This window comes from Calliopsis andreniformis, unplaced genomic scaffold (genome assembly GCF_051401765.1).
Source record: "Calliopsis andreniformis isolate RMS-2024a unplaced genomic scaffold, iyCalAndr_principal scaffold0002, whole genome shotgun sequence".
In the NCBI taxonomy this organism is placed as follows: Eukaryota; Metazoa; Arthropoda; class Insecta; order Hymenoptera; family Andrenidae; genus Calliopsis; species Calliopsis andreniformis.
In genome coordinates this window covers 14,066,326-14,354,683 of record NW_027480423.1, presented here as the reverse complement: position 1 = coordinate 14,354,683, position 288,358 = coordinate 14,066,326, and positions in this window count along the sequence as shown.

Below are 288,358 nucleotides of genomic sequence, written 5' to 3'. Positions count from 1 at the left end.
TTGACTTCTAAGGCCCTAATTATTCGATCTGGTGGAGCAATGCCCTAGAGTGAAGCCTAGGTTGCCCGGAACATAGAAATGACCAGTACTTTCACACTGGTTGCTGTTATTCGTTTTATACAATGGAACAACTGTTCTATTTATTTTGCATTTTATGCTTCGGGCGTTGACTTCTAAGGCCCTAACTATTCGATCTGGTGGAGCAACGCTCTAGAGTGAAGCCTAGGTTGCCCGGAACGTAGAACATACCGTTACCTTCACACTGGTTGCAATTATTCCTGTTATACGATGGAAAAACTGTTGCACCATTATTGTATTTTATGCATGTGGCGTTGACATCTAAGGCACTAACCATTCGATCTGGTGGAGCAAGTCCCTAGAGTGAAGCCGAAGTTGCTCGGAACGTGGAAATGACCATAACTATCACACCGGTTGCCATTATTCGTTTTCTACGATGGAAAAGCTGTTGCATTTATATCGTATTTTATGCTTCTGGCGTTGGCTTCTTAGGCCCTAACTATTCCATCTGGTGGAACAACGCCCAAGAGTGATGCCTAGGGTGCCCGGAACGTAGAAATGACCATTACCTTCACGCTTGCTGCAATTGTTCCTGTTATAAGATGAAAAAACTGTTGTACTTTTATTGCATTTTATGCTTCAGTCGTTGACTTCTACGGCCGTAGCTATTCGATGTGGTGGAGTAATGCCCTAGAGAGAAACCTGGGTTACCCGGATCGTAGAAATGACCATCACTTTCACACTGGTTGCAATTATTCCTGTTATACAATGGAAAAGCTGTTGTATTTATATTGTATTTTATGCTTCTGGCGTTCACTTCTTAGGCCCTAACTATTCGATCTGGTGGAACAACGCCCTAGGGTGAAACCTAGGTTACCCGGTACGTAGAAATGACAAGTGCTTTCATACTGTTTGCAGTTATTCCTGTTATACGATGGAAAAACTTTTGCATCTTTATTGTATTTTATGCTTCTGGCGTTGACTTCTAAGGCCCTAGCTATTCGATTTGGTGGAGCAACGCCCTAGAGTGAAACCTAGGTTGCCAGGAACGTAGAAATGACCTGTACTTTCACACTGTTTGCAGTTATTCCTGTTATACGATGGAACAACTGTTGCATCTTTATCGTATTTTATGCTTCTGGCGTTGACTTCTTAGGCCCTCACTGTTCCATTTGGTGGAACAACGCCCAAGAGTGATGCCTAGGGTGCCCGGAACGTAGAAATGGCCATTACCTTCACGCTTGCTGCAATTATTCCTGTTATACGATGAAAAAGCTGTTGTACTTTTATTGCATTTTATGCTTCAGTCGTTGACTTCTACGGCCGTAGCTATTCGATGTGGTGGAGTAATGCCCTAGAGTGAAACCTGGGTTACCCGGATCGTGGAAATGACCATCACTTTCACACTTGTTGCAATTATTCCTGCTATACAATGGAAAAGCTATTGTATTTTTATTTCATTTTATGCTTCGGGCATTGACTTCTAAGGCCCTAACTATTCAATCTGTTGGTGCAACGCCCTAGGGTGAAGCCTAGGTTGTTCGGAAAGTAGAAATGACCATATGTTTCGTACTGGTTGCAATTATTCGTTTTATACGATGGAATAACTGTTGTATTTATATTGTATTTAAGCTTCCGGCGTTGACTTCTAAGGCACTAACCATTCGATCTGGTGGAGCAACGCCCTAGAGTGAAGCCTAGATTGCCCGGAACGTAGAATTGGCCATCACTTTCAAACTGGTTGCAATTAATCCTGTTATACGATGGAAGAACTGTTGTATTTTTATTGCCTTTTATGCTTCGGGCGTTGACTTCTAAGGCCCTAACTATTCAATCTGTTGGAGCAACGCCCTAGGGTGAAGCCTATGTTGCCCGGGAAGTAGAAATGACGTTAACTTTCATACTGGTTGCAATTATTCGTTTTATACGATGGAAAAACTGTTCTATTTATTTTGTATTTAATGCTTCGGGCGTGGGCTTCTAAGACCCTAACTGTTTGATCTGGTGGAGCAACGCCCTAGAGTGAAGCCTAGGCTGCCCGGAACGTAGTTATGACCATTGCTTTCACAATGTATGCAATTATTCATTTTATTCGGTGGAAAAACTGTTGTACTTAGATTGCATTTTATGCTTCTGGCGTTGACTTCTTAGGCCCCAACTATTCGATCTGGTGGAGCAACGCCCTAGAGTGAAGCCTAGGTTGCCCGGAACGTACAAATGACCATAACTTTCACACTGGTTACCATTATTCGTTTTATACGATGGAAAAGCTGTTGTATTTATATCGTATTTTATGCTTCTGGCGCTGACTTCCTAGGCCCTAACTATTCCATCTGGTGGAACAACGCCCTAGGGTGAAGCCTAGGTTGCCCGGAACGTAGAAATGACCAACTATTCCACACTGGTAGCAATTATTCGTTTTATACATGGAAAAGCTGTTATATATATATATTGCATTTAATGCTTCTGGCATTGAATTCTAAGTCCCTACCTATTCGATCTGGTGGAGCAACGCCCTAGAGTGAAGCCTAGGTTGCCGGGAACGTGGTTATGACCATACCTTTCACAATCGTTGCAATTATTCCTGTTATACGATGGTAAAACTGTTGTATTTTTATTGTATTGTATGCTTCAGGCGATGACTTCTAAGGCCCTAACTATTCGATCTGGTGTAGCAACGCATTAGGGTGAAGCCTAGGTTGCCCGGAACGTAGAAATGACCATTACCTTCACACTGTTTGCAATTATTCCTTTTATACGATGGAACAGCTGTTGTATTTATATCGTATTTTATGCTTCTGGCGTTGATTTCTAAGGCCCTAACTATTCGATCTGGTGGAGCAACGCCCTAGAGTGAAGCCTAGGTTGCCCGGAACGTAGAAATGACCATTACTTTCACACTGTTTGCAATTATTCCTTTTATAGGATGGAAAAGCTGTTGTACTTATATCGTATTTTATGCTTCGGGCGTTGACTTCTAGGTACCTAACTATTCGATCTGGTGGAGCAACGCCCTGGAGTGAAACCTGGGTTGCCCGGAACGCAGAAATGACCACTACTATCACACTGGTTGCAAATTATTCCTGCTATACGATGGAAAAACTGTTGTATTTTTATTGCATTTTATGCTTCTGGCGTTCACTTCTTAGGCCCTAACTATTCGATCTGGTGGAACAACGGCCTAGGGTGAAGCCTAGGTAGCCCGGAACGTTGAAATGACCATAACTTTCACACTGGTTGCAATTACTTGTTTTATACGATGGAACAGTTGTTGTATTTATATCGTATTTTATGCTTCTGGCGTTGACTTCTTAGGCCCTAACTATTCCATCTGGTGGAACAGCGCCCTAGAGTAAAGCCCAGGTTGCGCGGAACGTAGAAATGACCATAACTTTCACACTGGTAGCAATTATTCGCTTTATACAATGGAAAGACTGTTCTATTTATATTGTATTTTATGTTTCTGGCGTTGTCTACTTAGGCACTAACTATTCGATCTTGTGGAACAACGCCCTAGAGTGAAGCCTAGGTTGCCTGGAACGTAGAAATGACCATCACTTTCACACGGGTTGCAATTATTCCTCTTATAGGCTGGAAAGTCTGTTGCATTTTTATTGTATTTTATTCTTCTGGTGTTGACTTCTTAGGCCCTAACTATTCGATCTGGTGGAACAACGCCGTAGAGTGAAGCCTAGGTTGCCCGGAACGTAGAAATGACCATTACCTTCACACTGTTTGCAATTATTCCTTTTATACGATGGAACAGCTGTTGTATTTATATCGTATTTTATGCTTCTGGCGTTGATTTCTAAGGACCTAACTATTCGATCTGGTGGAGCAGCGCCCTAGAGTGAAGCCTCGGTTGCTCGGAATGTAGAAATGACCATAACTTTCACACTGATTGCAATTATTCGTTTTATACGATGGAAAAACTGTTGCATCTTTATCGTATTTTATGCTTCTGGCGTTGACTTCTTAGGCCGTAACTATTCGATCTGGTGGAGCAACGCCCTATAGTGAAACCTAGGTTACCCGGAACGTAGAAATGACCACTACTATCACACTGTTTGCAATTATTCCTTTTATACGATGGAAAAGCTGTTGTATTTATATCGTATTTTATGCTTCTGGCGTTGACTTCTAAGGACCTAACTATTCGATCTGGTGGAGCAACGCCCTGGAGTGAAGCCTAGGTTGCCCGGAACGTAGAAATGACCATAGCTTTTACACTCGTAGCAATTATTCGTTTTATACAATGGTAAAACCGTTCTATTTATTTTGTATTTTATGCTTCGGGCGTTGACTTCTAAGGCCCTAACTATTCAATCTGTTGGAGCAACGCCCTAGGGTGAAGCCTAGGATGCTCGGAAAGTAGAAATGACCATAACATTCACACTGATTGCAATTATTCGTTTTATACGATGGAAAAGCTGTTGTTTATATTGCGTTTTATGTTTCTGGCGTTGACTTCTTACGCCCTAACTATTCGATCTGGTGGAGCAACACCCTACAGTGAAGCCTAGGTTGTCCGGAACGTAGATATGACCATAACCTTCACAAAGGTTGCAATTATTCGTTTTACACGATTGATAGACTGTTGAATTTGTTTTGCAGTTTATGCTTCTGGCGTTGAATTCCAAGGCCCTAACACTTCGACCTGGCGGAGCAATGCCTCAGAGTTAAGTCTAGGATGCCCGAAACGTCGAAATGATCATTAATTTCTCACTGGTTGCAACTATTCATGCTATACGATGGAAAAACTGTTGCATTTTTATTGTTTTTTCTGCTTCTGGCTTTGACTTCTAAGGCCCTACCTATTCGATCATGTGAGGCAACGTCCAAGAGGGAAGCCTATGTTGCCCGGAACGTAGAAATGACCATAACTTTCACACTGGGTGCAATTATTCGTTTTATACGATGGAAAAGCTATTGTATTTATATTGTATTTTATGCTTCTGGCGTTGACTTCTTAGGCCCTAACTATTCGATCTTGTGGAGCAATGCCTCAGAGTTAAGTCTAGGATGCCCGAAACGTCGAAATGATCGTTACTTTCACACTGGTTGCAATTATTCATGCTGTACGATTGAAGAACTGTTGCATATTTATTGTATTTTCTGCTTCTGTATTTGAATTCTAAGGTGCTAGCTATTCGATCTGGTGGGGCAACGTCCAAGAGTGAAGCCTAGGTTGCCCGGAACGTGGTTATGACCATATCTTTCACAATCGTTGCAATTATTCCTTTTATACGATGGTAAAACTGTTGTATTTTTATTGTATTGTATGCTTCAGGCGATGACTTCTAAGGCCCTAACTATTCGATCAGGTGGAGCAACGTCCTAGAGTGAAGCCTAGGTTGCCCGGAACGTAGAAATGACCATAACTTTCACACTGGTTGCCATTATTCGTTTTATACGATGGAAAAGCTGTTGTATTTAAACGTATTTTATGCTTCTGGCGTTGACTTCTTAGGCCCCAACTGTTCCATCTGGTGGGACAACGCCCTACGGTGAAGCCTAGGTTGCCCGGAACGTAGAAATGATCATAACTTTCACACTGGAAACAATTATTCGTTTTATACATGGAACAGCTGTTCTATTTACTTTGTATTTTATGCTTCGGGCGTTGACTTCTAAGGTCCTAACTATTCGATCGGGTGGAACAACGCCCTAGGGTGAAGCCTAGGTTGCCCGGAACGTAGATATGACCATATCTTTTACACTGGTAGCAATTATTCGTTTTATACAATGGAAAAACTGTTCTATTTATTTTGCATTTTATGCTTCGGGCGTTGACTTCTAATGCCCTAACTGATTGATCTGGAGGAGCAACGCCCTAGTGTGAAGCCTAGATTGCCCGGAACGTTGAAATGACCATAACTTTCACTCTAGTTGCTAATATTCGTTTTATGCGATGGAAAAACTGTTATATTTATATTGTATTTTATTCTTATGGCGTTGAATTCTAAGTCCCTAGCTATTCGATCTGGTAGAGCAACGCCCTAGACTGAAACCTAGGTTACCCGGAACGTAGAAATGACCAGTAGTTTCACACTGTTTGCAGTTATTCCTGTTATACGATGGAAAAACTGTTGCATCTTTATTGTATATTTTGCTTCTAGCGTTGACTTCTAAGGCCATATCTATTCGATCAGATGAAGCAACGCCCTAGAGTGAAGCCTAGGTTGCTCGAAATGTAGAAATGACCATAACTTTCACACTGGTTGCAATTATTCATTTTATACGATGGAAAAACTGTTGTACTTATATTGTATTTTATTCTTATGGCGTTGAATTCTAAGTCCCTAGCTATTCAATCTAGTGGAGCAACTCCCTAGAGTGAAACCTAGGTTACCCGGAACGTAGAAATGACCAGTACTTTCACACTGGTTGCAGTTATACCTGTTATACGATTGAAAAACTGTTGCACCTTTATTGTGTTTTATGCTTCTGGCGTTGACATCTAAGGCCCTAACTGTTTGATCTGGTGGAGCAACGCCCTAGGGTGAAGCCTAGGTTGCCCGGAACGTAGATATGACCATAACTTTTACACTGGTAGCAATTATTCGTTTTATACAATGGAAAAACTGTTCTATTTATTTTGCATTTTATGCTTCGGGCGTTGACTTCTAAGGCCCTAACTGATTGGTCTGGTGGAGCAACGCCCTAGAGTGAAACCTAGGTTACCCGGAACGTAGAAATGACCAGTACTTTCATACTGTTTGCAATAATTCATTTTATACGGTGTAAAGGCTGTTGTGTTTATTTTGTATTTTAGTCTTCTGGTGTTGACTTCTTAGGCCCTAACTATTCGATCTGGTGGAACAACGCCGTAGAGTGAAGCCTAGGTTGCCCGGAACGTAGAAATGACCATTACTTTCACACTGTTTGCAATTATTCCTTTTATACTATGGAAAAGCTGTTGTATTTATATCGTATTTTATGCTTCTGGCGTTGACTTCTAAGGACCTAACTATTCGATCTGCTGGAGCAACGCCCTATAGTGACGGCTAGATTGCTCGGAATGTAGAAATGACCATAACTTTCACACTGGTTGCAATTATTCGTTTTATACGATGGAAAAACTGTTGCATCTTTATCGTATTTTATGCTTCTGGCGTTGACTTCTGAGGCCGTAACTATTCGATCTTGTGGAGCAACGCCCTGGAGAGAAACCTAGGTAGCCCGGAACGTAGAAATGACCACTACTATCACACTGGTTTCAAATTATTCCTGCTATACGATGGAAAAACTGTTGTATATTTATTGCATTTTATGCTTCGGGCATTGACTTCTAAGGCCCTAACTATTCAATCTGTTGGAGCAACGCCTTTGGGTGAAGCCTAGGTTGCCCGGAACGCAGAAATTACCATAACTTTCACACTGGTTGCAATTATTCGTTTTATACGATGGAAAAACTGTTGTATTTATATTGTGTTTTATGCTTCTGGCGTTCACTTCTCAGGCCCTAACTATTCGATCTGGTGGAACAACGCCCTAGAGTGAAGCCTAGGTTGCTCGAAATGTAGAAATGGCTATAACTTTCACACTGGTTGCAATTATTCATTCTATACGATGGAAAAACTGTTGTATTTATGTTGTATTTTATCCTTCTGGCGTTGACTTCTTAGGCCCCAACTAGTCCATCTGGAGGGACAATGCCCTACGGTGAAGCCTAGGTTGCCCGGAACGTAGAAATGATCATCACTTTCACACTGGTTGCAATTATTCCTGTTATACGATGGAAAAACTCTTGTATATTTGTTGTGTTTTGTTCTCTGGGCGTTGACTTCTATGGCCCTACCTATTCGATCTGTTCGAGCAACACCCTACAGTTAAGCCTAGGTTGCCCGGAACGTAGAAATAAACATAACTTTCACACTGGCAGCAATTATTCCTCTTATACGATGGAAAAGCTGTTGTATTTATATCGTATTTTATGCTTCTGTCGTTGACTTCTATGGCCGTAGCAATTAGTTGTGGTGGAGCAACGCCCTAGGGTGAAGCCTAGGTTGCCCGGAACGTAGAAATGACCACCACATTCACACTGGTTGCAATTATTCCTGTTATACGATGGAAAAACTCTTGTATATTTATTGTATTTTATGCTTCTGGCGTTGACTTCTAAGGCCCTAACTATACGATCTGGTGGAGCAACGCCCTGGAGTGAAGCCTAGGTTGCCCGGAGCGTAGGACATACCTTTACCTTCACACTGGTTGCAATTATTCCTGTTATACGATGGAAAAGGTGTTGTATTTATATCGTATTCCATGCTTCAAGCGTAGACTTCTGAGGCCCTAGCTACTCGAGCTGGTGGAGCAACGCCCGAGAGTGAAACCTAGGTTGCCCGGAACGTAGAAATAACCATTACTTTCACACTCGTTGCAATTATTCCTGTTATACAATGGAAAAACTGTTGTATTTTTATTGTATTTTATGCTTCTGGCGTTTAATTCTAAGTCCCTAGCTATTCGATATGGTGGAGCAATGCCCTAGAGTGAAGCCTAGGTTGCCCGGATCGTAGAAATGACCATTACTTTCACACTGGTTGCAATTATTCAATTTATACGATGGAAAAGCTGTTGTATTTATATTGTACTTTACGCTTCTGGCGTTGACTTCTAAGGCCGTAGCTATTAGATGTGGTGGAGCAACGTCTTAGAGTGACGGCTAGGTTGCCGGGAACGTAGAAATGACCATTACTTTCACAATGTTAGCAATCATTCATTTTATACGATGGAAAAACTGTTGTACTTATATTGTATTTTATCCATCTGGCGTTGAATTCTAAGTCCCTAGCTATTAGACCTGGTGGAGCTACGCCCTAGAGTGAAACCTCGGTTACCCGGAACGTAGAAGTGACCAGTAGTTTCACGCTGTTTGCAGTTATTCCTGTCATTCGATGGAAAAACTGTTCCATTTATTTTGTATTTTATGCTTCGGCCGTTGAGTTCTAAGGCCCTAACTATTCGATCTGGTGGAGCTACGCCCTAGAATGAAACCTAGGTTACACGGAACGTAGAAATGACCAGTAGTTTCACACTGTTTGCAGTTATTCCTCTTATTCGATGGAAAAACAGTTGCATCTTTATTGTATTTTATGCTTCGGTCGTTGACTACTAAAGCCCTAACTGATCGATCTGGTGGAGCAACGCCCTAGAGTGTAGCCTAGGTTGCCCGGAACGTAGAAGTGACCATAACTTTCACACTGGTTGCAATTATTCGTTTTATACGATGGAAAAACTGTTGTATTTATATTGTGTTTTATGCTTCTGGCGTTCACTTCTCAGGCCCTAACTATTCGATCTGGTGGAACAACGCCCTAGAGTGAAGCCTAGGTTGCTCGAAATGTAGAAATGGCTATAACTTTCACACTGGTTGCAATTATTCATTCTATACGATGGAAAAACTGTTGTATTTATGTTGTATTTTATCCTTCTGGCGTTGACTTCTTAGGCCCCAACTATTCCATCTGGTGGGACAACGCCCTACGGTGAAGCCTAGGTTGCCCGGAACGTAGAAATGATCATAACTTTCACACTGGAAACAATTATTCGTTTTATACATGGAACAGCTGTTCTATTTATTTTGTATTTTATGCTTCGGGCGTTGACTTCTAAGGTCCTAACTATTCGAACGGGTGGAACAACGGCCTAGACGGAAGCCTAGGTTGCCCGGAACGTAGAAATGACCATAGCTTTCACACTGGTTGCTATTATTTGTTTTATACAATGGAAAAACTGTTATGTTTATATTGTATTTTATACTTCTGGCGTTGACTTCTTAGGCCCTAATTATTCGATCTGTTGGAACAACGCCCCAGAGTGAAGCCTAGGTTGCCCGGAACGTAGAAATGACCATCACTTTCACACTGGTTGCAATAATTCCTGTTATACGATGGAAAAACTCTTGTATATTTATTGTATTTTATGCTTGGGCGTTGACTTCCATGGCCCTACCTATTCGATCTGGTAGAGCAACAGCCTACAGTGAAGCCTAGGTTGCACGGACCGAAGATATGACCATAACCTTCACACAGGTTGCAATTATTCATTTTATACGATGGAAAAGCTGTTGTATTTATATCGTATTTTATGCTTCTTGCGCTGACTTCTTAGGCCCTAACTACTCCATCTGGTGGAACAACGCCCTAGGGTGAAGCCTCGGTTGCCAGGAACGTAGAAATGACCATAACTTTCACACTGGTAGCAATTATTCGTTACATACGATGGAAAAGCTGTAGTATTTATATCGTATTTTATGCTTCTGGCGTTGACTTCTTAGGCCCTAACTATTCCATCTGGTGGAACAACGCCCTGGAGTGAAGCCTCGGTTGCCCGGAACGTAGAAATGACCATAACTTTCACAGTGGTATCAATTATTCGTTTTATACATGGAAGAACTGTTCTATTTATTTTGTATTTTATGCTTCTGGCATTGAATTCTAAGTCCCTAGCTATTCGATCTGGTGGGGCAACGCCCCAGAGTGAAGCCTAGGTTGCCCGGAACGCAGAAATGACCGTTGCTTTCACAATGTATGCAACTATTCATTTTATTCGGTGGAAAAGCTGCTGTACTTAGATTGTATTTTATTCTTCTGGCGTTGAATTCTAAGTCCCTAGCTATTCCATCTGGTGGAGTAACGCCCTAGAGTGAAACCTGGATTACCCGGAACGTAGAAATGACCTGTACTTTCACACTGTTTGCAGTTATCCCTGTTATACGATGGAACAACTGTTGCATCTTTATTGTATTTTATGCTTCTGGCGTTGACTTCTTAGTCCCTAACTATTCGATCTGGTGGAGCATCGTCCTGGAGTGAAGCCTAGGTTGCCCGGAACGTAGAAATGACCATAACATTCTGACTGGTTGCTACTATTCGTTCTATACGATGGAAAAACTGTTATATTTATATTGTATTTTATGCTTCTGGCGTTGACTTCTTAGGCCCTAGCTATTCGATCCGGTGGAACAACGCCCTAGAGTGAAGCCTAGGTTGCCTGGAACGTAGAAATGCCCATCACTTTCCAACTGGTTGCAATTATTCCTGTTATATGATGGAAAAATTGTTGTATTTTTATTTCATTTTATGCTTCGGGCATTGACTTCTAAGGCCCTAACTATTCAATCTGTTGGTGCAACGCCCTAGGGTGAAGCCCAGGTTGCCCGGAAAGTAGAAATGACCATAACGTTCATACTGGTTGCAATTATTCGTTTTATATGATGGATAAACTGTTGTATTTATATTGCATTTTATGCTTCTGGCGTTCACTTCTTAGGCCCTAACTATTCGATCTGGTGGAACAACGCCCTAGGGTGAAACCTAGGATACCCGGAACGTAGAAATGACCAGTACTTTCATACTGTTTGCAGTTATCCCTGTTATACGATGGAAAAACATTTGCATCTTTATTGTATTTTATGCTTCTGTCGTTGACTTCTAAGGCCCTAGCTATTCGATCTGCTGGAGCAACGCCCTAGAGTGACGCCTAGGTTGCTCGGAATGTAGAAATGAACATAACTTTCACACTGGCAGCAATTATTCGTTTTATACAATAGAAAAACTGTTCTATTTATTTTGTATTTTATGCTTCTGGCGTTCACTTCTTAGGCCCTAACTTTTCGATCTGGTGGAACAACGCCCTAGGGTGAAGCCTAGGTTGCCCGGAACGTAGATATGACCATAACTTTTACACTGGTAGCAATTATTCGTTTTATACAATGGAAAAACTGTTCTATTTATTTTGCATTTTATGCTTCGGGCGTTGACTTCTAAGGCCCTAACTGATTGATCTGGAGGAGCAACGCCCTAGTGTGAAGCCTAGATTGCCCGGAACGTTGAAATGACCATAACTTTCACTCTAGTTGCTAATATTCGTTTTATACGATGGAAAAACTGTTATATTTATATTGTATTTTATTCTTATGGCGTTGAATTCTAAGTCGCTAGCTATTCGATCTGGTAGAGCAGCGCCCTAGAGTGAAACCTAGGTTACCCGGAACGTAGAAATGACCAGTACTTTCATACTGTTTGCAATAATTCATTTTATACGATGGAAAAGCTGTTGTATTTATATTGCATTTTATTCTTCTGGCGTTGACTTTTAAGGCCGTAGCTATTAGATGTGGTGGAGCATCGCTCTAGAGTGGCGCATAGGTTGCCCGGAACGTAGAAATGACCATTACTTTCACAATGTTTGAAAATATTCATTTTATACGATGGAAAAACTGTTGTACTTATATTGTATTTTATTCTTCTGTCGTTGAATTCTAAGTCCCTAGCTTTTCGATCTCGTGGAGCAACGCCCTAGAGTGAAACCTAGGTTGCCCGGAACGTAGAAATGACCATAACTTTCACACTGGTTGCTATCATTCGTTTTATATGATGGAAAAACTGTTGTATTTATATTGTATTTTATGCTTCTGGCGTTCACTTCTTAGGCCCTAACTATTCGATCTGGTGGAACAACGGCCCAGGGTGAAGCCTAGGTTGCCCGGAAAGTAGAAATGACCATAACTTTCACACCGGTAGCAATTTTTCGTTTTATACGATGGACAAACTGTTCTATTTATTTTATATTTTATGCTTCGGGCGTTGACTTCTATGGCCCTAACTATTCGGTCTGGTGGAGCAACGCCCTAAAGTGAAGCCTAGGTTGCCCGGTACGTAGAAGTGACCATCACTATCAAACTGGTTGCAATTATTTGTTTTATACGATGGAAAAGCTGTTGTATTTATATCGTATTTTATGCTTCTGGCGTCGACTTCTTAGGCCCTAACTATTCCATCTGGTGGAACAGCGCCCTGGGGTGAAGCCTAGGTTGCCCGGAAAGTAGAAATGACCATAACTTTCACACTGGTAGCAATTATTCGTTTTATACGATGGAAAAACTGTTGTATTTATATTGTATTTTATTCTTATGGCGTTGAATTCTTAGTCCGTAGCTATTCGATCTGGTGGAGCAACGCCCTAGGGTGAAACCTAGGTTACCCGGAACGTAGAAATGACAAGTACTTTCATACTGTTTGCAGTTATTCCTGTTATACGATGGAAAAACTGTTGTACTTATATTGTATTTTATTCTTCTGGCGTTGAATTCTAAGTCCCTAGCTATTCGATCTGGTGGAGCAACGCCCTAGAGTGAAGCCTAGGTTGCTCGGAATGTAGAAATAACCATAACTTTCACACTGGTTGCAATTATTCGTTTTTTACGATGGAAAAGCTGTTGTATTTTTATTGCATTTTATGCTTCGGGCGTTGACTTCTAAGGACCTGACTATTCAATCTGTCGGAGCAACGCCCTAGAGTGAAGCCTAGGTTGCTCGGAATGTAGAAGTGACCATAGCTTTCACACTGGTTGCAATTATTCGTTTTATACGATGGAAAAACTGTTGTATTTATATTGTATTTTATGCTTCTGCGTTAACTTCTTAGGCCCTAACTATTCGATCTGGTGGAACAACGCCCTAGGGTGAAGCCTAGGTTGCCCGGAACGTAGAAATGACCATAACTTTTACACTGGTAGCAATTATTCGTTTTATACAAGGGAAAAACTGTTCTACTTATTTTGTATTTTATGCTTCGGGCGTTGACTTCTAAGGACCTAACTATTCGATCTGGTGGAGCAACGCCCTAGAGTGAAGCCTAGGTTGCCCGGAACGTAGAAATAATCATTACCTTCAAACTGTTTGCAATTATTTTCTTTTATACGATGGAAAAGCTGTTGTATTTATATCGTATTTTATGCTTCTGGCGTTCACTTCTTAGGCCCTAACTATTCGATCTGGTGGAACAACGCCCTAGGGTGAAGCCTAGGTTGCCCGGAACGTAGAAATGACCATAACTTTTACACCGGTAGCAATTAATCGTTTTATACAATGGAAAAACTGTTGTATTTATATTGTATTTTATGCTTCTGGCGATGACTTCTTAGGCCCTAACTATTCGGTCTGGTGGAGCAATGCCTCCGAGTTGAGTCTAGGATGCCCGAAACGCCGAAATGATCATTACTTTCACGCTTGTTGCAATTATTCCTGTTATACGATGAAAAGGCCGTTGTATTTTAATTGTATTTTATGCTTCAGACGTAGGCTTCTAAGGTCGTAGCTATTGGATATGGTGGAGCACCGCCCTAGAGTGAAGCCTAGGTTGCTCGGAATATAGAAATGACCATAACTTTCACACTGGTTGCAATTCTTCGTTTTCTACAATGGAAAAACTGTTGTATTTATATTGTATTTTATGCTTCTGGCGTTCACTTCTTAGGGCCTAACTATTCGATCTGATGGAACAATGCCTTAGGGTGAAGGCTAGGTTGCCCGGAACGTAGAAATGACCATAACTTTTACACTGGTAGCAATTATACGTATTATACAATGGAGAAGCTCTTGTATTTATATTGTATTTTATGCCTCTGGCGTTGACTTCTAAGGCCCTAGCTATTCGATCTAGTGGAGCAACGAGCTAGAGTGAAGCCTAGGTTGCCCGGTACGTAGAAATGACCATCACTATCAAACTGGTTACAAGTATTTGTTTTATACGATGGAAAAACTGTTGTATTTATATCGTATTTTATGCTTCTGGCGTCGACTTCTAAGGCCCTAACTATTCGATCTGGTAGAGCAACGCCCTAGAGTGAAGCCTAGGTTGCTCGGAATGTAGAAATCACCATAGCTTTCACACTGGTAGCAATTATTCGTTTTATACGATGGAAAAACTGCTGTATTTATATTGTATTTTAAGATTCTGGCGTTCACTTCCTAGGCCCTAACTATTCGATCTGGTGGAACAACGCCCTAGGGTGAAGCCTAGGTTGCCCGGAACGCAGAAATGACCATAACTTTTACACTGGTAGCAATTATTCGTTTTATACAATGGAGAAACTGTTTTATTTATTTTGTATTTTATGCTTCGGGCGTTGACTTCTAAGGCCCTAACTGTTTGATCTGGTGGAGCAACGCCCTAGGGTGAAGCCTAGGTTGCCCGGAACGTAGAAATGACCATTACCTTCACACTGTTTGCAATTATTTTCTTTTATACGATGGAAAAGCTGTTGTATTTATATCGTATTTTAAGATTCTGGCGTTCACTTCATAGGCCCTAACTATTCGATCTGGTGGAACAACGCCCTAGGGTGAAGCCTAGGTTGCCCGGAACGCAGAAATGACCATAACTTTTACACTGGTAGCAATTATTCGTTTTATACAATGGAGAAACTGTATTATTTATTTTGTATTTTATGCTTCGGGCGTTGACTTCTAAGGCCCTAACTGTTTGATCTGGTGGAGCAACGCCCTAGGGTGGAGCCTAGGTTGCCCGGAACGTAGAAATGACCATTACCTTCACACTGTTTGCAATTATTTTCTTTTATACGATGGAAAAGCTGTTGTATTTATATCGTATTTTATGCTTCTGGCGTTGACTTCTATGGCCCTAGCTATTCGATCTAGTGGAGCAACGCCCTAGAGTGAAATCTAGGTTACCCGGAACGTAGAAATGACAAGTACTTTCATACTGTTTGCAGTTATTCCTGTTATACGATGAAAAAACTTTTGCATCTTTATTGTATTTTATGCTTCTGGCGTTGACTTCTAAGGCCCTAGCTATTCGATTTGGTGGAGCACCGCCCTAGAGTGAAGCCCAGGTTGCCCGGAACGTAGAAATGACCATAACTTTCACACTGGGTGCAATTATTCGTTTTATACGATGGAAAAGCTATTGTATTTATATTGTATTTTATGCTTCTGGCGTTGACTTCTTAGGCCCTAACTATTCGATCTTGTGGAGCAATGCCTCAGAGTTAAGTCTAGGATGCCCGAAACGTCGAAATGATCGTTACTTTCACACTGGTTGCAATTATTCATGCTGTACGATTGAAGAACTGTTGCATATTTATTGTATTTTCTGCTTCTGTATTTGAATTCTAAGGTGCTAGCTATTCGATCTGGTGGGGCAACGTCCACGAGTGAAGCCTAGGTTGCCCGGAACGTGGTTATGACCATATCTTTCACAATCGTTGCAATTATTCCTTTTATACGATGGTAAAACTGTTGTATTTTTATTGTATTGTATGCTTCAGGCGATGACTTCTAAGGCCCTAACTATTCGATCTGGTGTAGCAACGCACTAGGGTGAAGCCTAGGTTGCCCGGAACGTGGAAATGACCATAACTTTCACACTGTTTACCATTATTCGTTGTATACGGTGGAAAAACTGTTGCATTTTTATTGTTTTTTCTGCTTCTGGCTTTGACTTCTATGGCCCTACCTATTCGATCTGTTGGAGCAACACCCTACAGTGTAGCCTAGGTTGCCCGGAACGTAGAAATGAACATAACTTTCACACTGGCAGCAATTATTCGTTTTATACAATAGAAAAACTGTTCTATTTATTTTGTATTTTATGCTTCGGCCGTTGAGTTCTAAGGCCCTAACTATTCGATCTGGTGGAGCTACGCCCTAGAATGAAACCTAGGTTACACGGAACGTAGAAATGACCAGTAGTTTCACACTGTTTGCAGTTATTCCTCTTATTCGATGGAAAAACTGTTGCACCTTTATTGTGTTTTATGCTTCTGGCGTTGACATCTAAGGCCCTAACTGTTTGATCAGGTGGAGCAACGTCCTAGAGTGAAGCCTAGGTTGCCCGGAACGTAGAAATGACCAGTACTTTCACACTGTTTGCAGTTATTCCTGTTATACGATGGAAAAACTGTTGCATCTTTATTGTATATTTTGCTTCTAGCGTTAACTTCTAAGGCCATATCTATTCGATCAGATGAAGCAACGCCCTAGAGTGAAGCCTAGGTTGCTCGAAATGTAGAAATGACCATAACTTTCACACTGGTTGCAATTATTCATTTTATACGATGGAAAAACTGTTGTACTTATATTGTATTTTATTCTTATGGCGTTGAATTCTAAGTCCCTAGCTATTCAATCTGGTGGAGCAACTCCCTAGAGTGAAACCTAGGTTACCCGGAACGTAGAAATGACCAGTACTTTCACACTGGTTGCAGTTATACCTGTTATACGATTGAAAAACTGTTGCACCTTTATTGTGTTTTATGCTTCTGGCGTTGACATCTAAGGCCCTAACTGTTTGATCTGGTGGAGCAACGCCCTAGGGTGAAGCCTAGGTTGCCCGGAACGTAGATATGACCATAACTTTCACACTGGTTGCAATTATTCGTTTTATACGATGGAAAAACTGTTGTATTTATATTGTGTTTTATGCTTCTGGCGTTCACTTCTCAGGCCCTAACTATTCGATCTGGTGGAACAACGCCCTAGAGTGAAGCCTAGGTTGCTCGAAATGTAGAAATGGCTATAACTTTCACACTGGTTGCAATTATTCATTCTATACGATGGAAAAACTGTTGTATTTATGTTGTATTTTATCCTTCTGGCGTTGACTTCTTAGGCCCCAACTATTCCATCTGGTGGGACAATGCCCTACGGTGAAGCCTAGGTTGCCCGGAACGTAGAAATGATCATCACTTTCACACTGGTTGCAATTATTCCTGTTATACGATGGAAAAACTCTTGTATATTTGTTGTGTTTTGTTCTCTGGGCGTTGACTTCTATGGCCCTACCTATTCGATCTGTTCGAGCAACACCCTACAGTTAAGCCTAGGTTGCCCGGAACGTAGAAATAAACATAACTTTCACACTGGCAGCAATTATTCCTCTTATACGATGGAAAAGCTGTTGTATTTATATCGTATTTTATGCTTCTGTCGTTGACTTCTATGGCCGTAGCAATGAGTTGTGGTGGAGCAGCGCCCTAGGGTGAAGCCTAGGTTGCCCGGAACGTAGAAATGACCACCACATTCACACTGGTTGCAATTATTCCTGTTATACGATGGAAAAACTCTTGTATATTTATTGTATTTTATGCTTCTGGCGTTGACTTCTAAGGCCCTAACTATACGATCTGGTGGAGCAACGCCCTGGAGTGAAGCCTAGGTTGCCCGGAGCGTAGGACATACCTTTACCTTCACACTGGTTGCAATTATTCCTGTTATACGATGGAAAAAGTGTTGTATTTATATCGTATTCCATGCTTCAAGCGTAGACTTCTGAGGCCCTAGCTACTCGAGCTGGTGGAGCAACGCCCGAGAGTGAAACCTAGGTTGCCCGGAACGTAGAAATAACCATTACTTTCACACTCGTTGCAATTATTCCTGTTATACAATGGAAAAACTGTTGTATTTTTATTGTATTTTATGCTTCTGGCGTTTAATTCTAAGTCCCTAGCTATTCGATATGGTGGAGCAATGCCCTAGAGTGAAGCCTAGGTTGCCCGGATCGTAGAAATGACCATTACTTTCACACTGGTTGCAATTATTCAATTTATACGATGGAAAAGCTGTTGTATTTATATTGTACTTTATGCTTCTGGCGTTGACTTCTAAGGCCGTAGCTATTAGATGTGGTGGAGCAACGTCTTAGAGTGACGGCTAGGTTGCCGGGAACGTAGAAATGACCATTACTTTCACAATGTTAGCAATCATTCATTTTATACGATGGAAAAACTGTTGTACTTATATTGTATTTTATCCATCTGGCGTTGAATTCTAAGTCCCTAGCTATTAGACCTGGTGGAGCTACGCCCTAGAGTGAAACCTCGGTTACCCGGAACGTAGGAGTGACCAGTAGTTTCACGCTGTTTGCAGTTATTCCTGTCATTCGATGGAAAAACTGTTCCATTTATTTTGTATTTTATGCTTCGGCCGTTGAGTTCTAAGGCCCTAACTATTCGATCTGGTGGAGCTACGCCCTAGAATGAAACCTAGGTTACACGGAACGTAGAAATGACCAGTAGTTTCACACTGTTTGCAGTTATTCCTCTTATTCGATGGAAAAACTGTTGCATCTTTATTGTATTTTATGCTTCGGTCGTTGACTTCTAAAGCCCTAACTGATCGATCTGGTGGAGCAACGCCCTAGAGTGTAGCCTAGGTTGCCCGGAACGTAGAAGTGACCAGAACTTTCACACTGTTTGTTATTATTCGATTTATACGATGGAAAAACTGTTGCATCTTTATTGTATTTTATGCTTCTGGCGTTGTCTTCTTAGGCCCTAACTATTCGATCAGGTGGAGCAACGTCCTAGAGTGAAGCCTAGGTTGCCCGGAACGTAGAAATGACCATAACTTTCACACTGGTTGCCATTATTCGTTTTATACGATGGAAAAGCTGTTGTATTTAAACGTATTTTATGCTTCTGGCGTTGACTTCTTAGGCCCCAACTGTTCCATCTGGTGGGACAACGCCCTACGGTGAAGCCTAGGTTGCCCGGAACGTAGAAATGATCATAACTTTCACACTGGAAACAATTATTCGTTTTATACATGGAACAGCTGTTCTATTTACTTTATATTTTATGCTTCGGGCGTTGACTTCTAAGGTCCTAACTATTCGATCGGGTGGAACAACGCCCTAGGGTGAAGCCTAGGTTGCCCGGAACGTAGATATGACCATATCTTTTACACTGGTAGCAATTATTCGTTTTATACAATGGAAAAACTGTTCTATTTATTTTGCATTTTATGCTTCGGGCGTTGACTTCTAAGGCCCTAACTGATTGATCTGGAGGAGCAACGCCCTAGGGTGAAGCCTAGGTTGCCCGGAACGTAGAAATGACCATTACCTTCACACTGTTTGCAATTATTTTCTTTTATACGATGGAAAAGCTGTTGTATTTATATCGTATTTTAAGATTCTGGCGTTCACTTCATAGGCCCTAACTATTCGATCTGGTGGAACAACGCCCTAGGGTGAAGCCTAGGTTGCCCGGAACGCAGAAATGACCATAACTTTTACACTGGTAGCAATTATTCGTTTTATACAATGGAGAAACTGTATTATTTATTTTGTATTTTATGCTTCGGGCGTTGACTTCTAAGGCCCTAACTGTTTGATCTGGTGGAGCAACGCCCTAGGGTGGAGCCTAGGTTGCCCGGAACGTAGAAATGACCATTACCTTCACACTGTTTGCAATTATTTTCTTTTATACGATGGAAAAGCTGTTGTATTTATATCGTATTTTATGCTTCTGGCGTTGACTTCTATGGCCCTAGCTATTCGATCTAGTGGAGCAACGCCCTAGAGTGAAATCTAGGTTACCCGGAACGTAGAAATGACAAGTACTTTCATACTGTTTGCAGTTATTCCTGTTATACGATGAAAAAACTTTTGCATCTTTATTGTATTTTATGCTTCTGGCGTTGACTTCTAAGGCCCTAGCTATTCGATTTGGTGGAGCACCGCCCTAGAGTGAAGCCCAGGTTGCCCGGAACGTAGAAATGACCATAACTTTCACACTGGGTGCAATTATTCGTTTTATACGATGGAAAAGCTATTGTATTTATATTGTATTTTATGCTTCTGGCGTTGACTTCTTAGGCCCTAACTATTCGATCTTGTGGAGCAATGCCTCAGAGTTAAGTCTAGGATGCCCGAAACGTCGAAATGATCGTTACTTTCACACTGGTTGCAATTATTCATGCTGTACGATTGAAGAACTGTTGCATATTTATTGTATTTTCTGCTTCTGTATTTGAATTCTAAGGTGCTAGCTATTCGATCTGGTGGGGCAACGTCCACGAGTGAAGCCTAGGTTGCCCGGAACGTGGTTATGACCATATCTTTCACAATCGTTGCAATTATTCCTTTTATACGATGGTAAAACTGTTGTATTTTTATTGTATTGTATGCTTCAGGCGATGACTTCTAAGGCCCTAACTATTCGATCTGGTGTAGCAACGCACTAGGGTGAAGCCTAGGTTGCCCGGAACGTGGAAATGACCATAACTTTCACACTGTTTACCATTATTCGTTGTATACGGTGGAAAAACTGTTGCATTTTTATTGTTTTTTCTGCTTCTGGCTTTGACTTCTATGGCCCTACCTATTCGATCTGTTGGAGCAACACCCTACAGTGTAGCCTAGGTTGCCCGGAACGTAGAAATGAACATAACTTTCACACTGGCAGCAATTATTCGTTTTATACAATAGAAAAACTGTTCTATTTATTTTGTATTTTATGCTTCGGCCGTTGAGTTCTAAGGCCCTAACTATTCGATCTGGTGGAGCTACGCCCTAGAATGAAACCTAGGTTACACGGAACGTAGAAATGACCAGTAGTTTCACACTGTTTGCAGTTATTCCTCTTATTCGATGGAAAAACTGTTGCACCTTTATTGTGTTTTATGCTTCTGGCGTTGACATCTAAGGCCCTAACTGTTTGATCAGGTGGAGCAACGTCCTAGAGTGAAGCCTAGGTTGCCCGGAACGTAGAAATGACCAGTACTTTCACACTGTTTGCAGTTATTCCTGTTATACGATGGAAAAACTGTTGCATCTTTATTGTATATTTTGCTTCTAGCGTTAACTTCTAAGGCCATATCTATTCGATCAGATGAAGCAACGCCCTAGAGTGAAGCCTAGGTTGCTCGAAATGTAGAAATGACCATAACTTTCACACTGGTTGCAATTATTCATTTTATACGATGGAAAAACTGTTGTACTTATATTGTATTTTATTCTTATGGCGTTGAATTCTAAGTCCCTAGCTATTCAATCTGGTGGAGCAACTCCCTAGAGTGAAACCTAGGTTACCCGGAACGTAGAAATGACCAGTACTTTCACACTGGTTGCAGTTATACCTGTTATACGATTGAAAAACTGTTGCACCTTTATTGTGTTTTATGCTTCTGGCGTTGACATCTAAGGCCCTAACTGTTTGATCTGGTGGAGCAACGCCCTAGGGTGAAGCCTAGGTTGCCCGGAACGTAGATATGACCATAACTTTCACACTGGTTGCAATTATTCGTTTTATACGATGGAAAAACTGTTGTATTTATATTGTGTTTTATGCTTCTGGCGTTCACTTCTCAGGCCCTAACTATTCGATCTGGTGGAACAACGCCCTAGAGTGAAGCCTAGGTTGCTCGAAATGTAGAAATGGCTATAACTTTCACACTGGTTGCAATTATTCATTCTATACGATGGAAAAACTGTTGTATTTATGTTGTATTTTATCCTTCTGGCGTTGACTTCTTAGGCCCCAACTATTCCATCTGGTGGGACAATGCCCTACGGTGAAGCCTAGGTTGCCCGGAACGTAGAAATGATCATCACTTTCACACTGGTTGCAATTATTCCTGTTATACGATGGAAAAACTCTTGTATATTTGTTGTGTTTTGTTCTCTGGGCGTTGACTTCTATGGCCCTACCTATTCGATCTGTTCGAGCAACACCCTACAGTTAAGCCTAGGTTGCCCGGAACGTAGAAATAAACATAACTTTCACACTGGCAGCAATTATTCCTCTTATACGATGGAAAAGCTGTTGTATTTATATCGTATTTTATGCTTCTGTCGTTGACTTCTATGGCCGTAGCAATGAGTTGTGGTGGAGCAGCGCCCTAGGGTGAAGCCTAGGTTGCCCGGAACGTAGAAATGACCACCACATTCACACTGGTTGCAATTATTCCTGTTATACGATGGAAAAACTCTTGTATATTTATTGTATTTTATGCTTCTGGCGTTGACTTCTAAGGCCCTAACTATACGATCTGGTGGAGCAACGCCCTGGAGTGAAGCCTAGGTTGCCCGGAGCGTAGGACATACCTTTACCTTCACACTGGTTGCAATTATTCCTGTTATACGATGGAAAAAGTGTTGTATTTATATCGTATTCCATGCTTCAAGCGTAGACTTCTGAGGCCCTAGCTACTCGAGCTGGTGGAGCAACGCCCGAGAGTGAAACCTAGGTTGCCCGGAACGTAGAAATAACCATTACTTTCACACTCGTTGCAATTATTCCTGTTATACAATGGAAAAACTGTTGTATTTTTATTGTATTTTATGCTTCTGGCGTTTAATTCTAAGTCCCTAGCTATTCGATATGGTGGAGCAATGCCCTAGAGTGAAGCCTAGGTTGCCCGGATCGTAGAAATGACCATTACTTTCACACTGGTTGCAATTATTCAATTTATACGATGGAAAAGCTGTTGTATTTATATTGTACTTTATGCTTCTGGCGTTGACTTCTAAGGCCGTAGCTATTAGATGTGGTGGAGCAACGTCTTAGAGTGACGGCTAGGTTGCCGGGAACGTAGAAATGACCATTACTTTCACAATGTTAGCAATCATTCATTTTATACGATGGAAAAACTGTTGTACTTATATTGTATTTTATCCATCTGGCGTTGAATTCTAAGTCCCTAGCTATTAGACCTGGTGGAGCTACGCCCTAGAGTGAAACCTCGGTTACCCGGAACGTAGGAGTGACCAGTAGTTTCACGCTGTTTGCAGTTATTCCTGTCATTCGATGGAAAAACTGTTCCATTTATTTTGTATTTTATGCTTCGGCCGTTGAGTTCTAAGGCCCTAACTATTCGATCTGGTGGAGCTACGCCCTAGAATGAAACCTAGGTTACACGGAACGTAGAAATGACCAGTAGTTTCACACTGTTTGCAGTTATTCCTCTTATTCGATGGAAAAACTGTTGCATCTTTATTGTATTTTATGCTTCGGTCGTTGACTTCTAAAGCCCTAACTGATCGATCTGGTGGAGCAACGCCCTAGAGTGTAGCCTAGGTTGCCCGGAACGTAGAAGTGACCAGAACTTTCACACTGTTTGTTATTATTCGATTTATACGATGGAAAAACTGTTGCATCTTTATTGTATTTTATGCTTCTGGCGTTGTCTTCTTAGGCCCTAACTATTCGATCAGGTGGAGCAACGTCCTAGAGTGAAGCCTAGGTTGCCCGGAACGTAGAAATGACCATAACTTTCACACTGGTTGCCATTATTCGTTTTATACGATGGAAAAGCTGTTGTATTTAAACGTATTTTATGCTTCTGGCGTTGACTTCTTAGGCCCCAACTGTTCCATCTGGTGGGACAACGCCCTACGGTGAAGCCTAGGTTGCCCGGAACGTAGAAATGATCATAACTTTCACACTGGAAACAATTATTCGTTTTATACATGGAACAGCTGTTCTATTTACTTTATATTTTATGCTTCGGGCGTTGACTTCTAAGGTCCTAACTATTCGATCGGGTGGAACAACGCCCTAGGGTGAAGCCTAGGTTGCCCGGAACGTAGATATGACCATATCTTTTACACTGGTAGCAATTATTCGTTTTATACAATGGAAAAACTGTTCTATTTATTTTGCATTTTATGCTTCGGGCGTTGACTTCTAAGGCCCTAACTGATTGATCTGGAGGAGCAACGCCCTAGTGTGAAGCCTAGATTGCCCGGAACGTTGAAATGACCATAACTTTCACTCTAGTTGCTAATATTCGTTTTATACGATGGAAAAACTGTTATATTTATATTGTATTTTATTCTTATGGCGTTGAATTCTAAGTCCCTAGCTATTCGATCTGGTCGAGCAACGCCCTAGAGTGAAACCTAGGTTACCCGGAACGTAGAAATGACCAGTACTTTCACACTGTTTGCAGTTATTCCTGTTATACGATGGAAAAACTGTTGCATCTTTATTGTATATTTTGCTTCTAGCGTTGACTTCTAAAGCCATATCTATTCGATCAGATGAAGCAACGCCCTAGAGTGAAGCCTAGGTTGCTCGAAATGTAGAAATGACCATAACTTTCACACTGGTTGCAATTATTCATTTTATACGATGGAAAAACTGTTGTACTTATATTGTATTTTATTCTTATGGCGTTGAATTCTAAGTCCCTAGCTATTCAATCTGGTGGAGCAACTCCCTAGAGTGAAACCTAGGTTACCCGGAACGTAGAAATGACCAGTACTTTCACACTGGTTGCAGTTATACCTGTTATACGATTGAAAAACTGTTGCACCTTTATTGTGTTTTATGCTTCTGGCGTTGACATCTAAGGCCCTAACTGTTTGATCTGGTGGAGCAACACCCTAGGGTGAAGCCTAGGTTGCCCGGAACGTAGATATGACCATAACTTTTACACTGGTAGCAATTATTCGTTTTATTCAATGGAAAAACTGTTCTATTTATTTTGCATTTTATGCTTCGGGCGTTGACTTCTAAGGCCCTATCTGATTGATCTGGTGGAGCAACGCCCTAGAGTGAAACCTAGGTTACCCGGAACGTAGAAATGACCAGTACTTTCATACTGTTTGCAATAATTCATTTTATACGGTGTAAAGGCTGTTGTGTCTATTTTGTATTTTATTCTTCTGGTGTTGACTTCTTAGGCCCTAACTATTCGATCTGGTGGGACAACGCCGTAGAGTGAAGCCTAGGTTGCCCGGAACGTAGAAATGACCATTACTTTCACACTGTTTGCAATTATTCCTTTTATACTATGGAAAAGCTGTTGTATTTATATCGTATTTTCTGCTTCTGGCGTTGACTTCCAAGGACCTAACTATTCGATCTGCTGGAGCAACGCCCTAGAGTGACGCCTAGGTTGCTCGGAATGTAGAAATGACCATAACTTTCACACTGGTTGCAATTACTCGTTTTATACGATGGAAAAACTGTTGCATCTTTATCGTATTTTATGCTTCTGGCGTTGACTTCAAGGCCGTAACTATTCGATCTGGTGGAGCAACGCCCTGGAGAGAAACCTAGGTAGCCCGGAACGTAGAAATGAACACTACTATCACACTGGTTGCAAATTATTCCTGCTATACGATGGAAAAACTGTTGTATATTTATTGCATTTTATGCTTCGGGCATTGACTTCTAAGACCCTAACTATTCAATCTGTTGGAGCAACGCCTTTGGGTGAAGCCTAGGTTGCCCGGAACGCAGAAATGACCATAACTTTCACACTGGTAGCAATTATTCGTTTTATACGATGGAAAAACTGCTGTATTTATATTGTATTTTAAGATTCTGGCGTTCACTTCCTAGGCCCTAACTATTCGATCTGGTGGAACAACGCCCTAGGGTGAAGCCTAGGTTGCCCGGAACGCAGAAATGACCATAACTTTTACACTGGTAGCAATTATTCGTTTTATACAATGGAGAAACTGTTTTATTTATTTTGTATTTTATGCTTCGGGCGTTGACTTCTAAGGCCCTAACTGTTTGATCTGGTGGAGCAACGCCCTAGGGTGAAGCCTAGGTTGCCCGGAACGTAGAAATGACCATTACCTTCACACTGTTTGCAATTATTTTCTTTTATACGATGGAAAAGCTGTTGTATTTATATCGTATTTTAAGATTCTGGCGTTCACTTCATAGGCCCTAACTATTCGATCTGGTGGAACAACGCCCTAGGGTGAAGCCTAGGTTGCCCGGAACGCAGAAATGACCATAACTTTTACACTGGTAGCAATTATTCGTTTTATACAATGGAGAAACTGTATTATTTATTTTGTATTTTATGCTTCGGGCGTTGACTTCTAAGGCCCTAACTGTTTGATCTGGTGGAGCAACGCCCTAGGGTGGAGCCTAGGTTGCCCGGAACGTAGAAATGACCATTACCTTCACACTGTTTGCAATTATTTTCTTTTATACGATGGAAAAGCTGTTGTATTTATATCGTATTTTATGCTTCTGGCGTTGACTTCTATGGCCCTAGCTATTCGATCTAGTGGAGCAACGCCCTAGAGTGAAATCTAGGTTACCCGGAACGTAGAAATGACAAGTACTTTCATACTGTTTGCTGTTATTCCTGTTATACGATGAAAAAACTTTTGCATCTTTATTGTATTTTATGCTTCTGGCGTTGACTTCTAAGGCCCTAGCTATTCGATTTGGTGGAGCACCGCCCTAGAGTGAAGCCCAGGTTGCCCGGAACGTAGAAATGACCATAACTTCCACACTGGTTGCAATTATTCGTTTTATACGATGGAAAAGCTGTTGTATTTATATCGTTTTTTATGCTCCTGGCGTCGACTTCTTAGGCCCTAACTATTCGATCTGGTGGTACAACGCCCTAGGGTGAAGCCTAGGTTGCCCGGAACGTAGAAATGACCATAACTTTCACACTGGTAGCAATTATTCGTTCTATACGATGGAAAAACTGTTCTATTTATTTTGTATTTTATGCTTCGGGCGTTGACTTCTAAGGCCCTAACTATGCGATCTGGTAGAGCAACGCCCTAGAGTGCAGCCTAGGTTGCCCGGAACGTAGAAATGACAATAGCTTTCACACTGGTTGCTATCATTCGTTTTATATGATGGAAAAACTATTGTATTTATATTGTATTTTATGCTTCTGGCGTCCACTTCTTAGGCCCTAACTTTCGACCTGGTGGAACAACGGCCTAGGGTGAAGCCTAGGTTGCCCGGAACGTGGATATGTCCATAACTTTTACACTGGTTGCTATTATTCGTTTTATACGATGGAAAAACTGTTGTACTTATATTGTATTTTATTCTTATGGCGTTGAATTCTAAGTCCCTAGCTATTCGATCTGGTGGTGCAACGCCCTAGGGTGAAGCCTAGGTTGCCCGGAACGTAGAAATGACCATAACTTTTACTCTGGCAGCAATTATTCGTTTTATACAATGGAAAAACCGTTCTATTTATTTTGTACTTTATGCTTCGGGCGTTGACTTCTGAGGCCGTTGCTATTCGATGTGGTGGAAGAACGCCATAGAGGGAAGCCTAGGTTGCCCGTAACGTAGAAATGTCCATATCTTTCACACTGTTTGCAATTTTTCGTTTTATACGATGGAAAAACTGTTTTATTTATTTTGTATTTTACGCTTCGGGCGTTGACTTCTAAGGCCCTAACTATGCGATCTGGTAGAGCAACGCCCTAGAGTGAAGCCTAGGTTGCCCGGTAAGTAGAAATGACCATAAGTTTCATACTGGTTGCAATTATTCGTTTTATACGATGGAAAAACTGTTCTATTTATTTTGTATTTTATGCTTCGGGCGTTGACTTCTAAGGCCCTAACTATGCGATCTGGTAGAGCAACGCCCTAGAGTGAAGCCTAGGTTGCCCGGTAAGTAGAAATGACCATAAGTTTCATACTGGTTGCAATTATTCGTTTTATACGATGGAAAAACTGTCTTATTTATTTTGTATTTTACGCTTCGGGCGTTGACTTCTAAGGCCCTAACTATTCGATCTGGTGGAGCAACGCCCTAGAGTGCAGCCTAGGTTGCCCGGAACGTAGAAATGACCATAGCTTTCACACTGGTTGCTATTATTCGTTTTATACGATGGAAAAACTGTTGTACTTATATTGTATTTTATTCTTATGGCGTTGAATTCTAAGTCCCTAGCTATTCGATCTGGTGGAGCAACGCCCTAGAGTGAAACCTAGGTTACCCGGAACGTAGAAATGACAAGTACTTTCATACTGTTTGCAGTTATTCCTGTTATACGATGAAAAAACTTTTGCATCTTTATTGTATTTTATGCGTCTGGCGTTGACTTCTAAGGCCCTAGCTATTCGATTTGGTGGAGCACCGCCCTAGAGTGAAGCCCAGGTTGCCCGGAACGTAGAAATGACCATAACTTCCACACTGGTTGCAATTATTCGTTTTATACGATGGAAAAGCTGTTGTATTTATATCGTTTTTTATGCTCCTGGCGTCGACTTCTTAGGCCCTAACTATTCGATCTGGTGGTACAACGCCCTAGGGTGAAGCCTATGTTGCCCGGAACGTAGAAATGACCATAACCTTCACACTGGTAGCAATTATTCGTTCTATACGATGGAAAAACTGTTCTATTTATCTTGTATTTTATGCTTCGGGCGTTGACTTCTAAGGCCCTAACTATTCGATCTGGTGGAGCAACGCCCTAGAGTTAAGCCTAGGTTGTCCGGTACGTAGAAATGACCATCACTATCAAACTGGTTACAAGTATTTGTTTTATACGATGGAAAAGCTGTTGTATTTATATCGTATTTTATGCTTCTGGCGTCGACTTCTAAGGCCCTAACTATTCGATCTGGTAGAGCAACGCCCTAGAGTGAAGCCTAGGCTGCCCGGTAAGTAGAAATGACCATAAGTTTCATACTGGTTGCAATTATTCGTTTTATACGATGGAAAAACTGTTTTATTTATTCTGTATTTTACGCTTCGGGCGTTGACTTCTAAGGCCCTAACTATTCGATCTGGTGGAGCAACGCCCTAGAGTGCAGCCTAGGTCGCCCGGAACGTAGAAATGACCATAGCTTTCACACTGGTTGCTATCAATCGTTTTATATGATGGAAAAACTGTTGTATTTATATTGTATTTTATGCTTCTGGCGTCCACTTCTTAGGCCCTAACTTTCGACCTGGTGGAACAACGGCCTAGGGTGAAGCCTAGGTTGCCCGGAACGTGGATGTGTCCATAACTTTTACACTGGTTGCTATTATTCGTTTTATACGATGGAAAAACTGTTGTACTTATATTGTATTTTATTCTTATGGCGTTGAATTCTAAGTCCCTAGCTATTCGACCTGGTGGAGCAACGCCCTAGAGTGAAACCTAGGTTACCCGGAACGTAGAAATGACACGTACTTTCATACTGTTTGCAGTTATTCCTGTTATACGATGAAAAAACTTTTGCATCTTTATTGTATTTTATGCTTCTGGCGTTGACTTCTAAGGCCCTAGCTATTCGATTTGGTGGAGCATCGCCCTAGAGTGAAGCCTAGGTTGCCCGGAACGTAGAAATGACCATAACTTCCACACTGGTTGCAATTATTCGTTTTATACGATGGAAAAGCTGTTGTATTTATATCGTTTTTTATGCTCCTGGCGTTGACTTCTTAGGCCCTAACTATTCGATCTGGTGGTACAACGCCCTAGGGTGAAGCCTAGGTTGCCCGGAACGTAGAAATGACCATAACTTTTACTCTGGCAGCAATTATTCGTTTTATACAATGGAAAAACCGTTCTATTTATTTTGTATTTTATGCTTCGGGCGTTGACTTCTGAGGCCGTTGCTATTCGATGTGGTGGAAGAACGCCATAGAGGGAAGCCTAGGTAGCCCGGATCGTAGAAATGTCCATACCTTTCACACTGTTTGCAATTTTTCGTTGTATACGATGGAAAAACTGTTTTATTTATTTTGTATTTTACGCTTCGGGCGTTGACTTCTAAGGCCCTAACTATTCGATCTGGTGGAGCAACGCCCTAGAGTGCAGCCTAGGTTGCCCGGAACGTAGAAATGACCATAGCTTTCACACCGTTTGCTATCATTCGGTTTATATGATGGAAAAACTGTTGTATTTATATTGTATTTTATGCTTCTGGCGTTGACTTCTTAGGCCCTAACTATTCGATCTGGTAGAGCAACGCCCTAGAGTGAAGCCCAGGTTGCCCGGTACGTAGAAATGACAATAACTTTCACACTGGTTGCTATTATTCGTTTTATACGATGGAAAGACTGTTGTACTTATATTGTATTTTATTCTTATGGCGTTGAGTTCTAAGTTCCTAGCTATTCGATCCGGTGGAGCAACGCCCTAGAGTGAAACCTAGGTTACCCGGAACGTAGAAATGACAAGTACTTTCATACTGTTTGCAGTTATTCCTGTTATACGATGAAAAAACTTTTGCATCTTTATTGTATTTTATGCTTCTGGCGTTGACTTCTAAGGCCCTAGCTATTCGATTTGGTGGAGCACCGCCCTAGAGTGAAGCCTAGGTTGCCCGGAACGTAGAAATGACCATAACTTCCACACTGGTTGCAATTATTCGTTTTATACGATGGAAATGCTGTTGTATTTATATCGTTCTTTATGCTCCTGGCGTTGACTTCTTAGGACCTAACTATTCCATCTGGTGGAACAACGCACTATGGTAAAGCCCAGATTGCGCGGAACGTAGAAATGACCATAACTTTCACACTGGTAGCAATTTTTCGTTTTATACGATGGAAAAACTGTTCTATTTATTTTATATTTTATGCTTCGGGCGTTGACTTCTAAGGCCCTAACTATTCGATCTGGTGAAGCAACGCCCTAGAGTGAAGCCTAGGTTGCCCGGAACGTAGAAATGACCATTACCTTCACACTGTTTGCAATTATTTTCTTTTATACGATGGAAAAGCTGTTGTATTTATATAGTATTTTATGCTTCTGGCGTTGACTTGCATGGCCCTAGCTATTCGATCTAGTGGAGCAACGCCCTAGAGTGAAGCCTAGGTGGCCCGGAACGTAGAAATGACCATCACTTTCAAACTGGTTGCAATTAATCCTGTTATACGATGGAAAAACTGTTGTATTTTTACTGCATTTTATGCTTCGGGCGTTGACTTCTTAGGCCCTAACTATTCGATCTGGTGGTACAACGCCCAAGGGTGAAGCCTAGGTTGCCCGGAACGTAGAAATGACCATAACCTTTACTCTGGCAGCAATTATTCGTTTTATACAATGGAAAAACCGTTCTATTTATTTTGTATTTTATGCTTCGGGCGTTGACTTCTGAGGCCGTTGCTATTCGATGTGGTGGAAGAACGCCATAGAGGGAAGCCTAGGTAGCCCGGATCGTAGAAATGTCCATATCTTTCACACTGTTTGGAATTTTTCGTTTTATACGATGGAAAAACTGTTTTATTTATTTTGTATTTTACGCTTCGGGCGTTGACTTCTAAGGCCCTAACTATTCGATCTGGTGGAGCAACGCCCTAGAGTGCAGCCTAGGTTGCCCGGAACGTAGAAATGACCATGACTTTCACACTGGTTGCAATTATTTGTTCTATACGATGGAAAAGCTGTTGTATTTATATCGTATTTTATGCTTCGGGCGTTGACTTCTAAGGCCCTAACTATTCGATCTAGTGGAGCAACGCCCTAGAGTGCAGCCTAGGTTGCCCGGAACGTAGAAATGACCATAACTTTCACACTGGTAGCAATTATTCGTTTTATACGATGGAAAAACTGTTCTATTTATTTTGTATTTTATGCTTCGGGCGTTGACTTCTAAGGCCCTAACTATTCGATCTGGTAGAGCAACGCCCTAGAGTGAAGCCTAGGATGCCCGGTACGTAGAAATGACCATAAGTTTCATACTGGTTGCAATTATTCGTTTTATACGATGGAAAAACTGTTGCATCTTTATCGTATTTTGTGCTTCTGGCGTTGACTTCTTAGGCCGTAACTATTCGATCTGGTGGAGCACCGCCCTGGAGTGAAACCTAGGTTGCCCGGAACGTAGAAATGACCACTACTATCACACTGGTTGCAAATCAATCCTGCTATACGATGGAAAAGCTGTTGTATTTTTATTGCATTTTATGCTTCGGGCATTGACTTCTAAGGCCCTAGCTATTCAATCTTTTGGAGCAACGCCCTAGGGTGAAGCCTAGGTTGCCCGGAACGTAGAAATGACCATAACTTTCACACTGGTTGCAATTATTCGTTTTATACGATGGAATAGCTGTTGTATTTATATCGTATTTTATGCTTCTGGCGTTGACTTCTTAGGCTCTAACTATTCCATCTGGTGGAACAACGCCCTAGGGTGAAGTCTAGGTTGCCCGGAAAGTAGAAATGACCATAACTTTCACACTGGTAGCAATTATTCGTTTTATACGATGGAAAAACTATTCTATTTATTTTACATTTTATGCTTCGGGCGTTGACTTCTAAGGCCCTAACCATTCGATCTGGTGGAGCAACGCCCTGGAGTGAAGCCTAGGTTGCCCGGTACGTAGAAATCACCATCACTATCAAACTGGTTGCAATTATTTGTTTTATACGATGGAAAAGCTGTTGTATTTATATCGTATTTTATGCTTCTGGCGTTGACTTCTTAGGTCCTAACTATTCCATCTGGTGGAACAACGCCCTAGGGTGAAGCCTGGGTTGCCCGGAAAGTAGAAATGACCATAACTTTCATACTGATTGCAATTATTCGTTTTATACGATGGAAAAGGTGTTGCATTTTTATAGTATTTTATGATTCTGGCGTTGACTTCTAAGGTCCTAGCTATTCGACCTCGCGGGGCAACGTTCAAGAGTGAAGCGTATGCTGCCCGAAACGTAGAAATGACCGTTACTTTCACACTGGTTACAATTATTCTTTTTATACGATGGAAAGACTGTTGTATTTTTATTGTATTTTATGCGTCTGGAGTTGCTTTCTAAGGCCCTACCTATTCGACCTGGTGGTGCAATGCCCTAGAGTGAAGCCTAGGCTGCACGGAACGTCGAAATGCCTATTACTTTCACACTGGTTGCAATATTCCTGTTATACGATGGACAAACTGTTGGATTTTTCTGTACTTTATGCTTCTGGCGTTGACTGCTAAGGCCCTTTGTATTCGATCTGGTTGAGCAATGCCTCACAGTTAAGTCTAGGATGCCCGAAACGTTGAAATGATCATTACTGTCACACTGGTTGCAATTATTCATGCTATACGATGGAAAAACTGTTGCATTTCTATTGTACCTTATGCTTCTGGCGTTGACTTCTTAGGCCCTAACTATTCGATCTTCGGGGGCAGCGTCCAAGAGTGAAGCGTATGTTGCCCGAAACGTAGAAATGACCACTACATTCGCACTGGATGCAATTATTCCTGTTATACGATGGACAAACTGTTGCATTTTTATTGTACTTTATGCTTCTGGCGTTGACTTCTAACGCCCTACGTATTCGAAATGGTGGAGCAGTGCCTCACAGTTAAACCTAGGATGACCGAAACGCCGAAATGATCATTACTTTCACACTGATTGCAATTATTCATGCTATACGATGGAAAAACTGTCGCATTTCTATTGTACCTTATGCTTCTGGCGTTGACTTCTTAGGCCCTAACTATTCGATCTTCGGGGGCAGCGTCCAAGAGTGAAGCGTATGTTGCCCGAAACGTAGAAATGACCACTACATTCGCACTGGATGCAATTATTCCTGTCATACGATGGACAAACTGTTGCATTTTTATTGTACTTTATGCTTCTGGCGTTGACTTCTAAGGCCCTACGTATTCGATCTGGTGGAGCAATACCTCACAGTTAAATCTAGGCTGCCCGAAACGCCGAAATGATCATTCCTTTCACACTGATTGCAATTATTCATGCTATATGAAGGAAAAACTGTTGTACTTTTATTGTATTTTATGCTTTGGGCGTTGACTTCTAAGGCCCTAGCAATTCGATCTGGTGGAACAACGCCCTAGTGCGAAGCCTAGTGTGCCCGGAACGTAGAAATGGCCATTACTTTCACACAGGTTGCAATTACTCGTTTTATACGATGGAAAAACTGTTGTATCTATATCGTATTTTATGCTTCTGGCGTTGACTTCTAAGCCCCTAACTATTCGATCTAGTGGAGCAACGCCCTAGAATGAAGCCTATGTTGCCCGGAACGTAGAAATGACCATAACCTTAACACTGGTTGCAATTATTCCTGTTATACGATGGAAAAGGTGTTGTATTTATATTGTGTTTTATGCCTCTGGCGTTGACTTCTGTGGCCGTTGCTTTTCGATGTGGTGGAAGAACGCCATAGAGTGAAGCCTAGGTAGCCCGGAACGTAGAAATGTCCATATCTTTCACACTGTTTGCAATTATTCGTTTTATACGATGGAAAAACTTTTGTACTTATATTGTATTGTATGCTTCTGGCGTTGACTTCTAAGGCCCTAGCTATTCGATGTGGTGGAGCAACGCCCGAGAGTGGTGCCTAGGTTGCCCTGTACGTAGAAATGACCATTACTTTCACACTGTTTGCAAATATACATTATATACGATGGAAAATCTGTTGTATTTATGTTGCATTTTATGCTTCTGGCGTTGACTTCTTAGACCCTAACTATTTGATCTGGTGGTGCACCGCCCTAGAGTGAAGCCTAGGTTGCCCGGAACGTAGAAAAGACCATTACCTTCACACTGGTTGCAATTATTCCTGTTTTACGATGGAAAAACTGTTGCATCCTTATTGTATTTTATGCTTCTGGCGTTGATTTCTAAGGCCCTAATTATTCGATCTGGTGGAGCAACGCCCTAGAGTGAAGCCCAGGCTGCCCAGAACGTAGAAATGACCATTACATTCTCACTGGTTGCAATTATTCGTCTTATACGATGGAAAAGCTGTTGTATTTATATCGTATTTTATGCTTCTGGCATTGACTTCTTAGGCCCTAACTATTCCATCTGGTGGAACAACGCCCTTGGGTGAAGCCTAGGGTGCGCCGAACGTAGCAATGACCATAACTTTCACACTGGTAGCAATTATTCGTTTTATACGATGGAAAAACTGTTCTATTTATTTTGTATTTTATGCTTCGGGCGTTGACTTCTAAGGCCCTAGCAATTCTAACTGGTCGAGCAACGCCCTAGTGTGAAGCCTATGTTGCCCGGGACGTAGAAATGACCATAACTTCCACACTGGTTGCAATTATTCGTTTTATACGATGGAAAAGCTGTTGTATTTATATCGTATTTTATGCTTCTGGCGTTGACTTCTAGGGACCTCACTATTCGATCTGGTGGAGAAACGCCCTAGAGTGACGCCTAGGTTGCGCGGAACGTAGAAATGACCATAACGTTCACACTGGTAGTAATTATTCGTTTTATACGATGGAAAAACTGTTTTATTTATTTTGTATTTTATGCTTCTGGCGTTGACATCTAAGGCCCTAACTATCCGATCTGGTGGAGCAACGCCCTAGAGTGAGGCCTAGGTTGCCCGGAAAGTAGAAATGACCATAACTTTCATCCTGGTTGCAATTATGCGTTTTATATGATGGAAAAACTGTTGTATTTATATAGTGTTCTATGCTTCTGGCGTTGACTTCTTGGTCTCTAACTATTCCATCTGGTGGAACAACGCCCTAGGGTGAAGCCTAGGTAACCTGGAACGTAGAAATGACCATCACCTTCACACGGGTTGCAATTATTCCTGTTATAGGATGGAAAGACTGTTGTATTTTTATTGTATTTTATACTTCAGGCGTTGACTTCTAAGGCCCTAGCTATTCGATCTGGTCGAGCAACGCCCTAGAGTGAAGCCTAGGTTGCCCGGAACGTAGAAATGACCATAACTTCCACACGGGTTGCAATTATTCGTTTTATACGATGGAAACCCTGTTGTATTTATATCATATTTTATGCTTCTGGCGTTGACTTCTAAGGACCTAACTATTCGATCTGGTGGAGCAACGCACTAGTGTGAAGCCTAGGTTGCGCGGAATGTAGAAATGACCATAACGTTCACACTGGTAGCAATTATTCGGTTTAAACGATGGAAAAGCAGTTTTATTTATTTTGTATTTTATGCTTCTGGCGTTGACTTCTAAGGCCCTAACTGTTCGATCTGGTGGAGGAACGCCGTAGAGTGAAGCCTAGGTTGCCCGGAACGGAGAAATGACCATAACTTTCACACCGGTAGCAATTATTCGTTTTATACGATGGAAAATCTGTGCTATTTATTATGTATTTTATGCTTCGGGCGTTGACTTCCAAGGCCCTAACTATTCGATCTGGTGGAGCAACGCCCTAGAGTGAAGCCAATGTTGCCTGAACGTAGAAATGACCATGACATTCACACTGGTTGCAATTATTCCTGTTATACGGTGGAAAAACTGTTGTATTTTTATTGTATCTTATGCGTCTGGCGTTGACTTCTAGTGCGCTAGCTATTCGATCTGGAGGAGCAACGCCCTAGTGTGAAGCATACGTTGCCCGGAACGTAGAAATGACCATTACTTTCACACTGTCTGCAAATATTCATCTTATATGGTGGAAAAGCTGTTGTATTTATATTGTATTTTATGCTTCTGGCGTTGACTTCTTAGGCCCTATCTATTCGATCTGGTGGAGCAATGCCCTAGAGTGATGCCTAGGTTGCCCGGAACGTAGAAGTGACCATTACATTCACACTGTTTGCAAATATTCATTTAAATGGTGGAAAAGCTGTTGTATTTATATTGTATTTCATTCTTCTGGCTTCGACTCCTTAGGCCCTAACTATGCGATCTGGTGGTGCAACGCCCTAGAGTGTAGCCTAGGTTGCCAGGAACGTAGGAATGACCGTTACTTTCACATTGTTTGCAATTATTCATTTTATACGATGGAAAAACTGTTTTAATTATATTGTATTTTATGCTTCTGGAGTTGACTTCTAAGGCCGTATCTATTTGATGTGGTGGAGCAACGCCCTAGAGTGAAGCCTAGGTTGCCCGAAACGTAGAAATGACCGTTACTTTCACATTGGTTGGAATTATTCCTGCTATACGATGGAAAAACTGTTCTATTTATTTTGTATTTTATGCTTCGGGCGTTGACTTCTAAGGCCCTAGCAATTCTAACTGGTCGAGCAACGCCCTAGTGTGAAGCCTATGTTGCCCGGGACGTAGAAATGACCATAACTTCCACACTGGTTGCAATTATTCGTTTTATACGATGGAAAAGCTGTTGTATTTATATCGTATTTTATGCTTCTGGCGTTGACTTCTAGGGACCTCACTATTCGATCTGGTGGAGAAACGCCCTAGAGTGACGCCTAGGTTGCGCGGAACGTAGAAATGACCATAACGTTCACACTGGTAGCAATTATTCGTTTTATACGATGGAAAAACTGTTTTATTTATTTTGTATTTTATGCTTCTGGCGTTGACTTCTAAGGCCCTAACTATCCGATCTGGTGGAGCAACGCCCTAGAGTGAGGCCTAGGTTGCCCGGAAAGTAGAAATGACCATAACTTTCATCCTGGTTGCAATTATGCGTTTTATATGATGGAAAAACTGTTGTATTTATATAGTGTTCTATGCTTCTGGCGTTGACTTCTTGGTCTCTAACTATTCCATCTGGTGGAACAACGCCCTAGGGTGAAGCCTAGGTAACCTGGAACGTAGAAATGACCATCACCTTCACACGGGTTGCAATTATTCCTGTTATAGGATGGAAAGACTGTTGTATTTTTATTGTATTTTATACTTCAGGCGTTGACTTCTAAGGCCCTAGCTATTCGATCTGGTCGAGCAACGCCCTAGAGTGAAGCCTAGGTTGCCCGGAACGTAGAAATGACCATAACTTCCACACGGGTTGCAATTATTCGTTTTATACGATGGAAACCCTGTTGTATTTATATCATATTTTATGCTTCTGGCGTTGACTTCTAAGGACCTAACTATTCGATCTGGTGGAGCAACGCACTAGTGTGAAGCCTAGGTTGCGCGGAATGTAGAAATGACCATAACGTTCACACTGGTAGCAATTATTCGGTTTAAACGATGGAAAAGCAGTTTTATTTATTTTGTATTTTATGCTTCTGGCGTTGACTTCTAAGGCCCTAACTGTTCGATCTGGTGGAGGAACGCCGTAGAGTGAAGCCTAGGTTGCCCGGAACGGAGAAATGACCATAACTTTCACACCGGTAGCAATTATTCGTTTTATACGATGGAAAATCTGTGCTATTTATTATGTATTTTATGCTTCGGGCGTTGACTTCCAAGGCCCTAACTATTCGATCTGGTGGAGCAACGCCCTAGAGTGAAGCCAATGTTGCCTGAACGTAGAAATGACCATGACATTCACACTGGTTGCAATTATTCCTGTTATACGGTGGAAAAACTGTTGTATTTTTATTGTATCTTATGCGTCTGGCGTTGACTTCTAGTGCGCTAGCTATTCGATCTGGAGGAGCAACGCCCTAGTGTGAAGCATACGTTGCCCGGAACGTAGAAATGACCATTACTTTCACACTGTCTGCAAATATTCATTTTATATGGTGGAAAAGCTGTTGTATTTATATTGTATTTTATGCTTCTGGCGTTGACTTCTTAGGCCCTATCTATTCGATCTGGTGGAGCAATGCCCTAGAGTGATGCCTAGGTTGCCCGCAACGTAGAAGTGACCATTACATTCACACTGTTTGCAAATATTCATTTAAATGGTGGAAAAGCTGTTGTATTTATATTGTATTTCATTCTTCTGGCTTCGACTCCTTAGGCCCTAACTATGCGATCTGGTGGTGCACCGCCCTAGAGTGAAGCCTATGTTGCCAGGAACGTAGGAATGACCGTTACTTTCACATTGTTTGCAATTATTCATTTTATACGATGGAAAAACTGTTTTAATTATATTGTATTTTATGCTTCTGGAGTTGACTTCTAAGGCCGTATCTATTTGATGTGGTGGAGCAACGACCTAGAGTGAAGCCTAGGTTGCCCGAAACGTAGAAATGACCGTTACTTTCACATTGGTTGGAATTATTCCTGCTATACGATGGAAAAACTGTTCTATTTATTTTGTATTTTATGCTTCGGGCGTTGACTTCTATGGCCCTAGCAATTCTAACTGGTCGAGCAACGCCCTAGTGTGAAGCCTATGTTGCCCGGGACGTAGAAATGACCATAACTTCCACACTGGTTGCAATTATTCGTTTTATACGATGGAAAAGCTGTTGTATTTATATCGTATTTTATGCTTCTGGCGTTGACTTCTAGGGACCTCGCTATTCGATCTGGTGGAGAAACGCCCTAGAGTGACGCCTAGATTGCGCGGAACGTAGAAATGACCATAACGTTCACACTGGTAGCAATTATTCGTTTTATACGATGGAAGAACTGTTTTATTTATTTTGTATTTTATGCTTCTGGCGTTGACTTCTAAGGCCCTAACTATCCGATCTGGTGGAGCAACGCCCTAGAGTGAGGCCTAGGATGCCCGGAAAGTAGAAATGACCATAACTTTCATCCTGGTTGCAATTATGCGTTTTATATGATGGAAAAACTGTTGTATTTATATAGTGTTCTATGCTTCTGGCGTTGACTTCTTGGTCTCTAACTATTCCATCTGGTGGAACAACGCCCTAGGGTGAAGCCTAGGTAACCTGGAACGTAGAAATGACCATCACCTTCACACGGGTTGCAATTATTCCTGTTATAGGATGGAAAGACTGTTGTATTTTTATTGTATTTTATTCTTCAGGCGTTGACTTCTAAGGCCCTAGCTATTCGATCTGGTCGAGCAACGCCCTAGAGTGAAGCCTAGGTTGCCCGGAACGTAGAAATGACCATAACTTCCACACGGGTTGCAATTATTCGTTTTATACGATGGAAACCCTGTTGTATTTATATCATATTTTATGCTTCTGGCGTTGACTTCTAAGGACCTAACTATTCGATCTGGTGGAGCAACGCACTAGTGTGAAGCCTAGGTTGCGCGGAATGTAGAAATGACCATAACTTTCACACTGGTAGCAATTATTCGTTTTATACGATGGAAAAACTGTTCTATTTATTTTGTGTTTTATGCTTCGGGCGTTGACTTCCAAGGCCCTAACTATTCGATCTGGTGGAGCAACGCCCTAGAGTGAAGCCAATGTTGCCTGAACGTAGAAATGACCATGACATTCACACTGGTTGCAATTATTCCTGTTATACGGTGGAAAAACTGTTGTATTTTTATTGTATCTTATGCGTCTGGCGTTGACTTCTAGTGCGCTAGCTATTCGATCTGGAGGAGCAACGCCCTAGTGTGAAGCATACGTTGCCCGGAACGTAGAAATGACCATTACTTTCACACTGTCTGCAAATATTCATTTTATATGGTGGAAAAGCTGTTGTATTTATATTGTATTTTATGCTTCTGGCGTTGACTTCTTAGGCCCTATCTATTCGATCTGGTGGAGCAATGCCCTAGAGTGATGCCTAGGTTGCCCGGAACGTAGAAGTGACCATTACATTCACACTGTTTGCAAATATTCATTTAAATGGTGGAAAAGCTGTTGTATTTATATTGTATTTCATTCTTCTGGCTTCGACTCCTTAGGCCCTAACTATGCGATCTGGTGTTGCAACGCCCTAGAGTGAAGCCTAGGTTGCCAGGAGCGTAGGAATGACCGTTACTTTCACATTGTTTGCAATTATTCATTTTATACGATGGAAAAACTGTTTTAATTATATTGTATTTTATGCTTCTGGAGTTGACTTCTAAGGCCGTATCTATTTGATGTGGTGGAGCAACGCCCTAGAGTGAAGCCTAGGTTGCCCGAAACGTAGAAATGACCGTTACTTTCACATTGGTTGGAATTATTCCTGCTATACGATGGAAAAACTGTTGTACTTATATTGTATTTTATGCTTCTGGCGTTGACTTCTATGGCCATATCTATTCGATCTGGTGGAACAACGGCCTAGGGTGAAGCCTAGGTTGCCCGGAAAGTAGAAATGACCATAACTTTCACACTGGTAGCAATTTTTCGTTTTATACGATGGAAAAACTGTTCTATTTATTTTATATTTTTTGCTTCGGGCGTTGACTTCTATGGCCCTAACTATTCGATCTGGTGGAGCAACGCCCTAGAGTGAAGCCTAGGTTGCCCGGTACGTAGAAGTGACCATCACTATCAAACTGGTTGCAATTATTTGTTTTATACGATGGAAAAGCTGTTGTATTTATATCGTATTTTAGGCTTCTGGCGTCGACTTCTTAGGCCATAACTATTCCACCTGGTGGTACAACGCCCTAGGGTGAAGCCTAGGTTGTCCGGAAAGTAGAAATGACCATAACTTTCACACTGGTGGCAATTATTCGTTTTATACGATGGAAAAACTGTTCTATTTATTTTGTATTTTATGCTTCGGGCGTTGACTTCTAAGGCCCTAACTATGCTATCTGGTAGAGCAACGCCCTAGAGTGAAGCCTAGGTTGCCCGGTAAGTAGAAATGACCATAAGTTTCATACTGGTTGCAATTATTCGTTTTATACGATGGAAAAACTGTCTTATTTATTTTGTATTTTACGCTTCGGGCGTTGACTTCTAAGGCCCTAACTATTCGATCTGGTGGAGCAACGCCCTAGAGTGCAGCCTAGGTTGCCCGGAACGTAGAAATGACCATAGCTTTCACACTGGTTGCTATCATTCGTTTTATATGATGGAAAAACTGTTGTATTTATATTGTATTTTACGCTTCGGGCGTTGACTTCTAAGGCCCTAACTATTCGATCTGGTGGAGCAACGCCCTAGAGTGCAGCCTAGGTTGCCCGGAACGTAGATATGTCCATAACTTTTACACTGGTTGCTATTATTCGTTTTATACGATGGAAAAACTGTTGTACTTATCTTGTATTTTATTCTTATGGCGTTGAATTCTAAGTCCCTAGCTATTCGATCTGGTGGAGCAACGCCCTAGAGTGAAACCTAGGTTACCCGGAACGTAGAAATGACAAGTACTTTCATACTGTTTGCAGTTATTCCTGTTATACGATGAAAAAACTTTTGCATCTTTATTGTATTTTATGCTTCTGGCGTTGACTTCTAAGGCCCTAGCTATTCGATTTGGTGGAGCACCGCCCTAGAGTGAAGCCCAGGTTGCCCGGAACGTAGAAATGACCATAACTTCCACACTGGTTGCAATTATTCGTTTTATACGATGGAAAAGCTGTTGTATTTATATCGTTTTTTATGCTCCTGGCGTCGACTTCTTAGGCCCTAACTATAAGATCTGGTGGTACAACGCCCTAGGGTGAAGCCTATGTTGCCCGGAACGTAGAAATGACCATAACCTTCACACTGGTAGCAATTATTCGTTCTATACGATGGAAAAACTGTTCTATTTATTTTGTATTTTATGCTTCGGGCGTTGACTTCTAAGGCCCTAACTATTCGATCTGGTGGAGCAACGCCCTAGAGTTAAGCCTAGGTTGCCCGGTACGTAGATATGACCATCACTATCAAACTGGTTACAAGTATTTGTTTTATACGATGGAAAAGCTGTTGTATTTATATCGTATTTTATGCTTCTGGCGTCGACTTCTAAGGCCCTAACTATTCGATCTGGTAGAGCAACGCCCTAGAGTGAAGCCTAGGCTGCCCGGTAAGTAGAAATGACCATAAGTTTCATACTGGTTGCAATTATTCGTTTTATACGATGGAAAAACTGTTTTATTTATTTTGTATTTTACGCTTCGGGCGTTGACTTCTAAGGCCCTAACTATTCGATCTGGTGGAGCAACGCCCTAGACTGCAGCCTAGGTTGCCCGGAACGTAGAAATGACCATAGCTTTCACACTGGTTGCTATCATTCGTTTTATATGATGGAAAAACTGTTGTATTTATATTGTATTTTATGCTTCTGGCGTCCACTTCTTAGGCCCTAACTTTCGACCTGGTGGAACAACGGCCTAGGGTGAAGCCTAGGTTGCCCGGAACGTGGATGTGTCCATAACTTTTACACTGGTTGCTATTATTCGTTTTATACGATGGAAAAACTGTTGTACTTATATTGTATTTTATTCTTATGGCGTTGAATTCTAAGTCCCTAGCTATTCGATCTGGTGGAGCAACGCCCTAGAGTGAAACCTAGGTTACCCGGAACGTAGAAATGACAAGTACTTTCATACTGTTTGCAGTTATTCCTGTTATACGATGAAAAAACTTTTGCATCTTTATTGTATTTTATGCTTCTGGCGTTGACTTCTAAGGCCCTAGCTATTCGACTTGGTGGAGCATCGCCCTAGAGTGAAGCCTAGGTTGCCCGGAACGTAGAAATGACCATAACTTCCACACTGGTTGCAATTATTCGTTTTATACGATGGAAAAGCTGTTGTACTTATATCGTTTTTTATGCTCCTGGCGTTGACTTCTTAGGCCCTAACTATTCGATCTGGTGGTACAACGCCCTAGGGTGAAGCCTAGGTTGCCCGGAACGTAGAAATGACCATAACTTTTACTCTGGCAGCAATTATTCGTTTTATACAATGGAAAAACCGTTCTATTTATTTTGTATTTTATGCTTCGGGCGTTGACTTCTGAGGCCGTTGCTATTCGATGTGGTGGAAGAACGCCATAGAGGGAAGCCTAGGTAGCCCGGATCGTAGAAATGTCCATATCTTTCACACTGTTTGCAATTTTTCGTTGTATACGATGGAAAAACTGTTTTATTTATTTTGTATTTTACGCTTCGGGCGTTGACTTCTAAGGCCCTAACTATTCGATCTGGTGGAGCAACGCCCTAGAGTGCAGCCTAGGTTGCCCGGAACGTAGAAATGACCATAGCTTTCACACTGTTTGCTATCATTCGGTTTATATGATGGAAAAACTGTTGTATTTATATTGTATTTTATGCTTCTGGCGTTGACTTCTTAGGCCCTAACTATTCGATCTGGTAGAGCAACGCCCTAGAGTGAAGCCCAGGTTTCCCGGTACGTAGAAATGACAATAACTTTCACACTGGTTGCTATTATTCGTTTTATACGATGGAAAGACTGTTGTACTTATATTGTATTTTATTCTTATGGCGTTGAATTCTAAGTCCCTAGCTATTCGATCCGGTGGAGCAACGCCCTAGAGTGAAACCTAGGTTACCCGGAACGTAGAAATGACAAGTACTTTCATACTGTTTGCAGTTATTCCTGTTATACGATGAAAAAACTTTTGCATCTTTATTGTATTTTATGCTTCTGGCGTTGACTTCTAAGGCCCTAGCTATTCGATTTGGTGGAGCACCACCCTAGAGTGAAGCCTAGGTTGCCCGGAACGTAGAAATGACCATAACTTCCACACTGGTTGCAATTATTCGTTTTATACGATGGAAACGCTGTTGTATTTATATCGTTTTTTATGCTCCTGGCGTTGACTTCTTAGGACCTAACTATTCCATCTGGTGGAAGAACGCACTATGGTAAAGCCCAGATTGCGCGGAACGTAGAAATGACCATAACTTTCACACTGGTAGCAATTTTTCGTTTTATACGATGGAAAAACTGTTCTATTTATTTTATATTTTATGCTTCGGGCGTTGACTTCTAAGGCCCTAACTATTCGATCTGGTGGAGCAACGCCCTAGAGTGAAGCCTAGGTTGCCCGGAACGTAGAAATGACCATTACCTTCACACTGTTTGCAATTATTTTCTTTTATACGATGGAAAAGCTGTTGTATTTATATCGTATTTTATGCTTCTGGCGTTGACTTGCATGGCCCTAGCTATTCGATCTAGTGGAGCAACGCCCTAGAGTGAGGCGTAGGTGGCCCGGAACGTAGAAATGACCATCACTTTCAAACTGGTGGCAATTAATCCTGTTATACGATGGAAAAACTGTTGTATTTTTATTGCATTTTATGCTTCGGGCGTTGACTTCTAAGGCCCTAACTATTCAATCTGTTGGAGCAACGCCCTAGAGTGAAGCCTAGGTTGCTCGGAATGTAGAAATGACCATAACTTTCACACTGGTTGCTATTATTCGTTTTATACGATGGAAAAACTGTTATATTTATATTGTATTTAAGCTTCTGGCGTTGACTTCTGAGGCCGTTGCTATTCGATGTGGTGGAAGAACGCCATAGAGTGAAGCCTAGGTAGCCCGGATCGTAGAAATGTCCATATCTTTCACACTGTTTACAATTTTTCGTTTTATACGACGGAAAAACTGTTTTATTTATTTTGTATTTTATGTTTCGGGCGTTGACTTCTAAGGCCCTAACTATTCGATCTGGTGGAGCAACGCCCTAGAGTGAAGCCTAGGTTGCCCGGTACGTAGAAGTGACCATCACTATCAAACTGGTTGCAATTGTTTGTTTTATACGATGGAAAAGCTGTTGTATTTATATTGTATTTTATGCTTCTGGCGTCGACTTCTTAGGCCCTAACTATTCCATCTGGTGGAACAACGCCCTGGGGTGAAGCCTAGGTTGCCCGGAACGTAGAAAAGACCATTACCTTCACACTGGTTGCAATTATTCCTGTTTTACGATGGAAAAACTGTTGCATCCTTATTGTATTTTATGCTTCTGGCGTTGATTTCTAAGGCCCTAATTATTCGATCTGGTGGAGCAACGCCCTAGAGTGAAGCCCAGGCTGCCCAGAACGTAGAAATGACCATTACATTCTCACTGGTTGCAATTATTCGTCTTATACGATGGAAAAGCTGTTGTATTTATATCGTATTTTATGCTTCTGGCATTGACTTCTTAGGCCCTAACTATTCCATCTGGTGGAACAACGCCCTTGGGTGAAGCCTAGGGTGCGCCGAACGTAGCAATGACCATAACTTTCACACTGGTAGCAATTATTCGTTTTATACGATGGAAAAACTGTTCTATTTATTTTGTATTTTATGCTTCGGGCGTTGACTTCTAAGGCCCTAGCAATTCTAACTGGTCGAGCAACGCCCTAGTGTGAAGCCTATGTTGCCCGGGACGTAGAAATGACCATAACTTCCACACTGGTTGCAATTATTCGTTTTATACGATGGAAAAGCTGTTGTATTTATATCGTATTTTATGCTTCTGGCGTTGACTTCTAGGGACCTCACTATTCGATCTGGTGGAGAAACGCCCTAGAGTGACGCCTAGGTTGCGCGGAACGTAGAAATGACCATAACGTTCACACTGGTAGTAATTATTCGTTTTATACGATGGAAAAACTGTTTTATTTATTTTGTATTTTATGCTTCTGGCGTTGACATCTAAGGCCCTAACTATCCGATCTGGTGGAGCAACGCCCTAGAGTGAGGCCTAGGTTGCCCGGAAAGTAGAAATGACCATAACTTTCATCCTGGTTGCAATTATGCGTTTTATATGATGGAAAAACTGTTGTATTTATATAGTGTTCTATGCTTCTGGCGTTGACTTCTTGGTCTCTAACTATTCCATCTGGTGGAACAACGCCCTAGGGTGAAGCCTAGGTAACCTGGAACGTAGAAATGACCATCACCTTCACACGGGTTGCAATTATTCCTGTTATAGGATGGAAAGACTGTTGTATTTTTATTGTATTTTATACTTCAGGCGTTGACTTCTAAGGCCCTAGCTATTCGATCTGGTCGAGCAACGCCCTAGAGTGAAGCCTAGGTTGCCCGGAACGTAGAAATGACCATAACTTCCACACGGGTTGCAATTATTCGTTTTATACGATGGAAACCCTGTTGTATTTATATCATATTTTATGCTTCTGGCGTTGACTTCTAAGGACCTAACTATTCGATCTGGTGGAGCAACGCACTAGTGTGAAGCCTAGGTTGCGCGGAATGTAGAAATGACCATAACGTTCACACTGGTAGCAATTATTCGGTTTAAACGATGGAAAAGCAGTTTTATTTATTTTGTATTTTATGCTTCTGGCGTTGACTTCTAAGGCCCTAACTGTTCGATCTGGTGGAGGAACGCCGTAGAGTGAAGCCTAGGTTGCCCGGAACGGAGAAATGACCATAACTTTCACACCGGTAGCAATTATTCGTTTTATACGATGGAAAATCTGTGCTATTTATTATGTATTTTATGCTTCGGGCGTTGACTTCCAAGGCCCTAACTATTCGATCTGGTGGAGCAACGCCCTAGAGTGAAGCCAATGTTGCCTGAACGTAGAAATGACCATGACATTCACACTGGTTGCAATTATTCCTGTTATACGGTGGAAAAACTGTTGTATTTTTATTGTATCTTATGCGTCTGGCGTTGACTTCTAGTGCGCTAGCTATTCGATCTGGAGGAGCAACGCCCTAGTGTGAAGCATACGTTGCCCGGAACGTAGAAATGACCATTACTTTCACACTGTCTGCAAATATTCATCTTATATGGTGGAAAAGCTGTTGTATTTATATTGTATTTTATGCTTCTGGCGTTGACTTCTTAGGCCCTATCTATTCGATCTGGTGGAGCAATGCCCTAGAGTGATGCCTAGGTTGCCCGGAACGTAGAAGTGACCATTACATTCACACTGTTTGCAAATATTCATTTAAATGGTGGAAAAGCTGTTGTATTTATATTGTATTTCATTCTTCTGGCTTCGACTCCTTAGGCCCTAACTATGCGATCTGGTGGTGCAACGCCCTAGAGTGTAGCCTAGGTTGCCAGGAACGTAGGAATGACCGTTACTTTCACATTGTTTGCAATTATTCATTTTATACGATGGAAAAACTGTTTTAATTATATTGTATTTTATGCTTCTGGAGTTGACTTCTAAGGCCGTATCTATTTGATGTGGTGGAGCAACGCCCTAGAGTGAAGCCTAGGTTGCCCGAAACGTAGAAATGACCGTTACTTTCACATTGGTTGGAATTATTCCTGCTATACGATGGAAAAACTGTTCTATTTATTTTGTATTTTATGCTTCGGGCGTTGACTTCTAAGGCCCTAGCAATTCTAACTGGTCGAGCAACGCCCTAGTGTGAAGCCTATGTTGCCCGGGACGTAGAAATGACCATAACTTCCACACTGGTTGCAATTATTCGTTTTATACGATGGAAAAGCTGTTGTATTTATATCGTATTTTATGCTTCTGGCGTTGACTTCTAGGGACCTCACTATTCGATCTGGTGGAGAAACGCCCTAGAGTGACGCCTAGGTTGCGCGGAACGTAGAAATGACCATAACGTTCACACTGGTAGCAATTATTCGTTTTATACGATGGAAAAACTGTTTTATTTATTTTGTATTTTATGCTTCTGGCGTTGACTTCTAAGGCCCTAACTATCCGATCTGGTGGAGCAACGCCCTAGAGTGAGGCCTAGGTTGCCCGGAAAGTAGAAATGACCATAACTTTCATCCTGGTTGCAATTATGCGTTTTATATGATGGAAAAACTGTTGTATTTATATAGTGTTCTATGCTTCTGGCGTTGACTTCTTGGTCTCTAACTATTCCATCTGGTGGAACAACGCCCTAGGGTGAAGCCTAGGTAACCTGGAACGTAGAAATGACCATCACCTTCACACGGGTTGCAATTATTCCTGTTATAGGATGGAAAGACTGTTGTATTTTTATTGTATTTTATACTTCAGGCGTTGACTTCTAAGGCCCTAGCTATTCGATCTGGTCGAGCAACGCCCTAGAGTGAAGCCTAGGTTGCCCGGAACGTAGAAATGACCATAACTTCCACACGGGTTGCAATTATTCGTTTTATACGATGGAAACCCTGTTGTATTTATATCATATTTTATGCTTCTGGCGTTGACTTCTAAGGACCTAACTATTCGATCTGGTGGAGCAACGCACTAGTGTGAAGCCTAGGTTGCGCGGAATGTAGAAATGACCATAACGTTCACACTGGTAGCAATTATTCGGTTTAAACGATGGAAAAGCAGTTTTATTTATTTTGTATTTTATGCTTCTGGCGTTGACTTCTAAGGCCCTAACTGTTCGATCTGGTGGAGGAACGCCGTAGAGTGAAGCCTAGGTTGCCCGGAACGGAGAAATGACCATAACTTTCACACCGGTAGCAATTATTCGTTTTATACGATGGAAAATCTGTGCTATTTATTATGTATTTTATGCTTCGGGCGTTGACTTCCAAGGCCCTAACTATTCGATCTGGTGGAGCAACGCCCTAGAGTGAAGCCAATGTTGCCTGAACGTAGAAATGACCATGACATTCACACTGGTTGCAATTATTCCTGTTATACGGTGGAAAAACTGTTGTATTTTTATTGTATCTTATGCGTCTGGCGTTGACTTCTAGTGCGCTAGCTATTCGATCTGGAGGAGCAACGCCCTAGTGTGAAGCATACGTTGCCCGGAACGTAGAAATGACCATTACTTTCACACTGTCTGCAAATATTCATTTTATATGGTGGAAAAGCTGTTGTATTTATATTGTATTTTATGCTTCTGGCGTTGACTTCTTAGGCCCTATCTATTCGATCTGGTGGAGCAATGCCCTAGAGTGATGCCTAGGTTGCCCGCAACGTAGAAGTGACCATTACATTCACACTGTTTGCAAATATTCATTTAAATGGTGGAAAAGCTGTTGTATTTATATTGTATTTCATTCTTCTGGCTTCGACTCCTTAGGCCCTAACTATGCGATCTGGTGGTGCACCGCCCTAGAGTGAAGCCTATGTTGCCAGGAACGTAGGAATGACCGTTACTTTCACATTGTTTGCAATTATTCATTTTATACGATGGAAAAACTGTTTTAATTATATTGTATTTTATGCTTCTGGAGTTGACTTCTAAGGCCGTATCTATTTGATGTGGTGGAGCAACGACCTAGAGTGAAGCCTAGGTTGCCCGAAACGTAGAAATGACCGTTACTTTCACATTGGTTGGAATTATTCCTGCTATACGATGGAAAAACTGTTCTATTTATTTTGTATTTTATGCTTCGGGCGTTGACTTCTATGGCCCTAGCAATTCTAACTGGTCGAGCAACGCCCTAGTGTGAAGCCTATGTTGCCCGGGACGTAGAAATGACCATAACTTCCACACTGGTTGCAATTATTCGTTTTATACGATGGAAAAGCTGTTGTATTTATATCGTATTTTATGCTTCTGGCGTTGACTTCTAGGGACCTCGCTATTCGATCTGGTGGAGAAACGCCCTAGAGTGACGCCTAGATTGCGCGGAACGTAGAAATGACCATAACGTTCACACTGGTAGCAATTATTCGTTTTATACGATGGAAGAACTGTTTTATTTATTTTGTATTTTATGCTTCTGGCGTTGACTTCTAAGGCCCTAACTATCCGATCTGGTGGAGCAACGCCCTAGAGTGAGGCCTAGGATGCCCGGAAAGTAGAAATGACCATAACTTTCATCCTGGTTGCAATTATGCGTTTTATATGATGGAAAAACTGTTGTATTTATATAGTGTTCTATGCTTCTGGCGTTGACTTCTTGGTCTCTAACTATTCCATCTGGTGGAACAACGCCCTAGGGTGAAGCCTAGGTAACCTGGAACGTAGAAATGACCATCACCTTCACACGGGTTGCAATTATTCCTGTTATAGGATGGAAAGACTGTTGTATTTTTATTGTATTTTATTCTTCAGGCGTTGACTTCTAAGGCCCTAGCTATTCGATCTGGTCGAGCAACGCCCTAGAGTGAAGCCTAGGTTGCCCGGAACGTAGAAATGACCATAACTTCCACACGGGTTGCAATTATTCGTTTTATACGATGGAAACCCTGTTGTATTTATATCATATTTTATGCTTCTGGCGTTGACTTCTAAGGACCTAACTATTCGATCTGGTGGAGCAACGCACTAGTGTGAAGCCTAGGTTGCGCGGAATGTAGAAATGACCATAACTTTCACACTGGTAGCAATTATTCGTTTTATACGATGGAAAAACTGTTCTATTTATTTTGTGTTTTATGCTTCGGGCGTTGACTTCCAAGGCCCTAACTATTCGATCTGGTGGAGCAACGCCCTAGAGTGAAGCCAATGTTGCCTGAACGTAGAAATGACCATGACATTCACACTGGTTGCAATTATTCCTGTTATACGGTGGAAAAACTGTTGTATTTTTATTGTATCTTATGCGTCTGGCGTTGACTTCTAGTGCGCTAGCTATTCGATCTGGAGGAGCAACGCCCTAGTGTGAAGCATACGTTGCCCGGAACGTAGAAATGACCATTACTTTCACACTGTCTGCAAATATTCATTTTATATGGTGGAAAAGCTGTTGTATTTATATTGTATTTTATGCTTCTGGCGTTGACTTCTTAGGCCCTATCTATTCGATCTGGTGGAGCAATGCCCTAGAGTGATGCCTAGGTTGCCCGGAACGTAGAAGTGACCATTACATTCACACTGTTTGCAAATATTCATTTAAATGGTGGAAAAGCTGTTGTATTTATATTGTATTTCATTCTTCTGGCTTCGACTCCTTAGGCCCTAACTATGCGATCTGGTGTTGCAACGCCCTAGAGTGAAGCCTAGGTTGCCAGGAGCGTAGGAATGACCGTTACTTTCACATTGTTTGCAATTATTCATTTTATACGATGGAAAAACTGTTTTAATTATATTGTATTTTATGCTTCTGGAGTTGACTTCTAAGGCCGTATCTATTTGATGTGGTGGAGCAACGCCCTAGAGTGAAGCCTAGGTTGCCCGAAACGTAGAAATGACCGTTACTTTCACATTGGTTGGAATTATTCCTGCTATACGATGGAAAAACTGTTGTACTTATATTGTATTTTATGCTTCTGGCGTTGACTTCTATGGCCATATCTATTCGATCTGGTGGAACAACGGCCTAGGGTGAAGCCTAGGTTGCCCGGAAAGTAGAAATGACCATAACTTTCACACTGGTAGCAATTTTTCGTTTTATACGATGGAAAAACTGTTCTATTTATTTTATATTTTTTGCTTCGGGCGTTGACTTCTATGGCCCTAACTATTCGATCTGGTGGAGCAACGCCCTAGAGTGAAGCCTAGGTTGCCCGGTACGTAGAAGTGACCATCACTATCAAACTGGTTGCAATTATTTGTTTTATACGATGGAAAAGCTGTTGTATTTATATCGTATTTTAGGCTTCTGGCGTCGACTTCTTAGGCCATAACTATTCCACCTGGTGGTACAACGCCCTAGGGTGAAGCCTAGGTTGTCCGGAAAGTAGAAATGACCATAACTTTCACACTGGTGGCAATTATTCGTTTTATACGATGGAAAAACTGTTCTATTTATTTTGTATTTTATGCTTCGGGCGTTGACTTCTAAGGCCCTAACTATGCTATCTGGTAGAGCAACGCCCTAGAGTGAAGCCTAGGTTGCCCGGTAAGTAGAAATGACCATAAGTTTCATACTGGTTGCAATTATTCGTTTTATACGATGGAAAAACTGTCTTATTTATTTTGTATTTTACGCTTCGGGCGTTGACTTCTAAGGCCCTAACTATTCGATCTGGTGGAGCAACGCCCTAGAGTGCAGCCTAGGTTGCCCGGAACGTAGAAATGACCATAGCTTTCACACTGGTTGCTATCATTCGTTTTATATGATGGAAAAACTGTTGTATTTATATTGTATTTTACGCTTCGGGCGTTGACTTCTAAGGCCCTAACTATTCGATCTGGTGGAGCAACGCCCTAGAGTGCAGCCTAGGTTGCCCGGAACGTAGATATGTCCATAACTTTTACACTGGTTGCTATTATTCGTTTTATACGATGGAAAAACTGTTGTACTTATCTTGTATTTTATTCTTATGGCGTTGAATTCTAAGTCCCTAGCTATTCGATCTGGTGGAGCAACGCCCTAGAGTGAAACCTAGGTTACCCGGAACGTAGAAATGACAAGTACTTTCATACTGTTTGCAGTTATTCCTGTTATACGATGAAAAAACTTTTGCATCTTTATTGTATTTTATGCTTCTGGCGTTGACTTCTAAGGCCCTAGCTATTCGATTTGGTGGAGCACCGCCCTAGAGTGAAGCCCAGGTTGCCCGGAACGTAGAAATGACCATAACTTCCACACTGGTTGCAATTATTCGTTTTATACGATGGAAAAGCTGTTGTATTTATATCGTTTTTTATGCTCCTGGCGTCGACTTCTTAGGCCCTAACTATAAGATCTGGTGGTACAACGCCCTAGGGTGAAGCCTATGTTGCCCGGAACGTAGAAATGACCATAACCTTCACACTGGTAGCAATTATTCGTTCTATACGATGGAAAAACTGTTCTATTTATTTTGTATTTTATGCTTCGGGCGTTGACTTCTAAGGCCCTAACTATTCGATCTGGTGGAGCAACGCCCTAGAGTTAAGCCTAGGTTGCCCGGTACGTAGATATGACCATCACTATCAAACTGGTTACAAGTATTTGTTTTATACGATGGAAAAGCTGTTGTATTTATATCGTATTTTATGCTTCTGGCGTCGACTTCTAAGGCCCTAACTATTCGATCTGGTAGAGCAACGCCCTAGAGTGAAGCCTAGGCTGCCCGGTAAGTAGAAATGACCATAAGTTTCATACTGGTTGCAATTATTCGTTTTATACGATGGAAAAACTGTTTTATTTATTTTGTATTTTACGCTTCGGGCGTTGACTTCTAAGGCCCTAACTATTCGATCTGGTGGAGCAACGCCCTAGACTGCAGCCTAGGTTGCCCGGAACGTAGAAATGACCATAGCTTTCACACTGGTTGCTATCATTCGTTTTATATGATGGAAAAACTGTTGTATTTATATTGTATTTTATGCTTCTGGCGTCCACTTCTTAGGCCCTAACTTTCGACCTGGTGGAACAACGGCCTAGGGTGAAGCCTAGGTTGCCCGGAACGTGGATGTGTCCATAACTTTTACACTGGTTGCTATTATTCGTTTTATACGATGGAAAAACTGTTGTACTTATATTGTATTTTATTCTTATGGCGTTGAATTCTAAGTCCCTAGCTATTCGATCTGGTGGAGCAACGCCCTAGAGTGAAACCTAGGTTACCCGGAACGTAGAAATGACAAGTACTTTCATACTGTTTGCAGTTATTCCTGTTATACGATGAAAAAACTTTTGCATCTTTATTGTATTTTATGCTTCTGGCGTTGACTTCTAAGGCCCTAGCTATTCGACTTGGTGGAGCATCGCCCTAGAGTGAAGCCTAGGTTGCCCGGAACGTAGAAATGACCATAACTTCCACACTGGTTGCAATTATTCGTTTTATACGATGGAAAAGCTGTTGTACTTATATCGTTTTTTATGCTCCTGGCGTTGACTTCTTAGGCCCTAACTATTCGATCTGGTGGTACAACGCCCTAGGGTGAAGCCTAGGTTGCCCGGAACGTAGAAATGACCATAACTTTTACTCTGGCAGCAATTATTCGTTTTATACAATGGAAAAACCGTTCTATTTATTTTGTATTTTATGCTTCGGGCGTTGACTTCTGAGGCCGTTGCTATTCGATGTGGTGGAAGAACGCCATAGAGGGAAGCCTAGGTAGCCCGGATCGTAGAAATGTCCATATCTTTCACACTGTTTGCAATTTTTCGTTGTATACGATGGAAAAACTGTTTTATTTATTTTGTATTTTACGCTTCGGGCGTTGACTTCTAAGGCCCTAACTATTCGATCTGGTGGAGCAACGCCCTAGAGTGCAGCCTAGGTTGCCCGGAACGTAGAAATGACCATAGCTTTCACACTGTTTGCTATCATTCGGTTTATATGATGGAAAAACTGTTGTATTTATATTGTATTTTATGCTTCTGGCGTTGACTTCTTAGGCCCTAACTATTCGATCTGGTAGAGCAACGCCCTAGAGTGAAGCCCAGGTTTCCCGGTACGTAGAAATGACAATAACTTTCACACTGGTTGCTATTATTCGTTTTATACGATGGAAAGACTGTTGTACTTATATTGTATTTTATTCTTATGGCGTTGAATTCTAAGTCCCTAGCTATTCGATCCGGTGGAGCAACGCCCTAGAGTGAAACCTAGGTTACCCGGAACGTAGAAATGACAAGTACTTTCATACTGTTTGCAGTTATTCCTGTTATACGATGAAAAAACTTTTGCATCTTTATTGTATTTTATGCTTCTGGCGTTGACTTCTAAGGCCCTAGCTATTCGATTTGGTGGAGCACCACCCTAGAGTGAAGCCTAGGTTGCCCGGAACGTAGAAATGACCATAACTTCCACACTGGTTGCAATTATTCGTTTTATACGATGGAAACGCTGTTGTATTTATATCGTTTTTTATGCTCCTGGCGTTGACTTCTTAGGACCTAACTATTCCATCTGGTGGAAGAACGCACTATGGTAAAGCCCAGATTGCGCGGAACGTAGAAATGACCATAACTTTCACACTGGTAGCAATTTTTCGTTTTATACGATGGAAAAACTGTTCTATTTATTTTATATTTTATGCTTCGGGCGTTGACTTCTAAGGCCCTAACTATTCGATCTGGTGGAGCAACGCCCTAGAGTGAAGCCTAGGTTGCCCGGAACGTAGAAATGACCATTACCTTCACACTGTTTGCAATTATTTTCTTTTATACGATGGAAAAGCTGTTGTATTTATATCGTATTTTATGCTTCTGGCGTTGACTTGCATGGCCCTAGCTATTCGATCTAGTGGAGCAACGCCCTAGAGTGAGGCGTAGGTGGCCCGGAACGTAGAAATGACCATCACTTTCAAACTGGTGGCAATTAATCCTGTTATACGATGGAAAAACTGTTGTATTTTTATTGCATTTTATGCTTCGGGCGTTGACTTCTAAGGCCCTAACTATTCAATCTGTTGGAGCAACGCCCTAGAGTGAAGCCTAGGTTGCTCGGAATGTAGAAATGACCATAACTTTCACACTGGTTGCTATTATTCGTTTTATACGATGGAAAAACTGTTATATTTATATTGTATTTAAGCTTCTGGCGTTGACTTCTGAGGCCGTTGCTATTCGATGTGGTGGAAGAACGCCATAGAGTGAAGCCTAGGTAGCCCGGATCGTAGAAATGTCCATATCTTTCACACTGTTTACAATTTTTCGTTTTATACGACGGAAAAACTGTTTTATTTATTTTGTATTTTATGTTTCGGGCGTTGACTTCTAAGGCCCTAACTATTCGATCTGGTGGAGCAACGCCCTAGAGTGAAGCCTAGGTTGCCCGGTACGTAGAAGTGACCATCACTATCAAACTGGTTGCAATTGTTTGTTTTATACGATGGAAAAGCTGTTGTATTTATATTGTATTTTATGCTTCTGGCGTCGACTTCTTAGGCCCTAACTATTCCATCTGGTGGAACAACGCCCTGGGGTGAAGCCTAGGTTGCCCGGAAAGTAGAAATGACCATAACTTTCACACTGGTAGCAATTATTCGCTTTATACGATGGAAAAACTGTTCCATTTATTTTGTATTTTATGCTTCGGGCGTTGACTTCTAAGGCCCTAACTATTCGATCTGGTAGAGCAACGCCCTAGAGTGAAGCCCAGGTGGCCCGGTACGTAGAAATGACCATAACTTTCACACTGGTTGCTATTATTCGTTTTATACGATGGAAAAACTGTTGTACTTATATTGTATTTTATTCTTATGGCGTTGAATTCTATGTCCCTAGCTATTCGATCTGGTGGAGCAACGCCCTAGAGTGAAAGCTAGGTTACCCGGAACGTAGAAATGACAAGTACTTTCATCCTGATTGCAGTTATTCCTGTTATACGATGAAAAAACTTTTGCATCTTTATTGTATTTTATGCTTCTGGCGTTGGCTTCTAAGGCCCTAACTATTCGATCTGGTGGTACAACGCCCTAGGGTGAAGCCTAGGTTGCCCGGAACGTAGAAATGACCATAACTTTTACACTGGCAGCAATTATTCGTTTTATAGAATGGAAAAACCGTTGTATTTATTTTGTATTTTATGCTTCGGGCGTTGACTTCTAAGGCCCTAACTGTTTGATCTGGTGGAGCATCGCCGTAGAGTGAAGCCTAGGTTGCCCGGAACGTAGAAATGACCATAACTTTCAGACTGGTTGCTATTATTCGTTGGATACGATGGAAAAACTGTTGTATTTATATTGTATTTTATGCTTCTGGGGTTCACTTCTTAGGGCCTAACGATTCGATCTGATGGAACAATGCCCTAGGGTGAAGCCTAGGTTGCCCGGAACGTAGAAATGACCATAACTTTTACACTGGTAGCAATTCTTCGTTTTATAAAATGGAAAAACTGTTCTATTTATTTTGTATTTTATGCTTCGGGCGTTGACTTCTTTGGCCCTAACTGTTCGATCTGGTGGAGCAACGCCCTAGAGTGAAGCCTAGGTTGCCCGGTACGTAGAAATGACCATCACTATCAAACTGGTTACAAGTATTTGTTTTATGCGATGGAAAAGCTGTTGTATTTATATCCTATTTTATGCTTCTGGCGTTGACTTCTTAGGACCTAACTATTCCATCTGGTGGAACAACGCCCTAGGGTGAAGCCTAGGATGTCCGGAAAGTAGAAATGACCATAACTTTCACACTGGTGGCAATTATTCGTTTTATACGATGGAAAAACTGTTCTATTTATTTTGTATTTTATGCTTCGGGCGTTGACTTCTAAGGCCCTAACTATTCGATCTGGTAGAGAAACGCCCTAGAGTGAAGCCTAGGTTGCCCGGTAAGTAGAAATGACCATAAGTTCCACACTGGTTGCAATTATTCGTTTTATACGATGGAAAAACTGTTGTATTTATATTGTACTTTATGCTTCTGGCGTTCACTTCTTGGGCCCTAACTATTCGATCTGGTGGTACGGCGCCCTAGGGTGAAGCCTAGGTTGCCCGGAACGTAGAAATGACCATAACTTTTACACTGGCAGCAATTATTCGTTTTATACAATGGAAAAACCGTTGTATTTATTTTGTATTTTATGCTTCGGGCGTTGACTTCTAAGGCCCTAACTGTTTGATCTGGTGGAGCATCGCCGTAGAGTGAAGCCTAGGTTGCCCGGAACGTAGAAATGACCATAACTTTCAGACTGGTTGCTATTATTCGTTGGATACGATGGAAAAACTGTTGTATTTATATTGTATTTTATGCTTCTGGCGTTCACTTCTTAGGGCCTAACGATTCGATCTGATGGAACAATGCCCTAGGGTGAAGCCTAGGTTGCCCGGAACGTAGAAATGACCATAACTTTTACACTGGTAGCAATTCTTCGTTTTATAAAATGGAAAAACTGTTCTATTTATTTTGTATTTTATGCTTCGGGCGTTGACTTCTTTGGCCCTAACAATTCGACCTGGTGGAGCAACGCCCTAGAGTGAAGCCTAGGTTCCCTGGAACGTACAAATGACCATCACTTTCACACGGGTTGCAATTATTCCAGTTATAGGATGGAAAGACTGTTGTATTTTTATTGCATTTTATGCTTCTGGCGTTCACTTCTTAGGCCCTGACTATTCGATCTGGTGGAGCACCGCCCTATGGTGAAGTCTAGGTTGCCCGGAACGTAGAAATGGCCATAACTTTTACACTGGTAGCAATTATTCGTTTTATACAATGGAAAAACTGTTCTATTTATTTTGTATTTTATGCTTCGGGCGTTGACTTCTAATGCCCTAACTGTTTGGTCTGGTGGAGCAACGCCCTAGAGTGAAGCCTAGGTTGCCCGGAACGTAGAAATGACAATTACTTTCACACTGGTTGCAATTATTCGTTTTTTACGATGGAAAAGCTGTTGTATTTATATTGTATTTTATGCCTCTGGCGTTGACTTCTAAGGCCCTAGCTATTCGATCTAGTGGAGCAACGCCCTAGAGTGAAGCCTAGGTTGCCCGGTACGTAGAAATGACTATAACTTTCAAACTGGTTGCAATTAATCCTGTTATACGATGGAAAAACAGATGTATTTTTATTGCATTTTATGCATCGGGTGTTGACTTCTAAGGACCTGACTATTCAATCTGTCGGAGCAACGCCCTAGAGTGAAGCCTAGGTTGCTCGGAATGTAGAAGTTACCATAGCTTTCGCACTGATTGCAATTATTCGTTTTATACGATGGAAAAACTGTTGGATTTATATTGTATTTTATGCTTCTGGCGTTAACTTCTTAGGCCCTAACTATTCGATCTGGTGGAACAACGCCCTAGGGTGAAGCCTAGGTTGCGCGGAACGTAGAAATGACCATAACTTTTACACTGGTAGCAATTATTCGTTTTATACAATGGAAAAACTGTTGTATGTATATTGTATTTTATGCTTCTGGCGTTGACTTCTTAGGCCCTAACTATTCGATCTGGTTGAGCAATGCCTCCGAGTTAAGTCTAGGATGCCCGAAACGCCGAAATGATCATTACTTTCACGCTTGTTGCAATTATTCCTGTTATACGATGAAAAGACCGTTTTATTTTTATTGTATTTTATGCTTCAGGCGTAGGCTTCTAAGGCCGTAGCTATTGGATATGGTGGAGCACCGCCCTAGAGTGAAGCCTAGGTTGCTCGGAATGTAGAAATGACCATAACTTTCACACTGGTTGCTATTATTCGTTTTATACGATGGAAAAACTGTTATATTTATATTGTATTTTAGATTCTGGCGTTGACTTCTGAGGCCGTTGCTATTCGATGTGGTGGAAGAACGCCATAGAGTGAAGCCTAGGTAGCACGGATCGTAGAAATGTCCATATCTTTCACACTGTTTGCAATTTTTCGTTTTATACGATGGAAAAACTGTTTTAATTATTTTGTATTTTATGCCTCTGTCGTTGACTTCTAAGGCCCTAGCTATTCGATCTAGTGGAGCAACGCCCTAGAGTGAAGCCTAGGTTGCCCGGAACGTAGAAATGAACATCACTTTCAAACTGGTTGCAATTAATCCTGTTATAGGATGGAAAAACTGTTGCATTTTTATTGCATTTTATGCTTCGGGCGTTGACTTCTAAGGACCTGACTATTCAATCTGTCGGAGCAACGCCCTAGAGTGAAGCCTAGGTTGCTCGGAATTTAGAAATGACCATAGCTTTCACACTGGTTGCAATTATTCGTTTTATACGATGGAAAAACTGTTGTATTTATATTGTATTTTATGCTTCTGGCGTTCACTTCCTAGGGCCTAGCTATTCGATCTGGTGGAACAACGCCCTAGGCTGAAGCCTAGGTTGCCCGGAACGCAGAAATGACCATAACTCTTACACTGGTAGCAATTATTCGTTTTATACAATGGAAAAACTGTTCTATTTATTTTGTATTTTATGCTTCGGGCGTTGACTTCTAAGGCCCTAGCTATTCGATTTGGTGGAGCACCGCCCCAGAGTGAAGCCTAGGTTGCCCGGAACGTAGAAATGACCATAACTTCCACACTGGTTGCAATTATTCGTTTTATACGATGGAAAAGCTGTTGTATTTATATCGTTTTTTATGCTCCTGGCGTTGACTTCATAGGCCCTAACTATTCCATCTGGTGGAACAATGCACTAGGGTAAAGCCCAGATTGCGCGGAACGTAGAAATGACCATAACTTTCACACTGGTAGCAATTTTTCGTTTTACACGATGGAAAAACTGTTCTATTTATTTTATATTTTATGCTTCGGGCGTTGACTTCTAAGGCCCTAACTATTCGCTCTGGTGGAGCAACGCCCTAGAGTGAAGCCTATGTTGCTCGGAACGTAGAAGTGACCATAGCTTTTACACTGGTAGCAATTATTCGTTTTATACGATGGAAAAACTGTTGTATTTATTTTGCATTTTATGCATCGGGCGTTGACTTCTAAGGCCCTAACTATTCGATCTGGTAGAGCAATGCCCTAGAGTGAAGCCTAGGTTGCCCGGTACGTAGAAATGACCATAAGTTTCATACTGGTTGCAATTATTCGTTTTATACGATCGAAAAACTGTTGTATTTATATTATATTTTATGCTTCTGGCGTTCACTTCATAGGCTCTAACTATTCGATCTGGTAGTACAACGCCCTAGGGTGAAGCCTAGGTTGCCCGGAACGTAGAAATGACCATAACTTTTACACTGGCAGCAATTATTCGTTTTATACAATGGAAAAACCGTTCTATTTATTTTGTAATTTATGCTTCGGGCGTTGACTTCTAATGCCCTATCTGTTTGATCTGGTGGAGCATCGCCGTAGTGTGAAGCCTAGGTTGCCCGGAACGTAGAAATGACCATAACTTTCACACTGGTTGCAATTGTTTGTTTTATACGATGGAAAAGCTGTTGTACTTATATCGTATTTTATGCTTCTGGCGTTGACTTCTGAGGCCGTTGCTATTCGATGTGGTGGAAGAACGCCATAGAGGGAAGCCTAGGTAGCCCGGATCGTAGAAATGTTCATATCTTTCACACTGGTTGCAATTATTCGTTTTATACGATGGAATAACTGTTTTATTTATTTTGTATTTTATGCTTCGGGCGTTGACTTCTAAGGCCCTAACCATTCGATCTGGTGGAGCAACGCCCTAGAGTGAAGCCTAGGTTGCCCGGTACGTAGAAATCACCATCACTATCAAACTGGTTGCAATTATTTGTTTTATACGATGGAAAAGCTGTTGTATTTATATCGTATTTTATGCTTCTGGCGTTGACTTCTTAGGTCCTAACTATTCCATCTGGTGGGACAACGCCCTAGGGTGAAGCCTGGGTTGCCCGGAAAGTAGAAATGACCATAACTTTCATACTGATTGCAATTATTCGTTTTATACGATGGAAAAGGTGTTGCATTTTTATAGTATTTTATGATTCTGGCGTTGACTTCTAAGGTCCTAGCTATTCGACCTCGCGGGGCAACGTTCAAGAGTGAAGCGTATGCTGCCCGAAACGTAGGAATGACCGTTACTTTCACACTGGTTACAATTATTCTTTTTATACGATGGAAAGACTGTTGTATTTTTATTGTATTTTATGCGTCTGGAGTTGCTTTCTAAGGCCCTACCTATTCGACCTGGTGGTGCAATGCCCTAGAGTGAAGCCTAGGCTGCACGGAACGTCGAAATGCCCATTACTTTCACACTGGTTGCAATATTCCTGTTATACGATGGACAAACTGTTGGATTTTTCTGTACTTTATGCTTCTGGCGTTGACTGCTAAGGCCCTTTGTATTCGATCTGGTTGAGCAATGCCTCACAGTTAAGTCTAGGATGCCCGAAACGTTGAAATGATCATTACTGTCACACTGGTTGCAATTATTCATGCTATACGATGGCAAAACTGTTGCATTTCTATTGTACTTTATGCTTCTGGCGTTGACTTCTAACGCCCTACGTATTCGAAATGGTGGAGCAGTGCCTCACAGTTAAACCTAGGATGACCGAAACGTCGAAATGATCATTACTTTCACACTGATTGCAATTATTCATGCTATACGATGGAAAAACTGTCGCATTTCTATTGTACCTTATGCTTCTGGCGTTGACTTCTTAGGCCCTAACTATTCCATCTGGTGGAACAACGCCCTTGGGTGAAGCCTTGGGTGCGCGGAACGTAGCAATGACCATAACTTTCACACTGGTAGCAATTATTCGTTTTATACGATGGAAAAACTGTTCTATTTATTTTGTATTTTATGCTTCGGGCGTTGACCTCCAAGGCCCTAACTATTCGATCTGGTGGAGCAACGCCCTAGAGTGAAGCTAATGTTGCCCTGAACGTAGAAATGACCATGACATTCACACTGGTTGCAATTATTCCTGTTATACGGTGGAAAAACTGTTGCATCTTTATTGTATTTTATGCTTCTGGCGTTAACTTCTAAGGACCTAACTATTCGATCTGGTGGAGCAACGCCCTAGGGTGAAGCCTAGGTTGCTCTGAACGTAGAAATGACCATTACTTTCACACTGTTTGCAATTATTCATTTTATACGATGGCGGAGCTGTTGTATTTATATTGTATTTTATGCTCCTGGCGCTGACATCTAAGGCCGTAGTTATTAGATGTGGTGGAGCAACGACCTAGTGTGACGCCTAGGTTGCCTGGAACGTAGAAATGACCATTAGTTTCACAATGTTTGCAATTATTCATTTTATACGATGGAAAAGCTGTTGTACTTATATTGTATTTTAATCTTCTGGCGTTGACTTCTTAGGCCCTAGCTATTCAATCTGGTGGAACAACGCCCTAGAGTGAAGCCTAGGTTGCCCGGAACGTAGAAATGACAATGTCTTTCAGACTGGTTGCAATTATTCCTGTTATACGCAAGAGAAACTGTTGTATTTTTATTGTATTTCATGCTTCACGCGTTGCCTTCTAAGGTCGCAGCTATTCGACGTGGTGGAGCAACGCCCTAGAGTGAAGCCTAGGTTGCCCGGAACGTAGAAATGACCATATCTTTCACACTGGTTGCAATTATTCCTGTTATACGATGGAAAAACTGTTGTATTTTTATTGTATTTTATGCTTCAGGCGTTGTCTTCTAAGGTCGTAGCTATTCGACGGGGTGGTGCAACGCCCCAGAGTAAAGCCTAGGTTGCCCGGAATGTAAAAATGACCATTACTTTCACACTGTTTGCAAATATTCATTTTATACGGTGGAAAAGCTGTTGTATTTATATTGTATTTTATGATTCTGGCGTTGACTTCTATGGCCATATCTATTCGATGTGGTGGAGTAACGCCCTAGAGTGAAGCCTAGGTTGCCCGGTACGTTGAAATGACAATTACTTTCACATTGGTTGCAATTATCCCTGTTATACGATTGAAACATTGAGTATTTTTATTTTATTTTAGGCTTCGGGCGTTGATTTCCAAGGCCCTAACTATTCGATCTGGTGGAGCAACGCCCTAGAGTGAAGCCAAGGTTGCCCTGAACGTAGAAATGACCATCACATTCGCACTGGTGCAATTATTCCTGTTATACGGTGGAAAAACAGTTGTTTTTTTATTGTACCTTATGCGTCTGGCGTTGACTTCTAATGCGCTAGCTATTCGATCTGGAGGAGCAACGCCCTAGTGTGAAGCATAGGTTGCCCGGAACGTAGAAGTGACCATTACTTTCACACTATTCGCAAATATACATTATATACGATGGAAAAGCTGTTGTATTTATAATGTATTTTATGCTTCTGGCGTTGACCTCTTAGGCCCTAACTATTTTATCTTGTGGAGCAACACCCTAGAGTGAAGCCTAGGTTGCCCGGAACGTAGAAATGACCATTACCTTCACAGTTGATGCAATTATTCCTGTTATACGATGGAAAAACTGTGATATTTTTATTGTATTTTATGGTTCAGGCGTTGACTCCTAAGGCCGTAGCTATTCGATGTGGTGGAGCTACGCCCTAGAGTGAAGCCTAGGATGCCCGGAACGTAGAGTTGGCCATTACTTTCACACTGTTTGCAATTATTCATTTTATACGCTGGAAAGCTCTTCTATTTATATTGTATTTTATTCTTCTGGAGTTGACTTCTAAGGCCCTAACTATTCGATCTGGTGGGGCAACGCCCTAGAGTGAAGCCTAGGTTGCGCGGAATGTAGAAATGACCATAACGTTCACACTGGTAGCAATTATTCGTTTTATACGATGGAAAAACTGTTTTATTTATCTTGTATTTTATGCTTCTGGCGTTGACTTCTAAGGCCCTAACTATTCGATCTGGTGGAGCAACGCCCTAGAGTGAAGCCTAGGTTGCCCGGAAAGTAGAAATGACCATAACTTTCATCCTGGTTGCAATTATTCGTTTTATATGATGGAAAAACTGTTGTATTTATTTTGTATTTTATGCTTCGGGCGTTGACTTCTAAGGCCCTAACTATTCGGTCTGGTGGAGCAACGCCCTAGAGTGACGCCTAGGTTGCCCGAAACGTAGAAATGACCATTACTTTCACAATGTTTGCAATTATTCATTTTATACGATGGGAAAGCTTTTGTACTTATATTGTATTTTATTCTTCTGGCGTTGACTTCTTAGGCCCTAATTATTCGATCTGGTGGAACAACGCCCTAGAGTGAAGACTAGGTTGCCCGGAACATGGAAATGACCATTACTTTCACACTGTTTGCAGATATTCCTGCTATGCGATGGAAAAACTTTTGCATCTTTATTGTATTTTATGTTTCGGGCGTTGACTTCTAAGGCCCTAGCTATTCTAACTGGTCGAGCAAGGCCCTAGAGTGAAACCTAGGTTGCCCGGAACGTAGAAATGACCATAACTTCCACACTGGTTGCAATTATTCGTTTTATACGATGGAAAAGCTGTTGTATTTGTATCGTATTTTATGCTTGTGGCGTTGACTTCTAAGGCCCTAACTATTCGATCTGGTGGAGCAGCGCCCTAGAGTGAAGCCTAGGTTGCGCGGAACGTAGAAATGGCCATAACTTTCACACTGGTAACAATTATTCGTTTTATACGATGGAAAAACTGTTTTACTTATTTTGTATTTTATGCTTCTGGCGTTGACTTCTAAGGCCCTAACTATTCGATGTGGTGGAGCAACGCCCTGGAGTGAAGCCTAGGTTGCCCGGAAAGTAGAAATGACCATAACTTTCATCCTGGTTGCAATTATGCGTTTTATATGATGGAAAAACTGTTGTATTTATATAGTGTTCTATGATTCTGGCGTTGACTTCTTAGTCCCTAACTATTCCATATGGTGGAACAACGCCCTAGTGTGAAGCCTAGGTAACCTGGAACGTAGAAATGACCATCACTTTCACACGGGTTGCAATTATTCCTGTTATAGGATGGAAAGACTGTTGTATTTTTATTGTATTTTATACTTCAGGCGTTGACTTCTAAGGCCCTAGCTATTCGATCTGGTCGAGCAACGCCCTAGAGTGAAGCCTAGGTTGCCCGGAACGTAGAAATGACCATAACTTCCACAGGGGTTGCAATTATTCGTTTTGTACGATGGAAACACTGTTGTATTTATATCATATTTTATGCTTCTGGCGTTGACTTCTAAGGACCTAACTATTCGATCTGGTGGAGCAACGCACTAGTGTGAAGCCTAGGTTGCGCGGAATGTAGAAATTACCATAACGTTCACACTGGTAGCAATTATTCGGTTTAAACGATGGAAAAACAGTTCTATTTATTTTGTATTTTATGCTTCTGGCGTTGACTTCTAAGGACCTAACTATTCGATCTGGTGGAGCAACGCACTAGTGTGAAGCCTAGGTTGCGCGGAATGTAGAAATTACCATAACGTTCACACTGGTAGCAATTATTCGGTTTAAACGATGGAAAAAAAGTTTTATTTATTTTGTATTTTATGCTTCTGGCGTTGACTTCAAAGGCCCTAACTATTCGATCTGGTGGAGCAACGCCCTAGAGTGAAGCCTAGGTTGCCCGGAACGGAGAAATGACCATAACTTTCACACCGGTAGCAATTATTCGTTTTATACGATGGAAAAACTGTTCTATTTATTTTGTATTTTATGCTTCGGGCGTTGACTTCTAAGGCCCTAACTATTCAATCTGTTGGTGCAACGCCCAAGGGTGAAGCCTATGTTGCCCAGAAAGTAGAAATGACGTTGACTTTCATACTGGTTGCAATTATTCGTTTTATACGATGGAAAAACTGTTTTAGTTATTTTGTATTTTGTGCTTCGGGCGTTGACTTCTAAGGCCCTAGCTATTCGATCTGGTGGCGCAACGCCCTAGAGTGAAGCCTAGGTTGCCCGGAACGTAGAAATGACCATAACTTTCACACTGGTTGCTATCGCTCGTTTTATACGATGGAAAAACTGTTTTACTTATGTTGTATTTTATGTTTCTGGCGTTGACTTCTAAGGCCATAGCTATTCGATGTGGTGGCGCACCGACCTAGGGTGAAGCCTAGGTTGCCCGGAACGTAGAAATGACCATTACCGTCACACTTGTTGCAATTATTCCTGTTATACGATTGAAACATTGTGAATTTTTATTTTATTTTATGCTTCTGGCGTTGGCTTCAAAGGCCCTAGCTATTGGATCTGGTGGAGCAACGCCCCAGAGTGAAGCCTAGGTTGCCCGAAACCTAGAAAGGACCATTACTTTTACTCTGGTTGCAATTATTCCTGTTATACGATGGACAAACTGTTGCATTTTTATTGTACTTTATGCTTCTGGCGTTGACTTCTAAGGCCCTACGTATTCGATCTGGTGGAGCAGTGCCTCACAGTTAAATCTAGGATGACCGAAACGTCGAAATGATCATTACTTTCACACTGATTACAATTATTCATTCTATATGATGGAAAAACTGTTCCATTTTTACTGTATTTTATGCTTCTGGCGTTGACTTCTTAGGCCCTAACTATACGATCTGGTGGAACAACGCCCTAGAGTGAAGCCTGGGTTGCCCGGAACGTAGAAATGACCATCACTTTCGCACGGGCTGCAATTATTCCTGTTATACGAAGGACAAACTGTTGGATTTTTATAGTACTTTATGCTTCTGCATTTGACTTCTAAGGCCCTACGTATTCGATCTGGTGGAGCAGTACCTCACAGTTAAATCTAGGATGCCCGAAACGCCGAAATGATCTTTACTTTCACACTGATTGCAATTATTCATGCTATATGAAGGAAAAACTGTTGTACTTTTATTGAATTTTATGCTTTGGGCGTTGACTTCTAAGGCCCTAGCAATTCGATCTGGTGGAACAACGCCCTAGTGCGAAGCCTAGTGTGCCCGGAACGTAGAAATGGCCATTACTTTCACACTGGTTGCAATTATTCGTTTTATACGATGGAAAAACTGTTGTATCTATATCGTATTTTATGCTTCTGGCGTTGACTTCTAAGCCCCTAACTATTCGATCTAGTGGAGCAACGCCCTAGAATGAAGCCTATGTTGCCCGGAACGTAGAAATGACCATAACCTTAACACTGGTTGCAATTATTCCTGTTATACGATGGAAAAGGTGTTGTATTTATATTGTATTTTATGCCTCTGGCGTTGACTTCTGTGGCCGTTGCTTTTCGATGTGGTGGAAGAACGCCATAGAGTGAAGCCTAGGTAGCTCGGAACGTAGAAATGTCCATACCTTTCACACTGTTTGCAATTATCCGTTTTATACGATGGAAAAACTTTTGTACTTATATTGTATTGTATGCTTCTGGCGTTGACTTCTAAGGCCCTAGCTATTCGATTTGGTGGAGCAACGCCCGAGAGTGGTGCCTAGGTTGCCCGGTACGTAGAAATGACCATTACTTTCACACTGTTTGCAAATATACATTATATACGATGGAAAATCTGTTGTATTTATGTTGCATTTTATGCTTCTGGCGTTGACTTCTTAGGCCCTAACTATTTGATCTGGTGGTGCACCGCCCTAGAGTGAAGCCTAGGTTGCCCGGAACGTAGAAAAGACCATTACCTTCACACTGGTTGCAATTATTCCTGTTTTACGATGGAAAAACTGTTGCATCTTTATTGTATTTTATGCTTCTGGCGTTGATTTCTAAGGCCCTAATTATTCGATCTGGTGGAGCAACGCCCTAGAGTGAAGCCTAGGCTGCCCAGAACGTAGAAATGACCATTACATTCTCACTGGTTGCAATTATTCGTCTTATACGATGGAAAAGCTGTTGTATTTATATCGTATTTTATGCTTCTGGCGTTGACTTCTTAGGCCCTAACTATTCCATCTGGTGGAACAACGCCCTTGGGTGAAGCTTAGGGTGCGCGGAACGCAGCAATGACCATAACTTTCACACTGGTAGCAATTATTCGTTTTATACGATGGAAAAACTGTTCTATTTATTTTGTATTTTATGCTTCGGGCGTTGACTTCCAAGGCCCTAACTATTCGATCTGGTGGAGCAACGCCCTAGAGTGAAGCCAATGTTGCCCTGAACGTAGAAATGACCATGACATTCACACTGGTTGCAATTATTCCTGTTATACGGTGGAAAAACTGTTGTATTTTTATTGTATCTTATGCGTCTTTCGTTGACTTCTAATGCGCTAGCTATTCGATCTGGAGGAGCAACGCCCTAGTGTGAAGCATACGTTGCCCGGAACGTAGAAATGACCATTACTTTCACACTGTTTGCAAATATTCATTTTATATGGTGGAAAAGCTGTTGTATTTATATTGTATTTTATGCTTCTGGCGTTGACTTCTTAGGCCATATCTATTCGATGTGGTGGAGTAACGCCCTAGAGTGAAGCCTAGGTTGCCCGGTACGTTGAAATGACAATTACTTTCACATTGGTTGCAATTATCCCTGTTATACGATTGAAACATTAAGTATTTTTATTTTATTTTAGGCTTCGGGCGTTGATTTCCAAGGCCCTAACTATTCGATCTGGTGGAGCAACGCCCTAGAGTGAAGCCAAGGTTGCCCTGAACGTAGAAATGACCATCACATTTGCACTGGTTGCAATTATTCCTGTTATACGGTGGAAAAACAGTTGTTTTTTTATTGTACCTTATGCGTCTGGCGTTGACTTCTAATGCGCTAGCTATTCGATCTGGAGGAGCAACGCCCTAGTGTGAAGCATAGGTTGCCCGGAACGTAGAAATGACCATTACTTTCACACTATTCGCAAATATACATTATATACGATGGAAAAGCTGTTGTATTTATATTGTATTTTATGCTTCTGGCGTTGACCTCTTAGGCCCTAACTATTTTATCTTGTGGAGCAACACCCTAGAGTGAAGCCTAGGTTGCCCGGAACGTAGAAATGACCATTACCTTCACAGTTGATGCAATTATTCCTGTTATACGATGGAAGAACTGTGTTACTTTTATTGTATTTTATGGTTCAGGCGTTGACTCCTAAGGCCGTAGCTATTCGATGTGGTGGAGCTACGCCCTAGAGTGAAGCCTAGGATGCCCGGAACGTAGAGTTGGCCATTACATTCACACTGTTTGCAATTATTCATTTTATACGCTGGAAAAACTCTTCTATTTATATTGTATTTTATTCTTCTGGAGTTGACTTCTAAGGCCCTAACTATTCGATCTGGTGGGGCAACGCCCTAGAGTGAAGCCTAGGATGCACGGAACGTAGAAATGGCCATCACTATCACGCGTGTTGCAATTATTCCTGTTATAGGATGAAAAAACTGTTGTATTTTTATTGCATTTCACGCTTCAGGCGTTGACTTCTAAGGCCGGAGCTATTCCATGTGGTGGAGCTACGCCCTAGAGTGAAGCCTAGGTTGCCCGGAACGTGGAAATGACCATTGCTTTCACACTGTTTGCAAATACACATTATATACGAGGTAAAAGCTGTTGTATTTATATTGTATTTTATGCTTCTGGCGTTTACTCCTAAGGCCCTAACTATTCGATCTGGTGGAACAACGCCGTTGTGTCAAGCATAGGTTGCCCGGAACGTAGAACACACCATTACCTTTACACTGTTTGCAATTATTCCTGTTATACGATGGAAAAACTGTTGCATCTTTATTGTATTTTATGCTTCTGGCGTTAACTTCTAAGGACCTAACTATTCGATCTGGTGGAGCAACGCCCTAGGGTGAAGCCTAGGTTGCCCGGAACGTAGAAATGACCATAACTTTTACACTGGTAGGAATTATTCGTTTTATACAATGGAAACACCGTTCTATTTATTTTGTGTTTTATGCTTCGGGCGTTGACTTCTAAGGCCCTAACTGTTTGATCTGGTGGAGCAACGCCCTAGAGTGAAGCCTAGGTTGCCCGGAACGTAGAAATGACCATAACTTTCACACTGGTTGCTACTATTCGTTTTATACGATGGAAAAACTGTTATATTTATATTGTATTTTATGCCTCTGGCGTTGACTTCTGAGGCCGTTGCTTTTCGATGTGGTGGAAGAACGCCATAGAGTGAAGCCTAGGTTGCCCGGAACGTAGAAAAGACCATTACCTTCACACTGGTTGCAATTATTCCTGTTTTACGATGGAAAAACTGTTGCATCTTTATTGTATTTTATGCTTCTCGCGTTGATTTCTAAGGCCCTAATTATTCGATCTGGTGGAGCAACGCCCTAGAGTGAAGCCTAGGCTGCCCAGAACGTAGAAATGACCATTACATTCTCACTGGTTGCAATTATTCGTCTTATACGATGGAAAAGCTGTTGTATTTATATCGTATTTTATGCTTCGGGCGTTGACTTCTAAGGCCCTAGCTATTCTAACTGGTCGAGCAACGCCCTAGAGTGAAGCCTATGTTGCCCGGGACGTAGAAATGACCATAACTTCCACACTGGTTGCAATTATCCGTTTTATACGATGGAAAAGCTGTTGTATTTATATCGTATTTTATGCTTCTGGCGTTGACTTCTAAGGACCTAACTATTCGATCTGGTGGAGAAACGCCCTAGAGTGAAGCCTAGGTTGCGCGGAACGTAGAAATGACCATAACGTTCGCACTGGTAGCAATTATTCGTTTTATATGATGGAAAAACTGTTGTATTTATATAGTGTTCTATGCTTCTGGCGTTGACTTCTTAGTCTCTAACTATTCCATCTGGTGGAACAACGCCCTAGGTTGAAGCCTAGGTAACCTGGAACGTAGAAGTGACCATTACATTCACACTGGTTGCAATTATTCGTCTTATACGATGGAAAAGCTGTTGTATTTATATCGCATTTTATGCTTCTGGCGTTGACTTCTTAGGCCCTAACTATTCCATCTGGTGGAACAACGCCCATGGGTGAAGGCTAGGGTGCGCGGAACGTAGCAATGACCATAACTTTCACACTGGTAGCAATTATTCGTTTTATACGATGGAAAGACTGTTCTATTTATTTTGTATTTTATGCTTCGGGCGTTGACTTCCAAGGCCCTAACTATTCGATCTGGTGGAGCAACGCCCTAGAGTGAAGCCAATGTTGCCCTGAACGTAGAAATGACCATGACATTCACACTGGTTGCAATTATTCCTGTTATACGGTGGAAAAACTGTTGTATCTTTATTGTATCTTATGCGTCTGGCGTTGACTTCTAATGCGCTAGCTATTCGATCTGGAGGAGCAACGCCCTAGTGTGAAGCATACGTTGCCCGGAACGTATAAATGACCATTACTTTCACACTGTTTGCAAATATTCATTTTATATGGTGGAAAAGCTGTTGTATTTATATTGTATTCTATGCTTCTGGCGTTGACTTCTTAGGCCCTATCTATTCGATCTGGTGGAGCAATGCCCTAGAGTGAAGCCTAGGTTGCCGGGAACGTAGAAATGACCATTACATTCACACTGTTTGCAAATATTCATTTAAATGGTGGAAAAGCTGTTGTATTTATATTGTATTTCATTCTTCTGGCTTCGACTCCTTAGGCCCTAACTATGCGATCTGGTGGTGCAACGCCCTAGAGTGAAGCCTAGGTTGCCAGGAACGTAGGAATGACCGTTACTTTCACATTGTTTGCAATTATTCATTTTATACGATGGAAAAACTGTTTTAATTATATTGTATTTTATGCTTCTGGAGATGACTTCTAAGGCCGTATCTATTTGATGTGGTGGAGCAACGCCCTAGAGTGAAGCCTAGGTTGCCCGGAACGTAGAAATGACCGTTACTTTCACATTGGTTGGAGTTATTCCTGCTATACAATGGAAAAACTGTTGTACTTATATTGTATTTTATGCTTCTGGCGTTGACTTCTAAGGTCGCAGCTATTCGACGTGGTGGAGCAACGCCCTAGAGTGAAGCCTAGGTTGCCCGGAACGTGGAAATGACCATATCTTTCACACTGGTTGCAATTATTCCTGTTATACGATGGAAAAACTGTTGTATTTTTATTGTATTTTATGCTTCAGGCGTTGTCTTCTAAGGTCGTAGCTATTCGACGGGGTGGTGCAACGCCCCAGAGTAAAGCCTAGGTTGCCCGGAATGTAAAAATGACCATTACTTTCACACTGTTTGCAAATATTCATTTTATACAGTGGAAAAGCTGTTGTATTTATATTGTATTTTATGATTCTGGCGTTGACTTCTATGGCCATATCTATTCGATGTGGTGGAGTAACGCCCTAGAGTGAAGCCTAGGTTGCCCGGTACGTTGAAATGACAATTACTTTCACATTGGTTGCAATTATCCCTGTTATACGGTGGAAAAACTGTTGTACTTATATTGTATTTTATTCTTCTGGCGTTGACTTCTTAGGCCCTAGCTGTTCAATCTGGTGGAACAACGCCCTAGAGTGAAGCCTAGGTTGCCCGGAACGTAGAAATGACCATAACTTTCACACTGGTTGCAATTATTCGTTTTATACGATGGAAAAGCTGTTGTATTTTAATTGTATTTTATGCTTCTGTCGTTGACTGCTAAGGTCCTAGCTATACGATCTGGTGCGGCAACGTCCAAGAGTGAAGTCTATGTTGCCGGGAACGTAGAAATGACCATTAGTTTCACACTGGTTGCAATTATTCCTTTTAAACGGTGGAAAGACTGTTGCATGTTTATTGTATTTTATGCTTCTGGCGTCGACTTCTAAGGTCCTAACTATTCGATCTGGTGGAACAACGCCCTTGGGGAAGCCTAGGTTGCCCGGAACGTAGAAATGACCATTACCTTCACACTGTTTGCAATTATTCCTGTTATACGATAGAAAAACTGTTGTATTTTTACTGTATTTTATGCTTCTGTCGTTGTTTTCTAAGGCCCTAACTATTCGATATGGTGGAGCATCGCCCTAGAATGAACCATAGGTTGCCCGGAACGTTGAAATGACCACTACTTCCACGTAGGCAGCAATTATCCCTGCTATACGATGGAAAAAATGCTGTATTTATATTGTTTTTTCTGCCTCTGGCGTCGACTTCTAAGGCCCTAACTATTTGATCTAGTGGTGCAACGCCCTAGAGTGAAGCCTAGGTTGTTCGGAATGTAGAAATAACCATTACCTTCACGCTTGTTGCAATTATTCCTGTTATACGATGAAAAAACTGTTGTATTTTTATTGCATTTTATGCTTCAGGCGTTGACTTCTAAGGCCGGAGCTATTCCATGTGGTGGAGCTACGCCCTAGGGTGAAGCCTAGGTTGCCCGGAACGTAGAAATGACCATTACCTTCACACTGGTTGCAATTATTCCTGTTTCGCGGTGGAAAAACTGTTGCATCTTTATTGTCTTTTATGCTTCTGGCGTTGATTTCTAAGGCCCTAATTATTCGAACTCGTGGAGCAACGCCCTAGAGTGAAGCCTAGGCTGCCCAGAACGTAGAAATGACCATTACATTCTCACTGGTTGCAATTATTCGTCTTATACGATTGAAAAGCTGTTGTATTCATATCGTATTTTATGCATCTGGCGTTGACTTCTAAGGACCTAACTATTCGATCTGGTGGAGCAACGCACTAGAGTGAAGCCTAGGTTGTTCGGAATGTAGAAATAACCATTACCTTCACGCTTGTTGCAATTATTCCTGTTATACGATGAAAAAACTGTTGTATTTTTATTGCATTTTATGCTTCAGGCGTTGACTTCTAAGGCCGGAGCTATTCCATGTGGTGGAGCTACGCCCTAGGGTGAAGCCTAGGTTGCCCGGAACGTAGAAAAGACCATTAACTTCACACTGGTTGCAATTATTCGTTTTATACGATGGAAAAACTGTTCCATTTATTTTGTATTTTATGCTTCGGGCGTTGACTTCTAAGGCCCTAACTATTCAATCTGCTGGTGCAACGCCCAACGGTGAAGCCTATGTTGCCCGGAAAGTAGAAATGACGTTAACTTTCATACTGGTTGCAATTATTCGTTTTATACGATGGAAAAACTGTTTTAGTTATTTTGTATTTTGTGCTTCGGGCGTTGACTTCTAAGGCCCTAACTATTCGATCTGGTGGCGCAACGCCCTAGAGTGAAGCCTAGGTTGCCCGGAACGTAGAAATGACCATAACTTTCACACTGGTTGCTATCATTCGTTTTATACGATGGAAAAACTGTTATATTTATATTGTATTTTATGCTTCTGGCGTTGACTTCTTAGGCCCTAACTGTTCGATCTGGTGGAACCACGTCCTATGGTGAAGCCTAGGATGCCCGGAAAGTAGAAATGACCATACCTTTCACACTGGTTGCAAATATTCGTTTTATACGATGGAACAGCTGTTGCACCTTTATTGTATTTTATCCATCTGGGGTTGACTTCTAAGGCCGTAGCTATTAGATGTGGTGGAGCAACGCCCGAGAGCGGGGCCTAGGTTGCCCGGTACATAGAAATGACCATTACTTTCACACTGTTTCCAAATATACATTATATACGAGGGAAAATCTGTTGTATTTATGTTGTATTTTATACTTCTGGCGTTGACTTCTTAGGCCCTAACTATTTGATCTGGTGGAGCACCGCCCTAGAGTGAAGCGTAGATTGCCCGGAACGTAGAAAAGACCATTACCTTCACACTGGTTGCAATTATTCGTTTTATACGATTAAAAAACTGTTCTATTGATTTTGTATTTTATGCTTCTGGCGTTGATTTCTAAGGCCCTAATTATTCGAACTGGTGGAGCAACGCCCTAGAGTGAAGCCTAGGCTGCCCAGAACGTAGAAATGACCATTACATTCTCACTGGTTGCAATTATTCGTCTTATACGATTGAAAAGCTGTTGTATTCATATCGTATTTTATGCTTCCGGCGTTGACTTCTTAGGCCCTAACTATTCCATCTGGTGGAACAACGCCCTTGGGTGAAGCCTAGGGTGCGCGGAACGTAGCAATGACCATAACTTTCACACTGGTAGCAATTATTCGTTTTATACGATGGAAAAACTGTTCTATTTATTTTGTATTTTATGCTTCGGGCGTTGACTTCTAAGGCCCTAGCTATTCGATCTGGTCGAGCAACGCCCTAGAGTGAAGCCTAGGTTGCCCCGAACGTAGAAATGACCGTAACTTCCGCACTGGTTGCAATTATTCGTTTTATACGAGGGAAATGCTGTTGTATTTATATCGTATTTTATGCATCTGGCGTTGACTTCTAAGGACCTAACTATTCGATCTGGTGGGGCAACGCACTAGAGTGAAGTCTAGGTTGCGCGGAATGTAGAAATGACCATAACGTTCACACTGGTAGCAATTATTCGTTTTATACGATGGAAAAACTGTTTTATTTATTTTGTATTTTATGCTTCTGGCGTTGACTTCTAAGGCCCTAACTATTCGATCTGGTGGAGCAACGCCCTAGAGTGAAGCCTAGGTTGCCCGGAAAGTAGAAATGACCATAACTTTCATCCTGGTTGCAATTATTCGTTTTATATGATGGAAAAACTGTTGTATTTATTTTGTATTTTATGCTTCGGGCGTTGACTTCTAAGGCCCTAACTTATCGGTCTGGTGGAGCAACGCCCTAGAGTGACGCCTAGGTTGCCCGAAACGTAGAAATGACCATTACTTTCACAATGTTTGCAATTATTCATTTTATACGATGGGAAAGCTTTTGTACTTATATTGTATTTTATTCTTCTGGCGTTGACTTCTTAGGCCCTAATTATTCGATCTGGTGGAACAACGCCCTAGAGTGAAGACTAGGTTGCCCGGAACATGGAAATGACCATTACTTTCACACTGTTTGCAGTTATTCCTGCTATGCGATGGAAAAACTTTTGCATCTTTATCGTATTTTATGCTTCTGGCGTTGACTTCTAAGGACCTAACCATTTGGTCTGGTGGAGAAACGCCCTAGAGTGAAGCCTAGGTTTCGCGGAACGTAGAAATGACCATAACGTTCACACTGGTAGCAATTATTCGTTTTATACGATGGAAAAACTGTTTTATTTATTTTGTATTTTATGCTTCTGGCGTTGACTTCTAAGGCCCTAACTTTTCGATCTGGTGGAGCAACGCCCAAGAGTGAAGCCTAGGTTGCCCGGAAAGTAGAAATGACCATCACTTTCACACTGGTAGCAATTATTCGTTTTATACAATGGAAAAACAGTTTTATTTATTTTGTATTTTATGCTTCTGGCGTTGACTTCTAAGGCCCTAACTATTCGATCTGGTGGAGCAGCGCCCTAGAGCGGAGCCTAGGTTGCCCGGAACGGAGAAATGACCATAACTTTCACACCGGTAGCAATTATTCGTTTTATAGGATGGAAAAACTGTTCTATTTATTTTGTATTTTATGCTTCGGGCGTTGATTTCTAATGCCCTAACTATTCAATCTGTTGGCGCAACGACCAAGGGTGAAGCCTATGTTGCCCGGAAAGTAGAAATGACATTAACTTTCATACTGGTTGCAATTATTCGTTTTATACGATGGAAAAACTGTTTGATTTATTTTGTATTTTATGCTTCGGGCGTTGACTTCTAAGGCCCTATCTATTCGATCTGGTGTCGCAACGCCCTAGAGTGACGCCTAGGTTGCCCGGAACGTAGAAATGACCATTACTTTCACAATGTTTGCAAATATACATTATATACGATGGAAAATCTGTTGTATTTATGTTGTATTTTATGCTTCTGGCGTTGACTTCTTAGGCCCTAACTATTTGATCTGGTGGAGCACCGCCCGAAAGTGAAGCCTAGGTTGCCCGGAACGTAGAAAAGACCATTAACTTCACACTGGTTGCAATTATTCGTTTTATACGATGGAAAAACTGTTCCATTTATTTTGTACTTTATGCTTCGGGCGTTGACTTCTAAGGCCCTAACTATACAATCTGCTGCTGCAACGCCCAACGGTGAAGCCTATGTTGCCCGGAAAGTAGAAATGACGTTAACTTTCATACTGGTTGCAATTATTCGTTTTATACGATGGAAAAACTGTTTTAGTTATTTTGTATTTTGTGCTTCGGGCGTTGACTTCTAAGGCCCTAACTATTCGATCTGGTGGCGCAACGCCCTAGAGTGAAGCCTAGGTTGCCCGGAAAGTAGAAATGACGTTAACTTTCATACTGGTTGCAATTATTCGTTTTATACGATGGAAAAACTGTTTTAGTTATTTTGTATTTTGTGCTTCGGGCGTTGACTTCTTAGGCCCTAACTATTTGATCTGGTGGAGCACCGCCCTAGAGTGAAGCGTAGATTGCCCGGAACGTAGAAAAGACCATTACCTTCACACTGGTTGCAATTATTCGTTTTATACGATTAAAAAACTGTTCTATTGATTTTGTATTTTATGCTTCGGGCGTTGACTTCTAAGGCCCTAGCTATTCTAACTGGTCGAGCAACGCCCTAGAGTGAAGCCTAGGTGGCCCGGAACGTAGAAATGACCATAACTTCCACACTGGTTGCAATTATTCGTTTTATACGATGGTAAAGCTGTTGTATTTATATCGTATTTTATGCTTCTGGCGTTGACTTCTTAGGCCCTAACTTTCCATCTCGTGGAACAACGCCCTAGGGTGAAGACTAGGTTACCTGGAACGTAGAAATGACCATCACTTTCACACGGGTTACAATTATTCCTGTTATAGGATGGAAAGACTGTTGTATTTTTATTGTATTTTATACTTCAGGCGTTGACTTCTAAGGCCCTAGCTATTCGATCTGGTCGAGCAATGCCCTAGAGTGAAGCCTAGGTTGCCAGGAACGTAGAAATGACCATAACTTCCACACTGGTTGCAATTATTCGTTTTATACGATGGAAAAGCTGTTGCATTTATATCGTATTTTATGCTTCTGGCGTTGACTTCTAAGGACCTAACTATTTGATCTGGCGGAGAAACGCCCTAGAGTGAAGCCTAGGTTTCGCGGAACGTAGAAATGACCATAACGTTCACACTGGTAGCAATTATTCGTTTTATACGATGGAAAAACTGTTTTATTTATTATGTATTTTATGCTTCTGGCGTTGACTTCTAAGGCTCTAACTATTCGATGTGGTGGAGCAACGCCCTAGTGTGAAGCCTAGGCTGCCCGGAAAGTAGAAGTGACCATAACTTTCATCCTGGTTGCAATTATGCGTTTTATATGATGGAAAAACTGTTGTATTTATATAGTGTTCTATGATTCTGGCGTTGACTTCTTAGTCCCTAACTATTCCATCTGGTGGAACAACGCCCTAGGGTGAAGCCTAGGTAACCTGGAACGTACAAATTACCATCACTTTCACACGGGTTGCAATTATTCCTGTTATAGGATGGAAAGACTGTTGTATTTTTATTGTATTTTATACTTCAGGCGTTGACTTCTAAGGCCCTAACTATTCGATCTGGTGGAGCAACGCTCTAGAGTGAAGCCTAGGTTCCCCGGAACGGAGAAATGACCATAACCTTCACACCGGTAGCAATTATTCGTTTTATACGATGGAAAAACTGTTCTATTTATTTTGTATTTTATGCTTCGGGCGTTGACTTCTAAGGCCCTAACTGTTCAATCTGTTGGTGCAACGCCCAAGGGTGAAGCCTATGTTGCCCGGAAAGTAGAAATGACGTTGACTTTCATACTGGTTGCAATTATTCGTTTTATATGATGGAAAAACTGTTTTAGTTATTTTGTATTTTGTGCTTCGGGCGTTGACTTCTAAGGCCCTAGCTATTCGATCTGGTGGCGCAACGCCCTAGAGTGAAGCCTAGGTTGTCCGGAACGTAGAAATGGCCATATCTTTCACACTGGTTGCTATCATTCGTTTTATACGATGGAAAAACTGTTATATTTATATTGTATTTTATGCTTCTGGCGTTGACTTCTTAGGCCCTAACTGATCGATCTGGTGGAACAACGTCCTAGGGTGAAGCCTAGGATGCCCGGAAAGTAGAAATGACCATAACTTTCACACTGGTTGCAATTATTCGTTTTATACGATGGAAAAGCTGTTGCACCTTTATTGTATTTTATTCATCTGGGGTTGACTTCTAAGGCCTTAGCTATTAGATGTGGTGGAGCAACGCCCTAGAGTGACGCCTAGGTTGCCCGGAACGTAGAAATGACCATTACTTTCACAATGTTTAAAATTATTCATTTTATACGATGGAAAAGCTTTTGTACTTATATTGTATTTTATTCTTCTGGCGTTGACTTCTTAGGCCCTAATTATTCGATCTGGTGGATCGACGCCCTAGGGTGAAGCCTAGGTTGCGCGGAACGCAGAAATGGCCATAACTTTCACACTGGTAGCAATTATTCGTTTTATACAATGGAAAAACTGTTTTATTTATTTTGAATTTTATGCTTCTGGCGTTGACTTCTAAGGCCCTAGCTATTCGATATGGTGGAGCAATGCCCTAGAGTGAAGCCTAGGTTGCCCGGAACGTAGAAATGACCATAACTTCCACACTGGTTGCAATTATTCGTTTTATACGATGGAAAAGCTGTTGCATTTATATCGTATTTATGCTTCTGGCGTTGAGTTCTAAGGACCTAACTATTTGATCTGGTGGAGAAACGCCCTAGAGTGATGCCTAGTTTTCGCGGAACGTAGAAATGACCATAACGTTCACACTGGTAGCAATTATTCGTTTTATACGATGGAAAAACTGTTTTATTTATTTTGTATTTTATGCTTCTGGCGTTGACTTCTAAGGCCCTAACTATTCGATCTGGTGGAGCAACGCCCTAGAGTGAAGCCTAGGTTGCCCGGAAAGTAGAAATGACCATAACTTTCATCCTGGTTGCAATTATGCGTTTTATATGATGGAAAAAGTGTTGTATTTATATAGTGTTCTATGCTTCTGGCGTTGACTTCTTAGTCCCTAACTATTCCATCTGGTGGAACAACGCCCTAGGGTGAAGCCTAGGTAACCTGGAACGTAGAAATGACCATCACTTTCACACGGGTTGCAATTATTCCTGTTATAGGATGGAAAGACTGTTGTATTTTTATTGTATTTTATACTTCAGGCGTTGACTTCTAAGGCCCTAGCTATTCGATCTGGTCGAGCAACGCCCTAGAGTGAAGCCTAGGTTGCCCGGAACGTAGAAATGACCTTAACTTCCACACGGGTTGCAATTATTCGTTTTATATGATGGAAACCCTGTTGTATTTATATCATATTTTATGCTTCTGGCGTTGACTTCTAAGGACCTAACTATTAGATCTGGTGGAGCAACGCACTAGTGTGAAGCCTATGTTGCGCGGAATGTAGAAATGACCATAACGTCCACACTGGTAGCAATTATTCGGTTTAAACGGTGGAAAAACAGTTTTATTTATTTTGTATTTTATGCTTCTGGCGTTGACTTCTAAGGCCCTAACTATTCGATCTGGTGGAGCAACGCCCTAGAGTGAAGCCTAGGTTGCCCGGAACGGAGAAATGACCATAACTTTCACACCGGTAGCAATTATTCGTTTTATACGATGGAAAAACTGTTCTATTTATTTTGTATTTTATGCTTCGGGCGTTGACTTCTAAGGCCCTAACTATTCAATCTGTTGGTGCAACGACCAAGGGTGAAGCCTATGTTGCCCGGAAAGTAGAAATGACGTTAACTTTCATACTGGTTGCAATTATTCGTTTTATACGATGGAAAAACTGTTCTATTTATTCTGTATTTTATGATTCGGGCGTTGACTTCTAAGGCCCTAGCTATTCGATCTGGTCGAGCAACGCCCTAGAGTGAAGCCTAGGTTGCCCGGAACGTAGAAATGACCATAACTTCCACAATGGTTGCAATTATTCGTTTTATACGATGGAAAAGCTATTGTAGTTATATCGTATTTTATGCTTCTGGCGTTGACTTCTTAGGCCCTCACTATTCCATCTGGTGGAACAACGCCCTAGAGTGAAGCCTAGGTTGCCCGGAACGGAGAAATGACCATAACTTTCACACCGGTAGCAATTATTCGTTTTATACGATGGAAAAACTGTTATATTTATTTTGTATTTTATGCTTCGGGCGTTGACTTCTAAGGCCCTAACTATTCAATCTGTTGGTGCAACGACCAAGGGTGAAGCCTATGTTGCCCGGAAAGTAGAAATGACGTTAACTTTCATACTGGTTGCAATTATTCGTTTTATACGATGGAAAAACTGTTCTATTTATTCTGTATTTTATGATTCGGGCGTTGACTTCTAAGGCCCTAGCTATTCGATCTGGTCGAGCAACGCCCTAGAGTGAAGCCTAGGTTGCCCGGAACGTAGAAATGACCATAACTTCCACAATGGTTGCAATTATTCGTTTTATACGATGGAAAAGCTATTGTAGTTATATCGTATTTTATGCTTCTGGCGTTGACTTCTTAGGCCCTCACTATTCCATCTGGTGGAACAACGCCCTAGGGTGCAGCCAGGTTGCCCGGAACGGAGAAATGACAATAACTTTCACACTGTTTGCAGTTATTCCTGTTATACGATGGAAAAACTTTTGCATCTTTATTGTACTTTATGCTTCTGGCGTTGACTTCTAAGGCCCTAGCTATTCGATTTGGTGGAGCAGCGCCCGAGAGTGAAGCCTAGGTTGCCCGGAACGTAGAAAAGACCATTACCTTCACACTGGTTGCAATTATTCGTTTTATACGATGGAAAAACTGTTTTATTTATTTTGTATTTTATGCTTCTGGCGTTGACTTCTAAGGCCCTAACTATTCGATCTGGTGGAGCAGCGCCCTAGAGTGGGGCCTAGGTTGCCCGGAACGGAGAAATGACCATAACTTTCACACCGGTAGCAATTATTCGTTTTATACGATGGAAGAACTATTCTATTTATTTTGTATTTTATGCTTCGGGCGTTGACTTCTAAGGCCCTAACTGATGACCTGGTGGAGCAACGCCCTAGAGTGAAGCCTAGATTGCCCGGAACGTTGAAATGACCATAACTTTCACACTGTTTGCAGTTATTCCTGTTATACGATTGAAAAACTGTTGCATCTTTATTGCATTTTATGCTTCTGGCGTTGACTTCTAAGGCCCTAACTATTCGGTCAGGTAGAGCAACGCCCTAGAGTGTCGCCTAGGTTGCCCGGGACGTAGAAATGACCATTACTTTCACAATGTTTGCAACTACTCATTTTATACGATGGAATACCTGTTGTACTTATATTGTATTTTATCCTCCTGGCGTTGAATTCTTAGGCCCTAACTATTCCCTCTGGTGGATCATCGCCGTAGAGTGAAACCTACGTTGGCGGGAACGTAGAAATGACCATTACTTTCACACTCGTTGCAATTATACGTTTTATACGATGGAAAAGCTGTCGTATTTATATTGTATTTTATGCTTCTGGCGTTGACTTCTAAGGCCCTAGCTATCCCATCTGGTGGAGCAACGCCTCAGAGTGAATCCTAGGTTGCCCGGAACGTATAAATGACCATCACTTTCAAACTGGTTGCAATTATTCCTGTTATATGATGGAAAAACTGTTGTATTTTTATTGCATTTTATGCTTCGGGCATTGACTTCTAAGGCCCTAACTATTCAATCTGTTGGAGCAACGCCCTAGGGTGAAGCCTAGGGTGCCCGGAAAGTACAAGTGACCATAACTTTCATACTGGTTGCAATTATTCGTATTATACGATGAAAAAACTGTTGTATTTATATTGTATTTTATGCTTCTGGCGTTCACTTCTTAGGCCCTAACTATTCGAACTGGTGAAACGACGCCCTAGGGTGAAGCCTAGGTTGCCCGGGACGTAGAAATGACCATAACTTTCACACTGGTAGCAATTATTCGTTTTATACAATGGAAAAACTGCTCCATTTATTTTGTATTTTATGCTTCGGGCGTTGACTTCTAAGGCCCTAACATTTGATCTGGTGGAGCAACGCCCTAGAGTGAAGCCTAGGTTGACCGGAACGTAGAAATGACAATAAGTTTCACACTGGTTGCAATTATTCCTGTTCTACGATGGACAAACTGTTGTATTGATATCGTATTTTATGCTTCTGGCGTTGACGTCTAAGGACCTAACTATTCGATCTGGTGGAGCAACGCTCTAGAGTGAAGTCTAGGTTGCTCGGAATGTAGGAATGACCATAAATTTCACACTGGTTGCAATTATCCATTTTATACGATGGAAAAACTGTTGCATCTTTATCGTATTTTATGCTTCTGGTGTGGACTTCTAAGGCCCTAACTATTCGATCTGGTGGAGCAACGCCCTAGAGTGAAGCCTAGGTTGCCCGGAACATAGAAATGACCACAACTTTTACACTGGTAGCTATTATTCGTTTTATACAATGGAAAAGCTGTTCTATTTATTTTGCATTTTATGCTTCGGGCGTTGACTTCTAACGCCCTAACTGATTGACCTGGTGGAGCAACGCCCTAGAGTGAAGCCTAGATTGCCAGGAACGTTGAAATGACCATAACCTAGACAACTGGTTGCTATTATTCGTTTTATACGATGGAAAAACTGGTATATTTATATTGTATTTTATTCTTATGGCGGTGACTTCTTAGGCCCTAACTATTCGATCTGGTGGAGCAACGCCCTAGAGTGAAGCCTAGGTTGCCCGGTACGTAGAAATGACCATCACTTTCAAACTGGTTGCAATTATTCGTGTTATAGGATGTAAAAACTGTTGTATTTTTATTGCATTTTATGCGTCGGGCATTCACTTCTAAGGCCCTAGCTATTCCACCGGTTGGGACAACGCCCTAGGGTGAAGCCTAGGTCGCCCGGAAAGTAGAAATGACCATAACTTTCATACTGGTTGCAATTATTCGTTTTATATGATGGAAAAACTGTTGTATTTATATTGTATTTTATGCTTCTGGCGTTCACTTCTTAGGCCCTAACTATTCGATCTGGTGGAACAACATCCTAGCGTGAAGCCTAGGTTGCCCGGAACGTCGAAATGACCATAACTTTCACACTGGTTGCTACTATTCGTTTTATACGGTGGAAAAACTGTTATATTTATATTGTATTTTATGCTTCTGACGTTGACTTCTTAGGCCCTAACTATTCGATCTGGTAGAACAACGCCCTAGAGTGAAGCCTAGGTTGGCTGGAACGTAGAAATGACAATTACTTTCACACTGTTTGCAGTTATTCCTGTTATATGATGGAAAAACTGTTGCATCTTTATTGTATTTTATGCTTCTGGCATTGACTTTGAAGGCCGTAGCTATTAGATGTGGTGGAGCAACGTCCTAGAGTGTCGCATGGGTTGCCCGGAACGTAGAAATGACCATTACTTTCACAATGTCTGCAATTATTCATTTTATACGATGGAAAAACTTTTGTACTTATATTGTATTTTATCCTTCTGGCGTTGAGTTCGAAGTCCCTAGCTATTCGATCTGGTGGAGCAACGCCCTAGTGTGAAACCTAGGTTACCCGGAACGTAGAAATGACCAGTACTTTCAGACTGGTTGCAGTTATTCGTTTTATACAATGGAAAAACTGTTCTATTTATTTTGCATTTTATGCTTCGGGCGTTGAATTCTAAGTCCCTAGCAATTCCATCTGGTGGAGCAACACCCTAGAGTGAAGCAAAGGTTGCCTGGAACGTAGAAGTGACCATTACTTCCACACTGTTTGCAAATATACATTATATACGATGGAAAAGCTGTTGTACTTATATTGTAATTTATGCTTCTGGCGTTGACTTCTTAGGCCGTAACTATTTGATCTGGTGGAGCACCGCCATACAGAGAAGCCTAGGTTGCCCGGAACGTAGAACATACCATTACCTTCACACTGGTTGCAATTATTCCTGTTATACGATGGAAAAACTGTTGCACCTTTATTGTATTTAATGCTTCTGGCGTTGAATTCACAGGCCCTAACTATTCGATGTGGTGGAGCAACGTCCTAGAGTGAAGCCTAGGTTGACCGGAACGTAGAAATGACCATAACTTTCACACTGGTTACCATTATTCGTTTTATACGATGGAAAAGCTGTTGTATTTATATCGTATTTTATGCTTCTGGCGTTGACTTCTAACGCCCTAACTGATTGATCTGGTGGAGCAACGCCCTAGAGTGAAGCCTAGATTGCCAGGAACGTTGAAATGACCATAACCTAGACAACTGGTTGCTATTATTCGTTTTATACGATGGAAAAACTGGTATATTTATATTGTATTTTATTCTTATGGCGTTGACTTCTTAGGCCCTAACTATTCGATCTGGTGGAGCAACGCCCTAGAGTGAAGCCTAGGTTGCCCGGTACGTAGAAATGACCATCACTTTCAAACTGGTTGCAATCATTCCTGTTATAGGATGTAAAAACTGTTGTATTTTTATTGCATTTTATGCGTCGGGCATTGACTTCTAAGGCCCTAGCTATTCCACCGGTTGGAGCAACGCCCTAGGGTGAAGCCTAGGTCGCCCGGAAAGTAGAAATGACCATAACTTTCATACTGGTTGCAATTATTCCTGTTATATGATGGAAAAACTGTTGTACTTTTATTGCATTTTATGCGTCGGGCATTGACTTCTAAGGCCCTAACTATTCCATCTGTTGGAGCAACGACCTATGGTGAAGCCTAGGTTGCCGGGAAAGTAGAAATGACCAAAACTTTCATACTGGTTGCAATTATTCGTTTTATATGATGGAAAAACTGTTGTATTTATATTGTATTTTATGCTTCTGGCGTTGACTTCTAAGGCCCTAGCTATTCCATCTGGTGGAGCAACGCCCCAGAGTGAATCCTAGGTTGCCCGGAACGTATAAATGACCATCACTTTCAAACTGGTTGCAATTATTCCTGTTATATGATGGAAAAACTGTTGTATTTTTATTGCATTTTATGCTTCGGGCATTGACTTCTAAGGCCCTAACTATTCAATCTGTTGGAGCAACGCCCTAGGGTGAAGCCTAGGGTGCCCGGAAAGTAGAAGTGACCATAACTTTCATACTGGTTGCAATTATTCGTATTATACGATGAAAAAACTGTTGTATTTATATTGTATTTTATGCTTCTGGCGTTCACTTCTTCGGCGCTAACTATTCGAACTGGTGAAACGACGCCCTAGGGTGAAGCCTAGGTTGCCCGGGACGTAGAAATGACCATAACTTTCACACTGGTAGCAATTATTCGTTTTATACAATGGAAAAACTGCTCCATTTATTTTGTATTTTATGCTTCGGGCGTTGACTTCTAAGGCCCTAACATTTGATCTGGTGGAGCAACGCCCTAGAGTGAAGCCTAGGTTGACCGGAACGTAGAAATGACAATAACTTTCACACTGGTTGCAATTATTCCTGTTCTACGATGGACAAACTGTTGTATTGATATCGTATTTTATGCTTCTGGCGTTGACGTCTAAGGACGTAACTATTCGATCTGGTGGAGCAACGCTCTAGAGTGAAGTCTAGGTTGCTCGGAATGTAGGAATGACCATAAATTTCACACTGGTTGCAATTATCCATTTTATACGATGGAAAAACTGTTGCATCTTTATCGTATTTTATGCTTCTGGTGTGGACTTCTAAGGCCCTAACTATTCGATCTGGTGGAGCAACGCCCTAGAGTGAAGCCTAGGTTGCCCGGAACATAGAAATGACCACAACTTTTACACTGGTAGCTATTATTCGTTTTATACAATGGAAAAGCTGTTCTATTTATTTTGCATTTTATGCTTCGGGCGTTGACTTCTAACGCCCTAACTGATTGACCTGGTGGAGCAACGCCCTAGAGTGAAGCCTAGATTGCCAGGAACGTTGAAGTGACCATAACCTAGACAACTGGTTGCTATTATTCGTTTTATACGATGGAAAAACTGGTATATTTATATTGTATTTTATTCTTATGGCGGTGACTTCTTAGGCCCTAACTATTCGATCTGGTGGAGCAACGCCCTAGAGTGAAGCCTAGGTTGCCCGGTACGTAGAAATGACCATCACTTTCAAACTGGTTGCAATTATTCCTGTTATAGGATGTAAAAACTGTTGTATTTTTATTGCATTTTATGCGTCGGACATTGACTTCTAAGGCCCTAGCTATTCCACCGGTTGGGACAACGCCCTAGGGTGAAGCCTAGGTCGCCCGGAAAGTAGAAATGACCATAACTTTCATACTGGTTGCAATTATTCGTTTTATATGATGGAAAAACTGTTGTATTTATATTGTATTTTATGCTTCTGGCGTTCACTTCTTAGGCCCTAACTATTCGATCTGGTGGAACAACGTCCTAGCGTGAAGCCTAGGTTGCCCGGAACGTCGAAATGACCATAACTTTCACACTGGTTGCTACTATTCGTTTTATACGATGGAAAAACTGTTATATTTATATTGTATTTTATGCTTCTGACGTTGACTTCTTAGGCCCTAACTATTCGATCTGGTAGAACAACGCCCTAGAGTGAAGCCTAGGTTGGCTGGAACGTAGAAATGACAATTACTTTCACACTGTTTGCAGTTATTCCTGTTATATGATGGAAAAACTGTTGCATCTTTATTGTATTTTATGCTTCTGGCATTGACTTTGAAGGCCGTAGCTATTAGATGTGGTGGAGCAACGTCCTAGAGTGTCGCATGGGTTGCCCGGAACGTAGAAATGACCATTACTTTCACAATGTCTGCAATTATTCATTTTATACGATGGAAAAACTTTTGTACTTATATTGTATTTTATCCTTCTGGCGTTGAGTTCGAAGTCCCTAGCTATTCGATCTGGTGGAGCAACGCCCTAGTGTGAAACCTAGGTTACCCGGAACGTAGAAATGACCAGTACTTTCAGACTGGTTGCAGTTATTCGTTTTATACAATGGAAAAACTGTTCTATTTATTTTGCATTTTATGCTTCGGGCGTTGAATTCTAAGTCCCTAGCAATTCCATCTGGTGGAGCAACACCCTAGAGTGAAGCAAAGGTTGCCTGGAACGTAGAAGTGACCATTACTTCCACACTGTTTGCAAATATACATTATATACGATGGAAAAGCTGTTGTACTTATATTGTAATTTATGCTTCTGGCGTTGACTTCTTAGGCCGTAACTATTTGATCTGGTGGAGCACCGCCATACAGAGAAGCCTAGGTTGCCCGGAACGTAGAACATACCATTACCTTCACACTGGTTGCAATTATTCCTGTTATACGATGGAAAAACTGTTGCACCTTTATTGTATTTAATGCTTCTGGCGTTGAATTCACAGGCCCTAACTATTCGATGTGGTGGAGCAACGTCCTAGAGTGAAGCCTAGGTTGACCGGAACGTAGAAATGACCATAACTTTCACACTGGTTACCATTATTCGTTTTATACGATGGAAAAGCTGTTGTATTTATATCGTATTTTATGCTTCTGGCGTTGACTTCTAACGCCCTAACTGATTGATCTGGTGGAGCAACGCCCTAGAGTGAAGCCTAGATTGCCAGGAACGTTGAAATGACCATAACCTAGACAACTGGTTGCTATTATTCGTTTTATACGATGGAAAAACTGGTATATTTATATTGTATTTTATTCTTATGGCGTTGACTTCTTAGGCCCTAACTATTCGATCTGGTGGAGCAACGCCCTAGAGTGAAGCCTAGGTTGCCCGGTACGTAGAAATGACCATCACTTTCAAACTGGTTGCAATCATTCCTGTTATAGGATGTAAAAACTGTTGTATTTTTATTGCATTTTATGCGTCGGGCATTGACTTCTAAGGCCCTAGCTATTCCACCGGTTGGAGCAACGCCCTAGGGTGAAGCCTAGGTCGCCCGGAAAGTAGAAATGACCATAACTTTCATACTGGTTGCAATTATTCCTGTTATATGATGGAAAAACTGTTGTATTTTTATTGCATTTTATGCGTCGGGCATTGACTTCTAAGGCCCTAACTATTCCATCTGTTGGAGCAACGACCTATGGTGAAGCCTAGGTTGCCGGGAAAGTAGAAATGACCATAACTTTCATACTGGTTGCAATTATTCGTTTTATATGATGGAAAAACTGTTGTATTTATATTGTATTTTATGCTTCTGGCGTTGACTTCTAAGGCCCTAGCTATTCCATCTGGTGGAGCAACGCCCCAGAGTGAATCCTAGGTTGCCCGGAACGTATAAATGACCATCACTTTCAAACTGGTTGCAATTATTCCTGTTATATGATGGAAAAACTGTTGTATTTTTATTGCATTTTATGCTTCGGGCATTGACTTCTAAGGCCCTAACTATTCAATCTGTTGGAGCAACGCCCTAGGGTGAAGCCTAGGGTGCCCGGAAAGTAGAAGTGGCCATAACTTTCATACTGGTTGCAATTATTCGTATTATACGATGAAAAAACTGTTGTATTTATATTGTATTTTATGCTTCTGGCGTTCACTTCTTCGGCCCTAACTATTCGAACTGGTGAAACGACGCCCTAGGGTGAAGCCTAGGTTGACCGGAACGTAGAAATGACAATAACTTTCACACTGGTTGCAATTATTCCTGTTCTACGATGGACAAACTGTTGTATTGATAACGTATTTTATGCTTCTGGCGTTGACGTCTAAGGACGTAACTATTCGATCTGGTGGAGCAACGCTCTAGAGTGAAGTCTAGGTTGCTCGGAATGTAGGAATGACCATAAATTTCTCACTGGTTGCAATTATCCATTTTATACGATGGAAAAACTGTTGCATCTTTATCGTATTTTATGCTTCTGGTGTGGACTTCTAAGGTCCTAACTATTCGATCTGGTGGAGCAACGCCCTAGAGTGAAGCCTAGGTTGCCCCGAACATAGAAATGACCACAACTTTTACACTGGTAGCTATTATTCGTTTTATACAATGGAAAAGCTGTTCTATTTATTTTGCATTTTATGCTTCGGGCGTTGACTTCTAACGCCCTAACTGATTGACCTGGTGGAGCAACGCCCTAGAGTGAAGCCTAGATTGCCAGGAACGTTGAAGTGACCATAACCTAGACAACTGGTTGCTATTATTCGTTTTATACGATGGAAATACTGGTATATTTATATTGTATTTTATGCTTCTGACGTTGACTTCTTAGGCCCTAACTATTCGATCTGGTGGAACAACGCCCTAGAGTGAAGCCTAGGTTGGCTGGAACGTGGAAATGACAATTACTTTCACACTGTTTGCAGTTATTCCTGTTATATGATGGAAAAACTGTTGCATCTTTATTGTATTTTATGCTTCTGGCATTGACTTTGAAGGCCGTAGCTATTAGATGTGGTGGAGCAACGTCCTAGAGTGTCGCATGGGTTGCCCGGAACGTAGAAATGACCATTACTTTCACAATGTCTGCAATTATTCATTTTATACGATGGAAAAACTTTTGTACTTATATTGTATTTTATCCTTGTGGCGTTGAGTTCGAAGTCCCTAGCTATTCGATCTGGTGGAGCAACGCCCTAGTGTGAAACCTAGGTTACCCGGAACGTAGAAATGACCAGTACTTTCAGACTGGTTGCAGTTATTCGTTTTATACAATGGAAAAACTGTTCTATTTATTTTGCATTTTATGCTTCGGGCGTTGAGTTCTAAGTCCCTAGCAATTCCATCTGGTGGAGCAACACCCTAGAGTGAAGCAAAGGTTGCCCGGAACGTAGAAGTGACCATTACTTCCACACTGTTTGCAAATATACATTATATACGATGGAAAAGCTGTTGTACTTATATTGTAATTTATGCCTCTGGCGTTGACTTCTTAGGCCGTAACTATTTGATCTGGTGGAGCACCGCCCTACAGAGAAGCCTAGGTTGCCCGGAACGTAGAACATACCATTACCTTCACACTGGTTGCAATTATTCCTGTTATACGATGGAAAAACTGTTGCACCTTTATTGTATTTAATGCTTCTGGCGTTGACTTCACAGGCCCTAACTATTCGATGTGGTGGAGCAACGTCCTAGAGTGAAGCCTAGGTTGACCGGAACGTAGAAATGACCATAACTTTCACACTGGTTACCATTATTCGTTTTATACGATGGAAAAGCTGTTGTATTTATATCGTATTTTATGCTTCTGGCGTTGACTTCTTAGGCCCTAACTATTCCATCTGGTGGAACAACGCCCTAGTGTGAAGGCTAGGTTGCCCGAGAAGTAGAAATGACCATAACCTTCACACTGGTTGCTATTATTCATTTTGTACGATGGCAAAGCTGTTGTACTTATGTTGTATTTTATGCTTCGGGCGTTGACTTCTAAGGCCCTAACTATTCGATTTGGGTGGAGCAACGCCCTACAGTGAAGCCTTGGTTGCCCGGAACGTAGAAATGACCATTACTTTCACAATGTCTGCAATTATTCATTTTATACGATGGAAAAGCTGTTGTATTTATATTGTATTTTATGCTCCTGGCGTTGACTTCTAAGTCCCTAGCTATTCGATCTGGTGGAGCAACGCCCTAGTGTGAAACCTAAGTTATCCGGAACGTAGAAATGTCCACAACTTTTACACTGGTAGCTATTATTCGTTTTATACAATGGAAAAGCTGTTCTATTTATTTTGCATTTTATGCTTCGGGCGTTGACTTCTAACGCCCTAACTGATTGACATGGTGGAGCAACGCCCTAGAGTGAAGCCTAGATTGCCAGGAACGTTGAAGTGACCATAACCTAGACAACTGGTTGCTATTATTCGTTTTATACGATGGAAAAACTGGTATATTTATATTGTATTTTATTCTTATGGCGGTGACTTCTTAGGCCCTAACTATTCCATCTGGTGGAGCAACGCCCTAGAGTGAAGCCTAGGTTGCCCGGAACGTCGAAATGACCATAACTTTCACACTGGTTGCTACTATTCGTTTTATACGATGGAAAAACTGTTATATTTATATTGTATTTTATGCTTCTGACGTTGACTTCTTAGGCCCTAACAATTCGATCTGGTGGAACAACGCCCTAGAGTGAAGCCTAGGTTGGCTGGAACGTAGAAATGATAATTACTTTCACACTGTTTGCAGTTATTCCTGTTATATGATGGAAAAACTGTTGCATCTTTATTGTATTTTATGCTTCTGGCATTGACTTTGAAGGCCGTAGCTATTAGATGTGGTGGAGCAACGTCCTAGAGTGTCGCATGGGTTGCCCGGAACGTAGAAATGGCCATTACTTTCACAATGTCTGCAATTATTCATTTTATACGATGGAAAAACTTTTGTACTTATATTGTATTTTATCCTTCTGGCGTTGAGTTCGAAGTCCCTAGCTATTCGATCTGGTGGAGCATCGCCCTAGTGTGAAACCTAGGTTACCCGGAACGAAGAAATGACCAGTACTTTCAGACTGGTTGCAGTTATTCGTTTTATACAATGGAAAAACTGTTCTATTTATTTTGCATTTTATGCTTCGGGCGTTGAGTTCTAAGTCCCTAGCAATTCCATCTGGTGGACCAACACCCTAGAGTGAAGCAAAGGTTGCCCGGAACGTAGAAGTGACCATTACTTCCACACTGTTTGCAAATATACATTATATACGATGGAAAAGCTGTTGTACTTATATTGTAATTTATGCTTCTGGCGTTGACTTCTTAGGCCGTAACTATTTGATCTGGTGAGGCACCGCCCTACAGAGAAACCTAGGTTGCCCGGAACGTAGAACATACCATTACCTTCACACTGGTTGCAATTATTCCTGTTATACGATGGAAAAACTGTTGCACCTTTATTGTATTTAATGCTTCTGGCGTTGACTTCACAGGCCTTAACTATTCGATGTGGTGGAGCAACGTCCTAGAGTGAAGCCTAGGTTGACCGGAACGTAGAAATGACCATAACTTTCACACTGGTTACCTTTATTCGTTTTATACGATGGAAAAGCTGTTGTATTTATATCGTATTTTATGCTTCCGGCGATGACTTCTTAGGCCCTAACTATTCCATCTGGTGGAACAACGCCCTTGGGTGAAGCCTAGGGTGCGCGGAACGTAGCAATGACCATAACTTTCACACTGGTAGCAATTATTCGTTTTATACGATGGAAAAACTGTTCTATTTATTTTGTATTTTATGCTTCGGGCGTTGACTTCTAAGGCCCTAGCTATTCGATCTGGTCGAGCAACGCCCTAGAGTGAAGCCTAGGTTGCCCCGAACGTAGAAATGACCGTAACTTCCGCACTGGTTGCAATTATTCGTTTTATACGAGGGAAAAGCTGTTGTATTTATATCGTATTTTATGCATCTGGCGTTGACTTCTAAGGACCTAACTATTCGATCTGGTGGGGCAACGCACTAGAGTGAAGTCTAGGTTGCGCGGAATGTAGAAATGACCATAACGTTCACACTGGTAGCAATTATTCGTTTTATACGATGGGAAAACTGTTTTATTTATTTTGTATTTTATGCTTCTGGCGTTGACTTCTAAGGCCCTAACTATTCGATCTGGTGGAGCAACGCCCTAGAGTGAAGCCTAGGTTGCCCGGAAAGTAGAAATGACCATAACTTTCATCCTGGTTGCAATTATTCGTTTTATATGATGGAAAAACTGTTGTATTTATTTTGTATTTTATGCTTCGGGCGTTGACTTCTAAGGCCCTAACTATTTGGTCTGGTCGAGCAACGCCCTAGAGTGACGCCTAGGTTGCCCGAAACGTAGAAATGACCATTACTTTCACAATGTTTGCAATTATTCATTTTATACGATGGGAAAGCTTTTGTACTTATATTGTATTTTATTCTTCTGGCGTTGACTTCTTAGGCCCTAATTATTCGATCTGGTGGAACAACGCCCTAGAGTGAAGACTAGGTTGCCCGGAACATGGAAATGACCATTACTTTCACACTGTTTGCAGTTATTCCTGCTATGCGATGGAAAAACTTTTGCATCTTTATTGTATTTTATGCTTCTGGCTTTGACTTCTAAGGCCCTAGCTATTCGATTTGTTGGAGCAACGCCCGAGAGTGGGGCCTAGCTTGCCCGGGACATAGAAATGACCATTACTTTCACACTGGTTGCAAATATACATTATATACGATGGAAAATCTGTTGTATTTATATCGCATTTTATGCTTCTGGCGTTGACTTCTAAGGCCCTAACTATTTGATCTGGTGGAGCACCGCCCGAAAGTGAAGCCTAGGTTGCCCGGAACGTAGAAAAGACCATTACCTTCACACTGGTTGCAATTATTCGTTTTATACGATGGAAAAACTGTTCTATTTATTTTGTATTTTATGCTTCGGGCGTTGATTTCTAAGGCCCTAACTATTCAATCTGTTGGCGCAACGACCAAGGGTGAAGCCTATGTTGCCCGGAAAGTAGAAATGACGTTAACTTTCATACTGGTTGCAATTATTCGTTTTATACGATGGAAAAACTGTTTTAGTTATTTTGTATTTTGTGCTTCGGGCGTTGACTTCTAAGGCCCTATCTATTCGATCTGGTGTCGCAACGCCCTAGAGTGACGCCTAGGTTGCCCGGAACGTAGAAATGACCATTACTTTCACAATGTTTGCAAATATACATTATATACGATGGAAAATCTGTTGTATTTATGTTGTATTTTATGCTTCTGGCTTTGACTTCTTAGGCCCTAACTATTTGATCTGGTGGAGCACCGCCCGAAAGTGAAGCCTAGGTTGCCCGGAACGTAGAAAAGACCATTACCTTCACACTGGTTGCAATTATTCGTTTTATACGATGGAAAAACTGTTCCATTTATTTTGTATTTTATGCTTCGGGCGTTGACTTCTAAGGCCCTAACTATTCAATCTGCTGGTGCAACGCCCAAGGGTGAAGCCTATGTTGCCCGGAAAGTAGAAATGACGTTAACTTTCATACTGGTTGCAATTATTCGTTTTATACGATGGAAAAACTGTTTTATTTATTTTGAATTTTATGCTTCTGGCGTTGACTTCTAAGGCTCTAACTATTCGATGTGGTGGAGCAACGCCCTACAGTGAAGCCTAGGCTGCCCGGAAAGTAGAAATGACCATAACTTTCATCCTGGTTGCAATTATGCGTTTTATATGATGGAAAAACTGTTGTATTTATATAGTGTTCTATGATTCTGGCGTTGACTTCTTAGTCCCTAACTATTCCATCTGGTGGAACAACGCCCTAGGGTGAAGCCTAGGTAACCTGGAACGTAGAAATGACCATCACTTTCACACGGGTTGCAATTATTCCTGTTATAGGATGGAAAGACTGTTGTATTTTTATTGTATTTTATACTTCAGGCGTTGACTTCTAAGGCCCTAACTATTCGATCTGGTGGAGCAACGCTCTAGAGTGAAGCCTAGGTTCCCCGGAACGGAGAAATGACCATAACCATCACACCGGTAGCAATTATTCGTTTTATACGATTGAAAAACTGTTCTATTGATTTTGTATTTTATGCTTCGGGCGTTGACTTCTAAGGCCCTAACTATTCAATCTGTTGGTGCAACGCCCAAGGGTGAAGCCTATGTTGCCCCGAAAGTAGAAATGACGTTGACTTTCATACTGGTTGCAATTATTCGTTTTATACGATGGAAAAACTGTTTTAGTTATTTTGTATTTTGTGCTTCGGGCGTTGACTTCTAAGGCCATAGCTATTCGATCTGGTGGCGCAACGCCCTAGAGTGAAGCCTAGGTTGTCCGGAACGTAGAAATGGCCATATCTTTCACACTGGTTGCTATTATTCGTTTTATACGATGGAAAAACTGTTATATTTATATTGTATTTTATGCTTCTGGCGTTGACTTCTTAGGCCCTAACTGTTCGATCTGGTGGAACAACGTCCTAGGGTGAAGCCTAGGATGCCCGGAAAGTAGAAATGACCATAACTTTCACACTGGTTGCAATTATTCGTTTTATACGATGGAAAAGCTGTTGCACCTTTATTGTATTTTATTCATCTGGGGTTGACTTCTAAGGCCTTAGCTATTAGATGTGGTGGAGCAACGCCCTAGAGTGACGCCTAGGTTGCCCGGAACGTAGAAATGACCATTACTTTCACAATGTTTGCAATTATTCATTTTATACGATGGAAAAGCTTTTGTACTTATATTGTATTTTATTCTTCTGGCGTTGACTTCTTAGGCCCTAATTATTCGATCTGGTGGAACAACGCCCTAGAGTGAAGACTAGGTTGCCGGGAACATGGAAATGACCATTACTTTCACACTGTTTGCTGTTATTCCTGTTATACGATGGAAAAACTTTTGCACCTTTATTGTATTTTATGCTTCTGGCGTTGACTTCAAAGGCCCCAGCTATTCGATTTGTTGGAGCAACGGCCGAGAGTGGGGCCTAGCTTGCCCGGGACATAGAAATGACCATTTCTTTCACACTGTTTGCAAATATACATTATATACGATGGAAAATCTGTTGTATTTATGTTGTATTTTATGCTTCTCGCGTTGACTTCTTAGGCCCTAACTATTTGATCTGGTGGAGCGCCGCCCGAGAGTGAAGCCTAGGTTGCCCGGAACGTAGAAAAGACCATTACCTTCACACTGGTTGCAATTATTCGTTTTATACGATGGAAAAACTGTTTTATTTATTTTGTATTTGATGCTTCTGGCGTTGACTTCTAAGGCCCTAGCTATTCGATCTGGTCGAGCAACGCCCTAGAGTGAAGCACAGGTTGCCCGCAACGTAGAAATGACCGTAACTTCCGCACTGGTTGCAATTATTCGTTTTATACGATGGAAAAACTGTTCTATTTATTTTGTATTTTATGCTTCGGGCGTTGATTTCTAAGGCCCTAACTATTCAATCTGTTGGGGCAACGACCAAGGGTGAAGCCTATGTTGCCCGGAAAGTAGAAATGACGTTAACTTTCATACTGGTTGCAATTATTCGTTTTATACGATGGAAAAACTGTTTTAGTTATTTTGTATTTTGTGCTTCGGGCGTTGACTTCTAAGGCCCTATCTATTCGATCTGGTGTCGCAACGCCCTAGAGTGACGCCTAGGTTGCCCGGAACGTAGAAATGACCATTACTTTCACAATGTTTGCAAATATACATTATATAGGATGGAAAATCTGTTGTATTTATGTTGTATTTTATGCTTCTGGCTTTGACTTCTTAGGCCCTAACTATTTGATCTGGTGGCGCAACGCCCTAGAGTGAAGCCTAGGTTGCCCGGAACGTAGAAATGACCATAACTTTCACACTGGTTGCTACTATTCGTTTTATACGATGGAAAAACTGTTATATTTATATTGTATTTTATGCTTCTGGCGTTGACTTCTTAGGCCCTAACTGTTCGATCTGGTGGAACAACGTCCTATGGTGAAGCCTAGGAAGCCCGGAAAGTAGAAATGACCATAACTTTCACACTGTTGCAAATATTCGTTTTATACGATGGAACAGCTGTTGCATCTTTATTGTATTTTATGAATCTGGAGTTGACTTCTAAGGCGGTAGCTATTAGATGTGTTGGAGCAACGCCCGAGAGCGGGGCCTAGGTTGCCCGGTACATAGAAATGACCATTACTTTCACACTGTTTCCAAATATACATTATATACGATGGAAAATCTGTTGTATTTATGTTGTATTTTATGCTTCTGGCGTTGACTTCTTAGGCCCTAACTATTTGATCTGGTGGAGCACCGCCCTAGAGTGAAGCGTAGGTTGCCCGGAACGTAGAAAAGACCATTACCTTCACACTGGTTGCAATTATTCGTTTTATACGATTGAAAAACTGTTCTATTGATTTTGTATTTTATGCTTCGGGCGTTGACTTCTAAGGCCCTAGCTATTCTAACTGGTCGAGCAGCGCCCTAGAGTGGGGCCTAGGTTGCCCGGAACGGAGAAATGACCATAACTTTCACGCCGGTAGCAATTATTCGTTTTATACGATGGAAAAACTGTTCTATTTATTTTGTATTTTATGCTTCGGGCGTTGATTTCTAAGGCCCTAACTATTCAATCTGTTGGCGCAACGACCAAGGGTGAAGCCTATGTTGCCCGGAAAGTAGAAATGACGTTAACTTTCATACTGGTTGCAATTATTCGTTTTATACTATGGAAAAACTGTTTGATTTATTTTGTATTTTATGCTTCAGGCGTTGACTTCTAAGGCCCTATCTATTCGATCTGGTGTCGCAACGCCCTAGAGTGACGCCTAGGTTGCCCGGAACGTAGAAATGACCATTACTTTCACAATGTTTGCAAATATACATTATATACGATGGAAAATCTGTTGTATTTATGTTGTATTTTATGCTTCTGGCGTTGACTTCTTAGGCCCTAACAATTTGATCTGGTGGAGCACCGCCCGAAAGTGAAGCCTAGGTTGCCCGGAACGTAGAAAAGACCATTACCTTCACACTGGTTGCAATTATTCGTTTTATACGATGGAAAAACTGTTGTATTTATATCGTATTTTATGCTTCGGGCGTTGACTTCTAAGGACCTAACTATTCGATCTGGTGGAGAAACGCCCTAGAGTGAAGCCTAGGTTGCGCGGAACGTAGAAATGACCATAACGTTCACACTGGTAGCAATTATTCGTTTTATACGATGGAAAAACTGTTTTATTTATTTTGTATTTTATGCTTCTGGCGTTGACTTCTAAGGCCCTAACTATTCGATCTGGTGGAGCAACGCCCTAGAGTGAAGCCTAGGTTGCCCGGAAAGTAGAAATGACCATAACTTTCATCCTGGTTGCAATTATGCGTTTTATATGATGGAAAAACTGTTGTATTTATATAGTGTTCTATGCTTCTGGCGTTGACTTCTTAGTCCCTAACTATTCCATCTGGTGGAACAACGCCCTAGGGTGAAGCCTAGGTTGCCCGGAACGTAGAAATGACCATAACTTCCACAATGGTTGCAATTATTCGTTTTATACGATGGAAAAGCTGTTGCACCTTTATTGTATTTTATTCATCTGGGGTTGACTTCTAAGGCCTTAGCTATTAGATGTGGTGGAGCAACGCCCTAGAGTGACGCCTAGGTTGCCCGGAACGTAGAAATGACCATTACCTTCACACTGGTTGCAATTATTCGTTTTATACGATGGAAAAACTGTTTTATTTTTTTTGTATTTGATGCTTCTGGCGTTGACTTCTAAGGCCCTAGCTATTCGATCTGGTCGAGCAACGCCCTAGAGTGAAGCCCAGGTTGCCCGCAACGTAGAAATGACCGTAACTTCCGCACTGGTTGCAATTATTCGTTTTATACGATGGAAAAACTGTTCTATTTATTTTGTATTTTATGCTTCGGGCGTTGATTTCTAAGGCCCTAACTATTCAATCTGTTGGCGCAACGACCAAGGGTGAAGCCTATGTTGCCCGGAAAGTAGAAATGACGTTAACTTTCATACTGGTTGCAAGTATTCGTTTTATACGATGGAAAAACTGTTTTAGTTATTTTGTATTTTGTGCTTCGGGCGTTGACTTCTAAGGCCCTATCTATTCGATCTGGTGTCGCAACGCCCTAGAGTGACGCCTAGGTTGCCCGGAACGTAGAAATGACCATTACTTTCACAATGTTTGCAAATATACATTATATACGATGGAAAATCTGTTGTATTTATGTTGTATTTTATGCTTCTGGCTTTGACTTCTTAGGCCCTAACTATTTGATCTGGTGGAGCACCGCCCGAAAGTGAAGCCTAGGTTGCCCGGAACGTAGAAAAGACCATTACCTTCACACTGGTTGCAATTATTCGTTTTATACGATGGAAAAACTGTTCCATTTATTTTGTATTTTATGCTTCGGGCGTTGACTTCTAAGGCCCTAACTATTCAATCTGCTGGTGCAACGCCCAAGGGTGAAGCCTATGTTGCCCGGAAAGTAGAAATGACGTTAACTTTCATACTGGTTGCAATTATTCGTTTTATACGATGGAAAAACTGTTTTATTTATTTTGAATTTTATGCTTCTGGCGTTGACTTCTAAGGCTCTAACTATTCGATGTGGTGGAGCAACGCCCTACAGTGAAGCCTAGGCTGCCCGGAAAGTAGAAATGACCATAACTTTCATCCTGGTTGCAATTATGCGTTTTATATGATGGAAAAACTGTTGTATTTATATAGTGTTCTATGATTCTGGCGTTGACTTCTTAGTCCCTAACTATTCCATCTGGTGGAACAACGCCCTAGGGTGAAGCCTAGGTAACCTGGAACGTAGAAATGACCATCACTTTCACACGGGTTGCAATTATTCCTGTTATAGGATGGAAAGACTGTTGTATTTTTATTGTATTTTATACTTCAGGCGTTGACTTCTAAGGCCCTAACTATTCGATCTGGTGGAGCAACGCTCTAGAGTGAAGCCTAGGTTCCCCGGAACGGAGAAATGACCATAACCTTCACACCGGTAGCAATTATTCGTTTTATACGATTGAAAAACTGTTCTATTGATTTTGTATTTTATGCTTCGGGCGTTGACTTCTAAGGCCCTAACTATTCAATCTGTTGGTGCAACGCCCAAGGGTGAAGCCTATGTTGCCCCGAAAGTAGAAATGACGTTGACTTTCATACTGGTTGCAATTATTCGTTTTATACGATGGAAAAACTGTTTTAGTTATTTTGTATTTTGTGCTTCGGGCGTAGACTTCTAAGGCCCTAGCTATTCGATCTGGTGGCGCGACGCCCTAGAGTGAAGCCTAGGTTGTCCGGAACGTAGAAATGGCCATATCTTTCACACTGGTTGCTATTATTCGTTTTATACGATGGAAAAACTGTTATATTTATATTGTATTTTATGCTTCTGGCGTTGACTTCTTAGGCCCTAACTGTTCGATCTGGTGGAACAACGTCCTAGGGTGAAGCCTAGGATGCCCGGAAAGTAGAAATGACCATAACTTTCACACTGGTTGCAATTATTCGTTTTATACGATGGAAAAGCTGTTGCACCTTTATTGTATTTTATTCATCTGGGGTTGACTTCTAAGGCCTTAGCTATTAGATGTGGTGGAGCAACGCCCTAGAGTGACGCCTAGGTTGCCCGGAACGTAGAAATGACCATTACTTTCACAATGTTTGCAATTATTCATTTTATACGATGGAAAAGCTTTTGTACTTATATTGTATTTTATTCTTCTGGCGTTGACTTCTTAGGCCCTAATTATTCGATCTGGTGGAACAACGCCCTAGAGTGAAGACTAGGTTGCCGGGAACATGGAAATGACCATTACTTTCACACTGTTTGCTGTTATTCCTGTTATACGATGGAAAAACTTTTGCATCTTTATTGCATTTTATGCTTCTGGCGTTGACTTCAAAGGCCCTAGCTATTCGATTTGTTGGAGCAACGGCCGAGAGTGGGGCCTAGCTTGCCCGGGACATAGAAATGACCATTTCTTTCACACTGTTTGCAAATATACATTATATACGATGGAAAATCTGTTGTATTTATGTTGTATTTTATGCTTCTCGCGTTGACTTCTTAGGCCCTAACTATTTGATCTGGTGGAGCGCCGCCCGAGAGTGAAGCCTAGGTTGCCCGGAACGTAGAAAAGACCATTACCTTCACACTGGTTGCAATTATTCGTTTTATACGATGGAAAAACTGTTTTATTTATTTTGTATTTGATGCTTCTGGCGTTGACTTCTAAGGCCCTAGCTATTCGATCTGGTCGAGCAACGCCCTAGAGTGAAGCCCAGGTTGCCCGCAACGTAGAAATGACCGTAACTTCCGCACTGGTTGCAATTATTCGTTTTATACGATGGAAAAACTGTTCTATTTATTTTGTATTTTATGCTTCGGGCGTTGATTTCTAAGGCCCTAACTATTCAATCTGTTGGCGCAACGACCAAGGGTGAAGCCTATGTTGCCCGGAAAGTAGAAATGACGTTAACTTTCATACTGGTTGCAATTATTCGTTTTATACGATGGAAAAACTGTTTTAGTTATTTTGTATTTTGTGCTTCGGGCGTTGACTTCTAAGGCCCTATCTATTCGATCTGGTGTCGCAACGCCCTAGAGTGACGCCTAGGTTGCCCGGAACGTAGAAATGACCATTACTTCCACAATGTTTGCAAATATACATTATATACGATGGAAAATCTGTTGTATTTATGTTGTATTTTATGCTTCTGGCTTTGACTTCTTAGGCCCTAACTATTTGATCTGGTGGAGCACCGCCCGAAAGTGAAGCCTAGGTCGCCCGGAACGTAGAAAAGACCATTACCTTCACACTGGTTGCAATTATTCGTTTTATACGATGGAAAAACTGTTCCATTTATTTTGTATTTTATGCTTCGGGCGTTGACTTCTAAGGCCCTAACTATTCAATCTGCTGGTGCAACGCCCAAGGGTGAAGCCTATGTTGCCCGGAAAGTAGAAATGACGTTAACTTTCATACTGGTTGCAATTATTCGTTTTATACGATGGAAAAACTGTTTTAGTTATTTTGTATTTTGTGCTTCGGGCGTTGACTTCTAAGGCCCTATCTATTCGATCTCATGTCGCAACGCCCTAGAGTGACGCCTAGGTTGCCCGGAACGTAGAAATGACCATTACTTTCACAATGTTTGCAAATATACATTATATACGATGGAAAATCTGTTGTATTTATGTTGTATTTTATGCTTCTGGCGTTGACTTCTTAGGCCCTAACTATTTGATCTGGTGGAGCACCGCCCGAAAGTGAAGCCTAGGTTGCCCGGAACGTAGAAAAGACCATTACCTTCACACTGGTTGCAATTATTCGTTTTATACGATGGAAAAACTGTTCCATTTATTTTGTATTTTATGCTTCGGGCGTTGACTTCTAAGGCCCTAACTATTCAATCTGCTGGTGCAACGCCCAAGGGTGAAGCCTATGTTGCCCGGAAAGTAGAAATGACGTTAACTTTCATACTGGTTGCAATTATTCGTTTTATACGATGGAAAAACTGTTTTAGTTATTTTGTATTTTGTGCTTCGGGCGTTGACTTCTAAGGCCCTAACGATTCGATCTGGTGGCGCAACGCCCTAGAGTGAAGCCTAGGTTGCCCGGAACGTAGAAATGACCATAACTTTCACACTGGTTGCTACTATTCGTTTTATACGATGGAAAAACTGTTATATTTATATTGTATTTTATGCTTCTGGCGTTGACTTCTTAGGCCCTAACTGTTCGATCTGGTGGAACAACGTCCTATGGTGAAGCCTAGGAAGCCCGGAAAGTAGAAATGACCATAACTTTCACACTGTTGCAAATATTCGTTTTATACGATGGAACAGCTGTTGCATCTTTATTGTATTTTATGAATCTGGAGTTGACTTCTAAGGCGGTAGCTATTAGATGTGTTGGAGCAACGCCCGAGAGCGGGGCCTAGGTTGCCCGGTACATAGAAATGACCATTACTTTCACACTGTTTCCAAATATACATTATATACGATGGAAAATCTGTTGTATTTATGTTGTATTTTATGCTTCTGGCGTTGACTTCTTAGGCCCTAACTATTTGATCTGGTGGAGCACCGCCCTAGAGTGAAGCGTAGGTTGCCCGGAACGTAGAAAAGACCATTACCTTCACACTGGTTGCAATTATTCGTTTTATACGATTGAAAAACTGTTCTATTGATTTTGTATTTTATGCTTCGGGCGTTGACTTCTAAGGCCCTAGCTATTCTAACTGGTCGAGCAGCGCCCTAGAGTGGGGCCTAGGTTGCCCGGAACGGAGAAATGACCATAACTTTCACGCCGGTAGCAATTATTCGTTTTATACGATGGAAAAACTGTTCTATTTATTTTGTATTTTATGCTTCGGGCGTTGATTTCTAAGGCCCTAACTATTCAATCTGTTGGCGCAACGACCAAGGGTGAAGCCTATGTTGCCCGGAAAGTAGAAATGACGTTAACTTTCATACTGGTTGCAATTATTCGTTTTATACTATGGAAAAACTGTTTGATTTATTTTGTATTTTATGCTTCAGGCGTTGACTTCTAAGGCCCTATCTATTCGATCTGGTGTCGCAACGCCCTAGAGTGACGCCTATGTTGCCCGGAACGTAGAAATGACCATTACTTTCACAATGTTTGCAAATATACATTATATACGATGGAAAATCTGTTGTATTTATGTTGTATTTTATGCTTCTGGCGTTGACTTCTTAGGCCCTAACAATTTGATCTGGTGGAGCACCGCCCGAAAGTGAAGCCTAGGTTGCCCGGAACGTAGAAAAGACCATTACCTTCACACTGGTCGCAATTATTCGTTTTATACGATGGAAAAACTGTTGTATTTATATCGTATTTTATGCTTCGGGCGTTGACTTCTAAGGACCTAACTATTCGATCTGGTGGAGAAACGCCCTAGAGTGAAGCCTAGGTTGCGCGGAACGTAGAAATGACCATAACGTTCACACTGGTAGCAATTATTCGTTTTATACGATGGAAAAACTGTTTTATTTATTTTGTATTTTATGCTTCTGGCGTTGACTTCTAAGGCCCTAACTATTCGATCTGGTGGAGCAACGCCCTAGAGTGAAGCCTAGGTTGCCCGGAAAGTAGAAATGACCATAACTTTCATCCTGGTTGCAATTATGCGTTTTATATGATGGAAAAACTGTTGTATTTATATAGTGTTCTATGCTTCTGGCGTTGACTTCTTAGTCCCTAACTATTCCATCTGGTGGAACAACGCCCTAGGGTGAAGCCTAGGTTGCCCGGAACGTAGAAATGACCATAACTTCCACAATGGTTGCAATTATTCGTTTTATACGATGGAAAAGCTATTGTAGTTATATCGTATTTTATGCTTCTGGCGTTGACTTCTTAGGCCCTCACTATTCCATTTGGTGGAACAACGCCCTAGGGTGCAGCCAGGTTGCCCGGAACGGAGAAATGACCATAACTTTCACACTGTTTGCAGTTATTCCTGTTATACGATGGAAAAACTTTTGCATCTTTATTGTACTTTATGCTTCTGGCGTTGACTTCTAAGGCCCTAGCTATTCGATTTGGTGGAGCAGCGCCCGAGAGTGAAGCCTAGGTTGCCCGGAACGTAGAAATGACCATAACTTTCACACTGGTTGCTATCATTCGTTTTATACGATGGAAAAACTGTTATATTTATATTGTATTTTATGCTTCTGGCGCTGACTTCTTAGGCCCTAACTGTTCGATCTGGTGGAACAACGTCATAGGGTGAAGCCTAGGATGCCCGGAAAGTAGAAATGACCATAACTTTCACACTGGCTGCAATTATTCGTTTTATACGATGGAAAAGCTGTGGCTCCTTTATTGTATTTTATTCATCTGGGGTTGACTTCTAAGGCCGTAGCTATTAGATGTGGTGGAGCAACGCCCTAGAGTGACGCCTAAGTTGCCCGGAAAGTTGAAATGACGTTAACTTTCATACTGGCTGCAATCATTCGTTTTATACGATGGAAAAACTGTTTTATTAATTTTGTATTTTATGCTTCGGGCGTTGACTCCTAAGGCCCTAACTATTCGATCTGGTGGCACAACGCCCTAGGGTGAAGCCTAGGTTGCCCGGAACGTAGAAATGACCATAACTTCCACACTGGGTGCTATCATTCGTTTTATACGATGGAAAAACTGTTATATTTATATTGTATTTTATGCTTCTGGCGTTGACTTCTTAGGCCCTAACTGTTCGATCTGGTGGAACAACGTCCTAGGGTGAAGCCTAGGATGCCCGGAAAGTAGAAATGACCATAACTTTCACACTGGTAGCTATTATTCGTTTTATACAATGGAAAAACCGTTCTATTTATTTTGTGTTTTATGCGTCGGGCGTTGACTTCTAAGGGCCTAACTATTCAATCTGTTGGTGCAACGCCCTAGAGTGAAGCCTAGGTTGCCCGGAACGGAGAAATGACCATTACTTTCACAATGTTTGCAATTATTCATTTTATACGATGGAAAAGCATTTGTACTTATATTGTATTTTATTCTTCTGGCGTTGACTTCTTAGGCCCTAACTATTCTATCTGGTGGAGCAACGCCCTAGAGTGAAGCCTAGGTTGCCCGGAACGTAGAAATGACCATTACATTCACACTGGTTGCAATTACTCGTCTTATACGATGGAAAAGCTGTTGTATTAATATCGTATTTTATGCATCCGGCGTTGACTTCTTAGGCCCTAACTATTCCATCTGGTGGAACAACGCCGTTGGGTGAAGCCTAGGTTGCGCGGAACGTAGCAATGACCATAACTTTCACACTGGTAGCAATTATTCGTTTTATACGATGGAAAAACTGTTCTATTTAATTTGTATTTTATGCTTCGGGCATTGACTTCTAAGGCCCTAGCTATTCTATCTGGTCGAGCGACGCCCTAGAGTGAAGCCTAGGTTGCCCGGAACGTAGAAATGACCATAACTTCCACACTGGTTGCAATTATTCGTTTTATACGATGGAAAAGCTGTTGTATTTATATCGTATTTTATGCTTCTGGCGTTGACTTCTAAGGCCCTAGCTATTCGATTTGGTGGAGCAACGCCCGTGAGTGGAGCCTAGGTTGCCCGGTACGTAGAAATGACCATTCCTTTCACACTGTTTGCAAATATACATTATATACGATGGAAAATCAGTTGTATTTATGTTGTATTTTATGCTTCTGGCGTTGACTTCTTAGGCCCTAACTATTTGATCTGGTGGTGCACCGCCCTAGAGTGAAGCCTTGGTTGCCCGGAACGTAGAAAAGACCATTACCTTCACACTGGTTGCAATTATTCCTGTTTTACGATGGAAAAACTGTTGCATCTTTATTGTATTTTATGCTTCTGGCGTTGATTTCTAAGGCCCTAATTATTCGATCTGGTGGAGCAACGCCCTACAGTGAAGCCTAGGTTGCCCGGAACGTAGAAATGACCATTACATTCACACTGGTAGCAATTATTCGTCTTATACGATGGAAAAGCTGTTGTATTTATATCGTATTTTATGCTTCCGGCGTTGACTTCTTAGGCCCTAACTATTCCATCTGGTGGAACAACGCCCTTGGGTGAAGCCTAGGTTGCCCGGAACGTAGAAAAGACCATTACCTTCACACTGGTTGCAATTATTCGTTTTATACGATGGAAAAACTGTTTTATTTATTTTGTATTTTATGCTTCTGGCGTTGACTTCTAAGGCCCTAACTATTCAATCTGGTGGAGCAGCGCCCTAGAGTGGGGCCTAGGTTGCCCGGAACGGAGAAATGACCATAACTTTCACACCGGTAGCAATTATTCGTTTTATACGATGGAAAAACTGTTCTATTTATTTTGTATTTTATGCTTCGGGCGTTGACTTCTAAGGCCCTAGCTATTCTATCTGGTCGAGCGACGCCCTAGAGTGTAGCCTAGGTTGCCCGGAACGTAGAAATGACCGTAACTTCCACACTGGTTGCAATTATTCGTTTTATACGATGGAAAAGCTGTTGTATTTATATCGTATTTTATGCATCTGGCGTTGACTTCTAAGGACCCAACTATTCGATCTGGTGGAGTAACGCACTAGGGTGAAGCCTAGGTTGCGCGGAATGTAGAAATGACCATAACTTCCGCACTGGTTGCAATTATTCGTTTTATACGTTGGAAAAGCTGTTGTATTTATATCGTATTTTATGCATCTGGCGTTGACTTCTAAGGACCTAACTATTCGATCTGGTGGAGCAACGCACTAGAGTGAAGTCTAGGTTGCGCGGAATGTAGAAATGACCATAACGTTCACACTGGTAGCAATTATTTGTTTTATACGATGGAAAAACTGTTTTATTTATTTTGTATTTTATGCTTCTGGCGTTGACTTCTAAGGACCTAACTATTCGATCTGGTGGAGCAACGCACTAGAGTGAAGTCTAGGTTGCGCGGAATGTAGAAATGACCATAACGTTCACACTGGTAGCAATTATTCGTTTTATACGATGGAAAAACTGTTTTATTTATTTTGTATTTTATGCTTCGGGCGTTGACTTCTAAGGCCCTAACTATTCAATCTGTTGGTGCAACGCCCAAGGGTGAAGCTATGTTGCCCGGAATGTAGAAATGGCGTTAACTTTCATACTGGTCGCAATAATTCGTTTTATACGATGGAAAAACTGTTTTATTTATTTCGTATTTTATGCTTCGGGCGCTGACTTCTAAGGCCCTAACTATTCGATCTGGTGCCGCAACGCCCTAGAGTGAGGCCGAGGTTGCCCGGAACGTAGAAATGACCATAACTTAAACACTGTTTGCAGTTATTCCTGTTATACGATGGAAAAACTTTTGCATCTTTATTGTACTTTATGCTTCTGGCGTTGACTTCTAACGCTCTAGCTATTCGATTTGGTGGAGCAACGCCCGAGAGTGAAGCCTAGGTTGCCCGGAACGTAGAAATGACCATAACTTTCACACTGGTTGCTATCATTCGTTTTATACGATGGAAAAACTGTTACATTTATATTGTATTTTATGCTTCTGGGGTTGACTTCTTAGGCCCTAACTGTTCGATCTGGTGGAACAACGTCCTAGGGTGAAGCCTAGGATGCCCGGAAAGTAGAAATGACCATAACTTTCACACTGGTTGCAATTATTCGTTTTATACGATGGAAAAGCTGTTCTATTTATATCGTATTTTATGCTTCTGGCGTTGACTTCTTAGGCCCTAACTATTCCATCTGGTGGAACAACGCCCTCGGGTGAAGCCTAGGTTGCGCGGAACGTAGAAATGACCTTAACTTTCACACTGGTAGCAATTATTCGTTTTTTACGATGGAAAAACTGTTCTATTTATTTTGTATTTTATGCTACGGGCGTTGACTCCTAAGGCCATAACTATTCAATCTGTTGGTGCAACGCCCAAGGGTGAAGCCTATGTTGCCCGGAATGTAGAAATGACGTTAACTTTCATACTGGTTGCAATTATTCGTTTTATACGATGGAAAAGCTGTTTTATTTATTTTGTATTTTATGCTTCGGGCGTTGACTTCTAAGGCCCTAACTATTCGATCTGGTGGCGCAACGCCCTAGAGTGAAGCCTAGGTTGCCCGGAACGTAGAAATGACCATAACTTCCACACTGGTTGCAATTATCCGTTTTATACGATGGAAAAGCTGTTGTACTTATATTGCGTTTTATCCTTCTGGCGTTGAATTCTAAGTCCCTAGCTATTCGATCTGGTAGAGCAACGCCCTAGGGTGAAACCTAGGTTAGCCGGAACGTAGAAATGACCAGTACATTCGCACTGGTTGCAGTTATTCCTGTAAAACGATGGAAAAACTGTTGCATCTTTATTGTATTTTATGCTTCTGGCGTTGACTTCTAAGTACCTAACTATTCGATCTGGTGGAGCAACGCCCTAGGGTGAAGCCTAGGGTGCCCGGTACGTAGAAATGACCATCACTTTCAAACTGGTTGCAATAATTCCTGTTATATGATGGAAAAACTGTTGTATTTTTATTGCATTTTATGCTTCGGGCATTGACTTCTAAGGCCCTAACTATTCAATCTGTTGGAGCAACGCCCTAGGGTGAAGCCTAGGGTGCCCGGAAAGTAGAAGTGACCATAACTTTCATACTGGTTGCAATTATTCGTTTTATACGATGAAAAAACTGTTCCATTTATTTTGTATTTTATGCTTCTGGCGTTCACTTCTTAGGCCCTAACTATTCGAACTGGTGAAACAACGCCCTAGGGTGAAGCCTAGGTTGCACGGGACGTAGAAATGACCATAACTTTTACACTGGTAGCTATTATTCGTTTTATACAATGGAAAAACCGTTCTATTTACTTTGTGTTTTATGCGTCGGGCGTTGACTTCTAAGGGCCTAACTGATTGACCTGGTGGAGCAACGCCCTAGAGTGAAGCCTAGATTGCCAGGAACGTTGAAGTGACCATAACCTAGACAACTGGTTGCTATTATTCGTTTTATACGATGGAAAAACTGGTATATTTATATTGTATTTTATTCTTATGGCGGTGACTTCTTAGGCCCTAACTGTTCCATCTGGTGGAGCAACGCCCTAGAGTGAAGCCTAGGTTGCCCGGTACGTAGAAATGACCATCACTTTCAAACTGGTTGCAATTATTCCTGTTATAGTGTGTAAAAACTGTTGTATTTTTATTGAATTTTATGCGTCGGGCATTGACTTCTAAGGCCCTAGCTATTCCACCGGTTGGAGCAACGCCCTAGGGTGAAGCCTAGGTCGCCCGGAAAGTAGAAATGACCATAACTTTCATACTGGTTGCAATTATTCGTTTTATATGATGGAAAAACTGTTGTATTTATATTGTATTTTATTCTTCTGGCGTTGACTTCTTAGGCCCTAACTATTCTATCTGGTGGAGCAACGCCCTAGAGTGAAGCCTAGGTTGCCCGGAACGTAGAAATGACCATTACATTCACACTGGTTGCAATTACTCGTCTTATACGATGGAAAAGCTGTTGTATTAATATCGTATTTTATGCATCCGGCGTTGACTTCTTAGGCCCTAACTATTCCATCTGGTGGAACAACGCCGTTGGGTGAAGCCTAGGTTGCGCGGAACGTAGCAATGACCATAACTTTCACACTGGTAGCAATTATTCGTTTTATACGATGGAAAAACTGTTTTATTTATTTTGTATTTTATGCTTCTGGCGTTGACTTCTAAGGCCCTAACTATTCGATCTGGTGGAGCAGCGCCCTAGAGTGGGGCCTAGGTTGCCCGGAACGGAGAAATGACCATAACTTTCACACCGGTAGCAATTATTCGTTTTATACGATGGAAAAACTATTCTATTTATTTTGTATTTTATGCTTCGGGCGTTGACTTCTGAGGCCCTAGCTATTCTATCTGGTCGAGCGACGCCCTAGAGTGTAGCCTAGGTAGCCCGGAACGTAGAAATGACCGTAACTTCCACACTGGTTGCAATTATTCGTTTTATACGATGGAAAAGCTGTTGTATTTATATCGTATTTTATGCATCTGGCGTTGACTTCTAAGAACCCAACTATTCGATCTGGTGGAGTAACGCACTAGGGTGAAGCCTAGGTTGCGCGGAATGTAGAAATGACCATAACTTCCGCACTGGTTGCAATTATTCGTTTTATACGATGGAAAAGCTGTTGTATTTATATCGTATTTTATGCATCTGGCGTTGACTTCTAAGGACCTAACTATTCGATCTGGTGGAGCAACGCACTAGAGTCAAGTCTAGGTTGCGCGGAATGTAGAAATGACCATAACGTTCACACTGGTAGCAATTATTCGTTTTATACGATGGAAAAACTGTTTTATTTATTTTGTATTTTATGCTTCGGGCGTTGACTTCTAAGGCCCTAACTATTCGATCTGGTGGGGCAACGCCCTAGAGTGAAGCCTAGGTTACCCAGAAAGTAGAAATGACCATAACTTTCATCCTGGTTGCAATTATTCGTTTTATATGATGGAAAAACTGTTGTATTTTTATAGGGTTTTATGCTTCTGGCGTTGACTTCTAAGGCCCTAACTATTCAATCTGTTGGTGCAACGCCCAAGGGTGAAGCTATGTTGCCCGGAATGTAGAAATGGCGTTAACTTTCATACTGGTCGCAATAATTCGTTTTATACGATGGAAAAACTGTTTTATTTATTTCGTATTTTATGCTTCGGGCGCTGACTTCTAAGGCCCTAACTATTCGATCTGGTGCCGCAACGCCCTAGAGTGAGGCCGAGGTTGCCCGGAACGTAGAAATGACCATAACTTAAACACTGTTTGCAGTTATTCCTGTTATACGATGGAAAAACTTTTGCATCTTTATTGTACTTTATGCTTCTGGCGTTGACTTCTAACGCTCTAGCTATTCGATTTGGTGGAGCAACGCCCGAGAGTGAAGCCTAGGGTGCCCGGAACGTAGAAATGACCATAACTTTCACACTGGTTGCTATCATTCGTTTTATACGATGGAAAAACTGTTACATTTATATTGTATTTTATGCTTCTGGGGTTGACTTCTTAGGCCCTAACTGTTCGATCTGGTGGAACAACGTCCTAGGGTGAAGCCTAGGATGCCCGGAAAGTAGAAATGACCATAACTTTCACACTGGTTGCAATTATTCGTTTTATACGATGGAAAAGCTGTTCTATTTATATCGTATTTTATGCTTCTGGGGTTGACTTCTTAGGCCCTAACTGTTCGATCTGGTGGAACAACGTCCTAGGGTGAAGCCTAGGATGCCCGGAAAGTAGAAATGACCATAACTTTCACACTGGTTGCAATTATTCGTTTTATACGATGGAAAAGCTGTTCTATTTATATCGTATTTTATGCTTCTGGCGTTGACTTCTTAGGCCCTAACTATTCCATCTGGTGGAACAACGCCCTCGGGTGAAGCCTAGGTTGCGCGGAACGTAGAAATGACCTTAACTTTCACACTGGTAGCAATTATTCGTTTTTTACGATGGAAAAACTGTTCTATTTATTTTGTATTTTATGCTACGGGCGTTGACTCCTAAGGCCATAACTATTCAATCTGTTGGTGCAACGCCCAAGGGTGAAGCCTATGTTGCCCGGAATGTAGAAATGACGTTAACTTTCATACTGGTTGCAATTATTCGTTTTATACGATGGAAAAGCTGTTTTATTTATTTTGTATTTTATGCTTCGGGCGTTGACTTCTAAGGCCCTAACTATTCGATCTGGTGGCGCAACGCCCTAGAGTGAAGCCTAGGTTGCCCGGAAAGTAGAAATGACCATAACTTTCATCCTGGTTGCAATTATTCGTTTTATGCGATGGAAAAACTATTTTATTTATTTTGTGTTTTATGCTTCGGGCGTTGACTTCTAAGGCCCTAACTATTCGATCTGGTGGGGCAACGCCCTAGAGTGAAGCCTAGGTTACCCAGAAAGTAGAAATGACCATAACTTTCATCCTGGTTGCAATTATTCGTTTTATATGATGGAAAAACTGTTGTATTTATATAGGGTTTTATGCTTCTGGCGTTGACTTCTAAGGCCCTAACTATTCAATCTGTTGGTGCAACGCCCAAGGGTGAAGCTATGTTGCCCGGAATGTAGAAATGGCGTTAACTTTCATACTGGTCGCAATAATTCGTTTTATACGATGGAAAAACTGTTTTATTTATTTCGTATTTTATGCTTCGGGCGCTGACTTCTAAGGCCCTAACTATTCGATCTGGTGCCGCAACGCCCTAGAGTGAGGCCGAGGTTGCCCGGAACGTAGAAATGACCATAACTTAAACACTGTTTGCAGTTATTCCTGTTATACGATGGAAAAACTTTTGCATCTTTATTGTACTTTATGCTTCTGGCGTTGACTTCTAACGCTCTAGCTATTCGATTTGGTGGAGCAACGCCCGAGAGTGAAGCCTAGGTTGCCCGGAACGTAGAAATGACCATAACTTTCACACTGGTTGCTATCATTCGTTTTATACGATGGAAAAACTGTTACATTTATATTGTATTTTATGCTTCTGGGGTTGACTTCTTAGGCCCTAACTGTTCGATCTGGTGGAACAACGTCCTAGGGTGAAGCCTAGGATGCCCGGAAAGTAGAAATGACCATAACTTTCACACTGGTTGCAATTATTCGTTTTATACGATGGAAAAGCTGTTCTATTTATATCGTATTTTATGCTTCTGGCGTTGACTTCTTAGGCTCTAACTATTCCATCTGGTGGAACAACGCCCTCGGGTGAAGCCTAGGTTGCGCGGAACGTAGAAATGACCTTAACTTTCACACTGGTAGCAATTATTCGTTTTTTACGATGGAAAAACTGTTCTATTTATTTTGTATTTTATGCTACGGGCGTTGACTCCTAAGGCCATAACTATTCAATCTGTTGGTGCAACGCCCAAGGGTGAAGCCTATGTTGCCCGGAATGTCGAAATGACGTTAACTTTCATACTGGTTGCAATTATTCGTTTTATACGATGGAAAAGCTGTTTTATTTATTTTGTATTTTATGCTTCGGGCGTTGACTTCTAAGGCCCTAACTATTCGATCTGGTGGCGCAACGCCCTAGAGTGAAGCCTAGGTTGCCCGGAACGTAGAAATGACCATAACTTCCACACTGGTTGCAATTATTCGTTTTATACGATGGAAAAGCTGTTGTACTTATATTGCGTTTTATCCTTCTGGCGTTGAATTCTAAGTCCCTAGCTATTCGATCTGGTGCAGCAACGCCCTAGAGTGAAGCCTAGGTTGCCCGGAACATAGAAATGACCACAACTTTTACACTGGTAGCTATTATTCGTTTTATACAATGGAAAAGCTGTTCTATTTATTTTGCATTTAATGCTTCGGGCGTTGACTTCTAACGCCCTAACTGATTGACCTGGTGGAGCAACGCCCTAGAGTGAAGCCTAGATTGCCAGGAACGTTGAAATGACCATAACCTAGACAACTGGTTGCTATTATTCGTTTTATACGATGGAAAAACTGGTATATTTATATTGTATTTTATTCTTATGGCGGTGACTTCTTAGGCCCTAACTATTCGATCTGGTGGAGCAACGCCCTAGAGTGAAGCCTAGGTTGCCCGGTACGTAGAAATGACCATCACTTTCAAACTGGTTGCATTTATTCCTGTTATAGGATGTAAAAACTGTTGTATTTTTATTGCATTTTATGCGTCGGGCATTGACTTCTAAGGCCCTAGCTATTCCACCGGTTGGGGCAACGCCCTAGGGTGAAGCCTAGGTCGCCCGGAAAGTAGAAATGACCATAACTTTCATACTGGTTGCAATTATTCGTTTTATATGATGGAAAAACTGTTGTATTTATATAGGGTTTTATGCTTCTGGCGTTGACTTCTAAGGCCCTAACTATTCAATCTGTTGGTGCAACGCCCAAGGGTGAAGCTATGTTGCCCGGAATGTAGAAATGGCGTTAACTTTCATACTGGTTGCAATAATTCGTTTTATACGATGGAAAAACTGTTTTATTTATTTCGTATTTTATGCTTCGGGCGCTGACTTCTAAGGCCCTAACTATTCGATCTGGTGCCGCAACGCCCTAGAGTGAGTCCGAGGTTGCCCGGAACGTAGAAACGACCATAACTTAAACACTGTTTGCAGTTATTCCTGTTATACGATGGAAAAACTTTTGCATCTTTATTGTACTTTATGCTTCTGGCGTTGACTTCTAACGCCCTAGCTATTCGATTTGGTGGAGCAACGCCCGAGAGTGAAGCCTAGGTTGCCCGGAACGTAGAAATGACCATAACTTTCACACTGGTTGCTATCATTCGTTTTATACGATGGAAAAACTGTTACATTTGTATTGTATTTTATGCTTCTGGGGTTGACTTCTTAGGCCCTAACTGTTCGATCTGGTGGAACAACGTCCTAGGGTGAAGCCTAGGATGCCCGGAAAGTAGAAATGACCATAACTTTCACACTGGTTGCAATTATTCGTTTTATACGATGGAAAAGCTGTTCTATTTATATCGTATTTTATGCTTCTGGCGTTGACTTCTTAGGCTCTAACTATTCCATCTGGTGGAACAACGCCCTCGGGTGAAGCCTAGGTTGCACGGGACGTAGAAATGACCATACTTTCACACTGGTAGCAATTATTCCTGTTATATGATGGAAAAACTGTTGTATTTTTATTGCATTTTATGCTTCGGGCGTTGACGTCTAAGGCCCTAACTATTCGATCTGGTGGAGCAACGCTCTAGAGTGAAGTCTAGGTTGCTCGGAATGTAGGAATGACCATAAATTTCACACTGGTTGCAATTATCCATTTTATACGATGGAAAAACTGTTGCATCTTTATCGTATTTTATGCTTCTGGTGTGGACTTCTAAGGCCCTAACTATTCGATCTGGTGGAGCAACGCCCTAGAGTGAAGCCTAGGTTGCCCGGAACATAGAAATGACCACAACTTTTACACTGGTAGCTATTATTCGTTTTATACAATGGAAAAGCTGTTCTATTTATTTTGCATTTAATGCTTCGGGCGTTGACTTCTAACGCCCTAACTGATTGACCTGGTGGAGCAACGCCCTAGAGTGAAGCCTAGATTGCCAGGAACGTTGAAATGACCATAACCTAGACAACTGGTTGCTATTATTCGTTTTATACGATGGAAAAACTGGTATATTTATATTGTATTTTATTCTTATGGCGGTGACTTCTTAGGCCCTAACTATTCGATCTGGTGGAGCAACGCCCTAGAGTGAAGCCTAGGTTGCCCGGTACGTAGAAATGACCATCACTTTCAAACTGGTTGCATTTATTCCTGTTATAGGATGTAAAAACTGTTGTATTTTTATTGCATTTTATGCGTCGGGCATTGACTTCTAAGGCCCTAGCTATTCCACCGGTTGGGGCAACGCCCTAGGGTGAAGCCTAGGTCGCCCGGAAAGTAGAAATGACCATAACTTTCATACTGGTTGCAATTATTCGTTTTATATGATGGAAAAACTGTTGTATTTATATAGGGTTTTATGCTTCTGGCGTTGACTTCTAAGGCCCTAACTATTCAATCTGTTGGTGCAACGCCCAAGGGTGAAGCTATGTTGCCCGGAATGTAGAAATGGCGTTAACTTTCATACTGGTTGCAATAATTCGTTTTATAGGATGGAAAAACTGTTTTATTTATTTCGTATTTTATGCTTCGGGCGCTGACTTCTAAGGCCCTAACTATTCGATCTGGTGCCGCAACGCCCTAGAGTGAGTCCGAGGTTGCCCGGAACGTAGAAATGACCATAACTTAAACACTGTTTGCAGTTATTCCTGTTATACGATGGAAAAACTTTTGCATCTTTATTGTACTTTATGCTTCTGGCGTTGACTTCTAACGCCCTAGCTATTCGATTTGGTGGAGCAACGCCCGAGAGTGAAGCCTAGGTTGCCCGGAACGTAGAAATGACCATAACTTTCACACTGGTTGCTATCATTCGTTTTATACGATGGAAAAACTGTTACATTTATATTGTATTTTATGCTTCTGGGGTTGACTTCTTAGGCCCTAACTGTTCGATCTGGTGGAACAACGTCCTAGGGTGAAGCCTAGGATGCCCGGAAAGTAGAAATGACCATAACTTTCACACTGGTTGCAATTATTCGTTTTATACGATGGAAAAGCTGTTCTATTTATATCGTATTTTATGCTTCTGGCGTTGACTTCTTAGGCTCTAACTATTCCATCTGGTGGAACAACGCCCTCGGGTGAAGCCTAGGTTGCGCGGAACGTAGAAATGACCTTAACTTTCACACTGGTAGCAATTATTCGTTTTTTACGATGGAAAAACTGTTCTATTTATTTTGTATTTTATGCTACGGGCGTTGACTCCTAAGGCCATAACTATTCAATCTGTTGGTGCAACGCCCAAGGGTGAATCCTATGTTGCCCGGAATGTAGAAATGACGTTAACTTTCATACTGGTTGCAATTATTCGTTTTATACGATGGAAAAGCTGTTTTATTTATATAGTGTTTTATGCTTCTGGCGTTGACTTCTTAGTCCCTAACTATTCCATCTGGTGGAACAACGCCCTAGGGTGAAGCCTAGGTTACCTGGAACGTAGAAATGACCATCACTTTCACACTGGTAGCAATTATTCGTTTTATACGATGGAAAAACAGTTTTATTTATTTTGTATTTTATGCTTCTGGCGTTGACTTCTAAGGCCCTAACTATTCGATCTGTTGGCGCAACGCCCCAGAGTGAAGCCTAGGTTGCCCGGAACGTAGAAATGACCATAACTTTCACGCCGGTAGCAATTATTCGTTTTATACGATGGAAAAACTGTTATACTTATATTGTATTTTATGCTTCTGGCGTTGACTTCTTAGGCCCTAACTGTTCGATCTGGTGGAACAATGTCCTAGGGTGAAGCCTAGGATGCCCGGAACGTAGAAATGACCATAACTTTTACACTGGTAGCTATTATTCGTTTTATACAATGGAAAAACCGTTCTATTTATTTTGTGTTTTATGCGTCGGGCGTTGACTTCTAAGGGCCTAACTATTCAATCTGTTGGTGCAACGCCCTAGAGTGAAGCCTAGGTTGCCCGGAACGGAGAAATGACCATTACTTTCACAATGTTTGCAATTATTCATTTTATACGATGGAAAAGCATTTGTACTTATATTGTATTTTATTCTTCTGGCGTTGACTTCTTAGGCCCTAACTATTCTATCTGGTGGAGCAACGCCCTAGAGTGAAGCCTAGGTTGCCCGGAACGTAGAAATGACCATTACATTCACACTGGTTGCAATTACTCGTCTTATACGATGGAAAAGCTGTTGTATTAATATCGTATTTTATGCATCCGGCGTTGACTTCTTAGGCCCTAACTATTCCATCTGGTGGAACAACGCCGTTGGGTGAAGCCTAGGTTGCGCGGAACGTAGCAATGACCATAACTTTCACACTGGTAGCAATTATTCGTTTTATACGATGGAAAAACTGTTCTATTTAATTTGTATTTTATGCTTCGGGCATTGACTTCTAAGGCCCTAGCTATTCTATCTGGTCGAGCGACGCCCTAGAGTGAAGCCTATGTTGCCCGGAACGTAGAAATGACCATAACTTCCACACTGGTTGCAATTATTCGTTTTATACGATGGAAAAGCTGTTGTATTTATATCGTATTTGATGCTTCTGGCGTTGACTTCTAAGGCCCTAGCTATTCGATTTGGTGGAGCAACGCCCGCGAGTGGAGCCTAGGTTGCCCGGTACGTAGAAATGACCATTCCTTTCACACTGTTTGCAAATATACATTATATACGATGGAAAATCAGTTGTATTTATGTTGTATTTTATGCTTCTGGCGTTGACTTCTTAGGCCCTAACTATTTGATCTGGTGGTGCACCGCCCTAGAGTGAAGCCTTGGTTGCCCGGAACGTTGAAAATACCATTACCTTCACACTGGTTGCAATTATTCCTGTTTTACGATGGAAAAACTGTTCTATTTATTTTGTATTTTATGCTACGGGCGTTGACTCCTAAGGCCATAACTATTCAATCTGTTGGTGCAACGCCCAAGGGTGAAGCCTATGTTGCCCGGAATGTAGAAATGACGTTAACTTTCATACTGGTTGCAATTATTCGTTTTATACGATGGAAAAGCTGTTTTATTTATTTTGTATTTTATGCTTCGGGCGTTGACTTCTAAGGCCCTAACTATTCGATCTGGTGGCGCAACGCCCTAGAGTGAAGCCTAGGTTGCCCGGAACGTAGAAATGGCCATAACTTCCACACTGGTTGCAATTATTCGTTTTATACGATGGAAAAGCTGTTGTACTTATATTGCGTTTTATCCTTCTGGCGTTGAATTCTAAGTCCCTAGCTATTCGATCTGGTAGAGCAACGCCCTAGGGTGAAACCTAGGTTAGCCGGAACGTAGAAATGACCAGTACATTCGCACTGGTTGCAGTTATTCCTGTAAAACGATGGAAAAACTGTTGCATCTTTATTGCATTTTATGCTTCTGGCGTTGACTTCTAAGGCCCTAACTATTCGGTCAGGTAGAGCAACGCCCTAGAGTGTCGCCTAGGTTGCCCGGGACGTAGAAATGACCATTACTTTCACAATGTTTGCAACTACTCATTTTATACGATGGAATAACTGTTGTACTTATATTGTATTTTATCCTCCTGGCGTTGAATTCTTAGGCCCTAACTATTCCCTCTGGTGGATCATCGCCGTAGAGTGAAACCTACGTTGGCGGGAACGTAGAAATGACCATTACTTTCACACTCGTTGCAATTATTCGTTTTATACGATGGAAAAGCTGTCGTATTTATATCGTATTTTATGCTTCTGGCGTTGACTTCTTAGGACCTAACTATTCGATCTGGTGGAGCAACGCCCTAGAGTGAAGCCTAGGTTGCCCGGAACGTAGAAATGACCATAACATTCACACTGGTTGCTATCATTCGTTTTATACGATGGAAAAACTGTTGCATTTGTATTGTATTTTATGCTTCTGGGGTTGACTTCTTAGGCCCTAACTGTTCGATCTGGTGGAACAACGTCCTAGGGTGAAGCCTAGGATGCCCGGAAAGTAGAAATGACCATACTTTCACACTGGTAGCAATTATTCCTGTTATATGATGGAAAAACTGTTGTATTTTTATTGCATTTTATGCTTCGGGCATTGACTTCTAAGGCCCTAACTATTCAATCTGTTGGAGCAACGCCCTAGAGTGAAGCCTAGGGTGCCCGGAAAGTAGAAGTGACCATAACTTTCATACTGGTTGCAATTATTCGTATTATACGATGAAAAAACTGTTGTATTTATATTGTATTTTATGCTTCTGGCGTTCACTTCTTAGGCCCTAACTATTCGAACTGGTGAAACGACGCCCTAGGGTGAAGCCTAGGTTGCCCGGGACGTAGAAATGACCATAACTTTCACACTGGTAGCAATTATTCGTTTTATACAATGGAAAAACTGCTCCATTTATTTTGTATTTAATGCTTCGGCCGTTGACTTCTAAGGCCCTAACATTTGATCTGGTGGAGCAACGCCCTAGAGTGAAGCCTAGGTTGACCGGAACGTAGAAATGACAATAACTTTCACACTGGTTGCAATTATTCCTGTTCTACGATGGACAAACTGTTGTATTGATATCGTATTTTATGCTTCTGGCGTTGACGTCTAAGGCCCTAACTATTCGATCTGGTGGAGCAACGCTCTAGAGTGAAGTCTAGGTTGCTCGGAATGTAGGAATGACCATAAATTTCACACTGGTTGCAATTATCCATTTTATACGATGGAAAAACTGTTGCATCTTTATCGTATTTTATGCTTCTGGTGTGGACTTCTAAGGCCCTAACTATTCGATCTGGTGGAGCAACGCCCTAGAGTGAAGCCTAGGTTGCCCGGAACATAGAAATGACCACAACTTTTACACTGGTAGCTATTATTCGTTTTATACAATGGAAAAGCTGTTCTATTTATTTTGCATTTAATGCTTCGGGCGTTGACTTCTAACGCCCTAACTGATTGACCTGGTGGAGCAACGCCCTAGAGTGAAGCCTAGATTGCCAGGAACGTTGAAATGACCATAACCTAGACAACTGGTTGCTATTATTCGTTTTATACGATGGAAAAACTGGTATATTTATATTGTATTTTATTCTTATGGCGGTGACTTCTTAGGCCCTAACTATTCGATCTGGTGGAGCAACGCCCTAGAGTGAAGCCTAGGTTGCCCGGTACGTAGAAATGACCATCACTTTCAAACTGGTTGCATTTATTCCTGTTATAGGATGTAAAAACTGTTGTATTTTTATTGCATTTTATGCGTCGGGCATTGACTTCTAAGGCCCTAGCTATTCCACCGGTTGGGGCAACGCCCTAGGGTGCAGCCTAGGTCGCCCGGAAAGTAGAAATGACCATAACTTTCATACTGGTTGCAATTATTCGTTTTATATGATGGAAAAACTGTTGTATTTATATAGGGTTTTATGCTTCTGGCGTTGACTTCTAAGGCCCTAACTATTCAATCTGTTGGTGCAACGCCCAAGGGTGAAGCTATGTTGCCCGGAATGTAGAAATGGCGTTAACTTTCATACTGGTTGCAATAATTCGTTTTATACGATGGAAAAACTGTTTTATTTATTTCGTATTTTATGCTTCGGGCGCTGACTTCTAAGGCCCTAACTATTCGATCTGGTGCCGCAACGCCCTAGAGTGAGTCCGAGGTTGCCCGGAACGTAGAAATGACCATAACTTAAACACTGTTTGCAGTTATTCCTGTTATACGATGGAAAAACTTTTGCATCTTTATTGTACTTTATGCTTCTGGCGTTGACTTCTAACGCCCTAGCTATTCGATTTGGTGGAGCAACGCCCGAGAGTGAAGCCTAGGTTGCCCGGAACGTAGAAATGACCATAACTTTCACACTGGTTGCTATCATTCGTTTTATACGATGGAAAAACTGTTACATTTATATTGTATTTTATGCTTCTGGGGTTGACTTCTTAGGCCCTAACTGTTCGATCTGGTGGAACAACGTCCTAGGGTGAAGCCTAGGATGCCCGGAAAGTAGAAATGACCATAACTTTCACACTGGTTGCAATTATTCGTTTTATACGATGGAAAAGCTGTTCTATTTATATCGTATTTTATGCTTCTGGCGTTGACTTCTTAGGCTCTAACTATTCCATCTGGTGGAACAACGCCCTCGGGTGAAGCCTAGGTTGCGCGGAACGTAGAAATGACCTTAACTTTCACACTGGTAGCAATTATTCGTTTTTTACGATGGAAAAACTGTTCTATTTATTTTGTATTTTATGCTACGGGCGTTGACTCCTAAGGCCATAACTATTCAATCTGTTGGTGCAACGCCCAAGGGTGAATCCTATGTTGCCCGGAATGTAGAAATGACGTTAACTTTCATACTGGTTGCAATTATTCGTTTTATACGATGGAAAAGCTGTTTTATTTATATAGTGTTTTATGCTTCTGGCGTTGACTTCTTAGTCCCTAACTATTCCATCTGGTGGAACAACGCCCTAGGGTGAAGCCTAGGTTACCTGGAACGTAGAAATGACCATCACTTTCACACTGGTAGCAATTATTCGTTTTATACGATGGAAAAACAGTTTTATTTATTTTGTATTTTATGCTTCTGGCGTTGACTTCTAAGGCCCTAACTATTCGATCTGTTGGCGCAACGCCCCAGAGTGAAGCCTAGGTTGCCCGGAACGTAGAAATGACCATAACTTTCACGCCGGTAGCAATTATTCGTTTTATACGATGGAAAAACTGTTATACTTATATTGTATTTTATGCTTCTGGCGTTGACTTCTTAGGCCCTAACTGTTCGATCTGGTGGAACAATGTCCTAGGGTGAAGCCTAGGATGCCCGGAACGTAGAAATGACCATAACTTTTACACTGGTAGCTATTATTCGTTTTATACAATGGAAAAACCGTTCTATTTATTTTGTGTTTTATGCGTCGGGCGTTGACTTCTAAGGGCCTAACTATTCAATCTGTTGGTGCAACGCCCTAGAGTGAAGCCTAGGTTGCCCGGAACGGAGAAATGACCATTACTTTCACAATGTTTGCAATTATTCATTTTATACGATGGAAAAGCATTTGTACTTATATTGTATTTTATTCTTCTGGCGTTGACTTCTTAGGCCCTAACTATTCTATCTGGTGGAGCAACGCCCTAGAGTGAAGCCTAGGTTGCCCGGAACGTAGAAATGACCATTACATTCACACTGGTTGCAATTACTCGTCTTATACGATGGAAAAGCTGTTGTATTAATATCGTATTTTATGCATCCGGCGTTGACTTCTTAGGCCCTAACTATTCCATCTGGTGGAACAACGCCGTTGGGTGAAGCCTAGGTTGCGCGGAACGTAGCAATGACCATAACTTTCACACTGGTAGCAATTATTCGTTTTATACGATGGAAAAACTGTTCTATTTAATTTGTATTTTATGCTTCGGGCATTGACTTCTAAGGCCCTAGCTATTCTATCTGGTCGAGCGACGCCCTAGAGTGAAGCCTATGTTGCCCGGAACGTAGAAATGACCATAACTTCCACACTGGTTGCAATTATTCGTTTTATACGATGGAAAAGCTGTTGTATTTATATCGTATTTGATGCTTCTGGCGTTGACTTCTAAGGCCCTAGCTATTCGATTTGGTGGAGCAACGCCCGCGAGTGGAGCCTAGGTTGCCCGGTACGTAGAAATGACCATTCCTTTCACACTGTTTGCAAATATACATTATATACGATGGAAAATCAGTTGTATTTATGTTGTATTTTATGCTTCTGGCGTTGACTTCTTAGGCCCTAACTATTTGATCTGGTGGTGCACCGCCCTAGAGTGAAGCCTTGGTTGCCCGGAACGTTGAAAATACCATTACCTTCACACTGGTTGCAATTATTCCTGTTTTACGATGGAAAAACTGTTCTATTTATTTTGTATTTTATGCTACGGGCGTTGACTCCTAAGGCCATAACTATTCAATCTGTTGGTGCAACGCCCAAGGGTGAAGCCTATGTTGCCCGGAATGTAGAAATGACGTTAACTTTCATACTGGTTGCAATTATTCGTTTTATACGATGGAAAAGCTGTTTTATTTATTTTGTATTTTATGCTTCGGGCGTTGACTTCTAAGGCCCTAACTATTCGATCTGGTGGCGCAACGCCCTAGAGTGAAGCCTAGGTTGCCCGGAACGTAGAAATGGCCATAACTTCCACACTGGTTGCAATTATTCGTTTTATACGATGGAAAAGCTGTTGTACTTATATTGCGTTTTATCCTTCTGGCGTTGAATTCTAAGTCCCTAGCTATTCGATCTGGTAGAGCAACGCCCTAGGGTGAAACCTAGGTTAGCCGGAACGTAGAAATGACCAGTACATTCGCACTGGTTGCAGTTATTCCTGTAAAACGATGGAAAAACTGTTGCATCTTTATTGCATTTTATGCTTCGGGCGTTGACTTCTAAGGCCCTAACTATTCGGTCAGGTAGAGCAACGCCCTAGAGTGTCGCCTAGGTTGCCCGGGACGTAGAAATGACCATTACTTTCACAATGTTTGCAACTACTCATTTTATACGATGGAATAACTGTTGTACTTATATTGTATTTTATCCTCCTGGCGTTGAATTCTTAGGCCCTAACTATTCCCTCTGGTGGATCATCGCCGTAGAGTGAAACCTACGTTGGCGGGAACGTAGAAATGACCATTACTTTCACACTCGTTGCAATTATTCGTTTTATACGATGGAAAAGCTGTCGTATTTATATCGTATTTTATGCTTCTGGCGTTGACTTCTTAGGACCTAACTATTCGATCTGGTGGAGCAACGCCCTAGAGTGAAGCCTAGGTTGCCCGGAACGTAGAAATGACCATAACATTCACACTGGTTGCAATTATTCCTGTTATATGATGGAAAAACTGTTGTATTTTTATTGCATTTTATGCTTCGGGCATTGACTTCTAAGGCCCTAACTATTCAATCTGTTGGAGCAACGCCCTAGGGTGAAGCCTAGGGTGCCCGGAAAGTAGAAGTGACCATAACTTTCATACTGGTTGCAATTATTCGTTTTATACGATGAAAAAACTGTTCCATTTATTTTGTATTTTATGCTTCTGGCGTTCACTTCTTAGGCCCTAACTATTCGAACTGGTGAAACAACGCCCTAGGGTGAAGCCTAGGTTGCCCGGGACGTAGAAATGACCATAACTTTCACACTGGTAGCAATTATTCGTTTTATACAATGGAAAAACTGTTCCATTTATTTTGTATTTTATGCTTCGGGCGTTGACTTCTAAGGCCCTAACATTTGATCTGGTGGAGCAACGCCCTAGAGTGAAGCCTAGGTTGACCGGAACGTAGAAATGACCATCACTTTCACACTGGTTGCAATTATTCCTGTTCTACGATGGACAAACTGTTGTATTGATATCGTATTTTATGCTTCTGGCGTTGACGTCTAAGGACCTAACTATTCGATCTGGTGGAGCAACGCCCTAGAGTGAAGCCTAGGTTGCCCGGAACGTAGAAATGACCATAACTTTTACACTGGTAGCTATTATTCGTTTTATACAATGGAAAAGCTGTTCTATTTATTTTGCATTTTATGCTTCGGGCGTTGACTTCTAACGCCCTAACTGATTGATCTGGTGGAGCAACGCCCTAGAGTGAAGCCTAGATTGCCAGGAACGTTGAAATGACCATAACCTAGACAACTGGTTGCTATTATTCGTTTTATACGATGGAAAAACTGGTATATTTATATTGTATTTTATTCTTATGGCGTTGACTTCTTAGGCCCTAACTATTCGATCTGGTGGAGCAACGCCCTAGAGTGAAGCCTAGGTTGCCCGGTACGTAGAAATGACCATCACTTTCAAACTGGTTGCAATTATTCCTGTTATAGGATGTAAAAGCTGTTGTATTTTTATTGCATTTTATGCGTCGGGCATTGACTTCTAAGGCCCTAGCTGTTCCACCGGTTGGAGCAACGCCCTAGGGTGAAGCCTAGGTCGCCCGGAAAGTAGAAATGACCATAACTTTCATACTGGTTGCAATTATTCCTGTTATATGATGGAAAAACTGTTGTATTTTTATTGCATTTTATGCGTCGGTCATTGACTTCTAAGGCCCTAACTATTCCATCTGTTGGAGCAACGACCTTTGGTGAAGCCTAGGTTGCCGGGAAAGTAGAAATGACCATAACTTTCATACTGGTTGCAATTATTCGTTTTATATGATGGAAAAACTGTTGTATTTATATTGTATTTTATGCTTCTGGCGTTGACTTCTAAGGCCCTAGCTATTCCATCTGGTGGAGCAACGCCCCAGAGTGAATCCTAGGTTGCCCGGAACGTATAAATGACCATCACTTTCAAACTGGTTGCAATTATTCCTGTTATATGATGGAAAAACTGTTGTATTTTTATTGCATTTTATGCTTCGGGCATTGACTTCTAAGGCCCTAACTATTCAATCTGTTGGAGCAACGCCCTAGAGTGAAGCCTAGGGTGCCCGGAAAGTAGAAGTGACCATAACTTTCATACTGGTTGCAATTATTCGTATTATACGATGAAAAAACTGTTGTATTTATATTGTATTTTATGCTTCTGGCGTTCAGTTCTTAGGACCTAACTATTCGAACTGGTGAAACGACGCCCTAGGGTGAAGCCTAGGTTGCCCGGGACGTAGAAATGACCATAACTTTCACACTGGTAGCAATTATTCGTTTTATACAATGGAAAAACTGCTCCATTTATTTTGTATTTTATGCTTCGGGCGTTGACTTCTAAGGCCCTAGCATTTGATCTGGTGGAGCAACGCCCTAGAGTGAAGCCTAGGTTGACCGGAACGTAGAAATGACAATAACTTTCACACTGGTTGCAATTATTCCTGTTCTACGATGGACAAACTGTTGTATTGATATCGTATTTTATGCTTCTGGCGTTGACGTCTAAGGACCTAACTATTCGATCTGGTGGAGCAACGCTCTAGAGTGAAGTCTAGGTTGCTCGGAATGTAGGAATGACCATAAATTTCACAATGGTTGCAATTATCCATTTTATACGATGGAAAAACTGTTGCATCTTTATCGTATTTTATGCTTCTGGTGTGGACTTCTAAGGCCCTAACTATTCGATCTGGTGGAGCAACGCCCTAGAGTGAAGCCTAGGTTGCCCGTAACATAGAAATGACCACAACTTTTACACTGGTAGCTATTATTCGTTTTATACAATGGAAAAGCTGTTCTATTTATTTTGCATTTTATGCTTCGGGCGTTGACTTCTAACGCCCTAACTGATTGACCTGGTGGAGCAACGCCCTAGAGTGAAGCCTAGATTGCCAGGAACGTTGAAATGACCATAACCTAGACAACTGGTTGCTATTATTCGTTTTATACGATGGAAAAACTGGTATATTTATATTGTATTTTATTCTTATGGCGGTGGCTTCTTAGGCCCTAACTATTCGATCTGGTGGAGCAACGCCCTAGAGTGAAGCCTAGGTTGCCCGGTACGTAGAAATGACCATAACTTTCACACTGGTAGCAATTATTCGTTTTATACAATGGAAAAACTGCTCCATTTATTTTGTATTTTATGCTTCTGGCGTTGACTTCACAGGCCCTAACTATTCGATGTGGTGGAGCAACGTCCTAGAGTGAAGCCTAGGTTGACCGGAACGTAGAAATGACCATAACTTTCACACTGGTTACCATTATTCGTTTTCTACGATGGAAAAGCTGTTGTATTTATTTCGTATTTTATGCTTCTGGCGTTGACTTCTTAGGCCCTAACTATTCGATCTGGTGGAGCAACGCCCTAGAGTGAAGCCTAGGTTGCTCGGAACGTAGAAATGACCATTACCTTCACACTGTTTGCAATTATTCATTTTATAAGATGGCAAAGCTGTAGTATTTAGATTGTATTTTATGCTTCCGGCGTTAACTTCTAAGGCCGTAGCTATCAGATGAGGAGCAGCAACGCCCTGGAGTGACACGTAGGTTGCCAGGCACGTAGAAATGACCATTACTTTCACAATGGTCGCAATCATTCATTTTATACGATGGAAAAACTGTTGTACTTATATTGTATTTTATGCTTCGGGCGTTGACTTCTAAGCCCCTAACTATTCGATTTGTTGGAGCAACGCCCTACAGTGAAGCCTAGGTTGCCCGGAACGTAGAAATGACCAGTACTTTCACACTGGTTACAGTTATTCGTTTTATACGGTGGAAAAACTGTTGTACTTATATTGTATTTTATCCTTCTGGCGTTGAATTCTAAGTCCCTAGCTATCCGATCTGGTGGAGCAACGTCCTAGTGTGAAACCTAGGTTACCCGGAACGTAGAAATGGCCATTACCTTCACACTGTTTGCAATTATTCATTTTGTACGATGGCAAAGCTGTTGTACTTATGTTGTATTTTATGCTTCGGGCGTTGACTTCTAAGGCCCTAACTATTCGATTTGGGTGGAGCAACGCCCTACAGTGAAGCCTTGGTTGCCCGGAACGTAGAAATGACCATTACTTTCACAATGTCTGCAATTATTCATTTTATACGATGGAAAAGCTGTTGTATTTATATTGTATTTTATGCTCCTGGCGTTGACTTCTAAGTCCCTAGCTATTCGATCTGGTGGAGCAACGCCCTAGTGTGAAACCTAAGTTACCCGGAACGTAGAAATGTCCAGTACTTTCAGACTGGTTGCTGTTATTCGTTTCATACGATGGAAAAGCTGTTATATTTATTTTGCATTTTTTGCTTCGGGCGTTGACTTCTAAGGCCCTAACTGTTTGGTCTGGTGGAGCGAGGCCCTAGAGTGAAGCCTAGGTTGCCCGGAACGTAGAAATGATCATTACTTTCGCACTGGATGCAATTAGTTATGCTATACGATGGAAAAACTGTTGCATTTTTATTGTGTTTTATGCTTCTGGCGTTGACTTCTATGGCCCTACCTATTCGATCTGGTGGAGCAACGCCCTAGAGTGCAGCCTAGGTAGCCCGGAACGTAGAAATGACCACAACTTTCACACTGATTGCTATTATTCGTTTTATACGATCGAAAAACTGTTATGTTTATGTTCTATAGTATGCTTCTGGCGTTGCCTTCTAAGGCACTACCTATTCGATCTGGTGGAGCATCACTCTACAGTGAAGCCTAGGTTGCCCGGGACGTAGAAATGACCATAACTTTCACACTGGTAGCAACTACTCATTGTATACGATGGAAAAACTGTTGTACTTATATTGCATTTTATTCTTCTGGCGTTGAATTCTTAGTCCCTAGCTACTGGATCTGGTGGAGCAGCGCCCTAGAGTGAAGCCTGGATTACCCGGAACGTAGTAATGACCAGTACTATCACACTGTTTGCAGTTATTCCTGTTATACGATGGAAAGCTGTTGCATCTTTATGGTATTTTATGCTTCTGGCGTTGACTTCTAAGGCCCTAACTATTCGATCTGGTGGAGGAAGGCCCTAGACTGAAGCCTAGGTTGCCCGGAACGTAGAAATGACCATCACTTTCAAACTGGTTGCAATTATTCCTGTTATAGGATGTAAAAGCTGTTGTATTTTTATTGCATTTTATGCGTCGGGCATTGACTTCTAAGGCCCTAGCTGTTCCACCGGTTGGAGCAACGCCCTAGGGTGAAGCCTAGGTCGCCCGGAAAGTAGAAATGACCATAACTTTCATACTGGTTGCAATTATTCCTGTTATATGATGGAAAAACTGTTGTATTTTTATTGCATTTTATGCGTCGGTCATTGACTTCTAAGGCCCTAACTATTCCATCTGTTGGAGCAACGACCTTTGGTGAAGCCTAGGTTGCCGGGAAAGTAGAAATGACCATAACTTTCATACTGGTTGCAATTATTCGTTTTATATGATGGAAAAACTGTTGTATTTATATTGTATTTTATGCTTCTGGCGTTGACTTCTAAGGCCCTAGCTATTCCATCTGGTGGAGCAACGCCCCAGAGTGAATCCTAGGTTGCCCGGAACGTATAAATGACCATCACTTTCAAACTGGTTGCAATTATTCCTGTTATATGATGGAGAAACTGTTGTATTTTTATTGCATTTTATGCTTCGGGCATTGACTTCTAAGGCCCTAACTATTCAATCTGTTGGAGCAACGCCCTAGAGTGAAGCCTAGGGTGCCCGGAAAGTAGAAGTGACCATAACTTTCATACTGGTTGCAATTATTCGTATTATACGATGAAAAAACTGTTGTATTTATATTGTATTTTATGCTTCTGGCGTTCAGTTCTTAGGACCTAACTATTCGAACTGGTGAAACGACGCCCTAGGGTGAAGCCTAGGTTGCCCGGGACGTAGAAATGACCATAACTTTCACACTGGTAGCAATTATTCGTTTTATACAATGGAAAAACTGCTCCATTTATTTTGTATTTTATGCTTCGGGCGTTGACTTCTAAGGCCCTAACATTTGATCTGGTGGAGCAACGCCCTAGAGTGAAGCCTAGGTTGACCGGAACGTAGAAATGACAATAACTTTCACACTGGTTGCAATTATTCCTGTTCTACGATGGACAAACTGTTGTATTGATATCGTATTTTATGCTTCTGGCGTTGACGTCTAAGGACCTAACTATTCGATCTGGTGGAGCAACGCTCTAGAGTGAAGTCTAGGTTGCTCGGAATGTAGGAATGACCATAAATTTCACAATGGTTGCAATTATCCATTTTATACGATGGAAAAACTGTTGCATCTTTATCGTATTTTATGCTTCTGGTGTGGACTTCTAAGGCCCTAACTATTCGATCTGGTGGAGCAACGCCCTAGAGTGAAGCCTAGGTTGCCCGTAACATAGAAATGACCACAACTTTTACACTGGTAGCTATTATTCGTTTTATACAATGGAAAAGCTGTTCTATTTATTTTGCATTTTATGCTTCGGGCGTTGACTTCTAACGCCCTAACTGATTGACCTGGTGGAGCAACGCCCTAGAGTGAAGCCTAGATTGCCAGGAACGTTGAAATGGCCATAACCTAGACAACTGGTTGCTATTATTCGTTTTATACGATGGAAAAACTGGTATATTTATATTGTATTTTATTCTTATGGCGGTGGCTTCTTAGGCCCTAACTATTCGATCTGGTGGAGCAACGCCCTAGAGTGAAGCCTAGGTTGCCCGGTACGTAGAAATGACCATAACTTTCACACTGGTAGCAATTATTCGTTTTATACAATGGAAAAACTGCTCCATTTATTTTGTATTTTATGCTTCTGGCGTTGACTTCACAGGCCCTAACTATTCGATGTGGTGGAGCAACGTCCTAGAGTGAAGCCTAGGTTCACCGGAACGTAGAAATGACCATAACTTTCACACTGGTTACCATTATTCGTTTTCTACGATGGAAAAGCTGTTGTATTTATTTCGTATTTTATGCTTCTGGCGTTGACTTCTTAGGCCCTAACTATTCGATCTGGTGGAGCAACGCCCTAGAGTGAAGCCTAGGTTGCTCGGAACGTAGAAATGACCATTACCTTCACACTGTTTGCAATTATTCATTTTATAAGATGGCAAAGCTGTAGTATTTAGATTGTATTTTATGCTTCCGGCGTTAACTTCTAAGGCCGTAGCTATCAGATGAGGAGCAGCAACGCCCTGGAGTGACACGTAGGTTGCCAGGCACGTAGAAATGACCATTACTTTCACAATGGTCGCAATCATTCATTTTATACGATGGAAAAACTGTTGTACTTATATTGTATTTTATGCTTCGGGCGTTGACTTCTAAGCCCCTAACTATTCGATTTGGTGGAGCAACGCCCTACAGTGAAGCCTAGGTTGCCCGGAACGTAGAAATGACCAGTACTTTCACACTGGTTACAGTTATTCGTTTTATACAATGGAAAAGCTGTTCTATTTATTTTGCATTTTATGCTTCGGGCGCTGACTTCTAAGGCCCTAGCTATTCAATCTGGTGGAGCAACACCCTAGCGAGAAGCCTAGGTTGCCCGGAACGTGAAATGACAATTACTTCCACACTGCTTGCAAATATACATTATATACGATGGAAAAGCTGTTGTACTTATATTGTAATTTATGCTTCTGGCGTTGACTTCTTAGGCCCTAACTATTTGATCTGGTGGAGCACCGCCCTAGAGTGAAGCCTAGGTTGCCCGGAACGTAGAACATACCATTACCTTCACACTGGTTGCAATTATTCCTGTTATACGATGGAAAAACTGTTGCAGCTTTATTCTATTTTAGCTTCTGGCGTTGACTTCATAGGCCCTAACTATTCGATCTGGTGGAGCAACGTCCTAGAGTGAAGCCTAGGTTGACCGGAACGTAGAAATGACCATAACATTCACACTGGTTGCCATTAATCGTTTTCTACGATGGAAAAGCTGTTGTATTTATATCGTATTTTATACTTCTAGCGTTGACTTCTTAGGCCCTAACTATTCGATCTGGTGGAGCAACGCCCTAGAGTGAAGCCTAGGTTGCTCGGAACGTAGAAATGGCCATTACCTTCACACTGTTTGCAATTATTCGTTTTATACGATGGCAAAGCTGCTGTACTTATATAGTATTTTAAGCTTCGGGCGTTGACTTCTAAGGCCCTAGCTATTCGATCTGGTGGAATAACGCCCTAGTGTGAAACCTAGGTTACCCGGAACGTAGAAATGTCCAGTACTTTCAGACTGGTTGCTGTTATTCGTTTCATACGATGGAAATGCTGTTATATTTATTTTGCATTTTATGCTTCGGGCGTTGACTTCTAAGGCCCTAGCTATTCCATCTGGTGGAGCAACACCCTAGAGTGCAGCCTAGGTTGCCCGGGAAGTAGAAATGACCATAACTTTCACACTGGTTGCTATTATTCGTTTTATACGATGGAAAAGCTGTTATATTTATATTGCATATTATGCTTCTGGCATTGAATTCTAAGTCCCTAGCTATTCGATCTGGTGGAGCAACGCCCTAGAGTGAAGCCTAGGTTGCTCGGTACGTAGAAATGACCATTACCTTCACACTGTTTGCAATTATTCATTTTATACGATGGCAAAGCTGTTGTATTTGTATTGTATTTTATGCTTCCGGCGTTAACTTCTAAGGCCGTACCTATCAGATGTGGAGCAGCAACGCCCTAGAGAGACGCGTAGGTTGCCAGGCACGTAGAAAGGACCATTACTTCCACACTGTTTGCAAATATACTTTATATACGATGGAAAAGCTGCTCTACTTATATTGTAATTTATGCTTCTGGCGTTGACTTCTTAGGCCGTAACTATTTGATCTGGTGGAGCACCGCCCTAGAGTGAAGCCTAGGTTGCCCGGAACGTAGAACATACCATTACCTTCACACTGGTTGCAATTATTCCTTTTATACGTTGGAAAAACTGTTCCACCTTTATTGTATTTTATGCTTCTGGCGTTGACTTCTTAGGCCCTAACTATTCCATCTGGTGGAACAACGCCCTAGGGTGAAGCCTAAGTTGCCTGGAACGTAGAAATGATCAGTACTTTCACACTGGTTGCAGTTATTCGTTTTATACAATGGAAAAACTGTTCTATTTATGTTGCATTTTATGCTTGGGGCGTTGACTTCTAAGGCCCTAACTATTAGACCTGGTGGAGCAACGCCCTAGAGTGAAGCCTAGGTTGCCCGGGAAGTAGAAATGACCATAACTTTCACACTGGTTGCAATTATTCGTTTTATATGATGGAAAAACTGTTGTATTTATATTGTATTTTATGCTTCTGGCGTTGACTTCTAAGGCCCTAGCTATTCCATCTGGTGGAGCAACGCCCCAGAGTGAATCCTAGGTTGCCCGGAACGTATAAATGACCATCACTTTCACACTGGTTGCTATTATTCCTTTTATACGATGGAAAAGCTGTTAAATTTATATTGCACTTTATGCTTCTGGCATTGAATTCCCAGTCCCTATCAATACCATCTGGTGGAGCAACACCATAGAGTGAAGCCTAGGTTGCCCGGAACGTAGAAGTGACCATTACATCCACACTGTTTGCAAATATACATTATATACGATGGAAAAGCTGTTGTACTTATATTGTAATTTATGATTCTGGCGTTGACTTCTTAGGCCCTAACTATTTGATCTGGTGGAGCACCGCCCTAGAGTGAAGCCTAGGTTGTCCGGAACGTAGAACATACCATTACCTTCAAACTGGTTGCAATTATTCCTGTTATACGATGGAAAAACTGTTGCACCTTTATTGTATTTTATGCTTCTGGCGTTGACTGCATAGGCCCAAACCATTCGATCTGGTGGAGGAACGTCCTAGAGTGAAGCCTAGGTTGACCGGCACGTAGAAATGAACATAACTTTCACACTGGTTACCATTATTCGTTTTATATGATGGAAAAGCTGTTGTATTTATATCGTATTTTATGCTTCTCTCGTTGACTTTGAAGGCCGTAGCTATTAGATGTGGTGGAGCAACGCCCTAGAGTGTCACATGGGTTGCCCGGGACGTAGAAATGACCATTACTTTCACAATGTTTGCAATTATTCGTTTTATACGATGGCAAAGCTGTTGTACTTATATTGTATTTTTTGCTTCGGGCGTTGACTTCTAAGGCCCTAGCTATTCGATCTGGTGGAGCAACGCCCTAGTGTGAAACCTAGGTTACCCGGAACGTAGAAATGTCCAGTACTTTCGGACTGGTTGCTGTTATTCGTTTCATACGATGGAAAAGCTGTTATATTTATTTTGCATTTTATGCTTCGGGCGTTGACTTCTAAGGCCCTAGCTATTCCATCTGGTGGTGCAACACCCTAGAGTGCAGCCTAGGTTAACCGGAACGTAGAAATGACCATTACTTTCACACTGTTTGCAATTATTCATTTTATACGGTGGAAAAGCTGTTGTATTTATATTGTATTTTATGCTCCTGGCGTTGCCTTCTTAGGCCCTAACAGTTCCATCTGGTGGAACAACGCCCTAGAGTGAAGCCTAGGTTACCCGGAACGTAGAAATGACCAGTACTTTCACACTGTTTGCAGATACTCCTGCTATACGATGGAAAAACTGTTGCATCTTTATTGAATTTTATGCTTCTGGCGTTGACTTGGAAGGCACTAACTATTCTATCTGGTGGAGCAACGCCCTAGAGTGAAGCCTAGGTTGCCGGGAAAGTAGAAATGACCATAACCTTCACACTGGTTGCTATTATTCATTTCATACGGTGGAAAAACTGTTGTACTTATATTGTATTTTATCCTTCTGGCGTTGAATTCTAAGTCCCTAGCTATCCGATCTGGTGGAGCAACGCCCTAGTGTGAAACCTAGGTTACCCGGAACGTAGAAATGGCCATTACCTTCACACTGTTTGCAATTATTCATTTTGTACGATGGCAAAGCTGTTGTACTTATGTTGTATTTTATGCTCCTGGCGTTGACTTCTAAGTCCCTAGCTATTCGATCTGGTGGAGCAACGCCCTAGTGTGAAACCTAAGTTATCCGGAACGTAGAAATGTCCAGTACTTTCAGACTGGTTGCTGTTATTCGTTTCATACGATGGAAAAGCTGTTATATTTATTTTGCATTTTATGCTTCGGGCGTTGACTTCTAAGGCCCTAACTGTTTGGTCTGGTGGAGCGAGGCCCTAGAGTGAAGCCTAGGTTGCCCGGAACGTAGAAATGACCATTACCTTCACACTGTTTGCAATTATTCATTTTATAAGATGGCAAAGCTGTAGTATTTAGATTGTATTTTATGCTTCCGGCGTTAACTTCTAAGGCCGTAGCTATCAGATGAGGAGCAGCAACGCCCTAGAGTGACACGTAGGTTGCCAGGCACGTAGAAATGACCATTACTTTCACAATGTTCGCAATCATTCATTTTATACGATGTAAAAACTGTTGTACTTATATTGTATTTTATGCTTCGGGCGTTGACTTCTAAGCCCCTAACTATTCGATTTGGTGGAGCAACGCCCTACAGTGAAGCCTAGGTTGCCCGGAACGTAGAAATGACCAGTACTTTCACACTGGTGACAGTTATTCGTTTTATACAATGGAAAAACTGTTCTATTTATTTTGCATTTTATGCTTCGGGCGTTGACTTCTAAGGCCCTAACCATTCGATCTGGTGGAGCAACGCCCTAGAGTGAAGCCTAGGTTGTCCGGAACGTAGAAATGACCATAACTTTCACACTGGTTGCTATTATTCGTTTTATACGATGGAATAGCTGTTATATTTATATTGCATTTTATGCTTCTGGCATTGAATTCTAAGTCCCTATCTATTCCATCTGGTGGAGCAACACCCTAGAGTGCAGCGTAGGTTGCCCGGGACGTAGAAATGACCATTACTTCCACAATGTCTGCAATTATTCATTTCATACGATGGAAAAACTGTTGTACTTATATCGTATTTTATCCTTCTGGCGTTGAGTTCTAAGTCCCTAGCTATTCGGTCTGGTGGAGCAACGCCCTAGTGTGAAACCTAGGTTACCCGGAACGTAGAAATGACCATTACTATCACACTGGTTGCCATTAATCGTTTTCTACGATGGAAAAGCTGTTGTATTTATATCGTATTTTATACTTCTGGCGTTGACTTCTTAGGCCCTAACTATTCGATCTGGTGGAGCAACGCCCTAGAGTGAAGCCTAGGTTGCTCGGAACGTAGAAATGGCCATTACCTTCACACTGTTTGCAATTATTCGTTTTATACGATGGCAAAGCTGTTGTACTTATATTGTATTTTAAGCTTCGGGCGTTGACTTCTAAGGCCCTAGCTATTCGATCTGGTGGAATAACGCCCTAGTGTGAAACCTAGGTTACCCGGAACGTAGTAACGTCCAGTACTTTCAGACTGGTTGCTGTTATTCGTTTCATACGATGGAAAAGCTGTTATATTTATTTTGCATTTTATGCTTCGGGCGTTGGCTTCTAAGGCCCTAGCTATTCCATCTGGTGGAGCAACACCCTAGAGTGCAGCCTAGGTTAACCGGAACGTAGAAATGACCATTACTTTCACACTGTTTGCAATTATTCATTTTATACGATGGAAAAGCTGTTGTATTTATATTGTATTTAATGCTCCTGGCGTTGCCTTCTTAGGCCCTAACAGTTCGATCTGGTGGAACAACGCCCTAGAGTGAAGCCTAGGTTACCCGGAACGTAGAAATGACCAGTACTTTCACACTGTTTGCAGATACTCCTGCTATACGATGGAAAAACTGTTGCATCTTTATTGAATTTTATGCTTCTGGCGTTGACTTCTAAGGCACTAACTATTCTATCTGGTGGAGCAACGTCCTAGAGTGAAGCCTAGGTTGCCCGGAACGTTGAAATGACCATCACTTTCTAACTGGTTGCAATTATTCCTGTTATATGATGGAAAAACTGTTGTATTTTTATTGCATTTTATGCTTCGTGCATTGACTTCTAAGGTCCTGACTATTCAATCTGTAGGAGCAACGCCCTAGAGTGAAGCCTAGGTTGCCCGGAACGTAGAATCGGCCATCACTTTCAAACTGGTTGCAATTATTCCTGTTATATGATGGAAACACTGTTGTACTTTTATTGCATTTTATGCTTCGGGCGTTGACTTCTGAGGCCGTAGCTATTCGATGTGGTGGATGAACGCCATAGAGTGAAGCCAAGGTTGCGCGGAACGAAGAAATGACCATAACTTTCATACTGGTTGCAATCATTCGTTTTATATGACGGAAGAACTGTTGTATTTATATTGTATTTTATGCTGCTGGCGTTCACTTCCTAGGACCTAACTATTCAATCTGGTGGAACAGCGCCCTGGGGTGAAGCCTGGGTTGCCCGGAACGTAGAAATGACCATAACTATCACACTGGTTGCTATTATTCGTTTTATACGATGGAAAAACTGTTCTATTTATTTTCTATTTTATGCTTCGGGCGTTGACTTCTAAGGCCCTAACTGTTCGATCTGGCGGAGTAACGCCCTAGAGAGAAGCCGAGGTCGCCCGGAACGTAGAAATGACCATCACTTTCACACGGGTTGCAATTATTCCTGTTATAGGATGGAAAGACTGTTGTATTTTTATTGTATTTTATGCTTCAGGCGTTGACTTCTGAGGCCGTAGCTATTCGATGTGGTGGATGAACGCCATAGAGTGAAGCCAAGGTTGCCCGGAACGTAGAAATGACCATTACTTTCACACTGTTTGCAATTATTCCTTTTATACGATGGAAAAGCTGTTGTATTTATATTGTATTTTATGCTTCGGGTGTTGACTTCTAAGGCCCTAACTATTCGATTTGGTGGAGCAACGCCATACAGTGAAGCCTAGATTACCCGGAACGTAGTAAAGACCAGTACTATCACACTGTTTGCAGTTATTCCTGTTATACGATGCATAGCTGTTGTATCTTTATGGAATTTTATGCTTCTGGCGTTGACTTCTAAGGCCCTAACTATTCGATCTGGTGGATGAAGGCCCTAGACTGAAGCCTAGGTTTCCCGGAACGTAGAAATAACCATAACATTCACACTGGTTGCAATTATTCATTTTATAAGATGGCAAAGCTGTGGTATTTGTATTGTATTTTATGCTTCGGGCGTTGACTTCTAAGGCCCTAACTATTCGAACTGGTGGAGCAACGCCCTAGAGTGAAGCCTAGGTTGCCCGGAACGTTGAAATGACCAGTACTTTCACACTGGTTACAGTTATTCGTTTTATACAATGGAAAAGCTGTTCTATTTATTTTGCATTTTATGCTTCGGGCGCTGACTTCTAAGGCCCTAGCTATTCAATCTGGTGGAGCAACACCCTAGCGAGAAGCCTAGGTTGCCCGGAACGTGAAATGACAATTACTTCCACACTGCTTGCAAATATACATTATATACGATGGAAAAGCTGTTGTACTTATATTGTAATTTATGCTTCTGGCGTTGACTTCTTAGGCCCTAACTATTTGATCTGGTGGAGCACCGCCCTAGAGTGAAGCCTAGGTTGCCCGGAACGTAGAACATACCATTACCTTCACACTGGTTGCAATTATTCCTGTTATACGATGGAAAAACTGTTGCAGCTTTATTCTATTTTAGCTTCTGGCGTTGACTTCATAGGCCCTAACTATTCGATCTGGTGGAGCAACGTCCTAGAGTGAAGCCTAGGTTGACCGGAACGTAGAAATGACCATAACATTCACACTGGTTGCCATTAATCGTTTTCTACGATGGAAAAGCTGTTGTATTTATATCGTATTTTATACTTCTAGCGTTGACTTCTTAGGCCCTAACTATTCGATCTGGTGGAGCAACGCCCTAGAGTGAAGCCTAGGTTGCTCGGAACGTAGAAATGGCCATTACCTTCACACCGTTTGCAATTATTCGTTTTATACGATGGCAAAGCTGCTGTACTTATATAGTATTTTAAGCTTCGGGCGTTGACTTCTAAGGCCCTAGCTATTCGATCTGGTGGAATAACGCCCTAGTGTGAAACCTAGGTTACCCGGAACGTAGAAATGTCCAGTACTTTCAGACTGGTTGCTGTTATTCGTTTCATACGATGGAAATGCTGTTATATTTATTTTGCATTTTATGCTTCGGGCGTTGACTTCTAAGGCCCTAGCTATTCCATCTGGTGGAGCAACACCCTAGAGTGCAGCCTAGGTTGCCCGGGAAGTAGAAATGACCATAACTTTCACACTGGTTGCTATTATTCGTTTTATACGATGGAAAAGCTGTTATATTTATATTGCATATTATGCTTCTGGCATTGAATTCTAAGTCCCTAGCTATTCGATCTGGTGGAGCAACGCCCTAGAGTGAAGCCTAGGTTGCTCGGTACGTAGAAATGACCATTACCTTCACACTGTTTGCAATTATTCATTTTATACGATGGCAAAGCTGTTGTATTTGTATTGTATTTTATGCTTCCGGCGTTAACTTCTAAGGCCGTACCTATCAGATGTGGAGCAGCAACGCCCTAGAGAGACGCGTAGGTTGCCAGGCACGTAGAAAGGACCATTACTTCCACACTGTTTGCAAATATACTTTATATACGATGGAAAAGCTGCTCTACTTATATTGTAATTTATGCTTCTGGCGTTGACTTCTTAGGCCGTAACTATTTGATCTGGTGGAGCACCGCCCTAGAGTGAAGCCTAGGTTGCCCGGAACGTAGAACATACCATTACCTTCACACTGGTTGCAATTATTCCTTTTATACGTTGGAAAAACTGTTCCACCTTTATTGTATTTTATGCTTCTGGCGTTGACTTCTTAGGCCCTAACTATTCCATCTGGTGGAACAACGCCCTAGGGTGAAGCCTAAGTTGCCTGGAACGTAGAAATGATCAGTACTTTCACACTGGTTGCAGTTATTCGTTTTATACAATGGAAAAACTGTTCTATTTATGTTGCATTTTATGCTTGGGGCGTTGACTTCTAAGGCCCTAACTATTAGACCTGGTGGAGCAACGCCCTAGAGTGAAGCCTAGGTTGCCCGGGAAGTAGAAATGACCATAACTTTCACACTGGTTGCAATTATTCGTTTTATATGATGGAAAAACTGTTGTATTTATATTGTATTTTATGCTTCTGGCGTTGACTTCTAAGGCCCTAGCTATTCCATCTGGTGGAGCAACGCCCCAGAGTGAATCCTAGGTTGCCCGGAACGTATAAATGACCATCACTTTCACACTGGTTGCTATTATTCCTTTTATACGATGGAAAAGCTGTTAAATTTATATTGCACTTTATGCTTCTGGCATTGAATTCCCAGTCCCTATCAATACCATCTGGTGGAGCAACACCATAGAGTGAAGCCTAGGTTGCCCGGAACGTAGAAGTGACCATTACATCCACACTGTTTGCAAATATACATTATATACGATGGAAAAGCTGTTGTACTTATATTGTAATTTATGATTCTGGCGTTGACTTCTTAGGCCCTAACTATTTGATCTGGTGGAGCACCGCCCTAGAGTGAAGCCTAGGTTGTCCGGAACGTAGAACATACCATTACCTTCAAACTGGTTGCAATTATTCCTGTTATACGATGGAAAAACTGTTGCACCTTTATTGTATTTTATGCTTCTGGCGTTGACTGCATAGGCCCAAACCATTCGATCTGGTGGAGGAACGTCCTAGAGTGAAGCCTAGGTTGACCGGCACGTAGAAATGAACATAACTTTCACACTGGTTACCATTATTCGTTTTATATGATGGAAAAGCTGTTGTATTTATATCGTATTTTATGCTTCTCTCGTTGACTTTGAAGGCCGTAGCTATTAGATGTGGTGGAGCAACGCCCTAGAGTGTCACATGGGTTGCCCGGGACGTAGAAATGACCATTACTTTCACAATGTTTGCAATTATTCGTTTTATACGATGGCAAAGCTGTTGTACTTATATTGTATTTTATGCTTCGGGCGTTGACTTCTAAGGCCCTAGCTATTCGATCTGGTGGAGCAACGCCCTAGTGTGAAACCTAGGTTACCCGGAACGTAGAAATGTCCAGTACTTTCGGACTGGTTGCTGTTATTCGTTTCATACGATGGAAAAGCTGTTATATTTATTTTGCATTTTATGCTTCGGGCGTTGACTTCTAAGGCCCTAGCTATTCCATCTGGTGGTGCAACACCCTAGAGTGCAGCCTAGGTTAACCGGAACGTAGAAATGACCATTACTTTCACACTGTTTGCAATTATTCATTTTATACGGTGGAAAAGCTGTTGTATTTATATTGTATTTTATGCTCCTGGCGTTGCCTTCTTAGGCCCTAACAGTTCCATCTGGTGGAACAACGCCCTAGAGTGAAGCCTAGGTTACCCGGAACGTAGAAATGACCAGTACTTTCACACTGTTTGCAGATACTCCTGCTATACGATGGAAAAACTGTTGCATCTTTATTGAATTTTATGCTTCTGGCGTTGACTTGGAAGGCACTAACTATTCTATCTGGTGGAGCAACGCCCTAGAGTGAAGCCTAGGTTGCCGGGAAAGTAGAAATGACCATAACCTTCACACTGGTTGCTATTATTCATTTCATACGGTGGAAAAACTGTTGTACTTATATTGTATTTTATCCTTCTGGCGTTGAATTCTAAGTCCCTAGCTATCCGATCTGGTGGAGCAACGCCCTAGTGTGAAACCTAGGTTACCCGGAACGTAGAAATGGCCATTACCTTCACACTGTTTGCAATTATTCATTTTGTACGATGGCAAAGCTGTTGTACTTATGTTGTATTTTATGCTCCTGGCGTTGACTTCTAAGTCCCTAGCTATTCGATCTGGTGGAGCAACGCCCTAGTGTGAAACCTAAGTTATCCGGAACGTAGAAATGTCCAGTACTTTCAGACTGGTTGCTGTTATTCGTTTCATACGATGGAAAAGCTGTTATATTTATTTTGCATTTTATGCTTCGGGCGTTGACTTCTAAGGCCCTAACTGTTTGGTCTGGTGGAGCGAGGCCCTAGAGTGAAGCCTAGGTTGCCCGGAACGTAGAAATGACCATTACCTTCACACTGTTTGCAATTATTCATTTTATAAGATGGCAAAGCTGTAGTATTTAGATTGTATTTTATGCTTCCGGCGTTAACTTCTAAGGCCGTAGCTATCAGATGAGGAGCAGCAACGCCCTAGAGTGACACGTAGGTTGCCAGGCACGTAGAAATGACCATTACTTTCACAATGTTCGCAATCATTCATTTTATACGATGTAAAAACTGTTGTACTTATATTGTATTTTATGCTTCGGGCGTTGACTTCTAAGCCCCTAACTATTCGATTTGGTGGAGCAACGCCCTACAGTGAAGCCTAGGTTGCCCGGAACGTAGAAATGACCAGTACTTTCACACTGGTGACAGTTATTCGTTTTATACAATGGAAAAACTGTTCTATTTATTTTGCATTTTATGCTTCGGGCGTTGACTTCTAAGGCCCTAACCATTCGATCTGGTGGAGCAACGCCCTAGAGTGAAGCCTAGGTTGTCCGGAACGTAGAAATGACCATAACTTTCACACTGGTTGCTATTATTCGTTTTATACGATGGAATAGCTGTTATATTTATATTGCATTTTATGCTTCTGGCATTGAATTCTAAGTCCCTATCTATTCCATCTGGTGGAGCAACACCCTAGAGTGCAGCGTAGGTTGCCCGGGACGTAGAAATGACCATTACTTCCACAATGTCTGCAATTATTCATTTCATACGATGGAAAAACTGTTGTACTTATATCGTATTTTATCCTTCTGGCGTTGAGTTCTAAGTCCCTAGCTATTCGGTCTGGTGGAGCAACGCCCTAGTGTGAAACCTAGGTTACCCGGAACGTAGAAATGACCATTACTATCACACTGGTTGCCATTAATCGTTTTCTACGATGGAAAAGCTGTTGTATTTATATCGTATTTTATACTTCTGGCGTTGACTTCTTAGGCCCTAACTATTCGATCTGGTGGAGCAACGCCCTAGAGTGAAGCCTAGGTTGCTCGGAACGTAGAAATGGCCATTACCTTCACACTGTTTGCAATTATTCGTTTTATACGATGGCAAAGCTGTTGTACTTATATTGTATTTTAAGCTTCGGGCGTTGACTTCTAAGGCCCTAGCTATTCGATCTGGTGGAATAACGCCCTAGTGTGAAACCTAGGTTACCCGGAACGTAGTAACGTCCAGTACTTTCAGACTGGTTGCTGTTATTCGTTTCATACGATGGAAAAGCTGTTATATTTATTTTGCATTTTATGCTTCGGGCGTTGGCTTCTAAGGCCCTAGCTATTCCATCTGGTGGAGCAACACCCTAGAGTGCAGCCTAGGTTAACCGGAACGTAGAAATGACCATTACTTTCACACTGTTTGCAATTATTCATTTTATACGATGGAAAAGCTGTTGTATTTATATTGTATTTAATGCTCCTGGCGTTGCCTTCTTAGGCCCTAACAGTTCGATCTGGTGGAACAACGCCCTAGAGTGAAGCCTAGGTTACCCGGAACGTAGAAATGACCAGTACTTTCACACTGTTTGCAGATACTCCTGCTATACGATGGAAAAACTGTTGCATCTTTATTGAATTTTATGCTTCTGGCGTTGACTTCTAAGGCACTAACTATTCTATCTGGTGGAGCAACGTCCTAGAGTGAAGCCTAGGTTGCCCGGAACGTTGAAATGACCATCACTTTCTAACTGGTTGCAATTATTCCTGTTATATGATGGAAAAACTGTTGTATTTTTATTGCATTTTATGCTTCGTGCATTGACTTCTAAGGTCCTGACTATTCAATCTGTAGGAGCAACGCCCTAGAGTGAAGCCTAGGTTGCCCGGAACGTAGAATCGGCCATCACTTTCAAACTGGTTGCAATTATTCCTGTTATATGATGGAAACACTGTTGTACTTTTATTGCATTTTATGCTTCGGGCGTTGACTTCTGAGGCCGTAGCTATTCGATGTGGTGGATGAACGCCATAGAGTGAAGCCAAGGTTGCGCGGAACGAAGAAATGACCATAACTTTCATACTGGTTGCAATCATTCGTTTTATATGATGGAAGAACTGTTGTATTTATATTGTATTTTATGCTGCTGGCGTTCACTTCCTAGGACCTAACTATTCAATCTGGTGGAACAGCGCCCTGGGGTGAAGCCTGGGTTGCCCGGAACGTAGAAATGACCATAACTATCACACTGGTTGCTATTATTCGTTTTATACGATGGAAAAACTGTTCTATTTATTTTCTATTTTATGCTTCGGGCGTTGACTTCTAAAGCCCTAACTGTTCGATCTGGCGGAGTAACGCCCTAGAGAGAAGCCGAGGTCGCCCGGAACGTAGAAATGACCATCACTTTCACACGGGTTGCAATTATTCCTGTTATAGGATGGAAAGACTGTTGTATTTTTATTGTATTTTATGCTTCAGGCGTTGACTTCTGAGGCCGTAGCTATTCGATGTGGTGGATGAACGCCATAGAGTGAAGCCAAGGTTGCCCGGAACGTAGAAATGACCATTACTTTCACACTGTTTGCAATTATTCCTTTTATACGATGGAAAAGCTGTTGTATTTATATTGTATTTTATGCTTCGGGTGTTGACTTCTAAGGCCCTAACTATTCGATTTGGTGGAGCAACGCCATACAGTGAAGCCTAGATTACCCGGAACGTAGTAAAGACCAGTACTATCACACTGTTTGCAGTTATTCCTGTTATACGATGCATAGCTGTTGTATCTTTATGGAATTTTATGCTTCTGGCGTTGACTTCTAAGGCCCTAACTATTCGATCTGGTGGATGAAGGCCCTAGACTGAAGCCTAGGTTTCCCGGAACGTAGAAATAACCATAACATTCACACTGGTTGCAATTATTCATTTTATAAGATGGCAAAGCTGTGGTATTTGTATTGTATTTTATGCTTCGGGCGTTGACTTCTAAGGCCCTAACTATTCGAACTGGTGGAGCAACGCCCTAGAGTGAAGCCTAGGTTGCCCGGAACGTTGAAATGACCATCACTTTCTAACTGGTTGCAATTATTCCTGTTATATGATGGAAAAACTGTTGTATTTTAATTGCATTTTATGCTTCGTGCATTGACTTCTAAGGTCCTAACTATTCAATCTGTAGGAGCAACGCCCTAGAGTGAAGCCTAGGTTGCCCGCAACGTAGAATCGGCCATCACTTTCAAACTGGTTGCAATTATTCCTGTTATATGATGGAAACACTGTTGTACTTTTATTGCATTTTATGCTTCGGGCGTTGACTTCTGAGGCCGTAGCTATTCGATGTGGTGGATGAACGCCATAGAGTGAAGCCTAGGTTGCTCCGAACGAAGAAATGACCATAACTTTCACACTGGTAGCAATTATTCGTTTTATACAATGGAAAAACTGTTCTATTTATTTTGTATATTATGCATGGGGCGTTTACTTCTTTGGCCCTAACAATTCGATCTGGTGGAGCAACGCCCTAGAGCGAAGCCTATGTTCCCTGGAACGTACAAATGACCATAACTTTCACACTGGTTGCAATTATTCGTTTTTTACAATGGAAAAGCTGTTGTATTTATATTGTCTTTTATGCCTCTGGCGTTGACTTCTAAGGCCCTCGCTATTCGATCTAGTGGAGCAACGCCCTATAGTGAAGTCTAGGTTGTCCGGAACGTAGAAATGACCATCACTTTCAAACTGGTTGCAATTAATCCTGTTATACGATGGAAAAACTGTTGTATTTTTATTGCATTTTATGCTTCGGGCGTTGACTTATAAGGCCCTGACTATTCAATCTGTTGGAGCAACGCGCTAGAGTGAAGCCTAGGTTGCTCGGAATGTAGAAATGACCATAACTTTCACACTGGCTGCAATTATTCGTTTTATACGATAGAAAAACTGTTGTATTTATATTGTATTTTATGCTTCTGGCGTTCACTTCTTAGGCCCTAACTATTCGATCTGGTGGAACAACGCCCTAAGGTGAAGCCTAGGTTGCCCGGAACGTAGAAATGACCATAACTTTTACACTGGTAGCAATTATTCGTTTTATACAATGGAAAAACTTTTCTTTTTATTTTGTATTTTATACTTCGGGCGTTGACTTCTAAGGACGTAACTGTTTGATCTGGTGGAGCAACGCCCTAGAGTGAAGCCTAGGTTGCCCGGAACGAAGAAATGACAATTACTTTCACACTGTTTGCAATTATTCGTTTTTTACGATGGAAAAGCTGTTGTATTTATATGGTATTATATGCCTCTGGCGTTGACTTCGAAGGCCCTAGCTATTCGATCTAGTGGAGCAACGCCCTAGAGTGAAGCCTAGGTTGCCCGGCACGTAGAAATGACCATCACTTTCAAACTGGTTGCAATTAATCCTGTTATACGATGGAAAAACTGTTGTGTTTTTATTGCATTTTATGCTTCGGGCGTTGACTTCTAAGGCCCTAACTATTCAATCTGTTGGAGCAACGCCCTAGAGTGAAGCCTAGGTTGCTCGGAATGTAGAAATGATCATTACTTTCACACTGGTTGCAATTATTCGTTTTATACGATGGAAAAACTGTTGTATTTATATTGTATTTTATGCTTCTGGCGGTCACTTCTTATGCCCTAACTATTCGACCTGGTAGAGCAACGCCCTAGAGTGAAGCCTAGGTTGCTCGGAATATAGAAATGACCATAACTTTCACACTGGTTGCAATTATTCGTTTTCTGCGATGGAAAAACTGTTCTATTTATTTTGTATTTTATGCTTCGGGCGTTGACTTCTAATGCCCTAACTGTCTGATCTGGTGGAGCAACGCCCCAGACTGTAGCCTAGGTTGCCCGGAACGTAGAAATGACAATTACTTTCACACTGTTTGCAATTATTCCTTTTATACGATGCAAAAGCGGTTGTATTTATATCGTATTTTATGGTTCTGGCGTTGACTTCTAAGGACTTAACTATTCGATCTGGTGGAGCAACGCCCTAGAGTGAAGCCTAGGTTGCTCGGAATGTAGAAATTTCCATAACTTTCACACTGGTTGCAATTATACGTTCTTTACGATGGAAAAGCTGTTGTATTTATAATGTATTTTATGACTCTGGCGTTGACTTCTAAGGCCCTAGCTATTCGAACTAGTGTAGCAACGCCCTAGAGTGAAGCCAAGGTTGCCCGGAGCGTAGAAGTGACCATGACTTTCAAACTGGTTGCAATTAAACCTGTTATACGATGGAAAAACTGTTGTATTTTTATTGTATTTAATGTTTCTGGCGTTCACTTCTTAGGCCCTAACTATTCGAGCTGGTGGAACAACGCCCTAGAGTGAAGCCTAGGTTGCTCGGAATGTAGATATAACCATAACTTTCACACTGGTTGCAATTATTCGTTTTATACGATGGAAAAACTGTTGTATTTATAAAGTATTTTATGCTTCTGGCGTTCACTTCTTAGGCCCTAACTATTCGATATGGTGGAGCAACGGCCTAGAGTGAAGTCTAGGTTGCCCGGAACGTAGAAATGACCATCACTTTCAAACTGGTTGCAATTAATCCTGTTATACGATGGAAAAACTGTTGTATTTTTAATGCATTTTATGCTTCGGGCGTTGACTTATAAGGCCCTGACTATTCAATCTGTTGGAGCAACGCCCTAGAGTGAAGCCTAGGTTGCTCGGAATGTAGAAATGACCATAACTTTCACACTGGTAGCAATTATTCGTTTTATACAATGGAAAAACTGTTCTATTTATTTTGTATTTAATGCTTCGGGCGTTGGCTTCTAAGGCCCTAACTGTTTGATCTGGTGGAGCAACGCCCTAGAGTGAAGCCTCGGTTGCCCGGAACGTAGAAATGACCATAACTTTCACACTGGTTGCTATTATTCGTTTTATACGATGGAAAAACTGTTATATTTATATTGTATTTTATGCTTCAGGCGTTGACTTCTGAGGCCGTAGCTATTCGATGTGGTGGAAGAATGTCATAGAGTGAAGCCTAGGTTGCCCGGAACGTAGAAATGTCCATATCTTTCACACGGTTTGCAATTATTCATTTTATACGGTGGCAAAGCTCTTGCATTTATATTGTATTTTACGCTTCTGGCGTTGACTCCTTAGGCCCTAACTATTCAATCTGGTGGAGCAATGCCTCAGAGTTAAGTCTAGGATGCCCGAAACGCCGAAATGATCATTACTTTCACGCATGTTGCTATTATTCCGGTTTTACGATGAAAAGACTGTTGTATTTTTATTGTATTTTATGCTTCAGGCGTAGGCTTCTAAGGCCGTAGCAATTCGATATGGTGGAGCACCGCCCTAGAGTGAAGCCTAGGTTGCTCGGAACGCAGAAATGACCACTACTTTCACACAGTTTGCAATTATTTATTTAATACGATTGAAAAGCTGTTGTATTTATATCGTATTTTATGCTTCGGGCGTTGACTTCTTAGGCCCTAACCCTTCGATCTGGTGGAGCAACGCCCTACAGTGCAGCCTAGGTTGCCCGGAACGTATATATGACCATAACCTTCACACAGGTTGCAATTATTCGTTTTATACGGTGTAAAGGCTTTTGTATTTATTTTGTATTTTATTCTTCTGGTGTTCACTTCTTAGGCCCTAACTATTCGATCTGGTGGAACAACGCCGTAGAGTGAAGCCTAGGTTGCCCGGAACGTGGAAATGACCATTACTTTCACACTGTTTGCAATTATTCCTTTTATACCATGGAAAAGCTGTTGTATTTATATCGTATTTTATGCTTCTGGCGTTCACTTCTTAGGCCCTAACTATTCGATCTTGTGGAACAACGCCCTAGGGTGAAGCCTAGGTTGCCCGGAACGTAGAAATGACCATAACTTTTACACTGGTAGCAATTATTCGTTTTATACAATGGAAAAACTGTTCTATTTATTTTGTATTTTATGCTTCGGGCGTTGACTTCTTTGGCCCTAACAATTCGATCTCGTGGAGCAACGCCCTAGAGTGAAGCCTAGGTTGCCCGGAACGTAGATATAACCATTACTTTCACACTGTTTGCAATTATCCCTTCTATACGATGGAAAAGCTGCTGTATTAATATCGTATTTTATTCTTCTGGTGTTGACTTCTTAGGCCCTAACTATTCGATCTGGTGGAACAACGCCGTAGAGTGAAGCCTAGGTTGCCCGGAACGTAGAAATGACCATTACTTTCACACTGTTAGCAATTATTCATTTTATACAATGGAAAAACTGTTCTATTTATTTTGTATTTTATGCTTCGGGCGTTGACTTCTTTGGCCCTAACAATTCGATCTGGTGGAGCAACGCCCTAGTGTGAAGCCTAGGTTCCCTGGAACGTACTAATGACCATCGCTTTCAAACGGGTTGCAATTATTCCTGTTATAGGATGGAAAGGCTGTTGTATTTTTATTGCTTTTTATGCTTCTGGCGTTCACTTCTTAGGCCCTGACTATTCGATCTGGTGGAACAACGCCCTAGGGTGAAGCCTAGGTTGCCCGGAACGTAGAAATGACCATAACTTTTACACTGGTAGCAATTATTCGTTTTATACAATGGAAAAACTGATCTATTTATTTTGTATTTTATGCTTCGGGCGTTGACCTCTAAGGACCTTACTGTTTGATCTGGTGGAGCAACGCCCTAGAGTGAAACCTAGGTTGCCTGCAACGTAGAAATGACCATAACTTTTACACTGGTAGCAATTATTCGTTTTATACAATGGTAAAACTGTTCTATTTATCTTGTATTTTATGCTTCGGGCGTTGACTTCTTTGGCCCTAACAATTCGACCTGGTGGAGCAACGCCCTAGAGTGAAGCCTAGGTTGCCCGGAACGTAGAAATGACCTTCACTATCAAACTGGTTGCAATTAATCCTGTTATACGATGGAAAAACTGTTGTATTTTTATTGCATTTTATGCTTGTGGCGTTCACTTCTTAGGCCCTAACTATTCGATCTGGTGGAACAACGCCTTAGGGTGAAGCCTAGGTTGCCCCGAACGTAGAAATGACCATAAGTTTCGCAATGGTTGCAATTATTCGTTTTATACGATGGAAAACCTGTTGTATTTCTATTGTATTTTATGCTTCGGGCGTTGACTTCTTAGGCCCTAACACTTCGATCTGGTGGAGCAACGCCCTACAGTGAAGCCTAGGTTGCCCGGAACGTAGATATGACCATAACCTTCACACAGGTTGCAATTATCCGTTTTATACGGTGTAAAGGCTGTTGTTTTTATTTTGTATTTTATACTTCGGGCGTTGACTTCTACGGTCGTAACTGTTTGATCTGGTGGAGCAACGCCCTAGAGTGAAGCCTAGGTTGCCCGGAACGAAGAAATGACAATTACTTTCACACCGTTTGCAATTATTCGTTTTTTACGATGGAAAAGCTGTTGTATTTATATTGTATTATATGCCTCTGGCGTTGACTTCGAAGGCCCTAGCTATTCGATCTAGTGGAGCAACGCCCTAGAGTGAAGCCTAGGTTGCCCGGCCCGTAGAAATGACCATCACTTTCAAACTGGTTGCAATTAATCCTGTTATACGATGGAAAAACTGTTGTATTTTTATTGCATTTTATGCCTCGGGCGTTGACTTCTAAGGCCCTAACTATTCAATCTGTTGGAGCAACGCCCTAGAGTGAAGCCTAGGTTGCTCGGAATATAGAAATGACCATAACTTTCACACTGGTTGCAATTATTCGTTTTCTGCGATGGAAAAACTGTTCTATTTATTTTGTATTTTATGCTTCGGGCGTTGACTTCTAAGGCCCTAACTGTCTGATCTGGTGGAGCAACGCCCTAGAGTGTAGCCTAGGTTGCCCGGAACGTAGAAATGACAATTACTTTCACACTGTTTGCAATTATTCCTTTTATACGATGCAAAAGCGGTTGTATTTATATCGTATTTTATGCTTCTGGCGCTCACTTCTTAGGGCCTAACTGTTCGATCTGATGGAACAATGCCCTAGGATGAAGCCTAGGTTGCCCGGAACGTAGAAATGACCATAACTTTTACACTGGTAGCAATTATTCATTTTATACAATGGAAAAACTGTTCTATTTATTTTGTATTTTATGCTTCGGGCGTTGACTTCTTTGGCCCCAACAATTCGATCTCGTGGAGCAACGCCCTAGAGTGAAGCCTAGGTTGCCTGGAACGTACAAATGACCATCACTTTCACACGGATTGCAATTATTCCTGTTATAGGATGGAAAGACTGTTGTATTTTTATTGCATTTTATGCTTCTGGCGATCACTTCTTAGGCCCTAACTATTCGATCTTGTGGAACAACGCCCTAGGGTGAAGCCTAGGTTGCCCGGAACGTAGAAATGACCATAACTTTTGCACTGGTAGCAATTATTCGTTTTATATAATGGAAAAACTGTTCTATTTATTTTGTATTTTATGCTTCGGGCGTTGACTTCTTTGGCCCTAACAATTCGATCTCGTGGAGCAACGCCCTAGAGTGAAGCCTAGGTTGCCCGGAACGTAGATATAACCATTACTTTCACCCTGTTTGCAATTATCCCTTCTATACGATGGAAAAGCTGCTGTATTAATATCGTATTTTATGCTTCTGGCGTTGACTTCTAAGGACTTAACTATTCGATCTGGTGGAGCAACGCCCTAGAGTGAAGCCTAGGTTGCCCGGAACGTAGAAATGACCATAAGTTTCATAATGGTTGCAATTATTCGTTTTATACGATGGAAAAACTGTTGCATTTCCATTGTATTTTATGCTTCGGGCGTTGACTTCTTAGTCCCTAACACTTCGATCTGGTGGAGCAACGCCCTACAGTGAAGCCTAGGTTGCCCGGAACGTAGATATGGCCATAACCTTCACACAGGTTGCAATTATTCGTTTTATACTGTGTAAAGGCTGTTGTATTTATTTTGTATTTTATTCTTCTGGTGTTGACTTCTTAGGCCCTAACTATTCTATCTGGCGTAACAAAGCCGTAGAGTGAAGCCTAGGTTGCCCGGAACGTAGAAATGACCATTACTTTCACACTGTTTGCAATTATTCCTTTTATACGATGGAAAAACTGTTCTATTTATTTTGTATTTTATGCTTCGGGCGTTGACTTCTTTGGCCCTAACAATTCGATCTGGTGGAGCAACGCCCTAGAGTGAAGCCTAGGTTCCCTGGAACGTACAAATGACCATCGCTTTCACACGGTCTGCAATTATTCCTGTTATAGGATGGAAAGACTGTTGTATTTTTATTGCATTTTATGCTTCTGGCGTTCACTTCTTAGGCCCTGACTATTCGATCTGGTGGAACAACGCCCTAGGGTGAAGCCTAGGTTGCCCGGAACGTAGAAATGACCATAACTTTTACACTGGTAGCAATTATTCGTTTTATACAATGGTAAAACTGTTCTATTTATTTTGTACTTTATGCTTCGGGCGTTGACTTCTAAGGCCCTAACTGTTTGATCTGGTGGAGCAACGCCCTAGAGTGAAGCCCAGGTTGCCCGGAACGTAGAAATGACCATCACTTTCAAACTGGTTGCAATTAATCCTGTTATACGATTGAAAAACTGTTGTATTTTTATTGCATTTTATGCTTCGGGCGTTGACTTCTAAGGCCCTAACTATTCAATCTGTTGGAGCAACACCCTAGAGTGAAGCCTAGGTTGCTCGGAATGTAGAAATGACCAGAACTTTCACACTGGTTGCAATTATTTGTTTTATACGATGGAAAAACTGTTGTATTTATATTGTATTTTATGCTTCTGGCGTTCACTTGTTAGTCCCTAACTATTCGATCTGGTGGAACAACGCCCTAGGGTGAAGCCTAGGTTGCCCGGAACGTAGAAATGACCATCACTCTCACACGGGTTGCAATTATTCCTGTTATAGGATGGAAAAGCTGTTGTATTTATATCGTATTTTATGCTTCTGGCGTTGACTTCTAAGGCCCTAGCTATTCGATCTAGTGGAGCAACGCCCTAGAGTGAAGCCTAGGTTGCCCGGAACGTAGAAATGGCCATCACTTTCAAACTGGTTGCAATTAATCCTGTTATACGATGGAAAAACTGTTGTATTTTTATTGCATTTTATGCTTCGGGCGTTGACTTCTAAGGCCCTAACTATTCAATCTGTTGGTGCAACGCCCTAGAGTGAAGCCTAGATTGCCCGGAACGTGGAAATGACCATAAGTTTCATAATGGTTGCAATTATTCGTTTTATACGATGGAAAAACTGTTGTATTTATATCGTATTTTATGCTTCTGGCGTTGACTTCTTAGGCCCTAACTATTCCATCTGGTGGAACAACGCCCTAGGGTGAAATCTAGGTTGCCCGGAAAGTAGAAATGACGATAACTTTCACACTGGTAGCAATTATTCGTTTTATACGATGGAAAAACTGCTCTATTTATTTTGTATTTTATGCTTCGGGCGTTGACTTCTAAGGACCTAACTGTTTGATCTGGTGGAGCAACGCCCTAGAGTGTAGCCTAGGTTGCCCGGAACGTAGAAATGACAATTACTTTCACACTGTTTGCAATTATTCCTTTTATACGATGCAAAAGCTGTTGTATTTTTATCGTATTTTATGCTTCTGGCGTTGACTTCTAAGGATCTAACTATTCGATCTGGTGGAGCAACGCCCTAGAGTGAAGCCTAGGTTGCTCGGAATGTAGAAATAACCATAACTTTCACACTGGTTGCAATTATACGTTCTTTACGATGGAAAAACTGTTGCATTTATATTGTATTTTATGCTTCTGGCGTTCACTTGTTAGGCCCTAACTATTCGATCTGGTGGAACAGCGCCCTTGGGTGAAGCCTAGGCTGCCCGGAACGTAGAAATGACCATCACTTTCACACGGGTTGCAATTATTCCTGTTATAGGATGGAAAGACTGTTGCATTTTTATTGTATTTTATGCTTCTGGCGTTGACTTCTAAGGCCCTAGCTATTCGATCTAGTGGAGCAACGCCCTAGAGTGAAGCCTAGGTTGCCCGGAACGTAGAAATGGCCATCACTTTCAAACTGGTTGCAATTAATCCTGTTATACGATGGAAAAACTGTTGTATTTTTATTGCATTTTATGCTTCGGGCGTTGACTTCTAAGGCCCTAACTATTCAATCTGTTGGTGCAACGCCCTAGAGTGAAGCCTAGGTTGCCCGGAACGTAGAAATGACCATAAGTTTCATAATGGTTGCAATTATTCGTTTTATACGATGGAAAAACTGTTGTATTTATATCGTATTTTATGCTTCTGGCGTTGACTTCTTAGGCCCTAACTATTCCATCTGGTGGAACAACGCCCTAGGGTGAAATCTAGGTTGCCCGGAAAGTAGAAATGACGATAACTTTCACACTGGTAGCAATTATTCGTTTTATACGATGGAAAAACTGCTCTATTTATTTTGTATTTTATGCTTCGGGCGTTGACTTCTAAGGACCTAACTGTTTGATCTGGTGGAGCAACGCCCTAGAGTGTAGCCTAGGTTGCCCGGAACGTAGAAATGACAATTACTTTCACACTGTTTGCAATTATTCCTTTTATACGATGCAAAAGCTGTTGTATTTTTATCGTATTTTATGCTTCTGGCGTTGACTTCTAAGGATCTAACTATTCGATCTGGTGGAGCAACGCCCTAGAGTGAAGCCTAGGTTGCTCGGAATGTAGAAATAACCATAACTTTCACACTGGTTGCAATTATACGTTCTTTACGATGGAAAAACTGTTGCATTTATATTGTATTTTATGCTTCTGGCGTTCACTTGTTAGGCCCTAACTATTCGATCTGGTGGAACAGCGCCCTTGGGTGAAGCCTAGGCTGCCCGGAACGTAGAAATGACCATCACTTTCACACGGGTTGCAATTATTCCTGTTATAGGATGGAAAGACTGTTGCATTTTTATTGTATTTTATGCTTCAGGTGTTGACTTCTGAGGCCGTAGCTATTCGAAGTGGTGGAAGAACGCCATAGAGTGAAGCGTAGGTTGCCCGGAACGTAGAAATGTCCATATCTTTCTCACGTTTTGCAATTGTTCATTTTATACGATGGCAAAGCTGTTGTATTTATATTGTATTTTATGCTTCTGGCGTTGACTTCTTAGGCCCTAACTATTCGATCTGGTGGAGCAATTCCTCAGAGTTAAGTCTAGGATGCCCGAAACGCCGAAATGATCATTACTTTCACGCTTGATGCAATTATTCCTGTTATACGATGGAAAGACCGTTGTATTTTTATTGTATTTTATGCTTCAGGCGTAGGCTTCTAAGGCCGTAGCTATTCGATATGGTGGAGCACCGCCCTAGATTGAGGCCTAGGTTGCTCGGAACGTAGAAATGACCACTGCTTTCACACTGTTTGCAATTATTCATTTTATACGATGGAAAAGCTGTTGTATTTATATCGTATTTTATGCTTCGGGCGTTGACTTCTAAGGCCCTAACTGTTTAATCTGGTGGAGCAACGCCCTAGGGTGAAGCCTAGGTTGCCCGGAACGTAGAAATGACCATTACTTTCACACTGTTTGCAATTATTCCTTTTATACGATTGAAAAGCTGTTGTATTTATATTGTATTTTATGCTTCTGGCGTTGACTTCTATGGCCCTAACTATTCGATCTGGTGGAGCAATGCCTCAGAGTTAAGTCTAGGATGCCCGAAACGCCGCAATGATCATTACTTTCACGCTTGTTGCAATTATTCCTGTTATACGATGAAAAGACCGTTGTATTTTTATTGTATTTTATGCTTCAGGTGTAGGCTTCTAAGGCCGTAGCTATTCGATATGGTGGAGCACCGCCCTAGAGTGAAGCCTAGGTTGCACGGAATGTAGAAATGACCATAACTTTTACACTGGTAGCAATTATTCGTTTTATACGATGGAAAAACTGTTCTATTTATTGTGTGTTTTATGCTTCGGGCGTTGACTTCTAAGGCCCTAACTGTTTGATCTGGTGGAGCAACGCCCTAGAGTGAAGCCTAGGTTGCCCGGAACGTAGAAATGACCATTACTTTCACACTGGGTACAATTATTCCTTTTATGCGATGGAAAGGCTGTTGTATTTATATTGTATTTTATGCTTCTGGCGTTCACTTCTTAGGCCGCAACTATTCGATTTGGTGGAACAACGCCCTAGGGTGAAGCCTAGGTTGCCCGGAACGTAGAAATGATCATAACTTTTACACTGGTAGCAATTATCCGTTTTATACAATGGAAAAACTGTTCTATTTATTTTGTATTTTATGCTTCGGGCGTTGACTTCTAAGGCCCTAACTGTTTGATCTGGTGGAGCAACGCCCTAGAGTGAAGCCTAGGTTGCCCGGAACGTAGAAATGACCATTACTTTCACACTGTTTGCAATTATTCCTTTTATACGATGGAAAAGCTGTTGCATTTATATCGTATTTTATGCTTCTGGCGTCGTCTTCTAAGGCCCTAGCTATTCGATCTAGTGGAGCAACGCCTTAGAGTGAAGCCTAGGCTGCCCGGAACGTAGAAATGACCATTACTTTCACACTGGTTGCAATTATTCGATTTATACGATGGACAAACTGTTGTATTTATATTGTATTTTATGCTTCTGGCGTTCACTTGTTAGTCCCTAACTATTCGATCTGGTGGAACAACGCCCTAGGGTGAAGCCTAGGTTACCCGGAACGTAGAAATGACCACCACTCTCACACGGGTTGCAATTATTCCTGTTATAGGATGGAAAAGCTGTTGTATTTATATCGTATTTTATGCTTCTGGCGTTGACTTCTAAGGCCCTAGCTATTCGATCTAGTGGAGCAACGCCCTAGAGTGAAGCCTATGTTGCCCGGAACGTAGATATGACCATCACTTTCAAACTGGTTGCAATTAAACCTGTTATACGATGGAAAAACTGTTGTATTTTTATTGCATTTTATGCTTCGGGCGTTGACTTCTAAGGCCCTAACTATTCAATCTGTTGGTGCAACGCCCTAGAGTGAAGCCTAGGTTGCTCGGAATGTAGAAATGACCATTACTTTCACACTGGTTGCAATTACTCGTTTTATACGATGGAAAAAGTGTTGTATTTATATTGTATTTTATGCTTCTGGCGTTCACTTGTTAGGCCCTAACTATTCGATCTTGTGGAACAACGCCCTAGGGTGAAGCCTAGGCTGCCCGGAACGTAGAAATGACCATCACTTTCACACGGGTTGCAATTATTCCTGTTATACGATGAAAAAACTGTTGTATTTTTATTGTATTTAATGCTTCTGGCGTTCACTTCTTAGGCCCTAACTATTCGAGCTGGTGGAACAACGCCCTAGAGTGAAGCCTAGGTTGCTCGGAATGTAGAAATAACCATAACTTTCACACTGGCTACAATTATTCGTTTTATACGATGGAAGAACTGTTGTATTTATATTGTATTTTATGCTTCTGGCGTTCACTTCTTAGGCCCTAACTATTCGATCTGGTGGAACAACGTCCTAGGGTGAAGCCTAGGTTGCCTGGAACGTAGAAATGACCATAACTTTTACACTGGTAGCAATTATTCGTTTTATACAATGGAAAAACTGTTCTATTTATTTTGTATTTTATGCTTCGGGCGTTGACTTCTTAGGCCCTAACTATTCGATCTGGTGGAGCAATGCCTCAGAGTTAAGTCTAGGATGCCCGAAACGCCGAAATGATCATTACTTTCACGCTTGTTGCAATTATTCCCGTTATACGATGAAAAGACCGTTGTATTTTTATTGTATTTTATGCTTCAGGCGTAGGCTTCTAAGGCCGTAGCTATTCGATATGGTGGAGCACCGCCCTAGAGTGAAGCCTAGGTTGCACGGAACGTAGAAATGACCATAACTTTTACACTGGTAGCAATTATTCGTTTTATACCATGGAAAAACTGTTCTATTTATTGTGTGTTTTATGCTTCGGGCGTTGACTTCTAAGGCCCTAACTGTTTGATCTGGTGGAGCAACGCCCTAGAGTGAAGCCTAGGTTGCCCGGAACGTAGAAATGATCATTACTTTCACACTGGGTACAATTATTCCTTTTATGCGATGGAAAGGCTGTTGTATTTATATTGTATTTTATGCTTCTGGCGTTCACTTCTTAGGCCCTAACTATTCGATTTGGTGGAACAACGCCCTAGGGTGAAGCCTAGGTTGCCCGGAACGTAGAAATGATCATAACTTTTACACTGGTAGCAATTATCCGTTTTATACAATGGAAAAACTGTTCTATTTATTTTGTATTTTATGCCTCGGGCGTTGACTTCTAAGGCCCTAACTGTTTGATCTGGTGGAGCAACGCCCTAGAGTGAAGCCTAGGTTGCCCGGAACGTAGAAATGACCATTACTTTCACACTGTTTGCAATTATTCCTTTTATACGATGGAAATGCTGTTGTATTTATATCGTATTTTATGCTTCTGGCGTCGTCTTCTAAGGCCCTAGCTATTCGATCTAGTGGAGCAACGCCTTAGAGTGAAGCCTAGGCTGCCCGGAACGTAGAAATGACCATTACTTTCACACTGGTTGCAATTATTCGATTTATACGGTGGACAAACTGTTGTATTTATATTGTATTTTATGCTTCTGGCGTTCACTTGTTAGTCCCTAACTATTCGATCTGGTGGAACAACGCCCTAGGGTGAAGCCTAGGTTACCCGGAACGTAGAAATGACCATCACTCTCACACGGGTTGCAATTATTCCTGTTATAGGATGGAAAAGCTGTTGTATTTATATCGTATTTTATGCTTCTGGCGTTGACTTCTAAGGCCCTAGCTACTCGATCTAGTGGAGCAGCGCCCTAGAGTGAAGCCTAGGTTGCTCGGAATGTAGAAATAACCATAACTTTCACACTGGTTGCAATTATTCGTTTTATACGATGGAAGAACTGTTGTATTTATATTGTATTTTATGATTCTGGCGTTCACTTCTTAGGCCCTAACTATTCGATCTGGTGGAACAACGCCCTAGGGTGAAGCCTAGGTTGCCTGGAACGTAGAAATGACCATAACTTTTACACTGGTAGCAATTATTCGTTTTATACAGTGGAAAAACTGTTCTATTTATTTTGTATTTTATGCTTCTGGCGTTGACTTCTATGGCCCTAACTATTCGATCTAGTGGAGCAACGCCCTAGAGTGAAGCCTAGGTTGCCCGGAACGTAGAAATGACCATCGCTTTCAAACTGGTTGCAATTAATCCTGTTATACGATGGTAAAACTGTTGTACTTTTGTTGCATTTTATGCTTCGGGCGTTGACTTCTAAGGCCCTAACTATTCAATCTGTTGGAGCAAAGACCTAGAGTGAAGCCTAGGTTCCTCGGAATGTAGAAATGTCCATAACTTTCACACTGGTTGCAATTATTAGTTTCATACGATGGAAAAACTGTTGTATTTATATTGTATTTAATGCTTCTGGCGTTGACTTCTTAGGCCCTAACACCTCGATCTGGTGGATCAACGCCCTACAGTGAAGCCTAGGTTGCCCGGAACGTAGGTATGACCATAACCTTCACACAGGTTGCAATTATTCGTTTTATACGGTGTAAAGGCTGTTGTATTTATTTTGTATTTTATTCTTCTGGAGTTGACTTCTTAGTCCCTAGCTATTCGATCTGGTAGAACAACGCCGTAGAGTGAAGCCTAGGTTGCCCGGAACGTAGAAATGACCATTACTTTCACACTGTTTGCAATTATCCCTTTTATACGATCGAAATGCTGCTGTATTTATATCGTATTTTATGCTTCTGGCGTTGACTTCTAAGGACGTAACTATTCGATCTGGTGGAGCAACGCCCTAGAGTGAAGCCTAGGTTGCTCGGAATGTAGAAATGACCATAACTTTCACACTGGTTGCAATTATTCGTTTTATACGATGGAAAAGCTGTTGTATATATATTGTATTTTATGCTTCTGGCGTTCACTTCTTAGGCCCTACCTATTCGACCTGGTGGAACAACGCCCTAGGCTGAAGCCTAGGTTGCCAGGAACGTAGAAATGACCATAACTTTCAAACTGGTTGCAATTAATCCTGTTATACGATGGAAAAGCTGTTGTACTTTTGTTGCATTCTATGCTTCGGGCGCTGACTTCTAATGCCCTAACTATTCAATCTGTTGGAGCAACGCCCTGGAGTGAAACCTAGGGTGCCCGGAACGTAGAAATGACCATAACTTTCACACTGGTAGCAATTATTCGTTTTATACGATGGAAAAACTGTTCTATTTATTTTGTACTTTATGCTTCGGGCGTTGACTTCTAATGCCCTAATTATTCGAACTGGTGGAGCAATGCCTCAAAGTTAAGTCTAGGATGCCCGTAACGCCGAAATGATCATTACTTTCACGCTTGCTGCAATTATTCCTGTTATGCGATGAAAAGACTGTTGTATTTTTATTGTATTTTATGCTTCAGGCGTGGACTTCTGAGGCCGTAGCTATTCGATGTGGTGGAAGAACGCCATACAGTGAAGCCTAGGTTGCCCGGAACGTAGAAATGACCACTACTTTCACACTGTTTGCAATTATTCATATAATACGATGGAAATGCTGTTGTATTTATATCGTATTTTATGCTTCGGGCGTTGACTTCTTAGGCCCTAACACTTCGATCTGGTGGAGCAACGCCCTACAGTGAAGCCTAGGTTGCCCGGAACGTAGGTATGACCATAACCTTCACACAGGTTGCAATTATTCGTTTTATACGGTGTAAAGGCTGTTGTATTTATTTTGTATTTTATTCTTCTGGAGTTGACTTCTTAGGCCCTAACTATTCGATCTGGTAGAACAACGCCGTAGAGTGAAGCCTAGGTTGCCCGGAACGAAGAAATGATCATAACTTCTACACTGGTAGCAATTATTCGTTTTATATATTGGAAAAACTGTTGTATTTATATTGTATTTTATGCTTCTGGCGTTGACTTCTTAGGCCCTAACTATTCGATCTGGTGGAACAACGCCGTAGAGTGAAGCCTAGGTTGCCCGGAACGTAGAAATGACCATAACTTTCACACTGGTTGCTATCATTCGATTTATACGATGGAAAAACTGTTATATTTACATTCTATTTTATACTTCTGGCGTTGCCTTCTTAGGCCCTAACTGTTCGATCTGGTGGAACAACGCCCTAGAATGAAGCCTAGGTTATCCGGAACGTAGAAATGACCAGTACATTCACACTGGTTGCAGTTATTCCTGTAAAACGATGGAAAAACTGTTGCATCTTTATTGTATTTTAAGCTTCTGGCGTTGACTTCTAAGGCCCTAACTATTCGATCTGGTGGAGCAACGCCCTATGGTGAAGCCTAGGTTGGCCGGAATGTAGAAATATCCATAACTGTCACACTGGTTGCAATTATTCGTTTTATACGTTTGTCAAGCTGTTGTATTTATATCGTATTTTATGCTTCTGGCGTTGACTTCTTAGGCCCTAACAATTCGATCTTGTGGAACAACGCCCTAGAGTGAAGCCTAGGTTGCCTCGAACGTAGAAATGACCATCACTTTCACACGGGTTGCAATTATTCGTGTTATAGAATGTTAAGACTGTTGTATTTTTATTGTCTTTTATACTTCAGGCGTTGACTTCTGAGGCCGTAGCTATTCGATGTGGTGGAAGAACGCCATACACTGAAGCCTAGGTTGCCCGGAACGTAGAAATGACCATAAGTTTCATACTGGTTGCAATTATTCGGTTTATACGATGGAAAAACTGTTGTATTTATATTGTATTTTATGCTTCTGGCGTTCACTTCTTAGGCCATAACTATTCGATCTGTTGGAACAACGCCCTAGGGTGAAGCCTAGGTTGCCCGGAACGTAGAAATGACCATAGCTTTTACACTGGTAGCAATTATTCGTTTTATACAATGGAAAAACCGTTCTATTTATTTTGTATTTTATGTTTCGGGCGTTGACTTCTAAGGCCCTAACTATTCAATCTGTTGGAGCAACGCCCTAGCGTGAAGCCTAGGTTGCTCGTAAAGTAGAAATGACCATAAGCTTCATACTGGTTGCAATTATTCGTTTTATACGATGGAAAAACTGTGGTATTTATATTGTATTTTATGCTTCTGGCGTTGACTACTTAGTCACTAACTGTTCGATCTTGTGGAACAACGCCCTAGAGTGAAGCCTACGTTGAATGGAACGTAGAAATGATCATTACTTTCACGCTTGTTGCAATTATTCCTGTTATGCGATGAAAAGACTGTTGTATTTTTATTGTATTTTATGCTTCAGTCGTGGACTTCTGAGGCCGTAGCTATTCGATGTGGTGGAAGAACGCCATACAGTGAAGCCTAGGTTGCCCGGAACGTAGAAATGACCACTACTTTCACACTGTTTGCAATTATTCATTTAATACGATGGATATGCTGTTGGATTTATATCGTATTTTATGCTTCGGGCGTTGACTTCTTAGGCCCTAACATTTCGATCTGGTGGAGCAACGCCCGACAGTGAAGCCTAGGTTGCCCGGAACGTAGAAATGACCATTACTTTCACACTGTTTGCAATTATTCCTTTTATACGATGGAAAAGCTGTTGTTTTTATATCGTATTTTATGCTTCTGGCGTTGACTTCTTGGGCCCTAACTATTCGATCTGGTGGAACAACGCCGTAGAGTGAAGCCTAGGTTGCCCGGAACGTAGAAATGACCAGTACATTCACACTGGTTGCAGTTATTCCTGTAAAACGATGGAAAAACTGTTGCATCATTATTGTATTTTATGCTTCTTGCGTTGACTTCTAAGGCGCTAACTATTCGATCAGGTGGAGCAACGCCGTAGAGTGAAGCCTAGGTTCCTCGGAATGTAGAAATGACCATAAGTTTCACACTGGTTGCAATTATACATTTTATACGATGGAAAAACTGTTGTACTTATATTGTATTTTATTCTTATGGCGTTGAATTCTAGGTCCCTAGCTATTCCATCTCGTGGAACAACGCCCTAGGGTAAGGCCCAGGTTGCGCGGAACGTAGAAATGACCATAACTTTCACACTGGTAGCAATTATTCGTTTTATACGATGGAAAAACTGTTTTATTTATTTTGTATTTTATGCTTTGAGCGTTGACTTCTAAGGCTTTAACAATTCGATCTGGTGGAGCAACGCCCTAGAGTGAAGCCTAGGTTGCCCGGAACGTAGAAATGACCATAACTTTCACACTGGTTGCTATCATTCGATTTATACGATGGAAAAACTGTTATATTTACATTGTATTTTATACTTCTGGCGTTGACTTCTTAGGCCCTAACTGTTCGATCTGGTGGAACAACGCCCTAGAGTGAAGCCTAGGTTATCCGGAACGTAGAAATGACCAGTACATTCACACTGGTTGCAGTTATTCCTGTAAAACGATGGAAAAGCTGTTGCATCTTTATTGTATTTTAAGCTTCTGGCGTTGACTTCTAAGGCCCTAACTATTCGATCTGGTGGAGCAACGCCCTAGGGTGAAGCCTAGGTTGGCCGGAATGTAGAAATATCCATAACTGTCACACTGGTTGCAATTATTCGTTTTATACGTTTGTCAAGCTGTTGAATTTATATTGTATTTTATGCTTCTGGCGTTGACTTCTTAGGCCCTAACTATTCCCTCTGGTGGATCAACGCCCTAAAGTGAAACCTACGTTGCCCGGAACGTAGAAATGACCATTCCTTTCACACTGGTTGCAATGATTCCTGTTATGCGATGGAAAAACTGTTGTATTTTAATTCTATTAATATGCTTTTAGCGATGAATTCTAAGTCCCTAGCTATTCGATCTGGTGGAGCAACGCCCTAGAGTGACGCCTAGGTTGCTCGGAACGTTGAAATGACCATTACTTTCACACTGGTTGCAATTATTCGTTGTATACGATGGAAAAGATGTTCTATATATTTTGTATTTTATGCTTCGGGCGTTGACTTCTAAGGCCCTAACTATTCGATCTGTTGGTGCAACTCCCTAGGGTGAAGCCTAGGTTGCCCGGAACGTAGAAATGACCATAACTTTCTCACTGGTTACCATTATTCGTTTTATACGATGGTAAAGCTGTTGTATTTACATCGTATTTTATGCTTCTGGCGTTGACTTCTTAGGCCCTAACTGTTCCATCTGGTGAAACAACGCACTAGGGTGAAGCCTAGGTAGCCCGGAACGTAGAAATGACCATAACTTTCACACTGGTTGCAATTATTCGTTTTATACGATGGAAAAGCTGTTGTATTTATATCGTATTTTATGCTTCTGGCTTTGACTTCTTAGGCCCTAACAATTCGAGCTGGTGCAGCAACGCCCTAGAGTGAAATCTAGGTTGCCCGGAACGTAGAAATGACCATTACACTCACACTGGTTGCAGTTATTCCTGTTATACGATGGAGAATCTGTTGCATCTTTATTGTATTTTATGCTTCTGGCGTTTAATTCTAAGTCCCTAGCTGTTCGATCTGGTGGAGCGACGACCCAGAGTGAAGCCTAGGTTGCCCGGAACGTAGAAATGACCATTATATTCACACTGGTTGCAATTATTCCGGTTATACGATGGAAAAACTGTTGTATTTTTATTGCATTCTATGCTTCTGGCGTTTAATTCTAAGTCGCTAGCTATTCGATCTGGTGGAGCAACGACCTAGAGTGAAGCCTAGGTTGCCCGGAACGTAGAAATGGCCATTACTTTCACACTGTTTGCAGTTATTCCTGTTAAACGATGGAAAAACTGTTGCATCTTTATTGTATTTTATGCTTCTGGCGCTGACCTCTAAGGCCGTAACTATCCGATCTGGTGGAGCAACGCCCTAGAGTGAAGCCTAGGTTGACCGGAACGTAGAAATCACCATTACTTTCACACTGTTTGCAAATATACATTGTATATGATGGAAAAGCTGTTGTATTTATATTGTATTTTATGCTTCTGGCGTTGACTTCTTACGCCCTAACTATTTAATCTGGTAGAGCACCGCCCTAGAGTGGAGCATAGGTTGCCCTGGACGTAGAACATACCATTACCTTCACACTGGTTGCAATTATTCCTGTTATACGATGGAAAAACTGTTGCATCTTTATTGTATTTTCTGCTTCTGGCGTTGAATTCTAAGTCCCTAGCTATTCGATCTGGTGGAGCAACGCCCTAGAGTGAAACCTAGGCTACCCGGAACGTAGAAATGACCAGTACCTTCATACTGTCTGCAGTTATTCCTGTTATACGATGGAAAAACTTTTGCTTCTGCATTGTATTTCATGCTTCTGGCGTTGACTTCTAAGGCCCTAACTATTTGATCTGGTGGAGCACCGCCCTAGAGTGCAGCCTAGGTTGCCGGAACGTAGAAATGACCATAACTTCCACACTGGTTGCAATTATTCGTTTTATAGAATGGAAAATCTGTAGTATTTATATCGTATTTTATGCTTCTGGCGTTGACTTGTTAGGCGCTAACTATTGTATCTGGTGGAACAACGCCCTAGGGTATAGCCCAGGTTGCGCGGAACGTAGAAATGACCATACCTTTCACACTGGTAGCAATTATTCGTTTTATACGATGGAAAAGCTGTTGTATTTATATCGTATTTTATGCTTCTGGCGTTGACTTCTAAGGCCCTAACTATTCCATCTGGTGGAACAACGCCCTAGGGTGAAGCCTAGGTTGCCCGGAATGTAGAAATGACCATAACTTTCACACTGGTAGCAATTATACGTTTTATACGATGGAAAGACTGTTGTGTTTATTTTGTAGTTTATGCTTATGGCGTTGACTTCTAAGGCCCTAACTCTTCGATCCGGTGGAGCAACGCCTCAGAGTCAAGCCTAGATTGCCCGAAACGTCGATATGATCGTTACTTACGCACTGGTTGCAATTAGTCATGCTATACGATGGAAAAACTGTTGCATTTTTATTGTATTTTATGCTTCTGGCGTTGACTTCTTAGGCCTTAACTATTCCATCTGGTGGAACAACGCCCTAGGGTGAAGCCTAGGTGGCCCGGAACGTAGAACTGACCATATCTTTCAGACTTGTTGCAATTATTCGTTTTATACGATGGAAAAGCTGTTGTATTTATATTGTATTTAATGCTTCTGGCGTTGACTTCTTAGGACCTAACTATTCGATCTGGAGGAGCAACGCCAAAGAGTGAAACCTAGGTTACCCGCAACGTGGAAATGACCAGTACTTTCACACTGGTTGCAATTATTCGTTTTACACAATGGAAAAACTGTTGTATTTATGGTGTATTTTATGCTTCTGGCGTTGACTTCTAATGTCGTAACTATTAGATGTGGTGGAGCAACGCCCTAGAGGCAAGCCTAGGTTGCCCGGAACGTAGATATGACCATAACTTTCACAGTGGTTGCAATTGTTCATGCTATACGGTAGAAATACTGTTGCATTTTTATAGTATTTTATGCTTCTGGCTTTGACTTCTAAGGTCCTAGCCGTTCCGTCTGGTGGGGCAACGTCCAAGAGTGAAGCCTATGTTGCCCGGAACGTAGAAATGACCATCACTTTCACATTGATAGCAATTATTCGTTTTATTCAATGGTACAACTGTTGTATTTATATTGTATTTTATGCTTCTGGCGTTGACTTCTTAGGCTCTAACTATTCGATTTGGTGAACCAACGCCCTAGAGTGAAGCCTAGGTTGCCCGGAACGTAGAAATGACCATCACCTTGACACTGGCTGCAATTGTTCCCATTACACGATGGAAAAACTATTACAATTTTATTGTATTTTATGTTTCCGGCGTTGACGTCTTAGGCCCTAAATATTCGATCTGGTGGAGCAACGCCCGAGAGTGAAGCCTAGGTTGCCGGGAACGCACAAGCGACCGTTACTTTCACAATGTTTGCAATTATTCATTTTATACGATCGAAAAACTGTTGTATTTATATTGTATTCTATGCTTCTGACGCTGACTTCTAAGGCCGTAGCTATTGGATGTGGTGGAGCAACGCCCTAGAGTGAAGCCTAGGTAGCCCGGAACGTAGAAATGACCAGCATTTTCACACTGTTTGCAATTATTCATTTTATACGATGGAAAAGCTGCTGTATTTACATTGTATTTTATGATTCTGGCGTTGACTTCTAATGCCGTAGCTATTCGATGTGGTGGAGCAACGCCCTAGGGTGAAGCCTAGGTTGCCCGGAACGTAGAAATGACCATTACTTTCACACTCTTTGCAAACATACATTATATACGATGGAAAAGCTGTTGTATTTATATTGTATTTTATGCTTCTGGCGTAGACTTCTAAGGCCGTAGCTATTCGATGTGGTGGAGCAACGCCCTAGAGTGAAGCCCAGGTTGCCCGGAACGTAGAAGTTACCATTACCTCCAAACTGTTTGCAATTATTCGTTTTATAGGATGGAAATGCTGTTGTATTTATATTGTATTTTCTGCTTCTGGCGTTGACTTCTAAGGCCTTAACTATTTGATCTGGTGGAGCAACGGTCTAGAGCGAAACCTAGGCTGCCCGGAACGTGGAAATGACCATTACTTTCACACTGGTTACAATTATTCGTTTTATACGATGGAAAAACTATTGTATTTGTTTTCTATTTGGTGCTTCTGCCGTTGACTTCTTAGGCCCTAGCTATTGGATCTGGCGGACGAACGCCCTGGAGTGAAGCCTAGGTGGCCCGGAACGTAGAACTGACCATATCTTCCAGACTTGTTGCAATTATTCGTTTTATACGATGGAAAAGCTATTGTATTTATATTGTATTTAATGCTTCTGGCGTTGACTTCTTAGGACCTAACTATTCGATCTGGTGGAGCAACGCCAAAGAGTGAAACCTAGGTTACCCGCAACGTGGAAATGACCAGTACTTTCACACTGGTTGCATTTATTCCTGCTATACGATGGAAAAACTGTTGCATCTTTACTGTATTTTATGCTTCTGCCGTCGACTTCTAAGGCCCTAATTATTCGATCTGGTGAAGCAACGCCCTAGAGTGAAGCCTGGGTTGCTCAAGATGTAGAAATGTCCATAACTTTCACACTGGTTGCAATTATTCGTTTTATACGATGGGAAAACTGTTGTATTTATTTTGTATTTTATGCTTCTGGCGCTGACTTCTTAAGCTCTATCTATTGGATCTGGTGGACCAGCGCCCTAGTGTGAAGACTAGGTTGCCCTGAACGTAGAAATGACCAGTACTCCCAAACTGTTTGCAATTTTTCGTTTTATACAATGGAAAACCTGTTGTATTTATATTGTATTTTATGCTTCTTGCGTTGAATTCTAAGGCACCCACTATTCGATGTGTTGGAGCAACGCCCTAGAGCGAAAGCTAGGCTGCCCGGAACGTAGAAATGACCATTACTTTCACACTTGTTGCAATTATTCGTTTTATACGATGGAAAAGCTGTTTTATTTATATTGTATTTTATGCTCCTGGCGTTGACTTCTAAGGCCTTAACTATTGGACCTGGTGGACCAACGCCCTAGAGTGAAGCCTTGATTGCCCGGAACGTAGAAATGACCATTACCTTCACTCTGGTTGCAATTATTCCTGTTATACGACGGAAATACTGCTGCATTTTTATTGCATTTTATGCTTCGGGCATTGACTTCTATGACCCTACCTATTCGATCTGGTGGACCACCGCCCGAGAGTGAAGCCTAGGTTGCCGGCAACGCACAAACGACCGTTACTTTCACAATGTTTGCAATTATTCATTTTATACGATCGAAAAGCTGTTGTATTTATGTTGTATTCTATGCTTCTGACGTTGACTTCTAAGGCCGTAGCTATCCGATGAGGTGGAGCAACGCCCTAGGGTGAAGCCTAGGTAGCGCGGAAGGTGGAAATGACCATCATCTTCACACTGTTTCCAATTATTCATTTTATACGATGGAAAAGCTGTTGTATTTATATTGTATTTTATGCTTCTGGCGTTGACTTCTAAGGCCGTAGCTATTCGATGTGGTGGAACAACGCCCTAGAGCGAAGCCCAGGTTGCCGGAACGTTGAAACGACCATTACCTTCACACTGGTTGCAATTATTCCTGTTAAACGATGGAAAAGCTGTTGTATATATATTGTATTTTATGCTTCTGGCGTCGACTTCTACGTCCATGGCTATTAGATGTGGTGCAGCAGCGCCCTAGCGTGACGCCTAGGTTGCCCTGAGCGTAGAAATGACCATCACCTACACTCTGTTTGCAATTGTTCATTTTATATGATGGAAAGCTGTTGTAGTTATATTGTTTTTTATGTATCGGGCGTTGACTTCTATGGCCCTACCTATTCGATCTGGTGTAGCAACGCCCTAGAGTGAAGCCTAGGTTGCCCGGAAGGTAGAAATGACCATTACTTTCACACTGTTTGCAATTATTCATTCTATATGATGGAAAAGCTGCTGTATTTTTATCGTATTTTCTGCTTCTGGCATTGACTTCTAAGGTCCTAGCTACTAAATGCGGTGGGGCAACGTCCAGAGTGAACCCTATGTTGCCCGGAACGAAGAAATGACCACAACTTTCACACTGGTTGCAATTCTTCGTTTTACACAATGGAAAAACTGTTGTATTTATGGTGTATTTTATGCTTCTGGCGTTGACTTCTAAGGCCTTAACTATTTGATCTGGTGGAGCAACGGTCTAGAGCGAAACCTAGACTGCCCGGAACGTGGAAATGACCATTACTTTCACACTGGTTACAATTACTCGTTTTATACGATGGAAAAACTGTTGTATTTTTTTTTCTATTTGGTGCTTCTGCCGTTGACTTCTTAGGCCCTAGCTATTGGATCTGGCGGACGAACGCCCTAGAGTGAAGCCTAGGTTGCCCGGAACGTAGAACAGACCATATCTTTCAGACTTGTTGCAATTATTCCTGTTATGTGATGGAAAGACTGTTGTATTTATATTGTATTTCTGCTTCTGGCGTTGACTTCTAAGGCCTTAACAATTGGACCTGGTGGACCAACGCCCTAGAGTGAAGCCTTGATTGCCCGGAACGTAGAAATGACCATTACCTTCACTCTGGTTGCAATTATTCCTGTTATACGACGGAAATACTGCTGCATTTTTATTGCATTTTATGCTTCGGGCGTTGACTTCTAAGGCCGTAGCTATTCGATGTGGTGCAGCAACGCCACAGAGTGAAGCCTAGGTTGCCCGTGACGTAGAAATGACCATCACTTTCACACTGGGTGCAATTATTCCTGTTATACCATGGAAAAAATCTTGTATCTTTATTGTATTTTATGCTTCGGGCATTGACTTCTATGACCCTACCTATCCGATCTGGTGGACCACCGCCCGAGAGTGAAGCCCAGGTTGCCCGGAACGTTGAAACGACCATTACTTTCACACTGGTTGCAATTATTCCTGTTATACGATGGAAAAGCTGTTGTATATATATTGTATTTTATGCTTCTGGCGTCGACTTCTAAGGCCGTAGCTATTAGATGTGGTGCAGCAACGCCCTAGGGTGACGCCTAGGTTGCCCGGAGCGTAGAAATGACCATCACCTACACTCTGTTTGCAATTGTTCATTTTATATGATGGAAAGCTGTTGTAGTTATATTGTATTTTATGTATCGGGCGTTGACTTCTATGGCCCTACCTATTCGATCTGGTGGAACAACGCCCTAGAGTGAAGTCTGGGTTGACCGGAACATCGAAATGACCATCATTTTCACACTGGCTGCAGTTATTCGTGTTATACGATGGAAAAACTGTTGCATCTTTATTGTATTTTATGCGCCTGGCGTTTACTTCTAAGGCCCTAACTATTCGATCAGGTGGCGCAACTCCCTAGAGTGAAGCCTCGGTTTCTCGGAACGTAGAAATGACCATTACCTTCACATTGTTTGCAAATATTCATTTTATACAGTGGAAAAGCTGTTGTATTTATATTGTATTTTATGATTCTGGCGTTGACTTCTTAGGCCCTAACTATTCGATCTGGTGGAGCAATGCCCTAGAGTGAAGCCTAGGTTGCCCGGAACGTAGAAATGACCGTTACTTTCACAGTGTTTGAAATTATTCATTATATACGATGGAAAAAAAGTTTAATTATATTGTATTTTATGCTTCTGGCGTTGACTTCTCAGGCCATATCTATTCGATGTGGTGCAGCAACGCCCTAGAGTGAAGCCTAGGTTGCCCGGTACGTGGAAATGACCATTACTTTCACATTGGTTGCAATTATTCCTGCTATACGAAGGAAAAACTGTTGTATTTATATTGTATTTTATGCTTCTGGCGTTGACTTCTAAGGCCGTAACTATTCGATCTGGTGTAGCAACGCCCTAGAGTGAAGCCTGGGTTGCCCGGAACGAAGGAATGACCGTTACTTTCACACTGTTTGCAATTATTCATTTTATACGATGGAAAAACTGTTGTACTTATATAGTATTTTAATCATCTGTCGTTGACTTCTTACGCCCTAGCTATTCGATCTGGTGGATCACCGCCCTAGAGTGAAGCCTAGGTTGCCCGGAACGTAGAACATACCCTTACCTTCACACTGGTTGCAATTATACCTGTTATACGATGGAAAAACTGTTGCATCTTTATTGCATTTTATGCTTCTGGCGTTGACATCTTAGGCCCTAACCATTCGATCTGGTGGAGCAAGGCCCTAGAGTGAGGCCTAGGTTGCCCGGAACGTAGAAATGTCCATAACAGTGATACTGGTTTCAATTATTTGTTTTATACGATGGAAAAACTGTTGTATTTATATTGTATTATATGCTTCTGGCGATGACTTCTTAGGCCCTAACTATTCGGTCTGGTGTAGCAACGCCCTAGAGTGAAGCCTAGGTTGCCCGGAACGTAGAAATGGCAATGTCTTTCAGACTGGTTGAAATTATTCCTGTTATACGACGGAAAAACTGTTGTATTTTTATTGTATTTTAGGCTTCAGGCGCTGACTTCTTAGGCCCTATCTATTCGATCTGGTGGAGCAATGCCCTAGAGTGAACCCTGGGTTGCCCGGAACGTAGGAATGACCGTTACTTTCACATTGTTTGCAATTATTCATTTTATAAGATGGAAAAACTGTTTTAATTATATTGTATTTTATGCTTCTGGAGTTGACTTCTAAGGCCGTAGCTATTAGCTGTGGTGGAGCCACGCCCTAGAGTGACGCCTAGGTTGCCCGGAACGTGGAAATGTTCATTACTTTCACAATGTTTGCAATTATTCATTTCATACGATGGAAAAACTGTTGTACTTATATTGTATTTTATTCATCTGGCGTTGACTTCTTAGGCCCTAGCTATTCCATCTGGTGGAGCACCGCCCTAGAGTGAAGCCTAGGTTGCCCGGAACGTAGAAATGACCATAACTCTCACACTGGTAGCAATTATTCGTTTTATACATGGAAAAACTGTTCTATTTATGCTGTATTTTATGCTTCGGGCGTTGACTTCTAAGGCCCTAACTATTCGATCTGGTGGAGCAACGCCCTAGAGTGAAGCCTAGGTTGCCCGGAACGTAGAAATGGTCATTACTTTCACACTGGTTACCATTATTCGTTTTATACGATGGAAAAACTGTGGTATTTATATAGTATTTTATGCTTCTGGCGTTGACTTCTTAGGCCCTAACTTTTCGATCTGGCGGAACAAAGCCCTAGAGTGAAGTCTGGGTTGACCGGAACATAGAAATGACCATCATTTTCACACTGGTTGCAGTTATTCCTGTTATACGATGGAAAAACTATTGCATCTTTATTGTATTTTATGCTTCTGGCGTTGACTTCCAAGTCCCTAACTATTCGATCAGGTGGCGCAACGCCCTAGAGTGAAGCCTAGGTTTCTCGGAACGTAGAAATGACCATTACCTTCACACTGGTTGCAATTATTCCTTTTAAACGGTGGAAAGACTGTTGCCTGTTTATTGTATTTTATGCTTCTGGCGTCGACTTCTAAGGTCCTAACTATGCGATCTGGTGGAGCAACGCCCTAGGAGGTAGCTTAGGCAGCACGGAACGTGGAAATGGCCAGTACTTTCACACTGGCTGCAGTTATTCATTTTGTGCGATGGAAAAGCCCTTCTATTTATATTGTATTTTATGCTTCTAGCGTTGACTTCTCAGGCCCTAACTATTCGATCTGGTGGAACAACGTCCTAGGGTGAAGCCTAGGATGCCCGGAAAGTAGAAATGACCATAACTTTCACACTGGTTGCAATTATTCGTTTTATACGATGGAAAAGCTGTTGCACCTTTATTGTATTTTATTCATCTGGGGTTGACTTCTAAGGCCGTAGCTATTAGATGTGGTGGAGCAACGCCCGAGAGTGGGGCCTACGTTGCCCGGTACATAGAAATGACCATTACTTTCACACTGTTTGCAAATATACATTATATACGATGGAAAATCTGTTGTATTTATGTTGTATTTCATGCTTCTGGCGTTGACTTCTAAGGCCCTAACTATTCGATCTGGTGGCGCAACGCCCTAGAGTGAAGCCTAGGTTGCCCGGAACGTAGAAATGACCATAACTTTCACACTGGTTGCTATCATTCGTTTTATACGATGGAAAATCTGTTATATTTATATTGTATTTTATGCTTCTGGCGTTGACTTCTTAGGCCCTAGCTGTTCAATCTGGTGGAACCACGTCCCAGGGTGAAGCCTAGAATGCCCGGAAAGTAGAAATGACCATAACTTTCACACTGGTTGCAATTATTCGTTTTATACGATGGAAAAGCTGTTGCATGTTAATTGTATTTTACTCATCTGGGGTTGACTTCTAAGGCCGTAGCTATTAGATGTGGTGGAGCAACGCCCTAGAGTGACGCCTAGGTTGCCCGGAACGTAGAAATGACCATTACATTCACACTGGTTGCAATTATTCGTCTTATACGATGGAAAAGCTGTTGTATTTATATCGTATTTTATGCTTCTGGCGTTAACTTCTTAGGCCCTAACTATTCCATCTGGTGGAACAACGCGCTTGGGTGAAGCCAAGGAAGCGGGGAACGTAGAAATGTCCATAACTTCACACTGGTAGCAACTATTCGTTTTATACGATTGAAAAACTGTTTTATTTATTTTGTATTTTATGCTTCTGGCGTTGACTTCTAGGGCCCTAACTATTCGATCTGGTGGAGCAACGCCCTAGAGTGAAGCCTTGGTTGCCCGGAACGGAGAAATGACCATAACTTTCACACCGGTAGCAATTATTCGTTTTATACGATGGTAAAACTGTTCTGTTTATTTTGTATTTTATGCTTCGGGCGTTGACTTCTAAGGCCCTGACTATTCAATCTGTTGGTGCAACGCCCTAGGGTGAAGCCTAGGTTGCCCGCAAAGTAGAAACGATGTTAACTTTCATACTGGTTGCAATTATTCGTTTTATACGATGGAAAAACTGTTTTAGTTATTTTGTATTTTGTGCTTCGGGCGTTGACTTCTAAGGCCCTAACTAGTGGATCTGGTGGCGCAACGCCCTAGAGTGACGCCTAGGTTGCTCGGAACGTAGAAATGACCATCACTTTCACAATGTTTGCAATTATTCATTTTATACGATGGAAAAGCTTTTGTACTTATATTGTATTTTATTCTTCTGGCGTCGACTTCTTAGGCCCTAACTATTCGATCTAGAGGAACAACGCGCTAGAGTGAAGACTTGGTTTCCCGGAACATGGAAATGACCATTACTTTCACACTGTTTGCAGTTATTCCTGTTATACGATGGAAAAACTTTTGCATCTTTATTGTATTTTATGCTTCTGGCGTTGACTTCTAAGGCCCTAGCTATTCGATTTGGTGGAGCAACTCCCGAGAGTGAAGCCTAGTTTGCCCGGAACGTAGAAATGACCATTACATTCACACTGGTTGCAATTATTCGTCTTATACGATGGAAAGGCTGTTGTATTTATATCGTATTTTATGCTTCTGGCGTTGACTTCTTAAGCCCTAACTATTCCATCTGGTGGAACAACGCGCTTGGGTGAAGCCAAGGTAGCGGGGAACGTAGAAATGTCCATAACTTTCACACTGGTAGCAATTATTCGTTTTATACGATTGAAAAACTGTTTTATTTATATTGTATTTTATGCTTCTGGCGTTGACTTCTAAGGCCTTAACTATTCAATCTGCTGGTGCAACGCCCAAGGGTGAAGCCTATGTTGCCCGGAAAGTAGAAATGACGTTAACTTTCATACTGGTTGCAATTATTCGTTTTATACGATGGAAAAACTGTTTTATTTATTTTGTATTTTATGCTTCGGGCGTTGACTTCTAAGGCCCTAACTATTCGATCTGGTGGCGCAACGCCCTAGATTGAAGACTAGGTTGCCCGGAACATGTAAATGACCATTACTTTCACACTGTTTGCAGTTATACCTGTTATACGATGGAAAAACATTTGCATCTTTATTGTATTTTATGCTTCTGGCGTTGACTTCTAAGGCCCTAGCTATTCGGTTTGGTGGAGCAACGCCCGAGAGCGGAGCCTAGGTTGCCCGGTACGTAGAAATGACCATTACCTTCACACTGTTTGCAAATATACATTATATACGATGGAAAATCTGTTGTATTTATGTTGTATTTTATGCTTCTGGCGTTGACTTCTTAGGCCCTAACTATTTGATCTGGTGGAGCACCGCCCTAGAGTGAAGCCTAGGTTGCCCGGAACGTAGAAAAGACCATTGCCTTCACACTGGTTGCAATTATTCCTGTTTTACGATGGAAAAACTGTTGCATCTTTATTGTATTTTATGCTTCTGGCATTGATTTCTAAGGCCCTAACTATTCGATCTGGTGGAGCAACGCCCTAGAGTGAAGCCTAGGTTGCCCGGAACGTAGAAATGACCATTACATTCACCCTGGTTGCAATTATTCGTTCTATACGATGGAAAAACTGTTGTATTTATATTGTATTTTATGCTTCTGGCGTTCACTTCTTAGGCCCTAACTATTCGATCTGGTGGAACAACGGCCTAGGGTGAAGCCTAGGTTGCCCGGAACGTAGAAATGACCATTACTTTCACACTGTTTGCAATTATTCCTTTTATACGATGGAAAAGCTGTTGTATTTATATCGTATTTTAGGCTTCTGGCGTTGTCTTCTAAGGACCTAACTATTCGATCTGGTGAAGCAACGCCCTAGGGTGAAGCCTAGGTTGCTCGGAATGTAGAAATGACCATAACTTTCACATTGGTTGCAATTATTCGTTTTATACGATGGTAAAGCTGTTGTATTTATATCGTATCTTATGCTTCTGGCGTTGACATCTTAGGCCCTAACTATTCCATCTGGTGGAACAACGCCCTTGGGTGAAGCCTAGGTAGCGCGGAACGTAGCAATGACCATAGCTTTCACACTGGTAGCAATTATTCGTTTTACACGATGGAAAAACTGTTCTCTTTATTTTGTATTTTATGCTTCGGGCGTTTACTTCTAAGGCCCTAACTGTTTGTTCTGGTGGAGCAACGACCTAGAGTGAAGCCTAGGTTGCCCGGAACGCAGAAATGACCATAACTTTCACACTGGTTGCAATTATTCCTGTTCTACGATGGACAAACTGTTGTATTTATATCGTATTTTATGCCTCTGGCGTTGACTTCTAAGGACCTAACTATTCGATCTGGTGGAGCAACGCTCTAGAGTGAAGTCTAGGTTGCTCGGAATGTAGGAAGGACCATAAATTTCACACTGGTTGCAATTATTCGTTTTATACGATGCAAAAGCTGTTGCATCTTTATTGTATTTTATTCTTCTGGCGTTGACTTCTAAGGCCGTAGCTATTAGATGTGGTGGAGCAACACCCTAGAGTGACGCCTAGGTTGCCCGGAACGTAGAAATGACCATATCTTTCACACTGTTTGCAATTATTCATTTTATATGATGGAAAAACTGTTGTATTTATATTGTATTTTATGCTTCTGGCAGTGACTTCTTAGGCCCTAACTATTCGATCTGGAGGCGCAATGTACCAGAGTTAAGTCTAGGATGCCCGAAACGCCGAAATGATCATTACTTTCACGCTTATTGCAATTATTCCTGTAATACGATGAAAAGACTGTTGTATTTTTATTGTATCTTATGCTCATGGTGTTGACTTCTATGGCCCTAACTATTCGATCTGGTGGAGCAACACCCTAGAGTGACGCCTAGGTTGCCCGGAACGTAGAAATGACCATATCTTTCACACTGTTTGCAATTATTCATTTTATATGATGGAAAAACTGTTGTATTTATATTGTATTTTATGCTTCTGGCAGTGACTTCTTAGGCCCTAACTATTCGATCTGGAGGCGCAATGTACCAGAGTTAAGTCTAGGATGCCCGAAACGCCGAAATGATCATTACTTTCACGCTTATTGCAATTATTCCTGTAATACGATGAAAAGACTGTTGTATTTTTATTGTATCTTATGCTCATGGTGTTGACTTCTATGGCCCTAACTATTCGATCTGGTGGAGCAACACCCTAGAGTGAAGCCTAGGTTGCCGGAAGGTCGAAATGACCAGGACTCTCACACTGGTTGCAATTATTCGTTTTATACCATGGAAAATCTGTTGTATTTATATCGTATTTTATGCTTCTGGCGTTGACTTCTTAGGCCCTAACTATTCGACCTGGTGGAGCAACGCCCTAGAGTGAAACCTAGGTTGCCGAGAACGTAGAAATGACCATTACATTCACACTGGTTGCAATTATTCCTGTTATACGATGAAAAAACTGTTGTATTTTTATTGCATTCTATGCTTCTGGCGTTTAATTCTAAGTCGCTAGCTATTTGACCTGTTGGAGCAACGACCTAGAGTGAAGCCCAGGTTGCCCGGAACGTAGAAATGACCATTACTTTCACACTGTTTGCTATTATTCATCTTGTACGATGGAAAAGCTGTTGTATTTATATTGTATTTTATGCCTCTGGCGTTGACTTCTAAGGCCGTAGCTATTAGATGTGGTGGAGCAACGCCCTAGAGTGACGCCTAGGTTGCCCGGAACGTAGAAATGACCATTACTTTCACAATGTTAGCAACTACTCATTTTATACGATGGAATAACTGTTGTATTTATATTGTATTTTATCCTTCTGGCGTTGAGTTCTAAGTCCCTAGCTATTCGATCTGGTAGAGCAACGCCCTAGAGTGAAACCAAGGTTATCCGGAACGTAGAAATGACCAGTACATTCACACTGGTTGCAGTTATTCCTGTAAAACGATGGAAAAACTGTTTTATTATAATTGTATTTTATGCTTTTAGCGAAGAATTCTAAGTCACTAGCTATTCGATCTGGTGGAGCAGCGCCCTAGAGTGACGCCTAGATTGCTCGGAACCTAGAAATGACCATCACGTTCAAACTGGTTGCAATTAATCCTGTTATACCATGGAAAAGCTGTTGTATTTATATCGTATTGTATGCTTCTGGCGTCGACATCTAAGGACCTATCTGTTTGATCTGTTGGAGCAACGCCCTAGCGTGAAGCCTAGGTTGCACAGAACGTAGAAATGACCATTACCTTCACACTGGTTGCAGTTATTCGTTTTATACAATGGAAAGACTGTTCTATTTATTTTGCATTTTATGCTTCGGGCGTTGACTTCTAAGGCCCTAGCTATTCCATCTGGTGGAGCAACACCCTAGCGTGAAGCCTAGGTTGCCCGGAACGTAGAAATGACCATTACTACCACACTGTTTGCAAATATACATTATATACGATGGAAAAGCTGTTGTACTTATATTGTAATTTATGCTTCTGGCGTTGACTTCTTAGGCCGTAACTATTTGATCTGGTGGAGCACCGCCCTAGACTGAAGCCTAGGTTGCCCGGAACGTAGAACATACCATTACCTTCACACTGGTTGCAATTATTCCTGTTATACGATGGAAAAACTGTTGCACCTTTATTGTATTTTATGCTTCTGGCGTTGACTTCATAGGCCCTAACTATTCGATCTGGTGGAGCAACGTCCTAGAGTGAAGCCTAGGTTGACGGCAACGTAGAAATGACCATAACTTTCACACTGGTTACCATTATTCGTTTTATACGATGGAAAGGCTGTTGAATTTATATCGTATTTTATGCTTCTGGCGTTGACTTCTTAGGCCCTAACTATTCCATCTGGTGGAACAACGCCCTAGGGTGAAGCCTAGGTTGCCCGGAACGTAGAAATGACCAGTACTTTCACACTGGTTGCAGTTATTCGTTTTATACGATGGAAAAACTGTTCTATTTATTTTGCATTTTATGCTTCGCGCGTTAACTTCTAAGGCGCTAACTATTCAATCTGTTGGAGCAACGCCCTAGGGTGTATCCTAGGTTGCCCGGAAAGTAGAAATGACCATAACTTTCATACTGGTTGCAATTATTCGTTTTATATGATGGAAAAACTGTTGTATTTATATTGTATTTTATGCTTCAGGCGTTGACTTCTGAGGCCGTAGCTATTCGATCTGGTGGAGCAACGCCCTACAGTGAAGCCTAGGTTGCCCGGAACGTAGATGTGACCATAACCTTCACACAGTTTGCAATTATTCGTTTTATACCGTGTAAAGGCTGTTGTATTTATTTTGTATTTTATTCTTCTGGTGTTGACTTCTTAGGCCCTAACTATTCGATCTGGTGGAACAACGCCGTAGAGTGAAGCCTAGGTTGCCCGGAACGTAGAAATGACCATTACATTCACACTGTTTGCAATTACTCATTTTATACCATGGAAAAGCTGTTGTATTTATATCGTATTTTATGCTTCTGGCGTTGACTCCAAAGGACCTCACTATTCGATCTGGTGGAGCAACGCCCTAGAGTGAAGCCTAGGTTGCCCGGAACGTAGAAATGACCATAACTTTTACACTGTTAGCAATTATTCGTTTTATACAATGGAAAAACTGTTCTATTTATTTTGTATTTTATGCTTCGGGCGTTGACTTCTTTGGCCCTAACAATTCGATCTGGTGTAGCAACGCCCTAGAGTGAAGCCTAGGTTCCCTGGAACGTAAAAATGACCATCACTTTCACACGGGTTGCAATTATTCCTGTTATAGGATGGAAAGACTGTTGTATTTTTATTGCATTTTATGCTTCTGGCGTTCACTTCTTAGGCCCTGACTATTCGATCTGGTGGAACAAGTCCTATGGTGAAGCCTAGGTTGCCCGGAACGTAGAAATGATAATTACTTTCACACTGTTTGCAATAATTCCTTTTATACGATGCAAAAGTTGTTGTATTTATATCGTATTTTATGCTTCTGGCGTTGACTTCTAAGGACCTAACTATTCGATCTGGTGGAGTAACGCCCTAGAGTGAAGCCTAGGTTGCCCGGATCGTAGAAATGAACATTACTTGCACAGTGTTTGCAGTTATTCATTTTATACGATGGAAAAGCTGTTGTATTTATATTGTATTTTATGCTCCTGGCGTTGACTTCTAAGGCCGTAGCTATTAGACGTGGTGGAGCAACGCCCTAGAGTGACGCCTAGGTTGACCGGAACGTAGAAATGACCATTACTTTCACAACGTCTGCAATTATGCATTTTATACGATGAAAAAACTGTTGTACTTATATTGTATTTTATCCTTCTGGCGTTAAATTCTAAGTCCCTAGCTATTCGATCTGGTGGAGCAACGCCCTAGAGTGAAACATAGGTTACCCGGAACGTAGAAATGACCAGTACTTTCACACTGGTTGCAGTTATTCGTTTTATACAATGGAAAAACTGTTCTATTTATTTTGCATTTTATGCTTCGGGCGTTGACTTCCAAGGCCCTAGCTATTCGATCTGGTGGAACAACGCCGTAGAGTGAAGCCTAGGTTGCCCGGAACGTAGAAATGACCATTACATTCACACTGTTTGCAATTACTCATTTTATACCATGGAAAACCTGTTGTATTTATATCGTATTTTATGCTTCTGGCGTTGACTCCTAAGGACCTAACTATTCGATCTGGTGGAGCAACGCCCTAGAGTGAAGCCTGGGTTCCCTGGAACGTACAAATGACCATCACTTTCACACGGGTTGCAATTATTCCTGTTATAGGATGGAAAGGCTGTTGTATTTTTATTGCATTTTACGCTTCTGGCGTTCACTTCTTAGGCCCTGACTATTCGATCTGGTGGAACAACGCCCTAGGGTGAAGCCTAGGTTGCCCGGAACGTAGAAATGACCGTAACTTTTACACTGGTAGCAATTATTCGTTTTATACAATGGAAAAACTGTTCTATTTATTTTGTATTTTATGCTTCGGGCGTTGACTTCTGAGGCCCTAACTGTTTGATCTGGCGGAGCAACGCCCTAGAGTGAAGCCTAGGTTGCCCGGAACGTAGAAATGACCATTACTTTCACACTGTTTGGAATTATTCCGTTTATACGATGGAAAAGCTGTTGTATTTATATCGTATTTTATGCTTCTGGCGTTGACTTCTATGGCCCTAGCTATTCGATCTAGTGGAGCAACGCCCTAGAGTGAAGCCTAGGTTGCCCGGAACGTAGAAATGACCATCACTTTCAAACTGATTGCAATTAATCCTGTTATACGATGGAAAAACTATTGTATTTTTATTGCATTTTATGCTTCGTGCGTTGACTTCTAAGGCCCTACCTATTCAATCTGTTGGAGCAACGCCCTAGAGTGAAGCCTAGGTTGCTCGGAATGTAGAAATGACCATAACTTTCACACTGGCTGCAATTATTCGTTTTATACGATGGAAAAGCTGTTGTATTTATATCGTATTTTATGCTTCTGGCGGTGACTTCTAAGGACCTAACTATTCGATCTGGTGGAGCAACGCCCTAGAGTGAAGCCTAGGTTGCTCGGAATGTAGAAATAACCATAACTTTCACACTGGTTGCAATTATTCGTTTTTTACTATGGAAAAGCTGTTGTATTTATATTGTATTTTATGCCTCTGGCGTTGTCTTCTAAGGCCCTAGCTATTCGATCTAGTGGAGCAACACCCTAGAGTGAAGTCTAGGTTGCACGGAACGTCGAAATGACCATCACTTTCAAACTGGTTGCAATTAATCCTGTTATACCATGGAAAAGCTGTTGTATTTATATCGTATTGTATGCTTCTGGCGTTGACATCTAAGGACCTATCTGTTTGATCTGGTGGAGCAACGCCCTAGCGTGAAGCCTAGGTTGCACGCAACGTAGAAATGACCATTACCTTCACACTGGTTGCAGTTATTCGTTTTATACAATGGAAAGACTGTTCTATTTATTTTGCATTTTATGCTTCGGGCGTTGACTTCTAAGGCCCTACCTATTCCATCTGGTGGAGCAACACCCTAGCGTGAAGCCTAGGTTGCCCGGAACGTAGAAATGACCATTACTTCCACACTGTATGCAAATATACATTATATACGATGGAAAAGCTGTTGTACTTATATTGTAATTTATGCTTCTGGCGTTGACTTCTTAGGCCCTAACTATTTGATCTGGTGGAGCACCGCCCTAGAGTGAAGCCTAGGTTGCCCGGAACGTAGAACATACCATTACCTTCACACTGGTTGCAATTATTCCTGTTATACGTTGGAAAAACTGTTGCACCTTTATTGTATTTTATGCTTCTGGCGTTGACTTCATAGGCCCTAACTATTCGATCTGGTGGAGCAACGTCCTAGAATGAAGCCTAGGTTGACCGGAACGTAGAAATGACCATAACTTTCACACTGTTTACCATTATTCGTTTTATACGATGGAAAAGCTGTTGTATTTATATCGCATTTTATGCTTCTGGCGTTGACTTCTTAGGCCCTAACTAATCCATCTGGTGGAACAACGCCCTAGGGTGATGCCTAGGTTGCCCGGAACGTTGAAATGACCATAACTTTCACACTGGTTGCTATTATTCGTTTTATACGATGGAAAAGCTGTTATATTTATATTGCATATTATGCCTCTGGCATTGAATTCTAAGTCCCTAGCTATTCCATCTGGTGGAGCAACACCCTAGCGTGATGCCTAGGTTGCCCGGAACGTTGAAATGACCATAACTTTCACACTGGTTGCTATTATTCCTTTTATACGATGGAAAAGCTGTTGTATTTATATCGTATTTTATGCTTCTGGCGTTGACTTCTTAGGCCCTAACTATTCCATCTGGTGGAACAGCGCTCTATGGTGAAGCCTAGGTTGCCCGGAACGCAGAAATGACCAGTACTTTCACACTGGTTGCAGTTAATCGTTTTATACAATGGAAAAACTGTTCTATGTATTTTGCATTTTATGCTTCGGGCGTTGACTTCTAAGGCCCTAACTATTCGATCTGGTGGAGCAACGCCCTTGAGTGAAGCCTAGGTTGCCCGGAACGCAGAAATGACCAGTACTTTCACACTGGTTGCAGTTAATCGTTTTATACAATGGAAAAACTGTTCTATGTATTTTGCATTTTATGCTTCGGGCGTTGACTTCTAAGGCCCTAACTATTCGATCTGGTGGAACAACGCCGTAGAGTGAAGCCTAGGTTGCCCGGAACGTAGAAATGACCATTACTTTCACACTGTTTGCAATAATTCCTTTTATACGATGCAAAAGTTGTTGTATTTATATCGTATTTTATGCTTCTGGCGGTGACTTCTAAGGACCTAACTATTCGATCTGGTGGAGCAACGCCCTAGAGTGAAGCCTAGGTTGCTCGGAATGTAGAAATAACCATAACTTTCACACTGGTTGCAATTATTCGTTTTTTACAATGGAAGAGCTGTTGTATTTATATTGTATTTTATGCCTCTGGCTTTGACTTCTAAGGCCCTAGCTATTCGATCTAGTGGAGCAACGCCCTAGAGTGAAGCCTAGGTTGCCCGGAACGTAGAAATGACCATCACTTTCAAACTGGTTGCAATTAATCCTGTTATACGATGGAAAAACTGTTGTATTTTTATTGCATTTTATGCTTCGGGCGTTGACTTATAAGGCCCTGACTATTCAATCAGTTGGAGCAACGCCCTAGAGTGAAGCGTAGGTTGCCCGGAACGTAGAAATGACCATAACTTTTACACTGGTAGCAATTATTCGTTTTATACAGTGGAAAAACTGTTCTATTTATTTTGTATTTTATGCTTCGGGCGTTGACTTCTAAGGCCCTAACTGTTTCATCTGGTGGAGCAACGCCCTAGAGTGAAGCCTAGGTTGCTCAGAATATAGAAATGACAATTACTTTCACACTGTTTGCAATTATTCCTTTTATACGATGCAAAAGCTGTTGTATTTATAACGTATTTTATGCTTCTGGCGTTGACATCTAAGGACCTAACTATTCGATCTGGTGGAACAACGCCCTAGAGTGAAGTCTAGGTTGCCCGGAGCGTCGAAATGACCATCACTTTCAAACTGGTTGCAATTAATCCAGTTATACCATGGAAAAGCTGTTGTATTTATATCGTATTGTATGCTTCTGGCGTTGACATCTAAGGACCTATCTGTTTGATCTGGTGGCGCAACGCCCTAGTGTGAAGCCTTGGTTGCTCAGAATATAGAAATGACAATTACTTTCACACTGTTTGCAATTATTCCTTTTATACGATGCAAAAGCTGTTGTATTTATACTGTATTTTATGCTTCTGGCGTTGACTTCTAAGGCCCTAGCTATTCGATCTAGTGGAGCAACGCCCTAGAGTGATGCCTAGGTTGCCCGGAACGTAGAAATGACCTTCACTATCAAACTGGTTGCAATTAATCCTGTTATACGATGGAAAAACTGTTGCATTTTTATTGCATTTTATGCCTCTGGCGTTCACTTCTTAGGCCCTAACTATTCGATCTGGTGGAGCAACGCCCTACAGTGAAGCCTAGGTTGCCCGGAACGTAGAAATGACCATAACTTTTACACTGGTAGCAATTATTCGTTGTATACAATGGAGAAACTGTTCTTTTTATTTTGTATTTTATGCTTCGGGCGTTGACTTCTAAGGCCCTAACTGTTTGATCTGGTGGAGCAACGCCCTAGAGTGAAGCCTAGGTTGCCCGGAACGAAGAAATGACAATTACTTTCACACTGTTTGCAATTATTCGTTTTTTACGATGGAAAAGCTGTTGTATTTATATTGTATTTTATGCCTCTGGCGTTGACTTCTAAGGCCCTAGCTATTCGATCTAGTGGAGCAACGCCCTAGAGTGAAGCCTAGGTTGCCCGGAACGTAGAAATGACCATTACTTTCAAGCTGGTTGCAATTAATCCTGTTATACGATGGAAAAACTGTTGTATTTTTATTGCATTTTATGCTTCTGGCGTTCACTTCTTAGGCCCTAACTATTCGATCTGGTGGAACAACGCCCTAGAGTGAAGCCTAGGTTGCCCGGAACGTAGAAATGGCCATAAGTTTCATAATGGTTGCAATTATTCGGTTTATACGATGGAAAAACTGTTGTATTTCTATTGTATTTTATGCTTCGGGCGTTGACTTCTTTGGCCCTAACAATTCGATCTGGTGGAGCAACGCCCTAGAGTGAAGCCTAGGTTCCCTGAAACGTACAAATGACCATCACTTTCACACGGGTTGCAATTATTCCTGTTATAGGATGGAAAGGCTGTTGTATTTTTATTGCATTTTATGCTTCTGGCGTTCACTTCTTAGGCCCTGACTATTCGATCTGGTGGAACAACGTCCTACAGTGAAGCCTAGGTTGCCCGGAACGTAGAAATGACCATAACTTTTACACTGGTAGCAATTATTCGTTTTATACAATGGAAAAACTGTTCTATTTATTTTGTATTTTATGCTTCGGGCGTTGACTTCTGAGGCCCTAACTGTTTGATCTGGCGGAGCAACGCCCTAGAGTGAAGCCTAGGTTGCCCGGAACGTAGAAATGACCATTACTTTCACACTGTTTGGAATTATTCCGTTTATACGATGGAAAAGCTGTTGTATTTATATCGTATTTTATGCTTCTGGCGTTGACTTCTATGGCCCTAGCTATTCGATCTAGTGGAGCAACGCCCTAGAGTGAAGCCTAGGTTGCCCGGAACGTAGAAATGACCATCACTTTCAAACTGATTGCAATTAATCCTGTTATACGATGGAAAAACTATTGTATTTTTATTGCATTTTATGCTTCGTGCGTTGACTTCTAAGGCCCTACCTATTCAATCTGTTGGAGCAACGCCCTAGAGTGAAGCCTAGGTTGCTCGGAATGTAGAAATGACCATAACTTTCACACTGGCTGCAATTATTCGTTTTATACGATGGAAAAGCTGTTGTATTTATATCGTATTTTATGCTTCTGGCGGTGACTTCTAAGGACCTAACTATTCGATCTGGTGGAGCAACGCCCTAGAGTGAAGCCTAGGTTGCTCGGAATGTAGAAATAACCATAACTTTCACACTGGTTGCAATTATTCGTTTTTTACTATGGAAAAGCTGTTGTATTTATATTGTATTTTATGCCTCTGGCGTTGTCTTCTAAGGCCCTAGCTATTCGATCTAGTGGAGCAACACCCTAGAGTGAAGTCTAGGTTGCACGGAACGTCGAAATGACCATCACTTTCAAACTGGTTGCAATTAATCCTGTTATACCATGGAAAAGCTGTTGTATTTATATCGTATTGTATGCTTCTGGCGTTGACATCTAAGGACCTATCTGTTTGATCTGGTGGAGCAACGCCCTAGCGTGAAGCCTAGGTTGCACGCAACGTAGAAATGACCATTACCTTCACACTGGTTGCAGTTATTCGTTTTATACAATGGAAAGACTGTTCTATTTATTTTGCATTTTATGCTTCGGGCGTTGACTTCTAAGGCCCTACCTATTCCATCTGGTGGAGCAACACCCTAGCGTGAAGCCTAGGTTGCCCGGAACGTAGAAATGACCATTACTTCCACACTGTATGCAAATATACATTATATACGATGGAAAAGCTGTTGTACTTATATTGTAATTTATGCTTCTGGCGTTGACTTCTTAGGCCCTAACTATTTGATCTGGTGGAGCACCGCCCTAGAGTGAAGCCTAGGTTGCCCGGAACGTAGAACATACCATTACCTTCACACTGGTTGCAATTATTCCTGTTATACGTTGGAAAAACTGTTGCACCTTTATTGTATTTTATGCTTCTGGCGTTGACTTCATAGGCCCTAACTATTCGATCTGGTGGAGCAACGTCCTAGAATGAAGCCTAGGTTGACCGGAACGTAGAAATGACCATAACTTTCACACTGTTTACCATTATTCGTTTTATACGATGGAAAAGCTGTTGTATTTATATCGCATTTTATGCTTCTGGCGTTGACTTCTTAGGCCCTAACTAATCCATCTGGTGGAACAACGCCCTAGGGTGATGCCTAGGTTGCCCGGAACGTTGAAATGACCATAACTTTCACACTGGTTGCTATTATTCGTTTTATACGATGGAAAAGCTGTTATATTTATATTGCATATTATGCCTCTGGCATTGAATTCTAAGTCCCTAGCTATTCCATCTGGTGGAGCAACACCCTAGCGTGATGCCTAGGTTGCCCGGAACGTTGAAATGACCATAACTTTCACACTGGTTGCTATTATTCCTTTTATACGATGGAAAAGCTGTTGTATTTATATCGTATTTTATGCTTCTGGCGTTGACTTCTTAGGCCCTAACTATTCCATCTGGTGGAACAGCGCTCTATGGTGAAGCCTAGGTTGCCCGGAACGCAGAAATGACCAGTACTTTCACACTGGTTGCAGTTAATCGTTTTATACAATGGAAAAACTGTTCTATGTATTTTGCATTTTATGCTTCGGGCGTTGACTTCTAAGGCCCTAACTATTCGATCTGGTGGAGCAACGCCCTTGAGTGAAGCCTAGGTTGCCCGGAACGCAGAAATGACCAGTACTTTCACACTGGTTGCAGTTAATCGTTTTATACAATGGAAAAACTGTTCTATGTATTTTGCATTTTATGCTTCGGGCGTTGACTTCTAAGGCCCTAACTATTCGATCTGGTGGAACAACGCCGTAGAGTGAAGCCTAGGTTGCCCGGAACGTAGAAATGACCATTACTTTCACACTGTTTGCAATAATTCCTTTTATACGATGCAAAAGTTGTTGTATTTATATCGTATTTTATGCTTCTGGCGGTGACTTCTAAGGACCTAACTATTCGATCTGGTGGAGCAACGCCCTAGAGTGAAGCCTAGGTTGCTCGGAATGTAGAAATAACCATAACTTTCACACTGGTTGCAATTATTCGTTTTTTACAATGGAAGAGCTGTTGTATTTATATTGTATTTTATGCCTCTGGCTTTGACTTCTAAGGCCCTAGCTATTCGATCTAGTGGAGCAACGCCCTAGAGTGAAGCCTAGGTTGCCCGGAACGTAGAAATGACCATCACTTTCAAACTGGTTGCAATTAATCCTGTTATACGATGGAAAAACTGTTGTATTTTTATTGCATTTTATGCTTCGGGCGTTGACTTATAAGGCCCTGACTATTCAATCAGTTGGAGCAACGCCCTAGAGTGAAGCGTAGGTTGCCCGGAACGTAGAAATGACCATAACTTTTACACTGGTAGCAATTATTCGTTTTATACAGTGGAAAAACTGTTCTATTTATTTTGTATTTTATGCTTCGGGCGTTGACTTCTAAGGCCCTAACTGTTTCATCTGGTGGAGCAACGCCCTAGAGTGAAGCCTAGGTTGCTCAGAATATAGAAATGACAATTACTTTCACACTGTTTGCAATTATTCCTTTTATACGATGCAAAAGCTGTTGTATTTATAACGTATTTTATGCTTCTGGCGTTGACATCTAAGGACCTAACTATTCGATCTGGTGGAACAACGCCCTAGAGTGAAGTCTAGGTTGCCCGGAGCGTCGAAATGACCATCACTTTCAAACTGGTTGCAATTAATCCAGTTATACCATGGAAAAGCTGTTGTATTTATATCGTATTGTATGCTTCTGGCGTTGACATCTAAGGACCTATCTGTTTGATCTGGTGGCGCAACGCCCTAGTGTGAAGCCTTGGTTGCTCAGAATATAGAAATGACAATTACTTTCACACTGTTTGCAATTATTCCTTTTATACGATGCAAAAGCTGTTGTATTTATACTGTATTTTATGCTTCTGGCGTTGACTTCTAAGGCCCTAGCTATTCGATCTAGTGGAGCAACGCCCTAGAGTGATGCCTAGGTTGCCCGGAACGTAGAAATGACCTTCACTATCAAACTGGTTGCAATTAATCCTGTTATACGATGGAAAAACTGTTGCATTTTTATTGCATTTTATGCCTCTGGCGTTCACTTCTTAGGCCCTAACTATTCGATCTGGTGGAGCAACGCCCTACAGTGAAGCCTAGGTTGCCCGGAACGTAGAAATGACCATAACTTTTACACTGGTAGCAATTATTCGTTGTATACAATGGAGAAACTGTTCTTTTTATTTTGTATTTTATGCTTCGGGCGTTGACTTCTAAGGCCCTAACTGTTTGATCTGGTGGAGCAACGCCCTAGAGTGAAGCCTAGGTTGCCCGGAACGAAGAAATGACAATTACTTTCACACTGTTTGCAATTATTCGTTTTTTACGATGGAAAAGCTGTTGTATTTATATTGTATTTTATGCCTCTGGCGTTGACTTCTAAGGCCCTAGCTATTCGATCTAGTGGAGCAACGCCCTAGAGTGAAGCCTAGGTTGCCCGGAACGTAGAAATGACCATTACTTTCAAGCTGGTTGCAATTAATCCTGTTATACGATGGAAAAACTGTTGTATTTTTATTGCATTTTATGCTTCTGGCGTTCACTTCTTAGGCCCTAACTATTCGATCTGGTGGAACAACGCCCTAGAGTGAAGCCTAGGTTGCCCGGAACGTAGAAATGGCCATAAGTTTCATAATGGTTGCAATTATTCGGTTTATACGATGGAAAAACTGTTGTATTTCTATTGTATTTTATGCTTCGGGCGTTGACTTCTTTGGCCCTAACAATTCGATCTGGTGGAGCAACGCCCTAGAGTGAAGCCTAGGTTCCCTGAAACGTACAAATGACCATCACTTTCACACGGGTTGCAATTATTCCTGTTATAGGATGGAAAGGCTGTTGTATTTTTATTGCATTTTATGCTTCTGGCGTTCACTTCTTAGGCCCTGACTATTCGATCTGGTGGAACAACGTCCTACAGTGAAGCCTAGGTTGCCCGGAACGTAGAAATGACCATAACTTTTACACTGGTAGCAATTATTCGTTTTATACAATGGAAAAACTGTTCTTTTTATTTTGTATTTTATGCTTCGGGCGTTGACTTCTAAGGCCCTAACTGTTTGATCTGGTGGAGCAACGCCCTAGAGTGAAGCCTAGGTTGCCCGGAACGAAGAAATGACAATTACTTTCACACTGTTTGCAATTATTCGTTTTTTACGATGGAAAAGCTGTTGTATTTATATTGTATTTTATGCCTCTGGCGTTGACTTCTAAGGCCCTAGCTATTCGATCTAGTGGAGCAACGCCCTAGAGTGAAGCCTAGGTTGCCCGGAACGTAGAAATGACCATTACTTTCAAGCTGGTTGCAATTAATCCTGTTATACGATGGAAAAACTGATGCATTTTTATTGCATTTTATGCCTCTGGCGTTCACTTCTTAGGCCCTAACTATTCGATCTGGTGGAGCAACGCCCTACAGTGAAGCCTAGGTTGCCCGGAACGTAGAAATGACCATTACTTTCACACTGTTTGCAATTACTCATTTTATACCATGGAAAAGCTGTTGTATTTATATCGTATTTTATGCTTCTGGCGTTGACTTCTAAGGACCTTACTATTCGATCTGGTGGAGCAACGCCCTAGAGTGAAGCCTAGGTTGCGCGGAACGTAGAAATGACCATAACTTTTACACTGGTAGCAATTATTCGTTTTATACAATGGAAAAACTGTTCTATCTATTTTGTATTTTATGCTTCGGGCGTTGACTTCTTTGGCCCTAACAATTCGATCTGGTGGAGCAACGCCCTAGAGTGAAGCCTAGGTTCCCTGAAACGTACAAATGACCATCACTTTCACACGGGTTGCAATTATTCCTGTTATAGGATGGAAAGGCTGTTGTATTTTTATTGCATTTTATGCTTCTGGCGTTCACTTCTTAGGCCCTGACTATTCGATCTGGTGGAACAACGCCCTATGGTGAAGCCTAGGTTGCCCGGAACGTAGAAATGACAATTACATTCACACTGTTTGCAATAATTCCTTTTATACGATGCAAAAGTTGTTGTATTTATATCGTATTTTATGCTTCTGGCGGTGACTTCTAAGGACCTAACTATTCGATCTGGTTGAGCAACGCCCTAGAGTGAAGCCTAGGTTGCTCGGAATGTAGAAATAACCAAAACTTTCACACTGGTTGCAATTATTCGTTTTTTACAATGGAAGAGCTGTTGTATTTATATTGTATTTTATGCCTCTGGCGTTGACTTGTAAGGCCCTAGCTATTCGATCTAGTGGAGCAACGCCCTAGAGTGAAGCCTAGGTTGCCCGGAACGTAGAAATGACCATAACATTTACACTGGTAGCAATTATTCTTTTTATACAGTGGAAAAACTGTTCTTTTTATTTTGTATTTTATGCTTCGGGCGTTGACTTCTAAGGCCCTGACTGTTTGATCTGGTGGAGCAACGCCCTAGAGTGAAGCCTAGGTTGCCCGGAACGAAGAAATGACAATTACTTTCACACTGTTTGCAATTATTCGTTTTTTACGATGGAAAAACTGTTGTATTTATATTGTATTTTATGCTTCTGGCGTTGACTTCTAAGGCCGTAGCTATTAGCTGTGGCGGAGCAATGCCCTAGAGTGACGCCTAGCTTGCCCGGAACGTGGAAATGACCATTACTTTCACAATGTTTGCAATTATTCAGTTCATAAGATGGAAAAAATGTTGTACTTATATTGTATTTTATTCATCTGACGTTGACGTCTTAGGCCCTAGCTATTCGATCTGGTGGAGCACCGCCCTAGAGTGAAGCCTAGGTTGCCCGGAACGTAGAACATACCATTAACTTCACACGGGTTGCAATTATTTCTGTTATACGATGGAAAAACTGTTGCATCTTTATTGTATTTTATGCTTCTGTCGTTGACTTCTTAGGCCCTAACCATTCGATCTGGTGGAGCGAGGCCCTAGAGTGAAGCCTAGGTTGCCCGGAGCGTAGAAATGACCTTAACTTTCACACTGGTTGCCATTATTCATTTTATACGATGGAAAAGCTGTTGTATTTATATCGTATTTTATGCTTCTGGCGTTGACTTCTTAGGCCCTAACTATTCCATATGGTGGAAGAACGACCTAGGGTGAAGCCTAGGTTACCCGGAACGTAGAATTGACCAGTACATTCACACTGTTTGCAGTTATTCCTGTTATACGATGGAAAAACTGTTGCACCTTTATTGTATTTTACGCTTCTGGCGTTGACTTCTAAGGCCCTAACTATTCGATCTGGTGGAGCAACGCCCTAGTGTGAAGCCTAGGTTGCTCGGAACGTAGTGAATGACCGTTACCTTCACACTGTTTGCAAATATTCATTTTATACGATGGCCAAGCTGTTGTATTTGTATTGTATTTTATGCTTCCGGCGTTGACTTCTAAGGCCGTAGCTATCAGATGTGGTGCAGCAACGCCCGAGAGTGACGCCTAGGCTGCCAGGAACGCAGAAATGACCATAACTTTCACACTGGTTACCATTATTCGTTTTATACGAGGGACAAACTGTTTTAATTATATTGTATTTTATGCTTCTGGAGTTGACTTCTAAGGCCGTAGCTGTTAGCTGCGGTGGAGCAACGCCCTAGAGTGACGCCTAGGTTGCCCGGAACGTGGAAATGTCCATTACTTTCACAATGTTTGCAATTATTCATTTCATACGATGGAAAAACTGTTGTCCTTATATTGTATTTTATTCATCTGGCGCTGACTTCTTAGGCCCTAGCTATTCGATCTGGTGGAGCACCGCCCTAGAGTGAAGCCTAGGTTGCCCGGAACTTAGAACATACCATTACCTTCACACTGGTTGCAATTATTCCTGTTATACGATGGAAATACTGTTGCATCTTTATTGTATTTTATGCTTCTGGCGTTGACTTCTAAGGCCCTAACTATTCAATCTGTTGGAGCAATGCCCTAGGGTGAAGCCTAGGTTGCCCGGAACGTAGAAATGACCATAACTTTCACAGTGGTTGCAATTATTCGTTTTATACGATGGAAAAGCTGTTGTATTTATATCGTATTTTATGCTTCTGGCGTTGACTTCTTAGGCCCTAACTATTCGATCTGGTGGAACAACGCCCTAGAGTGAAGCCTAGGTTGCCTGGAACGTAGAAATGACCATAACTTTCACACTGGTTGCTATTATTCGTTTTATGCGATGGAAAAGCTGTTCTATTTATTTTGTATTTTATGCTTCGGGTGTTGACTTCTAAGGCCCTAACTATACAATCTGTTTTTGCAACGCCCAAGGGTGAAGCCTATGCTGCCCGGAAAGTAGAAATGACGTTAACTTTCATACTGGTTGCAATTATTCGTTTTATACGATGGAAAAACTGTTTTAGTTATTTTGTATTTTGTGCTTCGGGCGTTGACTTCTAAGGCCCTAACTATTCGATCTGGTGGCGCAACGCCCTAGAGTGAAGCCTAGGTTGCCCGGAACGCAGAAATGACCATAACTTTCACACTGGTAGCAATTATTCGTTTTATACAATGGAAAAACTGTTATATTTATATTGTATCGTATGCTTCTGGCGTTGACTCCTTAGGCCCTAACAATTCGATCTGGTGGAGCAACGCCCTAGAGTGAAGCCTAGGTTGCCTGGAACGTACAAATGACCATCACTTTCACACGGGTTGCAATTATTCCTGTTATAGTATGGAAAGACTGTTGTATTTTTATTGTATTTTATGCTTCAGGCGTTGACTTCTGAGACCGTAGCTATTCGATGTGGAGGAAGAACGCCATACAGTGAAGCCTAGGTTGCCCGGAACGTAGAAATGACCATATCTTTCACACGGGTTGCAATTATGCCTGTTATAGGATGGAAAGACTGTTATATTTATTTTGTATTTTATTCTTCTGGTGTTGACTTCTTAGGCCCTAACTATCCTATCTGGTGGAACAACGCCGTAGAGTGAATCCTAGGTTGCCCGGAACGTAGAAATGACCATAACTTTCACACTGGTTGCTATTATTCGTTTTATACAATGGAAAAACTGACATATTTATATTGCATTTTATGCTTCTGGCGTTGACTTCTTTGGCCCTTACTGTTCTATATGGTGGAACAACGCCCTAGAGTGAAGCCTAAGTTGCCCGGAACGAAGAAATGACCATCACTTCAAACTGGTTGCAATTATTCCTGTTATATGATGGAAAAACTGTTGTACTTTTATTGCATTTTATGCTTCGGGCATTGACCTCTAAGGTCCTATCTATTCAATCTGTTGGAGCAATGCCCTAGGGTGAAGCCTAGGTTGCCCGGAAAGTAGAAATGACCATATCTTTCACACTGGTTGCAATTATTCCTGTTGTAGGATGGAAAAACTGTTGTATTCTTATTGTATTTTATGCTTCAGGCGTTGTCTTCTAAGGTCGTAGCTATTCGACGGCGTGGAGCAACGCCCTAGAGTGAAGCCTAGGTTGCCCGGAATGTAGAATTGACCATCACTTTCGCACAGTTTGTAAATATTCATTTTATACAGTGGAAAAACTGACATATTTATATTGCATTTTATGCTTCTGGCATTGAGTTCTTTGGCCCTAACTGTTCGATATGGTGGAACAACGCCCTAGAGTGAAGCCTAAGTTGCCCGGAACGAAGAAATGACCATCACTTCAAACTGGTTGCAATTATTCCTGTTATATGATGGAAAAACTGTTGTACTTTTATTGCATTTTATGCTTCGGGCATTGACCTCTAAGGTCCTATCTATTCAATCTGTTGGACCAATGCCCTAGGGTGAAGCCTAGGTCGCCCGGAAAGTAGAAATGACCATAACTTTCACACTGGTTGCAATTATTCCTGTTCTACGATGGACAAGCTGTTGTATTTATATCGTATTTTATGCTTCTGGCGTTGACTTCTAAGGACCTAACTATTCGATCTGGTGGAGCAACGCTCTAGAGTGAAGTCTAGGTTGCTCGGAATGTAGGAATAACCATAAATTTCACACTGGTTGCAATTACTCATTTTATACGATGGAATAACTGTGGTACTTATATTGTATTTTATCCTTCTGGCGTTGAATTCTTTGGCCCAAACTATTCCCTCTGGCGGATCAACGCCGTAGAGTGAAACCTACGTTGCCCGGAACGCAGAAATGACCATAACTTTTACACTGGTAGCAATTATTCGTTTTATACAATGGAAAAACTGTTATATTTATATTGTATCTTATGCTTCTGGCGTTGACTTCTTAGGCCCTAAGAATTCGATCTGGTGGAGCAACGCCCTAGAGTGAAGCCTAGGTTGCCTGGAACGTACAAATGACCATCACTTTCACACGGGTTGCAATTATTCCTGTTATAGTATGGAAAGACTGTTGTATTTTAATTGTATTTTATGCTTCAGGCGTTGACTTCTGAGGCCGTAGCTATTCGATGTGGAGGAAGACCGCCATACAGTGAAGCCTAGGTTGCCCGGAACGTAGAAATGACCATCAATTTCACACGGGTTGCAATTATGCCTGTTATAGGATGGAAAGGCTGTTGTATTTTTATTGTATTTTATGCCTCAGGCGTTGACATCTGAGGCCGTAGCTATTGGATGTGGTGGAAGAACGCCATAGAGTGAAGCCTAGGTTGCCCGGAACGTAGAAATGACCATAACTTTCATACTGGTTGCAATTATTCCTTTTATATGATGGAAAAACTGTTGTATTTATATTGTTTGTTATGCGGCTGGCGTTCACTTCTTAGGCCCTGGCTATTCGATCTGGTTAAACAACGCCCTTGGGTGAAGCCTAGGTTGCCCGGAACGTAGAAATGACCATAACTTTTACACTGGTTGCTATTATTCGTTTTATACGATGGAAAAACTGTTATATTTAAATTGTATTTTATGCTTCTGGCGTTGCCTTCTTAGGCCCTAACAGTTCGATCTGGTGGAGCAACGCCCTAGCGTGAAGCCTAGGTTGCCCGGAACGTAGAATCGGCCATCACTTTCAAACTGGTTGCAATTATTCCTGTTATATGATGGAAACACTGTTGTATTTTTGTTGCATTTTATGCTTCAGGCGTTGATTTCTGAGGCCGTAGCTATTCGATGTGGAGGAAAAACGCCATAGAGTGAAGCCTATGTTGCCCGGAACGTAGGAATGACCATCACTCTCACACGAGTTGCAATTATTCCTGTTATAGGATGGAAAGACTGTTGTATTTTTATTGTATTTTATGCTTCAGGCGTTGACTTCTGAGGCCGTAGCTATTCGATGTGGTGGAAGAGCGCCATAGAGTGATGCCTAGGTTGCCCGGAACGTAGAAATGACCAGAACTTTCATACTGGTTGCATTATTCGTTTTATATGATGGAAAAGCTGTTGTATTTATATTGTATTTTATGCTGCTGGCGTTCACTTCTTAGGCCCAAACTATTCGATCTGGTGGAGCAACGACCTAGAGTGAGGCCTAGGTTGCCCGGAACGTAGAATCGGCCATCACTTTCAAACTGGTTGCAATTATTCCTGTTATATGGTGGAAACACTGTTGTCCTTTTATTGCATTTTATGCTTCGGGCGTTGACTTCTGAGGCCGTAGCTATTCGATGTGGTGGATGAACGCCATAGAGTGAAGCCTAGGTTGCTCGGAACGAAGAAATGACCATAACTATCATACTGGTTGCAATCATTCGTTTTATATGATGGAAGACCTGATGTATTTATATTGTATTTTATGCTGCTGGCGTTCACTTCTTAGGCCCTAACTATTCAGTCTGGTGGAACAACACCCTAGAGAGCAGCCTAGGTTACCCGGAACGTAGAAATGGCCATTACCTTCACACAGTTTGCAATTATTCATTTTATACGATGGCAAAGCTGTTGTACTTATATTGTATTTTATGCTTCGGGCGTTGACTTCTAAGGCCCTAACTATTCGATTTGGTGGAGCAACGCCCTACAGTGAAGCCTAGGTTGCCCGGAACGTATAAATGACCATTACTTTCACACTGTGTGCAATTATTCATTTTATACGATGGAAAAGCTGTTGTATTTATATTGTATTTTATGCTTCGGGCGTTGACTTCTAAGGCCCTAACTATTCGATTTGGTGGAGCAACGCCCTACAGTGAAGCCTAGGTTGCCCGGAACGTATAAATGACCATTACTTTTACACTGTGTGCAATTATTCATTTTATACGATGGAAAAGCTGTTGTATTTATATTGTATTTTATGCTCCTGGCGTTGACTTCTAAGGCCGTAGCTATTAGGTGTGGTGGAGCAACGCCCTAGAGTGACACCTAGGTTGACCGGAACGTAGAAATGACCATTACTTTCACAATGTCTGCAATTATTCATTTTATACGATGGAAAAACTGTTGTACTTATATTGTATTTTATCCTTCTGGCGTTGAATTCTAAGTCCCTAGCTATTCGATCTGGTGGAGCAACGCCCTAGTGTGAAACCTAGGTTACCCGGAACGTAGAAATGGCCATTACCTTCACACTGTTTGCAATTATTCATTTTATACGATGGAAAAGCTGTTATATTTATGTTGTATATTATGCTTCTGGCGTTGCCTGCTAAGGCACTAACAATTCGATCTGGTGGTGCAACGCCCTAGGGTGAAGCCTAGGTTGCCCGGAACGTAGAATCGGCCATCACTTTCAAACTGGTTGCAATTATTCCTGTTATATGATGGAAACACTGTTGTACTTTTATTGCATTTTATGCTTCGGGCGTTGACTTCTAAGGCCGTAGCTATTAGATGTGGGGGAGCAACGCCCTAGAGTGACACCTAGGTTGACCGAAACGTAGAAATGACCATTACTTTCACAATGTCTGCAATTATTCATTTTATACGATGGAAAAACTGTTGTACTTATATTGTATTTTATCCTTCTGGCGTTGAATTCTAAGTCCCTAGCTATTCGATCTGGTGGAGCAACGCCCTAGTGTGAAACCGAGGTTACCCGGAACGTAGAAATGGCCATTACCTTCACACTCTTTGCAATTATTCATTTTATACGATGGAAAAGCTGTTGTATTTATATTGTATTTTATGCTCCTGGCGTTGATTTCTAAGTCCCTAGCTATTCGATCTGGTGGAGCAACGCCCTAGTGTGAAACCTAGGTTACACGGAACGTAGAAATGTCCAGTACTTTCAGACTGGTTGCTGTTATCCGTTTCATACGATGGAAAAGCTGTTATATTTATTTTGCATTTTATGCTTCGGACGTTGACTTCTAAGGCCCTAACTGTTTGGTCTGGTGGAGCAACGCCCTACAGTGAAGCCTTGGTTGCCCGGAACGTAGAAATGACCATAACTTTCATACTGGTTGCAATTATTCCTTTTATATGATGGAAAAACTGTTGTATTTATATTGTTTGTTATGCGGCTGGCGTTCACTTCTTAGGCCCTGGCTATTCGATCTGGTTAAACAACGCCCTTGGGTGAAGCCTAGGTTGCCCGGAACGTAGAAATGACCAGAACTTTCATACTGGTTGCATTATTCGTTTTATATGATGGAAAAGCTGTTGTATTTATATTGTATTTTATGCTGCTGGCGTTCACTTCTTAGGCCCAAACTATTCGATCTGGTGGAGCAACGACCTAGGGTGAGGCCTAGGTTGCCCGGAACGTAGAATCGGCCATCACTTTCAAACTGGTTGCAATTATTCCTGTTATATGGTGGAAACACTGTTGTCCTTTTATTGCATTTTATGCTTCGGGCGTTGACTTCTGAGGCCGTAGCTATTCGATGTGGTGGATGAACGCCATAGAGTGAAGCCTAGGTTGCTCGGAACGAAGAAATGACCATAACTATCATACTGGTTGCAATCATTCGTTTTATATGATGGAAGAACTGATGTATTTATATTGTATTTTATGCTGCTGGCGTTCACTTCTTAGGCCCTAACTATTCAGTCTGGTGGAACAACACCCTAGAGTGCAGCCTAGGTTACCCGGAACGTAGAAATGGCCATTACCTTCACACAGTTTGCAATTATTCATTTTATACGATGGCAAAGCTGTTGTACTTATATTGTATTTTATGCTTCGGGCGTTGACTTCTAAGGCCCTAACTATTCGATTTGGTGGAGCAACGCCCTACAGTGAAGCCTAGGTTGCCCGGAACGTATAAATGACCATTACTTTCACACTGTGTGCAATTATTCATTTTATACGATGGAAAAGCTGTTGTATTTATATTGTATTTTATGCTTCGGGCGTTGACTTCTAAGGCCCTAACTATTCGATTTGGTGGAGCAACGCCCTACAGTGAAGCCTAGGTTGCCCGGAACGTATAAATGACCATTACTTTTACACTGTGTGCAATTATTCGTTTTATACGATGGAAAAGCTGTTGTATTTATATTGTATTTTATGCTCCTGGCGTTGACTTCTAAGGCCGTAGCTATTAGGTGTGGTGGAGCAACGCCCTAGAGTGACACCTAGGTTGACCGGAACGTAGAAATGGCCATTACTTTCACAATGTCTGCAATTATTCATTTCATACGATGGAAAAACTGTGGACTTATATTGTATTTTATCCTTCTGGCGTTGAATTCTAAGTCCCTGGCTATTCGGTCTGGTGGAGCAACGCCCTAGTGTGAAACCTAGGGTACCGTGAGCGTAGTAATGACCAGTACTATCACACTGTTTGCAGTTATTCCTGTTATACGATGAAAAGCTGTTGCATCTTTATCGTATTTTATGCTTCTGGCGTTGACTTCTAAGGCCCTATCTATTCGATCTGGTGGAGGAAGGCCCTAGACTGAAGCCTAGGTTGCCCGGAACGTAGAAATGACCATAACATTCACACTGGTTGCCATTAATCGTTTTCTACGATGGAAAAGCTGTTGTATTTATATCGTATTTTATGCTTCTGGCGTTGACTTCTTAGGCCCTAACTATTCGATCTGGTGGAGCAACGCCCTACAGTGAAGCCTAGGTTGCCCGGAACGTAGAAATGACCAGTACTTTCACACTGGTTACAGTTATTCGTTATATACAATGGAAAAACTGTTCTATTTATTTTGCATTTTTTGCTTCGGGCGTTGACTTCTAAGGCCCTAACTATTCGATCTGGTGGAGCAACGCCCTAGAGTGAAGCCTAGGTTGCCCGGAACGTAGAAATGACCATAACTTTCACACTGGTTGCTATTATTCGTTTTATACGATGGAAAAGCTGTTATATTTATATTGCATTTTATGCTTCTGGCATTGAATTCTAAGTCCCTATCTTTTCCATCTGGTGGAGCAACACCCTAGAGTGCAGCCTAGGTTGCCCGGAACGTAGAAATGACCATTACTTTCACAATGTCTGCAATTATTCATTTCATACGATAGAAAAACTATTGTACTTATATTGTATTTTATCCTTCTGGCGTTGAATTCTAAGTCCCTAGCTATTCGGTCTGGTGGAGCAACGCCCTAGTGTGAAACCTAGGTTACCCGGAACGTAGAAATGACCATTACTTTCACAATGTCTGCAATTATTCATTTCATACGATGGAAAAGCTGTTGTATTTATATTGTATTTTATGCTCCTGGCGTTGACTTCTAAGTCCCTAGCTATTCGATCTGGTGGAGCAACGCCCTAGCGTGAAACCTAGGTTACCCGGAACGTAGAAATGTCCAGTACTTTCAGACTGGTTGCTGTTATCCGTTTCATACGATGTAAAAGCTGTTATATTTATTTTGCATTTTATGCTTCGGGCGTTGACTTCTAAGGCCCTAACTGTTTGGTCTGGTGGAGAAACGCCCTAGAGTGAAGCCTAGGTTGCCCGGAACGTAGAAATGACCATAACTTTCACACTGGTAGCAATTACTCATTGTATACGATGGAAAAACTGTTGTACTTATATTGCATTTTATTCTTCTGGCGTTGAATTCTTAGTCCCTAGCTACTCGATCTGGTGGAGCCGCGCCCTAGCGTGAAGCCTAGATTAACCGGAACGTAGTAATGACCAGTGCTATCACACTGTTTGCAGTTATTCCTGTTATACGAAGGAAAGCTGTTGCATCTTTATGGTATTTTATGTTTCTGGCGTTGATTTCTAAGGCCCTAACTGTTCGATCTGGTGGAGGAAGGCCCTAGACTGAAGCCTAGGTTGCCCGGAACGTAGAAATGACCATTACCTTCACACTGTTTGCAATTATTCATTTTATAAGATGGCAAAGCTGTAGTATATATATTGTATTTTATGCTTCCGGCGTTAAGTCCTAAGGCCGTAGCTATCAGATGTGGAGCAGCAACGCCCTAGAGTGACACGTAGGTTGCCAGGCACGTAGAAATGACCATTACTTTCACAATGTTCGCAATCATTCATTCTATACGATGGAAAAACTGTTGTACTTATATTGTATTTTATGCATCGGGCGTTGACTTCTAAGGCCCTAACTATTCGATCTGGTGGAGCAACGCCCTAGAGTGAAGCCTAGGTCGCCCGGAACGTAGAAATGACCAGTACTTTCACACTGGTTACAGTTATTCGTTTTATACAATGGAAAAACTGTTCTATTTATTTTGCATATTATACTTCGGGCGTTGACTTCTAAGGCCCTAACTATTCGAACAGGTGGAGCAACGCCCTAGAGTGATGCCTAGGTTGCCCCGAACGTGGAAATGACCATAACTTTCACACTGGTTCCTATTATTCGTTTTATACGATGGAAAAGCTGTTATATTTATATTGCATTTTATGCTTCCGGCATTGAATTCTAAGTCTTTATCTATTCCATCTGGTGGAGCAACACCCTAGAGTGCAGCCTAGGTTGCCCGGAACGTAGAAATGACCATTACTTTCACAATGTCTGCATTTATTCATTACATACGATGGAAAAACTGTTGTACTTATATTGTATTTTATCCTTCTGGCGTTGAATTCTAAGTCCCTAGCTATTCGATCTGTTGGAGCAACACCCTAGTGTGAAACCTAGGTTACCCGGAACGTAGAAATGACCAGTACTTTCAGACTGGTTGCTGTTATTCGTTTCATACGATGGAAAAGCTGTTATATTTATTTTGCATTTTATGCTTCGGGCGTTGACTTCTAAGGCCCTAGCTATTCCATCTGGTGGAGCAACACCCTAGAGTGCAGCCGACGTTGCCCGGAACGTAGAAATGACCATTACTTTCACACTGTTTGCAATTATTCATTTTATACGATGGAAAAGCTGTTGTATTTATATTGTATTTTATGCTCCTGGCGTTGACTTCTAAAGCCGTAGCTATTAGCTGTGGTGGAGCAACGCCCTAGAGTGACACCTAGGTTTACCGGAACGTAGAAATGATCATTACTTTCACAATGTCTGCAATTGTTCATTTTATACGATGGAAAAACTTTTGTTCTTATATTGTATTTTATACTTCTGGCGTTGAAGTCGATGTCCTTAGCTATTCGATCTGGTGGAGCAGCGCCCTAGAGTGAAGCCTAGATTACCCGGAACGTGGTAATGACCAGTACTATCAGACTGGTTGCTGTTATTCGTTTCGTATGATGGAAAAGCTGTTATATTTATTTTGCATTTTATGCTTCGGGCGTTGACTTCTAAGGCCCTAGCTATTCCATCTGGTGGAGCAACACCCTAGAGTGCAGCCTAGGTTGCCCGGAACGTAGAAATGACCATTACTTTCACACTGTTTGCAATTATTCATTTTATACGATGGAAAAGCTGTTGTATTTATATTGTATTTTATGCTCCTGGCGTTGACTTCTAAAGCCGTAGCTATTAGCTGTGGTGGAGCAACGCCCTAGAGTCAAGCCGAAGTTGCCCGGAACGTAGAAATGACCATCACTTTCACACGGGTTGCAATTATTCCTGTTAAAGAATGGAAAGACTGTTGTATTTTTATTGTATTTTATGCTTCAGGCGTTGACTTCTGAGGCCGTAGCTATTGGATTTGGTGGAAGAACGCCATAAAGTGAAGCCTAGGTTGCCAGGAACGTAGAAATGACCAGAACTTTCATACTGGTTGCAATTATTCGTTTTATATGATGGAAAAACTGTTGTATTTATATTGTATTTTATGCTGCTGGCGTTCACTTCTTAGGCCCTAACTATCGATCTGGTGGAACAACGCCCTGGGGTGAAGCCTAGGTTGCCCGAAACGTAGAAATGACCATAACATTCACGCTGGTTGCTATTATTCGTTTTATACGATGGAAAAACTGTTATATTTATATTGTATTTTATGCTTCTGGCGTTGATTTCTTAGGCCCTAACTATTCAATCTGGTGGAACAACACCCTAGACTGATGCCTAGATTACCCGGAACGTAGTAATGACCAGTACTATCACACTGTTTGCAGTTATTCCTGTTATACGATGGAAAGCTGTTGCATCTTTATCGTATTTTATGCTTCTGGCGTTGACTTCTGAGGCCCTAACTATTCGATCTGGTGGACCAAGGCCCTAGACTGAAGCCTAGGTTGCCCGGAACGTAGCAATGGCCATTACCTTCACACTGTTTGCAATTATTCATTTTATACGATGGCAAAGCTGTTGTACTTATATTTTATATTATGCTTCGGGCGTTGACTTCTAAGGCCCTAACTATTCGATTTGGTGGAGCAACGCCCTACAGTGAAGCCTAGGTTGCCCGGAACGTATAAATGACCATTACGTTCACACTGTGTGCATTATTCATTTTATACGATGGAAAAGCTGTTGTATTTATATTGTATTTTATGCTCCTGGCGTTGGCTTCTAAGGCCGTAGCTATTAGATGTGGTGGAGCAACGCCCTAGAGTGACACCTAGGTTGACCGGAACGTAGAAATGACCATTACTTTCACACTGTTTGCAATTATTCATTTTATACGATGGCAAAGCTGTTGTACTTATATTGTATTTTATGCTTCGGGCGTTGACTTCTAAGGCCCTAACTATTCGATTTGGTGGAGCAACGCCCTACAGTGAAGCCTAGGTTGCCCGGAACGTATAAATGACCATTACTTTCACACTGTGTGCAATTATTCATTTTATACGATGGAAAAGCTGTTGTATTTATATTGTATTTTATGCTTCCGGCGTTAAGTCCTAAGGCCGTAGCTATCAGATGTGGAGCAGCAACGCCCTAGAGTGACACGTAGGTTGCCAGGCACGTAGAAATGACCATTACTTTCACAATGTTCGCAATCATTCATTCTATACGATGGAAAAACTGTTGTACTTATATTGTATTTTATGCTTCGGGCGTTGACTTCTAAGGCCCTAACTATTCGATTTGGTGGAGCAATGCCCTACAGTGAAGCCTTGGTTGCCCGGAACGTAGAAATGACCATTACTTTCACACTGGATGCTATTATTCATTTTATACGATGGAAAAGCTGTTGTATTTATATTGTATTTTATGCTCCTGGCGTTGACTTCTAAGTCCCTAGCTATTCGATCTGGTGGAGCAACGCCCTAGTGTGAAACCTAGGTTACCCGGAACGTAGAAATGTCCAGTACTTTCAGACTGGTTGCTGTTATCCGTTTCATACGATGGAAAAGCTGTTATATTTATTTTGCATTTTATGCTTCGGACGTTGACTTCTAAGGCCCTAACTGTTTGGTCTGGTGGAGAAACGCTCTAGAGTGAAGGCTAGGTTGCCCGGAACGTAGAAATGACAATTACTTTCACAATGATCGCAATCATTCATTTTATACGATGGAAAAACTGTTGTACTTATATTGTATTTTATGCTTCGGGCGTTGACTTCTAAGGCCCTAACTATTCGATTTGGTGGAGCAACGCCCTACAGTGAAGCCTAGGTTGCCCGGAACGTAGAAATGACCAGTACTTTCACACTGGTTACAGTTATTCGTTTTATACAATGGAAAAACTGTTCTATTTATTTTGCATATTATGCTTCGGGCGTTGACTTCTAAGGCCCTAACTATTCGAACAGGTGGAGCAACGCCCTAGAGTGATGCCTAGGTTGCCCCGAACGTGGAAATGACCATAACTTTCACACTGGTTGCTATTATTCGTTTTATACGATGGAAAAGCTGTTATATTTATGTTGCATTTCATGCTTCCGGCATTGAATTCTAAGTCTTTATCTATTCCATCTGGTGGAGCAACACCCTAGAGTGCAGCCTAGGTTGCCCGGAACGTAGAAATGACCATTACTTTCACAATGTCTGCATTTATTCATTACATACGATGGAAAAACTGTTGTACTTATATTGTATTTTATCCTTCTGGCGTTGAATTCTAAGTCCCTAGCTATTCGATCTGTTAGAGCAACGCCCTAGAGTGAAACCTAGGTTACCCGGAACGTAGAAATGACCAGTACTTTCAGACTGGTTGCTGTTATTCGTTTCATACGATGGAAAAGCTGTTATATTTATTTTGCATTTTATGCTTCGGGCGTTGACTTCTAAGGCCCTAGCTATTCCATCTGGTGGAGCAACACCCTAGAGTGCAGCCGACGTTGCCCGGAACGTAGAAATGACCATTACTTTCACACTGTTTGCAATTATTCATTTTATACGATGGAAAAGCTGTTGTATTTATATTGTATTTTATGCTCCTGGCGTTGACTTCTAAAGCCACAGCTATTAGCTGTGGTGGAGCAACGCCCTAGAGTGACACCTAGATTTACCGGAACGTAGAAATGATCATTACTTTCACAATGTCTGCAATTATTCATTTTATACGATGGAAAAACTTTTGTTCTTATATTGTATTTTATGCTTCGGGCGTTGACTTCTAAGGCCCTAACTATTCGATTTGGTGGAGCAACGCCCTACAGTGAAGCCTAGGTTGCCCGGAACGTAGAAATGACCATAACTTTCACACTGGTTGCAATTATTCGTTTTATACGATGGAAAAGCAGTTGTATTTATATCGTATTTTATGCCTCTGGCGTTGACTTCTTAGGCCCTAGCTATACGATCTGGTGGAACAACGCCCTAGAGTGAAGCCTAGGTTGCCTGGAACGTAGAAATGACCATCACTTTCACACGGGTTGCAATAATTCGTTTTATACGGTGTAAAGGCTGTTGTATTTACTTTGTATTTTATTCTTCTGGTGTTGACTTCTTAGGCCCTAACAATTCGATCTGGTGGAACAACGCCGTGGAGTGAAGCCTAGGTTGCCCGGAACGTAGAAATGACCACTACTATCACACTGGTTGCACATTACTCCTGTTATACGATGGAAAAACTGTTGTATTTTTATTGTATTTTATGCTTCGGGCATTGACTTCTAAGGCCCTAACTATTCAATCTGTTGGAGCAACGCCCTAGGGTGAAGCCTAGGTTGCCCGGAAAGGAGAAATGACCATAACTTTCATACTGGTTGCTATTATTCGTTTTATATGATGGAAAACCTGTTGTATTTATATCTTATTTTATGCTTCTGGCGTTCACTTCTTAGGCCCTAACTATTCGATCTGGTGGAACAACGGCCTAGGGTGAAGCCTAGGTTGCCCGGAACGTAGTATTGACCATAACTTTTACACTGGTAGCAATTATTCGTTTTATACGATGGAAAAACTGTTCTATTTACCTTGTATTTTATGCTTCGGGCGTTGACTTCTAAGACCCTAACTATTCAATCTGTTGGAGCAACGCCCTAGGGTGAAGCCTAGGTTGCCCGGAAAGTAGAAATGACCATAACTTTCACACTGGTAGCAATTATTCGTTTTATGCAATGGAAAAACTGTTCTATTTATTCTGTATTTTATGCTTCGGGCGTTGACTTCTAAGGCCCTAACTTTCGATCTGGTGGAGCAACGCCCTAGGGTGAAGCCTAGGTTGCCCGCAACGTAGAAATGACCATCACTTTCAAACTGGTTGCAATTAATCCTGTTATACGATGGAAAAACTGTTGTATTTTTATTGCATTTTATGCTTCGGGCATTGACTTCTAAGGCCCTACTATACAATCTGTTGGAGCAGCGCCCTAGGGTGAAGCCTAGGTTGCCCGGAAAGTAGAAATGACCATAACTTTCATACTGGTTGCAATTATTCGTTTTATATGATGGAAAAACTGTTGTATTTATATTGTATATTATGCCTCTGGCATTCACTTCTTACGCCCTAACTATTCGATCTGGTGGAACAACGGCCTAGTGTGAAGCCTAGGTTGCCCGGAACGTAGAAATGACCATAACTTTTACACTGGTAGCAATTATTCGTTTTATACAATGGAAAAACTGTTCTATTTATTTTGTATTTAATGCTTCGGGCGTTGGCTTCTAAGGCCCTAACTGTTTGACCTGGTGGAGCAACGCCCTATAGTGAAGCCTAGGTTGCCGGGTACGTAGAAATGACCCTCACTTTCAAACTGGTTGCAATTATTCGTTTTATACGATGGAAAAGCTGTTCTATTTATATCGTATTTTATGCTTCTGGCGTTGACTTCTTGGGCCCTAACTATTCCATCAGGAGGAACAACGCCCTAGGGTGAAGCCTAGGTTGCCCGGAAAGTAGAAATGACCATAACTTTCACACTGGTAGCAATTATTCGTTTTATACAATGGAAAAACTGTTCTATTTATTCTGTACTTTATGCTTCGGGCGTTGACTTCTAATGCCCTAACTATTCGATCTGGTTGAGCAACGCCCTCGAGTGATGCCTAGGTTGCCCGGTACGTATAAATGACCATCACTTTCAAATTGGTTGCAATTATTCCTGTTATATGATGGAAAAACTGTTGTATTTTTATTGCATTTTATGCTTCGGGCATTGACTTCTAAGGCCCTAACTATACAATCTGTTGGAGCAGCGCCCTAGGGTGAAGCCTAGGTTGCCCGGAACGTAGAAATGACCATAACTTTCATACGGGTTGCAATTATTCGTTTTATATGATGGAAAAACTGTTGTATTTATATTGTATTTTATGCTTCTGGCGTTCACTTCTTAGGCTCTAACTATTCGATCTGGTGGAACAACGGCCTAGGGTGAAGCCTAGGTCGCCCGGAACGTAGAAATGACCATAACTTTTACACAGGTAGCAATTATTCGTTTTATACAATGGAAAAACTCTTCTATTTATTTTGTATTTAATTCTTCGGGCGTTGGCTTCTAAGGCCCTAGCTGTTTGACCTGGTGGAGCAACGCCCTATAGTGAAGCCTAGGTTGCCCGGTACGTAGAAATGACCATCACTTTCAAACTGGTTGCAATTATTCGTTTTATACGATGGAAAAGCTGTTCTATTTATATCGTATTTTATGCTTCTGGCGTTGACTTCTTGGGCCCTAACTATTCCATCAGGAGGAACAACGCCCTAGGCTGAGGCCTAGGTTGCCCGGAAAATAGAAATGACCATAACTTTCACACTGGTAGCAATTATTCGTTTTATACGATGGAAAAGCTGTTGTATTTATATCGCATTTTATGCTTCTGGCGTTGACTTCTAAGGCCGTAACTATTCGATCTGGTGGAGCAACGCCCTAGAGTGACGCCTAGGGTGCTCGGAACGTAGAAATGACCATAACTTTCATACTGGTTGCAATTATTCGTTTTATATGATGGAAAAACTGTTGTATTTATATTGTATTTTATGCTTCTGGCGTGCACTTCTTAGGCCCTAACTATTCGATCTGGTGGAACAACGGCCTAGGGTGAAGCCTAGGTTGCCCGGAACGTAGAAATGACCATAACTTTTACACTGGTAGCAATTATTCGTTTTATAAAATGGAAAAACTGTTCTATTTATTTTGTATTTAATGCTTCGGGCGTTGGCTCCTAAGGCCCTAACTGTTTCATCTGGTGGAGCGACGCCCTAGAGAGAAACCTAGGTTGCCCGGAACGTAGAAATGACCACAACTTTCACGCTGGTTGCTATTATTCGTTTTTTACGATGGAAAAACTGTTATATTTATATTGTATTTTATTCTTCTGGCGTTCACTTCTTAGGCCCGAACTATTCGATCTGGTGGAACAACGCCCTAGGGTGAAGCCTAGGTTGCCCGGCAAGTAGAAATGACCATAACTTTCACACTGGCAGCAATTATTCGTTTTATACGATGGAAAAACAGTTCTATTTATCTTGTATTTTATGCTACGGGAGTTGACTGCTAAGGCCCTAACTATTCGATCTGGTGGAGCAACACCCTCGAGTGAAGCGTAGGTTGCCCGGTACGTATAAATGACCAGCACTTTCAAATTGGTTGCAATTATTCCTGTTATATGATGGAAATACTGTTGTATTTTTATTGCATTATATGCTTCGGGCATTGACTTCTAAGGCCCTAACTATACAATCTGTTGGAGCAGCGCCCTAGGGTGAAGCCTAGGTTGCCCGGAAAGTAGAAATGACCATACCTTTCATACTGGTTGCAATTATTCGTTTTATATGATGGAAAAACTGTTGTATTTATATTGTATTTTATGCTTCTGGCGTTCACTTCTTAGGCACTAACTATTCGATCTGGTGGAACAACGGCCTAGGGCGAAGCCTAGGTTGCCCGGAACGTAGAAATGACCATTACTTTCACACTGTTTGCAATTATTCCTTTTATACGATGGAAAAGCTGTTGTATTTATATCGTATTTTAGGCTTCTGGCGTTGTCTTCTAAGGACCTAACTATTCGATCTGGTGAAGCAGCGCCCTAGGGTGAAGCCTAGGTTGCTCGGAATGTAGAAATGACCATAACTTTCACATTGGTTGCAATTATTCGTTTTATACGATGGTAAAGCTGTTGTATTTATATTGTATTTTATGCGTCTGGCGTTGACATCTAAGGCCGTAGCTATTAGATGTGGTGGAGCAACGCCCTAGAGTGACGCCTAGGGTGCTCGGAACGTAGGAATGACCATTACTTTCACACTGGTTGCAATTATTCGTTTTATACGATGGAAAAGCTGTTGTATTTATATTGTATTTTATGCTTCTGGCGTTCACTTCTTAGGCCCTAACTATTCGATCTGGTGGAGCAACGCCCTAGAGTGAAGCCTAGGTTGCCCGGAACGTAGAAATGACCATCACTTTCAAACTGGTTGCAATTAATCCTGTTATACGATGGAAAAACTGTTGTATTTTTATTGCATTTTATGCTTCGGGCATTGACTTCTAAGGCCCTAACTATTCAATCTGTTGGAGCAACGCCCTAGGGTGAAGCCTAGGTTGCCCGGAAAGTAGAAATGACCATAACTTTCATACTGGTTGCTATTATTCGTTTTATATGATGGAAAACCTGTTGTATTTATATCTTATTTTATGCTTCTGGCGTTCACTTCTTAGGCCCTAACTATACGATCTGGTGGAACAACGGCCTAGGGTGAAGCCTAGGTTGCCCGGAACGTAGAATTGACCATAACTTTTACACTGGTAGCAATTATTCGTTTTATACGATGGAAAAAGTGTTCTATTTACCTTGTATTTTATGCTTCGGGCGTTGACTTCTAAGACCCTAACTATTTAATCTGTTGGAGCAACGCCCTAGGGTGAAGCCTAGGTTGCCCGGAACGTAGAAATGACCATAACTTTTACACTGGTAGCAATTATGCGTTTTATACAATGGTATAACTGTTCTATTTATTTTGTATTTTATGCTTCGGGCGTTGACTTCTATGGCCCTAACTGTTTCGTCTGTTGGAGCAGCGCACTAGGGTGAAGCCTAGGTTGCCCGGAAAGTAGAAATGACCATACCTTTCATACTGGTTGCAATTATTCGTTTTATATGATGGAAAAACTGTTGTATTTATATTGTATTTTATGCTTCTGGCGTTCACTTCTTAGGCCCTAACTATTCGATCTGGTGGAACAACGGCCTAGGGTGAAGCCTAGGTTGCCCGGAACGTAGAAATGACCATTACTTTCACACTGTTTGCAATTATTCCTTTTATACGATGGAAAAGCTGTTGTATTTATATCGTATTTTAGGCTTCTGGCGTTGTCTTCTAAGGACCTAACTATTCGATCTGGTGAAGCAACGCCCTAGGGTGAAGCCTAGGTTGCTCGGAATGTAGAAATGACCATAACTTTCACATTGGTTGCAATTATTCGTTTTATACGATGGTAAAGCTGTTGTATTTATATTGTATTTTATGCGTCTGGCGTTGACATCTAAGGCCGTAGCTATTAGATGTGGTGGAGCAACGCCCTAGAGTGACGCCTAGGGTGCTCGGAACGTAGGAATGACCATTACTTTCACACTGGTTGCAATTATTCGTTTTATACGATGGAAAAGCTGTTGCATTTATATTGTATTTTATGCTTCTGGCGTTCACTTCTTAGGCCCTAACTATTCGATCTGGTGGAGCAACGCCCTAGAGTGAAGCCTATGTTGCCCGGAACGTAGAAATGACCATCACTTTCAAACTGGTTGCAATTAATCCTGTTATACGATGGAAAAACTGTTGTATTTTTATTGCGTTTTATGCTTCGGGCATTGACTTCTAAGGCCCTAACTATTCAATCTGTTGGAGCAACGCCCTAGGGTGAAGCCTAGGTTGCCCGGAAAGTAGAAATGTCCATAACTTTCATACTGGTTGCTATTATTCGTTTTATATGATGGAAAACCTGTTGTATTTATATCTTATTTTATGCTTCTGGCGTTCACTTCTTAGGCCCTAACTATTCGATCTGGTGGAACAACGGCCTAGGGTGAAGTCTAGGTTGCCCGGAACGTAGAATTGACCATAACTTTTACACTGGTAGCAATTATTCGTTTTATACGATGGAAAAACTGTTCTATTTACCTTGTATTTTATGCTTCGGGCGTTGACTTCTAAGACCCTAACTATTCAATCTGTTGGAGCAACGCCCTAGGGTGAAGCCTAGGTTGCCCGGAACGTAGAAATGACCATAACTTTTACACTGGTAGCAATTATGCGTTTTATACAATGGAATAACTGTTCTATTTATTTTGTATTTTATACTTCGGGCGTTGACTTCTAAGGCCCTAACTGTTTCGTCTGGTGGAGCAACGCACTAGAGTGAAGCCTAGGTTGCCCGATACGTAGAAATGACCAACACCTTCAAACTGGTTGCAATTATTCGTTTTATACGATGGAAAAGTTGTTGTATTTATATCGTATTTTATGCTTCTGGCGTTGACTTCTAAGGCCGTAACTATTCGATCTGGTGGAGCAACGCCCTAGAGTGAAACCTAGGTTACCCGGAACGTAGAAATGACCATAACTTTCACACTGGTTGCTACTATTCGTTTTATACGATGGAAAAACTGTTATATTTATATTGTATTTTATTCTTCTGGCGTTCACTCCTTAGGCCCGAACTATTCGATTTGGTGGAACGACGCCCTAGGGTGAAGCCTAGGTTGCCCGGAACGTAGAAATGACCATAACTTTTACACTGGTAGCAATTATTCGTTTTATACAATCGAAAAACTGTTCTATTTATTTTGTATTTTATGCTTCGGGCGTTGACTTCTAAGGCCCTAACTGTTTGATCTGGTGGAGCAACGCCCTAGAGTGAAGCCTAGCTTGCCCGGTACGTAGAAATGACCATCACTTTCAAACTGGTTGCAATTATTCGTTTTATACGATGGAAAAGCTGTTGTATTTATATCGTATTTTATGCTTCTGGCGTTGACTTCTTAGGCCCTAATTATTCAATCTGTAGGAGCAACGCCCTAGGGTGAAGCCTAGGTTGCCCGGAACGTAGAAATGACCATAACTTTCACACTGGTTGCTATTATTCGTTTTATACGATGGAAAAACTGTTATATTTATATTGTATTTTATGCTTCTGGCGTTGACTTCTTAGGCCCTAACTATTCGATCTGGTGGAACAACACCCTAGAGTGAAGCCTATGTTGCCTGGAACGCAGAAATGACCATCACCTTCACACGGGTTGCAATTATTCCTGTTATAGTATGGAAAGACTGTTGTATTTTTATTGTATTTTAGACTTCAGGTGTTGATTTCTGAGGCCGTAGCTATTCGATCTGGTGGAACAACGCCGTAGAGTGAAGCCTCGGTTTCCCGGATCGTAGAAATGACCATTTCTTTCACACTGTTTGCAATTATTCCTTTTATACGATGGAAAAGCTGTTGTATTTATATCGTATTTTTTGCTTCTGTCGTTGACTTCTAAGGCCGTAGCTATTAGATGTGGTGGACCAACGCCATAGAGTGACACCTAGGGTGCTCGGAACGTAGAAATGACCATTACTTTCACATTGGTTGCAATTATTCGTTTTATACGATGGAAAAGCTGTTGTATTTATATCGTATTTTATGCTTCTGGCGTTGACTTCTTAGGCCCTAACTATTCCATCAGGTGGAACAACGCCCTAGGGTGAAGCCTAGGTTGCCCGGAAAGTAGAAATGACCATAACTTTCATACTAGCTGCAATTATTCGTTTTATATGATGGAAAAACTGTTATACTTATAATGTATTTTATGCTTCGGGCATTGACTTCTAAGGCCCTAACTATTCAATCTGTTGGAGCAACGCCCTAGGGTGAAGCCTAGGTCGCCCGAAAAGTTGAAATGACCATATCTTTCACACTGGTTGCAATTATTCATTTTATACGATGGAAAAACTGTTGTACTTATATTGCATTTTATTCTTAAGGCCTTGAATTCTAAGGCCCTAACTATTCGATCTGGTGGAGCAACGCCCTCGAGTGAAGCCTAGGTTGCCCGGTACGTAGAAATGACCATCACTTTCAAACTGGTTGCAATTATTCCTGTTATATGATGGAAACTCTGTTGTGTATTTATTGCATTTTATGCTTCGGGCATTGACTTCTAAGGCCCTAACTATTCAATCTGTTGGAGCAACGCCCTAGGGTGAAGCCTAGGTTGCCCGGAAAGTAGAAGTGACCATAACTTTCATACTAGTTGCAATTATTCGTTTTATATGATGGAAAAACTGTTGTACTTATAATGTATTTTATGCTTCGGGCATTGACTTCTAATGCCCTAACTATTCAATCTGTTGGAGCAACGCCCTAGGGTGAAGCCTAGGTCGCCCGAAAAGTTGAAATGACCATAACTTTCACACTGGTTGCAATTATTCATTTTATACGATGGAAAAGCTGTTGTACTTATATTGTATTTTATTCTTAAGGCGTTGAGTTCTAAGTCCCTAGCTATTCGATCTGGTGGAGCAACGCCCTAGCGTGAAACCTAGGTTACCCGGAACGTAGAAATGACCAGTACTTTCATACTGTTTGCAGTTATTCCTGTTATACGATGGAAAAACTTTGCTTCTTTACTGTATTTTATGCTTCTGGCGTTGACTTCTAAGGACCTGGCTATTCGATTTGGTGGAGCAACGCCCTTGAGTGGAGCCTAGGTTGCCCGGTACGTAGAAATGACCATAACTTTCACACTGGTAGCAATTATTCGTTTTATACGATGAAAAAACTGTTTTATTTATATCGTATTTTATGCTTCTGGCGTTGACTTCTTAGGCCCTAACTATTCCATCTGGTGGAACAACGCCCTAGGGTAAAGCCCAGATTGCGCGGAACGTAGAAATGACCATAACTTTCACACTGGTAGCAATTACTCGTTTTATACGATGGAAAAACTGTTTTATTTATTTTGTATTTTATGCTTCGGACGTTGACTTCTAAGGCCCTAACCATTCAATCTGGTGGAGCAACGCCCTAGAGTGAAGCCTAGGTTGCCCGGAACGTAGAAATGACCATAACTATCACACTGGTTGCTATCATTCGTTTTATATGATGGAAAAACTGTTGTATTTATATTGTATTTTATGCTTCTGGCGTTTACTTCTTAGGCCCTAACTATTCGATCTGGTGGAACAACGGCCTAGGGTGAAGCCTAGGTTGCCCGGAACGTAGAAATGACGATAACTTTTACACTTGTAGCAATTATTCGTTTTATATGATGGAAAAACTGTTATACTTATAATGTATTTTATGCTTCGGGCATTGACTTCTAAGGCCCTAACTATTCAATCTGTTGGAGCAACGCCCTAGGGTGAAGCCTAGGTCGCCCGAAAAGTTGAAATGACCATATCTTTCACACTGGTTGCAATTATTCATTTTATACGATGGAAAAACTGTTGTACTTATATTGCATTTTATTCTTAAGGCCTTGAATTCTAAGGCCCTAACTATTCGATCTGGTGGAGCAACGCCCTCGAGTGAAGCCTAGGTTGCCCGGTACGTAGAAATGACCATCACTTTCAAACTGGTTGCAATTATTCCTGTTATATGATGGAAACTCTGTTGTATTTTTATTGCATTTTATGCTTCGGGCATTGACTTCTAAGGCCCTAACTATTCAATCTGTTGGAGCAACGCCCTAGGGTGAAGCCTAGGTTGCCCGGAAAGTAGAAGTGACCATAACTTTCATACTAGTTGCAATTATTCGTTTTATATGATGGAAAAACTGTTGTACTTATAATGTATTTTATGCTTCGGGCATTGACTTCTAATGCCCTAACTATTCAATCTGTTGGAGCAACGCCCTAGGGTGAAGCCTAGGTCGCCCGAAAAGTTGAAATGACCATAACTTTCACACTGGTTGCAATTATTCATTTTATACGATGGAAAAGCTGTTGTACTTATATTGTATTTTATTCTTAAGGCGTTGAATTCTAAGTCCCTAGCTATTCGATCTGGTGGAGCAACGCCCTAGCGTGAAACCTAGGTTACCCGGAACGTAGAAATGACCAGTACTTTCATACTGTTTGCAGTTATTCCTGTTATACGATGGAAAAACTTTGCTTCTTTACTGTATTTTATGCTTCTGGCGTTGACTTCTAAGGACCTGGCTATTCGATTTGGTGGAGCAACGCCCTTGAGTGGAGCCTAGGTTGCCCGGTACGTAGAAATGACCATAACTTTCACACTGGTAGCAATTATTCGTTTTATACGATGAAAAAACTGTTTTATTTATATCGTATTTTATGCTTCTGGCGTTGACTTCTTAGGCCCTAACTATTCCATCTGGTGGAACAACGCCCTAGGGTAAAGCCCAGATTGCGCGGAACGTAGAAATGACCATAACTTTCACACTGGTAGCAATTACTCGTTTTATACGATGGAAAAACTGTTTTATTTATTTTGTATTTTATGCTTCGGACGTTGACTTCTAAGGCCCTAACCATTCAATCTGGTGGAGCAACGCCCTAGAGTGAAGCCTAGGTTGCCCGGAACGTAGAAATGACCATAACTATCACACTGGTTGCTATCATTCGTTTTATATGATGGAAAAACTGTTGTATTTATATTGTATTTTATGCTTCTGGCGTTTACTTCTTAGGCCCTAACTATTCGATCTGGTGGAACAACGGCCTAGGGTGAAGCCTAGGTTGCCCGGAACGTAGAAATGACGATAACTTTTACACTTGTAGCAATTATTCGTTTTATACAATGGAAAAACTGTTCTATTTGTTTTGTATTTAATGCTTCGGGCGTAGACTTCTAAGGCCCTAACTGTTTGATCTGGTAGAGCATCGCCCTAGAGTGGAGCCTATGTTGCCCGGAACGTAGAAATGACCATAACTTTCACACTGGTTGCTATTATTCGTTTTATACGATGGAAAAGCTGTTGCATCTTTATTGTATTTTATTCATCTGGGGTTGACTTCTAAGGCCGTTGCTATTAGATGTGGTGGAGCAACGCCCTAGACTGACGCCTAGGTTGCCCGGAACGTAGAAATGACCATTACTTTAACAATGTTTGCAATTATTCATTTTATACGATGGAAAAACTTTTGCATCTTTATTGTATTTTATGCTTCTGGCGTTGACTTCTAAGGCCCTAGCTATGCGGTTTGGTGGAGCAACGCCCTAGAGTGGAGTCTAGGTTGCCCGGTACGTAGAAATAACCATTACATTTACACTGTTTGCAAATACACATTATATACGATGGATAATCTGTTGTATTTATGTTGTATTTTAGGCTTCTGGCGTTGACTTCTTAGGCCCTAACTATTTGATCTGGTGGAGCACCGCCCTATAGTAAAGCCCAGGTTGCCCGGAACGTAGAAATGACCATAACTTCCACACTGGTAGCAATTATTCGTTTTATACGATGGAAAAAGTGTTTTATTTATTTTGTATTTTATGCTTCGGGCGTTGACTTCTAAGGCCCTAACTATTCGATCTGGTGGAGCAACGCCCTAGAGTGAAGAGTAGATTGCCCGGATCATGGAAATGACCATTACTTTCACACTGTTTGCAAATATACATTATATACGATGGAAAAGCTGTTGTATTTATATTGTGTTTTATGCTTCTGGCGTTGACTTCTTAGGCCCTAACTATTTAATCTGGCAGAGCACCGCCCTAGAGTGAAGCATAGGTTGCCCGGAACATGGAAATGACCATTACTTTCACACTGTTTGCAAATATACATTATATACAATGGAAAAACTGTTGTATTTATTTTGTATTTTATGCTTCTGGCGTTCACTTCTTAGGCCCTAACTATTCGATCTGGTGGTACAACGCCCTAGGGTGAAGCCTAGGTTGCCCGGAACGTAGAAATGACCAATACTTTCACAATGTTTGCAATTATTCGTTTTATATCGATGGAAAAACCTTTGTACTTATATTGCATTTTATTCTTCTGCCGCTGACTTCGTAGGACCTAACTATTCGATCTGGTGGAACAACGCCCTAGAGTGAAGACTAGGTTGCCCGGAACATGGAAATAACCATTACTTTCACACTGTTTGCAAATATACATTATATACGATGGAAAAGCTGTTGTATTTATATTGTGCTTTATGCGTCTGGCGTTGACTTCCTAGGCCCTAACTATTTAATCTGGTGGAGCACCGCCCTAGAGTGAAGCATAGGTTGCCCGGAACGTAGAACATACCATTACCTTCACACTGGTTCCAATTATTCCTGTTATACGATGGAAAAACTGTTGCACCTTTATTGTATTTTATGCTTCTGGCGTTGACTTCTAAGGCGCAAACTATTCCATCTGGTGGAGCAACGCCCTAGAGTGAAGCCTAGGCTGCCCGGAACATAGAAATGACCATAACTTTCACACTGGTTGCTATTATTCGCTTTATACGATGGAAAAACTGTTATGTTCATATTGTATTTTATGCTTCTGGCGTTGACATCTTAGGCCCTAACTGTTCGATCTGGTGGAACAACGCCCTAGGGTGAAGCCTAGGTTGCTCGGAACGTAGAAATGTCCACTACTTTCACACTGTTTGCAATTATTCATTTAATACGATGGAAATGCTGTTGTATTTATATCGTATTTTATACTTCGGGCGTTGACTTCTTAGGCCCTAACATTTCGATCTGGTGGAGCAACGCCCTACAGTGTAGCCTAGGTTGCCCGGAACGTAGATATGACCATAACCTTCACACAGTTTGCAATTATTCGTTTTATACGGTGTAAAGGCTGTTGTATTTATTTTGTATTTTATTCTTCTGGTGTTGACTTCTTAAGCCCTAACTATTCGATCTGGTGGAACAACGCCGTAGAGTGAAGCCTAGGTTGCCCGGAACGTAGAAATGACCATTACTTTCAAACTGTTTGCAATTATCCCCGTTATATGACGGAAAAACTGTTGTATTTTTATTGCATTTTATGCTTCGGGCATTGACTTTTAAGGCCGTAACTATTCAATCTGTTGGAGCAACGTTCTAGAGTGAATCCTAGGTTGACCGGAACGTAGAAATGACCATTACATTCACACTGGTTGCAATTATTCCTGTTATACGACGGAAAAGCTGTTGTATTTTTATTTTATTCTGTGCTTCTGGCGTTTAATTCTAAGGCCCTAACTGTTTGATCTCATGGAACAACGCCCTAGAGTGAAGCCTAGGTTGCCCGGAAAGTAGAAATGACCATAACTTTCACACTGGTTGCTACTATACGTTTTATACGATGGAAAAACTGTTATATTTATATTGTATTTTATTCCTGTGGCGTTCACTTCTTAGGCCCGAACTATTCGATCTGGTGGAACAACGCCCTTGTGTGAAGCCTAGGTTGCCCGGAACGTAGAAATGACCGTAACTTTTACACTGGTAGCAATTATGCGTTTTATACAATGGAATAACTGTTCTATTTAATTTGTATTTTATGCTTCGGGCGTTGACTTCTAAGGCCCTAACTGTTTCGTCTGGTGGAGCAACGCCCTAGAGTGAAGCCTAGGTGGCCCGGTACGTAGAAATGACCATCACCTTCAAACTGGTTGCAATTATTCGTTTTATTCGATGGAAAAGTTGTTGTATTTATATTGTATTTTATGCTTCTGGCGTTGACTTCTTAGGCCCTAACTGTTCGATCTGGTGGAACAACGCCCTAGGGTGAAGCCTAGGTTGCTCGGAACGTAGAAATGGCCACTACTTTCACACTGTTTGCAATTATTCATTTAATACGATGGAAATGCTGTTGTATTTATATCGTATTTTATGCTTCGGGCGTTGACTTCTTAGGCCCTAACATTTCGATCTGGTGGAGCAACGCCCTACAGTGTAGCCTAGGTTGCCAGGAACGTAGATATGACCATAACCTTCACACAGTTTGCAATTATTCGTTTTATACGGTGTAAAGGCTGTTGTATTTATTTTGTATTTTATTCTTCTGGTGTTGACTTCTTAAGCCCTAACTATTCGATCTGGTGGAACAACGCCGTAGAGTGAAGCCTAGGTTGCCCGGAACGTAGAAATGACCATTACTTTCAAACTGTTTGCAATTATCCCCGTTATATGACGGAAAAACTGTTGTATTTTTATTGCTTTTTATGCTTCGAGCATTGACGTTTAAGGCCGTAACTATTCAATCTGTTGGAGCAACGCTCTAGAGTGAACACTAGGTTGACCGGAACGTAGAAATGACCATTACATTCACACTGGTTGCAATTATTCCTGTTATACGACGGAAAAACTGTTGTGTTTATATTTTATTTTATGCTTCTGGCGTTGACTTCTTAGGCCCTAACTATTCGATCTGGTGGAGCAATGCCTCAGAGATAAGTCTAGAATGCCCGAAACGACGAAATGATCATTAGTATCACGCTTGTTGCAATTATTCCTGTTATACGATGAAAAGACTGTTGTATTTTTATTGTGTTTTATGCTTCACTCGTAGACTTCTAAGGCCGTAGCTATTCGATATGTTGGAGCACCGCCCTAGAGTGAAGCCTAGGTTGTTCGGAACGTAGAAATGGCCACTACTTTCACACTGTTTGCAATTATTCATTTAATACGATGGAAATGCTGTTGTATCTATATCGTATTTTATGCTTCGGGCGTTGACTTCTTAGGCCCTAACATTTCGATCTGGTGGAGCAACGCCCTGCAGTGTAGCCTAGGTTGCCCGGAACGTAGATATGACCATAACCTTCACACAGTTTGCAATTATTCGTTTTATACGGTGTAAAGGCTGTTGTATTTATTTTGTATTTTATTCTTCTGGTGTTGACTTCTTAAGCCCTAACTATTCGATCTGGTGGAACAACGCCGTAGAGTGAAGCCTAGGTTGCCCGGAACGTAGAAATGACCATTACTTTCAAACTGTTTGCAATTATCCCCGTTATATGACGGAAAAACTGTTGTATTTTTATTGCATTTTATGCTTCGGGCATTGACTTTTAAGGCCGTAACTATTCAATCTGTTGGAGCAACGTTCTAGAGTGAATCCTAGGTTGACCGGAACGTAGAAATGACCATTACATTCACACTGGTTGCAATTATTCCTGTTATACGACGGAAAAGCTGTTGTATTTTTATTTTATTCTGTGCTTCTGGCGTTTAATTCTAAGGCCCTAACTGTTTGATCTCATGGAACAACGCCCTAGAGTGAAGCCTAGGTTGCCCGGAAAGTAGAAATGACCATAACTTTCACACTGGTTGCTACTATTCGTTTTATACGATGGAAAAACTGTTCTATTTAATTTGTATTTTATGCTTCGGGCGTTGACTTCTAAGGCCCTAACTGTTTCGTCTGGTGGAGCAACGCTCTAGAGTGAAGCCTAGGTGGCCCGGTACGTAGAAATGACCATCACCTTCAAACTGGTTGCAATTATTCGTTTTATTCGATGGAAAAGTTGTTGTATTTATATCGTATTTTATGCTACTGGCGTTGACTTCTTAGGCCCTAACTATTCGATCTGGTGGAACAACGCACTAGAGTGAAGCCTAGGTTGCCTGGAACGCAGAAATGACCATCACCTTCACACGGGTTGCAATTATTCCTGTTATAGGATGGAAAGACTGTTGTATTTTTATTGTATTTTAGACTTCAGGTGTTGACTTCTGAGGCCGTAGCTATTCGATGTGGTGGAAGAACGCCATGGAGTGAAGCCTAGGTTGCCCGGAACGTAGAAATGACCATAACTTTTACACTGGTAGCAATTATTCGTTTTACACAATGGAAAAACTCTTCTATTTATCTTGTATTTTATGCTTCGGGCGTTGAGTTCTGAGGCCCTAACTGTTTGATCTGGTGGAGCAACGCCCTAGAGTGAAGCCTAGGTTGCCCGGTACGTAGAAATGACCATCACTTTCAAACTGGTTGCAATTATTCGTTTTATACGATGGAAAAGCTGTTGTATTTATATCGTATTTTATGCTTCTGGCGTTGACTTCTTAGGCCCTAACTATTCCATCAGGTGGAACAACGCCCTAGGGTATAGCCTAGGTTGGCCGGAAAGTAGAAATGACCATAACTTTCACACTGGTAGCAATAATTCGTTTTATACGATGGAAAAGCTGTTGTATCTATATCGTATTTTATGCTTCTGGCGTTGACTTCTTAGGCCGTAACTATTCCATCATGTGGAACAACGCCCTATAGTGAAGCCTAGGTTGCCCGGAACGTAGAAATGACCATAGCATTCACACTGGTTGCTATTATTCGTCTTATACGATGGAAAAACTGTTATATTTATAATGTATTTTATGCTTCTGGCGTTGACTTCTGAGACCGTTGCTATTCGATCTGGTGGAGCAACGCCCTACAGTGAAGCCTAGGTTGCCCGGAACGTAGATATGACCCTAACCTTCACACAGGTTGCAATTATTCGTCTTATACGATGGAAAAGCTGTTGTATTTATATCGTATTTTATGCTTGTGGCGTTGACTTCTTAGGCCCTCACTATTCGAACTGGTGGAACAACGGCCTAGGGTGAAGCCTAGGTTGCCCGGAATGTAGAAATGACCATAACTTTCACACTGGTTTCAATTATTCATTTTATACGATGGAAAAACTGTTGTACTTATATTGTGTTTTATTCTTATGGCGTTGAATTCTAAATCCCTAGCTATTCGATCCGGTGGAGCAACGCCCTAGAGTGACGCCTAGGTTGCCCGGAACGTAGAAATGACCATTACTTTCACAATGTTTGCAACTACTCATTTTATACGATGGAATAACTGTTGTACTTATGTTGTGTTTTATCGTTCTGGCGTTGAATTCTAAGTCCCAAGCTACTCGATCTGGTAGAGCAACGCCCTAGAGTGAAAGCTAGGTTATCCGGAACGTAGAAATGACCAGTACATTCACACTGGTTGCTATTATTCGTTTTATACAATGGAAAAACTGTTATATTTATATTGTATTTTATGCTTCTGGCGTTGTCTTCTTTGGCCCTAACTGTTCGATATAGTGGAACAACGCCCTAGAGTGAAGCCTAGGTTGCCCGGAACGAAGAAATGACCATCACTTTCAAACTGGTTGGAATTACTCCTGTTGTACGATGGAAAAACTGTTGTATTTTTATTGCATTTTATGCTTCGGGCATTGACTTCTAAGGTACTAACTATTCGATCTGGTGGAGCAACGCCCTAGAGTGACGCCTAGGTTGCTCGGAACGTAGAAATGACCATTACTTTCACGCTTGTTGCAATTATTCCTGTTATACGATGAAAAGACTGTTGCATTTTTATTGTATTTTATGCTTCAGTCGTAGACTTCTAAGGCCGTAGCTATTCGATATGTTGGAGCACCGCCCTAGAGTGAAGCCTAGGTTGCTCGGAACGTAGAAACGACCGTTACTTTCACACTGGTAGCAATTATTCGTTTTATACGATGGAAAAACTGTTCTATTTATTTTGCAATTTCTGCTTCCGGAATTGACTTCTAAGGCCCTAACTATTCAATCTGTTGGAGCAACGCCCTAGGGTGAAGTCAAGGTTGCCCGGAAAGTAGAAATGACCATACCTTTCATACTGGTTGCAATTATTCGTTTTATACGATAAAAAAACTGTTGTATTTATATTTTATTTTATGCTTCTGGCGTTCACTTCTTAGGCCCTAACCATTCGATCTGGTGGTGCAACGCCCTAGAGTGAAGCCTAGGTTGCCTGGAACGCAGAAATGACCATCACATTCACACTGGTTGCAATTATTCCTGTTATACGGTGGAAAAACTGTTGTATTTTTATTGCATTTTATCCTTCGGGCATTGACTTTTAAGGCCCTAACTATTCAATCTGTTGGAGCAACGCCCTAGGGTGGAGCCTAGGTTGCCCGGAAAGTAGAAATGACCATAACTTTCATCCTGGTTGCAATTATTCGTTTTATATGATGGGAAAACTGTTGTATTTATATTGTATTTTATGCTTCTGGCGTTGATTTCTAAGTCCCTAGCTATTCGATCTGGTAGAGCAACGCCCTAGAGTGAAACCTAGGTTATCCGGAACGTAGAAATGTCCAGTACATTCACACTGGTTGCAGTTATTCCTGTTAAACGATGGAAAAACTGTTGCATCATTATTGTATTTTATGCGGCTGGTGTCGACTTCTGAGGCCCTAACTATTCGATCTGGTGGAGCAACGCCCTAGAGTGAAGCCTAGGTTGGCCGGAATGTAGAAATGCCCATAACTTTCACACTGGTTGCAATTATTCCTGTTATACGATGGAAAAACTGTTGTATTTTAATTGTATTTTATGCTTTTAAAGATGAATTATAAGTCCCTAGCTATTCGATCTGGTGGAGCAACGCCCTAGTGTGCATCCTAGGTTGCCCGGAACATAGAAATGACCATTACATTCACACTCTTTGCTATTATTCCTGTTATACGATGGAAAGACTGTTGTATTTTAATTGTATTTTATGCTTTTAGCGATGAATTATAAGTCCCTAGCTATTCGATCTGGTGGAGCAACGCCCTAGACTGACGCCTAGGTTGCTCGGAACGTAGAAATGACCATCACTTTCAAACTGGTTGCAATTATTCCTGTTATACGATGGAAAAACTGTTGTAGTTTAATTGTATTTTATGCATTTAGCGATGAATTATAAGTCCCTAGCTATTCGATCTGGTGGAGCAACGCCCTAGAGTGACGCCTAGGTTGCTCGGAACGCAGAAATGACCATAACTTTCACACTGGTTGCTATTATTCGTTTTAGACGATGGAAAAACTGTTGTACTTATATTGTATTTCATTCTTATGGCGATGAATTCTAAGTCCCTAGCTATTCGATCTGGTGGAGCAACGCCCTAGAGTGAAACCTATGTTACCCGGAACGTAGAAATGACCACTACTATCACACTGGTTACAAATTATTCGTGATATACGATGGAAAACCTGTAGTATTTTTATTGCATTTTATGCTTCGGGCATTGACTTCTAAGGCTTCAACTATTCAATCTGTTAGTGCAACGCCCTAGGGTGAAGCCTTGGTTACCCGGAACGTAGAAATGACCATAACTTTCACACTGGTTGCAATTATTCGTTTTATACGATGGAAAAGCTGTTGCATCTTTATTGTACTTTATTCATCTGGGGTTGACTTCTAAGGCCGTAGCTATTAGATGTGGTGGAGCAACGCCCAAGACTGACGCCTAGGTTGCCCGGAACGTAGAAATGACCATTACTTTCACAATGTTTGCAACTACTCATTTTATGCGATGGAAAAACTGTTGTAGTTTTATTGCATTTTATGCTTTCGGCGTTGACTTCTATGGCCCTAACTATTCAATCTGTTGGAGCAACGCCCTAGGGTCAAGCCTAGGTTGCCCGGGAAGTAGAAATGTCCATTACTTTCACACTGGTTGCTATTATTCGTTTTATACGATGGAAAAGCTGTGGCATCTTTGTTGTATTTTATTCATCTGGGGTTGACTTCTAAGGCCGTAGCTATTAGGTGTGGTGGAGAAACGCCCTAGAGTGACGCCTAGGTTGCCTGGAACGTAGAAACGACCATTACTTTCACAATGTTTGCAATTATTCATTTTATACGATGGAAAAACTTTTGTACTTATATTGTATTTTATTCTTCTGGCGTTGACTTCTTAGGCCCTAACTATTCGATCTTGTGGAACAACGCCCTAGAGTGAAGACTAGGTTGCCTGGAACGTAGAAATGACCATTACTTTCACACTGTTTATAGTTATTCCTGTTAAACGATGGAAAAACTTTTGCATCTTTATTGTATTTTATGCTTCTGACGTTGACTTCTAAGGCCCTAACTACTCGATCTGATGGAGCAACGCCCTATAGTAAAGCCTAGGTTGCCCGGAACGTAGAAATGACCATTACATTCACAATTGCTGCAATTATTCGTCTTATACGATGGAAAAGCTGTTGTATTTATATCGTATTTTATGCTTCTGGCGTTGACTTCTTAGGCCCTAACTATTCCATCTGGTGGAACAACGCCCTTGGGTGAAGCCTAGGTAGCGCGGAACGTAGCAATGACCATAACTTTCACACTGGTAACAGTTATTCGTTTTATACAATGGAATAACAGTTCTATTTATTTTGTGTTTAATGCTTCGGGCGTTGACTTCTTAGGCCCTAACTATTCGATCTGGTGGAACAACGCCCTAGAGTGAGGACTAGGTTGCCCGGAACATGGAAATGACCATTACTTTCACACTGTTTGCAAATATACATTATATACGATGGAAAATCTGTTGTATTTATGTTGTATTTTATGCTTCTGGCGTTGGCTTCTTAGGCCCTAACTATTTGATCTGGTGGAGCACCGCCCTAGAGTAAAGCCTAGGTTACCCGGAACGTAGAAATGACCATGACTTCCACACTGGTAGCAATTATTCGTTTTATACGATGGAAAAAGTGTTTTATTTATTTTGTATTTTATGCTTCGGGCGTTGACCTCTAAGGCCCTAACTATTCGATCTGGTGGAGCAACGCCCTAGAGTGAAGTCTAGGTTGCCCGGAACGTAGAAGTGACCATAACTTTCTCACTGGTTGCTATCATTCGTTTTATACGATAGAAAAACTGTTATATTTATATTGTATTTTATGCTTCTGGCGTTGACTTCTTAGGCCCTAACTGTTCGATCTGGTGGGACAACACCCTAGGGTGAAGCCTAGGTTGCCCGGAAAGTAGAAATGACCATAACTTTCACACTGGTTGCAATTATTCGTTTTATACGATGGAAAAGCTGTGGCATTTTTATTGTATTTTATTCATCTGGGGTTGACTTTTAAGGCCGTAGCTATTAGGTGTGGTGGAGCAACGCCCTAGAGTGACGCCTAGGTTGCCTGGAACGTAGAAATGACCATTACTTTCACAATGTTTGAAATTATGCATTTTATACGATAGAAAAGCAGTGGCATCTTTATTGTATTTTATTCATCTGTGGTTGACTTCTAAGGCCATAGCTATTAGGTGTGGCGGAGCAACGCCCTAGAGTGACGTCTAGGTTGCCCGGAACGTTGAAATGACCATTACATTCACACTGGCTGCAATTATTCGTCTTATACGATGGAAAAGCTGTTGTATTTATATCGTATTTTGTGCTTCTGTCGTTGACTTCTTAGGCCCTAACTATTCCATCTGGTGGAACAACGCCCTTGGGTGAAGCCTAGGTAGCGCGGAACGTAGCAATGACCATAACTTTCACACTGGTAACAGTTATTCGTTTTATACAATGGAATAACTGTTCTATTTATTTTGTGTTTAATGCTTCGGGCGTTGACTTCTAAGGCCCTAACTGTTTGATCTGGTGGGGCAACGCCCTAGAGTGAAGCCTATGTCGCCCGGAACGTACAAATGACCATAACTTTCACACTGGTTGCTATTATTCGTTTTAGACGATGGAAATACTGTTATATTTATATTGTATTTTATGCTTCTGGCGTTGCCTTCTTAGGCCCTAGCTATTCGATCTGGTGGAGCAACGCCCTAGAGTGATACCTAGGTTACCCGGAACGTAGAAATGACCAGTACTTTCACACTGTTTGCAGTTATTCCTGTTATACGATGGAAAAACTTTTGCATCTTTATTGTATTTTATGCTTCTGGCGTTGACTTCTTAGGCCCTAACTGTTCGATCTCGTGGAACAACGCCCTAGGGTGAAGCCTAGGCTGCCCGGAAAGTAGAAATAACCATAACTTTCACACTGGTTGCAATTATTCATTTTATACGATGGAAAAGCAGTGGCATCTTTATTGTATTTTATTCGTCTGGGGTTGACTTCTAAGGCCGTAGCTATTAGGTGTGGTGGAGCAACGCCCTAGAGTGACGCCTAGGTTTCCCGGAACGTAGAAATGACCATTACTTTCACAATGTTTGCAATTATTCATTTTATGCGATGGAAAAACTTTTGGATCTTTATTGTATTTTATGCTTCTGGCGTTGACTTCTTAGGCCCTAACTATTCGATCTGGTGGAACAACGCCCTAGAGTGAAGACTAGGTTGTCGGGAACATGGAAATGACAATTACTTTCACACTGTTTGCAAATATACATTATATACGATGGAAAAGCTGTTGTACTTATATTGTGTTTTATGCTTTTGGCGTTGACTTCTTAGGTCCTAACTATTTAATCTGGTAGACCACCGCCCTAGAGTGAAGCACAGGCTGCCCGGAACGTAGAACATACCATTACCTTCACACTGGTTGCAATTATTCCTGTTATACGATGGAAAAACTATTGCATCTTTATTGTATTTTATGCTTCTGGCGTTGACTTCTAAGGCCCTAACTGTTCCATCTGGTGGAGCAACGCCCTAGAGTGAAGCGTGGGCTGCCCGGAACGTAGAAATGACCATAACTTTCACACTGCTTGCTATTATTCGTTTTATACGATGGAAAAACTGTTATATTTATATTGTATTTTATGCTTCTGGCGTTGACTTCTTAGGCCCTAACTATTCGATCTGGTGGAACAACGACCCAGAGTGAAGCCTAGGTTGCCTGGAACGTAGAAATGACCATTACTTTCACACTGTTTACAGTTACTCCTGTTATACGATGGAAAAGCTTTTGCATCTTTATTGTATTTTATGCTTCTGGCGTTGACTTCTAAGGCCCTAACTACTCGATCTGGTGGAGCAACGCCCTAGAGTGAAGCCAAGGTTCCCCGGAACGTAGAAATGACCAGTACATTCACACTGGTTGCAATTATTCGTTCTATACGATGGAAAAGCTGTTGTATTTATATCGTATTTTATGCTTCTGGCGTTGACTTCTTAGGCCCTAACTGTTCCATCTGGTGGAACAACGCCCTAGGGTGAAGCCTAGGTTGCCCGGAAACTAGAAATGACCATAACTTTCACACTGGTTGCAATTATTCGTTTTATACGATGGAAAAGCTGTGGCATCTTTGTTGTATTTTATTCATCTGGGGTTGACTTCTAAGGCCGTAGCTATTAGGTGTGGTGGAGAAACGCCCTAGAGTGACGCCTAGGTTGCCCGGAACGTAGAAATGACCATTACTTTCACAATGTTTGCAATTATTCATTTTATACGATGGAAAAGCTTTTGTACTTATATTGTATTTTATTCTTCTGGCTTTGACTTCTTAGGCCCTAACAATTCGATCTTGTGGAACAACGCCCTAGAGTGAAGACTAGGTTGCCCGGAATATGGAAATGACCATTACATTCACACTGTTTGCAAATATACATTATATACGATGGAAAAGCTGTTGTATTTATATTGTATTTTATGCTTCTGGCGTTGACTTCTTAGGCCCTAACTATTTAATCTGGTGGAGCACCGCCCTAGAGTGAAGCATAGGTTGCCCGGAACGTAGAACATACCATTACCCTCACACTGGTTGCAATTATTCCTGTTATACGATGGAAAAACTGTTGCATCTTTATTGTATTTTATGCTTCTGGCGTTGACTGCTAAGGCCCTAACTATTCCATCTGGTGGAGCAACGACCTAGAGTGAAGCCTAGGCTGCCCGGAACGTAGAAATGACCATAACATTCACACTGGTTGCTACTATTCGTTTTGTACGATGGAAAAACTGTTATATCTATATTGTATTTTATGCTTCTGGCGTTGACTTCTTAGGCCCTAACTATTCGATCTGGTGGAACAACGACCTAGAGTGAAGCCTAGGTTGCCTGGAACGTAGAAATGACCATTACTTTCACAATGTTTACAGTTATACCTGTTATACGATGGAAAAACTTTTGCATCTTTATTGTATTTTATGCTTCTGACGTTCACTTCTAAGGCCCTACCTACTCGATCTGGTGGAGCAACGCCCTAGAGTGAAGCCTAGGTTGCCCGGAACGTAGAAATGACCATTACATTCACACTGGCTGCAATTATTCGTTTTAGACGATGGAAATACGGTTATATTTATATTTTATTTTATGCTTCTGGCGTTGCCTTCTGAGGCCCTAACTATTCTATCTTGTGGAACAACGCCCTAGAGTGAAGCCTATGTTGCCTGGAACGTAGAAATGACCATCACTTTCACACTGGTTGCAATTATTCGTTTAATACGATGGAAAAGCTGTGGCATCTTTATTGTATTTTATTCATCTGGGGATGACTTCTAAGGCCGTAGCTATTAGGTGTGGTGGAGCAACGCCCTAGAGTGACGCCTAGGTTGCCCGGAACGTAGAAATGACCATTACTTTCACAATGTTGGCAATTATTCATTTTATACGATGGAAAAGCTTTTGTACTTATATTGTATTTTATTCTTCTGGCGTTGACTTCTTAGGCCCTAACTATTCGATCTGGTGGAACAACGCCCTAGAGTGAAGACTAGGTTGCCGGGAAGATGGAAATGACCATTACTTTCACACTGTTTGCAAATATACATTATATACGATGGAAAGCTGTTGTACTTATATTGTGTTTTATGCTTCTGGCGTTGACTTCTTAGGCCCTAACTATTTAAACTGGTAGAGCAACGCCCTAGAGTGAAGCGTGGGCTGCCCGGACCGTAGAAATGACCATAACTTTCACACTGGTTGCTATTATTCGTTTTATACGATGGAAAAACTGTTATATTTATATTGTATTTTATGCTTCTGGCGTTGACCTCTTAGGCCCTAACTATTCGATCTGGTGGAACAGCGACCTAGAGTGAAGCCTAGGTTGCCTGGAACGTAGAAATGACCATTACTTTCACACTGTTTACAGTTATTCCTGTTATGCGATTGAAAAGCTTTCGCATCTTTATTGTATTTTATGCTTCTGGCGTTGACTTCTAAGGCCCTAACTACTCGATCTGGTGGAGCAACGCCCTAGGGTGAAGCCTAGGTTGCCCGGAACGTAGATATGACCATAGCTTTTACACTGGTAGCAATTATTCGTTTTATACAATGGAAAAACCGTTCTATTTATTTTGTATTTTATGCTTCGGGCGTTGACTTCTAAGGCCCTAACTATTCAATCTGTTGGAGCAACGCCCTAGGGTGAAGCCTAGGTTGCTCGGAAAGTAGAAATGACCATAAGTTTCATACTGGTTGCAATTATTCGTTTTATACGATGGAAAAACTGTTGTATTTATATTGTATTTTATGGTTCTGGCGTTGACTTCTAAGGCCCTAATTATTCGATTTGGTGGAGCAATGCCTCAGAGTTAAGTCTAGTATGCCCGATACGCCGAAATGATCATTACTTTCACGCTTGTTGCAATTACTCCAGTTATACGATGAAAAGATTGTTGTATTTTTATTGTGTTTTATGCTTCAGGCGTGGACTTCTGAGGCCGCAGCTATTCGATGTGGTGGAAGAACGCCATACAGTGAAGCCTAGGTTGCCCGGAACGTAGAATAGACCATAACTTTCACACTGGTTGCAATTATTCGTTTTATACGATGGAAAAACTGTTATATTTATAATGTATTTTATGCTTCTGGCGGTGACTACTTAGGCCCTAACTATTCGATCTTGTGGAACAACGCCCTAGAGTGAAGCCTAGGTTGCCTGGAACGTAGAAATGATCATTACTTTCACGCTTGTTGCAATTATTCCTGTTATGCGATGAAAAGACTGTTGTATTTTAATTGTATTTTATGCTTCAGGCGTGGACTTCTGAGGCCGTAGCTATTCGATGTGGTGGAAGAACGCCATACAGTGAAGCCTAGGTTGCCCGGAACGTGGAAATGACCACTACTTTCACACTGTTTGCAATTATTCATTTAATACGATGGAAATGCTGTTGTATTTATATCGTATTTTATGCTTCGGGCGTTGACTTCTTAGGCCCTATCATTTTGATCTGGTGGAGCAACGCCCGACAGTGAAGCCTAGGTTGCCCGGAACGTAGATATGACCATAACCTTCACACAGGTTGCAATTATTCGTTTTATACGGTGTAAAGGCTGTTGTATTTATTTTGTATTTTATTCTTCTGGTGTTGACTTCTTAGGCCCTAACTGTTCGATCTGGTGGAACAACGCCGTAGAGTGAAGCCTAGGTCGCCCGAACGTAGAAATGACCATTACTTTCACACTGTTTGCAAATATACATTATGTACGATGGAAAATCTGTTGTAATTATGTTGTATTTTATGCTTCTGGCGTTGGCATCTTAGGCCCTAACTATTTGATCTGGTGGAGCACCGCCCTAGAGTAAAGCCTAGGTTACCCGGAACGTAGAAATGACCATAACTTCCACACTGGTTGCAATTATTCGCTTTATACGATTTAAAAAGTATTTTATTTATTTTGTATTTTATGCTTCGGGCGTTGTCGTCTAAGGCCCTAACTATTCGATCTGCTGGAGCAACGCCCGACAGTGAAGCCTAGGTTGCCCGGAACGTAGATATGACCATAACCTTCACACAGGTTGCAATTATTCGTTTTATACGGTGTAAAGGCTGTTGTATTTAATTTGTATTTTATTCTTCTGTTGTTGACTTCTTAGGCCCTAACTGTTCGATCTGGTGGAACAACGCCGTAGAGTGAAGCCTAGGTTGCCCGAACGTAGAAATGACCATTACTTTCACACTGCTTGCAATTATTCCTTTTATACGATGGAAAAGCTGTTGTATTTATATCGTAATTTATGCTTCTGGCGTTGACTTCTAAGGACCTGTCTATTCGATCTGGTGGAGCAACGCCCTAGAGTGAAGCCTAGGTTGCGCGGAACGTAGAAATGACCATAACTTTCACACTGGAAGCAATTATTCATTTTATACGTTGGAAAAACTGTTTTATTTATTTTGTATTTTATGCTTCGGGCGTTGACTTCTGAGGCCGTTGCTATTCGATTTGGTGCAACAACGCCCTAGAGTGAAGCCTAGGTTTCTCGGAATGTAGAAATGACCATAACTTTCACACTGATTGCAATTATTCTTTTTATACGATGGAAAAACTGTTGGATCTTCATCGTATTTTATGCTTCTGGCTTCGACTTCTTAGGCCGTAACTATTCGATCTGGTGGAGGAACGCCCTGGAGTGAAACCTGGGTTGCCCGGAACGTAGAAATGATCACTACTATCACACTGGTTGCAAATTATTCCTGCTATACAATGGAAGAGCTGTTGTATTTTTATTGCATTTTATGCTTCTGGCGTTCACTTCTTAGGCCCTCACTATTCGATCTGGTGGAACAACGGCCTAGGGTGAAGCCTAGGTTGCCCGGAACGTAGAAATGACTATAACTTTCACACTGGTTGCAATTGTTTGTTTTATACGATGGAAAAGCTGTTGTATTTATATTGTATTTTATGCTTCTGGCGTTGACTACTTAGGCCCTAACTATTCGATCTTGTGGAACAACGCCCGAGAGTGAAGCCTAGGTTGCCTGGAACGTAGAAATGACCAACACTTTCACACGGGTTGCAATTATTCCTGTTATAGGATGGAAATACTGTTGTATTTTTATTGTATTTTATACTTCAGGCGTTGACTTCTGAGGCCGTAGCTATTCGATGCGGTGGAAGAACGCCATACAGTGAAGCCTAGGTTGCCCGGAACGTAGAAATGACCATAAGATTCATTCTGGTTGCAATTATTCGTTCTATACGATGGAAAAACTGTTGTATTTATATTGTATTTTATGCTTCTGGCGTTCACTTCTTAGGCCCTAACTATTCGATCTGGTGGTACAACGGCCTAGGGTGAAGCCTAGGTTGCCCGGAACGTAGAAATGACCATAACTTTTACACTGGTAGCAATTATTCGTTTTATACAATGGAAAAACTGTTCTATTTATTTTGTACTTAATGCTTCGGGCGTTGACTTCTAAGACCCTAACTGTTTGATCTGGTGGAGCAACGCCCTAGAGTGAAGCCTAGGTTGACCGGAACGTAGAAATGACCATAACTTTCACAATGGTTACAATTATTTGTTTTATACGATGGAAAAGCTGTTGCATTTATATCGTATTTTATGCTTCTGGCGTTGACTTCTTAGGCCCTAACTATTCCATCTGGTGGAACAACGCCTTAGGGTAAAGCCCAGGTTGCGCGGAACGTAGAAATGACCATAACTTTCACACTGGAAGCAATTATTCATTTTATACGTTGGAAAAACTGTTTTATTTATTTTGTATTTTATGCTTCGGGCGTTGACTTCTGAGGCCGTTGCTATTCGATTTGGTGCAACAACGGCCTAGGGTGAAGCCTAGGTTGACCGGAACATAGAAATGACCATAACTTTCACACTGGTTGCAATTATTTGTTTTATACGATGGAAAAGCTGTTGTATTTATATCGTATTTTATGCTTCTGGCGTTGACTTCTCAGGCCCTAATTATTCTATCTGGTGGAGCAATGCCTCAGAGTTAAGTCTAGGATGCCCGAAACGCCGAAATGATCATTACTTTCACGCTTGTTGCAATTATTCCTGTTATGCGATGAAAAGACTGTTGTATTTTTATTGTATTTTATGCTTCAGGCGTGGACTTCTGAGAATGTAGCTATTCGATGCGGTGGAAGAACGCCATACAGTGAAGCCTAGGTTGCCCGGAACGTAGAAATGACCATAAGTTTCATTCTGGTTGCAATTATTCGTTCTATACGATGGAAAAACTGTTGTATTTATATTGTATTTTATGCTTCTGGCGTTCACTTCTTAGGCCCTAACTATTCGATCTGGTGGTACAACGGCCTAGGGTGAAGCCTAGGTTGCCCGGAACGTAGAAATGACCATAACTTTTACACTGGTAGCAATTATTCGTTTTATACAATGGAAAAACTGTTCTATTTATTTTGTACTTAATGCTTCGGGCGTTGACTTCTAAGACCCTAACTGTTTGATCTGGTGGAGCAACGCCCTAGAGTGAAGCCTAGGTTGACCGGAACGTAGAAATGACCATAACTATCACAATGGTTACAATTATTTGTTTTATACGATGGAAAAGCTGTTGCATTTATATCGTATTTTATGCTTCTGGCGTTGACATCTTAGGCCCTAACTATTCCATCTGGTGGAACAACGCCCTAGGGTGAAGCCTAGGTTGCCTGGAACGTAGAAATGACCATAACTTTCACACGGGTTGCAATTATTCCTGTTATAGGATGGAAAGACTGTTGTATTTTTATTGTACTTTATACTTCAGGCGTTGACTTCTGAGGCCGTTGCTATTCGATGTGGTGGAAGAACGCAATAGAGTGAAGCCTAGGTTGCCCGGAACGTAGAAATGACCATAAGTTTCATACTGGTTGCAATTATTCGTTTTATACGATGGAAAACCTGTTGTATTTATATTGTATTTTATGCTTCTGGCGTTCACTTCTGTGGCCCTAACTGTTCGATCTGGTGGAACAACGCCCTAGAGTGAAGCCTAGGTTATCCGGAACGTAGAAATGACCAGTACAATCACACTGGTTGCAGTTATTCCTGTAAAACGATGGAAAAACTGTTGCATCTTTATTGTATTTTATGCTTCTGGCGTTGACTTCTAAGGCCCTAACTATTCGATCTGGTGGAGCAACGCCCTAGCGTGAAGCCTAGGTTGCCCGGAAAGTAGAAATGACCATAACTTTCACACTGGTTGCAATTATTCGTTTTATACGATGGAAAAGCTGTGGCATCTTTATTGCATTTTATTCATCTGGGGTGGACTTCTAAGGCCGTAGCTATTAGGTGTGGTGGAGCAACGCCCTAGAGTGAAGCCTAGGTTGCCCGGAACGTAGAAATGACCATTACTTTCACAATGTTTGCAATTATTCATTTTATACGATGGAAAAACATTTGTACTTATATTGTATTTTGTTCTTCTGGCGTTGGCATCTTAGGCCCTAACTATTTGATCTGGTGGAGCACCGCCCTAGAGTAAAGCCTAGGTTACCCGGAACGTAGAAATGACCATAACTTCCACACTGGTAGCAATTATTCGTTTTATACGATGGAAAAAGTGTTTTATTTATTTTGTATTTTATGCTTCGGGCGTTGTCCTCTAAGGCCCTAACTATTCGATCTGGTGGAGCAACGCCCTAGAGTCAAGTCTAGGTTGCCCGGAACGTAAAAGTGACCATAACTTTCACACTGATTGCTATCATACGTTTTATACGATAGAAAAACTGTTATATTTAGATTGTATTTTATGCTTCTGGCGTTGACTTCTTAGGCCGTAACTGTTCGATCTGGTGGAACAACGCCCTAGGGTGAAGCCTAGGTTGCCCGGAAAGTAGAAATGACCATAACTTTCACACTGGTTGCAATTATTCGTTTTATACGATGGAAAAGCTGTGGCACTTTTATTGTATTTTATTCATCTGGGGTTGACTTCTAAGGCCGTAGCTATTAGGTGTGGTGGAGCAACGCCCTAGAGTGAGGCCTAGGTTGCCCGGAACGTAGAAATGTCCATTACTTTCACAATGTTTGCAATTATTCATTTTATACGATGGAAAAACTTTTTTACTTATATTGCATTTTATTCTTCTGGCGTTGACTTCATAGGCCCTAACTATTAGATCTGGTGGAAGAACGCCCCAGAGTGAAGACTAGGTTGCCCGGAACATGGAAATGACCATTACATTCACACTGTTTGCAAATATACATTATATACGATGGAAAAGCTGTTGTATTTATATTGTGTTTTATGCTTCTGGCGTTGACTTCTTAGGCCCTAACTATTTAAACTGGTAGAGCAACGCCCTAGAGTGAAGCGTGGGCTGCCCGGATCGTAGAAATGACCATAACTTTCACACTGGTTGCTATTATTCGTTTTATACGATGGAAAAACTGTTATATTTATATTGTGTTTTATGCTTCTGGCGTTGACCTCTTAGGCCCTAACTATTCCATCTGGTGGAACAGCGACCTAGAGTGAAGCCTAGGTTGCCTGGAACGTAGAAATGACCATTACGTTCACACTGTTTACAGTTATTCCTGTTATGCGATTGAAAAGCCTTCGCATCTTTATTGTATTTTATGCTTCTGGCGTTGACTTCTAAGGCCCTAACTACTCGATCTGGTGGAGCAACGCCCTAGAGTGAAGCCTAGGTTGCCCGGAACGTAGAAATGACCATTACATTCACACTGCTTGCAATTATCCGTCTTATACGATGGAAAAGCTGTTGTATTTATATCGTATTTTATTCTTCTGGCGTTGACTTCTTAGGCCCTAACTATTCCATCTGGTGGAACAGCGCCCTGGGGTTAAGCCTATGTTGCCCGGAACGTAGAAATGACCATAACTTTCACACTGGAAGCAATTATTCATTTTGTACGATGGAAAAACTGTTGTATTTATATTGTATTTTATGCTTCTGGCGTTCACTTCTTAGGCCCTAACTATTCGATCTGGTGGAACAACGCCCTAGGGTGAAGCCTAGGTTGCCGGAACTTAGATATGACCATAGCTTTTACATTGGTAGCAATTATTCGTTTTATACAATGGAAAAACCGTTCTATTTATTTTGTATTTTATGCTTCGGGCGTTGACTTCTAAGGCCCTACCTATTCAATCTGTTGGAGCAACGCCCTAGGGTGAAGCCTAGGTTGCTCGGAAAGTAGAAATGACCATAAGTTTCATACTGGTTGCAATTATTCGTTTTATACGATGGAAAAACTGTTGTATTTATATTGTATTTTATGCTTCTGGCGTTGACTTCTAAGGCCCTAATTATTCGATTTGGTGGAGCAATGCCTCAGAGTTAAGTCTAGGATGCCCGATACGCCGAAATGATCATTACTTTCACGCTTGTTGCAATTATTCCAGTTATACGATGAAAAGATTGTTGTATTTTTATTGTATTTTATGCTTCAGGCGTGGACTTCTGAGGCCGTGACTGTTCGATCTGGTGGAACAACGCCCTAGGGTGAAGCCTAGGTTGCCCGGAAGGTAGAAATGACCATAACTTTCACACTGGTTGCAATTATTCGTTTTATACGATGGAAAAGCTGTGGCACTTTTATTGTATTTTATTCATCTGGGGTTGACTTCTGAGGCCGTAGCTATTCGATGTGGTGGAAGAACGCCGTACAGTGAAGCCTAGGTTGCCCGGAACGTAGAATAGACCATATCTTTCACTCTGGTTGCTATTATTCGTTTTATACGATGGAAAAACTGTTATATTTATATTGTATTTTATGCTTCTGGCGGCGACTTCTTAGGCCCTAACTATTCGATCTTGTAGAGCAACGCCCTAGAGTGAAGCCTAGGTTGCCTCGAACGTAGAAATGACCATCACTTTCACACGGGTTGCAATTATTCGTGTTATAGAATGTTAAGACTGTTGTATTTTTATTGTATTTTATACTTCAGGCGTTGACTTCTGAGGCCGTAGCTATTCGATGTGGTGGAAGAACGCCATACAGTGAAGCCTAGGTTGCTCGGAAAGTAGAAATGACCATAACTTTCATACTGGTTGCAATTATTCGTTTTATACGATGGAACAACTGTTTTATTTATATTGTATTTTATGCTTCTGGCGTTGACTACTTAGGCCCTAACTATTCGATCTTGTGGAACAACGCCCTAGAGTGAAGCCTAGGTTGCCTGGAACGTAGAAATGATCATTACTTTCACGCTTGTTGCAATTATTCCTGTTATGCGATGAAAAGACTGTTGTATTTTTATTGTATTTTATGCTTCAGGCGTGGACTTCTGAGGCCGTAGCTATTCGATGTGGTGGAAGAACGCCATACAGTGAAGCCTAGGTTGCCCGGAACGTAGAAATGACCACTACTTTCACACTGTTTGCAATTGTTCATTTAATACGATGGAAATGCTGTTGTATTTATATCGTATTTTATGCTTCGGGTGTTGACTTCTTAGGCCCTAACATTTCGATCTGGTGGAGCAACGCCCGACAGTGAAGCCTAGGTTGCCCGGAACGTAGATATGACCATAACCTTCACACAGGTTGCAATTATTCGTTTTATACGGTGTAAAGGCTGTTGTATTTAATTTGTATTTTATTCTTCTGTTGTTGACTTCTTAGGCCCTAACTGTTCGATCTGGTGGAACAACGCCGTAGAGTGAAGCCTAGGTTGCCCGAACGTAGAAATGACCATTACTTTCACACTGCTTGCAATTATTCCTTTTATACGATGGAAAAGCTGTTGTATTTATATCGTAATTTATGCTTCTGGCGTTGACTTCTAAGGACCTGTCTATTCGATCTGGTGGAGCAACGCCCTAGAGTGAAGCCTAGGTTGCGCGGAACGTAGAAATGACCATAACTTTCACACTGGAAGCAATTATTCATTTTATACGTTGGAAAAACTGTTTTATTTATTTTGTATTTTATGCTTCGGGCGTTGACTTCTGAGGCCGTAGCTATTCGATGTGGTGGAAGAACGCCGTACAGCGAAGCCTAGGTTGCCCGGAACGTAGAAATGACCACTACTTTCACAATGTTTGCAATTGTTCATTTAATACGATGGAAATGCTGTTGTATTTATATCGTATTTTATGCTTCGGGCGTTGACTTCCTAGGCCCTAACATTTCGATCTGGTGGAGCAACGCCCGACAGTGAAGCCTAGGTTGCCCGGAACGTAGATATGACCATAACCTTCACACAGGTTGCAATTATTCGTTTTATACGGTGTAAGGGCTGTTGTATTTATTTTGTATTTTATTCTTCTGGTGTTGACTTCTTAGGACCTAACTATTCGATCTGGTGGAACAACGCCGTAGAGTGAAGCCTAATTTGCCGGAACGTAGAAATGACCATTACTTCCACACTGTTTGCAATTATCCCTTTTATACGATGGAAAAGCTGTTGTATTTATATCGTATTTTATGCTTTTGGCGTTGACTTCTAAGGACCTAACTATTCGATCTGGTGGAGCAACGCCCTAGAGTGAAGCCTAGGTTTCTCGGAATGTAGAAATGACCATAACTTTCACACAGATTGCAATTATTCTTTTTATACGATGGAAAAACTGTTGCATCTTCATCGTATTTTATGCTTCTGGCTTCGACTTCTTAGGCCGTAACTATTCGATCTGGTGGAGGAACGCCCTGGAGTGAAACCTGGGTTGCCCGGAACGTAGAAATGATCACTACTATCACACTGGTTGCAAATTATTCCTGCTATACAATGGAAGAGCTGTTGTATTTTTATTGCATTTTATGCTTCTGGCGTTCACTTCTTAGGCCCTCACTATTCGATCTGGTGGAACAACGGCCTAGGGTGAAGCCTAGGTTGCCCGGAACGTAGAAATGACTATAACATTCACACTGGTTGCAATTGTTTGTTTTATACGATGGAAAAGCTGTTGTATTTATATCGTATTTTATGCTTCTGGCGTTGACTTCTTAGGCCCTAACTATTCCATCTGGTGGAACAACGCCCTAGAGTAAAGCCCAGGTTGCGCGTAACGTAGAAATGACCATAACTTTCACACTGGTAGCAATTATTCGTTTTATACAATGGAAAAACTGTTCTATTTATATTGTATTTTATGCTTCTGGCGTTGACTACTTAGGCCCTAACTATTCGATCTTGTGGAACAACGCCCGAGAGTGAAGCCTAGGTTGCCTGGAACGTAGAAATGACCAACACTTTCACACGGGTTGCAATTATTCCTGTTATAGGATGGAAATACTGTTGTATTTTTATTGTATTTTATACTTCAGGCGTTGACTTCTGAGGCCGTAGCTATTCGATGCGGTGGAAGAACGCCATACAGTGAAGCCTAGGTTGCCCGGAACGTAGAAATGACCATAAGTTTCATTCTGGTTGCAATTATTCGTTCTATACGATGGAAAAACTGTTGTATTTATATTGTATTTTATGCTTCTGGCGTTCACTTCTTAGGCCCTAACTATTCGATCTGGTGGTACAACGGCCTAGGGTGAAGCCTAGGTTGCCCGGAACGTAGAAATGACCATAACTTTTACACTGGTAGCAATTATTCATTTTATACAATGGAAAAACTGTTCTATTTATTTTGTACTTAATGCTTCGGGCGTTGACATCTAAGACCCTAACTGTTTGATCTGGTGGAGCAACGCCCTAGAGTGAAGCCTAGGTTGACCGGAACGTAGAAATGACCATAACTTTCACAATGGTTACAATTATTTGTTTTATACGATGGAAAAGCTGTTGCATTTATATCGTATTTTATGCTTCTGGCGTTGACTTCTTAGGCCCTAACTATTCCATCTGGTGGAACAACGCCCTAGGGTAAAGCCCAGGTTGCGCGGAACGTAGAAATGACCATAACTTTCACACTGGAAGCAATTATTCATTTTATACGTTGGAAAAACTGTTTTATTTATTTTGTATTTTATGCTTCGGGCGTTGACTTCTGAGGCCGTTGCTGTTCGATTTGGTGCAACAACGGCCTAGGGTGAAGCCTAGGTTGCCCGGAACATAGAAATGACCATAACTTTCACACTGGTTGCAATTATTTGTTTTATACGATGGAAAAGCTGTTGTATTTATATCGTATTTTATGCTTCTGGCGTTGACTTCTCAGGCCCTAATTATTCTATCTGGTGGAGCAATGCCTCAGAGTTAAGTCTAGGATGCCCGAAACGCCGAAATGATCATTACTTTCACGCTTGTTGCAATTATTCCTGTTATGCGATGAAAAGACTGTTGTATTTTTATTGTATTTTATGCTTCAGGCGTGGACTTCTGAGGCCGTAGCTATTCGATGCGGTGGAAGAACGCCATACAGTGAAGCCTAGGTTGCCCGGAACGTAGAAATGACCATAAGTTTCATTCTGGTTGCAATTATTCGTTCTATACGATGGAAAAACTGTTGTATTTATATTGTATTTTATGCTTCTGGCGTTCACTTCTTAGGCCCTAACTATTCGATCTGGTGGTACAACGGCCTAGGGTGAAGCCTAGGTTGCCCGGAACGTAGAAATGACCATAACTTTTACACTGGTAGCAATTATTCGTTTTATACAATGGAAAAACTGTTCTATTTATTTTGTACTTAATGCTTCGGGCGTTGACTTCTAAGACCCTAACTGTTTGATCTGGTGGAGCAACGCCCTAGAGTGAAGCCTAGGTTGACCGGAACGTAGAAATGACCATACCTTTCACAATGGTTACAATTATTTGTTTTATACGATGGAAAAGCTGTTGCATTTATATCGTATTTTATGCTTCTGGCGTTGACATCTTAGGCCCTAACTATTCCATCTGGTGGAACAACGCCCTAGGGTGAAGCCTAGGTTGCCTGGAACGTAGAAATGACCATAACTTTCACACGGGTTGCAATTATTCCTGTTATAGGATGGAAAGACTGTTGTATTTTTATTGTACTTCATACTTCAGGCGTTGACTTCTGAGGCCGTAGCTATTCGATGTGGTGGAAGAACGCAATAGAGTGAAGCCTAGGTTGCCCGGAACGTAGAAATGACCATAACTTTTACACTGGTAGCAATTATTCGTTTTATACAATGGAAAAACTGTTCTATTTATTTTGTACTTAATGCTTCGGGCGTTGACTTCTAAGACCCTAACTGTTTGATCTGGTGGAGCAACGCCCTAGAGTGAAGCCTAGGTTGACCGGAACGTAGAAATGACCATACCTTTCACAATGGTTACAATTATTTGTTTTATACGATGGAAAAGCTGTTGCATTTATATCGTATTTTATGCTTCTGGCGTTCACTTCTGTGGCCCTAACTGTTCGATCTGGTGGAACAACGCCCTAGAGTGAAGCCTAGGTTATCCGGAACGTAGAAATGACCAGTACAATCACACTGGTTGCAGTTATTCCTGTAAAACGATGGAAAAACTGTTGCATCTTTATTGTATTTTATGCTTCTGGCGTTGACTTCTAAGGCCCTAACTATTCGATCTGGTGGAGCAACGCCCTAGCGTGAAGCCTAGGTTGCCCGGAAAGTAGAAATGACCATAACTTTCACACTGGAAGCAATTATTCATTTTATACGTTGGAAAAACTGTTGTATTTATATTGTATTTCATGCATCTGGCGTTCACTTCTTAGGCCCTAACTATTCGATCTGGTGGTACAACGGCCTAGGGTGAAGCCTAGGTTGCCCGGAACGTAGAAATGACCATAACTTTTACACTGGTTGCAATTATTCGTTTTATACGATTGAAAAGCTGTTGTATTTATAGTGTATTTTATGCTTCTGGCGTTGACTTCTTAGGCCCTAACTATTCCCTCTGGTGGATCAATGCCCTAGAGTGAAACCTACGTTGCCCAGAACGTAGAAATGACCATTACTTTCACACTGTTTGCAATTATTCCTTTTATACGATGGAAAAGCTGTTGTATTTATATCGTATTTTATGCTTCTGGCGTTGACTTCTAAGGACCTAACTATTCGCTCTGGTGGAGCAACGCCCTAGAGTGAAGCCTAGGTTGCCCGGAACGTAGAATAGACCATAACTTTCACACTGGTTGCTATTATTCGTTTTATACGATGGCAAAACTGTTATATTTATATTGTATTTTATGCTTCTGGCGTTGACTTCTTAGGCCCTAACTATTCGATCTTGTGGAACAACGCCCTAGAGTGAAGCCTAGGTTGCCTCGAACGTAGAAATGAGCTTCACTTTCACACGGGTTGCAATTATTCCTGTTATAGAATGGAAAGACTGTTGTATTTTTATTGTATTTTATACTTCTGGCGTTGACTTCTGAGGCCGTAGCTATTCGATGTGGTGGAAGAACGCCATACAGTGAAGCCTAGGTTGCGCGGAACGTAGAAATGACCATAAGTTTCATACTGGTTGCAATTATTCGGTTTATACGATGGAAAGACTGTTGTATTTATATTGTATTTTATGCTTCTGGCGTTCGCTTCTTAGGCCCTAACTATTCGATCTGGTGGAACAACGCCCTAGGGTGAAGCCTAGGTTGCCCGGAACGTAGAAATGACCATAGCTTTTACACTGGTAGCAATTATTCGTTTTATACAATGGAAAAACTGTTCTATTTATATTGTATTTTATGCTTCCTCTCGTTGACTACTTAGGCCCTAACTATTCGATCTTGTGGAACAGCGCCCTAGAGTGAAGCCTAGGTTGCCCGGAACGTAGATATGACCATAACCTACACACAGATTGCAATTATTCGTTTTATACGGTGTAAAGGCTGTTGTATTTATTTTATATTTTATTCTTCTGGTGTTGACTTCTTAGGCCCTAACTATTCGATCTGGTGGAACAACGCCGTAGAGTGAGGCCTAGGTTGCCCGGAACGTAGAAATGACCATAACTTTCACACTGGTTGCAATTATTCATTTTATACGATGGAAAAACTGTTGTACTCATATTGTATTTTATTCTTATGGCGTTGAACTCTAAGTCAATAGCTATTCGATCTGGTGGAGCAACGCCCTAGAGTGAAACCTAGGTTACCCGGAACGTAGAAATGACCAGTACTTTCACACTGTTTGCAGTTATTCCTGTTGTATGACGGAAAAACTGTTGCATCTTTATTGTATTTTATGCTTCTGGCGTTGACTTCTAAGGCCCTAACTATTCGATCTGGTGGAGCAACGCCCTAGAGTGAAGCCTAGGTTGCTCGGAACGTAGAAACGACCATTACCTTCACCCTGTTTGCAATTATTCATTTTATACGATGGCAAAGCTGTTGTATTTATATTGTATTTTATGCTTTGCGTTAACTTCTAAGGCCGTAGCTATCAGATGTGGAGCAGCAACGCCCTAGAGTGACGCGTAGGTTGCCCGGAACGTAGAAATGACCATTACTTTCACAATGTTCGCAATCATTCATTTTATACGATGGAAAAACTGTTGTACTTATATTGTATTTTATGCTTCGGGCGTTGACTTCTGAGGCCCTAACTATTCGATTTGGTGGAGCAACGCACTACAGTGAAGCCTAGGTTGCCCGGAACGTAGATATGTCCATAACCATCACACAGGTTGCAATTATTCGTTTTATACGTTGGAAAGACTGTTGTATTTATTTTGTAGTTTATGTTCCTGGCGTTGGCTTCTAAGGCCATGACTCTTCGATCTGGTGGAGCAACGCCTCAGGGTTAAGTCTAGGATGCCCGAAATGTCGATATGATCATTACTTTCGCACTGGTTGCAATTAGTCATGCTGTACGATGGAAAAACTGCTGCATTTTTATTTTATTTTGTGTTTCTGGCGTTGACTTCTAAGGCCGTAGCTATTAGATGTGGTGTAGCAACGCCCTTGAGTGTCGCATAGGTTGCCCGGAACGTAGAAATGACCATTACTTTCACACCGTTTGCAATTATTCGTTTTATACGATGGAAAAGCTGTTGTATTTATATCGTATTTTATGCTTCTGGCGTTGACTTCTAAGGCCCCAGCTGTTCGATCTGGTGGAGCAACGCCCTAGAGTGAAACCTAGGTTACCCGGAACGTAGAAATGACCAGTACTTTCACACTGTTTGCAGTTATTCCTGTTGTATGACGGAAAAACTGTTGCATCTTTATTGTATTTTATGCTTCTGGCGTTGACTTCTAAGGCCCTAACTATTCGATCTGGTGGAGCAACGCCCTAGAGTGAAGCCTAGGTTGCCCGGAACGTAGATATGTCCATAACCATCACACAGGTTGCAATTATTCGTTTTATACGATTGAAAGACTGTTGTACTTATTTTGTAGTTTATGCTTCTGGCGTTGACTTCTAAGACCATAACTCTTCGACCTGGTGGAGCAGCGCCTCAGGGTTAAGTCTAGGATGCCCGAAATGTCGATATGATCATTACTTTCGCACTGGTTGCAATTAGTCATGATATACGATGGAAAAACTGCTGCATTTTTATTGTATTTTGTGTCTCTGGCGTTGACTTCTAAGGTCGTAGCTATTAGATGTGGTGTAGCAACGCCCTTGAGTGTCGCATAGGTTGCCCGGAACGTAGAAATGACCATTACTTTCACAATTTTTGCAAATATACATTTTATACGATGGAAAAACTGTTGTACTTGTATTGTATTTTATTCTTCTGGCGTTGAATTATAAGTCCCTAGCTATTCTATCTGGTGGAGCAACGCCCTAGAGTGAAACCTAGGTTACCCGGAACGTAGAAATGAGCAGTACTTTCACACTGTCTGCAGTTATTCCTGTTGTACGGTGGAAAACTGTTGCATCCTTGATGTACTTTATGCTTCTGGCGTTGACTTCTAAGGCCCTAACTATTGGATCTGGTGGAGTAACGCCCTAGAGTGACGCCGAGGTTACCCGGAACGTAGAAATGACCATTACTTTCACACTGTTTGCAATTATTCGTTTTTTCGATGGAAAAGCTGTTGTATTTATATCGTATTTTATGCTTCTGGCGTTGACTTCTTAGGCCCTAACTATTCCATCTGGTGGAACAACGCCCTAGGGTGAAGCCTAGGCTGCCGGAACGTAGAAATGTCCAGTACTTTCACACTGGTTGCAGTTATTCGTTTTATACAATGGAACTACTGTTCTATTTATTATGCATTTTATGCTTCGGGCGTTGACTTCTAAGGCCCTAACTATTCGATCTGATGGAGCAACGCCCTAGAGTGAAGCCTAGGTTGCGCGCGATGTAGAAATGACCATAACTATCACACTGGTTGCTATTATTCGTTTTATACGATGGAAAAGCTGTTATATTTATATTGCATTTTATGCTTCTGGCATTGAATTCTAAGTCCCTAGCAATTCCATTTAGTGGAGCAACACCCTAGAGTGAAGCCTAGGTTGCCCGGAACGTAGAAGTGACCATTACTTCCACACTGTTTGCAAATATACATTATATACGATGGAAAAGCTGTTGTACTTATATTGTAATTTATGCTACTGGCGTTGAATTCTTAGGCCCTAACTATTTGATCTGGTGGAGCACCGCCCTAGAGTGAAGCCTAGGCTGCCCGGAACGTAGAACATACCATTACCTTCACACTGGTTGCAATTATTCCTGTTACACGATGGAAAAACTGTTGCACCTTTATTGTATTTTATGCTTCTGGCGTTGACTTCATAGGCCCTAACTATTCGATCTGGTGGAGCAACGACCTAGAGTCAAGCCTAGGTTGACTGGAACGTAGAATTGACCATAACTTTCACACTGGTTACCATTATTCGTTTTACACATGGAAAAACTGTTCTATTTTTTTGTATTTTATGCATCGGGCGTTGACTTCTAAGGCCCTAGCTATTCGATCTGGTGGAGCAACGCCCTAGAGTGAAACCTAGGTTACCCGGAACGTAGAAATGACCAGTACTTTCACACTGTTTGCAGTTATTCCTGTTGTATGATGGAAAAACTGATGCATCTTTATTGTATTTTATGCTTCTGGCGTTGACTTCTAAGGCCCTAACCATTCGATTTGGTGGAGCAACGCCCTACAGTGAAGCCTAGGTCGCCCGGAACGTAGATATGTCCATAACCATCACACAGGTTGCAATTATTCGTTTTATACGATGGAAAGACTGTTGTACTTATTTTGTAGTTTATGCTTCTGGCGTTTACTTCTAAGACCCTAACTCTTCAATCTGGAGGAGCAACACCTCAGAGTTAAGTCAAGGATGCCCGAAATGTCGATATGATCATTACTTTCGCACTGTTTGCAATTAGTCATGCTATACGATGGAAAAACTGCTGCGTTTTTATTGTATTTTGTGCTTCCGGCGTTGACTTCTAACGCCGTAGCTACTAGATATGGTGGAGCAACGCCCTAGAGTGACGCCTAGGTTACCCGGAACGTAGAAATGACCATTAGTTCCACACTGTTTGCAATTATTCATTTTATACGATGGAAAAGCTGTCGTATTTATATTGTATTTTATGCTCCTGGCGTTGACTTCTAAGGCCGTAGCTATTAGATGTGGTGGAGCAACGCCCTAGAGTGACGCCTAGGCTGACCGGAACGTAGAAATGACCATACCTTTCACAATGGTTACAATTATTTGTTTTATACGATGGAAAAGCTGTTGCATTTATATCGTATTTTATGCTTCTGGCGTTCACTTCTGTGGCCCTAACTGTTCGATCTGGTGGAACAACGCCCTAGAGTGAAGCCTAGGTTATCCGGAACGTAGAAATGACCAGTACAATCACACTGGTTGCAGTTATTCCTGTAAAACGATGGAAAAACTGTTGCATCTTTATTGTATTTTATGCTTCTGGCGTTGACTTCTAAGGCCCTAACTATTCGATCTGGTGGAGCAACGCCCTAGCGTGAAGCCTAGGTTGCCCGGAAAGTAGAAATGACCATAACTTTCACACTGGAAGCAATTATTCATTTTATACGTTGGAAAAACTGTTGTATTTATATTGTATTTTATGCATCTGGCGTTCACTTCTTAGGCCCTAACTATTCGATCTGGTGGTACAACGGCCTAGGGTGAAGCCTAGGTTGCCCGGAACGTAGAAATGACCATAACTTTTACACTGGTTGCAATTATTCGTTTTATACGATTGAAAAGCTGTTGTATTTATAGTGTATTTTATGCTTCTGGCGTTGACTTCTTAGGCCCTAACTATTCCCTCTGGTGGATCAATGCCCTAGAGTGAAACCTACGTTGCCCAGAACGTAGAAATGACCATTACTTTCACACTGTTTGCAATTATTCCTTTTATACGATGGAAAAGCTGTTGTATTTATATCGTATTTTATGCTTCTGGCGTTGACTTCTAAGGACCTAACTATTCGCTCTGGTGGAGCAACGCCCTAGAGTGAAGCCTAGGTTGCCCGGAACGTAGAATAGACCATAACTTTCACACTGGTTGCTATTATTCGTTTTATACGATGGCAAAACTGTTATATTTATATTGTATTTTATGCTTCTGGCGTTGACTTCTTAGGCCCTAACTATTCGATCTTGTGGAACAACGCCCTAGAGTGAAGCCTAGGTTGCCTCGAACGTAGAAATGAGCTTCACTTTCACACGGGTTGCAATTATTCCTGTTATAGAATGGAAAGACTGTTGTATTTTTATTGTATTTTATACTTCTGGCGTTGACTTCTGAGGCCGTAGCTATTCGATGTGGTGGAAGAACGCCATACAGTGAAGCCTAGGTTGCGCGGAACGTAGAAATGACCATAAGTTTCATACTGGTTGCAATTATTCGGTTTATACGATGGAAAGACTGTTGTATTTATATTGTATTTTATGCTTCTGGCGTTCGCTTCTTAGGCCCTAACTATTCGATCTGGTGGAACAACGCCCTAGGGTGAAGCCTAGGTTGCCCGGAACGTAGAAATGACCATAGCTTTTACACTGGTAGCAATTATTCGTTTTATACAATGGAAAAACTGTTCTATTTATATTGTATTTTATGCTTCCTCTCGTTGACTACTTAGGCCCTAACTATTCGATCTTGTGGAACAGCGCCCTAGAGTGAAGCCTAGGTTGCCCGGAACGTAGATATGACCATAACCTACACACAGATTGCAATTATTCGTTTTATACGGTGTAAAGGCTGTTGTATTTATTTTATATTTTATTCTTCTGGTGTTGACTTCTTAGGCCCTAACTATTCGATCTGGTGGAACAACGCCGTAGAGTGAGGCCTAGGTTGCCCGGAACGTAGAAATGACCATAACTTTCACACTGGTTGCAATTATTCATTTTATACGATGGAAAAACTGTTGTACTCATATTGTATTTTATTCTTATGGCGTTGAACTCTAAGTCAATAGCTATTCGATCTGGTGGAGCAACGCCCTAGAGTGAAACCTAGGTTACCCGGAACGTAGAAATGACCAGTACTTTCACACTGTTTGCAGTTATTCCTGTTGTATGACGGAAAAACTGTTGCATCTTTATTGTATTTTATGCTTCTGGCGTTGACTTCTAAGGCCCTAACTATTCGATCTGGTGGAGCAACGCCCTAGAGTGAAGCCTAGGTTGCTCGGAACGTAGAAACGACCATTACCTTCACCCTGTTTGCAATTATTCATTTTATACGATGGCAAAGCTGTTGTATTTATATTGTATTTTATGCTTTGCGTTAACTTCTAAGGCCGTAGCTATCAGATGTGGAGCAGCAACGCCCTAGAGTGACGCGTAGGTTGCCCGGAACGTAGAAATGACCATTACTTTCACAATGTTCGCAATCATTCATTTTATACGATGGAAAAACTGTTGTACTTATATTGTATTTTATGCTTCGGGCGTTGACTTCTGAGGCCCTAACTATTCGATTTGGTGGAGCAACGCACTACAGTGAAGCCTAGGTTGCCCGGAACGTAGATATGTCCATAACCATCACACAGGTTGCAATTATTCGTTTTATACGTTGGAAAGACTGTTGTATTTATTTTGTAGTTTATGTTCCTGGCGTTGGCTTCTAAGGCCATGACTCTTCGATCTGGTGGAGCAACGCCTCAGGGTTAAGTCTAGGATGCCCGAAATGTCGATATGATCATTACTTTCGCACTGGTTGCAATTAGTCATGCTGTACGATGGAAAAACTGCTGCATTTTTATTTTATTTTGTGTTTCTGGCGTTGACTTCTAAGGCCGTAGCTATTAGATGTGGTGTAGCAACGCCCTTGAGTGTCGCATAGGTTGCCCGGAACGTAGAAATGACCATTACTTTCACACCGTTTGCAATTATTCGTTTTATACGATGGAAAAGCTGTTGTATTTATATCGTATTTTATGCTTCTGGCGTTGACTTCTAAGGCCCCAGCTGTTCGATCTGGTGGAGCAACACCCTAGAGTGAAACCTAGGTTACCCGGAACGTAGAAATGACCAGTACTTTCACACTGTTTGCAGTTATTCCTGTTGTATGACGGAAAAACTGTTGCATCTTTATTGTATTTTATGCTTCTGGCGTTGACTTCTAAGGCCCTAACTATTCGATCTGGTGGAGCAACGCCCTAGAGTGAAGCCTAGGTTGCCCGGAACGTAGATATGTCCATAACCATCACACAGGTTGCAATTATTCGTTTTATACGATTGAAAGACTGTTGTACTTATTTTGTAGTTTATGCTTCTGGCGTTGACTTCTAAGACCATAACTCTTCGACCTGGTGGAGCAGCGCCTCAGGGTTAAGTCTAGGATGCCCGAAATGTCGATATGATCATTACTTTCGCACTGGTTGCAATTAGTCATGATATACGATGGAAAAACTGCTGCATTTTTATTGTATTTTGTGTCTCTGGCGTTGACTTCTAAGGTCGTAGCTATTAGATGTGGTGTAGCAACGCCCTTGAGTGTCGCATAGGTTGCCCGGAACGTAGAAATGACCATTACTTTCACAATTTTTGCAAATATACATTTTATACGATGGAAAAACTGTTGTACTTGTATTGTATTTTATTCTTCTGGCGTTGAATTATAAGTCCCTAGCTATTCTATCTGGTGGAGCAACGCCCTAGAGTGAAACCTAGGTTACCCGGAACGTAGAAATGAGCAGTACTTTCACACTGTCTGCAGTTATTCCTGTTGTACGGTGGAAAACTGTTGCATCCTTGATGTACTTTATGCTTCTGGCGTTGACTTCTAAGGCCCTAACTATTGGATCTGGTGGAGTAACGCCCTAGAGTGACGCCGAGGTTACCCGGAACGTAGAAATGACCATTACTTTCACACTGTTTGCAATTATTCGTTTTTTCGATGGAAAAGCTGTTGTATTTATATCGTATTTTATGCTTCTGGCGTTGACTTCTTAGGCCCTAACTATTCCATCTGGTGGAACAACGCCCTAGGGTGAAGCCTAGGCTGCCGGAACGTAGAAATGTCCAGTACTTTCACACTGGTTGCAGTTATTCGTTTTATACAATGGAACTACTGTTCTATTTATTATGCATTTTATGCTTCGGGCGTTGACTTCTAAGGCCCTAACTATTCGATCTGATGGAGCAACGCCCTAGAGTGAAGCCTAGGTTGCGCGCGATGTAGAAATGACCATAACTATCACACTGGTTGCTATTATTCGTTTTATACGATGGAAAAGCTGTTATATTTATATTGCATTTTATGCTTCTGGCATTGAATTCTAAGTCCCTAGCAATTCCATTTAGTGGAGCAACACCCTAGAGTGAAGCCTAGGTTGCCCGGAACGTAGAAGTGACCATTACTTCCACACTGTTTGCAAATATACATTATATACGATGGAAAAGCTGTTGTACTTATATTGTAATTTATGCTACTGGCGTTGAATTCTTAGGCCCTAACTATTTGATCTGGTGGAGCACCGCCCTAGAGTGAAGCCTAGGCTGCCCGGAACGTAGAACATACCATTACCTTCACACTGGTTGCAATTATTCCTGTTACACGATGGAAAAACTGTTGCACCTTTATTGTATTTTATGCTTCTGGCGTTGACTTCATAGGCCCTAACTATTCGATCTGGTGGAGCAACGACCTAGAGTCAAGCCTAGGTTGACTGGAACGTAGAATTGACCATAACTTTCACACTGGTTACCATTATTCGTTTTACACATGGAAAAACTGTTCTATTTTTTTGTATTTTATGCATCGGGCGTTGACTTCTAAGGCCCTAGCTATTCGATCTGGTGGAGCAACGCCCTAGAGTGAAACCTACGTTACCCGGAACGTAGAAATGACCAGTACTTTCACACTGTTTGCAGTTATTCCTGTTGTATGATGGAAAAACTGATGCATCTTTATTGTATTTTATGCTTCTGGCGTTGACTTCTAAGGCCCTAACCATTCGATTTGGTGGAGCAACGCCCTACAGTGAAGCCTAGGTCGCCCGGAACGTAGATATGTCCATAACCATCACACAGGTTGCAATTATTCGTTTTATACGATGGAAAGACTGTTGTACTTATTTTGTAGTTTATGCTTCTGGCGTTTACTTCTAAGACCCTAACTCTTCAATCTGGAGGAGCAACACCTCAGAGTTAAGTCAAGGATGCCCGAAATGTCGATATGATCATTACTTTCGCACTGTTTGCAATTAGTCATGCTATACGATGGAAAAACTGCTGCGTTTTTATTGTATTTTGTGCTTCCGGCGTTGACTTCTAACGCCGTAGCTACTAGATATGGTGGAGCAACGCCCTAGAGTGACGCCTAGGTTACCCGGAACGTAGAAATGACCATTAGTTCCACACTGTTTGCAATTATTCATTTTATACGATGGAAAAGCTGTCGTATTTATATTGTATTTTATGCTCCTGGCGTTGACTTCTAAGGCCGTAGCTATTAGATGTGGTGGAGCAACGCCCTAGAGTGACGCCTAGGCTGACCGGAACGTAGAAATGACCATTACTTTCACAATGTCTGCAATTATTCATTTTATACGATGGAAAAACTGTTGTACTTATATTGTATTTTATCCCTCTGGCGTTGAATTCTAAGTCCCTAGCTATTCGATCTGGTGGAGCAACGCACTAGAGTGGAGCCTAGGTTACCCGGAACGTAGAAATGACCAGTACTTTCACACTGGTTGCAGTTATTCGTTTTATGCAGTGGAAAAACTGTTGTATTTATTTTGCATTTTATGCTTCGGGCGTTGACTTATAAGGCCCTAACTATTCGATCTGGTGGAGCAACACCCTAGAGTGAAGCCTAGGTTGCGCGGAACGTAGAACATACCATTACTTTCACACCGTTTGCAATTATTCGTTTTATACGATGGAAAAGCTGTTGTATTTATATCGTATTTTATGCTTCTGGCGTTGACTTCTAAGGCCCTAGCTGTTCGATCTGGTGGAGCAACGCCCTAGAGTGAAACCTAGGTTACCCGGAACGTAGAAATGACCTGTACTTTCACACTGTTTGCAGTTATTCCTGTTGTATGACGGAAAAACTGTTGCATCTTTATTGTATTTTATGCTTCTGGCGTTGACTTCTGAGGCCCTAACTATTCGATCTGGTGGAGCAACGCCCTAGAGTGAAGCCTAGGTTGCCCGGAACGTAGATATGTCCATAACCATCACACAGGTTGCAATTATTCGTTTTATACGATGGAAAGACTGTTGTATTTATTTTGTTGCTTATGCTCCTGGCGTTGAATTCTGAGGCCCTAACTCTTCGATCTGGTGGAGCAACGCCTCAGAGTTAAGTCTAGGATGCCCGAAATGTCGATATGGGCATTACTTTCGCACTGGCTGCAATTAGTCATGCTATACGATGGAAGAACTGCTGCATTTTTATTGTATTTTGTGTCTCTGGCGTTGACTTCTAAGGTCGTAGCTATTAGATGTGGTGTAGCAACGCCCTTGAGTGTCGCATAGGTTGCCCGGAACGTAGAAATGACCATTACTTTCACAATTTTTGCAAATATACATTTTATACGATGGAAAAACTGTTGTACTTGTATTGTATTTTATTCTTCTGGCGTTGAATTATAAGTCCCTAGCTATTCTATCTGGTGGAGCAACGCCCTAGAGTGAAACCTAGGTTACCCGGAACGTAGAAATGAGCAGTACTTTCACACTGTCTGCAGTTATTCCTGTTGTACGGTGGAAAACTGTTGCATCCTTGTTGTACTTTATGCTTCTGGCGTTGACTTCTAAGGCCCTAACTATTCGATCTGGTGGAGCAACGCCCTAGAGTGAAGCCTAGGTTGCCCGGAACGTAGATATGTCCATAACCATCACACAGGTTGCAATTATTCGTTTTATACGATTGAAAGACTGTTGTACTTATTTTGTAGTTTATGCTTCTGGCGTTGACTTCTAAGACCATAACTCTTCGACCTGGTGGAGCAGCGCCTCAGGGTTAAGTCTAGGATGCCCGAAATGTCGATATGATCATTACTTTCGCACTGGTTGCAATTAGTCATGATATACGATGGAAAAACTGCTGCATTTTTATTGTATTTTGTGTCTCTGGCGTTGACTTCTAAGGTCGTAGCTATTAGATGTGGTGTAGCAACGCCCTTGAGTGTCGCATAGGTTGCCCGGAACGTAGAAATGACCATTACTTTCACAATTTTTGCAAATATACATTTTATACGATGGAAAAACTGTTGTACTTGTATTGTATTTTATTCTTCTGGCGTTGAATTATAAGTCCCTAGCTATTCTATCTGGTGGAGCAACGCCCTAGAGTGAAACCTAGGTTACCCGGAACGTAGAAATGAGCAGTACTTTCACACTGTCTGCAGTTATTCCTGTTGTACGGTGGAAAACTGTTGCATCCTTGATGTACTTTATGCTTCTGGCGTTGACTTCTAAGGCCCTAACTATTGGATCTGGTGGAGTAACGCCCTAGAGTGACGCCGAGGTTACCCGGAACGTAGAAATGACCATTACTTTCACACTGTTTGCAATTATTCGTTTTTTCGATGGAAAAGCTGTTGTATTTATATCGTATTTTATGCTTCTGGCGTTGACTTCTTAGGCCCTAACTATTCCATCTGGTGGAACAACGCCCTAGGGTGAAGCCTAGGCTGCCGGAACGTAGAAATGTCCAGTACTTTCACACTGGTTGCAGTTATTCGTTTTATACAATGGAACTACTGTTCTATTTATTATGCATTTTATGCTTCGGGCGTTGACTTCTAAGGCCCTAACTATTCGATCTGATGGAGCAACGCCCTAGAGTGAAGCCTAGGTTGCGCGCGATGTAGAAATGACCATAACTATCACACTGGTTGCTATTATTCGTTTTATACGATGGAAAAGCTGTTATATTTATATTGCATTTTATGCTTCTGGCATTGAATTCTAAGTCCCTAGCAATTCCATTTAGTGGAGCAACACCCTAGGGTGAAGCCTAGGTTGCCCGGAACGTAGAAGTGACCATTACTTCCACACTGTTTGCAAATATACATTATATACGATGGAAAAGCTGTTGTACTTTTATTGTAATTTATGCTACTGGCGTTGAATTCTTAGGCCCTAACTATTTGATCTGGTGGAGCACCGCCCTAGAGTGAAGCCTAGGCTGCCCGGAACGTAGAACATACCATTACCTTCACACTGGTTGCAATTATTCCTGTTACACGATGGAAAAACTGTTGCACCTTTATTGTATTTTATGCTTCTGGCGTTGACTTCATAGGCCCTAACTATTCGATCTGGTGGAGCAACGACCTAGAGTCAAGCCTAGGTTGACTGGAACGTAGAATTGACCATAACTTTCACACTGGTTACCATTATTCGTTTTACACATGGAAAAACTGTTCTATTTTTTTGTATTTTATGCATCGGGCGTTGACTTCTAAGGCCCTAGCTATTCGATCTGGTGGAGCAACGCCCTAGAGTGAAACCTAGGTTACCCGGAACGTAGAAATGACCAGTACTTTCACACTGTTTGCAGTTATTCCTGTTATATGATGGAAAAACTGATGCATCTTTATTGTATTTTATGCTTCTAGCGTTGACTTCTAAGGCCCTAACCATTCGATTTGGTGGAGCAACGCCCTACAGTGAAGCCTAGGTCGCCCGGAACGTAGATATGTCCATAACCATCACACAGGTTGCAATTATTCGTTTTATACGATGGAAAGACTGTTGTACTTATTTTGTAGTTTATGCTTCTGGCGTTTACTTCTAAGACCCTAACTCCTCAATCTGGAGGAGCAACACCTCAGAGTTAAGTCAAGGATGCCCGAAATGTCGATATGATCATTACTTTCGCACTGTTTGCAATTAGTCATGCTATACGATGGAAAAACTGCTGCGTTTTTATTGTATTTTGTGCTTCCGGCGTTGACTTCTAACGCCGTAGCTACTAGATATGGTGGAGCAACGCCCTAGAGTGACGCCTAGGTTACCCGGAACGTAGAAATGACCATTAGTTCCACACTGTTTGCAATTATTCATTTTATACGATGGAAAAGCTGTCGTATTTATATTGTATTTTATGCTCCTGGCGTTGACTTCTAAGGCCGTAGCTATTAGATGTGGTGGAGCAACGCCCTAGAGTGACGCCTAGGCTGACCGGAACGTAGAAATGACCATTACTTTCACAATGTCTGCAATTATTCATTTTATACGATGGAAAAACTGTTGTACTTATATTGTATTTTATCCATCTGGCGTTGAATTCTAAGTCCCTAGCTATTCGATCTGGTGGAGCAACGCACTACAGTGGAGCCTAGGTTACCCGGAACGTAGAAATGACCAGTACTTTCACACTGGTTGCAGTTATTCGTTTTATGCAGTGGAAAAACTGTTGTATTTATTTTGCATTTTATGCTTCGGGCGTTGACTTATAAGGCCCTAACTATTCGATCTGGTGGAGCAACACCCTAGAGTGAAGCCTAGGTTGCGCGGAACGTAGAACATACCATTACTTTCACACCGTTTGCAATTATTCGTTTTATACGATGGAAAAGCTGTTGTATTTATATCGTATTTTATGCTTCTGGCGTTGACTTCTAAGGCCCTAGCTGTTCGATCTGGTGGAGCAACGCCCTAGAGTGAAACCTAGGTTACCCGGAACGTAGAAATGACCAGTACTTTCACACTGTTTGCAGTTATTCCTGTTGTATGACGGAAAAACTGTTGCATCTTTATTGTATTTTATGCTTCTGGCGTTGACTTCTGAGGCCCTAACTATTCGATCTGGTGGAGCAACGCCCTAGAGTGAAGCCTAGGTTGCCCGGAACGTAGATATGTCCATAACCATCACACAGGTTGCAATTATTCGTTTTATACGATGGAAAGACTGTTGTATTTATTTTGTTGCTTATGCTCCTGGCGTTGAATTCTGAGGCCCTAACTCTTCGATCTGGTGGAGCAACGCCTCAGAGTTAAGCCTAGGATGCCCGAAATGTCGATATGGGCATTACTTTCGCACTGGCTGCAATTAGTCATGCTATACGATGGAAAAACTGCTGCATTTTTATTGTATTTTGTGCTTCTGGCGTTGACTTCTAAGGCCGTAGCTACTAGATATGGTGGAGCAACGCCCTAGAGTGACGCCTAGGTTGACCGGAACGTAGAAATGACCATTACTTTCACAATGTCTGGAATTATTCATTTTATACAATGGAAAAACTGTTGTACTTAAGTTGTATTTTATCCTTCTGGCGTTGAATTCTAAGTCCCTAGCTATTCGATCTGGTGGAGCAACGCACTAGAGTGAAGCGTAGGTTACCCGGAACGTAGAAATGACCAGTACTTTCACACTGGTTGCAGTTATTCGTTTTATACAGTGGAAAAACAGTTCTATTTATTCTGCATTTTATGCTTCGGGCGTTTACTTCTAAGGCCCTAACTATTCGATCTGTTGGAGCAACGCCCTAGAGTGAAGCCTAGGTTGCCCGGAACGTAGAAATGACCGTTACTTTCACACTGTTTGCAGTTATTCCTGTTGTATGATGGAAAGACTGTTGCATCCTTATTGTTTTTTATGCTTCTGGCGTTGACTTCTATGGCCCTAACTATTCGATCTGGTGGAGCAACGCCCTAGAGCGAAGCCTGGGTTGCTCGGAACGTAGAAACGACCATTACCTTCACAATGTCTGCAATTATTCGTTTTCTACGACGGAAAAGCTGTTGTATTTGTATCGTATTTTATGCTTCTGGCTTTGACTTCTTAGACCCTAACTATTCCATCTGGTGGAACGACGCCATAGGGTCAAGCCTAGGTTGCCCGGAACGTATAAATGACCATTACTTTCACAATGTTCGCAATCATTCATTTTATACGATGGAAAAACTGTTGTACTTATATTGTATTTTATGCTTCGGGCGTTGACTTCTAAGGCCCTAACTATTCGATGTGGTGGAGCAACGCCCTACAGTGAAGCCTAGGTTGCCCGGAACGTAGATATGTCCATAACCATCACACAGGTTGCAATTATTCGTTTTATACGATGGAAAGACTGTTGTATTTATTTTGTTGCTTATGCTCCTGGCGTTGAATTCTAAGGCCCTAACTCTTCGATCTGGTGGAGCAACGGCTCAGAGTTAAGTCTAGGATGCCCGAAATGTCGATATGGGCATTACTTTCGCACTGGCTGCAATTAGTCATGCTATACGATGGAAGAACTGCTGCATTTTTATTGTATTTTGTGTCTCTGGCGTTGACTTCTAAGGTCGTAGCTATTAGATGTGGTGTAGCAACGCCCTTGAGTGTCGCATAGGTTGCCCGGAACGTAGAAATGACCATTACTTTCACAATTTTTGCAAATATACATTTTATACGATGGAAAAACTGTTGTACTTGTATTGTATTTTATTCTTCTGGCGTTGAATTATAAGTCCCTAGCTATTCTATCTGGTGGAGCAACGCCCTAGAGTGAAACCTAGGTTACCCGGAACGTAGAAATGAGCAGTACTTTCACACTGTCTGCAGTTATTCCTGTTGTACGGTGGAAAACTGTTGCATCCTTGTTGTACTTTATGCTTCTGGCGTTGACTTCTAAGGCCCTAACTATTGGATCTGGTGGAGTAACGCCCTAGAGTGACGCCGAGGTTACCCGGAACGTAGAAATGACCATTACTTTCACACTGTTTGCAATTATTCGTTTTTTCGATGGAAAAGCTGTTGTATTTATATCGTATTTTATGCTTCTGGCGTTGACTTCTTAGGCCCTAACTATTCCATCTGGTGGAACAACGCCCTAGGGTGAAGCCTAGGCTGCCGGAACGTAGAAATGTCCAGTACTTTCACACTGGTTGCAGTTATTCGTTTTATACAATGGAACTACTGTTCTATTTATTATGCATTTTATGCTTCGGGCGTTGACTTCTAAGGCCCTAACTATTCGATCTGATGGAGCAACGCCCTAGAGTGAAGCCTAGGTTGCGCGCGATGTAGAAATGACCATAACTATCACACTGGTTGCTATTATTCGTTTTATACGATGGAAAAGCTGTTATATTTATATTGCATTTTATGCTTCTGGCATTAAATTCTAAGTCCCTAGCAATTCCATTTAGTGGAGCAACACCCTAGAGTGAAGCCTAGGTTGCCCGGAACGTAGAAGTGACCATTACTTCCACACTGTTTGCAAATATACATTATACACGATCGAAAAGCTGTTGTACTTATATTGTAATTTATGCTACTGGCGTTGACTTCTTAGGCCCTAACTATTTGATCTGGTGGAGCACCGCCCTAGAGTGAAGCCTAGGCTGCCCGGAACGTAGAACATACCATTACCTTCACACTGGTTGCAATTATTCCTGTTACACGATGGAAAAACTGTTGCACCTTTATTGTATTTTATGCTTCTGGCGTTGACTTCATAGGCCCTAACTATTCGATCTGGTGGAGCAACGACCTAGAGTCAAGCCTAGGTTGACTGGAACGTAGAATTGACCATAACTTTCACACTGGTTACCATTATTCGTTTTACACATGGAAAAACTGTTCTATTTTTTTGTATTTTATGCATCGGGCGTTGACTTCTAAGGCCCTAGCTATTCGATCTGGTGGAGCAACGCCCTAGAGTGAAACCTAGGTTACCCGGAACGTAGAAATGACCAGTACTTTCACACTGTTTGCAGTTATTCCTGTTGTATGATGGAAAAACTGTTGCATCTTTATTGTATTTTATGCTTCTGGCGTTGACTTCTAAGGCCCTAACCATTCGATTTGGTGGAGCAACGCCCTACAGTGAAGCCTAGGTCGCCCGGAACGTAGATATGTCCATAACCATCACACAGGTTGCAATTATTCGTTTTATACGATGGAAAGACTGTTGTACTTATTTTGTAGTTTATGCTTCTGGCGTTTACTTCTAAGACCCTAACTCTTCAATCTGGAGGAGCAACACCTCAGAGTTAAGTCAAGGATGCCCGAAATGTCGATATGATCATTACTTTCGCACTGTTTGCAATTAGTCATGCTATACGATGGAAAAACTGCTGCGTTTTTATTGTATTTTGTGCTTCCGGCGTTGACTTCTAACGCCGTAGCTACTAGATATGGTGGAGCAACGCCCTAGAGTGACGCCTAGGTTACCCGGAACGTAGAAATGACCATTAGTTCCACACTGTTTGCAATTATTCATTTTATACGATGGAAAAGCTGTCGTATTTATATTGTATTTTATGCTCCTGGCGTTGACTTCTAAGGCCGTAGCTATTAGATGTGGTGGAGCAACGCCCTAGAGTGACGCCTAGGCTGACCGGAACGTAGAAATGACCATTACTTTCACAATGTCTGCAATTATTCATTTTATACGATGGAAAAACTGTTGTACTTATATTGTATTTTATCCCTCTGGCGTTGAATTCTAAGTCCCTAGCTATTCGATCTGGTGGAGCAACGCACTACAGTGGAGCCTAGGTTACCCGGAACGTAGAAATGACCAGTACTTTCACACTGGTTGCAGTTATTCGTTTTATGCAGTGGAAAAACTGTTGTATTTATTTTGCATTTTATGCTTCGGGCGTTGACTTATAAGGCCCTAACTATTCGATCTGGTGGAGCAACACCCTAGAGTGAAGCCTAGGTTGCGCGGAACGTAGAACATACCATTACTTTCACACCGTTTGCAATTATTCGTTTTATACGATGGAAAAGCTGTTGTATTTATATCGTATTTTATGCTTCTGGCGTTGACTTCTAAGGCCCTAGCTGTTCGATCTGGTGGAGCAACGCCCTAGAGTGAAACCTAGGTTACCCGGAACGTAGAAATGACCAGTACTTTCACACTGTTTGCAGTTATTCCTGTTGTATGACGGAAAAACTGTTGCATCTTTATTGTATTTTATGCTTCTGGCGTTGACTTCTGAGGCCCTAACTATTCGATCTGGTGGAGCAACGCCCTAGAGTGAAGCCTAGGTTGCCCGGAACGTAGATATGTCCATAACCATCACACAGGTTGCAATTATTCGTTTTATACGATGGAAAGACTGTTGTATTTATTTTGTTGCTTATGCTCCTGGCGTTGAATTCTGAGGCCCTAACTCTTCGATCTGGTGGAGCAACGCCTCAGAGTTAAGCCTAGGATGCCCGAAATGTCGATATGGGCATTACTTTCGCACTGGCTGCAATTAGTCATGCTATACGATGGAAAAACTGCTGCATTTTTATTGTATTTTGTGCTTCTGGCGTTGACTTCTAAGGCCGTAGCTACTAGATATGGTGGAGCAACGCCCTAGAGTGACGCCTAGGTTGACCGGAACGTAGAAATGACCATTACTTTCACAATGTCTGGAATTATTCATTTTATACAATGGAAAAACTGTTGTACTTAAGTTGTATTTTATCCTTCTGGCGTTGAATTCTAAGTCCCTAGCTATTCGATCTGGTGGAGCAACGCACTAGAGTGAAGCGTAGGTTACCCGGAACGTAGAAATGACCAGTACTTTCACACTGGTTGCAGTTATTCGTTTTATACAGTGGAAAAACAGTTCTATTTATTCTGCATTTTATGCTTCGGGCGTTTACTTCTAAGGCCCTAACTATTCGATCTGTTGGAGCAACGCCCTAGAGTGAAGCCTAGGTTGCCCGGAACGTAGAAATGACCGTTACTTTCACACTGTTTGCAGTTATTCCTGTTGTATGATGGAAAGACTGTTGCATCCTTATTGTTTTTTATGCTTCTGGCGTTGACTTCTATGGCCCTAACTATTCGATCTGGTGGAGCAACGCCCTAGAGCGAAGCCTGGGTTGCTCGGAACGTAGAAACGACCATTACCTTCACAATGTCTGCAATTATTCGTTTTCTACGACGGAAAAGCTGTTGTATTTGTATCGTATTTTATGCTTCTGGCTTTGACTTCTTAGACCCTAACTATTCCATCTGGTGGAACGACGCCCTAGGGTCAAGCCTAGGTTGCCCGGAACGTATAAATGACCATTACTTTCACAATGTTCGCAATCATTCATTTTATACGATGGAAAAACTGTTGTACTTATATTGTATTTTATGCTTCGGGCGTTGACTTCTAAGGCCCTAACTATTCGATGTGGTGGAGCAACGCCCTACAGTGAAGCCTAGGTTGCCCGGAACGTAGATATGTCCATAACCATCACACAGGTTGCAATTATTCGTTTTATACGATGGAAAGACTGTTGTATTTATTTTGTTGCTTATGCTCCTGGCGTTGAATTCTAAGGCCCTAACTCTTCGATCTGGTGGAGCAACGCCTCAGAGTTAAGTCTAGGATGCCCGAAATGTCGATATGGGCATTACTTTCGCACTGGCTGCAATTAGTCATGCTATACGATGGAAGAACTGCTGCATTTTTATTGTATTTTGTGTCTCTGGCGTTGACTTCTAAGGTCGTAGCTATTAGATGTGGTGTAGCAACGCCCTTGAGTGTCGCATAGGTTGCCCGGAACGTAGAAATGACCATTACTTTCACAATTTTTGCAAATATACATTTTATACGATGGAAAAACTGTTGTACTTGTATTGTATTTTATTCTTCTGGCGTTGAATTATAAGTCCCTAGCTATTCTATCTGGTGGAGCAACGCCCTAGAGTGAAACCTAGGTTACCCGGAACGTAGAAATGAGCAGTACTTTCACACTGTCTGCAGTTATTCCTGTTGTACGGTGGAAAACTGTTGCATCCTTGTTGTACTTTATGCTTCTGGCGTTGACTTCTAAGGCCCTAACTATTCGATCTGGTGGAGCAACGCCCTAGAGTGAAGCCTAGGTTGCCCGGAACGTAGATATGTCCATAACCATCACACAGGTTGCAATTATTCGTTTTATACGATTGAAAGACTGTTGTACTTATTTTGTAGTTTATGCTTCTGGCGTTGACTTCTAAGACCATAACTCTTCGACCTGGTGGAGCAGCGCCTCAGGGTTAAGTCTAGGATGCCCGAAATGACGATATGATCATTACTTTCGCACTGGTTGCAATTAGTCATGATATACGATGGAAAAACTGCTGCATTTTTATTGTATTTTGTGTCTCTGGCGTTGACTTCTAAGGTCGTAGCTATTAGATGTGGTGTAGCAACGCCCTTGAGTGTCGCATAGGTTGCCCGGAACGTAGAAATGACCATTACTTTCACAATTTTTGCAAATATACATTTTATACGATGGAAAAACTGTTGTACTTGTATTGTATTTTATTCTTCTGGCGTTGAATTATAAGTCCCTAGCTATTCTATCTGGTGGAGCAACGCCCTAGAGTGAAACCTAGGTTACCCGGAACGTAGAAATGAGCAGTACTTTCACACTGTCTGCAGTTATTCCTGTTGTACGGTGGAAAACTGTTGCATCCTTGATGTACTTTATGCTTCTGGCGTTGACTTCTAAGGCCCTAACTATTGGATCTGGTGGAGTAACGCCCTAGAGTGACGCCGAGGTTACCCGGAACGTAGAAATGACCATTACTTTCACACTGTTTGCAATTATTCGTTTTTTCGATGGAAAAGCTGTTGTATTTATATCGTATTTTATGCTTCTGGCGTTGACTTCTTAGGCCCTAACTATTCCATCTGGTGGAACAACGCCCTAGGGTGAAGCCTAGGCTGCCGGAACGTAGAAATGTCCAGTACTTTCACACTGGTTGCAGTTATTCGTTTTATACAATGGAACTACTGTTCTATTTATTATGCATTTTATGCTTCGGGCGTTGACTTCTAAGGCCCTAACTATTCGATCTGATGGAGCAACGCCCTAGAGTGAAGCCTAGGTTGCGCGCGATGTAGAAATGACCATAACTATCACACTGGTTGCTATTATTCGTTTTATACGATGGAAAAGCTGTTATATTTATATTGCATTTTATGCTTCTGGCATTGAATTCTAAGTCCCTAGCAATTCCATTTAGTGGAGCAACACCCTAGGGTGAAGCCTAGGTTGCCCGGAACGTAGAAGTGACCATTACTTCCACACTGTTTGCAAATATACATTATATACGATGGAAAAGCTGTTGTACTTATATTGTAATTTATGCTACTGGCGTTGAATTCTTAGGCCCTAACTATTTGATCTGGTGGAGCACCGCCCTAGAGTGAAGCCTAGGCTGCCCGGAACGTAGAACATACCATTACCTTCACACTGGTTGCAATTATTCCTGTTACACGATGGAAAAACTGTTGCACCTTTATTGTATTTTATGCTTCTGGCGTTGACTTCATAGGCCCTAACTATTCGATCTGGTGGAGCAACGACCTAGAGTCAAGCCTAGGTTGACTGGAACGTAGAATTGACCATAACTTTCACACTGGTTACCATTATTCGTTTTACACATGGAAAAACTGTTCTATTTTTTTGTATTTTATGCATCGGGCGTTGACTTCTAAGGCCCTAGCTATTCGATCTGGTGGAGCAACGCCCTAGAGTGAAACCTAGGTTACCCGGAACGTAGAAATGACCAGTACTTTCACACTGTTTGCAGTTATTCCTGTTGTATGATGGAAAAACTGATGCATCTTTATTGTATTTTATGCTTCTGGCGTTGACTTCTAAGGCCCTAACCATTCGATTTGGTGGAGCAACGCCCTACAGTGAAGCCTAGGTCGCCCGGAACGTAGATATGTCCATAACCATCACACAGGTTGCAATTATTCGTTTTATACGATGGAAAGACTGTTGTACTTATTTTGTAGTTTATGCTTCTGGCGTTTACTTCTAAGACCCTAACTCTTCAATCTGGAGGAGCAACACCTCAGAGTTAAGTCAAGGATGCCCGAAATGTCGATATGATCATTACTTTCGCACTGTTTGCAATTAGTCATGCTATACGATGGAAAAACTGCTGCGTTTTTATTGTATTTTGTGCTTCCGGCGTTGACTTCTAACGCCGTAGCTACTAGATATGGTGGAGCAACGCCCTAGAGTGACGCCTAGGTTACCCGGAACGTAGAAATGACCATTAGTTCCACACTGTTTGCAATTATTCATTTTATACGATGGAAAAGCTGTCGTATTTATATTGTATTTTATGCTCCTGGCGTTGACTTCTAAGGCCGTAGCTATTAGATGTGGTGGAGCAACGCCCTAGAGTGACGCCTAGGCTGACCGGAACGTAGAAATGACCATTACTTTCACAATGTCTGCAATTATTCATTTTATACGATGGAAAAACTGTTGTACTTATATTGTATTTTATCCCTCTGGCGTTGAATTCTAAGTCCCTAGCTATTCGATCTGGTGGAGCAACGCACTAGAGTGGAGCCTAGGTTACCCGGAACGTAGAAATGACCAGTACTTTCACACTGGTTGCAGTTATTCGTTTTATGCAGTGGAAAAACTGTTGTATTTATTTTGCATTTTATGCTTCGGGCGTTGACTTATAAGGCCCTAACTATTCGATCTGGTGGAGCAACACCCTAGAGTGAAGCCTAGGTTGCGCGGAACGTAGAACATACCATTACTTTCACACCGTTTGCAATTATTCGTTTTATACGATGGAAAAGCTGTTGTATTTATATCGTATTTTATGCTTCTGGCGTTGACTTCTAAGGCCCTAGCTGTTCGATCTGGTGGAGCAACGCCCTAGAGTGAAACCTAGGTTACCCGGAACGTAGAAATGACCAGTACTTTCACACTGTTTGCAGTTATTCCTGTTGTATGACGGAAAAACTGTTGCATCTTTATTGTATTTTATGCTTCTGGCGTTGACTTCTGAGGCCCTAACTATTCGATCTGGTGGAGCAACGCCCTAGAGTGAAGCCTAGGTTGCCCGGAACGTAGATATGTCCATAACCATCACACAGGTTGCAATTATTCGTTTTATACGATGGAAAGACTGTTGTATTTATTTTGTTGCTTATGCTCCTGGCGTTGAATTCTGAGGCCCTAACTCTTCGATCTGGTGGAGCAACGCCTCAGAGTTAAGCCTAGGATGCCCGAAATGTCGATATGGGCATTACTTTCGCACTGGCTGCAATTAGTCATGCTATACGATGGAAAAACTGCTGCATTTTTATTGTATTTTGTGCTTCTGGCGTTGACTTCTAAGGCCGTAGCTACTAGATATGGTGGAGCAACGCCCTAGAGTGACGCCTAGGTTGACCGGAACGTAGAAATGACCATTACTTTCACAATGTCTGGAATTATTCATTTTATACAATGGAAAAACTGTTGTACTTAAGTTGTATTTTATCCTTCTGGCGTTGAATTCTAAGTCCCTAGCTATTCGATCTGGTGGAGCAACGCACTAGAGTGAAGCGTAGGTTACCCGGAACGTAGAAATGACCAGTACTTTCACACTGGTTGCAGTTATTCGTTTTATACAGTGGAAAAACAGTTCTATTTATTCTGCATTTTATGCTTCGGGCGTTTACTTCTAAGGCCCTAACTATTCGATCTGTTGGAGCAACGCCCTAGAGTGAAGCCTAGGTTGCCCGGAACGTAGAAATGACCGTTACTTTCACACTGTTTGCAGTTATTCCTGTTGTATGATGGAAAGACTGTTGCATCCTTATTGTTTTTTATGCTTCTGGCGTTGACTTCTATGGCCCTAACTATTCGATCTGGTGGAGCAACGCCCTAGAGCGAAGCCTGGGTTGCTCGGAACGTAGAAACGACCATTACCTTCACAATGTCTGCAATTATTCGTTTTCTACGACGGAAAAGCTGTTGTATTTGTATCGTATTTTATGCTTCTGGCTTTGACTTCTTAGACCCTAACTATTCCATCTGGTGGAACGACGCCCTAGGGTCAAGCCTAGGTTGCCCGGAACGTATAAATGTCCATTACTTTCACAATGGTCGCAATCATTCATTTTATACGATGGAAAAACTGTTGTACTTATATTGTATTTTATGCTTCGGGCGTTGACTTCTAAGGCCCTAACTATTCGATGTGGTGGAGCAACGCCCTACAGTGAAGCCTAGGTTGCCCGGAACGTAGATATGTCCATAACCATCACACAGGTTGCAATTATTCGTTTTATACGATGGAAAGACTGTTGTATTTATTTTGTTGCTTATGCTCCTGGCGTTGAATTCTAAGGCCCTAACTCTTCGATCTGGTGGAGCAACGCCTCAGAGTTAAGTCTAGGATGCCCGAAATGTCGATATGGGCATTACTTTCGCACTGGCTGCAATTAGTCATGCTATACGATGGAAGAACTGCTGCATTTTTATTGTATTTTGTGTCTCTGGCGTTGACTTCTAAGGTCGTAGCTATTAGATGTGGTGTAGCAACGCCCTTGAGTGTCGCATAGGTTGCCCGGAACGTAGAAATGACCATTACTTTCACAATTTTTGCAAATATACATTTTATACGATGGAAAAACTGTTGTACTTGTATTGTATTTTATTCTTCTGGCGTTGAATTATAAGTCCCTAGCTATTCTATCTGGTGGAGCAACGCCCTAGAGTGAAACCTAGGTTACCCGGAACGTAGAAATGAGCAGTACTTTCACACTGTCTGCAGTTATTCCTGTTGTACGGTGGAAAACTGTTGCATCCTTGTTGTACTTTATGCTTCTGGCGTTGACTTCTAAGGCCCTAACTATTGGATCTGGTGGAGTAACGCCCTAGAGTGACGCCGAGGTTACCCGGAACGTAGAAATGACCATTACTTTCACACTGTTTGCAATTATTCGTTTTTTCGATGGAAAAGCTGTTGTATTTATATCGTATTTTATGCTTCTGGCGTTGACTTCTTAGGCCCTAACTATTCCATCTGGTGGAACAACGCCCTAGGGTGAAGCCTAGGCTGCCGGAACGTAGAAATGTCCAGTACTTTCACACTGGTTGCAGTTATTCGTTTTATACAATGGAACTACTGTTCTATTTATTATGCATTTTATGCTTCGGGCGTTGACTTCTAAGGCCCTAACTATTCGATCTGATGGAGCAACGCCCTAGAGTGAAGCCTAGGTTGCGCGCGATGTAGAAATGACCATAACTATCACACTGGTTGCTATTATTCGTTTTATACGATGGAAAAGCTGTTATATTTATATTGCATTTTATGCTTCTGGCATTGAATTCTAAGTCCCTAGCAATTCCATTTAGTGGAGCAACACCCTAGAGTGAAGCCTAGGTTGCCCGGAACGTAGAAGTGACCATTACTTCCACACTGTTTGCAAATATACATTATACACGATCGAAAAGCTGTTGTACTTATATTGTAATTTATGCTACTGGCGTTGACTTCTTAGGCCCTAACTATTTGATCTGGTGGAGCACCGCCCTAGAGTGAAGCCTAGGCTGCCCGGAACGTAGAACATACCATTACCTTCACACTGGTTGCAATTATTCCTGTTACACGATGGAAAAACTGTTGCACCTTTATTGTATTTTATGCTTCTGGCGTTGACTTCATAGGCCCTAACTATTCGATCTGGTGGAGCAACGACCTAGAGTCAAGCCTAGGTTGACTGGAACGTAGAATTGACCATAACTTTCACACTGGTTACCATTATTCGTTTTACACATGGAAAAACTGTTCTATTTTTTTGTATTTTATGCATCGGGCGTTGACTTCTAAGGCCCTAGCTATTCGATCTGGTGGAGCAACGCCCTAGAGTGAAACCTAGGTTACCCGGAACGTAGAAATGACCAGTACTTTCACACTGTTTGCAGTTATTCCTGTTGTATGATGGAAAAACTGTTGCATCTTTATTGTATTTTATGCTTCTGGCGTTGACTTCTAAGGCCCTAACCATTCGATTTGGTGGAGCAACGCCCTACAGTGAAGCCTAGGTCGCCCGGAACGTAGATATGTCCATAACCATCACACAGGTTGCAATTATTCGTTTTATACGATGGAAAGACTGTTGTACTTATTTTGTAGTTTATGCTTCTGGCGTTTACTTCTAAGACCCTAACTCTTCAATCTGGAGGAGCAACACCTCAGAGTTAAGTCAAGGATGCCCGAAATGTCGATATGATCATTACTTTCGCACTGTTTGCAATTAGTCATGCTATACGATGGAAAAACTGCTGCGTTTTTATTGTATTTTGTGCTTCCGGCGTTGACTTCTAACGCCGTAGCTACTAGATATGGTGGAGCAACGCCCTAGAGTGACGCCTAGGTTACCCGGAACGTAGAAATGACCATTAGTTCCACACTGTTTGCAATTATTCATTTTATACGATGGAAAAGCTGTCGTATTTATATTGTATTTTATGCTCCTGGCGTTGACTTCTAAGGCCGTAGCTATTAGATGTGGTGGAGCAACGCCCTAGAGTGACGCCTAGGCTGACCGGAACGTAGAAATGACCATTACTTTCACAATGTCTGCAATTATTCATTTTATACGATGGAAAAACTGTTGTACTTATATTGTATTTTATCCTTCTGGCGTTGAATTCTAAGTCCCTAGCTATTCGATCTGGTGGAGCAACCCACTAGAGTGGAGCCTAGGTTACCCGGAACGTAGAAATGACCAGTACTTTCACACTGGTTGCAGTTATTCGTTTTATGCAGTGGAAAAACTGTTGTATTTATTTTGCATTTTATGCTTCGGGCGTTGACTTATAAGGCCCTAACTATTCGATCTGGTGGAGCAACGCCCTAGAGTGAAGCCTAGGTTGCGCGGAACGTAGAACATACCATTACTTTCACACCGTTTGCAATTATTCGTTTTATGCGATGGAAAAGCTGTTGTATTTATATCGTATTTTATGCTTCTGGCGTTGACTTCTAAGGCCCTAGCTGTTCGATCTGGTGGAGCAACGCCCTAGAGTGAAACCTAGGTTACCCGGAACGTAGAAATGACCAGTACTTTCACACTGTTTGCAGTTATTCCTGTTGTATGACGGAAAAACTGTTGCATCTTTATTGTATTTTATGCTTCTGGCGTTGACTTCTAAGGCCCTAACTATTCGATCTGGTTGAGCAACGCCCTAGAGTGAAGCCTAGGTTGCCCGGAACGTAGATATGTCCATAACCATCACACAGGTTGCAATTATTCGTTTTATACGATGGAAAGACTGTTGTATTTATTTTGTTGCTTATGCTCCTGGCGTTGAATTCTGAGGCCCTAACTCTTCGATCTGGTGGAGCAACGCCTCAGAGTTAAGCCTAGGATGCCCGAAATGTCGATATGGGCATTACTTTCGCACTGGCTGCAATTAGTCATGCTATACGATGGAAAAACTGCTGCATTTTTATTGTATTTTGTGCTTCTGGCGTTGACTTCTAAGGCCGTAGCTACTAGATGTGGTGGAGCAACGCCCTAGAGTGACGCCTAGGTTGACCGGAACGTAGAAATGACCATTACTTTCACAATGTCTGGAATTATTCATTTTATACAATGGAAAAACTGTTGTACTTAAGTTGTATTTTATCCTTCTGGCGTTGAATTCTAAGTCCCTAGCTATTCGATCTGGTGGAGCAACGCACTAGAGTGAAGCGTAGGTTACCCGGAACGTAGAAATGACCAGTACTTTCACACTGTTTGCAGATATTCGTTTTATACAGTGGAAAAACAGTTCAATTTATTCTGCATTTTATGCTTCGGGCGTTTACTTCTAAGGCCCTAACTGTTTGATCCGGTGGAGCAACGCCCTGGAGTGAAGCCAAGGTTGCCCGGAACGGAGAAATGAGCATAACTTTCACACTGGTTGCTATTATTCGTTTTATACGATGGAAAAACTGTTGTATTTATATTGTATTTTATGCTTCTGGCGTTCACTTCTTACGCCCTAACTATTCGATCTGGTGGAACAACGCCCTAGGGTGAAGCCTAGGTTGCCCGGAACCTAGAAAAGACCATAACTTTTACACTGGTAGCATTTATTCGTTCTATACAATGGAAATACCGTTCTATTTATTTTGTATTTTATGCTTCGGGCGTTGACTTCTATGGCCCTAACTGTTTGATCCGGTGGAGCAACGCCCTGGAGTGAAGCCAAGGTTGCCCGGAACGGAGAAATGAGCATAACTTTCACACTGGTTGCTATTATTCGTTTTATACGATGGAAAAGCTGTTGTATTTATATCGTACTTTATGCTTCTGGCGTTGACTTCTAAGGCCCTCAACTATTCGATCTGGTGGAGCAACGCCCTAGAGTGAAACCTAGGTTACCCGGAACGTAGAAATGACCAGTACTTTCACACTGGTTGCAGTTATTACTGTTATACGATGGAAAAACTGTTGCACCTTTATTGTATTTTATGCCTCTGGCGTTGACATCTAAGGCCCTAACTGTTTGATCTGGTGGAGCAACGCCCTAGAGTGAAGCCTAGGTTGCCCGGATCGTAGAAATGACCATAACTTTCACACTGGTTGCTATTATTCGTTTTATACGATGGAAAATCTGTTGTATTTATGATGCATTTTATGCTTCTGGCGTTGACTTCTTAGGCCCTAACTATTCGATCTGTTGGAGCAACGCCCTAGAGTGAAGCCTAGGTTGCCCGGAACGTAGAAATGACCGTTACTTTCACACTGTTTGCAGTTATTCCTGTTGTATGATGGAAAGACTGTTGCATCCTTATTGTTTTTTATGCTTCTGGCGTTGACTTCTATGGCCCTAACTATTCGATCTGGTGGAGCAACGCCCTAGAGCGAAGCCTGGGTTGCTCGGAACGTAGAAACGACCATTACCTTCACAATGTCTGCAATTATTCGTTTTCTACGACGGAAAAGCTGTTGTATTTGTATCGTATTTTATGCTTCTGGCTTTGACTTCTTAGACCCTAACTATTCCATCTGGTGGAACGACGCCATAGGGTCAAGCCTAGGTTGCCCGGAACGTATAAATGACCATTACTTTCACAATGTTCGCAATCATTCATTTTATACGATGGAAAAACTGTTGTACTTATATTGTATTTTATGCTTCGGGCGTTGACTTCTAAGGCCCTAACTATTCGATGTGGTGGAGCAACGCCCTACAGTGAAGCCTAGGTTGCCCGGAACGTAGATATGTCCATAACCATCACACAGGTTGCAATTATTCGTTTTATACGATGGAAAGACTGTTGTATTTATTTTGTTGCTTATGCTCCTGGCGTTGAATTCTAAGGCCCTAACTCTTCGATCTGGTGGAGCAACGGCTCAGAGTTAAGTCTAGGATGCCCGAAATGTCGATATGGGCATTACTTTCGCACTGGCTGCAATTAGTCATGCTATACGATGGAAGAACTGCTGCATTTTTATTGTATTTTGTGTCTCTGGCGTTGACTTCTAAGGTCGTAGCTATTAGATGTGGTGTAGCAACGCCCTTGAGTGTCGCATAGGTTGCCCGGAACGTAGAAATGACCATTACTTTCACAATTTTTGCAAATATACATTTTATACGATGGAAAAACTGTTGTACTTGTATTGTATTTTATTCTTCTGGCGTTGAATTATAAGTCCCTAGCTATTCTATCTGGTGGAGCAACGCCCTAGAGTGAAACCTAGGTTACCCGGAACGTAGAAATGAGCAGTACTTTCACACTGTCTGCAGTTATTCCTGTTGTACGGTGGAAAACTGTTGCATCCTTGTTGTACTTTATGCTTCTGGCGTTGACTTCTAAGGCCCTAACTATTGGATCTGGTGGAGTAACGCCCTAGAGTGACGCCGAGGTTACCCGGAACGTAGAAATGACCATTACTTTCACACTGTTTGCAATTATTCGTTTTTTCGATGGAAAAGCTGTTGTATTTATATCGTATTTTATGCTTCTGGCGTTGACTTCTTAGGCCCTAACTATTCCATCTGGTGGAACAACGCCCTAGGGTGAAGCCTAGGCTGCCGGAACGTAGAAATGTCCAGTACTTTCACACTGGTTGCAGTTATTCGTTTTATACAATGGAACTACTGTTCTATTTATTATGCATTTTATGCTTCGGGCGTTGACTTCTAAGGCCCTAACTATTCGATCTGATGGAGCAACGCCCTAGAGTGAAGCCTAGGTTGCGCGCGATGTAGAAATGACCATAACTATCACACTGGTTGCTATTATTCGTTTTATACGATGGAAAAGCTGTTATATTTATATTGCATTTTATGCTTCTGGCATTAAATTCTAAGTCCCTAGCAATTCCATTTAGTGGAGCAACACCCTAGAGTGAAGCCTAGGTTGCCCGGAACGTAGAAGTGACCATTACTTCCACACTGTTTGCAAATATACATTATACACGATCGAAAAGCTGTTGTACTTATATTGTAATTTATGCTACTGGCGTTGACTTCTTAGGCCCTAACTATTTGATCTGGTGGAGCACCGCCCTAGAGTGAAGCCTAGGCTGCCCGGAACGTAGAACATACCATTACCTTCACACTGGTTGCAATTATTCCTGTTACACGATGGAAAAACTGTTGCACCTTTATTGTATTTTATGCTTCTGGCGTTGACTTCATAGGCCCTAACTATTCGATCTGGTGGAGCAACGACCTAGAGTCAAGCCTAGGTTGACTGGAACGTAGAATTGACCATAACTTTCACACTGGTTACCATTATTCGTTTTACACATGGAAAAACTGTTCTATTTTTTTGTATTTTATGCATCGGGCGTTGACTTCTAAGGCCCTAGCTATTCGATCTGGTGGAGCAACGCCCTAGAGTGAAACCTAGGTTACCCGGAACGTAGAAATGACCAGTACTTTCACACTGTTTGCAGTTATTCCTGTTGTATGATGGAAAAACTGTTGCATCTTTATTGTATTTTATGCTTCTGGCGTTGACTTCTAAGGCCCTAACCATTCGATTTGGTGGAGCAACGCCCTACAGTGAAGCCTAGGTCGCCCGGAACGTAGATATGTCCATAACCATCACACAGGTTGCAATTATTCGTTTTATACGATGGAAAGACTGTTGTACTTATTTTGTAGTTTATGCTTCTGGCGTTTACTTCTAAGACCCTAACTCTTCAATCTGGAGGAGCAACACCTCAGAGTTAAGTCAAGGATGCCCGAAATGTCGATATGATCATTACTTTCGCACTGTTTGCAATTAGTCATGCTATACGATGGAAAAACTGCTGCGTTTTTATTGTATTTTGTGCTTCCGGCGTTGACTTCTAACGCCGTAGCTACTAGATATGGTGGAGCAACGCCCTAGAGTGACGCCTAGGTTACCCGGAACGTAGAAATGACCATTAGTTCCACACTGTTTGCAATTATTCATTTTATACGATGGAAAAGCTGTCGTATTTATATTGTATTTTATGCTCCTGGCGTTGACTTCTAAGGCCGTAGCTATTAGATGTGGTGGAGCAACGCCCTAGAGTGACGCCTAGGCTGACCGGAACGTAGAAATGACCATTACTTTCACAATGTCTGCAATTATTCATTTTATACGATGGAAAAACTGTTGTACTTATATTGTATTTTATCCCTCTGGCGTTGAATTCTAAGTCCCTAGCTATTCGATCTGGTGGAGCAACGCACTACAGTGGAGCCTAGGTTACCCGGAACGTAGAAATGACCAGTACTTTCACACTGGTTGCAGTTATTCGTTTTATGCAGTGGAAAAACTGTTGTATTTATTTTGCATTTTATGCTTCGGGCGTTGACTTATAAGGCCCTAACTATTCGATCTGGTGGAGCAACACCCTAGAGTGAAGCCTAGGTTGCGCGGAACGTAGAACATACCATTACTTTCACACCGTTTGCAATTATTCGTTTTATACGATGGAAAAGCTGTTGTATTTATATCGTATTTTATGCTTCTGGCGTTGACTTCTAAGGCCCTAGCTGTTCGATCTGGTGGAGCAACGCCCTAGAGTGAAACCTAGGTTACCCGGAACGTAGAAATGACCAGTACTTTCACACTGTTTGCAGTTATTCCTGTTGTATGACGGAAAAACTGTTGCATCTTTATTGTATTTTATGCTTCTGGCGTTGACTTCTGAGGCCCTAACTATTCGATCTGGTGGAGCAACGCCCTAGAGTGAAGCCTAGGTTGCCCGGAACGTAGATATGTCCATAACCATCACACAGGTTGCAATTATTCGTTTTATACGATGGAAAGACTGTTGTATTTATTTTGTTGCTTATGCTCCTGGCGTTGAATTCTGAGGCCCTAACTCTTCGATCTGGTGGAGCAACGCCTCAGAGTTAAGCCTAGGATGCCCGAAATGTCGATATGGGCATTACTTTCGCACTGGCTGCAATTAGTCATGCTATACGATGGAAAAACTGCTGCATTTTTATTGTATTTTGTGCTTCTGGCGTTGACTTCTAAGGCCGTAGCTACTAGATATGGTGGAGCAACGCCCTAGAGTGACGCCTAGGTTGACCGGAACGTAGAAATGACCATTACTTTCACAATGTCTGGAATTATTCATTTTATACAATGGAAAAACTGTTGTACTTAAGTTGTATTTTATCCTTCTGGCGTTGAATTCTAAGTCCCTAGCTATTCGATCTGGTGGAGCAACGCACTAGAGTGAAGCGTAGGTTACCCGGAACGTAGAAATGACCAGTACTTTCACACTGGTTGCAGTTATTCGTTTTATACAGTGGAAAAACAGTTCTATTTATTCTGCATTTTATGCTTCGGGCGTTTACTTCTAAGGCCCTAACTATTCGATCTGTTGGAGCATCGCCCTAGAGTGAAGCCTAGGTTGCCCGGAACGTAGAAATGACCGTTACTTTCACACTGTTTGCAGTTATTCCTGTTGTATGATGGAAAGACTGTTGCATCCTTATTGTTTTTTATGCTTCTGGCGTTGACTTCTATGGCCCTAACTATTCGATCTGGTGGAGCAACGCCCTAGAGCGAAGCCTGGGTTGCTCGGAACGTAGAAACGACCATTACCTTCACAATGTCTGCAATTATTCGTTTTCTACGACGGAAAAGCTGTTGTATTTGTATCGTATTTTATGCTTCTGGCTTTGACTTCTTAGACCCTAACTATTCCATCTGGTGGAACGACGCCCTAGGGTCAAGCCTAGGTTGCCCGGAACGTATAAATGACCATTACTTTCACAATGTTCGCAATCATTCATTTTATACGATGGAAAAACTGTTGTACTTATATTGTATTTTATGCTTCGGGCGTTGACTTCTAAGGCCCTAACTATTCGATGTGGTGGAGCAACGCCCTACAGTGAAGCCTAGGTTGCCCGGAACGTAGATATGTCCATAACCATCACACAGGTTGCAATTATTCGTTTTATACGATGGAAAGACTGTTGTATTTATTTTGTTGCTTATGCTCCTGGCGTTGAATTCTAAGGCCCTAACTCTTCGATCTGGTGGAGCAACGCCTCAGAGTTAAGTCTAGGATGCCCGAAATGTCGATATGGGCATTACTTTCGCACTGGCTGCAATTAGTCATGCTATACGATGGAAGAACTGCTGCATTTTTATTGTATTTTGTGTCTCTGGCGTTGACTTCTAAGGTCGTAGCTATTAGATGTGGTGTAGCAACGCCCTTGAGTGTCGCATAGGTTGCCCGGAACGTAGAAATGACCATTACTTTCACAATTTTTGCAAATATACATTTTATACGATGGAAAAACTGTTGTACTTGTATTGTATTTTATTCTTCTGGCGTTGAATTATAAGTCCCTAGCTATTCTATCTGGTGGAGCAACGCCCTAGAGTGAAACCTAGGTTACCCGGAACGTAGAAATGAGCAGTACTTTCACACTGTCTGCAGTTATTCCTGTTGTACGGTGGAAAACTGTTGCATCCTTGTTGTACTTTATGCTTCTGGCGTTGACTTCTAAGGCCCTAACTATTCGATCTGGTGGAGCAACGCCCTAGAGTGAAGCCTAGGTTGCCCGGAACGTAGATATGTCCATAACCATCACACAGGTTGCAATTATTCGTTTTATACGATTGAAAGACTGTTGTACTTATTTTGTAGTTTATGCTTCTGGCGTTGACTTCTAAGACCATAACTCTTCGACCTGGTGGAGCAGCGCCTCAGGGTTAAGTCTAGGATGCCCGAAATGTCGATATGATCATTACTTTCGCACTGGTTGCAATTAGTCATGATATACGATGGAAAAACTGCTGCATTTTTATTGTATTTTGTGTCTCTGGCGTTGACTTCTAAGGTCGTAGCTATTAGATGTGGTGTAGCAACGCCCTTGAGTGTCGCATAGGTTGCCCGGAACGTAGAAATGACCATTACTTTCACAATTTTTGCAAATATACATTTTATACGATGGAAAAACTGTTGTACTTGTATTGTATTTTATTCTTCTGGCGTTGAATTATAAGTCCCTAGCTATTCTATCTGGTGGAGCAACGCCCTAGAGTGAAACCTAGGTTACCCGGAACGTAGAAATGAGCAGTACTTTCACACTGTCTGCAGTTATTCCTGTTGTACGGTGGAAAACTGTTGCATCCTTGATGTACTTTATGCTTCTGGCGTTGACTTCTAAGGCCCTAACTATTGGATCTGGTGGAGTAACGCCCTAGAGTGACGCCGAGGTTACCCGGAACGTAGAAATGACCATTACTTTCACACTGTTTGCAATTATTCGTTTTTTCGATGGAAAAGCTGTTGTATTTATATCGTATTTTATGCTTCTGGCGTTGACTTCTTAGGCCCTAACTATTCCATCTGGTGGAACAACGCCCTAGGGTGAAGCCTAGGCTGCCGGAACGTAGAAATGTCCAGTACTTTCACACTGGTTGCAGTTATTCGTTTTATACAATGGAACTACTGTTCTATTTATTATGCATTTTATGCTTCGGGCGTTGACTTCTAAGGCCCTAACTATTCGATCTGATGGAGCAACGCCCTAGAGTGAAGCCTAGGTTGCGCGCGATGTAGAAATGACCATAACTATCACACTGGTTGCTATTATTCGTTTTATACGATGGAAAAGCTGTTATATTTATATTGCATTTTATGCTTCTGGCATTGAATTCTAAGTCCCTAGCAATTCCATTTAGTGGAGCAACACCCTAGGGTGAAGCCTAGGTTGCCCGGAACGTAGAAGTGACCATTACTTCCACACTGTTTGCAAATATACATTATATACGATGGAAAAGCTGTTGTACTTATATTGTAATTTATGCTACTGGCGTTGAATTCTTAGGCCCTAACTATTTGATCTGGTGGAGCACCGCCCTAGAGTGAAGCCTAGGCTGCCCGGAACGTAGAACATACCATTACCTTCACACTGGTTGCAATTATTCCTGTTACACGATGGAAAAACTGTTGCACCTTTATTGTATTTTATGCTTCTGGCGTTGACTTCATAGGCCCTAACTATTCGATCTGGTGGAGCAACGACCTAGAGTCAAGCCTAGGTTGACTGGAACGTAGAATTGACCATAACTTTCACACTGGTTACCATTATTCGTTTTACACATGGAAAAACTGTTCTATTTTTTTGTATTTTATGCATCGGGCGTTGACTTCTAAGGCCCTAGCTATTCGATCTGGTGGAGCAACGCCCTAGAGTGAAACCTAGGTTACCCGGAACGTAGAAATGACCAGTACTTTCACACTGTTTGCAGTTATTCCTGTTGTATGATGGAAAAACTGATGCATCTTTATTGTATTTTATGCTTCTGGCGTTGACTTCTAAGGCCCTAACCATTCGATTTGGTGGAGCAACGCCCTACAGTGAAGCCTAGGTCGCCCGGAACGTAGATATGTCCATAACCATCACACAGGTTGCAATTATTCGTTTTATACGATGGAAAGACTGTTGTACTTATTTTGTAGTTTATGCTTCTGGCGTTTACTTCTAAGACCCTAACTCTTCAATCTGGAGGAGCAACACCTCAGAGTTAAGTCAAGGATGCCCGAAATGTCGATATGATCATTACTTTCGCACTGTTTGCAATTAGTCATGCTATACGATGGAAAAACTGCTGCGTTTTTATTGTATTTTGTGCTTCCGGCGTTGACTTCTAACGCCGTAGCTACTAGATATGGTGGAGCAACGCCCTAGAGTGACGCCTAGGTTACCCGGAACGTAGAAATGACCATTAGTTCCACACTGTTTGCAATTATTCATTTTATACGATGGAAAAGCTGTCGTATTTATATTGTATTTTATGCTCCTGGCGTTGACTTCTAAGGCCGTAGCTATTAGATGTGGTGGAGCAACGCCCTAGAGTGACGCCTAGGCTGACCGGAACGTAGAAATGACCATTACTTTCACAATGTCTGCAATTATTCATTTTATACGATGGAAAAACTGTTGTACTTATATTGTATTTTATCCCTCTGGCGTTGAATTCTAAGTCCCTAGCTATTCGATCTGGTGGAGCAACGCACTAGAGTGGAGCCTAGGTTACCCGGAACGTAGAAATGACCAGTACTTTCACACTGGTTGCAGTTATTCGTTTTATGCAGTGGAAAAACTGTTGTATTTATTTTGCATTTTATGCTTCGGGCGTTGACTTATAAGGCCCTAACTATTCGATCTGGTGGAGCAACACCCTAGAGTGAAGCCTAGGTTGCGCGGAACGTAGAACATACCATTACTTTCACACCGTTTGCAATTATTCGTTTTATACGATGGAAAAGCTGTTGTATTTATATCGTATTTTATGCTTCTGGCGTTGACTTCTAAGGCCCTAGCTGTTCGATCTGGTGGAGCAACGCCCTAGAGTGAAACCTAGGTTACCCGGAACGTAGAAATGACCAGTACTTTCACACTGTTTGCAGTTATTCCTGTTGTATGACGGAAAAACTGTTGCATCTTTATTGTATTTTATGCTTCTGGCGTTGACTTCTGAGGCCCTAACTATTCGATCTGGTGGAGCAACGCCCTAGAGTGAAGCCTAGGTTGCCCGGAACGTAGATATGTCCATAACCATCACACAGGTTGCAATTATTCGTTTTATACGATGGAAAGACTGTTGTATTTATTTTGTTGCTTATGCTCCTGGCGTTGAATTCTGAGGCCCTAACTCTTCGATCTGGTGGAGCAACGCCTCAGAGTTAAGCCTAGGATGCCCGAAATGTCGATATGGGCATTACTTTCGCACTGGCTGCAATTAGTCATGCTATACGATGGAAAAACTGCTGCATTTTTATTGTATTTTGTGCTTCTGGCGTTGACTTCTAAGGCCGTAGCTACTAGATATGGTGGAGCAACGCCCTAGAGTGACGCCTAGGTTGACCGGAACGTAGAAATGACCATTACTTTCACAATGTCTGGAATTATTCATTTTATACAATGGAAAAACTGTTGTACTTAAGTTGTATTTTATCCTTCTGGCGTTGAATTCTAAGTCCCTAGCTATTCGATCTGGTGGAGCAACGCACTAGAGTGAAGCGTAGGTTACCCGGAACGTAGAAATGACCAGTACTTTCACACTGGTTGCAGTTATTCGTTTTATACAGTGGAAAAACAGTTCTATTTATTCTGCATTTTATGCTTCGGGCGTTTACTTCTAAGGCCCTAACTATTCGATCTGTTGGAGCAACGCCCTAGAGTGAAGCCTAGGTTGCCCGGAACGTAGAAATGACCGTTACTTTCACACTGTTTGCAGTTATTCCTGTTGTATGATGGAAAGACTGTTGCATCCTTATTGTTTTTTATGCTTCTGGCGTTGACTTCTATGGCCCTAACTATTCGATCTGGTGGAGCAACGCCCTAGAGCGAAGCCTGGGTTGCTCGGAACGTAGAAACGACCATTACCTTCACAATGTCTGCAATTATTCGTTTTCTACGACGGAAAAGCTGTTGTATTTGTATCGTATTTTATGCTTCTGGCTTTGACTTCTTAGACCCTAACTATTCCATCTGGTGGAACGACGCCCTAGGGTCAAGCCTAGGTTGCCCGGAACGTATAAATGTCCATTACTTTCACAATGGTCGCAATCATTCATTTTATACGATGGAAAAACTGTTGTACTTATATTGTATTTTATGCTTCGGGCGTTGACTTCTAAGGCCCTAACTATTCGATGTGGTGGAGCAACGCCCTACAGTGAAGCCTAGGTTGCCCGGAACGTAGATATGTCCATAACCATCACACAGGTTGCAATTATTCGTTTTATACGATGGAAAGACTGTTGTATTTATTTTGTTGCTTATGCTCCTGGCGTTGAATTCTAAGGCCCTAACTCTTCGATCTGGTGGAGCAACGCCTCAGAGTTAAGTCTAGGATGCCCGAAATGTCGATATGGGCATTACTTTCGCACTGGCTGCAATTAGTCATGCTATACGATGGAAGAACTGCTGCATTTTTATTGTATTTTGTGTCTCTGGCGTTGACTTCTAAGGTCGTAGCTATTAGATGTGGTGTAGCAACGCCCTTGAGTGTCGCATAGGTTGCCCGGAACGTAGAAATGACCATTACTTTCACAATTTTTGCAAATATACATTTTATACGATGGAAAAACTGTTGTACTTGTATTGTATTTTATTCTTCTGGCGTTGAATTATAAGTCCCTAGCTATTCTATCTGGTGGAGCAACGCCCTAGAGTGAAACCTAGGTTACCCGGAACGTAGAAATGAGCAGTACTTTCACACTGTCTGCAGTTATTCCTGTTGTACGGTGGAAAACTGTTGCATCCTTGTTGTACTTTATGCTTCTGGCGTTGACTTCTAAGGCCCTAACTATTGGATCTGGTGGAGTAACGCCCTAGAGTGACGCCGAGGTTACCCGGAACGTAGAAATGACCATTACTTTCACACTGTTTGCAATTATTCGTTTTTTCGATGGAAAAGCTGTTGTATTTATATCGTATTTTATGCTTCTGGCGTTGACTTCTTAGGCCCTAACTATTCCATCTGGTGGAACAACGCCCTAGGGTGAAGCCTAGGCTGCCGGAACGTAGAAATGTCCAGTACTTTCACACTGGTTGCAGTTATTCGTTTTATACAATGGAACTACTGTTCTATTTATTATGCATTTTATGCTTCGGGCGTTGACTTCTAAGGCCCTAACTATTCGATCTGATGGAGCAACGCCCTAGAGTGAAGCCTAGGTTGCGCGCGATGTAGAAATGACCATAACTATCACACTGGTTGCTATTATTCGTTTTATACGATGGAAAAGCTGTTATATTTATATTGCATTTTATGCTTCTGGCATTGAATTCTAAGTCCCTAGCAATTCCATTTAGTGGAGCAACACCCTAGAGTGAAGCCTAGGTTGCCCGGAACGTAGAAGTGACCATTACTTCCACACTGTTTGCAAATATACATTATACACGATCGAAAAGCTGTTGTACTTATATTGTAATTTATGCTACTGGCGTTGACTTCTTAGGCCCTAACTATTTGATCTGGTGGAGCACCGCCCTAGAGTGAAGCCTAGGCTGCCCGGAACGTAGAACATACCATTACCTTCACACTGGTTGCAATTATTCCTGTTACACGATGGAAAAACTGTTGCACCTTTATTGTATTTTATGCTTCTGGCGTTGACTTCATAGGCCCTAACTATTCGATCTGGTGGAGCAACGACCTAGAGTCAAGCCTAGGTTGACTGGAACGTAGAATTGACCATAACTTTCACACTGGTTACCATTATTCGTTTTACACATGGAAAAACTGTTCTATTTTTTTGTATTTTATGCATCGGGCGTTGACTTCTAAGGCCCTAGCTATTCGATCTGGTGGAGCAACGCCCTAGAGTGAAACCTAGGTTACCCGGAACGTAGAAATGACCAGTACTTTCACACTGTTTGCAGTTATTCCTGTTGTATGATGGAAAAACTGTTGCATCTTTATTGTATTTTATGCTTCTGGCGTTGACTTCTAAGGCCCTAACCATTCGATTTGGTGGAGCAACGCCCTACAGTGAAGCCTAGGTCGCCCGGAACGTAGATATGTCCATAACCATCACACAGGTTGCAATTATTCGTTTTATACGATGGAAAGACTGTTGTACTTATTTTGTAGTTTATGCTTCTGGCGTTTACTTCTAAGACCCTAACTCTTCAATCTGGAGGAGCAACACCTCAGAGTTAAGTCAAGGATGCCCGAAATGTCGATATGATCATTACTTTCGCACTGTTTGCAATTAGTCATGCTATACGATGGAAAAACTGCTGCGTTTTTATTGTATTTTGTGCTTCCGGCGTTGACTTCTAACGCCGTAGCTACTAGATATGGTGGAGCAACGCCCTAGAGTGACGCCTAGGTTACCCGGAACGTAGAAATGACCATTAGTTCCACACTGTTTGCAATTATTCATTTTATACGATGGAAAAGCTGTCGTATTTATATTGTATTTTATGCTCCTGGCGTTGACTTCTAAGGCCGTAGCTATTAGATGTGGTGGAGCAACGCCCTAGAGTGACGCCTAGGCTGACCGGAACGTAGAAATGACCATTACTTTCACAATGTCTGCAATTATTCATTTTATACGATGGAAAAACTGTTGTACTTATATTGTATTTTATCCTTCTGGCGTTGAATTCTAAGTCCCTAGCTATTCGATCTGGTGGAGCAACCCACTAGAGTGGAGCCTAGGTTACCCGGAACGTAGAAATGACCAGTACTTTCACACTGGTTGCAGTTATTCGTTTTATGCAGTGGAAAAACTGTTGTATTTATTTTGCATTTTATGCTTCGGGCGTTGACTTATAAGGCCCTAACTATTCGATCTGGTGGAGCAACGCCCTAGAGTGAAGCCTAGGTTGCGCGGAACGTAGAACATACCATTACTTTCACACCGTTTGCAATTATTCGTTTTATGCGATGGAAAAGCTGTTGTATTTATATCGTATTTTATGCTTCTGGCGTTGACTTCTAAGGCCCTAGCTGTTCGATCTGGTGGAGCAACGCCCTAGAGTGAAACCTAGGTTACCCGGAACGTAGAAATGACCAGTACTTTCACACTGTTTGCAGTTATTCCTGTTGTATGACGGAAAAACTGTTGCATCTTTATTGTATTTTATGCTTCTGGCGTTGACTTCTAAGGCCCTAACTATTCGATCTGGTTGAGCAACGCCCTAGAGTGAAGCCTAGGTTGCCCGGAACGTAGATATGTCCATAACCATCACACAGGTTGCAATTATTCGTTTTATACGATGGAAAGACTGTTGTATTTATTTTGTTGCTTATGCTCCTGGCGTTGAATTCTGAGGCCCTAACTCTTCGATCTGGTGGAGCAACGCCTCAGAGTTAAGCCTAGGATGCCCGAAATGTCGATATGGGCATTACTTTCGCACTGGCTGCAATTAGTCATGCTATACGATGGAAAAACTGCTGCATTTTTATTGTATTTTGTGCTTCTGGCGTTGACTTCTAAGGCCGTAGCTACTAGATGTGGTGGAGCAACGCCCTAGAGTGACGCCTAGGTTGACCGGAACGTAGAAATGACCATTACTTTCACAATGTCTGGAATTATTCATTTTATACAATCGAAAAACTGTTGTACTTAAGTTGTATTTTATCCTTCTGGCGTTGAATTCTAAGTCCCTAGCTATTCGATCTGGTGGAGCAACGCACTAGAGTGAAGCGTAGGTTACCCGGAACGTAGAAATGACCAGTACTTTCACACTGTTTGCAGATATTCGTTTTATACAGTGGAAAAACAGTTCAATTTATTCTGCATTTTATGCTTCGGGCGTTTACTTCTAAGGCCCTAACTGTTTGATCCGGTGGAGCAACGCCCTGGAGTGAAGCCAAGGTTGCCCGGAACGGAGAAATGAGCATAACTTTCACACTGGTTGCTATTATTCGTTTTATACGATGGAAAAACTGTTGTATTTATATTGTATTTTATGCTTCTGGCGTTCACTTCTTACGCCCTAACTATTCGATCTGGTGGAACAACGCCCTAGGGTGAAGCCTAGGTTGCCCGGAACCTAGAAAAGACCATAACTTTTACACTGGTAGCATTTATTCGTTCTATACAATGGAAATACCGTTCTATTTATTTTGTATTTTATGCTTCGGGCGTTGACTTCTATGGCCCTAACTGTTTGATCCGGTGGAGCAACGCCCTGGAGTGAAGCCAAGGTTGCCCGGAACGGAGAAATGAGCATAACTTTCACACTGGTTGCTATTATTCGTTTTATACGATGGAAAAGCTGTTGTATTTATATCGTACTTTATGCTTCTGGCGTTGACTTCTAAGGCCCTCAACTATTCGATCTGGTGGAGCAACGCCCTAGAGTGAAACCTAGGTTACCCGGAACGTAGAAATGACCAGTACTTTCACACTGGTTGCAGTTATTACTGTTATACGATGGAAAAACTGTTGCACCTTTATTGTATTTTATGCCTCTGGCGTTGACATCTAAGGCCCTAACTGTTTGATCTGGTGGAGCAACGCCCTAGAGTGAAGCCTAGGTTGCCCGGATCGTAGAAATGACCATAACTTTCACACTGGTTGCTATTATTCGTTTTATACGATGGAAAATCTGTTGTATTTATGATGCATTTTATGCTTCTGGCGTTGACTTCTTAGGCCCTAACTATTTGATCTGGTGGAGCAACGCCCTAAAGTGAAGCCTAGGTTGCCCGAAACGTGGAAGTGACCACAACTTCCACACTGGTTGCTATCATTCGTTTTATATCATGGAAAAACTGTGTATTTATATTGTATTTTATGCTTCTGGCGTTGCCTTCTTAGTACCTAAATATTCCATCTGGTGGAACGACGCCCTAGGGTGAAGCCTAGGTTGCCCGGAACGTAGAAATGACCAGTACTTTCGCACTGGTTGCAGTTATTCGTTTTATACAATGGAACAACTGTTCTATTTATTTTGCATTTTATGCTTCGGGCGTTGACTTCTAAGGCCCTAACTATTCGATCTGGTGGAGCAACGCCCTAGAGTGAAGCCTAGGTTGCCCGGAACGTAGAAATGACCAGTACTTTCACACTGGTTGCAGTTATTCGTTTTATACAATGGAAAAACTGTTCTATTTATTTTGCACTTTATGCTTCGGGCGCTGACTTCTAAGGCCCTAACAATTCGATCTGGAGGAGCAACGCCCTAGAGTGAAGCCTAAGTTGCCCGGGAAGTAGAAATGACCATAACAATCACACTGGTTGCAATTATTCCTGTTACACGAAGGAAAAACTGTTGCACCTTTATTGTATTTTATGCTTCTGTCGTTGACTTCTAAGGCCCTAGCTATTCGATCTGGTGGAGCAACGCCCTAGAGTGAAACCTAGGTTACCCGGAACGTAGAAATGACCAGTACTTTCACACTGTTTGCAGTTATTCTTGCAGTACGATGGAAAAACTGTTGCATCTTTATTGTATTTTATGCTTCTGGCGTTGATTTCTAAGGCCCTAACTATTCGATCTGGTGGAGCAACGCCCTAGAGTGAAGCCTAGGTTGCCCGGAACGTAGAAATGACCAGTATGTTCACACTGGTTGCAGTTATTCGTTTTATACAATGAAAAACTGTTCTATTTATTTTGCATTTTATGCTTCCGGCGCTGACTTCTAAGGCCCTAACTATTCGATCTGGTGGAGCAACGCTCTAGAGTGAAGCCTAGGTTGCCCGGGAAGTAGAAATGACCAGTACTTTCACACTGTTTGCAGTTATTCCTGTTGTATGATGGAAAGACTGTTGCATCCTTATTGTATTTTATGCTTCTGGCGTTGACTTCTATGGCCCTAACTATTCGATCTGGTGGAGCAACGCCCTAGAGCGAAGCCTGGGTTGCTCGGAACGTAGAAACGACCATTACCTTCACAGTGTCTGCAATTATTCGTTTTCTACGACGGAAAAGCTGTTGTATTTGTATCGTATTTTATGCTTCTGGCTTTGACTTCTTAGACCCTAACTATTCCATCTGGTGGAACGACGCCCTAGGGTCAAGCCTAGGTTGCCCGGAACGTATAAATGACCATTACTTTCACAATGTTCGCAATCATTCATTTTATACGATGGAAAAACTGTTGGACTTATATTGTATTTTATTCTTATGGCGTTGAATTCTAATTCCCTAGCTATTCGATCTGGTGGAGCAACGCCCTAGAGTGAAACCTAGGTTACCCGGAACGTAGAAATGACCAGTACTTTCATACTGTTTGCAGTTATTCATGTTATACGATGGAAAAACTTTTGCTTCTTTATTGTATTTTATGCTTCTGGCGTTGACTTCTAAGGCCCTAGCTATTCGATTTGGTGGAGCAACGCCCTAGAGTGGAGCCTAGGTTGCCCGGTACGTAGAAATGACCATTACTTTCACACTGTTTGCAAATATACTTTATATACGATGGAAAGGCTGTTGTATTTATGTTGTATTTTATGCTTCTGGCGTTGACTTCTTAGGCCCTAACTATTTGATCTGGTGGAGCAACGCCCTAAAGTGAAGCCTAGGTTGCCCGGAACGTGGAAGTGACCACAACTTCCACACTGGTTGCTATCATTCGTTTTATATCATGGAAAAACTGTGTATTTATATTGTATTTTATGCTTCTGGCGTTGACTTCTAAGGCCCTAACTATTCAATCGGTTGCAGCAACGCCCTAGGGTGGATCCTAGGTTGCCCAGAAAGTAGAGATGACCATAACTTTCATACTGGTTGCAATTATTCGGTTTATACGATGGAAAAACTGTTGTATTTTTATTGCATTTTATGCTTCGTGCATTGACTTCTAAGGCGCTAACTATTCAATCTGTTGGAGCAACGCCCTAGGGTGTAGCCTAGGTTGCCCGAAAAGTAGAAATGACTATAACTTTCATACTGGTTGCAATTATTCGTTTTATACGATGGAAAAGC